Source organism: Haliotis cracherodii, unplaced genomic scaffold, assembly GCF_022045235.1.
Source record: "Haliotis cracherodii isolate W230 unplaced genomic scaffold, xgHalCrac1.p SCAF_7, whole genome shotgun sequence".
In the NCBI taxonomy this organism is placed as follows: domain Eukaryota; kingdom Metazoa; phylum Mollusca; class Gastropoda; order Lepetellida; family Haliotidae; genus Haliotis; species Haliotis cracherodii.
Window position 1 is genome coordinate 51,617,938 of NW_027266330.1, and position 277,368 is coordinate 51,895,305.

The 277,368-nt window shown below is 40.8% G+C and overlaps 14 protein-coding genes and 3 pseudogenes across 14 annotated transcripts; 10 read left to right on the top strand and 7 right to left on the bottom strand.

Moving 5' to 3' along the window:
- Positions 1 to 20,740: 20,740 nt before the first annotated feature.
- LOC139448167 (F-box only protein 36-like) lies at positions 20,741 to 35,555 on the bottom strand. The gene is made up of 5 exons (XM_071229686.1): positions 35,429 to 35,555; positions 33,936 to 34,050; positions 27,741 to 27,913; positions 26,467 to 26,601; positions 20,741 to 21,670 (listed from the first exon to the last, which is right to left on the bottom strand). The coding sequence occupies exons 1-5, from the start codon at positions 35,540 to 35,542 to the stop codon at positions 21,599 to 21,601; spliced, it is 609 nt and encodes a 202-aa protein (XP_071085787.1). The 5' UTR covers positions 35,543 to 35,555; the 3' UTR covers positions 20,741 to 21,598.
- A 1,156-nt stretch (positions 35,556 to 36,711) lies between these two features.
- LOC139447958 (uncharacterized) lies at positions 36,712 to 47,655 on the top strand. The gene is made up of 5 exons (XM_071229461.1): positions 36,712 to 36,769; positions 43,177 to 43,307; positions 45,750 to 45,780; positions 46,292 to 46,405; positions 46,723 to 47,655. Exons 2-5 carry the CDS (start codon positions 43,185 to 43,187, stop codon positions 47,100 to 47,102), a joined length of 648 nt encoding a protein of 215 aa, XP_071085562.1. The 5' UTR covers positions 36,712 to 36,769; positions 43,177 to 43,184; the 3' UTR covers positions 47,103 to 47,655.
- A 5,408-nt stretch (positions 47,656 to 53,063) lies between these two features.
- Positions 53,064 to 58,052, top strand: LOC139447957 (tumor necrosis factor ligand superfamily member 6-like). The gene is made up of 3 exons (XM_071229460.1): positions 53,064 to 53,685; positions 55,571 to 55,688; positions 56,751 to 58,052. Exons 1-3 carry the CDS (start codon positions 53,242 to 53,244, stop codon positions 57,146 to 57,148), a joined length of 960 nt encoding a protein of 319 aa, XP_071085561.1. The 5' UTR covers positions 53,064 to 53,241; the 3' UTR covers positions 57,149 to 58,052.
- Positions 58,053 to 64,420: 6,368 nt separating this feature from the next.
- LOC139447348 (uncharacterized) lies at positions 64,421 to 70,254 on the top strand. Its single transcript, XM_071228653.1, has 3 exons — positions 64,421 to 64,801; positions 68,913 to 69,024; positions 69,796 to 70,254. Exons 1-3 carry the CDS (start codon positions 64,421 to 64,423, stop codon positions 70,188 to 70,190), a joined length of 888 nt encoding a protein of 295 aa, XP_071084754.1. The 3' UTR covers positions 70,191 to 70,254.
- Positions 70,255 to 75,445: 5,191 nt separating this feature from the next.
- Positions 75,446 to 81,538, top strand: LOC139448497 (tumor necrosis factor ligand superfamily member 6-like). Its single transcript, XM_071230043.1, has 3 exons — positions 75,446 to 75,847; positions 76,408 to 76,501; positions 81,140 to 81,538. The coding sequence occupies exons 1-3, from the start codon at positions 75,491 to 75,493 to the stop codon at positions 81,535 to 81,537; spliced, it is 849 nt and encodes a 282-aa protein (XP_071086144.1). The 5' UTR covers positions 75,446 to 75,490; the 3' UTR covers position 81,538.
- Positions 81,539 to 85,298: 3,760 nt separating this feature from the next.
- On the top strand, positions 85,299 to 88,345 carry LOC139448978 (uncharacterized). Its single transcript, XM_071230476.1, has 4 exons — positions 85,299 to 85,375; positions 86,582 to 86,881; positions 87,599 to 87,769; positions 87,946 to 88,345. Exons 1-4 carry the CDS (start codon positions 85,299 to 85,301, stop codon positions 88,343 to 88,345), a joined length of 948 nt encoding a protein of 315 aa, XP_071086577.1.
- Positions 88,346 to 93,423: 5,078 nt separating this feature from the next.
- On the bottom strand, positions 93,424 to 100,000 carry LOC139448979 (uncharacterized; annotated as a pseudogene).
- Positions 100,001 to 116,241: 16,241 nt separating this feature from the next.
- Positions 116,242 to 131,357, top strand: LOC139448543 (uncharacterized). Its single transcript, XM_071230112.1, has 3 exons — positions 116,242 to 116,659; positions 129,392 to 129,523; positions 130,950 to 131,357. Exons 1-3 carry the CDS (start codon positions 116,341 to 116,343, stop codon positions 131,219 to 131,221), a joined length of 723 nt encoding a protein of 240 aa, XP_071086213.1. The 5' UTR covers positions 116,242 to 116,340; the 3' UTR covers positions 131,222 to 131,357.
- Positions 131,358 to 157,281: 25,924 nt separating this feature from the next.
- Positions 157,282 to 172,404, top strand: LOC139448198 (putative serine protease K12H4.7). Its single transcript, XM_071229719.1, has 10 exons — positions 157,282 to 157,550; positions 160,033 to 160,214; positions 160,831 to 160,967; positions 161,315 to 161,410; positions 163,500 to 163,632; positions 164,467 to 164,578; positions 166,725 to 166,932; positions 169,053 to 169,146; positions 169,938 to 170,146; positions 171,896 to 172,404. The coding sequence occupies exons 1-10, from the start codon at positions 157,338 to 157,340 to the stop codon at positions 172,024 to 172,026; spliced, it is 1,515 nt and encodes a 504-aa protein (XP_071085820.1). The 5' UTR covers positions 157,282 to 157,337; the 3' UTR covers positions 172,027 to 172,404.
- A 3,085-nt stretch (positions 172,405 to 175,489) lies between these two features.
- On the top strand, positions 175,490 to 182,562 carry LOC139448980 (uncharacterized). Its single transcript, XM_071230478.1, has 7 exons — positions 175,490 to 175,613; positions 177,383 to 177,502; positions 179,353 to 179,436; positions 180,649 to 180,762; positions 181,536 to 181,751; positions 182,183 to 182,410; positions 182,558 to 182,562. Exons 1-7 carry the CDS (start codon positions 175,490 to 175,492, stop codon positions 182,560 to 182,562), a joined length of 891 nt encoding a protein of 296 aa, XP_071086579.1.
- A 3,963-nt stretch (positions 182,563 to 186,525) lies between these two features.
- LOC139447572 (serpin B8-like) lies at positions 186,526 to 190,669 on the bottom strand. Its single transcript, XM_071228978.1, has 3 exons — positions 190,396 to 190,669; positions 188,280 to 189,629; positions 186,526 to 187,591 (listed from the first exon to the last, which is right to left on the bottom strand). The coding sequence occupies exons 1-3, from the start codon at positions 190,445 to 190,447 to the stop codon at positions 187,467 to 187,469; spliced, it is 1,527 nt and encodes a 508-aa protein (XP_071085079.1). The 5' UTR covers positions 190,448 to 190,669; the 3' UTR covers positions 186,526 to 187,466.
- Positions 190,670 to 192,960: 2,291 nt separating this feature from the next.
- Positions 192,961 to 198,741, bottom strand: LOC139447852 (uncharacterized). Its single transcript, XM_071229330.1, has 3 exons — positions 198,229 to 198,741; positions 196,705 to 196,816; positions 192,961 to 196,078 (listed from the first exon to the last, which is right to left on the bottom strand). The coding sequence occupies exons 1-3, from the start codon at positions 198,688 to 198,690 to the stop codon at positions 195,681 to 195,683; spliced, it is 972 nt and encodes a 323-aa protein (XP_071085431.1). The 5' UTR covers positions 198,691 to 198,741; the 3' UTR covers positions 192,961 to 195,680.
- A 7,757-nt stretch (positions 198,742 to 206,498) lies between these two features.
- LOC139448366 (uncharacterized) lies at positions 206,499 to 215,987 on the bottom strand (annotated as a pseudogene).
- Positions 215,988 to 220,266: 4,279 nt separating this feature from the next.
- On the bottom strand, positions 220,267 to 225,117 carry LOC139447118 (uncharacterized). Its single transcript, XM_071228288.1, has 4 exons — positions 224,752 to 225,117; positions 223,749 to 223,782; positions 222,632 to 222,730; positions 220,267 to 220,652 (listed from the first exon to the last, which is right to left on the bottom strand). The coding sequence occupies exons 1-4, from the start codon at positions 225,115 to 225,117 to the stop codon at positions 220,267 to 220,269; spliced, it is 885 nt and encodes a 294-aa protein (XP_071084389.1).
- A 1,745-nt stretch (positions 225,118 to 226,862) lies between these two features.
- LOC139448588 (uncharacterized) lies at positions 226,863 to 229,232 on the top strand. Its single transcript, XM_071230156.1, has 3 exons — positions 226,863 to 226,999; positions 228,117 to 228,205; positions 228,888 to 229,232. Exons 2-3 carry the CDS (start codon positions 228,122 to 228,124, stop codon positions 229,230 to 229,232), a joined length of 429 nt encoding a protein of 142 aa, XP_071086257.1. The 5' UTR covers positions 226,863 to 226,999; positions 228,117 to 228,121.
- Positions 229,233 to 244,659: 15,427 nt separating this feature from the next.
- LOC139448444 (putative ankyrin repeat protein RF_0381) lies at positions 244,660 to 256,462 on the top strand. Its single transcript, XM_071229993.1, has 6 exons — positions 244,660 to 244,701; positions 248,695 to 248,973; positions 252,624 to 252,729; positions 253,735 to 253,770; positions 254,231 to 254,241; positions 255,456 to 256,462. The coding sequence occupies exons 2-6, from the start codon at positions 248,697 to 248,699 to the stop codon at positions 256,460 to 256,462; spliced, it is 1,437 nt and encodes a 478-aa protein (XP_071086094.1). The 5' UTR covers positions 244,660 to 244,701; positions 248,695 to 248,696.
- Positions 256,463 to 267,199: 10,737 nt separating this feature from the next.
- LOC139448981 (uncharacterized) lies at positions 267,200 to 275,030 on the bottom strand (annotated as a pseudogene).
- Between the last annotated feature and the right edge of the window lie 2,338 nt (positions 275,031 to 277,368).

The window sequence follows — 277,368 nt, forward strand, 5'->3', positions numbered from 1 at the left end:
CAGCTCTAGACATCACCTGACACACAGGTGTAAATATCACCTGACACACAGCTCTAGACATCACCTGACACACAGCTCTAGACATCACCTGACATACAGCTCTAGGCACCACCTGACACACAGCTGTAGACATCACCTGACATACAGATCTAGACATCACCTGACACAGCTGTAGACATCAACCGACATACAGCTCAAGACATCACCTAACATACAGCTCTAAACATCACCTGACACACAGCTGTAGACATCACCTGACATACAGCTCTAGGCACCACCTGACACACAGCTGTAGACATCACCTGACATACAGATCTAGACATCACCTGACACAGCTGTAGACATCAACCGACATACAGCTCAAGACATCACCTAACATACAGCTCTAAACATCACCTGACACACAGCTGTAGACATCACCTGACACACAGCTCTAGACATCACCTGTCACACAGCTCTAGACACCACCTGACACACAGCTGTAGACATCACACGACACACAGCTGTAGACATCACACGACACACAGCTGTAGACATCACCTGACACACAGCTGTAGACATCACACGACACATAGCTGTAGACATCACACGACACGGCGTACACGTTATGTTTACATAAACGCAGGACCTGACATCAAACAGATGCAGTTTACTCTAACCTAGAGCTGTTGTCCACAAGACGAAACGCGCAACACAGACACAATTCATTTACCCCTGCAGCCGTATTCACAAAACATCTTTCCTGTCGACACACAACTGACTTAACAGAACATTGTTTTTGTAACCAAGCAGATTAAATATATAGAACTTGTCTCCTTGTTATTCTTATTTATTTATATATTCCGACCTTCAAAGAAATATAGCCTTTGACTGCCATAACTGAACAAATAACACGTTAGCCTGAGGATCCACATCACAGAATATGTCGATCGTTTGATTAATAAAATTAGACAATCGTGCCTTAGATGTTTCGACTTGAGGCATAAACAAAACTGATAAATATCAACGGATTTCTTGTTCTACTAGAAACCAGAATATATTAAGTGATAATGTCTCAATTAACTAAATATGTTCATTATCTGCGCACGAACGTCATATTACTAAAGTCAGCCATGTAGAATCATCATGTCACGAAGTTTTAAAGAATAATATTATGTATTTATATATTTTAGAGAGCACTCACAAGAAAAAAGGAAAACCTCGAAATCTCCATGCATCCATAATGATTATGCAACTTTACAAAAGAAAATGTTCACCGATGCCCTGAAAAGAGTCGAACGTTCACGAAGAAACATTACATGCGTTTTTCAATTCATTATGGAAACATCTGTATAACTTCACTTTACTCATAGATGACTATTGACTATAAGCTGTGTTATAATACGCCTTTTCTTAACCGCCTTTTTCTAAACACTTTCGTTCTATACATGGCATCTCTCCTTTGTCTGTTTGGCAAGGTGGTAATACATTTTGCTTTACGTGGAACCATTAACAAGTTGCCAAACCCCTTTTGGTACGCCGGATGCCGATCCTTGTTCAGTTGTAGTACGGATGTTGCAGTCCACAACGCTGGAAGTCATGAAGTGTTTGTCTGGTAACTAATGTTGAACATTATTTGTCATCTTGTTTTTTCTTGCCAAGAATGATAAATCAATGACATATTTAGCCTTATTACAGCTCATGTATTCTATGTGAAAATCCCAGTCTAGTTATATGGAACACTGTAAGGGACATTCTCGTGATCTCGCATTCTGGCGATCTCGTCCATTTGAAACGAGCTAAATATGCCCCAAACACGAGAATAGAAGATCGCGATCGATCGCGAGAATGCGACATTTGGACATGATGACAAATCTCGCAATCTCGCAATCTCGACTTGTCAAATTAGGCCACAAAAACATGAAATCACGAGAACACGAGAATGCGACATTTCATTTTCTCGCGATCTCGCGTTTTAGACGCTGTCCGTGCGCATGCGTAATATCATAAGGTCAAGGCGCATGCGCACGTGAGTAGTCCTTTGGTCATGCTTCTTTCATGTTCTTCATTCTCCGAGTAGAATTTAGCAAAATTATGACTTGAGCTTGAAAATGCTATGTAATTTAGATACACAAAGTCCTATGTAGAGTAGAGTCCTCTCCCGTTGTTACAATTTACTTTGTACTTTATATTAAAACACTCAACATGCTCAATATAATTTAACAAAAGAAATTGTGTACATGAATGTCCAATGATAGTGAAAACATGAATGTGTCCGAAAGGTGGAAACAAAATATCACCGTCAGTGAGTGAGTGAGTAATATTGCTTGAAACCGCATCAGCAGCATTGCAGCTATTCGTGGCTACAACGTCAGTCAGAAATATACAAAGGCCAGTGGTTTTCTCCACGAAGCAATATTACACACGGCTAGCATATTGATTAAAGCAAAATTTTCACAGACAAATTTGAAATACAAAATTAATTAATCATATTTTCATCCGCTCAAACCTGTCTACAAAACATCCCGCCTTACATTATTTAAAATTTTATAGCTAAAATGGATAGAATTATCATTAAACCGCCCGCATGTTATCATAAATGAGCGGGCCACTGTTTAAGAAATAAACGACGAGTTGGAGTTGTTTATCGTACAATATAACACTGCAGGGAGAATAAACCATGAGGGCGAGTGTTTTATTGTACAATAAACAACAACCAAGAGTCGTTTAATGCTTATATGAGATATTAACATTATGTACAGCCGCTTTAGGGATGCTGATAAAATGTACAAGGTTTAAAAATATTTACCCCTATTTAAGGTGGGTATTTCCTGCATATTCTCACACAATCCTCAGGTCGTTTACCTGTACCTTTTCTCCCAATACCGATTGTCATATTGTAACCGGGATTTATGATGGCAAATACAAATTCAAACACAGGTTACAGGTGTGGGTCTTTATTGCAAGAGTAGATAATGACACCCTGTAAAGTACAAAACAATAACACTATAAAAACAATAGTACACAGGCTTAATACACATACATATTCATACAATACAAAGCGATCATTCATTTCCTATAAAAATACGTCTATATTCTGAACATGAACATGAACTTAATAATCAGTGATATACAAAATCATTTTCTTAACCCTAAAATAAACAAACAATTCATCAAGGGTGATAACTCGATCCCGACATCACTTGTAAGATACAATAAAAACATGGTTAATGTTGTAAAATACACTTAACATTACAAATACAATAACCACTTTCTTGAAACTACTGTATTAATTCAGTAATTCACCATACATTTGGTACGATACACTATTTACAATACAATTTTTCATGTTCGTAGATAAATCTCAATCATTTCTTGAAGTTCTTAAATTCGCGGGAGTTCGTCGAATCGGCAGGAAAGTTTTGTTTGTCAAAAACTTTTGTGGAAGGGTCCCCGAATTGCAATTTCGTGGCTGTATCGTAATCCGTTCGTAATTAATTCTTATGTTCAGCTTCGTAATCGATTCTCTTGCATTCTTGGCTATTTTTAGCGATTCGTGGCTCCCAAAATTTCTTGTCCTCAACCCGAAAACATCCCGAAACAGCCACGATTGTCCCGAGTCAACTACAAATCAAGTAAGAACAACACGATTACCCAAGGACCAGGACCAGAGCAACACGTGTTCTCTGTTTAACCTCCATGGTGGAAATGATGGGATGGGCAGCCTTTCGGGACCCAAGAACATGCCGAAGTGTCAGGAAAAGTACCGATTTTCGCAAACTATTCGTCAATATGTCAATATATCGTCATCATTTTTATTTCCAATACATATAGGCCACAGGCCTTTGTGTACAAAAGGTGAGGACAGATAGGTTTTAAGCTTTCAGTTTCGCATTTCTTACTTCCTTTGCATAATATAGATATTTTGCTAGATTTGTAATAATATATGTATCTGGTGATGACAGAAGCATATTAAATTTATGAATGTTAGGATGACAATAGAAATTTGCTTTGTGATATAGTTGCCGTAACTTGACATACGATGGACAAATAAGCAGGATGTGGTACTCGGTTTCAACACAGTCTAATTTACAAAGTTTGCATTTTCTTAAATTTCTTGGAATTTTATAATGACGTCCATTCTCAATTTCCAAAGCATGACAACTCATTCTGAATCTCGTGAGGGTTGTTCACATATTTTGCGGATTTTAAGAATGACAAATAACGTTCACATTTAACATACGTTTTAAAACAAGCATAAAATGACATTTTTGAACTTGCAAGAAGTTCGCTATGCCAGATCTGCTGAAAATTGTCTTTCAAAAGTTGTTTAAACATATTAAGAAACACCTTTTGGTTTCCATACATTTGGAACCTCCATACATCTCCGAACCCAAGTTTACAAAGACAATTCCTTAATTTAGTTACCCAATTGACACGACCATGTTCATGATACAGGTACAACATATTGTAGCACTTTCTTTGTAAACGGAAGTCTGGCATCTTTAGTATGTTCAGCCAATATTTCAGACATCTGGTCAAAGCATATACTCGCCCAATACAGCGTTGTTTGATGCGGATAATTTTAAACCCAAAAAGCGTTTACAAGCATACAACTGCACAGTTTCCAATTTTTCAACATTTTCAAACCCCCAGACCTCGGCACCATACAGTTGCACTGGCATGATCTTCGCATCGAACATTTGGAAGTAGAAATTTGGTGAAAAAGGTTGTAGCGAATGTATGCCTCTGAGGATAGTTATCCATACCCTTTTCGCCTGCAGGGCAATCTTATCAAGAGCTTTAGACCAGTTAAGCCTGTTATTAAAATACAAACCTAAGTAAGTATAACCGCAAGCAACTTCAACCCTTTTCCCCTTTGTAAAATCACTTTTCGAAACGTGACAAACCACCACCATTTTTAAATACCACAACTTTGGTCTTGGACACATTAACTGACATTTTCCGAGTGTTACAAAAGTTCTCAAGGACGCCTAGTTTATTCTAAAGGTTAGAAACACTATCACCATCGAGTATCAAATCATCTGCAAATAGAAGTAACAGGATGTGGATAATGTCTGGATGGAGCTGTACACCAAACGGACACTCCTCTTCCATCTCAAGAACTATTTCATTTATAAAAAACTGGAACAAGAACGGGCTAAGTACACAGCCTTGCCTGACACCCAAAGGGCAATCGAATGCCTCAGACATACGACTGTTAGACCTTACACTTGCCTTAATGTCCTTGTAGATTGACTGCAACATTCTACCCATTTTTGTACTTAATCCCCCGTAAAGCAAACTCCAAAGAAGGTTACGGTGTATGGAATCGAACGCCTTAGAGAAATCAATAAAAGCGCCGTTAAACTTACCCCCTTTACGTGAAAGGAATCGTTGTACAAGAGCATTAAGGACAAGACAGTTATCTTCAGTGGAATACCCCTTCCGAAAGCCTGACTGGCATTCAGAAATAACACAAAGCGTGTCTGTCCAGAAAACTAATCTCTTGCATAGAATTGAAGTGAATACTTTGCTAAGGACACTCAGAAGGCTTATAGCTCGATAGTTATCTGGAACTGTTGTGTCATCTTTCTTATGTAATGGAATGATAATTCCTAATGACCAATTTTCAGGAAAAACACCACTTTCATACATACTATTGAATATAATCTCCAAGTAAGGAGAAATAACATCTGTTGAGTGTTTAAGGTATTCGCTTATGATATGGTCAACTCCAGCTGATTTATTGTTCTTTAAGGCACGAATACTGTCTGTGATTTCTGATCTTGTTATAGGGCAGTCAATAATGTCTTCTGTCATTTCATGAGATTCACATACGTACGGACTTTTATCGTCACTGTCAAGAGGATCAGTATTTGTGTATAATGTTGAGAAATATTCGGCCCACTCTCCCGCGGAGATAGGATTGTGATGATGTTGACGCCCGGACACACGTTTGACAATGTCCCAAAAACGTTTGGAGTCACCAGTTGAGTTTATCAGTTCTACTCTATTACGCTGTCGATACTGGTCCCCCTTTGTCCTACACAAGGCCCTGTACTCATTGCGTACCTTGTTGTACTTGGCTAGATGTTCAGTGCTTTGAGTAACCCGAAAAGTGTTCAGTGCATGACAGCGTTCGTGTTTTTTAGTAAGACATTCGTTGTCATACCATGGGGAGTCACTATGCCTTTTACATCTATTCTCCTTTTTGAACACACAAGCGGCAGACAGGATAGCATCTGTCAGTAGAGTCGCTGCAGTAGATGCATCTGAGAGAGAAAATAAGCTTAAGGCTGCACGTTCTAGCATATCAGTCATACATGGCGATGATATATTTATCATGAATGTCTCACGAAGTTTATCAGTCCATATATACTTATAATGTAACTGACTATTCTCAGGTTCGAACGCATCTCCCTTATGATGAATGCTCACACGGATTGGTAAATGATCACTTTCTGAGCGGGACATTATGTCAAAGTCTGCAATAAGTTGAAATATATCTGTTGATGCTAACGCATAGTCTATGACGCTGGATCCCAGATGTCCTATGAAAGTGAAGTCGCCGGAGTTTGCCCCAACCCAACCCATAATATGGATGTCCAGGAGTGAGCACATTTCCAGGAAAGATCTACCGAACGTATTCACCTTCTGGTCGCTAGATATTCGTGGCATATCGAACTTGGTGAACAGGTTGGTATAATGTTCATCCCCCTCCACATAGTGAATGATATCATCTCCGATGTAGTCTTGTTCTGTGCCTGTTCTGCTGTTTAAATCCCGAACAGTAAAATAGAAACATCTGGATACTTTCCCAACACACTAAGTAATAAGTTCAAAAGTATGTCTACACCATTGCGACTATCTTTGTCATCATACCATGACGAGCCTTCTGGCTGAATATAACTAAAAACACATAAGACATTTAAGTCACAACTTATATGTCCTTGTCAAACAACACGGTTACTGCATTATCCCCAACATTAATATCAAGAATGTACTTCGCTAATTGAGCTTTAACTAACACTATTATTCCCCCAGAATATCGACCATACTGAGATAACTTATTTGCTGGTACAGAAATGATCTTATAGTCGGGAAAATGAGTGCTAATGAAGCCGATTTCTGACGTCCATGTTTCATATATCGAGATGACCTCATGGTTGTATATGAAAAGACAAAAGTCACTATCCTTAAGTTTACTTAGTAACCCTCCAATATTCCAGGAGAGAAATCTACAGGTGTTGGGTAAAGCATCACGGTCACAGCCTTGGCCACACCCCTATCTCTTTAACCCATGAGCTGTGTTGGACTTGGGTCTAAGGCGTAGTACACGGTCTTGGTATATATCGTATGATGTCATGTGATTGTGACGTCATGGTAACCAATGACATCACTATGGTCTGCAACGCATTGTGATGCAATTTCATCGCAGCGACATCTGCAGTGTAGATATCGGTTGATCTCACCCAAGCGATATCTCATGTGGGAACCAGTTTTGGATGATAAAACTTGATAATGCCCTCATATTGCTTGACGATGGGCGAATACCACGCCCAATGTGAGTTGACGTCATATGACGTTCAATAGTGACGTCATCTGGTTTGTTCTATGACGTTTCCATATTTGTAAATGTGGGTCAGTGACATTCATTTTTTGTCAATTGCAGTAAATGTTTCAAAACCAATATTGTTGTTGATTTTAGTTGATAATGCTATAACGGTAACGCTATTTTTCAGGGCATAATCATTTGCAAAAGGCCTCGGTCTTTTCAACTGCTCTCCTTCGTCGAGCAGTTAATGGAAGGACTCGAGATTCTGCAAATGATAATGCCCAGAAACATAGTGTTACCCGTATACTATTGCCTCAGAGTTCCTGGTTATATATATAGATATACATATCGCTAATATGTATGTGCCTGCTTTCTTTACTTGATGAAATACTCCAAACACGTAGCCCTACTGAACACGCATAATGCATGTGAATCGCACCCTTCGACAGTAATTGTTCCCATATGCCTTAAAAAGTTCGATAAGAAAAAAAATTTGTGAAAAATATAATGCCTCCCGTCCACCATGTTTTTAAAAAATCAACCAAACTCGAACTACTAATTTATTGCGGCCTTAGCATCTACAAGCTAGGCAATGTACCCAAATATACAGCCTGAGGGACCGGCATGGCTCTGAATAAGTGAGTGATTTTGGCATCTGGACACAAAAGCACGAGAACGCGAGATCGCGGCATTGGTCAAGTCTCGCTATCTCGCGTTCTCGAGTTCTTGCGTTCTCGTGTTTTTGGAAATAGTTGCATATAAATATATAGGCAATTGGCAAAAAACGCGAGATAGAGACACTTGACCAATGTCGCGATCTCGCGTTCTCGTGCTTTTTAGTGCTAATTGCCTATTCAGTTATATGGAACTATTTTCAAAAACGCGAGAACGCGAGATCGCGACACTTGGCTCATGTCGCGATATCGCGTTTTTCTGCCAATTACCCATACAGTCATCTTGTGGCTTAGTCGTCTGAGGGGTCGCAATTCGCGTCCCTTGTTGCCAGAAACATATGATGGTGGGTTTCGTCCCATTTTAAAGCAATTCCCAGAAACTGGTTGTTGCCTTTGTTATTGTTTTTTCCCCCGTGAGTACCCGGATGATATAGCAAAAATCTAGACTAGGTCGCACCTGTGCTGCGCCATTCGTAAGCGCATTTATCGCTTTCATTGTTGTATTTTATTGTGGGTATATTTTTTAGTCACAATGTGTAAAATTTCACTTAGGCAATTTATTACACGTCTAAATATTCAGCTATTTTACAAATTGACTGAAAAATCGGTCCATTAATGTTATTATAACGAATTCCAAACATTTTTATATTTTGATTTAATCACCCAGTGACTGAAAATGATAGGATTAAAAGAAAACGAAATTCAAAGTACACTTGTATAGTTTTGGCTTTTAATACCAGCATAAATAGTCTATTGTGATGTGTTAAGGTGTCAAGTGTCATTGGTCAGCTAAGAGAGCACGTGTGACAATTATGTTCATGATGTCCATGGTGCTTTAAAATATCCATGGAGTTAGAAAGCAATGAACAATCATTCAACGTATTATCGGCTTATCCTTTGAACCAAGTATGTTGTTTTTACATCGGCACTTCACTCCCTGATATGAGTGTATTCCGTCTGCTTTAGTAAACCTACACATGTAAACACTTACTTTTGACAAATCCACTGTGCAAGAAAACGGTGATTAATCAATGAACGAATATTCTGTTGATCTTTTGATGGCGAGGAATGATCACTCATTTTGCTGGGCTGCCACGTGTATATTACCTAATATACATTTCACCTCACTTCAAACCTGGATTAAGATGAAATAATTACCCCAGACTCAAGACATGCCAAATGGGAACCTTTGTCGGGTAATCTGAGTGGTGCTACCACTTATTATACCTGTAATAGGTTCATTAACTGAGCTTCAAGCGACTGACAACAAAGACACAGGTGTAGGGTTATACCATCAAACATGGAGGACAACGCGAGATAGCAATCGTATTATCCGCGCAAACCAAAGTCCGAAAATGCTTTCACTGCTGGGATACTATTTTTTAATTATTAAACTATAACCTTCAGGGGTATTTCCAAATAACGACATCAGATGAGCTTCCATCGTTCGTTTTGTCCGTTTGTTTATGCTAAAGCAATTAATTAACATGCACCCTTTGTCTGAGATTCATAGATCACAGGTAACCAATCAGTGTTCTTGAAGACGGTAGCCTAGTCTCTCTACATCAGTTGCGCCAGCGTGCAAATCGACTCACGGCAGATAGTGAGCCCAAGCTGGCAGTGTTAGACAGCCGAGAAGAAGATTAGTGCCCCTTTAAACCGACAAGCCGGGATATAACCGAAATATAAATACTGTTCAAAACGGTGTTAAGCCAAATTCACTCACTTATTCAGAGCCATGCCGGTCCCTCAGGCTGGATATTAGGGGTGCTTTTCCAGTATAAGCATGCTGGAAACAAAATATCACTATCAGTGAGTCAGTGGTAAGCCTAATGGTTAAAGCGTTCGCTCGTCACGCCGAAGACCCGGGTTCGATTCCCGACGTGGGTACAATGTGTGAAGCCAATTTCTGGTGTCCCCCGCCGTGATATTGCTGGAATATTGCAAAAAAGCGGCGTAAAACCATACTCACTCACTCACTTGTGATAATCGAGCCAAATCTACTTTTAAGATCCAAAGCAGATTTTCCCAAGCTACTGAACGCAATGTTCTCTCAGTACAAAAAATATTTTTTTCAGAAGAAGGCAATGATTTGTTTTAAATGAAAATAGACACTTTTTATAGTATGCTCTTCTTAGTCTGTTGTCCATCCATTCATTTATTATACATGCTATTTTAAAAGACGTATTATAAATGCTTCAGAAGTGGCAATTCCAAGTTTCTAAATCCTAAATAAACATTTAAGTTCACGTTACTGTCAAACTAAATGTTTTACAATGAGACACTTGCATATACCGTATTCGACGTAATAAGCGCCCCGCTCTAACACGCACCCACGGCGATATGTTGTCTTGTGAACTATCCCAATTAGCACCCTTCCTATTGATCAATGTACACAATACTTATTTATTCGTGTATAATACGCACACGTGTGTTATATGCACCCTTGATTATGGGCAATTAAATTCTGGAAAAATATATCTGTCGTATATAAACATTTCAGGCTGTCAGCATAAACCACGAAATTTACGATCTTTCACCAAAATAATATTCTAATAAGAGCCCCCAATTTCTAATTTTGAGAGCGCCCTGGGCGCTTATTACGTCGAATACGGTAATGCGAGATAAAATACAACAAATATCTCTGATGTTGTAGTATTGTTAACATTATAAAACAGGGGTCTATGTTTGATCAGGTCGTGACCCAGAGATTATGGGTTATGTGTAGTATATATATAAGCCTATATAGCCGAAAGACAAGGTAGTTTAAGTCTGATCCACATTCATATGATCACATCTAATAACTTTCAAACTGATTTGTACACTGTTAAATAATGTATATTCCCAACCGTACCATTGTCATACCTTGCCCTTGTTCACTCAATGTTCATACAGTATCCAGGGGGGCACGGGTGGCCCAGTCGTCTAAGGCGCCGCGATTCGCTGTGCAGAGTTACGTCCCTTGGACACGCCAGAAACCTATGATTGTGGGTTCGAATCCCGGTTCAACCCGATTATGTTTCTAGGTTTGTCAGCACCATACCCGTGCTCGTGGGTTTCACCGAAGTGGTAAACGTCTAAGACCTGCATCACTTCGGCCTTTCCTCCCACATTAAGCTGACACGCCGTGATATAACTGGAATAATGCTAAAAGTGGCGTTAATCCCAACTCACTCACTCACTCATACAGTATCCAATAGTATTATATAATAGTCAACGTTTTTATGGGAATGTTCTCTGACTACCCGGACATACGAATTATATTCAATGTTGCCAAGTAAATGAAGCATTTTCGTACTTCTTTTCAAGTTTATAAAACATAAGTACACAATTCAATAACAGGCCATATTTTCTCAAAGTCATAAAATTAATATTGAGAAAATTGTATAAATGTATATTATGTTGTACCTTGTTATTTTTCACAGAATATTATGTGAGACAAATTTGTTATGTGCATATGGATAGATCAGAGTTCAGATATAAGCCATTAAGTACTTTGCAGCACGGATGTGGATGTATCAACTGTACACCCAACATCTGCAAGCAATCAGCCCGTCGGACAGGCTGTGAGTGAAGAGTGAGTTCCACCATGGCGTGGTCGTATATTCCATACGTCAAATCAACTGCTAAGTACTTGTAAAAGTCTGCAAGTTGTGGTAGTCCTACGCGTGGATTCCTGGGAAGAATAGACCCAAACAACCATACGAATGTTCTTGAGAATTGACAAAGCTGGAGAATAAATCATTTACATATTCTTGAGTGCGGATATGAACAACAAACGAACAAACAAAGACCGCGCCGATATAGTTGTAGCAACGCTGACTGGGCGTTAAAAAGGCTCATTGAATGTTTCTGATCTCACAATGATTTGATGTTAAAAAGGTTGACAGTGATAGAGTGAATCCTTTATTTTTAATTATTTTGTCACAGTCTGTGAAGCCTGTTTCGGTCCAACAGTCAACACATCTTTGATTATATGAGGAATTGGGGAAACAATTACAAACTATGGCGGACTTGATAGAAAGGTTACCTACATCATCCACACCCAAGGGTCCTTTGATCCGTGGACCAAGTATGGATTTACGAGGACCCCGGACATGAATGCCCTTGCAATATTCATCAAAGGTAAGTTTCAACCGTCAGCCGAGGTTAATAGAGCGAGTGAGTGAGTGGGTGAGTGAGTTGGGTTTAACGCCGCTTTTAACAATATTCCAGTTATATCACGGCGTGTCAGCTTAATGTGGGAGGAAAGCCCGAAGTGATGCAGGTCTCAGACGTTTACCACTTTGGTGAAACCCACGAGCACGGGTATGGCGCTGACAAACCTAGAAACATAATCGGAACATCTCATCACATCACATCTCCACACACAACATCAGAAACCTAGCGAGAGAAGGAGGGGGGGGGGGGGGGGGAGGGGGAGAGAGATGAAGTCATGCTTAACTTGTTTCTAACTGAATAGAATATCTCTTCCGAGGAGTGACTTTATGGTAACTTTGAGTCATAAAAGCAGTCTTAGTGATTGGCAGGTTGTGCTAATTTTGTGCTGACACCTGGTGTCATAACTGATTGTCAGCGGTCCATTCACATACGGTTGCCCACTAGTTTGCCTTTTACCCCCATCAAGACTGATTATTATCTCGAGCTGATGTTTTATATCATATTTGAAAATTGATGTAAAAAAAACCTTTCTATAACCATTCTCTTTCGGTTGACTGAATTAACGAGTACAATAGAACAACGACTAAACACTGATTCACAACTTTTTACCCGCCGCCATATAGCTGGAATATTGCTGAGTGCGGCGTTAAAAAACAAACAAACAAAACATGTAACTTTTTAAAGGCAAAAAAAAGTTAAATTTTCTTTCAAAAAGTTTAACAATCCTTGAGAAGTTCATTTCTCAAATGCAGAACGTCTACAATTACAAATAATTTAAAAAGAAATACATTTTGAACTATACGTGTAACTGTTAAAGGAAAGATTGGAAACTTTTTTTTTAAGGTATTACAACACGAATTGTATTTCTTTTTCAATTATTTTTTTCATTACAACAGGCATATAAATTTTATTAATTTAACTTCCGTTCAGATTGAAACATGTAATGAAATGTAATATCAAATGACAAATGTTTTCTTCATATTCCCGAGGATCGAACTCGCAACCTTCACATCTGTAGCCCAGTGAGTGTACAACGAGGCTTCAGAGATGTTGATAAGCTTCAATGGTTATTAGAATGTCCTTTTCAAGATCCGTACGCCAGCAACAGATATTTTACGCGCGTTTCCTAAGGTTCATGGAAAGTATGTTCGAAACATAAAAATGTTGATAAATGTTGTTTTAAGTTTCTTTTTTTCGGTTTATAAGCATGGAAAAAACACTTTCCCTCGGTTTTGGTAGACAGAGCATGCCCTGGGGGTCGGAAAAACCGCGTTCGCCCCCTTGGTTTTTCCCTCTCCCCAGGGCATGCTCTGTCTACCAAAACCTCGTGAGCGTGTTTTCTCCAATACATATCACACAGTGTATATCGCTCCTGAAAACAAGTACCGAATGATAAAATGTCATCTTGAACTAAACTGAAAAGAATATCATTCATTGGACCTTATACTGTGAAGAATCCTGGATAAATCTTGGAAGACTCTTTGATAGTTACAACAAGGTGAGGTGAGGTGATATGGGGTTTTACGTTGCGTCCAAGATTAGAACACTTATATAGCGACGTGCATGCATGTGTGTGTGTTTGGCTGCTTGTACTAGTCCGGACTGATGTCGATTTATAGTGCTAGCCCACTGAGATACCATGCCGCAGTTTAACAGGAATACCCCACTCAGACACAGTATACTGACGCTGAGCCGACCAGTCCTTGTTTTAGCCCCATAACAGGGTAACAACAAGTACTACCTTTTAACGTCTTTTGGTATGAGGAGGCCAGGGATCGAACCCTGGACCTTCCACTCTCCGGGCGGACGCTCTACTACTAGACCACAGAGGTGGTCCATTGTGCATATAAAATTTTCTGGTTTGTGATAGAATGTCTTCAGCGCCCCATGTTCCCACTAACATGGACCCAGATATATCATGTTAACATATCCATGTAAGAAATAATTGATTACTGGGAATACAGTGGACAATTCCTTCTATCTGAGGCTCAGGACTCATCAATCAACCCTAGAATGACACGAGAGAACAAGCACAACTTCATCGACAGCTGATGACATGAGTGAGTGAGTGAGTGAGTGAGTGAGTTGGGATTAACGCCACTTTTAACAGTATTCCAGTTATATCGCGGCGTGTCAGCTTAATGTGGGAGGAAAGCCCGAAGTGATGCAGGTCTCAGACGTTTACCACTTCGGTGAAACCAACGAGCACGGGTATGGTGCTGGCAAACCTAGAAACATAATCGGGGCGAACCGGGATTCGAACCCAAAATCATAGGTTTCTGGCATGCCCAAGGGACGCAACTCTGCAAAGCGAATCGCGGCGCCTTAGATGACTGGGCCACCCGTGCTCCCACTGATGACATGAATCAACGCAGGCTCATGTGGTCCTTAGGGCCACACAAGATGAACACACAAAGTTGTTATAGTAATATTTCTTTATTAACCAAACTGAGACAAACACACTGACACAGGGCTGGCATTGACAAAGAACCAACTGGATTATCATAGCTCATGATAGATAGAAATTCTGAAAATTAAGGACTCATACAAAGATGCCTAGAATTAAATCAAAACTCATCTTCCGGAGGCAAGAGAGTTAACTGACTTTAAAAGTCCAGTTTCAACCCTTGCCGAACTAGGATGGAATTCCGGGGCTCGATCGTAGCGCCACCAGTGGCTATTACGAGTAATGTCCTTTCTATGCCTCTCCTATTGACCAATCAGATTAAACATCTCGTATCACTTGCATTTGCTTCAAACAAAACGGTGGCGCCCAGTCAAGAACAATCTGATCGATAATCAAGATCTATATTGTGATCAAACGAATCTTACATCGCGAAGTGCATCAAATCACGTGAGCACCTTGATTAAAAAAATGAAAAAAATTGAAAATATCTGTTGACAACGAGTTAGCGGTGCACATGCTTTGCAAATCCTGCCGTCGACCGAAATCTGCATGACACTTACGAACCGGATTTCAATTTCAGTGCGCGATTTTGATTGGACTATGCATAGACTTGTTTGTCCAGCCAAAATGTAACTCCATAATACCAGCCTAGTTCGGCAAGGGTGGAAACTGGACTTTTATAGTCAGTTAACTCACTTGCCTCGGGAAGATGATCAAATTAAATAGATGGAATGCAATGTTAGAGGGAAACTATCTGATGGGTGGTATCTTTACCGTTGTAAACATTTTCTGTTAGTGAGTATGAGTCCAATCTAGCGTGTTCATTTTGATAACAAACCTATTGAAAAGTTTTCAAGGAGAAGACGATGGAATGTGAAACTGCTGTTAGCAGTTGAAGTATCACAAATGCTTTCTGTTAAAATAAAACCATCACTGCATCGCAGACTATGTACACTGTCTCTTTGGCTCAATCAGGCACACAAAAATGACATTATTTTGTTCAAGGCAACTCTTTAAAAGCAAACCGTTTAAGCAACAACGTAACTATGCAAACAATGACTATATTCACAACCAGTCAAGCTTAAAATGACAAAGCCATTAATGATATTACACTACTGGTAGTATGCATATTATACTGGCCTAGTATGTCAAAACTTAAACACACAATCAACTTCAACTCGAATTCAGAACAGATGTGTTCTTGTGCTCAAGTCCATCTCCAAGCACATCGCATGAGATTCACTTTAGTGAAACCTACGAGCACGGGTATGGTGTTGACAAACCTAGAAACATAATCGGGGCGAACCAGGATTGGAACCCACAATCATAGGTTTCTGGTGTGTCCAAGGGACACAACTCTGCACAGCTGCAAAAAGATGAGTTATTATGAATATTCTTGGGATATTTTTGTGTTAAATTGTGTGATCAGTCTTCACAACAAAAAAATAGCCCCAAAATATTCATGATCCTTTTTTTGTTCAGTGTATGAGTCAGATGGTACAATTCAACAATATCTGGTGTTATACTTTGGCATGGCTGAACCTGATACGATTCGTTTTCAAAGGCACTGACATTTAAAGTCTGCAATCATATTTCCAAGTGGCAAAGTTTTCAATCTTTGGATAAAAACCAAAAGGATAATTCCAACATGATTAGGCTTTTTTTTCTTATTTCTGACCAAAATACCAACAATAATAACACGAATAACAAAAATAACATAATAGCCATGTTTCATATAATTGTTAAGAATTCATAACCTTGTCAAATAAACAAACTGCTGTATTCGACGTAATAAGCGCCCCGCTCTAATAAGAGCCCAAGGCGATATTTGCTAATATATTGGCTAGTGAACAATCCCAATTAGCACCCCTTCTGATTGATCAATGTACACAAGACTTAATCATTCGCGTATGATACACACTCGTGTGTTATATGCACCCTTAATTACGGGCAATTAAATTTTGGAAAAATGTATCTGTCATATATAAACATTTCAGGCTGTCAGCATAAACCACAAAATTTATCTTACAACTCTGTTTTTTCACCAAAATAATATTCTTATAAGAGCCCACTACTTCTAATTTGAGAGCGCCCTGGGCACTTATTACGTCTAATACGGTAATTCAAAACAGTAATATGCTTATGAGAAGTATAAGTAATAACAATCATAATACATCATATTCAGCTATGATTATCACAATATTAGCACAGAAGGCACACTGTTAAAGCAGAAACAAGGATCTACCTACATAAACAGGACTTATTTAAAAATACACAGCAAAAAAGCATGGACGGATTCATTTTCAAGCAGATTCATACAAAAATAATGTTTGGGTCAGTAAAGTACTGCAAAAAAGCCGATGGGATTCATTCTCAATCAGACTCATACAAAAATAATGGATTGGGTCAGTAAAATACTGTAAAAACGCCGATGGGATTCATTCTCAATCAGACTCATATGAAAATAATGGATTGGGTTTGTAAATCAGCTCAGTCAATTGTTATAATGACGATAGATAGAGGCTGATTGGTGTAATCCTTTTCTACTTACTGATGACCTTGTTGACCCTTCAGCGATAACAAGCCAAGGGAGATAACTCTGCGTGAAGCAACAATGCCCCCATGGCATCATTGACGAACTGGCAGCAACTGTGGATGCGGGGACTACTGGCCAATGAATGAACACAGTCCTTCTTGTAGTGCAAAAACGTAACGAGGGACACATAAAAAACACTTGTACCCTGAATGATACTGCTATAACAATTTTTTCTTACTGAAATGTTTGAATCTGACATTGTAAAATAGTAAACAAGCTGTGTAAAATAAACATGACTTGTAAATAAGGTGTGTCTTTTTGCTTCGTTGTGGGCAGTAAAGTATTTAATATCCTGCACAGAAGTCTACTTTCTACATGGCGGGGTATAAGAGACTTATTCTCCGCTCAGAAATGTATCTCCCTCCAAGGCGCAAGGCCGTAGTTAACTTTTTTTGACAGGGGGGCAAATACTTGTACAAGTATCACTTGTCCCCAACTTGATTTAAATAAAACGGTTTTCTATAAAAAGAAATCCAGGGCAGGGGGGGGAGGGGGGCACTGAGGCGGGACACATAGTATTTTATCAAGATTTCCTGAGCCAATCAGATCTCATCATTCTGACATGGAGGTATAACAATGTAGGTTAAATGCTCACAGCAGTAAATGTAGAGTTGTACCCTGTATGTAATCACTGTCCTGAAAATACTCCGGAAACACTGAAACATTTTTAGTTGAATGCCTGGGCCACAATCACATCAGACTAAATTTAAGAAGTGCAGTACTTGAGAAAGACAGCACATTTCCTCAAAATACACTTTTGGGGCAACCTATTTAATGTTTGAATTTGTTGGGCTATATTTGACTTTGTGTCTGAATTGTGAAAATATGATATTATACAGATGACAAATAGGTTCATACATTGACTTTATGTCAATTAATGATTTTGGTTGTTTTGTCTGACCTGCTTGTTTTTATGAAATTAGTACCTATTAATCAGGAATGACCATGTTACATTCTTGTGGTTTTACATAATAAATTAGATATTGAAGCAGACTGGTTAAGGATCACAATTTCATTATTCACTATGCTCTTGTTAAAAGCCATTTGATGTTTTGGGAACAAACTGACCTTTAAAGATCCAGGTCGCCCTTAAACTCTAATCCTAGCAAGAATGCCAAGATGGTTGCAGTTACTACCTGTGGACAACCTCATTAAAATCTGATCTTAGTTCTCGCTACCGCTAAACAAAGATCTGAAGACATCCCATCAGGGGTCACGTCAGAACGACCTTTCATCCGACCAATCAGAGCGTGGCTTACCAGATCATGAAAGTGACAGTCGGAATGTGATTTCTAATCATGCAGCCTCGAAAATGTTAAAACGGGGTATTCCGAACGATAGTTACGGGCTTAACGACTGAATCTATGCAATCTAGACCATATATTACCCATTCTAGAACTTTCTTTTGTTCAGGTTTCAAATTTTTAAGCAAGAATTTGTCTAAATATGTTTCGAAGCGTAGTTGCCAATTTGAATTTAGTGCTGTAAAGAACAAGAAAGCTGCCTTCTGATTGGCTAATGTCGACTTCTTGTCAGTAATTCCATTGGTCGCTCAGAGTTTGCGAAAGGTCGGTCTGACGTGACCCGTAATGGGATGTCCTCAGATCTTTGTTTAGCGGCAGCGAGAACTAAGATCTGATTTTAATGAGACTGTACCTGTGTACTATGTTGGTCAATTCCAAATCAAATGCCCACTGACTTAGCGTTTAGAAAGAACCAACATTGCCATGAAACTAAACAGTCACTAAAATAATCAAGTGCACATTTGTTCTAAATGACTGATAACAGTTTTGCATGTTGCCGCATCTGAAGACAAATCCTCTTTGAACACATATTCTGGTAGTGATCCATGTGATGCTGTCTTGGACAGAACTATTCAGAACTGAGCAAAACTGTACAGAGCTGTACAGAATGGTACGGAACTGTACAGAACAAAACAGAACTGCACAGAACAATACAGAACTGTACGGAACTACACAGAACTGAGCTGACCTGTACAGACCTGAACAGAAATGTACGGAACTGCACAGAACTATAGAGAACTGCACAGAACAATACAGAAATGTACGGAACTATACAGAACTAAACAGAACTAAACAGAACAATACCGAAATGTAGTGTTTCGTTTCAAATTAGTACGGTAGAGGAGAGGTCAGATGAGGGCCCTTTCTGTTCATACATTCAAGCATATCAAAACAGAGCATATCCAAATATGTTCATTCATCAAAATTCAACAAGGTATTTCAACCATTCAACCAAACACCACCAGGCACTGGCTTGGAACACTTTCGTAACATTCAGCCCAAAGCATCCCTGGATATTATATGACAATGCTGCCGATTATGTGGATTACATGAGATCTAAGCAGAAGCATAATTTGAAAAATATGTTCATCATCGTATATCTAGCTGCTGGACCCAGACATGTGATGCAGGGGTGTGTATCCTCTGCCTCTAGACAGTTCCTAACACTATTCTTATAATGAGTGAAGTCATAAATCTCCAAATAATATTCCAGAACACTCTGTATTAACAGAACAAAATGCCCAGGTGTGCCCTATGGAATTTAAGAGTGCCAACAAGAATACTGATGAGATTATTTAAAACACAGGAATCCTCGTATTTGCCGTATTAAGCACCCCATTACATTAAGTGCCCCCTGACCAGGTACTAGACCAAAATGAAAATCTACGAAAGCCCGAAAATTTATGTGACAGTGAAAAGTATCTTTTGCAGATGTTTTATAGAAAAAGCAGCAGTGTAGAAGGTATAATTGCCAAGAATTTATTATTGAAAACATCTTTTTAGACTGTTCTCAAATACATTCTTTTATAAGCACACTTTGTCAATTGTCTAACGATCCAGGGTGCTTAGTACTGCAAATACGGTCGACACGAATTTCAAACATTGGGTGAAAACAGCCTACTTTACCCTGGCTGATGAGCAGTATCAGATTAATCTGAATGAATCATTTGATTGTTTGACCTTAAAACCATTCATGGCCATACATACATCACGCTTTCCAAAGCTGGTACCATATCGTCAAATTATCCAAATCTTAAATTTACTCATCAAGGCGTAACCTACTATCAGTGAGTGAGTGAGTTGGGTTTAACGCCGCTTTTAACAGTATTCCAGTCATATCACGGCGTGTCAGCTTAATGTGGGAGGAAAGCCCGAGGTGATGCAGGTCTCAGATGTTTACCACTTCGGTGAAACCCACGAGCACGGGTATGGTGCTGACAAACCTAGAAACATAATCATGGCGAACCGGGATTCGAACCCACAATCATAGGTTTCTGGTGCAAGGGACACAACTCTGCACAGTGAATCGCGGCGCCTTAGACGACTGGGCTACCCGTGCCCCCAAACCTACTATCAATGTGTACTAGGCTGTATTAATGTACTCGGGGGAAATGCCAGAAAGCTTAGTGGAACAGTGTTTATCCTCATGTAGGAAAACTACAGACATTGTCAGTCAGCATCTCAGAGCTCTCTCCTTGTAAGAGTCATGTTCCTCAGTTTCTACATCTCTTGTAACAGAAAACAAATTAATATTCTTCTCTTTTATGAAGGTTAGTGTTATTTTGTTGAAGATTTTAAAGCTAAAAATAATAATAGTCTTGGTTCTCAGGCAAGGCCGCATCATCAGAAAGTCTGCCGTTTCGTTTTTATTTCCATTTTACAAAAATCCTAAAACTTGAAAACAATGTGATCCAAAATAGCACGCAGTTACTTCCCTTTACATGTACAGTGCTGTACTCTGCATATTGTGTTATGGTCCCAGGGACAATAGGAGATTGTATTCTTGTTTATGTGGGGAGGCCCTGTCTCAGGTTGATGGTACACAACTGTTTATTTGGTCATATGCTAATTTGAACAATCAAAAAAAATAAATAAACACCGCCCGCCTGCACTATATTTTCAAAAGTCATTGCCTGAGAACCAGTTCTTTTATTTCTTTAGGTCTAATGTTCACAATTATGAAACAGTCAAAAATTCAAATTTATCCAGTCAACTTAACTCATTCTGTACTCAAGGACAATCACGTACTTCCACACTGTAGCGTGGGATTTTTAGTCTGGCTCTATCAGGGAAATACCATCAGCTCAAGATATGGTCATGTGGTGCAAGGGCTGGACTGTGATTGGCTGGAGGTAGACAGACAAGATGGACGGATGTGGTTGATTGATGACGCAACCTCAGCTGTTGTGAGCAGTGTCTCTATTCCATAGGCTGTGTCATGAAGGCCTTGGAACTAGGAGAATGCTTTTCCGCCTGGCGTCTTAAATGTTTCTGTGAAGAGAAAAACAACATTTTTAGCCCTTTACCAATAGGTCTTGTTTATTTCGTTTGTTGTTTAACGCCGCACTCAGTATTATTGCAGCTATATGATGGCGGTCTGTAAATAATTGAGTATAGACCAGGCAATCCAGTGATTGACATCATGAACATCGATCCACGCAATTGGGATCGATGACATGCAGCAACCAAGTCAGCGAACCTACCCAAACCCGTTAGTCGCCTCTTACGACAAGCGTAGTCGTCTTTTACGGCATCATGGGTTACTGAAGAGCTATTCTACCCCGATTCTTCACGGATCTCATACGTCTAGTGAGTACTGTGTAGTGGCACGCGTGTGTTGTATGTGTGTGTGTGTGTGTGTGTGTGTGTATTTGTGTGTGTGTATTTCTGTGTGTGCGTTAGTACTAGTCTGGACTGATGCCGATTTATAGTGCTATCCCTGAGATACCATGCCACAGTTTAAACATGAATACCACACTCAGACACAGTATACTGACTCCGAGCCAACCAGTCCTTGTTTTAGTCCCTTAATGCCGAGTGCTAGACAGGGTAACAACAAGTACCATTTTTTAACGTCATTTGGTATGACGCGGCCAGGGATTGAACCCAGGACCTTCCGCTCCCCGGGCAGATGCTCTACCACCAGACCACGGAGGCAGTCCAGTGAGTGGACAGTATGTCAGTCATATCAGAGGGTGTCAACTAAATGTTTTAGGAAAGTTCGAAGCGTTGAAGGTTTTAGACTTTTACCACTTTGGAGAAATGTATTGGTATGGTGCTGACAAACCTGGAAACAATCAGTGCGATTCTAGGATTCAAACCCATGATCACAGGATCCTGGTACCCATAAGTGATGCAATTCTGCACAGCAAATTGTGCCAATTTAGACAACTGTGCCTTTCATCATATTTAAGAGAAACTAGTCAATGTTTGTTTGTTGTTTATCACTCTATTCCAGCTTAATGATGGAGGCCTGTGAATAGACATGTTAAGTCCAGTTTAGAAATTTTAAACGATGTCAGATTGTGGGGAGTGTCTGCAAAATATGCTCAAATTATCCCATGAAACTACACTTTTCCGAGACTTGGGACTTTAAAAGTCAAGTTTCCACCATGCCGAACTAGGCCGAAATTTCTGTGCTCGATTGTTGCACTACCGGTGGCTATTACGAGTTATGTCCCTTCTATGCCCCTCCTACTGACCAATCAGATTCCATCTCTTCCACTTGCTTCAAACAAAAAGGCAGCTCCAAGTCAAGACAATTTCATCAATAATATAGATCTTTTGTGAGTGAGTGAGTGGGTGGGTGAGTGGGTGGGTGGGTGAGTGTTTGAGTGGTTGAGTGGTTGAGTGAGTGAGTGAGTGAGTGAGTGAGTGAGTGAGTGAGTGAGTGAGTGAGTGAGTGAGTGAGTGAGAGAGAGTGAGTGAGAGTGAGTGAGTGAGGTGAAATGGGGTTTAACATCGCGTCAAAGATTATTGCACTTATATAGCATCGTGCATGTACGTATATGTGTTTGTGTGGCTGCTTGTACTAGTCCGGACTGATACTGATTTATAGTGCTAGCTCACTGAGATACCATGTCGCAGTTAAACATAAATACCCCACTCAGACACAGTATAGTGACTCCGAGTCGACCAGTCCTTGTTTTAGCCCCTTAATGCCGAGCGCCAGACAGGTTAACAACAAGTACCATCTTTTAACATCTTTTGGTATGACACGGCTGGGGATGGAACCCCGGACCTTCCGCTCTCTGCGCAGATGCTCTGCCTCCAGACCACGGAGGTGGTCGAGTGAGTGAGTGAGTGAGTGAGTGAGTGAGTGAGTGTGTGAGTGAGTGAGGTTTTACACCGCTTTTAGCATTATTCCAGCAATATCACAGTGGGGGACACAAGAAATGGGCTTCACACATTGTACCCATGTTGGGAATCGAACCACAGATGTTTGCACTATGGAATGGGGTTTAACATCGCGTTCAAGATTGTTGCACTAATAGAGCGACATACATGCACATGTGTGTGTGTGTCTGTGCATCTTCCCGAGGCAAAGGAGTTAACTGACTATAAAAGTCCAGTTTCCACCCTTGCCGAACTAGGCTGGTATTATAGAGTTACGTTTTGTCTGGGCTAACGAGTCTGTGCATAGTCCAATCAAAATCGCGCACCGAAATCGAAATCCGGTTCGTAAACTGTCGATCGATTGCAGGATTTGCAAAGCATGTGCATCGCCAATTCATTGTCAGCAGATATTTTCCAAATCCGTTCATGTTTTTAATCAAGGTGCTCACGTGCTTTGATGCATTTCGCGATGAAAGACCTGTTTTATCACAATATAGATCTTGATTATCGATCAGATCGTCCTGACTGGGCGCCACCTTTTTGTGTGAAGCAAACGCAAGTGATACGAGAGGTGGAATCTGATTGGTCCATAGGAGAGGCTTAGAAGGGACATAACTGGTAATAGACACTGGTGGCGCAACGGTCGAGCCCAGTAATTCCAGCCTAGTTCGGCAAGGGTGGAAACTGGACTTTCAAAGTAAGTTAACTCTCTTGCCTCGGGAAGATGGTGTGTTTGTGGCTGCTTGTACTTGTCCTGACTGATGCCCATTATATAGTGCTAGCCCACTGAGGTTTAACGTGAATACCCCACTCAAACACAATATATACTGACTTCGAGCCGACCAGTCCTTGTTTTGGCCTCACAGGGTAAAGCGCCGAAGTTTAACATGAATACCCCACTCAAACACAATATCCTGACTCTGAGCCGACCAGTCCTTGTTTTAGCCTCTTAGTGTCAATCACCAGGCAGGGTAACAACAAGTACCATCTTTTAGCATGACACAGCGGGGATTGCACTGTGTGACCTGGCTGACCTGATTATACACAGACCAATGGTATCCGGGATCTCCGAATGTTGATGTCAATAGTGTTTTAATATCAACTTTGTATTGATACAAATTAATTATTGATACTAAATTGATAATTCACTGCATACCAGAATGGTGAAAAAAGGACCAAAAATAGAAACAATCGAGGGAAAATAGTTACATATTTAATGTGGCTCTGGTATCAAAGGAGCAAGTACTCGTGTAAATAGTTATTTAGAAGATCAAAACCCACTACAGAGTCATCATTTTCACGCATAACATACAATATCCACCAAGCAACATCATTTTTTTTTTAAAATCTGTAGGTCTCCACGTAAAATATTGAATATTTGCATGCCCAAAGAAAGCTAGGGGTGTCAATCCTGATACCTGAAAAGGGAGATAACTCATCTAGATATAATCAATCCCATATTATGCTTGTCATTGAGTATTGTTTAGATATAACATAATAGGCAGATTTGATGTTCTACAATGATCTGTTTATCCAATAATGGCAATTAATTAATCATAAATGGCTATGCTTCTCTTACCAAAAACAGAAAGAAAGAATATTTTAGAAATTGAGGGAGGAGAAGCAAATGTACAAGGTAATAAAATAATAAGTAGGAACTCTACACACTTTTTTACCCACTGAATCTGAAAATTCAGGGATGCATTGGAACAGTTATTTTTGTATTACTTATCGGCTCATGTTTTGGAAAGATAGCAAAGGTACATGTTGCAGGTTTCCACAGTCATAAGCGGACATGCCGTTGCTTACCACCAATTACCATTCGATGTTTTCCAGCACCAGAACTGTCATGGATTCATTCTTTAGCAGATTATGAAAATTTCGCAGAGGATTGACAAATCAATTTGTACTTGCAAAAACATGTCATTTTATTGTTTGAACTAATCACCTTTTCGTTGCAAAAAGAAATACATTTTAGCATTCAAATATCAGTGAGTGACTGAAAATGGTTACCGGTAATTTTTGGCATAAAAAGCAATTTTTATCAGTTCACAAATAGAATAATTAGTTAGATTATTTTTTGTTTTGTTTGTTGTTTAATGCCACACTAGAAATATGACGGTGGTCTGTCAATAATTGAGTCTGGAGCCTGGACAAGACAATCCAGTGATTGACATCATGAGCATCGATCTACACAATTGAAATACAATGACATGCATCAACCAAGCCTGACCACCCGATCCCGTTAGTCACCTCTGACAACAACCATGGGTTGCTGAAGATCAAGTCTGGCCCAGATCGACATGGGAAACCCAATTTGGTAAAATTAGTAAAATCCAAACATTTTTAACATTTGTATTCTTATCCTGCATTACTACATCTAAAGTGCATTATGGAATAATGCAGGATGATTTACAAAATTGAATAAAATCTAGATAATGTTTTACATTTGTATACTTATCCTGCATTACTACATCTAAAGTCCATTCAGGAATAATGCAGGATAAGTTACAAAATTGAATAAAATCTAAATATTTTTTACATTTGTATACTTATCCTGCATTACTACATCTAAAGTGCATTAAGGAATAATGCAGGATAATTTACAAAATTGAATAAAATCTAAATAATGTTTTACATTTGTATTCTTATCCTGCATTACTACATCTAAAGTGCATTAAGGAATAATACAGGATAAGTTACAAAATTGAATAAAATCTAAATATCTTTTTTACATTTGTATACTTATCCTGTATTACTATGTCTAAAATGCTTTAAAGAGCATTGCAGGATAAGTTAAAAAAATGAATAAAATCTAAATAATGTTTTACATTTGTATACTTATCCTGTATTACTATGTCTAAAAGGCTTTAAAGAGTAATGCAGGATAAGTTAAAAAAATGAAAAAAATCTAAATATGTTTTACATTTCTTAAAAAATAGGAAGTATACCTGCAACTGAAGCTTGTTGGTGAAGAACAGATCCTTCCAGCCATGTTCCTTGGCCAGGCTCTGCAACTCCTCGGTGATGGGAGTCTCACTGTTCTGTCGGTAGATCTTCTCCCACAGTTCATCGCTGTTACACAACTACAACACACAACATTGTTACACAACACAACACCACACACAACATTGCTACACAACACAATGAATGTTGTCACAAAGTCCATATTTAGATGTTTGTCTGTTGTTTAACACCACACAGTATTGTTACAAGTTAAAAGCCCCAAGGCAGCATCTCGAGAAATGACAAGGTCTTTTGTTGGTTTGTTGTTTAATGCCGCACTCAGCAATATTCCAGCTATATGACGGCGGTCTGATAATAATCGAGTCTGGACCAATCAATGACTGACATCATGAGCATCAATCCACCCAATTGATAGGAGGCAGGATAAATCCCTTATACCCTGCTTTGAAGCAAAGCTCAGCTCTGTCGAACAGCTGTTTTCTATCAATTTTGAATTTGTTTTAATTATTTTACAATAGCAGATTAAAATATCTCAGTACGGCTTGTGGTTAAAAAACTCACATGGCACACATAAAACCCCATGTACCCTGAGTGATCCAAATACAACTTATAGTTTAGTACTCACCAGGGATTTATCTAGGATTCAAAACTAATTGCCCTGGGAGACAAATTGGGAATATATTGTTTCCCGTAAAGTGGGAAATTTGAGCTAGTCTAGATAAACCCTGCTATTTGTTTCTTTGTTTGTTTAACGCCACAGGCAGCAATAATCCAGCTATATGACGGCCTTCTGTAAATAATCAAGTCTGGACCAGACAATCCAGTGATTGACATCATGAGCATCGATCCACACAATTGGGATACGATGACATGCATCAACCAAATCAGTGAGTCTGACCACCCGATCCCGTTAGTCGCCTCTTACGACAAGCATAGTCACCTTTTACGGCAAGTATGGGTTGCTGAAGACCTATTCTACCCCGGATCTTCACGGGTCAATTTGTTTTATCGAGAGGGATTTGTTCAAGTATATATGCCAAAAGGAAGGAGCTATAATTCTAAATGTACTTTTAGTATTGTTGTTATCTACTGCCTTTTTACTGCCCATACCCATGATGTATATAATAAATCATGTATGTTTTAGGGGGGATCCGGGATCTTGTACAACCTACACCACGCCCATTGAAATAACTCCCTTATGACCCAACAAGTACTCCCTTATCATTGAGACGACTATGAGCCCCGCTGCAACACTTACATCTTTGAAGAAATGTGACACTAGACTGAGAGCCTTGATGTCCTCCAGGTCTAGCATCATGATGAGCTTGATGAGGACGTTGCGGGGAAGACGTGGGAGGAAGTCGAGGTGGCCGTTGGCGACGTTCAGCAAGTAGTCCAGGGTCTTGTTGCCACCGACTCTCTGGAGCTCACCTGTATATAAAAGAACAGTGCTGTAGTCAGTGTTCGAAATAAGCACTTGCCTGTAGGCCTGTGACATGTAGATTTTGTGTTGGGCCGGTGGTTTCAAATTTGTTGAGTCCTTGTGGCCTACAGTAAATTTGTCTCAATCTATTTGTCACCATAAGCTGCATTTTTTTTTAAATGAGTGTCTGAAGAGTTTAGTCAGGGTCTGCAGCTTCTTAAGTCTGTGGGTCCTGATGGCACTGGTTAAACCGTATTCGACGTAATAAGCGCCTCTAATAAGCGCCCACGGTGATATTTGCTGAGATATTGGCTAGTGAACAAGCCCAATTTGCATCCCTTCCGACTGATCAATGTACTTATTGATTGACTGACTTATTTTTTCGGTATAATACGCACATGTGTGTTATATGCACCCTTATTTATGGGCAATTTAATTCTGGAAAAATATATCTGTCGTATATAAACATTTCGGGCAGTCAGCATAAACAAGGAAATATATTTTTCAACTATTTTTTTTTCACCAATATAATATTCAAATAAGAGTCCCCTATTTCTAATTTTGAGAGCAGCCCGGGCGCTTATTACGTCGAATACAGTATATACTCACTGCCAAAGGAAACGCGTACCATAGAAACATATAGAGAACTATTTACATTAAGAAGAAGATGTTTCCAATGTGTCCCACTAAATGACAAAACTAACAATCTGTCAAGCGTTACCACAGAGTGTCTTTATTCAATCAGGATGTGCTGCACGTGATTTCCAAACTTTACATGCTTATCCTGCAGGGGACAAAATGGAGCATCTCTAGTCATGGATCTATGACGTCACATGTGATGCGTTCATGTGTGTCCGTTTGAGCAGTATGTTCGTTTGTACATTGAACCAATCTAATATCTCTTGAGTATGTATAATTCTTAATATTAATAATATTAATCAACATGTATGGTATTCGTGTTTCTTTTGTCGGTGAGTATATAGAGCCAAGGTGAGGTGAGGTGAAATTGGGTTTAACATCGCGTCCAAAATTATTGCACTTATATAGCGATGTGCATAGCGGGCGTGCATGCACGTGTGTGTGTGTGGCTGCTTGTACTAGTCCGGACTGATGCCGATTTATAGTGCTAGCCCACTAAGATACCATGCCGCAGTTTAACATGAATACCCCACACAGACACAGTATACTGACTCTGAGCCGACCAGTTTTAGCCCCTCAATGCCGAGCGCCAGACAGGGTAACAACAATTACCATCCTTTAACGTCTTTTGGTATGACGCAGCCGGGGATCGAACCCAGGACCTTCCACTCTCCGGGCGGACGATCTACCACTAGACCACAGAGGCGGTCTGTATACATAGTCAAACAGTGAAGAACAGTGTTGTGGTCATACACAGATTAAAAAGCATTATAGAAACACACACCATACTATCATCTGTAAATAACCAAATCTGAACCAAAGGTAAGGAGTGAGGTGAGGTGAAATTGGGTTTAACGTCGCGTCCAAGATTATTGCACTTATATAGCGACGTGCATGTACGTGTGTGTGTTTGTGTGGTTGCTTGTACTAGTCCGGACTGATGCCGATTTATAGTGCTAGCCCACTGAGATACCATGCTGCAGTTTAACATGAATACCCCACTCAGACACAGTATACTGACTCCGAGCCGACCAGTCCTTGTTTTAGCCCCTTAATGCCGAGCGCCAGACAGGGTAACAACAAGTACCATCCTTTTACGTCTTTTGGTATGACGCGGCCGGGGATTGAACCCCGAACCTTCCGCTCTCCGGGCGGACGCTCTACCACTTGACCACGGAGGCGGTCCCAAAGGTAAGGAAGCAAAGTGACATTGCGAGCAATGATACCATTCGTGACCAACTCAGGTTATTCCGGGACAAGCCGAATAGCGACTCGTGACTCTCTCATGGCCATTTTTGTGACCGGGTTCCATATTCACGCAAACGGGCATACCTAAAACAATTGTCGAAAAGGGTGGAAACTGGACTTTTACAGTCAGTTAACTCTGTTGCCTTGGGTAGGCATGGCCTAATAAAAGTTTAAGTTATGGAAACAAATGCAACAAAAAATTGCTTCATCAGCCAATCAAATGCCAAGGAAAAACTTGCACAGCATTTATCATGTTTATCATGTTTATTGTTAATTGAGCTGTGATCACTCACCTGAGCATTGTTTAACGAGACAAGAAATAGTCCCTGGCTGCGGATATCATTTCCACACACAAACTGTCATTGTCTGATTCTCATGAAACACCCGTTTATTGCAGCAAGCTTTTGTACAAACCAGTCAGTCACATGTCTTTGGTGTAACCTGATTGCAGTGAGCTGAATTTAAGCAGGGATTACACTGAGATTGCAATGTGCCCTTGGACATGTTGAAGGGTAATTGGGAATTTTGTTTGAGATTTTGTTCAGAACTGGGTTCTTATTTCCTCAACTTCAGAGGTATTTTAACATTGTATTTTAACAATACAGCCAATTAGTGAGTGAGTGAGCGAGTTGGGTTAAGCGCCCCTTTTAACAGTATTCCAGTTATATCACGGCGTGTCAGCTTAATGTAGGAGGAAAGTGATGCAGGTCTCAGACGTTTACCACTTCGGTGAAACCCACGAGCACAGGTATGGTCCTTAAAAACCTAGAAAAATAATTAGGGGCGGTCGGGTAGCCTAGTGGTTAAAGCGTTGGCTCGTCACGCCGAAGACCCGGGTTCGATTCCCAACATGTGTACAATGTGTGAAGCCCATTTCTGGTGTCCCCCGCCGTGATATTGCTGGAATATTGCAAAAAGCAGCGTAAAACCATACTTACTCACTAGAAACATAATTCGAACCCACAATCACAGGTTTCTGGCGTGCCCAAGGGAAGCAACTCTGTACAGCAAATCGCAGCCCCTTAGACGACTGGGCCACCCGCGCCCCCTACAGCCAATTAAATTATGCAAAACTTAGTACTGAAGCGTCTGGTACTGTTATACAGTCATCCCTAGAAGAGCCTTGGCAGCCTGTGACTTAAGCCACAAGTCTGAAGCCCAAGTCTTTTAAAATTCACTTCCGTCAAGTAAGCTTAGCTAATAATAGTCTTAACAGTAACAGACCCGTGAAGAAGGGTAGAAAAGGTCTTCAGCAACCCATGCTTGCTGTAAAAGGTGACTATGCTTGTCGTATGAGATGACCAACAGATCGGGTGGTCAGACTCGCTGACTTGGTTGATACATGTCATCGTATCCCAATTGCGTGGATCGATGCTCATAATGTCAATCACTGGATTGTCAGGTCCAGACTGGATTATTTACAGGCCGCCCTCATACAGCTGGAATATTGCTTAGTGCAGGGTTAAATGTCAAACTTAAAAGTAACACTAAATTCAACTTAAAATAAGGCTCAGAACCAATTTCCGGAAAGAGTGAGTGAGTCAGTATGGTTTTACGCCGCTTTTAGCAATATTCCAGCAATATCACGGCGGGGGACACCAGAAATGGGCTTCATACATTGCACCCATTTCGGGAATCGAACCCGGGTCTTTGGCGTGAGGAGCGAATGCTTTAACCATTAGGCTACTCGACCGCCCCATTTTCCGGGAAGAAGACTCAAATGTTTTCTGCACACACTGACATAGCATTAGTTACTTTTATATGCCATCATAACATAACATTTTTGTATTTCTGATTTTGGGATTTTTATTGACATTTCCTTCAGACATGGAGCTGAATATGGACCTCTGAATATGTCGAGATAAATCAAATGAATTGTTATGTTACAGATATTTGCTGCAGACAATGGTTGAATGTCAGCCTCCAGGCAGGTCTGGATAAAATCCCTGTAATGATACACTGACACACAGTGACTTCACAGTGGTAGAAACTAACAGTTTTCGTCCACTAGTCCTTATAATGATAACACATAGCAAACTAGGGCTGGGACAAGTCCAAATTTACTACCCGGGTACCCACCACCCTATTACCCGACACTACCAAGGTACCCACTGTAGGTCTCAGGAGATGTCTCAAAATGTCCGATTGGGAACATTTTCAGCATAGCCCTGGCAAAACGTATTTAGATACATGCATTTAACAATTTGGTCATTCATACACTGAAGTTGAATTAAGTTATATCTTTATTCAACCATATGAAAAATCAGAAGGAATGGGTGCATAGTCAGAAAGAAATGCGAACATTAGTGACTTCAGTGTAACCATAGAGTTCTAGATAATTTTTGTCATTAATGATTAAACAATATACCAGGTGACTAACCACAGGTCCTGTGGGTACCCGGGTAGTACTCAGTACCCACCCGACCCGGGTACCCGGGTTATCTGTCCCAGCCCAATAGCAAACCCCTTAAAAATGGCACATTTCTACTGGGCCTTATGATACCTTAACTATTGGGCAGTTTGACAAGGGCTACAGGACTAGTGCCAATTTCTAACGCTGCTTGAATTGCCAAACTGTCAGCTGTACTGGGTGATACAATCTGACTTGTGACACTTTACCTAAGACAGGGATAGTAACATAGGACTCACAAATATGTTCAAGAATGCCCCTTGAATTTTTATTTTAACTATGCCAACATGAACAAGACATCCGTCCTCATACAAACCCAGGGAATGTAATTTCAAACTTGAGCTTGTGAATGAGGGGTTGCAATCTAGAGAGTCTGCCCCTCACTTGAGACTGACATTGATAAAACCCTATTCAATTTCTGAATCCTCAGTTATTTAAAGAATCATACTGTGCATGTAATACTTTGCTGGTTGGTTGCTTTGTTGTTTTACGCCACACTCAGCAATATTCCAGCTATATGATGGCCGTCTGTAAATAATTGAGTCTGGACCAGACAATCCAGTGATTAATATCATGAGTATCGATCCACACAATTGGGATCGATGACATGCATCAACCAAGTCAGTGAGCCTGACCACCCGATCCCGTTAGTTGCATCTTACGACAAGCAGAGTCACCTTTTCGGCAAGCATGGGTTGCTGAAGACCTATTCCACCCGGAATCTTCACGGGTCGCATGTAATAAGTAATAAAAAGAGATTGCTCAGATTACATTTGCCGGAGAACATGTATCACTGGTTCTTTTAACAAACATGGTATTAAAAAAGATATAAAATAAATGACTAAGAGTATCCTTCAGCTGTCAAGAACTAATTTTAACCATGCCATTGTCACTGTAACTAGTACAAGTAAAGGATTTTGAACCAGGAAGGTCATGCATGCCAATCAGCACAAGTCAGTGCCCATTTAGATTAAACCATCTGTCACACTCCGGGTACCTTGTATATATATGAAAGAGCTGCTTATCTTAATCATGACTAATCCCATCTAATCCAGTGTTAGCTGGGATAAACAATATGCTGATAATCTCTGGGTAATGACCTGATCCGACACAGACCTCTATTTCATAATGTTGACATTACTACAAGACAGAGATATATGTTGCATTTTATCTGGTATTACCATATTCGACGTCATAATTAGAAATAGGGGGCTCTTATTAGAATATAATTTCAGTGAGAAAAAAATAGAATTGAAAGATTGTAAATTTTGTGGTTTATGCTGACAGCCCGAAATCATACAAAAGAAAAGTATGTGCGTATTAGACACTACAGATATATTTTCCAAAATTTAATTGCCCATAATTAAGGGTGCATATATCACACGAGTGCGTATTGTACGCGAATAAATAAGTCTTGTGAACATTGATCAATCGGAAGGGGTGCTAATTGGGATTGTTCACCAGCCAATATATTAGCAAATATCGCCGTGGGCGCTTATTAGAGCGGGGCGCTTATTATGTTGGATACGTTAATTATAAGTTTAAATATACAGTGTTTGGAACTTTGTATTCGTTTTTAGAAACGCAAAAATGAAACCAAGAGACATAATTCAAGCTTGGCATTTGTGAATGAGTGAGTTGGGTTTAATGCTGCTTTTAACAGTATTCCAGTTATATCGTGGCGCATTTGTGAATGCTGATAGTATAATTGTGTTGAGAATGTGTTTACTCACTGTGTAGTCTGTCATCAAGGACGAAGTCCTCCCATGAATTCCTCACTTCCGATGGTGGGTTGTTCTGGTAGTCGGATCGGGTTGGGGGAACAATCTTCCACAGCCGGTAGATGAACTGTTAAAACAATCGACATGTCACATTACACAGTCTAACAAGGTGTCTTTTCTTTTTACAATTACATCATACACAGATCCAGAGTGCTACCCCCTGCCCCTATATTCCTCAAACACAGACACCTTTTGAAGCATACTTCACACACACACACACACATATATATATATATATATATACGGTATTCGACGTAATAAGCGCCCCGCTCTGATAATGGCCCCCAGCGAGATTTGCTGATATATTGGCTAGTGAACAATCCCAATTAGCACCAATTCCGTCCTCTATTAGCATATAATACACACCGCTTCATTTCCCTATTCGCGTATATATATTTTTCCAGAATTTAATTGCCTATAATTAAGGGTGCATATAACACATGAGTGCGTATTATACGCGAATAAATAAGTCTTGTGTACATTGATCAATCGGAAGGGGTGCTAATTGGGATTGTTCACTAGTCAATATATCAGCAAATATCGCCGTGGGCGCTTATTAGAGCAGGGCGCTTATTACGTCGAATACGGTAGTGCCAATTTCTAACGCTGCGTAAACACTGACAGACTACTTCAACATTCTTGGGGAAAACCCTGGGAATTCCCTATCACGAATAAATGCAGAGGCGTTGTTTCTGATCATTTTGACCCTTTAGTCTTGAACATAAGGAAAAGTGTGAGTTTAGCTGCATACCCGAAATGAGTATTGATTTAGGGTCTGACTGAAATACCAAAAGTGAAAACGGACCTATAGTCCCTCGCAGAAATGGACCCATATAATAAACATAATTCAAGCTATGTAACGAAGTGCTACTGTTTCAAACTGTCTTGAGTGTATGGCACATATACCCAAGTATTCATTGATAGTGACTATAAAGCATGTGTTGAAACCTTTTTAAGAACCCTTTCAATAAAACAGATAGGCCTATAGTTAAACTGTGTCCGTTAAGATATTTTGACATGGGAGGTTTGATATTTAAATATATTCCTGCAATCAATAAAAAGTTAACAAAAATATATATTATTTTCTCTGTCATGAATACAAGATAATTCAAGTTAGTGACCAATGTTTAGTGGCTCGGTAAGGTGCGTGAGCGTAAATATATTATTATCATGATTATGATTTGATATGATCACCGAATCAGAGTTACTGTGTACACTGTGCGATCAATCACTTCATAAGCAACGGGAATGTAAATAATGCACTTAAACATTGCCCTAATCTGCTATGCCGATCCATTATTGATTCTATGACGAGTGAATATAACTTGCAAGGGTGTGAACTGTTAAGTGTTGCTGTCGACGAGCTGTTGACTGACTCGTCAAAACAAGGAAGTGGAATCTCGACAAAGAATGTGCTTTACCCTATACTCAAGCTACAAACCTACCTCGTCTGGTGAAACGAATATATGGAAGAAATCCTTCGATGGAGACGGAGCTTGTTGACCATAATCAACAAGAGCATCATGCTCGTTCAACCACTGTGTCCACTTCGTCGCCATTTTGACGCTATCACCATCCCAACCGACGGCTGCCTTAAATAGCTGCTCGGATAACGACACGGAACGAAACGAGCACCTGTCGGGTTTATACAAAAGTAGGATTTGTCACGAACACCAAATACTGGACTGGTTCGCAGGGTCAAATTGAAGCTAATCGCGGGATCACAATGGACGCATGACTATGTAACGTTCAATGTTAGTGAGCACCAATACTCAATAAATCAACCAAGCTACAAATGAATGCAGACATAAAGACGACGGTAATAACTTTTTTACACACACAATTAAGAATGTGTGAGTGCGTGTGAGCGTGTTTGTGTGTGTGTGTGTTTGTGTGTTTGTGTGTTTTATTAATAGCCAGTGAGGTTTATATACGTTTGGTCAGTGTGATTTATATTATTTAAAAGTAAAAAACAACAACGAAATCGTTACGACACGTTCCTAAAATAACAGTTTGGGAGTTGTGAAGCATTTTTGTGAGTGAGTATGGTTTTGCGCCGCTTCTAGCAATATTCCAGCAATATCACGGCGCGGGACACCACAAAATGGTTTTCATACATTGTACCCATGTGCGGAATCGAACCCAGATCTTCGGCTTAACGAGCGAACCCTTTAACCCCTAGGCTATCCCACCGCCCCCAAAGTTATCAAGAGACTCGATACTACAGTCCTGCTGCTAAAGGGGGCACGGGTGGCCCAGTCGTCTAAGGCGCCGCGATTCGCTGTGCAGAGTTGCGTCCCTTGGGCATGCCAGAAACCGATGATTGTGGGTTCCAATCCTGGTTCGCCCCGATTATGTTTCTAGGTTTGTCAGCGCCATACCCGTGCTCCTGGGTTTCACCGAAGTGGTAAACGTCTGAGACCTGCATCACTTCGGGCTTTCCTCCCACATTAAGCTGACACGCTGCGAGATAACTGGAATACCGTTAAAAGCGGCGTTAAACCCAACTCACTCACTCACCCTGCTGCTAAAGAACAATAGTCTCCACTTGTATTAGTCTCGTGTGATGACGTCATAATTATAGTCAGATTGATGAAGGCTGAAATTTGCATTGACCCCACAGACAATAAACAAGCATTGATGCCATTTGTTGCCGCTGTGATTCTATTTATAGGGGGGAAAACCCGCCCATCCATAATTAGACCTGACGCATGCACAGGCCATGCGCCGAAAACATATGAAATAGGGGCGAATTAGATGATGTGGTGAATGAGCTCTCTTTATTGGTATGTATGATTTAATTTTAAGTGAATATGATTCATGTGCATATATGACACGTGCTTCCACATTATTTGATTAACTGACGTAGTTGACAAATTTCGTTCGTGGTTGTGGAGGGCGTCACATGAAGTTTTTGACTCAGGTAAACATATTTAACTGATCCGTTTTTACCATCCCTCATCTACTGGTCTAATACACAGCCACGATTTACTCACTCCTTTCTGAGAAAGTCGGGGCGGTGGGGTAGCCTTATGGGTAAAGCGTTCGCTCGTCACGCCGAAATACCGGTTCAATTCCCATAACGAGTACAATATTCCCATAACGAGTACGCCGTGATATTTCTGGAATATTGCTATAACCACATCTCTCACTCTAACTCTAATGCTGATTCTGCATCGGCCTTTACAGGCTCCGCGAGAGTGGGCATTTAAGACCTCGACCACTGCCATTATTGAAACAAAGCGGCTGAGTGAGGTGAACTCGACCCCTTCGTGTTTTTTAATAACCTTCAGTTGAGGAGCGGTCGGGTAGCCTAGTGGTTAAAGCGTTCGCTCGTCACGCCGAAGACCCGGGTTCGAAGACATGGGTACAATGTGTAAAGCCCATTTCTGGTGTCCCCTGCCGTGATATTGCTGGAATATTGCTAAAAGCGGCGTAAAACCACCCCCTCCACCCTCCACATACACACACGCACATAAACTACTTTTCGCGAAGTCAGTTACGGTGTGCTCTATTAATAGTCGGGGAAAACCTAATTTTCTATATTTAGACCTGACGTCCGTCTACAGCTTTGTATATTAGAGTTAGGTGATAGGGTGCCTCATAACTACTGTAATAGTAAGTATTGTTAATAATCATAATTTGATTATTTATGATGTGCATATAAATATTGACAAGATCTTCCGCAATAATTAATCGCATGAACAGTCTCATTAAAATCATATCTTAGTAGTCTAGTAGCTAAAAGCAATTTTCAATGCTAACCTTGCATTTGAGGTCCCACAGTGTTTTATTGCTGATTTTATAAGTTAAAGATATGTAGATCAAGAAACAACTGGATGCCAACTTGGCACCCTTGAGGATTTTAATTAAAATGTGTTTTAAAATATACCCTTGGAATCTCAAGCGCCAGCAGAGGACCGTATGGAGGCAAAATAAGTTGTTCGGTAAGTAGCACAAAATGGAGTACTTCCTGTACAGACTGTTTACATTAGTTATTCATTTTCTACCTCATTTTCACAAATAATATGGCACAATGGTAAGTTATTTTTGTTGTCCAACTGATTTATGACATAGACATTGCAGTTATGCAGAGTAAATGAATGAGAGATAAGTGGGAAAAATAATTCAGATCAAAATGCAAACTAGTGAAGTGTCGTCTGCTAGGCTATGCATACCAATGCTATCAAAAGCTGCATTAAACTTTATTTGTTGTTGAAATATATAACAACTATTTATATATGCATCAATATATTCATGTTTGCAAACTGTATGCAAAATATCTCATGGAAATAATGTCTCCATTCACTTGAATTGATAGTTTGATGAAAACTGTATATACTACTTTCCAAACCACTTATCATACTGCCATAGGGTCTCTATTGACTATGCAAGTAAGGAAGAGATTTTATTTTATATTTGTCTCTAAATTGATTACTAAAATAAATTGAAAGGGTTTGATTTGTAGATACTATTTTCCTGAGAACTATTATGTTTGATATCAACCTACAAAGGAAAAAAAAGACATATTTGGCAATATGAGCCCTAAATGATTCAAATGAAATGTTACATAATTTTCATCAAATGCAATATTGATTATTGGTACAGGTGCACTGGAAATATGTTAAATAATTGATGTATGTCTGTCAGTGGCTACAATTTCATAAATCAATTTCATATTTATTTGAATTTTAAACTTTTTGAAACATTATAGTTAATATTTTGCTATTCAACTACCTTTCAATATATCATTAATATTTTTTTTATATTTTAAGAGAAATAATGAATCCTTTCTTTCTTCAATTTCAGTCGGGGGTTGAATGTTTATTCCAGCTGATTGGCTGTTGTAATAACCCAAATCAGAAGCTGACAGCTAATTCAACTAGTCAACGTATCATATCTATCATTGATGCTAGCAAGACCAGACAGGATGGCCTACATTTACTAATTGAAAAAAATAAATCTTCTTCTGATGTTAATGAATTATTTTACCACAAAAACTGTGTTTCTACTTACACATCAAAGACCCACCTTAAAAGACTTTCAAAATCTTGTTCAGATAAATGCCTGCCAGAACCATCCAAAAAGAGAAGGCGTCGTTCAGTTTCAAGCACTGACTTTAACTTTCTAAAACATTGCTTATTCTGTGGGAACCCATGTGAAATTGAAAAAGACTCTAGAAATCCTGGACGATGGAAGAGATCTCTTCTTTGCAGAACTGCAGATGATGGCCAAAGATCATTCAAGAATATAATGACGGTGAGATCAAAAACAACATCAGTTTACATGCCTTTGATAGACATGAAACCGGCTGACCCTGACACCATTTTAACTGCTATGAAGGAAGCTGACAGATTAACTAAACAAGTTGGACAAGATATTGTTGTTTTCACATGTGACCAACAACTGTACAGGGTGGCAGTTCACATTTCATGGGCATACCCAGAAAGATTTCATAATTTCTTTCTGCGTCTTGGTGGAATGCATTTCCTTATGAACTTTATTGGATGTGTTGGCACACTGATGGCTGGAAGTAGATTGTCAGACATTCTTGAGAGCTCTTTCGGAAGTGTAGCAAACATGATGTCAGGAAAAAGATACCTTCAAAACTTACGAGCGTTAAGAATTCTTGTTGAAGAACTGTTAAGGAATGTGATAACAGAAGTATCCAAGACAGAAGACTTATTGAACATCTTGGAAGGCAGAGCAAGACATGCCAGAACAACGCGATTGTGGTTGGATATGCTAATCAAACCAGTTTTGCTGATGCTACAGTTTGTCCGAGCTGAAAAAGAGGCTGATTGGCCACTCCATTTGCTTGCAGCGAAACTGATGATGCCATATTTCTTTGCTGTTGGACATCAGAACTATGCTCGTTATGGCCTCTATTATCTTAGAACAGCAGAAGATCTAAATCCAGGACTACTTGAGAAGTTTCTCAAAGGGGAACACGTCACATGTCATACACCTGGTACTTGGAATGGAATATGGACAGACATGATGATTGAAACTACTTTCATGAAATATGGAAAGGTCCAGATGGCATCATTGGCATCACCTTAAAGCCAAACACTCTGAAGACATGGGCCTTGAGTCTTCATATTTGCAGTGTTTTGTCAAATGATATCTATGACATGACAAACCAGGACAAATCAACAAATCAAGTTCATAAAGAAGAAATGAAAGGCCGAATTGCAGCAGATGCAAAAGATCGGGAAAACATTCGACAGAAGCTGCAAGAGTCAAGTGATCCACTAGACGTGTCTCAACTCCCTACTGATAAACTTTGGCAGGTTGTGAGTGGCAGATTTGCAGACAGTACTGTGAATGTTCATAAGGCATTGGCAGGGGTCAGAAAGAAATGGAGAAATTTGAAAGGTCATGGCCAGATGGATTTCATAGGCCCTTGTCAAAGAAGATAAAGACTGTGGCTGTCTTGAAGAATCAATGTTCAGATTGGATCTGCCACGTTATATGACACACATCTGATCTACTCCAGAATCATTGGACTTCAGGCCTCAGGAAGAGACATCAACATTTCTGAGGTCTTAAAGTTTGAGTTGGCACCAGTGCCTACTTCTATGTTTACAGATGCAGGTGTCATGAGAACAGCCACAAACAAAGCTACTTTGAGGAATCAATTGCAGGTTGAATTGTCAGAAAGCCTCCCAAAAAGCGGACCAAAAAAGCATTATCATTGATGGTTCTGCAATGCTATGGGTGGTTCACTGGCCGAAAGATGGAAAAGTAAAAGATTTCATTGACAATGTTGCTTCATATGTAATGAGGAAACTGAAAGACGCTGATGTGTACCTTGTATTTGACAGGTACTTTGGATACAGCATCAAAGGTGTCACAAGATCATCACGGGACAAAGAAGCCAACCGACAACACAAGATTTCTCTGTCCATGCCCCTCCCACCACAGAAGATTCTACTCACAGTTACTTCAAACAAAGTTCAACTGATAGATCTAGTAGTAGATTATCTGCAAGAGATGAGAGAATCGTTGAAAGTCTGCTCACACAAGCTAGTATTAACTGGAAGTTCCTCAGTACCTGTGGAGGTCAACAATGGTTTACTGATTCATCGACAAGATCTCAAGACAACCCATGAAGAGGCTGATGTTATTATCATTCAGCAGGTGATATCTGTTGCAGAGTCAGTTGCCAATGCATCTATCACAGTGGTGTGTGACAACACTGATGTGTTTGTGCTGCTACTGCATTTCTACCTATACCAACAATTAACGTGTCAGCTATGCATGGAGTCAACATCATCTGTCAACAAGAAGTGCATTGACATCAAAGCCACAGTGTGAATGCATAAAGCAGTGTGAATGCATATTCGTTGCCCAATTAAAACGATCATTAAATAACACAACTTCATCATCCGTATATTATGTCAAATTTGATATGCAGGAAACATGTGATATATGTTCACTGACAGTCATTTATCCATGCATTGCTTTGTATAACAGTTAATTTAACTTCGTTTCTACAGCCTAAAGTTTCGTTATACCCATAAATGACATCATAACAAGGCGATTTCCCAAAGTGTCGGGACAGCGACAGTAAACATCGCATTTAACGATAAATAAATCACTGCTGTCGCTGCGTTGCGTTAATTAAGGTTGATTATTTTAAAACAACTAGATTGTTTGCTGTCTACGCGCAGCGCTGCGCTGCACACGCGCTGGTATAGTGTGGGAGGTGAGGTGAGGTGAAATGGGGTTGAACGTCGCGTCCAAGATTATTGCACTTATATAGCGACGTGCATCTACGTGTGTGTGTTTGTGTGGCTGTTTGTACTAGTCCGGACTTATGCCGATTTATAAGGCTAGCTCACTGAGATACCATGTCGCAGTTTAGCATGGATACCCCACTCAGACACAGTATACTGACTCCGAGCTGACCAGTCCTTGTTTTAGCCCCTTAATGTCGAGCGCCAGACAGGGTAACAACAAGTACCATCTTTTAACGTCTTTTGGTATGACGCGGTCGGGGATCGAGCCCCGGACCTTCCGCTCTCCGGGCGGACGCTCTACCACTAGACCACGGAGGCGGTCGTATAATGTAGGAAGAGTCACCTTCTTCAGTACAAATACATCAGATCTAGAGCTTCAAGTGTTTACCCAACACATCCCGAGTGAGTGGGTGAATATTTATAGTCACCTCGGCAATATTTCAGCCATATCGTGACTAAATCAAGTTAGACAGTAATAATACATACAATGTTATTATAAAACCTGTCGTCAAAGGACAGTCAAATAATTAGATTATCTCAGATGTATATTTTAAAACTAGTATTGAACCATAAACAAAATTTCACCATAAATAACAATACAGTATAAAAACGGGGCTAGGGATCGCCAGCAATTTAAGGTAGGCCACCATACTAGGAACCTGGGGACTTACAATACTTCAGCTACCTGCACAGTTCCCAAGCAGGATCAACACGTCTGGAACTGTACGCGCATCCTACTGTTTCATTTTGACACATAACTAGTTGGTTGTTGGCTCGTCGACAACGTTCAATTATTTATTGGCAAAGTGACTGAGTGAATTAATATTTTATGTCGCACCATCATTTTTTTCAGCCATGTAGCTACATATGCCAAAGAAAGACCTCAAAAGCACATGAATTCGTGGAAATTATACACTCGGGCGTTCCGCGCCCTCGTGTCTTCCTTTTTCACGATTTCTTTCTACATGATGGAAAGGGCTTTGTTTTTTATCCACGATCGCATTTCGCCAGCTGACTAAGCATAGACACACGGCACCACTCACGATCCGGGTAGAGTATAGGTTTCCAGCACCCCATGCTTGTCGGACAGAGGCGACAAACGGGATCGGGTGGTCAGGCTCGCTGACTTGGTTAAGACATGTCATTGTATCCTAACTGCGTAGCTCGATGCTTATGATCTCAATCACTGTATTTTCTGGTCCAGATTCGATTATGAATTTTTACAGAACGCCGTCATATAGCTGAGTATTGCTGAGTGCGGCGTTAAACAACAAACAAACAATTTATCCACAGGTGATGGACATTCACTTGTACTCTCGTGTCTTGAAACCATCAGCGATATTTAAGTAGCAGTTGTTTGACGCTTTCACAAACAGTTATTTAGCCTCGACATGTTTAAACTACCAAAGGTAAGTCTATTAAAGAATGTGATGTCGTTGACATTGCAGGCCTTGAAATGAACTGGGTCCGTCTTTCCGTTTATGCTGCGATCTTGGTGAACTTTGGGCTGTTTTTGACTTTTGTGACACTAACAGCATGGGAAGTGCAGCCCGACCAGGCACCCAGGATGACCCAAGAGGTTAGTAAAACCATGCACATTCAAGGATATGTCGACACAATGCTTCACACAGCCAAGGCCAACTTGTATCCGCAACATCTCTTTACCTTCTAGTCTCGGTCTTGGACCCGTGAAGATCCGGGGTAGAAAAGGTCTTCAGCAACCCATGCTTGCCGTAAATGGCGACTATGCTTGTCTTAAAAGGCGACTAACGGATCGGATGATCAGGCTCGCTGACTTGGTTGATGGATGTCATCATATCCCAGTTGTGTGGATCGATGCTCGTGATGTCAATCAATCGATTGTCTGGTCCAGACTCGATTATTGCCGAGTGCGGCGTTAAACAATAAGCAAATAAAACAAACAAAAAGTTTTGCCCTTGATACATACATAAACACACACCGTGACAGATAATAGATATATCTTTTCTTTATTTTGTGAAATACCATATATATCGCATTTGGTCTGAAATTTGTTTTGTGACTAGTGAGCTAATGTTTTTTCATCCTCTGCTTTCATTACTGATCGTTATTATCCAAAATCCACTGTGATATTGACGGAAAGTATATCAGTCATGGTGAAATTATATTTATTGCATCCCCTCGCAAATACTTCTGTTCTTTTTGTGTGTTATGTATTTGTCTGAAATGTCAGAATATATAAATTTCAATGCACATACCATATATATCGCATTTGGTCTGAAATTTGTTTTGTGACTAGTGAGCTAATGTTTTTTCATCCTCTGCTTTCATTACTGATCGTTATTATCCAAAATCCACTGTGATATTGACGGAAAGTATATCAGATAAAACATGATTTTTAACCACAGTGAAAAGTCCAGTTAGTGTTTTCGGATAAATATAGTAGTTTAACTCCATGTATGCATACTGATACTGATGCGACGTTAAATTTTAACACACTCGCTCACTCATATCATACCCCATATCAACTCGAGACCCCAATATTGTCCAGAAAGCTTGAGGGTTGATGTGGGGGTCGAGGGTTGATATGAGGTAGCAATGCTCATGGCAAGGAGGTAACTCTTCCTGGACTTATTCTCAAAGCTAGTTTACCACACCTCGGAGGGTCGGTTCAAAATCCCATCTCCAAACTTAAAGCAGAAAGCGGGAAAATCAGCGTACATCACAAACTAGGGTAAAGGTTGCGTGCGTATTTCATAAGCTGCTATTTTTAGAATTTTCTTCGAAATTGAGTTTCAATGAAGTCAACAGTTATTCTTAAAACTATCAATACAGCCGAATACGCGGTTGTAAATAGGTTTATTCTCTTCTGCAATCAGTTGTTATAATTTCCAGTGTGTTTTAGATTTAATTTATAAGGGACAATATCTAAAAAAATAATTAAATCCGACCCCACCTTAATTCTATTAGCGGTATGCAGTTTTTACATAACAACGCAGTTACTTCCCTTCGGACATGCTTCGCCAAGCTCCTTCCCAGCGCGTGACACCTTCGTTACACTCTCAGTAACATAGTATAGAGAGCTCCGGGAACGGGCTATCGCTGTGAGGAGCTTGAAACTTCGCAAACACGATTGAAATTACCACAGGCTCAGATTATGAGGTATGATATGATAATAACCTTTTCATCATATACCATAACATCAAAGCTGTACTGGACCCCATCTCCTCCTCCCCCACCCCCGACCCCTAGGCTTTAGATTCCAATCTTAAAACATCTCTAAATTCCGAAAGAACACGTTCACTTTGTTTGGAAGATAATGTCAGCGGAAAAGTATCCGAGCAGACGACGCAATATCGATCGCCTATTCAAAATGCATTAGCAAGCCACATCAGCCCGGCCGGGGGTGTAATACGGGTCTGGGTTTTACACCCCATGTGATATTACCGTCTCCATGTTGGCTCTATCGCACATGCAAAATACCTCATATTATTGATGGGTTGAAGCCCAGCTTCATGTCTATACATAGACAGGCAAATCTACGGAAGATCCTTTCTGCCATGAACCGCCTCCGTGGTCTAGTGGTAGATCGTCCGCCCGGAGAGCGGAAGGTCCGGGGTTCGATCCCAGGCCGCGTCATACCAAAAGACGTTAAAAGATGGTACTTGTTGTTACCCTGTCTGGCGCTCGGCATTGAGGGGCTAAAACAAGGACTGGTCGGCTCGGAGTCAGTACACTGTGTCTGAGTGGGGTATTCATGTTAAACTGCGGCATGGTATCTCAGTGAGCTAGCACTATAAATCGGCATAAGTCCGGACTAGTACAAACAGCCACACAAACACACACACGTACATGCACGTCACTATATAAGTGCAATAATCTTGGACGCGACGTTAAACCCCATTTCACCTCACCTCACCTTTCTGCCATGGTGAAATTATATTTATTGCATCCCCTCGCAAATTCTTCTGTTCTTTTTGTGTGTTATGTATTTGTCTGAAATGTCAGAATATATAAATTTCAATGCACATCTCACTTACAGGAGACGGTGTTCGAAACGCTGAGGCAGCAAGGTAAAATAATGTTCCATTCAAATACAATAGTTAATGCAAATACCTCACTTAACCGTGGTTTTCATATGTACATGTATTGACCCCCAGTTCATTTCATTTGTTATGGATCGCCTCCGTGGTCTAGTGGAAGAGCGTCCGCCCGGAGAGCGGAAGTTTTGGGGTTCCCACCCTGGCCGCGTCATACCAAAAGACGTTGTTACCCTGTCTGACGTTGTTACGCTGTCTTGCGCTCGGCATTAAGGCTAAAACAAGGACTTAAATTGTCGGCGCGGAGTCAGTATACTGATTTACCTTCATATGCCCACTCGTCTGAAGCGCCGCAATTCACTGTGCAGAGTTGCCTCCCTTGGGCATGCCAAAAACCTGCATCGTGGCTTCGAGTCCAGTTTCGCCCCGATAATGTTTCTAGTTTGTCAGTACCATGCTCGTGCTCGACACACCGTGATATAACCGGAACAATGTTGAAAGCTTTGTTAAACCTGTCTCACTCACTCATGTGGTATATTTACAGTTGATCAGTCCAGATCTGAGGACACAAGTGTTTCATACCAGAGAGATGTTGACAAGTGCAATGCTAGTCGACCAGCCTTACATCAAGCCTTCACAATACAGGACACGTCTCAAGGTAGGTTGCACGTGTTCAATTCAATTAAACATTTTATATCTGTAAGTGTAGTAGTTGTTTGTTTGTTTGTTGTTTAACTCCGCACTCGATGACATGGATCGATGACATGCACCAACCGAGTCTGACCACCCGCTCCTGTTAGTCGCCTCTTCCGACAAGCAGAGTCGCCTTTTACGGCAAGCATGGGTTGCTGAAGACCTATTCTATCCCGGATCTCCACGGGCCTGTAAGTGTGGTAGCAAAGATCACACAACATTAAGACAATAATAACAGGAAATATTTCTGTACACTGTATTTGTTTTTGTTTTTTTCTTAAGGCAGCAGCATTGTCAAGTTGGACGTCGGTGCTGCCACAGAAGAGATGACTGCTGCCTTGCTCCAAGGTTTCCAATTAGATGATGGCTCCATCAATGTGCTTGTATCCGGCTACTACGTCATCCTCATGGACGTGACCTACTTCTTCCGTGGCCACATCGATGGGTCACAAGTCAAGGTGTACGTGAGATGCGTCCAGTCCGACCCTGCGAAAGATCTTGTACGGATCTCACAATTATGCAGGATAGGGAGATATTGTTCCCTTACATTTCAGAGCATTTCGTATTTGTCTCTGACTGCAAAACTCCACTGTGAAGCCAACCATGCCAGTGATATAGTCACCGCCATTGCGAATACTCACATCAGCCTTGCATTCTTTTGAACAGGCGATGTCCTTTTTTGGCATTTCCTACCACATGTATTTGTCCATATTTACCTGGGCCAGTTTAGATCACAATTGCATGACTAATACATTCAGGTTAAACGTTTACATTGGTTTAAATTGGTACTCAAGGTTGTTTTTTTTTAAATACAAAAAGATAAATACCTACAATATTGGATTTAGAAAAGATCAATCGCGAATCTACTTTTAGTCATTGACATATAGTTCCAGCTTTCAAAGGGGCGGTCGGGTAGCCTAGTGGTTAAAGCGTTCGCTCGTCACGCCGAAGACTCGGGTTCGATTCCCGACATGGGTACATTGTGTGAAGCCCATTGCTGGTGTCCCCGCCGTGACATTGCTCGAATGTTGCTAAAAGCGGCGTAAAACCATAGTTACTCGCTCCAGCTTTCAAAGCCTTTATGCACATGTGTTCTGAGCTTATAAAAATATATATTATTGAAAACAAACATGCAACTTTTGGTTTAATAATTTCATAGGAACGTTAAGTATACATTTTCCTTCCATTGAGTATCATACCTGATTGTGTGGTACGTGTACATACGTGAATGTCCAGCTTTAAACCATATTGTATTTTTACTGTTTGTATCGTTCGTTTCTTATTTGATCATACATGGAATATCGCCTTGGAGCACACGCAACTCAATGGACTGGACCGGTCAGTTTTAACGTTGTCATGACAGCATCAGTCGACTTGCGGGGAAGGTTCCAAGCCATGATCTCGAGCGTTTGGGCGATCTTTTCACCAAAAGTAGATAGAAACATGTTTTGGACCTTTTGGAATCTCGTAGTTGTGACAAACCACAGTTGAAACTGTTAACTATTTTGTACCATTTCCGTTTCAAAACGAATAATTTTAAAACTAATTTTTAAAGTCATAAGTCATAAAGTTAAGGCTGCTTAAACTACCGTACCCGCATCCACGAGGGTTTTTCTTATGATGAGGATTCGGATAAAGGATGATGTTTCGGAAGCAAAAATGTCGCCGTTCAAAGCCCCGTTACAAAACAGGTCATCTGCCTGACCAAACGGAAGTGTGACTTGTTCACGGGGTTTCTGCCACACTTGAGATATTGAAATTCGGTGATGGATATGGAGGTTATAGCTCTTATACCATTGTCAGTAAACTCGCCGTTCTGGGTTAACACAGAAGGAATTACGACCGTACAAAGTCCCGTTGTGGATATTCATACGGGCTCATTCCCACGACGACGCCCTCTATAATCCTTCTATTGTGACGAGACTACTTGTACAAACTGACCGCCTCCGTGGTCTAGTGGTAGAGCGTCTGCCCGGGGAGCGGAAGGTCCGGGGTTCCATCCCCGCCCGCGTCATACCAAAAGACGTTAAAAGATGGTACTTGTTGTTACCCTGTCTGGCGCTCGGCATAAGGGGTTAAAGCAAGGACTGGTCGGCTCGGGAGTCAGTATGCTGTGTCTGAGTGGGGCATTCACGCTAAACTGCGGCCTGGTATCTCAGTGGGCTAGCACTATAAATCGGCATCAGTCCGGACTAGTACAAGCAGCCACACACACGTGCATGCACGTCGCTATATAAGTGCAATAATCTTGGACGCGACGTTAAACCCCATTTCACCTCACCTCACCTCACCTGCGCAAACTCACAAGGAGGCTTGGTGACAGGGGGCATATCACACTTTTAGCTATTTTCAAACATTGTACAATAGGTCGTCGATGATATTTATTTTGTTTGTTGTTTAACGCCGCACTCAGCAATATTCCAGCTTTTTTACAGAGGTATCTTAATAATCGGGACTGGACCAGATAATCCAGTGATTGGTTGCTGCATATCTCGACTCTTCCCGGATCGTCACTGGTCTTGTAGTAGCATCAGTAGTTGTAATAGAAGTAGTATTAACAGTAAGTAGTATTAGTACTAATATGAGTAGGAGTAGTAGTAGTAGTACAAGTAGTAGTACTGGATGTAGGTGGTGATCAAGCTCGCTGACTTGGTTGATGCATGGCGTTGTTTGCCTGGATCGATGCTCATGATATCAATCACTGGATTGTCTGGTCCTGACTCGATTATGTTGGTTGGTTTGTTGTTTAACGCCGCACTCAGCAATATTCCAGCTATATGACGGCGATCTGTAAATAATCGAGTCTGGACCAGACAATCCAGTGATTAATATCATGAACATCAATCCACGCAATTGGGATCGATGACATGCATCAACCAAGTCGGCCAGCCTGACCACCCGATCCCGTTAGTCGCCTTTTACGACAAGCATAGTCACCTTTTACGGCAAGCATGGGTTGCTGAAGACCTATTCTCCCCCGGAATCTTCACGGGCACAAACCGCCGTCATACGCATGTAGCTGGAGTAGTGCGGCGTTAACAAACAAACAAACAAACTAGTGGTGGTAAGGGAAGTAATAATAATAGTAGTAGTAGTAGTAGTCGCGGTGGTGGTAGGGGCGGTCGAAGAAGTGGTTGTATTTGTAGAAGTAGTGGTGGTGGCAGCAGTAGTGGAAGTTGTTTTTGTAGTAGTAGTGGTAGTTGAAGTAGTAGTGGTAGTAGATGTAGTAGTAGTAGTAGTAGTAGTAGTCGTAGAGGAAGCAGGAGTGGTGATAGTAGAGGAATTAGTTGTGGTGGTAGTAGTAGAAGTAGTGATGCTTGTTTTTTTACTACAATAAACCCAATGTATCTTCACTTATACAGCATTCAGTACAGCTATAACCTAGTTTCAAACAACGGTGTTGTAATACTGTTATCCATGTGACATGGTTTGTAAACATATGTCGGCCTAGAGTCATATACATTCACTGCTGAGGTGAACCGCCTGCACACCATACAAATAAACAGATGTGTCAAGGCCAGGTTCGTAGATCATCAGGGCATTAAATTTCAAATTTAAAGTGTGTTTCCGGTCCTTCATGTCAATAACGTTAGCTGACATTATACATTAGAGCTGTAACTGGAGGTCAGACATAGTATTACTGTTAACGTCAAGCAGGTTCTTATCTCATTCACACTGTGTTCTGCCTGGCAACAGTGTCAACTCTCTTGTCTAGACTATCACTCAGGCCATGCATGGCCATGTGTTCTCATCCGATTTTTTGTTTTGTTTGTTGTTTAACCGACATCTCCGCAACATTCGAACTATATATTGGTCTGTAAATAAATGAGTCTGGACCTGACACTCCAGTGGTTGATATCATGAGCATCGTTTCACGCAATTTGGATATGATGATATGCATCAACCAAGTCAGCAAGCCTGACCACCCGATCCCTTCTTACTTCAAACAGGTTTTTTTTTTAACCGGTTTGTTGCAGTACAGTCCCGTTTCGAGGTGAAATGGGGTTTACCGTCGCGTCCAAGATTATTGCACTTATATAGCGACGTGCATGTACGTGTGTGTGTGTGTGTGTGTGTGTGGCTGCTTGTACTAGTCCGGACTGATGCCGATTTATAGTGCTAGCTCACTGAGATACCATGCCGCAGTTTAACATGAATACCCCACTCAGACACAGTATACTGACTCCGAGCCGACCAGTCCTTGTTTTAGCCCCTTAATGTCGAGCGCCTGACAGGGTAACAAGAAGTACCATATTTAAACGTCTTTTGGTATGACGCGGCCGGTGATCGAACCCCGGACCTTCCGCTCTCCGGGTGGACGCTCTACCACTAGACCACGAAGGCGGTCGTTTCGATATGGAGGGGTGATGTTCCACATCTGAACAAGGAGAGAGCTCACCTGTGGCTCCTTGGTATGCCACATGTCAGGAAACGAATTTCTATTCCAGTAAGTAGGTATATACAGAGCTCCAGATAAGCTTTTGGTGTTATGGGTATTTTACCCATGCATTTTAAAATCATTGGGTATCAGTAATTGTGTATTTAAGTTAAATATTTAAAAACACTATTCATCTTGTCCCTGCAAACTGGTGTCGTGGGGGTTCGAGAGCTTTATAGGACTAAAAAATACCACGATACTTGCACAAGAAATTGTGATGACAAATGATCATGATGTAACTGTCATCGTGCAGTTTGGCAAGGTTGACGGAATGCCCGTTTATAATTTCAAAATAAGTTGCTGATTTGCTAATCGAATACGCAGGGTTACTTCACAATATTTTGATGATACGGACAAGTTTTATTTTTGAAGCGTATCTAATGTTTGTTGCGTATTTGATACGCTTGGATTTTATTTTACTGCATATTTCTGCATTTCTGATGCGTATTTTACGCAGATACGCAGCTTATCTGGAGCTCTGAATATATATATATTTTGCCTGATTGTGATGTCTTGATCACGAACGGAGGACATTTCTCCACTCGGACAATTCACCAAACTGACATTTCAAGAAATGGGCTTTTCCCAACGCTGAATAATAAAAAAAACTATATAAAACAACTGGCATGTGATTTTCCATATAGTTTTATTTACAAGTTGCTCACCTGCATCTTAATAGGGATGGCACTGGAGATTGAAACAAAATCGGTTTTTTTAAATATTTAATCAAACATGCTGGAGCATGGAATTGATCATGTGCATGTCGAACAAGCACTGGAACTCGAATTCCGTTTGGAATTGGAAGGATTAAGAGATGTTATTACAATTTGCCGCAGTTTGTTACAATTGACAGAAATTGATACAACTGAGGTTGGAATTGATCATGTTCAGGTCGAACAAACACTGTACCTCGAATTTTGTTTTGAGTAAATACAAATACTAAGAATTTAATGCATAATGGTCTTGATGAATTCAGTCGTTTCAAAGTCCCGATTTTGATTTCCTAACAGCTAATTAGTTGCACATTTAACACTTCATGCATGTGTCTCTGTATATTTGCAAATGAATCATATTTTATTACAATTTACCGCAGTGGTTATTACAATTTGCCGCAGTTTTATTACAATTTACCGCAGTGAAGGTATTACAGTTTAACGCAGTATGTATTACAATTTATCATATAATGGGTAGGTTTCTCGGCAGGATAAAGCCAACGGATGAAAACGGATATTCACTGTTTATAAACAAACATGGCGTCGCCCTCGTCATTCGGCGATCGAGTCAGAATTAACCATCGGGAATCTGGATAAAGTACAGGTATAATTGCTATCAAAAGAACAGTCTAATCTTCTGAAAATCAGCGTCTAACTGTGACGTAGCTAAGGCATTTTATAAGTTTTGGCAACTTTGGAGATATAAATTTCGAAACAATTTTGAGAGGGCACGAGGCCTAGCCAAACGGGATCAGTAGCCATATCCGTGCTTGTAGACCTCTGCGGCTTGAAACCTTCTCCACAAATTAAAATAGTTGGATTTGGCCGAAATATGTTTGAATTGTTACCTTGTTTCGTTTTGTCGCTGTGTGTACATCTGACTACACTTCTTAACGTTATGACAGGACAGACCGACTGTCAACAATGTCTGGCCGTGACGTCTCATAGACTAGGGTTAGAGTAGCTGTCCTTTGACAAAGGGCAGTTACTCCAGCGGACAGACCGATGGAATGCCGCGCAAGACAATTAAAAACAGTTGTTGTTTTGCGTATATGTTGCTTCGCCACTGTACAAAAAACAGATTTCAGTTGGAACTATATTGGCTACTGTCACTGTCCGACTGACACATCACTTACCCTGTGACGTAATAAATATTAATGCGCGCATTTCAGGAAAACTTGCAATGTCTCGGTAATGTTTGTGAACAAAGGCTCGCTAAATAAAATGTTTATTCCTAATGCAGGATATTTACCATCCCCAAACACACTCGCGTGATAACCTCTATTTACCGCAGTATTCCTTTTTACCGCAGTGTTATTATATCTTACCGCAGTTTATTAACAACGCTACGCTAAACCCATTTCTCCACACCTCATTTCACTTTTCCGAATAATACTGATTCCCCAGGAATCTATCGACTGGCTTCATAAATAGATCCACCGCGTTGTCTGTGTTTGTAAACAACAATCCGATTGCCAAGCACTCAGTCTAGACTTTGGAGTGCTTGGCAATCGGTTTGTACAATGTGCGAGTGCGCCTGTCGCCTTTTTACACGCCTTCATGTCGGCTCAATCAGGAAGCTTGGTCGACCTTTCACCTACATTTCCACGAAAACGTCGCTTACCAGGAAGATAGCGTCCCACGATTAAAATGGCGGTCCTGACCGTGCACACTGAACCTCGCAAGGCAAAATACAAGCTGTGTGATGATGCATCTGGTATGTTGGAAAGCAGTAAAGTGGAACACCGCCCACATCAAAGGGACGCTACTGCAGGACGCTGCGACGGAGACTCACGCAGGGCGAAGCTGTACTTCGGTGTAGCTGTACTCTTAGTGTCACTGGGGGTCAATATCATAGGCGCAGTGTACCTCTGGAGAGCTGTTGGACGCGAAAGGAATGACGGTCCGCGAGCTGAGGCTCTTGTGTCGGTGTTGCACGATGAGGGCACGGTTTGCACGGACTGCGGGTCACTTGGTGTTCAGCCGGGCACTTACAAGTCTGACTTGCACGGGCTTTACGTGCGTCACGTGACGGGATCATCCTATTTGTGTTGTTTACAAAATGCTGAAGGATTATGGAGACTCGCCTCGATAGTGAGTAATTACACCCAAACATAACACACAAAAATATATTGAAATATGACATTGAGACTCTATGATTTACACTTCATATATTAAATCCCCGTGATGATCCGGGCTAGAATAAGTCTTCAGCAAACCATGCTGGCCGTAAAAGGCGACTATGCTTGTCGTAAGAGGCGAGTAACGGGATCGGGTGGTCAGGCTCGCTGACTTGGTTGATATATGTCATCGATGATGTCAATCACTGGATTGTCTGATCCAGACTCCATTATTTACAGACCACCGTCATATAGCTGGAATATTGCTGAGTGCTCACTAGTTTACCCAACTAGATTATCCTACCGATAGCATAATCCAGTGTGAATAGGTTATCACGATCTGATAAATTCACAATTGCGGTACCCAAGCGAAGTCAGGAACTACTTTCGATAAGCACCATGCCCCGAAGCAGTGTCAACTCGCTCATCAGAATACTGCGCAATAAGTTTATACAGATGTTTCTCGATGTCCATCTTCCCGAGGCAAGTGACTTAACTGACTATAAAAAGTCAAGTGTCCACCCTTGCCGAACTAGGCTGGTATTATGGAGTTACGTTTTGGCTGGACTAACTAGTCTATGCATAGGCCAATCACAATCGCGCAACGAAAGCGAAATTCAGTTCGTAAACTGTCATGCAGATTTCGGGCGATAGCAGGATTTGAAAACCATTCGTTGTCAACAGATATTTTGCAATTTTGTTCATGCTTTTAATCAATGCGCTCACGTGATTTGATGCACTTCGCGATGTAAGACCCGTTTTATCACAATATAGATCTTGATTATCGATCAGAGCGTCTTGACTGGGCGCCGCCATTTTTTTGAAGCAAAAGCAAGTGATACGAGAGAGGGAATCTGATTGGTCCATAGGAGAGGCATAGAAGGGACATAACTCGTAATAGCCACTGGTGGCGCTACGATCGAGTCCAGGAATTCCATCCTAGTTCGGCAAGGGTGGAAACTGGACTTTTGAAGTCAGTTAACTCTCTTGCCTCGGGAAGATGCTCGATGTCTAGTTGGCCCTATAAACGCGGCTTCTAATGATTTGGTACAATAACATAAATTGCGCAGTTTCTTCATATGTGATTTCAATAGTTACATCTGCCAGTGAAATTACCTCTAAGTGCATGATACAGCTAGAATTACCCTCGTGCTCTCCATACATAGGCTCGCACAATACAATAGTTCTTCTCTATAATTGATATCTATCATACAGAAACACATTCGGCTTATAAGGTTTCTATCTGTTAGTCTGGATTGACATTTGGTAATGGAGCTCAAATTTCCGCTTGTAAAACAGATAAACGTCTTCTTGAGTCGTATAACGGTACGCATGTAAACGAGTGAGTGAGTGAGTTGGGTTTATAACGCCGCTTTTAACAGTATTCCAGTTATATCACGGCGTGTCAGCTTAATGTGGGAGGAAAGCCCGAAGTGATGCAGGTCTCAGACGTTTACCACTTCGGTGAAACCCACGAGCACGGGTATGGTGCTGAGAAACCTAGAAACATAATCGGGGCGAACCGGTATTCGAACCCACAATCATAGGTTTCTGGCATGCCCAAGGGACGCAACTCTGCACAGCGAATCGCGGCGCCTTAGACGACTGGGCAACCCGTGCCCCCACATGTAAACGAAGATAGATACCTGATAACTGTTATTTTTAACAATCACGATAACAACTAGGGGTATCTTGATGTCATACATTTTTTAATAAGGTTAAGATAATGTACTTGTAGTTAAACTAGATTAAACAAGCACGGAAACACAGAATGTATTTCCAGAATCACAAATCCGTGATCAATGTTACTACTTTGATTCCACAAATTGCAACCATATACAGAATTTGTATCTGTTTAGTTCACGAACAGGTTCTACAAACACACACAGTCAGGCACAATCCCAAGCGAAGCACCAGGAACTGACGAAGGCACTGGAGCTCACCTCTACGTAGACAGCGATGCCCTGAAGTCGGATTGTACGTACGGTTGACATTATGTAGAAATGGATGTGAATTAGGACAGAAACTACTGCTCAATTGTGAGTGAGTACGTATGGTTATACGTTGCTTCTAGCAATTAACCAACATATCGGGGGACCAAATTGGGCTTCACACACTGTACTCATGTGGGAAATTAAACCCCGGTCTTCGCCGTGAGGAGCGAAGGCTTTAACCACCAGACCACCTCACCGTCACTGTTCAATTTCGAAATTTTGAACGTAGGCTGTTGCCCGTAAATTTGATTCCTTACTAAAACGGAGTTTGGAACGCCCACGGAACAGATTTGAGATATAAATCTTTTGAAATACATCTTTTCCTTCGAAGTAACGAGTAATAAACTGAATAAAATTCCAATTTAGATTAGATATTGCTGGCGGACCAATCAGAATGCTGGATTATTAAATGTTATGGCAGAATTCAGATTTCCTTTCATAAGGGCTAGGGCGGTCGGGTAGCCTATTGGTTAAAGCGTTCGCTCGTCACGCTGAAGACCCGGGTTCGATTCCCGACATGGGTACAATGTGTGAAGCCCATTTCTGGTGTCCCCCGCCGTGATATTGCTGGAATATTGCTAAAAACGGCGTAAAACCATACTCACTCACTCATTCATAAGGGCTAAATAACAGGGACCATATGAAAGTTCCCAAAACGTAAATCGCAGACGAGGTATATATGAATTTAGTAGAACAGGGTATCAATTCTTCAGATTGAATACGGGGGCACGGGTGGCCCAGTCGTCTAAGGAGCCGCGATTCGCTGTGCAGTGTTGCGTCCCTTGGGCACGCCAGAAACCTATGATTGTGGGTTCGAATCCCGGTTCGCCCCGATTATGTTTCTAGGTTTGTCAGCACCATACTACCCGTGCTCGTGGGTTTCACCGAAGTGGTAAACGTCTGGGACCTGCATCACTTCGGGCTTTCCTCCCACATTAAGCTGACACGCCGTGATATAACTGGAATACTGTTAAAAGTGGCGTTAAACCCAACTCACACACACACTAATATTATATTCCATTTCCGTCACCCATTTCATTCGCAGCGCCGTCCTTACAATGGAATCAGGACTACGGCTACGGCTCAGCTTACAAAGGGATCGACATCAAAAGTGATGGAGAGAATCTTCACATAACAAAACCTGGCCTATATCACGTCTACTCCTTCTTCACGTTCAAAACTCACCAACCACGTCAACATCCTGACAACGTCTTACATACCATCAGAAGAAGCAACGCCCATCTGCCGAATTTGGGGCGCACTGTTCTTCTCATGGCCAAGAAGACCTTACCGGAAGCCAGCGAGAGATTCGTCACGAGTTATCTGTCCGCTACAGTCAGACTGAGGCAGGATGATCACGTGTCTGTCACTGTCAGCAACATGTCACATGTCTACCGATATCCGCCATCAAATTTCTTTGGCTTGTACTACGTAGGGGAGTGAACTGCCAGCGGGTATTTGCAGTGTTTTTAAGAATTAGGTTGATCTGGTGTGAAACAATCTATATGCATTTTGGAAAAGGAATCATCTAGACAGGACTCGTGAACTAAATTACAGTACATTGACACAAAAGAAGTAAAGAATAATGCGTGAGAGAGTTGAGTTTACCGCGGTCTTGGTATTATGAGGTGACTTGTACATGCAAGCATGTTTGGTCTACATCCATTCCAGCATGGCGGCTCCCAGTTTCCTGTTCCCTGTGCTAATGAGGTTCGGGAGGTTACAATGACTGATCAGGCACATGGCCCGACCAGACATTATATTTGATACAGCTGGAAAATACCACTCATTCATTCGTTTCAACAAAGGTCTTCTCTTTCACCATCCTTGGTCAATCAGGATATTATATCTCCATTCTATCATATGTACCCTGGACCATACGCCACCATTACAGGACATGTCATTCATGAGTGAAGTGTGATTGGACGACTATTTTAAGCGTCGTGTTATTTGAATCGGGCTCCCAACGAAGTTCGTTTCAACAAAGCTCTTCTCTTTCACCACCCTCGGTTAATCAGGATATCATATCTCCATTCTATCATATGTACCCTGGACCTTACGCCGCCATTACGCCAAGTGTCACTGATATATGTGATTGGACGGCTATTTCAAGCATCGTGTTATTTGAATCGGGCTCCCAACGAAGTCATGGTGGCGAGTGGGTTTATGGTTTGTATCGTAATAGAATGGCGATATGTTACACTGAATAATTGAGGTTGCTGTGATGCAAGTCATCTATTATTCGTCAAAGCAAAATACATACATGGGCGGATGCATGCTTATTACAGAATGTATATGTACATGTATGCTAAAGACACAAATGGAATGGGGACAAACAAGAAATACTGTATAAAACTTATAACTAGTAAACCATGATGTAAGGATTATTAGGAAAACGGTGCTTAAATATATATGTGTAAATTTCATTTTAGTCTTCGCACCAAAATTTGGACATGTTTGTATAATGTCAAATATGAGATCATTGATAAACGAGTCTGGCTTTTACAACTGGAAATTGAATTGTGACAGTTTCTTCACAGCTTCAAAACAAATAATTTATGCGGAGTTTGTGAGAGATGGTGAAAGATAAATTAAATAAACTGAAAATATAATTTTCAATTCATTAGCAGTGTTCCAATTAACACGTAAAGCAGAGCTCAGCCCGGGCCGCATTTCAATCATTTTCCCTCACAAAGTCAAGGGATCTGCATGTTGAATGCCTTGTATAACGGATGTCATGTAGATTGCTATTCACGTTGATTCTTGCAGTGCAGTGGGTTTCACCAAAACTAGCAAACGTCTTAGGGCATGTCGTCATATATTTTCGCTAGCTCCGATCGCTCGCTCACTCCTTCGTTGAATGTCATGATTAGACTAGGTCTTCAGCAACCATGCTTGCCGTAAAAGGCGACTGACGGTATCGGTTGGTCAGGCTCGCTGACTTGGTTGATGCATGACTTCGTATCCGAAGATCGATCCTCCTGATGTCAGTCTTTGGATTGTCTGGTCCAGACCCGAATATTTACCGACCGCCGTCATATAGCTGGAATGTTGCTGAGTGCGGCGTTAAACAAGAAACACTCCTTCACTCATTGTTTCAATTCCAATCAGCCTAACCCTTCTCTTTCAAATAATGCCAAGTTACATTAATACACTGTTATGAAATTCTTGTTAGGCAACACAGTTATTTGTATATATGTAAAGTGATAATTATTTGCATATTGACTGAGTGAGTGAGTGTGATTTTTCGCCGCTTTTAGCAATATTCCAGCAATATCACGGCGGGGGACACCAGAAAATGGGCTTCACACATTGTACTCATGTCGGGAATCGAACCCGGGTCTTCGTCGTGACGAGCGAACACTTTAACCACAAGGCTACCTGACCGCCCCTGCATATAAAGAGCCACACATGACTCATTCGGGAAATCCTTGTAACGTGATGCGTGTGCATGACTTCACGTTTAGATTATTTCCTGGTGTTGATACATGCATGTATTTGGAACGTCATGTCGTGTGAAATATTCTATTGATAAACAAATGTGAAACCGGCATTATTTTGTGCATTCATTTATTTCTGTGTTCATTTCAAACATGACGATCGGTTTGTCGATGATGGTTGCCTCGATGAGTATTAACCGTTACAATGAGCGGTGGTTTACATCTGCGTGGTAAGAAAAGGTCTTCAGCAGCCCATGCTTGTCGTAAAAGGCGACTAAAGTGATCGGGTGGTCAGGCTCGCTGCCTTTGTTGATGCTCATGATATCAATCACTGGATTTTCTGGTCCAGACTCGATTATTTACAGATCGCCGTCATATAGCAGGAATATTGTTGGGTGCGGCCTTAAACCAAAAAAACAAAAAACAGACTAACTGTTCCAATGAAAATGTAAATAGTTCTTTTCGTTTCGATTCAGACTTTATGGGCATTGTCTCTTTGTAAATTATGGCAACTTCTATTTCAAGTGTGCCCATATTCCATAGTTTGCTAGCTTTCTGTTGGTTTTCTTTGGTAGGCCTGATGTTGCGTAACGCAGCAGTCACCTGCTGCGTAACGCAGCAGTCACCTGGAGTAACAAGCTGTGCATAGTTCATATATGGACCTGTCAACGCATGCTTGCCGTAAAAGGCGACTATGCTTGTCGTAAGACGCGACTAACGGGATCGGGCGGTCAGGCTCTCTGGTTGATAGCATGTCATCGGTGTACGGTGAAACACAATCAGACAGGTGACACATCTGAGCATCCCAATCCCTCACGACAAGCATTAAATACAATATTAAATGTCTGCATAATCCCCTTAGCTACCGTGTAGTCACCTTTAACCGATATTAGTTGAAGTCATAAATGAGGTTGGGTTTGTTGGCATCAACTCAATAGCAATGTGTTCAAAGTCCAAATCAAGAAAATGAACGTGCTAAAGTCCACTGGTTATAAAACGACACCTATTTAGTTTGGATAGGTGATTTACAAAAAGCATCAATGACCCAGAACTGCCCGTCTCTCAACACTGTCTCAATTATTCGTCACGCCGTCACTCGTCACTCGCCGTCGCCGTCACTCGTCACTCGTCACGCCGAAGACCCGGGTTCGATTCCTGACATGGGTACAAAGTGTGAAGCCCATTTCTGGTGTCCCCCGCCGTTATATTGCTGGAATATTGCTAAAAGCGGCGTAAAACCTCACTCATTCACTCACTAATTATTCCTCATAACTACTTAGAACCCGAGAAAGTACACATTGAATGATGAACTTAGAATATGCAATGAAATACCCTTCATTGTTACATAAGGTTTCACTAGGGTGGGGAAGATTTTCCGACTAGGCCAAATAACAAAACAACCATTGATTTCTCATCAGTTTTCTTAATTTTCTTTGAAAACCCTCCTTTTTATTTTGATTTTCAAATCACTCTTACCAGCATTCACACTTACCCTAAACGAAAACAATCATATCAGCAAGACAAAGGTAGGCTTATGTGACTATTGTTCAAGGTGTGGTTACGGTCCACAAGAACAATTTCTGACCGGAAACCATTCTAAAAAGGTGGACGAATGAGGTGAGGTGAGGTGAAATGGGGTTTAACGTCGCGCTCAAGATTATTGCACTTATATAGCGATGTGCATGCACGCGCGCGCGCGCGTGTGTGTGTGTGTGTGTGTGTGTGTGTGTGTGTGTGTGTGTGTGTGTATGTGTATGTGTGACTGCTTGTACTTGTCCGGACTGATGCCGATTTATAGTGCTAGCTCACTGAGATGCCATGCCGCAATTTAACATGAATACCCCACTCAGACAAAGTATGCTGACTCCGAGCCGACCAGTCCTCGTTTTAGCCTCTTAATGCCGAGCGCCAGACAGGGTAACAACAAGTGCCATCTTTTAACGTCTTTTGGTATGACGCGGTCGGGGATCGAACCCCGGGCATTCATCTCTCTGGGCGGACACTCTACTACTAGACCACGGAGGCGGTCCATGGTAGAATGGAGATAAACACACTGCGGATTCGGCTTTAACTCCGTTTAGCGCTATCAGATATACAAGTAAGCAACTTTTTCATTGAAAACACAGTATTTTTTATCTCCTAATCATCAAAACAATTTTATCGTTTTTCAAGCTACATGTATAATTAGTGATATTTTAAGCGTCATACAATGACTCATTCCGGAAATTCGTATACCATGAGTTAAGCGATGATCTTTATGTGTGCACGGCTTCAAGTTAAGATCATTTCCTGGTTATGTAAATACACAGATGGATCTAGAGTTTCGACGCCGTGTGAAATATCATTTTAATAGACAAATGTGAAACCGGCATGAGTTTGTGCCCCAGAATAGAAAAACAGTAAACTACGGTTACAACGAGCTCAAAGGGACCACTAATTTTAGTTCGTTTGTTGTTCGTTTGTTTGTTGTTTAACGCCGCACTCAGCAATAGTCCAGCTATTTGACGGCGGTCTGTAAAAAATCAAGTCTGGACCAGACAATCCAGTAATTAATATCATGAGCATCGATCCACGCAATTGGGATACGATGACATGCATCAACCAAATCAGCGAGTCTGACCACCCGATCCCGTTAGTAGCCTCTGACGAGCACAGTCGCCTATTACAGCAAGCATGGGTTGCTGAAGACCTATCCTTCCCCGGATCTTCACGGGTATTTTAGTTCGGAATAATCGTAGTTCGTAATAAGCAAACATACAGCATATATACAACAAATAGCCGGGACTAAACGCAAGTTCGTTGTATTGGTCAGATCGTTATAACCGTGTTCGTTATAAACGTAGGTTACTGTAAATACATAATGTGTTTATTTCACACATAATACAACCGCTATGTCGATGTTGTCCGATACTAGGAGTAACAGCCATTGTAATGAGAGGAGTGAGTGAGTGAGTGAGTTGGGTTTAACGCCGCTTTTAACAGTATTCCAGTTATATCAGCGTAATGTGGGAGGAAAGCCCGAAGTGATGTAGGTCTCAGAACGTTCACCACTTCGGTGAAACCCAGGAGCACGGGTATGGTGCTGACAAACCTAGAAACATAATCGGGGCGAACCGGAATTCGAACCCACAATCACAGGTTTCTGGCGTGCCCAAGGGCCGCAACTCTGCACAGCGAATTAGACGACTGGGCCACCCGTGTCCCCTGTAATGAGAGGAGATTTAACTTATACAGTAACCGTTATTAAGGACCATTTGATATTCTCACTGTTGAAAAAGAAATTGTCTGCCACAAAAAATATATTGTCCCAAGGCGTTTTCCTTTAAAAGAACCCCATTCAGATAGTTTAAATCTAAACAAAATGAATTTAAAAATATCGAATCTCAAAAGTATGTTTAAATAATTATATGTACAATTATAGGTCACAAAATGCAAAGTTGCGGTTAGTGCAATAGTCAACGGACGTTTGGTAATACATTTTGTGCTGAGATTGTAGTTCGAGTATTGGGAATACCAGAGAGCTTGCAATGTGGCACCCCAGGACACCGACCACTTGATATTCGGTGGAGAAGGGGGTACTGGGATTCTATCGAAACAAATAGATTGTCTTATGAAATTCATGAAAAAGAAATATGCCTCAGATTGTTGTAAAAAAATGAGATTGTCGGCCACAAAAAATAAATTGTTCCAAGGTGTTTTTCTAAAAAAAACATTCAGGCTCATAGATTTAATTACATGAAAATATCTAATCTCCAAACAAAAATTCTGCCCCCCTTCCGTGGACCTGCGTTTGTTTGTGCATCAAGCGCAAAATACATATTCAGTTATAGAAGCCTGAAAGTGGCTAAGTTACACCAGAAGGAATAAGTTAGGCGATGGGCAGCAGAAGTGGACTGCACACATTTAAGTAATATCTGAAATGCTGTTATCCACCAATGATTGGTGAGGTGAGGTGAAATGCACGTAAATAGCGACGAAAGGTGGACGAATGAGGTGAGCTGAGGTGAAATGGGGTTTAACGTCGCGCCAAAGATTATTGCACTTATATAGCGACGTGCATGCACGTGTGTGTGTGTGTGTGTGTGTGGCTGCTTGTACTTGTCCGGACTGATGCCGATTTATAGTGCTAGCTCACTGAGATACCATATGTCGCAGTTTAACATGGATACCCCAGTCAGACACAGTATACTGACTCCGAGCCGACCCGTCCTCGTTTTAGCCCCTTAATGCCGAGCGCCAGACAGGGTAACAACAAGTACCATTTTTTAACGTCTTTTGGTATGACGCGGCCGGGGATTGAACCCCGGAGGCGGTTCCACCATTGATTGTATGTAATAAGTATAGTTCGCCATTGTCAATCAATTATGTTCTCTGTTAACCTCAATGTGCTATGTTGTGTTGCCTTCATAAATTCAGCTCATTTTAGTTCACGCAAGGGATTCACATTATCAAAGCGCAAATCAGAAATATCTCTTTTCCCGTGTAAGCGGGCATGTTATCATCAGCTATTTAAAAGCAATTGGTCTGTGAATATAAATTTTAAATATGTATGTGAATAATAAAATGCTTATTTTTAAATTTGGTGTGATGCTATTATCTACTGACTTTATTGAAGGCTCTGTCCAGGGGGTTAAAGTATCGTAAAAGTATTGTCTCCCTGTGTGACACGTAATCCTACATCATCGATGTAACTATCATCAACGGGTGTTTTTAAGCCAACTCATTGCTGAGTATTTTTTTAATATTGGCGAGTATTGTTCACAACCACCAGTAGCTAAAGTGATGACGTAAATCCTGCTGGGGTATCATGCAGGAAGCAGAGGTATTGTAAGTCCCCATGATCCCCAGCGAGGTGGCCTAGCTTTGGTTACTGGTGGCCTATAGCCCGTGTTTTAAAACTGTATATATAACATTGTTATGCTCAAATATGTTTCATAAATTGTTTCGAAATATATTATTTTCAAATAAAAAATAAAAACTTGCATTAATAACTAAATCGTATATATCTTAATCTTAACTTGGTCTCGTCGCTATATGGCTGAAATAATGCCGATGCGACGTTAAATTTTAACTCACTGACATGTCAGTTCAGGGAATCAAACCCGGGCCTTCAGCGTGATGAGCGAACGTTTTAACCACTATACTACCCCTACTGTACGTCAATGATTATCTGTAAACGTCCCCGGGTTGACGGGAGAACAATATGGGTGCACCTTCCCTGTTGGGTCAAGTAGCAGGAAATACAAACAGCAATTGGCCCGCGAATTGAACAACAATGGCCGACACGCCAGAGGACAGTTATCTGAGAGTGGAACATTTCCAATCACAGACAGAAACACAACCAATTCCAAGGAGATCCTGCACGACTAAACGCTGCATCGTTACGGCTGCTCTTGTTCTGTCGTTGTCTGTTAATGCAGTGGGTGTGTTCTATTGGTACTATCACCACTCCCAGCACGCCGTCAACGACGGTCAGTCAGCAGAAGTGTCTGAAGTTCTTACCAACACGTTATGCACGGGCTGCGCGGACATAGGCGTACATCCGGGCACAAGCAACATTTCCGATCTGGAGGATCTTTTTGTGCTTGAAATGCCTGGCTCGTCCTGTTTGTGCTGTCTGCAGAATATCGGGGGTCTACAGATGCTGTTGACGCTCGTAAGTTTTTAAAGCCCTCATTCATGACTGTCTTCAGAGAAATATTTGTATTTGTATTATATATTTTAGATAAAGGGATGATAATTCATCAAAAAATAATTTTGGAATATGCACGACGCCTGATAAGTGTTTTCACCAAAGTGACACCCATAAGATCATGGTTTTATCACTGAACCTGGATCATGGTGTCTCCGTCGCGATATGGCTCGAATGTTTTGTTTGTTTGTTTGTTTGTTTGCTGTTTAACGCCGCACTCAGCAATATTCCAGTTATATGACGGCTGTCTGTAAAATAAGCGAGTCTTGACCAGACAATCCAGTGATTGACATCATGAGCAACGATCCACGCAATTTAGATCGATGACATGCATCAACCAAGTCAGCGAGCCTGACCACCCGGCTCGAATGTTACTCAAACGGCGTGTAACATACTGATTCAATGTCTTAGCCAGAAAAGGCTTGGTTTGTTGTTTTACGCCGCACTCAGCAATATTCCAGCTATACGACGGCAGTCTGTAAATAATCGAGTCTGGACAAGACAATCCAGTGATTGATATCATGAGCATCGATGACATGTTTCAACCAAGTTAGTCGCCTCTTACGACAAGCATAATCGCCTTTTATTGCAAGAAGGGGTTGTTGAAGACCTATTCTACCCTAGGTAGCCTAGTGGTTAAAGCGTTTGCTCGTCACGCCAAAGACCCGGGTTCGATTCCCGACGTGGGTACAATGTGTGAAGCCCATTTCTGGTGTCTCCAGCCGTGATATTGCTGGAATATTGCTAAAAGCGGCGTAAAACCATACTCACTCACTCAGTCACTATTGATTCACAAACCTTGTGTAAAAACAGGAATGAGTTTAAAAGATCTTTAAACAGTATTTCGGGATGCCAGATAAATTAGGGAAGACAGCTGAAAGTACACTGGTCGTAGAAGCCTGCCACTTTGATACGTGAAACCCACGAGCATTAGTCAAACAAAAGATAACCTTGCCAATGTCATGAGATTCGGAACCATGGATCCTTCCTCTGAGGGACGGGGGCACGGGAGACCCAGTCGTCTACGGCAGAAACGTATGATCGTGGGTTCGAATCCCGGTTCGGCCCGATTATGTTTCTAGGTTTGTCAGCACTATACCCGTGCTCGTGGGTTTCACCGAAGTGGTAAACGTCTGAGACCTGCATCACTTCGGGCATTCCTCCCAGATTAAGCTGATACGCCGCGATATAACTGGAATACTGTTAAAAGCGGCGTTAAACCCAACTCACTTACTCAATCACTCCTCTGAGGGACACATATACTCTTCAAAAAAAGAAACTTGACAGATGTTCAACCACTTTTTGCCAAATATCTAAAATAATGACATTAAATGAGAACCAAATAAGTCAAACAGAAAGATGATGTGTCTATAATTCGCGAAAACACATGCAAAGCACATAAACGTAGCGTTTGGGGATCAATTTTACAGCTTCATCCAAACGCAACCGCCTGTAAAAAAACGTGCAGCACAGGAGCCTGCATTTAAGCATGCAGGCCCCCCTGCTGAATGGGTATAAAAATCCACATCAACGGCTGATCATACAGTCCTTATAACGGCAGTAGAGGCGGTGACAGAATGCCAAGACTGAATGCAGCTCAACGGAACATCGCCATTGGGAGATTACAAGCTGGAGCAACTCAGCAAGAAGTGGCCAGGCACTCTGGCGTATCCAGACAGACAATCTCTGCACTGTGGACCCGATACAACAACACCAACAGAATTGACGACAGACCAAGGTCAGGAAGACCAAGGGTTACAACCCAAGCACAAGATCGATACATCTGGCTGCGATACCTCCGAGACCGCACTGCCACAGCCACGTCTACAACCACACAGGGTACGCAGAATATCAGATCAAACGGTACGCAACAGACTGAGGGAGGCTGGACTTTTTGCACGAAGACCTGGTCGACGTCATGTATTGACCCCACGTCATCTGGCGGACCGTCTGCTTTGGTGCCAACAGAGGGTTAGATGGGCACGTGCAAGGTGGACAAAATGTACTGTTTACTGACGAGTCCCGGTTCCTACTCACACGTGCTGTTGGGCGCGCACGTGTCTACAGACATCGGGGTGAACGTTACGCCCCCAACTGTGTGCAGCAGGTTGTCCCATTTGGCGGCGGGAGTGTCATGGTATGGGCCGGAATTCATCACGGTGGTAGAACGCCTCTCGTGCATGTGACAGGTGCATTGACAGGTGTGCGTTACAGAGACTTAATCCTGCAGCCTTACGTTCTTCCTCGCGTCAACGTTCATGGCGGACAGTTCCAGCAGGACAACGCTCGACCGCATATTGCACATGTTTGTCAGGGCTTCTTACGGCACAACAACATCCAGACATTAGCTTTGGCCAGCCCGGTCACCAGATTTGTCCCCGATTGAGCATCTGTGGGACGAGTTGGATCGACGCGTTCGCAGAAGGAATCCACCGCCCCAAACACCCCCCGGCGCTTCTTGATGCACTTCAGCATGAATGGCAGCACATCCAACAGCGTGTTATTGACAACTTGATTGCATCTATGGGTCGTCGGTGTCAAGCGGTGATTGATGCACGTGGTGGGCACAACCGATACTGACATTTTCTGTACCCCTGTGACATTAACTGTATCGTGTACGTGTGTCTGTCTAGGTGACACGATTAATGTTTTGAACATTGTATACATTGATCTTCAAACAGTGTTTCATTTATGGTTTCTGTGTCCTATTTTGAAACAATCGCATTATATTACATTTTGAAAGTCGGTGTCAAGTTTCTTTTTTTGAAGAGTACATATTCGCGGGGCCTTTGAACAGTGTAAACCGAAACCAAGTACTCCATTTACACAACTCGTGCTTAGATTTCAGTACTCTGATGAAATCATGGTGTAGTTTTAGTGTTTCAGCTTAATACAGGAAATTAGCTCAGCTTATAACAATGTAATGTAATGACACATGTAAGGCTTATAACAGCTATGAGTAACTTTTTATTTATAGACCCGTTAAGATCTGGAGTAGAATAACCCATGCTTGCCGTAAAGGGCGACTATGTTTGTCGTAAGAGGCGGCTAGCGGGATCGGGTGGTCAGGCTCGCTGACTTGATTGATGCATGTCATCGTATCCCAGTTGCGAAGATCGATGCTCATGATGTCAATTACTGGATTGTCAGGTCCAGACACGATTATTTACAGATCACCGGCATATAGCAGGAATATTGCTGAGTGCGGCGTTAAACAAACGACAAACAAACAAAGTCATGTTGCATAAACGTTTGTGCTTGATAAGTAGAATAGCAGACAGTGTGGTTGCAAACGCGTTACTGACGAAGACGTCACTACTCAAATGAGTCAGTAAGAGACAGTTAACCCCGACACATCAGTGACATCGTTCTGCATAAGAAATGCAACCCAGCCCTCGCGTCGTACCAAAAGACGTTAAAAGATGGTACTTGTTGTTACCCTGTCTGGCGCTCGGCATTAAGGGGCTAAAACAAGGACTGGTGGGCTCGGAGTCAGTATGTGTCTGAGTGGGATATTCATGTTAAACTGCGGCATGGTATCTCAGTGAGCTAGCACTATAAATCGGCATTAGTCCGGACTAGTACAAGCCCCCCCCCCCCCCCCAACACACACACACACACACACACAAACACACACACGTACATGCACGTCGCTATATAAGTGCAATAATCTTGGACGCGACGTTAAACACCATCTCACCTCACCTCACCTAAGGCGCCGCGATTCGCTGTGCAGAGTTGCGTCCCTTGGGCACGCCAGAAACCTATGATTGGGTTCCAATCCCGGTTCGTCCCGATTATGTTTCTAGGTTTGTCAGCACCATACCCGTGCTCGTAAACGTCTGAGACCTGCATCACTTCGGACTTTCCTCCCACATTTAGCTGACACGCCGTGATATAACTGGAATACTGTTAAAAGCGGCGTTAAACCCAACTCACTCACTCACTCACTCCTCTCACACTATTTCATTGTGGACTGATGACAAGTGGGTTGCCAGACACCTATGAGATTATGTGCATGCCATTTCCCAATATTTCATCAGTCAGTGTTGTATCAGATTGCCTTTCTATTCAGTTCACTGCTCAATCCAACACCTCGTCCAGAGCTCAACAAACGGATGCCGATTATGTCTTCAGTCGAAAGACCGGAGCCCATCTGTATCTTAACCGCGATGCATCGAAACGAAGTAAGTAGACATTTCAATAAAACAATTGGCTAATAAAACACTCACATACACTGTCTTTTCAAGTAAACGTGACGGCACGTTTAGGATCCCAGGATAGAGTAAGTAACCTATGCACCATGATTGTCGTACGCGCCGACAGGCAGTCACATTGTTACCGCCTCTGTGTCTTGCCGTAAAAGGTGACTATGCTTGTCGTAAAAGGCGGCTATGCTTGTCGTAAAAGGCGGCTATGCTTGTCGTAAAAGGCGACTATGCTTGCCGTTAAAGGCGGCTATGCTTGTCGTAAAAGGCGGCTATGCTTGTCGTAAAAGGCGGCTATGCTTGTCGTAAAAGGCGGCTATGCTTGTCGTAAAAGGCGGCTATGCTTGCCGTAAAAGGCGACTATGCTTGTCGTAAAAGGCGACGAACAGGATCGGGTGTTCAGGCTCGCTGACTTGGTTGATGCGTGTTATCGTATCCCAATTGCGTGGATCGATGCTCATAACGTCAATCACTGGACTGTCTGGTCCAGATTCGATTATTTTCAGACCGCCGTCATATAGCTTGAATATTGCTGAGTGCGGCGTTAAACAACAAACAAACAAACAAACAAACAAACAACCGTTTCTGTGGTCAAGTGGATAGAGCGTCTGCCCGTAGAAGGCACCTGTTGTTACCCTGCCTGGTGCTTGGATCTATACACACACTTGGTTTGTATGTTTACACAATAAGACACATATGTATCAGTTAATTACACGCGGTATGTTTTAAAATTGTGAACATTCTTTTCAGGTGGATCGCTAGAATGGACTGATGAATCCAACGATTCCGCCTACGTAAGTAAAAGCGTCATCTGCGACAACAAGACCCTCCAAATCAAACGGCGCGGCCTCTATCACATCTACTCCTGCCTCACACTCAAAACCCACGACTGGCACCGTTACCCTGACAAAACCGTTCATATTATGACGAGGAGCAACGCAAACCTGCCCACACTCGGCAAGACTACCATTATCATGGCCAAGAAGACCTTACCGGAAGCCAGCGAGAGGTTCGGCACGAGTTATCTGTCCGCTACAGTCAGACTGAGGCAGGGCGATCACGTGTCTGTAGCTATCAGCAACATGTCATATGTCTATCAACATCCGCCTTCTAATTTCTTTGGCTTGTACTACGTAGGGGACTGATCGCAAACAGTAACATAGTGGTGTACAATTTTGTAGTGTGCTGGTTATTTACACAGAAGAAACTTTCCCGACGGTTTGTTTGTTTTAACGCCGCACTCAGCAATGTTCCAGCTGTTAGACGGCGGTCTGTAAATAATTAAGTCTGGACCAGACAATCCAGTGATTGACATCACGAGCATCGAGCTACGCAATTGAGATACATCGACATGCATCATCCAGGTCAGGGAACCTAACCAGCCGATCCGGTAATCGCCTTTGGCGATGTGCATGAGTTGATGTAGCTCAATTCTAACCCGGATCTTGACAGGGTCTTGCCATACGGTAATTTCAGAGTTTGCACAAAGATGTAACAATGGGTGACACATATATTGTAGCAGCACAAGATGAATGAAGTGTCAGATTGCCATTATTGAAACATACACCCTAGATCCGTTACACATTGCAACTAGTGTGTTTCTTTTGTGTTTTGTTCAACGCCATAGAAATATTCCCGCTATATATTCAAGTCTCGCCATTGAAATCAAGTGTATTGATTTACGCCATTGGGATCGATGACACACAATCAACCAAGTCATAGAGCCTGACCACCCGATCAATGTTTGATTGTTTGTTGTTCAACGCCGCACTAAGTAATATGTCAGCTATATGACGGCGGTCTGTAAATAATTGGACCAACCAGTGATTCATATCATGAGCATCGATCCACGCAATCGATGACATGCATCAACCAAGTCGGGTGGTCAGACTCGCTGAGTTGGTTGATGCATGTAATTGTATCCCAATTGCGTGGATCGATGCTCATGATGTCAGTCACTGGATTGTCTGGTCATTTGTGGACACAAATACATTGGAGAGTCTTCACGCCCCACAGACACTAGAATAAAAGCACACAAGACCTCTGTGGAAAAAAATCTGACATGAAGATCCTGACAACCATATTCTCCATCCAAGCATCAGTCATTAGAAAGAGAGGGAAGTTCCAGAAAGCATCGAAAGCCAAAGAAAGAAGCCAGGCATTAACAGAGACCAAAGTATCTACCAACCCAGTGTGTACTCCACTGTGCTATAATCACATCATCAACCACTATGGATATCTCGGTTGCCTTATTGCTTGTGTCACAACAGCCAACAACTTGTCATATCTACACTTCCAGCGTACCTACATGGATCCTCTCCTGTTGAATCCATTGGCTTTGTCATTATATTGTTATTTTTGTACATAAATCCTATCTATCTCAATGGCTTCGTCATAATATTGCTATCTTTGTACATAAATCCTATCTATCTAAATGGCTTCGTCATTATATTAACTTTGTACATAAATTCCATCTCATTGGCTTTGTCATTATATTGTTATTTTTGTACATAAATCCTATCTATCTCAATGGCTTCGTCATAATATTGCTATCTTTGTACATAAATCCTATCTATCTAAATGACTTCGTCATTATATTAACTTTGTACATAAATCCAATCTCATTGGCTTTGTCATTATATTGTTATTTTTGTACATAAATCCTATCTATCTCAATGGCTTCGTCATAATATTGCTATCTTTGTACATAAATCCTATCTATCTAAATGGCTTCGTCATTATATTAACTTTGTACATAAATTCCATCTCATTGACTCTGTCATTATATTGTTATTTTGTACATAAATCCTATCTATCTCAATGGCTTCGTCATAATATTGCTATCTTTGTACATAAATCCTATCTATCTAAATGGCTTCGTCATTATATTAACTTTGTACATAAATTCCATCTCATTGGCTTTGTCATTATATTGTTATTTTTGTACATAAATCCTATCTATCTCAATGGCTTCGTCATAATATTGCTATCTTTGTACATAAATCCTGTCTATCTAAATGACTTCGTCATTATATTAACTTTGTACATAAATCCAATCTCATTGGCTTTGTCATTATATTGTTATTTTTGTACATAAATCCTATCTATCTCAATGGCTTCGTCATAATATTGCTATCTTTGTACATAAATCCTATCTATCTAAATGGCTTCGTCATTATATTAACTTTGTACATAAATTCAATCTCAATGGCTTTGTCATTATATTGTTATTTTTGTACATAAATCCTATCTATCTCAATGGCTTCGTCATTATATTAACTTTGTACATAAATCCTATCTCATTGGCTTTGTCATTATATTGTTATTTTTGTACATTAATCCCACCTAGTGTTGTGTAAACATGATATAATTTATTTACACTATGCGCTTACTCAACATTCACCCGATCATGGTTTTGATTTGGTTTGTTGTTTAACGCCGCACTCAGCAATATTCCAGCTATGACGGCGGTCTGTAAATAATCGAGTCTGGACAATCCAGTGATTGATATGATGAGCATCGGTCCACGTAATTGGGATACGATGACATGCTTCAACCAGGTCAGCGAGCCTGACCACCTGATCCCGTTAGTCGCCTCTCACGACAAGCATAGTCGCCTTTTACGGCAAGCATGGGTTGCTGAAGACCTATTCTACCCCGGATCTTCACGGGTACACCCGATGATGGAGCAAGAGGTAGCCATGTAACGTCGTGACAAGGAATAAAAGAAGTTGCTATACATTTGTAGTGTCATGTACTAGTATTTATATTCATTAGGCTATGGCTGTTGGGGTATCTTAGTGGTTCAGTCGTTCGCTTGTCACGACTAAACTCCGGTTCAATTCCCCCCCAGGGTACCATGCTTAAAGCCCATTTCATCTGTCCGCCGTCGTGATATTGCTGTAGAATTGCTGCTTAAAACTACTCACTCCTCACATTAGAATGTGAACAATATTGTAGTCGAGGTGAAAAGGTCCCGTTCAAGATCATTGGACGTAGATAGGGTTGTGTGCGTTCGTGCGTGCGTGCGTGCATGTATGTGTGTGGTGAGTGATTGCGTGGGTGAGTTCGTGCGTGTGTCTGGGTTCGTGTGAGCGAGTTTGTGTGTGCGCGTGTGAGTGAGTGAGTGGGTGTGTGCGCGTGAGTGAGTGAGAGGGTGCGTGTTTGTCTGTGTGTCTCTCTGTGTGAGCGAGAGATGCGAGCGAGTCGGTGTGGGACCGTGTGTTAGTGCGTGGGTTCGTGTTTGTGTGTGTGTGAGAGAGAGAGGGTGAGAGATTGCGTGGGTGAGTTCGTGCGTATGTCTGGGTTCGTATGAGAGAGTTGTGTGTGCGTGAGTGAGTGAGTGCATGGGTGCGTGTTTGTGTGTGTGTGCGGGGTTGCATGCGTGTTTATGTGTGAGTGAGTACGTGCGTGAGTGCGTGCGTGCGTGCGTGCGTGTTTGAAATAGTTCTGACTCATGCCGTTTCTGTAGTGCTAGCCCACTGAGATGCAATGGTTTAACATGGATATCAGACACAGTATACTGATTCCGAGCCGGCCAGTCCTTGTTTTAGCCCTTTAATCTTAAGCGCCAGGCAGGGCAACAACAAGTACCATCTTTTAAAGTCTTTTGCTATGACGCGGCCGGGGATCGAAGCCCGCTTCCGCTCTCCGGGCGGACGCTCTACCACCAGACCACGGAGGCGGTCACTATCCACCAAAGTGAACAATTTTGGCTCGCTGTAGACATTCACTCTTAGAACTTGCAATTTGTTCGCTAGTGCGTGATGTGTGTGAGGACAGCGTCAGTGCTGTTGATAGAGACTTGTCCTCCCAGATCCTGCTCATATATGAATTGAAAAGTAATGTCTTTGAACAATTCTATGTTAATGTTTTTCTTACATTTGTGGCGACTAACGGGATCGGGTGGTCTGGCTCGCTGACTTAGTTGATGCATGTCATCGATCCGAATTGCGTGGATCGATGCTCATGATGTCAATCACTGGATTGTCTGGCCCAGACTCGCTAATTTACAGACCGCCGTCATATAGCTGGAATATTGCTGAATGCGGCGTTAAACAACAAACCAACCAAATCTTACAATTGCCCCGTCCACCAAGTTTTCACTGTTCACCTTTCACTGTTGGATTAAATGTATGCTGTAGATGTGCTGTGTGAAGCCCATTTGTGGTGTCACCCGCTATTGCTGGAATATTGCTGAAAGTGGCGTAAAACATACTCACTCGCTCATTCACTCTGATTCCTGCCTCTCGACATTGGATCTGACTGCACACATATGCCGACAACGACTATTTCCATCGTAGCTTGTGTAAAGACAGTACAACACTCGATTTCCCAAGCTGCGATACAAACAATCCTATATTTAGATAACAGCACTCAGTTTCAAAGTCGCGCTGACTTTCTAATTTGCTATGGATTTACGCCCCACACACAGAATACAAGGTTACCTAATGTTTGGACGCCCAGTCGTCTTAGGTGCCGCGGTTGGCTGTGCAGAGTTGCACGCCAAATACCTATGATTGTGGGTTCGAATCCCGTTCCGCCCCGATTATGTTTCTAGGTTTGTCAGCACCATACCCGTGCTCGTGGGTTTCGCCGAAGTGGTAAACGTCTGAGACCTGCATCACTTCGGGCTTTCCTCCCACATCAATCTGACACGCCGTGATATAACTAGAATACTGCTAAAAGCGGCGTTAAACCCAACTCACTCACTCAGAAGGAAAGTGTGATAGTACAATTACCCATTACTGGTGTGCAACATCACTACCCCCCCACCCCCCCACCCCCCGCCCCGCCGCTGTCAGCGTGAAACTATTTTCACTCAATACTTTTTCAACTCACTCACTAATGTTGGGAGGAAATGATTCTTTTCAACACGTGGTAAAATCGTATTCAGTGCTACAAACTGTACAGAGTTGGCGATAGAACGACACCTTTATTGTGTTGTGCACTCTTTGTAACACCCACACTGAGCAAATATGTGAATTCGCATTTTACATGAACTGCAAACTCAGTGAACAAAGCACACATTCTGTGTTCATGCTTTATGTGTCAACGGAAATACACATAATATGGTGAGGGTTGTAACATCGAAAACGAAACTAGACAAAATACTGCTACTTTTCGACGTTATATAATGAGAGCTTTGTCGATATTAGGTATTTCGGCTTTTCAAGCCGCAAAAGCCTATATTAGGCTTTTCAAGTCTTCAGTAGAGAGATGTTTTTGTCAGAACTGACGATCGTTATACTTCAATCCTTAAGCGTATTGTATAAATCGATCATGACGCTAGAACGAAAAAAGAATACTCGGTTTTTCCACTGAATTCTCGAGGAATTCAACTCGAGACGAAAGGCTAGTTGTGTTGCACACTTCGCATTCCTTAAAGCTAGGGATTGGTAGATTTTAAAACTGGCAAGAAATCAGATTCAATAGATCAGTCACAATGTCTGCAGCATACAGCATCATAGACGAAGAAGACGGCGTCGTTAAAGAGAAGCACCGTTTGCCATGTGAACAGACAACTGCCTGTCTCATAGTGACTCTTTCAATTTTTGTGAATCTGACATTAGGAGTCACTATATTTTTTAGCATTAATCTGGGATATGGTACAGAATTAGCATCCAGGACATCCCCATCTCGACATATGACTGACAGGTACTCCGTATGCACAGAGTGTCATTACTTTGGACACGCAGAGAAACATCCACGACACGGGAGACTTGTCCAGAGAGTGGAGACTAACGATGGACAGATTTGCTGCCTTCACCAAGCTGAGAGCCTATGGAGGCTTCTGAACCTGGTAGGTGCCTTTGGTATAAATATAATATGTGACATATCAGTAAAGGCGCTGTCGTGTCACTGCAATGAAGCATTTTTGTTTTTGGTTTGCTGTTTCATGCTGCACTCCAACAATATTCTAGCTATATGACGATGGTCTGTAAATAATCAAGTCTGGACCAGACAATCCAGTGATTGACATCATGAACATCGATCCACGCAATGGGTTGGTTTGTTGTTTAACGACGCACTCAGCAGTATTCCAGCTATTTGACGGCGGTCTGTAAATAATCGAGTCTGGACCACCCAATCCAGTGATTGACATCAGGAGCATTGATCCACACAATTGGGATCGATGACATGCATCAACCAAGTCAGCGAGCCTGACCACCCGATCCCGTTAGTCGCCTCTTACGACAAGCATAGTCGCCTTTTACAGCAAGCATGGGTTGCAATTAGGATACGATGACACGCATATACCAAGTCTGACCACCAAGTGTGATAAATATTAATCACGCGTATGGAATATGTATGTATCAATATTCAATAAAACAAGACCAACTTCTGAAACGATATTTCCAGATACATATGAAGTCCTTGATGCAGCAACCGACGTCCCCCGGGCAAGTGTCGTTCCCGCCGCCGTCGGCGCACCTGTATCTTGACACACTACAAGGTAATGCATGAATAGCTTCAGTCCGAACAAGCCACATTCAGCTATTTGTAATATGCAATACATTGGGGGCGTGGGTTAACCCTGCGTTCAATTAAGAAATGAGTTTCATATGAATTTTCATACTGGAGTATGAACTCTTTAACCGTGCAAGTTAAAGTCATGTCCATTCCGGAGCTTGCCAACCAACACCATATAAAATTAATTTCTTAAACAAATTCGTACTTTGAAGTTAAAGCGATGCACATTTTACGGTGACGCTCATTTTGGGCGATTTACGTTACCGGATACATTAGAATGCAGCTACCCTATTACGGGAATATTCGCCACACTTTCGCAAGACAAAGTAGTTCCAATTCCATAAATAAAAAAGACACATTATTGTTAATAGACGAGAGTTACTTTTAGTAATTTTACATCAGAAATAACTTCCTTTTTTCACCCGAGCTTCACCTCAATGAAATTACCAAAAATGTTGACGTTGATCTCACAACCGGGGATCGACTTTTTTGCGGGTTTTTTCGAAGGGACATTCGCTGATTCAGGGATCGTACATACATACATGTGACATGTAAGTAATCAGAAACATTTTGATAATCTACGTATTGTTATTTGTTTTTATGGTTTTCATTGTAACGAAGGGCAATAGTCAGAAATGCCGATAAATACCGTTGTCGTTTTGCGTGATATTGCGTGATATTGCGTCAGTCATGGGATCACGAAGGACAGAAACTTTGACAATTTCTGTAGAGTTTACCAAATCATTGTTATGAATCTATTCGTAATTTCCTAATTTTTATTGCGATACTCTTCCGATGCATATTCTATAAAATATTGAGCCTTTGTATGCAACGACTAGAAGAATATATCTCTCAAATCAGGGACTCGTGAAGATTCCGGGGTAGAATAGGTCTTCAGCAACCCATTCTTGCCGTAAAAGGTGACTATGCTTGTCGTAAAAAGGCGACTAACGGGATCGGGTGGTCAGGCTCGCTGACTTGGTTGATACATGTCATCGATCCGAATTGCGTGGGTCGATGCTCATGCTGTCAATCACTGGATTATCTGGTCCAGATTCGATTATTTACAGACCGCCGTCATATGGCTGGAATATTGCTGAGTGCGGCGTTAAACAACAAACAAACAAACAAACAAACAGGTGAAAGTGATACACAGTGTAAAATCTGAATTTTACTTTCTTTACTTTTCAAACAAGTGCAGTTTTTCGAGCACAGCGTTCGTTTTCACGCCTAAGTTATTTCGCTTATGTTCATATAGACAGTTTATAGACCTATTCGTGACTAAGACCACATATCATTTGACCCTGAGTAAATATCCTATATTTTGATTGAGTTTCAAAATATACACTAAATAACGCCGTAATGGTGATTTAGTAAAGTGTCAAAAATGGCGAGATTTCGAAATTCCAAATTTCAGAGGTCATTTTCAGTAATATTGCTTTGCCGGAAATGACAGTGGATGATATCACGGAACAGGGAACTTTTCACGGAATTGGAAACTGCAGTGTGTTTGTCTGCGTGATGTAATATATATACTCAACAACAAAAGTTCCTGTGACACCAATGTTTTAGTGTATTTTTCAAACAAGTAAAGTTTTCAATATTGTATTACATGTATGGAATCAAGTCACAAAAACGCAACTGCTACAGAAAAGCATGCATTCCATGCAAAAGTTGCCTTTTATGCAAGCCCCATGCATTTCACTACCCAAGAATGGGTATATAAACTTGTTCATTAACGGGATTCCATATGCATTGTTTAGCATCGTGCTGACAACAACCACTCAGAAGAACAACAAAATTACGAAATTATTCAACATTACGAAATGCCACGCCTGTCCCCAAATGGGCGTCTGCGAGCCATTGGTATGCTTGAAGCAGGATCGAGTAACCGTGATGTTGCAAGACAATTAAAGTATAAAGAAACACCATTTGGTGTTTATGGCAACATTGGCAACAGACGAATGCAGTCAGAGACCATCCTCGGAGTGGCAGGCCATGCGTAACCAATAATCGACAAGACAAATGGATTCGAACAACACACCTACGAAATCGATTCCAGCCAGCAACAGTGACTGCAAGAAGCATCCCTGGCCTTCGACGAATATCTTCACAAACCGTACGTCGTCGCCTCAGATGTGCAGGGACTGTCGCCAGAAGACCCGCCAGACGTCCCATTTTGACAGGAAACCACCGTCAGTGGTACAGACAGCGTCTACGCTGGACGGCCATGCAGTGGGGACAAGTTCTATTCACTGACCAGTCTCGTTTTCACCTCAGCCACGGCGATGGACGGATTGGAGTGTACCGACGTCGAGGTGAACGTTACGTCAATCAGTGTGTCATGGAAGAAGATCGGTTCGTGAGCGGCAGCGTTATGGTATGGGGTAGGATAACAGCAAGACAGAGGACCCGTTTAATAGTGGTAGAGGGAAATTTCAATGGACAGCGCTACCGCGACGAGATCATCGGCCCTGTTGTTCTACCGTTTTTGCGCCGTCATGACCCAGGCATTACCTTTTAACATGACAACGCCCGGCCTTATATTGCTCGACTTGTTCAGGATTCTCTTTAACAAAACAACGTGAATGTAATCCCCTGGCCGGCTCGCTCCCCTGATCTCTCACCAATCGAGCACATGTGGGATGAGATGGATCGGCGTCTTCGACGTCAACCACGTGTTCAGCAGACAATCCAGGAACATCGAAACATGCTCCAGCAGATATAGACAGATATCCCACAGGACTTTGTGCGAAGCCTGGTCCATTCCAAGAGACGATGATGTGTTGCTTGCATCGCAACCAGAGGTGGACACACACGCTATTGATTTGTAAATGGACATTTTGGCATGTTCATGTTTTTGTATGAAATCACGCATTTTCTGAAGTCAGTATGGCAAAGTAAACCATTTGAACACTTACAGGAGTCGTTTATCTGTTGGAAACCGAAAATGTTTCAGATTTGGTAAAAAATATAACTTAGCATTAAATCTTATTCAATGTCACAGGAACTTTTGTTGTTCATTATATATAAATTATAAACGGGCCATGTGTCCAGCAAATAAACTTATCACATCACCTTAAACTTCAAATACGCTTTGGGCTTTGTTTCAATGTTCAAATACCTCGATTGACTGTGACAGTGTAAAGAGAAAGGCCGTATGTGGACAAACCATAGGTTTTGTAGTAGTTTCGCTTCACATTGAAGTGTTTTTCAGTTGTATCACGACTTGACGGCTTGAAGTGGGAGTGAAGCCCGACTTATTGCACGTCCTGCCGGTTTACACTTAGGCGAAACCCACGAACACGGGTATGGTCCTGACATAGTGAATTTTGGAACTCAAACCTTCGAGCAAAGATCCTTAGGGACGCTACTGTCCACAGCGAAATTACATCGTTCTTTGACGACAGCTGATCTTTGGACTTTTGTGTTTTATCTATCTATCTATCTATCTATCTATCTATCTATCTATCTATCTATCTATCTATCTATCTAACTATCTATCTATTTGACGACAGCTCATCTTTGGACTTTTGTATTTGATCTATCTATCTATCTATCTATCTATCTATCTATCTATCTATCTATCTATCTATCTATCTATCTATCTATCTATCTATATCTGTATCTTTGACGACAGCTCATCTTTGGACTTTTGTATTCTATCTATCTATCTATCTATCTATCTATCTATCTATCTATCTATCTATCTATCTATCTATCTGTTTGACGACAGCTCATCTTTGGACTTTTGTATTTTATCTATCTCCCTGTCTGTCTGTCTGTCTGTCTGTCTGTCTGTTTGACGACAGTTCATCTATGGACTTTTGTATTCTATCTATCTGTCTGTCTGTCTCTTTGTATGTTTGACTACAGTTCATCATGGACTTTTGTATTTTGTCTGTCTGTCTGTCTGTCTGTCTGTCTGTCTGTCTGTCTGTCTAACTATCTATCTATTTGACGACAGCTCATCTTTGGACTTTTGTATTTGATCTATCTATCTATCTATCTATCTATCTATCTATTTGACGACAGCTCATCTTTGGACTTTTGTATTTGATCTATCTATCTATCTATCTATCTATCTATATCTGTATCTTTGACGACAGCTCATCTTTGGACTTTTGTATTCTATCTATCTATCTATCTATCTATCTATCTATCTATCTATCTATCTATCTATCTATCTATCTATCTATCTGTTTGACGACAGCTCATCTTTGGACTTTTGTATTTTATCTATCTCCCTGTCTGTCTGTCTGTTTGACGACAGTTCATCTTTGGACTTTTGTATTCTATCTATCTATCTATCTATCTATCTATCTATCTATCTATCTGTTTGACGACAGCTCATCTTTGGACTTTTGTATTTTATCTATCTCCCTGTCTGTCTGTCTGTCTGTTTGACGACAGTTCATCTTTGGACTTTTGTATTCTATCTATCTGTCTGTCTGTCTGTTTGTATGTTTGACGACAGGTCATCATGGACTTTTGTATTTTATCTATCTGTCTGTCTGTCTGTCTGTCTGTCTGTCTGTCTGTCTGTGTAAATATAAACAGCAAAGCCCTTTAACTTATTAGGAAGATAACGGATCATAATCAGAAGCCTCTACCCTTTCAGAATCTGACTACAAATGGAGCGATGAGTTCGGGTATGGGGCTGCCCACGTGACAGGGGGAATCAAGATGGCGTCGGGAAGATTACAAATATCACATCCTGGCTACTATAACATCTACTCCTTCATCACGCTGAAGACGAGATCGGAACTAACCAGCAACCTGAGAGTGAAACATTCAATAAGAAGAATCAGCAAGCATCCAGAACCACATACTGATATTGTGTTACAAAGAAGTGCTTCCATGTCCAGAATTAGTGAAACATTCATCAACAGTTATCTAGATGGTGTGATTAAACTCGATGCAAAAGACGAAATATATGTTGACGTTTCAAATGTAAGTTCTATTTATAAGTATGCACCTTCCAATGTATTTGGTTTACATCTTGTAAGATATATATGATATAGGCATAGGGATTAGTTTCATATATATATCCCAATCTCTATATACGAGCTTTATAAGTATGCACCTTCCAATGTATTTGGTTTACATCTTGTAAGATATATATGATATCGGCATAGGGATTAGTTTCATATATATATCCAAATCTCTATATGCGAGCTTTAATTTCACAACATGGTTGAAATCTTGATCACCAAAATGTAACTGTAAATCAATGCATGCCGTTTGTCAAATTCGCTGTGTGTGCCATACCATATGTTACAATGTCCTGCCACGCCCACCCACTCCCGAATTTCGGTAATTACACGTCCCTGCGTATTGTGTAGGCAGTAATTACGTTTCAAGGTTTGACACTTGTAATGAAATGATATAATTTTCAGGGGACAGCTACAGCTATACAAAAAGTATATAATAAAAAGATATTCCATGTGTCGAGTGAAATATCATATTTCTCTCATCGACTGCCGAGGGAGATCATTACTTTTATTACAGGGGGCACAGGTGGCCCAGTCGTCTAAGGCGCCGCCATTCGCTGTGCAGAGTTGCGTCCCCTGGACACGCCAGAAACCTATGGTTGTGGGTTCGAATCCTGGTTCACCCCGATTATGTTTCTAGGTTTGTCAGCACCATACCCGTGCTCGTGGGTTTCACCGAAGTGGTAAACGTCTTAGACCTGCATCAATTGGGGCTTTCCTCCCACATTAAGCTGACACGCCGTTTTATAACTGGAATAATGTTAAAAGCGGCGTTAAACCCAACTCACTACTTTTATTACATAAATATGGTAGGTTGTAATTATGATATTTGCATTTTGTTTTCCTTCATTTGCTGTAGCATTGGACAGATTCATTCCTGTTCCTCTACGTCTTGGTTTGGAAATTCTTCGATGCGCGATAGACGTTTTCACAAGTCTTTTCCTTTGTAAGCGTGTATATATTACAGTCAATTTGTAAACTGTGATTCTCTCAGGCAATTTATAAAATGTGTAAATATTTCAGTCATTATGACTGAAAAATCTGTCCATTTCTTTAACAGATTGACTCAAATTGATTAAGACGAGCAAAGGGGCCTAAAAACATCAAAATAGATTATCATGTATGATTAGAAGCCAAACAATGTAAAAATGTACAGTCTCTTGGTGATGATATTAAACATATAAATGTTTGAAATTCGTTATCATAATAATACAGATGGACATATTTTTCAGTGAATTTGTAAAATAACTGAATATTCAGGCGTTTAATGAATTTCCTAATTGAACAGTTTGCACACTTTGACTGTAGAAATATAAACACGATAAATAAAGCAATGTTCAGGAGAAATATTTACTTTGTGTCAAAATAGTGTAAAAGAAAATCGCACAATTACTAAGCAAGTGACTTATCAAAACTTCGTCACCATTACCGATGCTACCTACAAAGATACCTACATTTCCTTATTATTTCCAAAATTGTATTTCATTATGTTGATCAATGTGACCATACGCTCTTATACTATCAATAAAAGTGACAAATGCGCTTACGAATTGCGCAGCACAGGTTGCGAACTAGTCTAGTTAACTGCTATATCATCCGGGTACTCACGGGAAAAACAATAACAAAGGCAACAACCAGTCCCGGGGAATTGCTTTAGATCAGTGCCCCTTCAGACCCACTTTCACCTCACCCCAAGCACTCTTTCATGAACCATATGAAACGGACGTAAAATATACCTTGCTGGCATACAATGTATAGAAAAAGAGATTTTTAAAAACATTGTGGTTTATCAGCGCCTGTGTGGGTTATGTATTCGAGAAGACACGCTTATGAGGTTTTGGTAGACAGAGCATGCCCTGGGGAGCCCTAAAAACCAAGGGGGCAAGGCCCCCGCAGTTTTTCCCGACCCCCAGGGCATGCTCTGTCTACCAAAACCGAGGGAAAGTGTTTTTCCATACTTATAAACCGTCTAAATTGATTAAATGTTATAACGAGCATCTATGAATGAGGCGCTTCATTATAGCGCTTCCTTGAAGACGTGATATCATAACTTGCACGTGAAATTCGCTGACTTGCCAGGCGTTCAAGAGCACTTGCATGTGTCAACAACAAAACACAACTAAAATACTTACTTTTAAATGAAAGTGAAATCTTCGGTTTCTAAGTGTTTGTGTTGCAATATTCCACTTCTTTAAAACTTTACAAAACTAAAATTCGCAAATCTTTTGAAGGTGTTTTTTGCTTTACAAGATTTTCGATTTTAAACAATCCAACTGTTACATAGCGGTAGTTGTGACGTAACGGCTAGCAGTTACTGCACGTGCAAATTGTGCTGCATTGATTAGCTTTTGTTTAAAAGCAAGTGTTTTGAAACCTCGCTGTCCTTTCACCAGAGACTCTGAAGTGATGCCGCTTTTAAATGTCCACTCGGAACTGTACACATGACATTCAATTTTAATTGAATTAAAATTTTGAATTTCTACTTGTTCTCATTTTTTCAGGTACTTGGTTAAACCTGGGATTTGAGGTTTTACATTCAAAGTGAAACCTCCCGAACGAAAACAAAACCTCATAATAGGTTTTACTTTGAAAGTAAAACCTCACAATAGGTTTTAATGCCTATAGAAAGAACTCTCTTAATTAATAGAGTCAGAGATCCCAATGAATAGGTTTATAAAAAGGCTCCAAGGTGTATCCTGGGGTGGACCATGCTTTTCCCGATTCCTATGGCAGTGAGTGAGTTGGGTTTTAACGCCGCTTTGAACAGTATTCCAGTTATATCACGGCACGGGTTTGCTGCAGAGGACACCTCAGTAAGTCATTCACGTAGCAGCACGTCGAGATACCTTAACGTGAAGTACGGCACGTCAAAATGAGCGAAACGATAAAAGTAACGGGAGGGATTTCCGAACATGTTCGTGAACCTGTGGCGATAACAAATGTCATCATGAATTAACTGGTTGATAATTGAAAGGTGATGATACAGATAAAATAGATTCTGAGGTAAATTTATAGATTGCTCTGGACTTGTCAGTCTTGACACGGATCGAGTCCACAGTTTGGATGTGCATTTCTTCGTTTTGTTCACTAGGATGGGTCGTAGCAAGGAAATTCTTGAACGGGGTTTCAGACAAACTCTCTGACTTATCCCGGTGTATACAGACACGCTGAGTTCAATATTAAAGGGTCCAAATGATCAGAAACAACGTATATGCCTCTGTTTTTATTCGGTTTTCCCCAGGAATGTGGACGCAGTCCGTCAGTGTCACATTTCAAGAACATGGCCTCGTGACAAAATGTGTCGTTTATACACTCATGAACGTCAGTTTCGCGGACATGTGACCGACCGACCTCTCGTTCAATGGAAAAGCAATATATTGTGTAAATTTCACATTAAAAATTATTTTATGCTGTCCACAATGTGCAAACGCAGCATCACAAAAGGAAAACTGATTTATCAAAACTGGGCCAAACGTGTGATAACAGCTAAGCGACAGTTCTCAACTCAAATGTAAGAGTTTGCGATCTAAAGGATACAGCTTGTCCATGATATTGTTCTACGTACCCTTTGACAACCTTTGTATAAGATGTTGCAAGTTCAGAATCGATCGGACTGCATGAACCGTATACAAAGATGGATTCCAAGCTGTATAGAATTGGGTGGATGCGAGTTTATGACATTTTTCACAGACTTGTCCAGGTGTGTCTAATATACACTAATGACAAAGATAAGTGGACTGATGAAATGACAGTGCAGGTGTGGTGTGAATATCTGGCGTGTCCATCATGTTGGGGATCCTGCCATTCCGCCTGAAGAGCCACCTCAAGCGCTGGGCCAAGTTGGACAGTGCTTGGTCTCTGGCGTACACACAACGCCCGCTAACATCCCAGTCAGGGGACTTACCGAGCCAGTTCAATATCCGTATGCCTTGTCTTCGGTGCTGATCAGTGGCGACATGGGAGAATTGGATGGGGAAGAGAAGAATCGGAAGGGGAAGGAGGGCAGGCAGTTGGCAGTAAACTTACGACCCTTAAGGACCCGTGAAGATTCCGGGATGGAATAGTCTTCAGCAACCCATACTTGCCGTAAAAGGTGACTATGCTTGTCGTAAAAGGCGACTAACGGGATCGGGTGGTCAGGCTCGCTGACTTGATTTATGCATGTCATCGATCCCAATTGCGTGGATCGATGCTCATGATATTAATCACTGGATTGTCTGGTCAATTGAACATGTTATTGACGTAGGATACGAACATATGTAGGTATAAAGCTTAATGTTTACACCGTTGTCATTGAAGAATGAAAAATCGGACACGTTTCTACAAATACATAACAGATGAGAATGTTAACAGTATTTGGCAAAAGACATGTTCATCGCTATTTTAAAAATTGTTGCACATACTAATTATTCTTTTTGATTAACATTACGCCAAATGGAATCGGCGGATAATCCAGACTAGTTATTCTCTAGCATTGACATTTTATATTTTATACCCTACTGAGCTCTTCCAAAATAAAAGGTTGTTCTGCATGTTTCTGATACATAAGAAGATAAGGATAATCTCATCTTTCTTTCAGTGTGAAATATATCAACACGAGTCAATAAAAGCGTGTAATCTATTGGTGTTGACAAGAAACGTGTGTGAGATTATTTGTATCTTCCGAAAATAATTGTTCAACGTTTTCATTTTGTAAACAAGGGGTACGTTTTCGCGACTTGTCCAAAGGCGGCAGGTCATAAACTCCGGTCTCGGGACCGAGAGTTGGTCGCTTCGACCTTGACCGTGGCGCGAAAACGACTTTCACCTTGACCGCAGCGCGAAATTCAAAACAACATGGCGGATGGAGGAATCTGCAGTACTGGGTTGGCTGCGTTGACAGACGCTATCGATGAGCCAAACCAGTTTTTGTTTGATTATTTATTAAGGCCACAATATCGAAGAAGATCGTCTTTATTATCAAGTGCCTGTCTTCTTGAAATGCAGCCAGACGACCATCCTCATCATGAGGAGTATGCTGAAGTGATTGTCCCCCGATACTCAACTGATGATTTCCAATCTCACTTCAGGTTGCACAAGACAAGCTTCGAACAGCTGTGTCAGGTATTACACCAAACAGATCCGAGTATTGTCACTACCTTCTCTGGAGGTAATACGCCTGTGTCCCTGGAAAAGTCGACTATGATCACGCTTTGGTACCTTGCAAATCAAGATTCCATGAGGACCATCAGCGTTAAATTTGGAGTAGCCAAGAGCAGTGTCCACTCGGTCGTACACACGGTGAATACAGTGATTGAAAAGATTGCAAAGAAATACATAAACTGGCCTGATGCACAGTTGCATCAATTGCATCAGAATTTCAAGACCGTGTAGGATTTCCAGGTAAGTAGACAAGTGGATATCCGGATAATTTTCATAGATAATTGTATTCATTTGTATGATTATTTATATTGCTAAACTATCATCTATTGATCATGTTGAAACATGTCACGTATATTTTTGTCGGGTCTTAGACCAGTTCATAATATATAATTGTATAAGTTGTAACAATATACATGATGAATATACTCTGAATTTGTGTCCTTATATATAGGCCTACTTGAAAACCTTTATGTCCCCTTTGACTTTTAGTCCCCCTCCGCTGCATGCTAACCTGCACTGTAACATAGCAGTGTGGCGAATAGCATCTGTACAAGTCCATATAAGTCATTAGCCAGGCAACAGGAGGACCTGGGGGGTCAGGTTAGAAGGAAGTGAGGCAAAGTAGTCTGTTGTAGCCTATAAGTGCACAGACCCGTGCAGATTCCGGGGTAGTATAGGTCTTCAGCAACCCATGCTTGCCGTAAAAGGTGACTATGCTTGTCCTAAAAGGCGACTAACGGGATCGGGTGGTCAGGCTGCTGACTTGGTTGATGCATGTCATCGATCCCAATTGCGTGGATCGATGCTCGTGATATCAGTCACTGGATTGTCTGGTCCAGATTCGGTTATTTACAGACCGCCGTCATATAGCTGGAATATTGCTGAGTGCGGCGTTTAACAACAACCTAACCAACCAACCAACCAACTATAAGTGTACATTGTAGAGCAGACATATTTTTTATGCTATCAGGAGTCATTGGAGCCATCGATGGTTGCCACATTCCCATTAAAGCTTCATCAAGTCACCAGGAGGAATACAACAACAGGAAAATGACCCATACAGTCATCTTACAGGCAGTCTGTGACAGCTATCTATCTATCTATCTATCTCCAAAGTAATGTCTTAGAAATATAGACAAACAAACTGTTTTGTATTCAATCACAATTGTATTTCAATATATTTCAACCTAATTTACAATGAACAAATAACAAAATTATGTTAACAATCTATGACCATGTGTCTGTTTGTTTCAGGAGTACCTGGATCAGCCCATGATGCACGTGTTTTCAGCCATTCAAACCTGTCTCAGTCTATTCAAAGTAATATGGCTCAGCACTTTCCTGATGGAAAGTATCATTTGGTAGGGGATTCTGCATATGCCCTAAAGAAATGGCTGATGGTTCCATACAAGGACCATGGTAATTTGAAGATGGCTCATTTGAAACAGTCTCAAATAAGAATTGTACTTGAAATTGCTTTTGGGCATTTGAAAAACAGGTTTCGTAGGTTAAAGTATATTGATTCCAAAATTCCATGTCTCCTACACAACTTCTGCAAGTACCATGATGATGATGTTCCAGACAGTGTAGAGTCTGATGACAGCTACGGTGTAGCTACTCCTCAACCCACTGGCAATACCAGCAGTACTGCTGGCTCACAGAAGCATGATGCAATTGCCAATTCCTTATAAATCATAACCTCACATCAGGTGTAACGGTCAACAAAGTGGTTAATTGACATTCCATCCGCCATTTCAGCTGTAGTCCATATCAGAATACAGATATGTGATTACTAACACATACATGGCTTAAAACAGCCTGTTACAAATGGGAGTCATGATGACTCACCACATATTTTTTTAATTTTTTTTTTTTTTGGGGGGGGGGGGGGCATTTTCTAAACTCGGGAGTATATTTCAAAACAATTACTCTCAACAGTGAATAACTTCCAAACTTTATGAAACCTAAGACACATTACTGATAACCATTGACATAACAATTTAAACATACATGTAGTCTGTTCTTATATTATATTCAAACTATAGTGTATGATACAAAAGTATCATACAGAGCATGACAGAGCATGCTAAATTGACTGGTTGAGTACAGCATGACACAGCATGCTAAATTGACAGGTTGAGTACAGCATGACACAGCATGCCAAATTGACAGGTTGAGTACAGCATGACATAGCATGCTAAATTGACAGGTTGAGTACAGCATGACACAGCATGCCAAATTGACAGGTCGAGTACAGCATGACACAGCATGCTAAATTGGCAGGTTGAGTACAGCATGACACAGCATGCTAAATTGACAGGTTGAGTACAGCATGACACAGCATGCCAAATTGACAGGTTGAGTACAGCATGACACAGCATGCTAAATTGACAGGTTGGATACAGCATGACACAGCATGCTAAATTGACAGGTTGAGTACAGCATGACACAGCATGCTAAATTGAGAACAGCCTTACATTAAACTGCATGTAGAGATTGCTGCAGAGCATCAAACCGACAAACAAACCGACCCAAACATAGCTAAAACTACCACACTAGCATACATACACGAAAATTGGCCAAATTGGTGTCACATTTACACGGACGGATCCTCAGATCCGACCTCCAAACACACAGGTTTCGAAGTCCACACCACACAACCAACTAAAACCACACGATCCTTCCGACTCCCAAACAACCAATCAATATTCACGGCAGAACTAATGGGCATTGCCTCAGCCCTCCATAATCAAGAATCCAAAAACCACACAAAAAATCCTAAAATTTACCGACTCCCTAAGTGGACTGCAAGCCCTCTAAAACAAAAATACCAAAAACCGACCTAAATTAATAAATCAAATACTTAAAAGCTCCAACGACCTAACTAAGGCAGGCAAACAAATAACCTTCTTGTGGATACCCGCCCACGTAGGAATATACGGTAATGAAAACGCCGATAAAGCACCTAAACTATCCCTCAAAATCCTAGAAATAAGCTCATAATCAGAAATTAAAAGCGTAAACAAGCAAAAACTCACAAAACAATGGCATAACCTATATCTAAACTCAAATAGCCAAATCAAAAAAGTGCTCAGCAAACCACTAACCAAACCAAAAATACTCCGTCCATAAAAAAAAATCGACAGAGTAATCACTAAACTCCAAACAGGACACACCAACCTAATTAACCACCTAAGAAAAATAAAAGAAACACACTACAGGTGACTGCCCACACTGCAAACAACCAGAAACCCCAGAACACGCACTCATCCACTGCACACACTACCTAACACATCGAACCGCATTACAAACGACCCTCAATCTAAACAAGGCTCTCACTCTAGAAGCAATACTAAACCCACAAAATAAACTAGAAAACTTCAAGGCCTTAGGAATATTCTTGATAAAAACGGAACTAATAAAACGCATATAAAAACACAATAACCTACCAAATCAAAATCACATAAACGAACAAACATCCACCATACCCAGCTCCCTTAGTTCTCCTCCCCAACCCCATCGGCATCTATTCCAAATCTCAAAATTCCCAAATTCTATATCAGCAACCCCTAAACCCCCCTCTTGGGTTGCACAGATCATTTTCGCCCCTTTTGCGGAAACACATTAAATGGTCTGGCCAGGCCCGTGTGCGAAATACGCATCAGTTGGAAAGCGCACGTTAAATCTCCAAAGTAAGTAAGTAAGTAAGTAAGCATCAATAGCTCCCCGCCATATAATGTTATGTGCAGAGGAAGGAAGTGTAAGCTATGGGAGGAGAGAATTTGTGTTAAGTACAAATTGGTTGTTGTTAATGTACTTATCTTTGGAAAGCACAATAAAAGAAACAGTGTCTTTAATTGGTCAGCACAAAGAAAACCCAGGCAAGACAACTGGGCCTGTCAGGCAAAACTTGATATATACCCAAATTAGTACCTATAAAAAAAATCCTATATAGATAATACAACAAATGTCACTCTAAAGCATGCTTTTGCAGCAAATATCAATATTTCTGGTCAAAATGTTGGTTGGTTTAAATAAAGCAAACTTTTGAAATAGTAAACACAAAAAATGTAATGAATCCACTCTAAATATACTTCATTTCAAATGTAAAATTTCACGAAATCATTCATGGATTCCCATTTATCTAGCAGCAAGTTAGGAACATACAGTTTGGTCACGTTATCTATAAATATTGAGAATTATCTTACATATTGTAAAAACAACGGCCATAGGTCACTTTTCTCAAAAACTTCTTTTAAGTAATCACAAACTAAAAATTGAAAAAATTGTAGATATACAAAAAACCCAACCCCATTTGAACAACGTCTCTGTGAAACATGTGATGTCTCAGAAGATGAACAACATTACGCACTGTTTTACATAATACAACCAAGAAAGAGAATCACAAATAATCCCCAATCATGATAAAGAATTTGGTACAATGTGTTAAAAGGAGCAGATTCTTAATAAGTTTACCAACAGTTATCCAGAAACAACTTCCAAGATCTGTTAACATATCAACAATTACAAACAAATTCCTTGTACATGTATGTACAACATTACCATAGTTTTGCTCAATTGTCATATTGCTTCCATATCATTATAATACACTTGTTTTAGAAATTAAATTGTACCTCTTTTGAATGTTGAATGTTCCTGTGTTTTTTAATTGTCGTTTATTGTGCATGTATTTTGTATTTTGTGATTGTGTAATATTGCCACTGTTTCTTCATGGAATGTTCCGCAATACATACATGTATCTCATCTAAAACATCTTTGTTGTATAATAGTTTCTTACAGTTATTTTACGGGGGCATGGTTGGCCCAGTCGCCGAAGGCGCTGCAATTCGCTATGCAGAGTTGAGTCCCTTGGGCACGCCAGAAACCTATGACAGTGTGTTTGAATCTCGGTTCGCCCCGATTTTGTTGTCAGCACAAAACCCTTGCTCGTTGGTTTCACCAAAGTTGTGAACGTCTAAGACCTGCATCACTTCAGACTTTCCTCCCACTTCAAGCTGACACGGAATACTATTCAAGACGGCGTTAAACCCAACTACCTCACTCACTCTTGTGTATGGTTCCGTTTGGTTAACTGGGTTTGTGTTGCGATTGCTTCCGGCTTAGATTGGAAATTTGTTACTATGTTCAACCCCAACATCGTGAAGATATCATGGAACCGCATTATCTTTATGGAAAATAATTGCAAACTACAGACCAACCTGTTGATTTCCTATGTATCCAGAAGCAAAGAACATATACGGGTGCATGATCTCTGCTGGAAGTTATTTTTTTTTTTGTCAAAGCAGTAAACCATGCAGAAACGTAAACCGCCGCATGAAACGGTATGTACCATACATTACATACAGTGAAGTATTTAAAACAATGCTGTGCTCAACTATGCACAGCAAGCGCCATACATGTGATTATGAAGACAACTAATAAACAAAATTTCATATCAAACCCGTTGTTTTACATGTGTTGTTTATTGAACAAAGTCATACTTTATAGAAGCCTGTTATTTAATCGTGTTGAACAATTATGCGTGAATTAATCACTTCTATACTACGCCTATAGCTAAAGGAGATAATCGCTGAATGCGCAATAGTTTATCTTACAAAATATAGACCGGTTAACTTTAGCGAAATGGGATCATTTTTAGCTCTTTTAAAAACAAAATGAACAAATTTCATGGGTTATCAGCATTACGAAAAGAATAGCAAGACGATTTTGAAGTATCTCTTATTGCTGGAAAAGATAAACATCAACATTTCACCCACATTTCACATAATTTGTATGTTTCGTTTCGGTAACTGTGTGGCTTGAAATTTCAAAGAAACCAACATGTCGACTTACATGCTCTAAAATTAACCTCTCCCGTATACTTCCCGTCAGAATAAACTGACCAGTTGATTACCATAATTACATGCACAATGTAAACCATGTTCATTAAAGACCAAAAATTATATGACTGGCATTTTGAATATGTTTGTATCGGATATCCCTATCGAAATATTGGGTTCATTGGTTAAGGTTACAATCAAAACATTTCTGAAAGATAATGAACAGGCATATTATTAGCAGCAAAATGTCTGACATATTTAATGCCAGCCTTACATGTCATTCACAACAGTCACGAATAGTTCAGCTACATGTATGTAAAAAGTGAAAGCATTGTGAACAAAGTGTTCTGTTAAATTTTTAAAACTTTCCATGTTTTCTGTAATAAACATGTGAATATTTTCTTTGTTGTTATAAGTAATTCACATATTGGGGTATCCTGAAGAAAACGACATGTGATGCAATCAGGATGATCAGGTAACCATGGTAACTAACATCCAGGTTATTTAGCAGTGCAAATAATTGGAGGATGAGAGCACATTTTACATCCAAGAATGTTAACGTATCATGTTTTATTTTTTATTTTTCAAGGCATCAATAAGTGCATACATGGCTTTCATGCGATCCTGATGCTGACCTTCCAAAAGTGTTTTCAGCTCATCAAATTGAACCTGTTCTTTCTGTTCCCTTTCCATTTCTAGTTGGAGATCCTCCTTTCTATACTGATGAAGCAGTTCGGTAACAACTGTCAGCTTCCTCTTCTTTGCTTTAGCTTTTCCTGTTGATGGTGCTTCTTTGCAGTCAGCATCCTTGACCTGATTATCATTTGTGACAGCTTTTCTCAAAGGTGATTAGCTGTTTGATGTGATGTCAAAGTTCATCTCTTCAGATGCGTCACCAGGTACAGATGTGTCACTAAGTGCCACAGGACTTACAGCGTGTTTCTGTCCAATGATAGAATACAATTCATCGAAACAATCTGGCTTCTTCTTCTTTCCTGCTCCTGTCTTATTTTGATGGAAAATATAGTCTTTAAACGATCTCTCCAAGTTTCTCCATTTTTGGGCACATCGTTCTCAAGCCTTTTCAGCCCTCGGTTGCAATTGTGCTTCACCCGCTTGATAATCTGTAACATAAAAGATAATAATTAGTAAACAAACCAACGCAATATATCTTCAAGGCCAAAGCTACTATAAATTATACTGAAATTAGATGGTTTAAAACGCTATGGTACATATGGCTTTATCGATTAAACAATCTTCTTACTATGCACACAGATTTATGTTGACTTCCTGCTGTTCTAAAAGGAGACACTAAACACCTTGTCCAATAAATTAGTTCTTGACATTCTAATTTTCTATAGAAGGGACTTAACTTATTATTGGGGAAGTGGGACCGTTCAAATTGGTCAAAGACTCTCATATTTTACCCCTAATAAATGAGCAGCCCCTAAATAATGTAGAAATTAAAATTTAAAAAAAAAAGAACAGTCATTTTCTTATTCCCCCACTCCCTCATTGTTGTGATAAATTCTGGCAATCTCCCCTGTTTCAATGTCATTTTTTCATGAACCTGCCCCTGAATCTCAATTTTATAATGTACAGGTATTTGTTTATTTTACCTGTGGGGGTTGTCTGTTTGTTGACAGCATCTAAGCAGCTTTGTGTCCGAGCTGGAATAATTGAACTCAATTTAGCACTAACTGAATAAAATTTATGAAATTAGTATTAAACTTGATATATTCAAGCAAAATACATCACATGGCATATACAAGTGTGTGAGTATGAAAAGACACCAGGCATTGCAAATGCTGATGAGTGAAAACTGCAAATATGAGAGTGTGAGTGTGTGCCTGCCTAAGTTTCCTTTTGCTAGAACATATGCATGCTGTTGTGTTTTTTCAAGGTAGTCTTCGTTCTCTCATTGATAACAATATTAAAAGAACAAGTATTATAAAATATAATACCGGAATATATTACACACGTTCTTTACGCATCCTGTTGCTCATAATACAATGCTAGTAAACAATATTTTTGTTCCAGGGAGTGAATACCAATTAGACCAAGCCAGCTCAACATCTCATTCACTTATAAAAGACAACTTCATCATAAACATAGTCATCATCGGAGTATTAACAGTTTTTATGTGTGACGCCACATTCTCCGTTATAGTGCAAGTATCCATGGTAGAAAACGTATATGTCTGGAAACGTAAGATCCGACGACTGTGTTATGAATAATAATAAAGGCATGTTTGATGCTGAACGCTCTGAACGAAAACAGGACAATCCGCCATTGTAGTCCGGCAACACAATATTTTCGTAGTATTTTTAAAAAATAATCTTTGATAATATATTTGTAGATTATTCCGCGTTTCCGCCGAGATTTCACATTATAACAATGTATATCTACAATGAAACCGACAGCTCAGAACAAACCAAATTCAACACTTTTAAGTAGTGATAAAATAGTTTTCATCCTCTGTGCAATCCACTCTGTTGGCATATGTGCTCGAGAGCATGTTACAAAACACATCGCGGCCTCCCCGTAAAACGAATCCAAGCTCAAACACTTTCAATACAGAAGTTACCGCCAATGCAATCGCCCCCGACAGCTAATCCTCTCTGTGCATTTGACCACAAAGTCTACTCACATACCAAGCACCGCGCCAGGAAAAGTACCAGACGCTTCAACCGCCCACCCGTCAATATCATTGCAAGGACAGTATGTACTCCCGCTAACAGTGTGGAGTACTAATTAAACATTCCAGTAATGTTACCCGCCACTATATCAGTTTTTTGTAACTTGCTAATATTATTTTGCACATACAAAACAATTATAGAGCAATACATAGCAATTATCCTCCTTTACCAACATATACAAAGAAACACAGTGCTCAACTTAAAACACTTCAATTTGCACATATATAATAATTATACACAAATACATAATAATTATCTCCCTTTACCAATATATACAAAGAAAAAAAATTTGGATACACCATATATACAAACTTGTATATTTTTGTATATATCATCATTCCAATCTTGTATATCCTTTGGAAATATCATCTTTCCAAATGATATACAAGCTTGTATATATGGATTTTTTTTGCAGTGATGTTTTTAGACCACAATGACACACGATCTGACAAGTCAGTGAGTCAGATCTCAACTGTAGTCAGTTCTCATGACAAATATGAGCCACTGGAGACGTATTCTGACCTTGAAACCCCGAACCGTCAAAGGTATCAAATAGTGAAAATATTCAATTTATTTTACAGCAGAATTGTTGAAGCATGGAAAGTAAATTTCTCAGGATTCTAATTTTAAGAGAATGCAATACCAAAAGTTTTTAAAATAAATACACTGTGTAGGTAGTGAGGCCACTGCCAGCTCCATGAACCGAACCTTTTCTTGGGTACACAGATGTTATGGGGCAGCAGAAGCGAGGGAAGTGAGATCGGCCTCAGGAATATCTCTGCTGTACGCGCTCTGTGGCACAGAATCAAATTCTGCCCATGGACCGAGTGCAACGCCTTGATTTCTTGCCAGGTCACCGAATACTGAGATCATGTTCATGTCAGTCATGAGTTGCAGAGATTATGTCACATCTGTAATCAGACAAAAGAGTCAAAGAATGAATTATTATATATTTCACATTTTGAATATTCTTTGTTATGATGTTTCAGATATTTTGTCAGAGTCGATGTACTGATAATTTTCCGTATCATTATGATTTGGTTTTAAATATGTTTCATTTTTTCAATGTTACTCAAAATCAAATCGCAGCCCTGTTAGTGAAACTGGTTGTACGAACTCTACTGAAATTCTTTGCTCACTCTTCACTATAAAAATTAATCCTAACATTCTTTGTTCAGTAGATATACGGAGAGATCGCTTGGCATGCCGTTTATAGTACATTCATTGCTGCCCGAGAGTAAGAGCAAAAGGCGAGTATACACGAATATAAGGGATTTGTTAACTTCTGTGTTAGAGTTGATTCGTCCAGGTGAAATGAATTGGGGCACAGGGAAGTTTGAAGCTTTTATTCCCGCCTCAAACCCAGAAGCCACAGAAATGGCCCCAAGAATAAAAATACAGATCATTATTGCCTAAACACTTCCGAAGTATGAAGTCAGATCAAGCGTTACCTCAAACTATATACGTGAAATATCACTCGTAATCTGAGTGTTGTACACAATTTCAGTGTACAAAGCTACGAAAGACCATTATTGGTATTTTGTATTTTTTTTCTCTCTCATAATTACGACTTTATTCTCGTAATAACAACTTTTAAAAGCGAAAAAACAAAATACCAATATGGTCACAAAGCTTTCGTGCACCGGAAGGCAATGTTTTGCCTTTCTCTCGTGGGAAGCTTCAAGCATGTGTGCTTGGCATACTGAACACAATGAAAGGAAACACGTTGCTGTTGTAGGGTGCACATAAAAGAGAAAAAAGTCTGATATTTTTCAGATTTAACTCATTTTTAGTTGAGCTAATTCACAGCTTGCATGTCCGTCCCTTTCGTCTGTTAAAATCTTCCGACTCCGTCATTTAATACATAATTATACATTATCGTAATTGACATTACAAATGCGTATGAACAAAATACAGCATACTGCTAACCTCTCGGCAAAATCCTGCACCAAGTGATTGCATTACATAATGATTAAATCTTGTAACGCAAAATATAGCAGGTAGAAGATATATGGTCACACCCAGTGTCAGTATACTATACGAAAAGAAAGGTTGTAACGAGGTCAACTCACCGAGTTCGTTCGAGGCCGAATTCAACAATGCCCACTGTAAATACCCCTAAGAAAAAATACACTCCTTTCGATTCAATACATTTAGCTACTCAATGAGACATAGATGAAGACAATCGAAGCCGTACTAGTGTTATACGGCATTTCCTTTATATGGTGGACTGTTATACAGTGGACAACAGTGGAGAAACAAAAAGAAAATGTTTTTCATCTTCCACAACGGAGATATCTGCTGTAGGATGACATATTGACTCAGAAACTACTGGACCAATAGAGGGCACGGGTGGCCCAGTCGTCTAAGGCGCCGCGATTCGCTGTGCAGAGTTGCGTCCCTTGGGCACGCCAGAAACCTATGATTGTGGGTTCGAATCCCGGTTCGCCCCGATTATGTTTCTAGGTTTGTCAGCACCATACCCGTGCTCGTGGGTTTCACCGAAGTGGTAAACGTCTGAGACCTGCATCACTTCGGGCTTTCCTCCCACATTAAGCAGACACGCCGTCATATAACTGGAATACTGTTAAAAGCGGCGTTAAACCCAACCCACTCACTCACTCACTGGACCAATAAGGCTGAAGTTAGTTGAACATATAAGCAAGAAGGCTGAAGTCAAGAACATTCTGGTGATATCATGCATTCCAGAATTCTGATCCCTTGTTTGATCCAAAACAGTCAACTATTAAAAAATAGCTATGAAGTGAAAGCTTTGACCTTAAAGAGGTTGCATACAAAAAACAAACGAAATCAAGAAATGTGTATATTTGGTATCATTTTGTAGCAAAATAAGTCCTGAATCAAATTACGCAATAAAAAAAAACAAGTCACCCCGGCATTTTTTGAATAAGTGGCGCCATCTAGAGGCACCGGATGATATTATCATATTGCCATAAAATGGTCATTTTGATTATTAAATTAGTGTTTTGAAATAGACATATTACAGTATTGATATGACACAAAACAGGAAAATGAAAATTCAATTCAAAACATTTTTTATTTCACACATCATTTGACTTTAAAAAAGCACATTTTCCGAAAAAATTGATTCATCAGTCAAAACTGCATTTTACAAAATCAAGATATTTTTCTTATTCATTTTAAAATAAGATTATAAAAAAAAACATAATGTTACCAGAGGATATTCAAATTATTTTCAATCAACACAGCATGCCCCTAAAATAATGAATCAGGGGAGGTAACTCTTGCCCAAATTTACATTTCTATGAGTTCTTATGCAATTAGCCGCGAGTCAAAGGGACGTAACCGCATTACAAATACTCGCCGTTACAAGCGCGTTCGGTATGCGCATGAACAGTGGTATCCAACGTCTATAATTGGAACTAAGATAAAAATGTATTGGGTAAGACAAAGGAAAAGTCAGCGGACTTTAGAAATCTAGCTACTGATGGTTGTGTACACATAGATGCATGTAGTGCTAGGTGGCTTAAGTCCTGGTCATCTTTTGTCGTATTTGGACGATGTATTAGTCACTGGCCCTAAAGCTGATGAACATTTGAATAATCTGAGACAGATATTTGACAAATTTGCATCCACCGGTGTAAGATGCCAGACCAACGTTTCTTCTTCATGGAAAGTGTCCAACATCTAGGTTATGAGATTTCTGCTTCAGGTTTTAGTCCAGGTAAGAAAGGTTTAGAAACAAACATGCAGTTTCCGGTTCCGAAGTTCGTTCGTAGGTAGGTCTTGTAAAGGAATTTCAGAGGTTTATTCCAAATTTTTCAGAGATTATAATGCCTCTCAGCCATATTGTTGAACAGCAGGTCTACTGTTGGCAGTCGCCACATCATGAACCAGTTGATTGGCTCAAGCTGATCTTGGCGTCTAACTCTATTTTGAAACATCCTGATTTCAGTGCAGAGGCGTCGTAATTCGTACTAAAAACTGATGCCAGTGAGACAGGCTTGGCAGGAGAGCTTTTGTATGATTGCAATCCCATCAGTTATGCTTCAAAGAAACTTTCCAGAACTGAACGCAATTATTCCACTATCCACCGAGAAGCACTGGCGATAATTTTGGATGTTAGAAAATTTCGACCCTTTGTGTTCGGGAAGAGTTTTCGTTTGAGAACTGATCATAAACCAATAACATACATTTTGACATAAAAGTCTGAGAAATTCGTTAGATGGAGTTTAGAACTTTCTGAATACTTCTTTGATATTGATCATATCCCAGGGAATCAGTCGTATGCCTGTTGATAACGCCAGTGAAATGCCTGTATTTGCTGTGACTATAGGTCAAGATAAACGACGTGATATTATTCTGAAAGCTTGTGAACTTGGTCACCTTGGTATAAAAAGAACATGGCAATTAGCACAGAAAGTTGATTCTTCAATTACCCAACGTGAGGTAGCTGAAATAGTGGAGAAATGTACTGTGTGTATAGAGGGTCCACATGCTATACCTACATCTCCTTCAGGTGTTACTATTCCGGGGTAGAATAGGTCTTCAGCAACCCATGCTTGCCGTAAAAAGGTGGCTATGCTTGTCGTAAAAAGCGACTAACGGGATCGGGTGGTCTGGCTCGCTGACTTGGTTCATGCATGTCATCGATCCCAATTGAGTGGCTCGATGCTCATGATATCAACAACTGGATTGTCTGGTCTAGACTCGATTATTTACAGACCGCTGTCATATACCTGGAATATTGCTGAGTGCGGTGTTAACCATCAAACCAAACAACCAATCAGGTGTTACCGTTTCGCGTCCTTGGGAGGTCCTTCATTGCGATTTTGCTGGCCCACTTCTACGTTCGTCTTGTGGCTATGTGTATGTCTTTACGCGTACAAATGACCTTAGTAGGATGTTTTTCGCTTTTCCAGTTCGTACGGCGACGTCATCTAGTGCTGAACAGAACTGGATCGTTTGTTTTCCGCCTAGCTTTTTACATTTGGATAGTGGTACTGCCTTCACACTAAAAACATGTTGAGTATGTTTACTTCCAAATTGAGGAATTAGATGCAGTTATGCGCTAGACGCTAGACCGCAAGTTAATCCAGTCGAAAGAGCTCACAAAACATTTAAAACTTCTTGAGGGAAAACAGAGTGTGAGAAATCGTGTGACAGGTTTGAAATATGTATTGTCACATAACTCGTTGTTAAATTGCACCACAACTTTCGCTCCGTATTTCGGTATGTTTGGTCGTAACAGTTTGATTCATAAGTTTGTGTCAGACAATGTTTCCTTTGTTGGGGAGGAGATGGATGGTTGTGTACAGTTATGGGATAAGTGTGTCGAATGTCATACATCAGTTAAATTTCATCGTCAAGAGCAGACATCTTAATGAGTTTTATTTTTGTGATCGTGTTGGTGTGAAAATATTAGGAGGTTCAAGTTAAGAAAACAATATATCAAGTCTGGATTTGTAGTATCCCAGTGTTATGGTGAGTTCCAAGTGAAGAGATCAGGTCGTTCATCGAGAATAACAGTCGTGCCAGACCGTTCTTGAGGGGGAGCTCGAGGTATGTGAGGTTGTTCCCGGTATATGACAGCATCGCTCAAACGGAACTGTCTCCAACAGTAGTGTGTGCCTACACTTGGAGTCATAGACAATGACGCGTGATCTGATTGCCATTGTAACCAGGATGGTTGTTGTTTTTGTCAACAAGTCAACGTCTTTGTATTCGTACACCTGTGTTGCATTTTATGTGGGCCTGAAGACATTAAATTACGCACAGAAGAACACAGAAGGTTAAAAGGCGACTATGCTTGTCGTAAGAGGCGACTAACGGGATCGGGTGGTCAGGCTCGCTGGCTTGGTTGATGCATGTCATCGAGCCCAGTTGCATAGATCGATGCTAATGATGTCAAGCACTGGATGTTTTGGTCCAGACTCGATTATTTACAAACCGCCTTCATATAGCTGGAATATTGCCGAGTGCGGCGTTAAATAACAAACAAACAAACAGAAGGTTCAATCCAATTATAGCTCATATCATTGGTTAGGTATTGTAGACACACAATTATGTAGCCTGATTTATTTAACGCTGATTGGGCTATTCAAACTACCTGCCCTTTTTGCCAATTCAAATATACACTGCATTCACCTTTTGTACCAGCAAGACTGTTTCGAGTGTCGAAGCCATCAACGATTGTGATACATTACCCTATTGTAGATACGCTAGACGTGTCTTGCTTGACAGCACTTATTGCGTCTGTTCGCTAGTGCCACACACAGGGTGTGTTAAACCACTTGCGAAATAAACGTTCTTTCCTTGTATGCAGTGAACTGGAATCATTGTCTTTAATTTAAATCCACAAGAGGGTTTCTACCATCTGAAATGTATGCATCCTCTGGGTTAATCTCCATCTCCATTTGAAAAGAATAGTCAAACACTCGAGTGAACTGTTTACTTTTTCCTTTGTAATTTCTGGAACACATGCCCATGGGATCCACATCTTAAGACTTGTTGGTTGCTTGTTTTACGTCACTCTTAGCAATATTCCAGCTAAATAAAGGTGATCTGTAAATAACTAACTCAGGATAAGACAACCCAATAAAAACATTATGAGAATCGATCAGAGCAATACGATCCCTTGTCATCAACCGTCAGCCTTAGCCATCAGATCCATTTTGGTGAGAATAGATGTTTGGGCACCGACATGCATAGACGTACAGACTTTCCTGGAATCCCTACGGGTTACTGTGGAAAGAAGTCGATGAGTGTGCTTTTAATGTGCTGTACAAAACAAACTCAGACACAAATATATCATGAGTGAGAAAGTTAAAAGTCATCCACACTATCCCAGGTAAACGTCTCAACGAAGACTACAACAGTTGTGAAACTGGTTATTGATTATATGCATTGTGATACAGATTTAAACATGTTTTTCTTCATAAATATCACATGATGCTTTAATTGGTGGTAGATCAAGATGGCATTGTGCTGTCTGGAGACCTCACATTTTGTCCCTTTATCAACCTACCCGTGAAGATTCCAGGGTAGAATAGGTCTTCAGCAACCCATGCTTGCCGTAAAAGGTGACTATGCTTGTCGTAAAAGGCGACAAACGGGATCGGGTGGTCAGGCTCGCTGACTTGGTTGATGCATGCCATCGATCCCAATGCGTGGATCGACGGTCATGAAGTTAATCTCTGGATTATCTGGTCCAGACTCGATTATTTACAGACCGTCGTCATATAGCTGGAATATTGCTGAGTGCGGCGTTAAACAACAAACCAACAAACCAACCTTTCTCAACCGTTTCTTTCAAAATACAACAAGAAAACTTTTGTTACATTGTATGAAGGCGACAAACACTTTGTTCTTCAGATTAAATATCAATTAAATAATTTCCGTAAACACATGATGAACAATATTGTTTCCTGCTTTACATCTTAAACCATGTTTTTGACTACTATGCGATTACCCTTATACATTCCGAATTCGATAAACAATGTTTTTTTCCCAAAAGAAATGAGCACAGTAGTAAATTCAGGCCAAAACTAAGTTGAGCCGTATTCCTGTAGTTTGTTTGTTTGTTTGTTTGTTGTTTAACGCCGCACTCAGCAATATTCCAGCTATATGACGGGTATCTGTAAATAATTGAGTCTGGACTAGACAATCCAGTGATTGACGTCATGAGGATCGATCCACGCAATTGGGATACGATGACATGCATCAACCATTGTAGGTTCCCCTACACAACTGGACCAATGAAGCTTAAACCTCACTTATTTGATTCCATCAATTATGACATCTGTATTTCTCCATGAGGCTCGAATCTGATTCAAAATTGAATGCTTATTGTTGTGTAGTTGGAGTCAACAGCTATTTTCCGGTTTTATTTATTACTAAATTTTACCTTGTTTTTAACAATGCTTTTAGATGCTCTCACAATTCATGTTTCTTCCGATCTGACATTTCCAGACAGACATCCTTCTCACGATGATATTTTATTTTAAGGAAGAGAATGTATAGATGTCAACTTCTTTATCATGAGGAACACCACGTTTGATATCTTCACCTGATAAAGGAGTAAGCATATACTCCGAAACGTTGTGTTCCTCATAATAAAGAAGTTGACATCCATATATTCTCTTCCTTATGTTAATCACTTCTAAATGCCTTTCAAAGACCTGATTGGTTATTGTTAATGTTCATCGTGACCTCAGTCCTGATTTATTTTACAAGCACACATGGACTTGAAAGACATTTACTTAGATTGATAAAAACACCCGTTCTAATTACTTTTTACATGCAATTGACACGGTGACGCATTCCACCCAATACCTTGTGAGATGTTATCAGACACTTTCCCATTGTTAAGAATGCAATACTTTGACATAACCTCAATCGTGATTTAGTGTACATGCACATGAAGAAAGGAAAGACCCGTTCTGATTACTTTTCCACATGGAATTGATAGTGTGATGTATTTTATCAAAAGTCCATGTGAGATGTTATCTAACAATATTCAATTATAAAGAAGCCTTTGAAATCACCAATATAACAAACTTTGGTACTCGGCATGCAAAACAAATTAATGATGCATTCAAGAAGTTGTAAACTGAATAAAAATACAACTTTATGAATAATAACTTCTGGTTTATTGTAATTAGCATTTTTATGTAGTTTTTTACACCGTATCAAGCTTGGGTGAAAATACAACATTTTAAGCCCAATTTTGGGTTTTCCTCCGTGATATTGCTAAATGCAGCGTCAAGTGTAATCGCTAACCAACTTCATTTCATTCCCATTCCGGAACACTTCTTGGTGTTGTTGTGTAGAGGACAGTGATATCTGCAGACATCTATTTATAGACCGCCTCCGTGGTCTAGTGGTAGAGCGTCCGCCCGGAGAGCGGAAGGTCCGGGGTTCCATCCCCGGCCGCGTCATACAAAAAGACGTTAAAAGATGGTACTTGTTGTTACCCTGTCTGGCGCTCGGCATTAAGGGTCTAAAACAAGGACTGGTCGGCTCGGAGTCAGTGTCTGAGTGGGGTATTAATGTTAAACTGCAGCATGGTATCTCAGTGAGCTAGCACTATAAATCGGCATCAATCCGGACTAGTACAAGCAGCCACACAAACACACACACATACATGCACGTCGCTATATAAGTGCAATGATCTTGGACGCGACGTTAAACCCCATTTCACCTCACCTCCACACATTTATGTATTTATAAGCGCCTCCACGGTGTAGTTTTCCATGGACAGGACGGTCGGTGGTTCGATGCCCGTGTCGTGTTGTACCACAAGCCCTTAACAGATGGTGACCCGTGAAGATCCGGGGGAGAATAGGTCTTCAGCAACCCATGCTTACCGTAAAAGGCGACTGTGCTTGTCGTAAGAGGCGACTAACGGGATCGGGTGGTCAGGCTCGCTGACTCGGTTGATGCATGTCATCGGCCCCAATTTCGTTGACCGATGCTCATGATGTCAATCACTGTATTGTCTGGTCCAGACTCGATTATTTACAGACCGCCGTCTTAGAGCTGGAATATTGCTGAGTGCGGCGTAAAACAACAAACCAACCAACCAACCAACCTTAACAGATGGTACGCGTCACCCAGCCTGTCGCTCGACGAAAGGATATAAAACAAGAACCGGTCAGCTATATATATGAGTGGGATATCCATGTGAAAATGTGGCTTGGTATCTCACGAGGACAGCACTTTGAAACGAGTTTTATTCAGGTGAATGAGTGAGTGAGTATGTTTTTTCCCACTTTTAGCAATATCCCAGCTATATCGGGGCGAGGGACACCAGACAGTGAGATTGACTACGCACGTATCCATGGTACTACTTGGCGCGGACCACCCGCTACCTCTTTCTTCACAACGGTACGCACCAGTGGACGGAACCCATACATAGTCGTACCGGGTTAATTGTCAGATCACAACTCACAACTTATCCTGGCTTACCAGTTGATACGAGTTTCTCAGACGTAACGAGGAAAGAAAAGAATCGCGTCAAGAAATGAATACTAACTTTCTTCCAGTCTTCCAGAAAAAAATACACGGAGTGGATACATGCTTTACTGTGGTATTCGTAACAATTCGAGACCGCTTCCGTGGTCTAGTGGTAGAGCGTCCGCCGGAGAACGGTAGGTTCGTGGTTCGATTCCCGGCCGCGTCATACCAAAAGACGTTAACAGATGGTACTTGTTGTTAACCTTTCTGGCGCTCGGCAAGAAGGGGCTAAAACAAGGACTGGTCAGCTCGGAGTCAGTATACTTTGTCTGAGTGGGGTATTCATGTTAAACTGCGGCATGGTATCTCAGTGAGCTAGCACTATAAACCGCCATCAGTCCGGACTAGTACACACAGACACACACAGACACACACACACACACACACACTCATTGACGCCGCTATATAAGTGTAATAATCTTGGACTCGACGTTCAACCCCATTTCACCTCACCTCACCTTAACGATTCGGACCAAATCCTCCTGGGATTAGACAAACCTGTATTATAATTAGGTGTTTGTGGTACCATGGGTTCGTTGTCCACCGGTGCCTCGGATGACATGAGGTTCATGTGGCGTCTGTATGCTACTGTATGTTTCCCACGGTCACGGGCAACAGAAACTAACATCACAAATAACTTTCATTACAAATTTAACAAAGAGTGGTCCCTAGTGACGTTGACTGCAGGTATCGTTGTCTCTGTAAAGATGACTACAACGAAACGAGATAAGCTTGACTGGCTCTACGTTGTGTGTCGTAGTTGCCAGTGTCTGCCTTCAAGGTTGATGGGACAATGAACAATAAAAATCACTGTCCGACACAGACCATCTCGTTCGAACTGTCCCTGGAGAGTGATAATCTGTGGTCGTTTTCCTGGTATTCGTACTGATTCGAACCAAAGCATGTTCGCATTAGACATAACGGCAATACAATGAGGTGTGAGGCACATTAAATTCATTGTCCTCCGGTCCCTCGAGTGACATGGCTTCATGTACCATCTTTATGCTAGTTTATGTTTGACTCGGCTCGGGTAACATAAACTAACATCACATATTACCGTCAACGTTGATCGCCGGTGACGATGGCTGTAGGATCTTTGTCTGAGCAAAGATGGCTACGCCGTAACGAGATCGGCTTGGCTGACTCTTCGTCGGGTATTGTAGTTGCCGGTATTCTGCATTAAGTGTCCATGGGACTATGAACAATAGAAATCACTGTCCCAAACAGACCATCTCGTTCGAACTGTCACTTGAGAGTGATAATCTGTGGTCGTTTGTCCACGGACATTAATTATTGAGAAACCAATGTTCGAGGTTCGACTTCAATGTCCTATTCACGCCAATCTTTCACTCCATGTCCTACATTCTAGATCTCAAATCCGTTTCCAAAGATCTGATTATAATATGCTTTACAGAGTTACTAATAGATGTCTCTACCGTATTGATGACAGTACGTATGTGCGCATGCGTAATAGTAAAGGCAATTTATTTATGTAACGGCAAAACAATAGCAGACGTGGGGTAATTTTTTACATTCCCCCAAAAGAAGAGAAATAATGTCCTTATCTTTAGAGCAATAGCTACACACATCGGTGTCCACGTATGGCATTTAATAAAGAAGCGATTTTCTACACCGAGGTAGCATGTGATGTCATACTGTATTTGATATTGGAACCATTGATCTGTACAAGAGCCTGTACACATGAACGGTATAAGATTTATTTTTTTGCAGAATTTGCATCTTGAGATTCCCATTTTTGAAAGTGTTGATTATTGGTAATTTGTTTATCCGGTCCATAAACGCTTTATAGAAATATTGAAAAGCGTTCCTGTTTTTTTAAACAAATGGAAACATAAATTGTAAATTGGGTAACATTATTATTATTATTATTATTATTATTATTATTATTATTATTATATTTTGCCACCACTTTTTTAAAAAAATTGATACTGACCACTGTCATTCTATTGCCATTGAATATTGTACTACCACTCCACTGTGTACTTCCATTGTAATTGCTTTGTAGTAATTTGTATTGATTTGTAAACCTTGTGAATTTTGTAATACATTTGTGGGTTGTAAACCATTTGTTGTTTCTCTGTTGGTTTTCACACTGAATTCTTTTACATACAGATTTCTGGGTTTACATATTGTTTCGATTTGGGATTCGACGCGTATCAAATCACAATAATAATCTCCTAATTCAGTTCATTAACGAATGAACACTGCACACACATGTAAAACATGGATGTACACAAAATATTATTGTTATTATATTATGCATTTACTACTAGATAGACACAATTTTACGGATAACAACTTCTTTAATACTTTGAAAAGCGACGTTTCGGTATAGATCCTTATACCGTTGTCAAGCAAGACTGAATGAGGGACTGACTGATGTAGAAGATTTAACGTGCGCTTTCCGACTACAGCGTATTTCGCACACGGGGGACGAGGGTACTTACTTACTTACTTACTTTGGAGATTTAACGTGCGCTTTCCGACTGACGCGTATTTCGCACACGGGCCCGGCCAGGCCATTTAATGTGTTTCCGAAAGGGTCGAGGGTGGTCTGTGCAACCCAAGAGGGGGCTTTAGGGGTTGCTTATATAGAATTTGGGAATTTTGAGATTTGGAATAGATGCCGATGGGGTTGGGGAGGAGAACTAAGGGAGCTGGGTATGGTGGATGATTGTTTGTTTTTGTGATTTTGATTTGGTAGGTTATTATGGTTTTAGATGCGTTTTATTAGTTCCGTTTTTATTAAGAATACGCCTAAGGCCTTGAAGTTTTCTAGTTTATTTTGTGGGTTTAGTATTGCTTCTAGAGTGAGAGCCTTGTTTATATTGAGGGTGGTTTGTAATGCGGTTCGATGTGTTAGGTAGTGTGTGCAGTGGATGAGTGCGTGTTCTGGGGTTTCTGGTTGTTTGCAGTGTGGGCAGTTACCTGTAGTGTGTTTTTTAAATTTTTTTAGGTGGTTATTTAGGTTGGTGTGTCCTGTTTGGAGTTTAGTGATTACTCTGTCGATTTTTTTGGATGGATGGAGAATTTTTGGTTTGGTTAGTGGTTTGCTGAGCACTCTTTTGATTTGGCTATTTGAGTTTAGATATAGGTTATAGATATATGCCATTTTTTTGTGATTTTTTGTTTGTTTACACTTTTAATTTCTGATTTTGAGCTGGGTAAGTTTAAGCTTATTTCTGGGATTTTGAGGGATAGTTTAGCTGCTTTATCGGCGTTTTCATTACCGTATATTCCTACGTGGGCGGGTATCCACAAGAAGGTTATTTGTTTGCCTGCTTTTGTTAGGTCGTTGGAGCTTTTAAGTATTTGATTTATTAATTTAGGTCGGTTTTTGGTATTTTTGTTTTGGAGGGCTTGTAGTCCACTTAGGGAGTCAGTAAGTATTAGGATTTTTTGGTTGTTTTTGGATTCTTGATTGTGGAGGGCTGAGGCCATGCCCATTAGTTCGGCCGTGAATATTGATTGGTTATTTGGGAGTCGGAAGGATTGTGTGGTTTTAGTTGGTTGTGTGGTATGGACTCCGAAACCCGTGTGTTTGGAGGTCGGATCTGAGGATCCGTCCGTGTAAATGTGACACCAATTTGGCCAATTTTTGTGTATGTATGCTAGTGTGGTAGTTTTAGCTATGTTTGGGTCGGTTTGTTTATTTATTTGGCTAGCTAGTGTTGTGTCTATTTTGGGTATTTTAAGTTTAGGGGTGAAGATATTTGATTGTTTGCAGTTTTGTTTAAGATTTTTAATTTGGTGTTCATTTAGGTAGTTTGTTATTCTTTGGGATATTGGGGTAAGTAAGGGGTGTTTACGAGCTAGAGCTTGGTTTTTAGGGCTGATGTTTTGGTTTATTAAGTTTTGGATGAGAGGGTTTGATTGGGACGCGGCCCAGAAATTTAAGCTTAGCTGTTCCCTGCGTAGACTTAGTGGCATTTCTCCTGTTAAGGCCTGAAGTGAGGTGTAGGAGGTGCCATGTTGGGTGCGTGTAATGAGTTTGAGAGCCTGATATTGTATTGAGTCAAGTTTTTTAGATAGAGAGTTGTTTAGGGTGTTGTATATGGCGCAGCCGTAGTCTAGTTTTGATCTAATTAGGGATATGTAGAGAGAGAGGAGAGTATCTTTGGAGGCTCCCCAGTTAGAGCCAGTTAGGCATCTTAGGGTGTTTAGGTCTTTACTGCATTTAGTTGTTAGGTTTTGGATGTGAGCATCCCAGGTGAGATGTTCATCGAAAATAAGTCCTAAGAATTTGGTTTGTTTTTGAAATTTGATTGTTTGATTGTTTAGCTGGAGGATTGGGGAGGCGGGTTTCATGTTTTTATGTTTGAATACTATTCCTGTTGTTTTTTCTGAGTTAAGGGAGAAGCCCCATTTGTCAGCCCATTGTTGTATTTTATTAAGAGATTTTTGGAGTAGATTTTTGGCCATTTTCATGCTTTTAGTGCGGATCCAGATGGCTCCATCATCCGCGAATTTTGATGTGTTTACTTTAGGGGATAGACCCTCGAATAGATCGTTTATCATTATATTGAAGAGGGTGGGGCTGAGGATACTGCCCTGTGGAGTGCCATTTTCTAGGGGACATTGGTCCGATAGAGTTTGGTCTATACACACGGTTATTTTACGATTGTTTAGGAAGTCCTGGATGTAGTTTATTATCTGACCTTTGAGTCCTATTTTTTTAAGTTTTTGTATTAGCCCATCGTGCCATACCATGTCGAAAGCTTTAGAGAAGTCTAAGAAGATGCCTGTGGTATATTGTTTATTTAGTTGTCCTGTCTTAATATCTTGTTCTAGTCGGGCGAGGTTATCTAGGGTTGAGCGGCCAGGAGTGAAACCGCTTTGATCTGGGTTTATGGTGTTATTTTGGGTTAAGTAATGTTGTAATCTATTTTTAGCCATTGATTCCATTACTTTACATAAGTTTGAAGTTAGGGATATTGGTCTATATGAGTTAGCTTGATTAGCTGGTTTATTAGGTTTAGGGATTGGTATGACTAGGGCCTGTTTCCAGGGAGTAGGAACCTGTCCGTTTAGGTAGATGAGATTGTATAGTTTGAGTAGTGCCTGGAGCAGTTTTAGGGGGAGTTTTTTAATTATTTGGTAAGAGGTTAGGTCTAATCCTGGGGCTGTGCCCTTTTTCCTGTTTGGATTACGTAGAGGAGCTCCTCCATTGTGTAGGGTTGATTTATTTCTAGATTGTTATTGTTTGGTTCTTTTGTGGGTTTGTTTTCTGTTTTAAGTTTATCTTGGAATTTTTGGCTGAAGTTGCTGTTACTGCTAACGGCCGAAAAGTGGTTGGCGAGATTATTTGCTTTTTGGGCGGGGTTGGTTGAGTTGTTAATGTTAGGGTTTTTTTTATGTCGTTTTAAGCCTCTAATGGCGTGGATTTTGCGCCAGACCGTTATGGCATCTGTACGGTTATTTATACCTTCGCAGAATTTTTTCCAGTCTCTACTTTTGGCTATTTGGACTAGTTTTTGAACCTGGTGGTTTAGTTCGTGGGCTATGTTTAAATATTTGTAGTCGCGTTTTGCTTTATTGAAGGCTGATTTACGTTTTCGTCTAGTCTGTTCTATTTCCTCATTCCACCATGGTACCGTCGGTTTGCCTGTCTTAGATGTTTTGAAGGGGATGGAGGTTTTGGCTGCGTTTATTATATAGTCTGTTAGGTTTTTACAATAGGTTTCTGGATCATTATTTTCTATTTCGTTTAAGTTAGCTTCGTTGCAGATATCTTGGAATTGGTCCCAGTTAGCTTTGTTGTAATGGAATTTTGGTTCTTGGTTTTCTGTTTGGATTGGTACGTTTGTATTTCCTATGGTTATGTTTATGGGGAAGTGGTCGCTACCTAGCGGGACGTCGTGTACTTCCCATTGAGTGCTTTGGGCTAGATCTGCGGTGCATATGGTTAGGTCGATAGCCGACATTTTTTTGTTTATCTTATCGTACCTCGTGGGTTGGTTGCTATTAAGGAGTACTAGGTCGTTTGTTTCTATCCATTCGGAGATTAATTTGCCATGATTATCTATTTTATCATCTATGCTCCATGTAGGATGGTGAGCGTTAAAGTCTCCTAGGAATATAGTAGATTTATCGCTTATTTTGAGTAGTTTGTTTAGATCCTCAGGTTGGACTTTTTGTTCCGCCCAGTGGTAAATATTTATGATGTTTATGTTTCGGTTATTTAATGTGATTTTAATGCCGTTGGCTTCTAGGTTTGGCGTGTCTATTTTTATTTCTTCGTAATTTATATCTTCCCTGATAAATATGATTAGTCCTCCTGCGGCTCTTCTTGTTTTCGGTTTAGCTCTGTCAGTTCTAACTGAGTTGTAGTTAGGTAGTGTGAATTTCGATTTTTTTGAGAATTTGGTTTCCTGTATACAAGCAATGTGAGGGCCTTTATTTAGTTTAAATTTAGTTTTTAGTTCATGGCCGTGGGAGGTGAGTCCGTTGGCGTTCCACTGAAAAATATTTAGTCCTTCCATTATTGGTTTCGGGTGATTGGTGATTTAGTTTTTAGTTTTTATTTTATTCGGTGAGTTCTTTTAGATGGAGGTTAAAGAGGAAGAAGGGAAGATCGGTTAATTTTAGATTGAAAGCTACTTTGTGGAAGGATTCCATACTAGCTTTTGGTGAGTTTTGACTATGCATATATGCTAGGAGTAAGGTGAGGTTATTTAGGTTTGGGGTGTTGGCTGGTTGGGAAGTTTGGTTTGTTTTAGTTGGAGTAGAGTCTATTGTTTCCTCAGTAGTGGAGAAATCTTCGTCATGGGTTGGATTAGGTTTAGCTGGTTGAGTTTCCATGGGGGAGGCATGTGATGTGGAGGGTTGTGAAGGTGTTGGCGGGATGGGTGTAGCTGATGTTTTCTTAGTGTTTGTGTTTTGTTGTTGTGCTTGCTTGTGGGAGAGCGTTGTTGCCATATGGGCTGTAGGGTGCTTGGATGAGGGTCGTGTTGTGGTGGTCATTTTGAGGTTTGTTTTGCATGCGGGGGTTGATGTTTTGGGAGGGTTCGTGGTTGGTTGAGTGGCTGCTTGTGTGTGTGAGGTGGGTGCGGTTTCTCGGTAGGGGTCCCAGACAGAGCTGTCGGTTATGGGTGTGGTGTTTGTTTGTGGGATGGTGTTTGGGTGTGGTGTAGGGAGGAGTGGTTTAGATGCAGGTGTAGCAAATTTTCGTGTTTGGATTTTAGCCGTTTCTATGTTTATGTGTTTGTTGGCCTGCTGGGTGAGTGTGTGTCTGTGTGGGCATTGGTTTGAAAGTGAGGTGTGTTGGGTGGATTTGCAGTGGATGCACCAGGGTGTGCATGTGACTGGGCAGTCTGTTTGTGTGCATTTTTTACATTTAGTTTTAGGGTAGGTGCATTGGGAAGCAGTGTGGTTGTATTTGAGGCACTTTGAACATTGCTTAACCTGCTTTATATAGGGTTTGACTTCTAAGTTGGTGTGGGCTCCGAAGGATATGTGTTTGGGGGCTTCAGGGAATTTAGCGGTTTTTTTAAAGTTGATTATGACAATGGAGGTTGGGACCGTTTTTCCGTTTCTAGTTGAGGTTATTCTGCGCGTGCTGGTGATTAGGGGTTGAGGGTTTTGGTCTTGGTTGATGTTAGCTTCTAGAGAGTATAATTGTAAGTCCTCAGTTGTTTCCCTGGGGTTAACCCTAATTACGCCTCGTGTATATTGTTGCCAATTAGGTGTTTGTTTGATTACCGTGACGTGGAATATTTGAGTTATTTTATTTGCTGCGTTGTAAGATTCTCGGTTAGGAAAGATTATCTGGTATCCTTTGTTGGCTTTTTTAATATTGTTGTAATTTATTTTTTGTCTTTTGAACCAAAGTCCTATTTTGTCTGCCGAAAGTTCTAGTGAGAGAGTGGTGCCTGAGCCTGCTGAGAAGAAGTAGAGGGCGAAGGTGGTGAGGAAGGCGGCCGGGGAGGGTGTTGGCGATGGAGGTGGAGTGGATGTGTCGAGTTTGCGTTTTTTGGTGTTTTGTGGTGGCGAGTTAGCTGGTTTGGTTGGGGTGGTGTATGTCGTGTTTTCGCCATACTCGGTCGGGACGATGTTTTCGAGTGGGGACGAGGGACTGACTGATATTGAAGATTTAACGTGCGCTTTCCGACTACAGCGTATTTCGCACACGGGCCCGGCCGGACCATTTAGTGTATTCCGAGAAGGGTGAAAGTGGTGTGTGCAACCCAAGGGGGGGCTTTTAGGGGTTGCTTATATTGATTTTTTGAAATTTTTAAATTTGGAATAAATGCCGAGGTGGGTGGAGGAGGGAACTAAGGGAGCCGGGTGAGGTGGGTGTTTGTATGTTTATTGGATTTTGGATTGGTAGATTAATTAATTTTTAGATGCGCTTAATTAGATCTGTTTTGATTAGGAATACGCCTAGGGCCTTGAAGTTTTCTAGTTTATTTTGAGGGTTTAGTATTTCATCTAGAGTAGGAACCTTATTTAGATTGAGGGTGGTTTGTAGTGTGGTTCTGTGTGTTTGATAGTGGGTGCAGTGAATGAGTGCGTGTTCTGTGGTTTCGGGTTGTTTGCAGTGGGGGCAGTTGCCTGTGGTGTGGCTTTTAAGTTGTTTTAGGTGGTTATTTAGGTTAGTGTGTCCTGTTTGGAGTTTTGTAATTAATCTGTCGATTTTTTTAGAGGGGTGTAGGATTTTAGGTTTGGCTAGTGGTTTTTTGAGCACTTTTTTGATTTGGCTATTTGAGTTTTGATATTGATTATGCCATTTTTTGGTTATTTTTTGTTTGTTTACACTTTTAATTTCTGATTTTGAGATGGGTAGGTTTAGGCTTATTTCTGGTATTTTGAGAGATAATTTAGCTGCTTTATCGGCGCTTTCGTTGCCGTAAATTCCTACGTGGGCGGGTATCCACAAGAAGGTTATTTGTTTGCCTGCTTTTGTTAGGTCGTTGGAGCTTTTAAGTATTTGATTTATTAATTTAGGTCGTTTTTTGGTATTTTTGTTTTGGAGGGCTTGTAGTCCATTAAGGGAGTCAGTGAGAATTAGGATTTTTTTTTTGTTTTTAGATTGTTGGTTATGCAGGGCTGAGGCCATGCCCATAAGTTCGGCCGTGAATATAGATTGGTTGTTAGGGAGTCGGTAAAATTGTGTGGATATAACTGGTTGTGTGGTATGGACTCCGAAGCCTGTGTGGTTGGAGATCGGGTCTGAAGATCCGTCAGTGTATATGTGACACCAATTTGGCCAATTTTCGTGTATGTATGCAAGTGTGGTGGTTTTAGCTATGTTTGGGTCGGTTTGTTTATTTATTTGGTTAGCTAGCGTTGTGTCTATTTGGGGTATTTTGAGTTTAGGGGTGAAGATATTTGATTTTTTGCAGTTTTGTTTAAGATTTTGAGTTTGGTGTTCATTGAGGTAGTTAGTTATTCTTTGGGATATTGGGGTGAGTAAGGGGTGTTTGCGAGCTAGAGCTTGGTTTCTTGGGCTAATGTTTTGGTTAATTAGGTTTTGGATGAGAGGGTTTGTTTGGGACGCGGCCCAGAAATTAAGGCTTAGATGTTCCCTGCGTAGATTTAGTGGCATTTCTCCTGTAAGGGCCTGAAGTGAGGTGTAGGAGGTGCCATGTTGGGTGCGTGTAATTAGTTTGAGAGCCTGATATTGTATTGAGTCAAGTTTTTTAGAAAGAGAGTTGTTTAGGGTATTGTATATGGCACAGCCGTAGTCTAGTTTTGATCTAATTAGTGTTGTATATAGTGAGAGGAGGGTATCTTTGGAGGCTCCCCAGTTAGAGCCGGTGAGACATCTTAATGTGTTAAGGTCTTTGCTGCATCTGGTTTTTAGGTTTTGGACGTGAGCCTCCCAGGTGAGGTGTTGATCGAAAATAAGTCCTAAGAATTTTGTTTGTTTTTGGAATTTGATTGTTTGGTTGGGGGACGAGGGACATAGTACAGAATGTATATAGTAGGTGGAGGATTAACAGTAGAGGATTAACAGTAACAACAATTGCATACATGAGTGGGATAACATTGGTAGGTGTTGACAACAAAGGGATGATGCTGTCACAACAAGATGGACAGAAAACACACAGGTGGAAGCCAATAGGGACATGAAGCCAATAAACAGGATAAGTGATTATTGTTTGATGAGGTCATAGTATGCGGATGAGATGAAATAGCCTTGATCTCTGTTGATTGATGGCTTGTGGCGGTGAATGTGGACTGCTTCTGTTAGGTTTCTTTTAGTGAAATCATGGAGGTTGTTGACGAGGATTAGGACGTTGTCCCATTTACTGCTAGTATACTAGACGTATCCAGTATATGTCTGACCAGTGGATCCGTATGCTTTCCAGCTTTCATTCTCCGCCTACGGGCGCAAGAGGGTTTTAACATCCACCTCACATGTCGATGACCTATTCCCTGCTTAGTGAGTGAGTTGGGTCTTACGCCGCTTTTAACAAACCTAGAAACATAATCGGGGCGAACCGGGATTCGAACCCAGTCGTCTAAGGCGCCGCGATTCGCTGTCCAGAGTTGCGTCCCTTGGGCACGCCAGAAACCTATGATTGTGGGTTCGAATCCCGATTATGTTTCTAAGTTTGTCAGCACCATACCCGTGCTCGTGGGTTTCACCGAAGTGGTAAACGTCTGAGACCTGCATCACTTCGGGCTTTCCTCCCACATTAAGCTGACACGCCGTGATATAACTGGAATACTGTTAAAAGCGGCGTTAAACCCAACTCACTCACTCACTCACTCTCTGAAAACCTTGACAAGGGGAATCAACGTCACAAGTCGTATGTTGAAAGGACATATTATTTATAAACGCCGAGTGAAAAATCACAATGTCGATTGATTCCTGTTTGAAAGCTCTATTAGCCGACTCAGTGATAAACAACAGGATATGCTTGATGGGGTACATTTTATGCTATGTGGTGAGGTGATGAATTATATATACAAACCAACGAAGCCAAACACACCATGTCTGTAGGGGATACGTTTGGTCGTATCCGTATCAGCTTTGTAAAGTCAGTTCTGAACATACAGCGTGATTCATAGTCTGCGGTGTGACTGATACTTACACGCGGATTGATCATTGTTCTACTTGTCCTGGGCGTGAACGCGCGTAAGATTTATGTCACTAAATATATTTGATACATATGAAGGATGAAAAAAACAGGCTTTTATATTCTGATTCTATTTTTGCGTTTTTCGAAAGATATAATTCAGGCCATTCCAGACTGTGGGAACACCAAACACACTCATGCCATGACGCTTGACAACCGGCTGTTTTCAAGATGGTTGTTGTGGACAAAACCATCAACGAAAAGAATTGAATGTGCCAACATCTGTTTCCGAGAGAAAACATGTGTTAGTTTTCAAATGAACACAGGAGAATCTGTCTGTCGGGGGTACGCCGTCACCTTCAACGGAAACTCCGCAAGCGATCCAGCACCGGGGTATATGCTGTACGAAACGGAGAAAGGTAATTTATTTTATCAAGAAAGTAGTTTGGTTTAGAATGGTTTACCCATACAAAGACACTATGCTACATACTTGCATGTTAGTTGGTTGGTTGGCTGGTTGGTTTGTAGTTTAACCCCGCACTCAGCAATATTCCAGCTTTATGTCGGCGGTCTGTCAATGATCGTGTCTGGACCAGACAATCCAGTGATTAATATCATGAGCATCGATCCACGGAGTTGGGATCGATGACATGCATCAACCAAGTCAGCGAGCCTGACCACCCGATCCCGTTTGCCGCCTCTTATGACAAGCAAAGTCGCCTTTTACGGCAAGCATGGGTTGCTGAAGACCTATTCTATCCCGGATCTTCAATACGTGCTTGTAATTAATCTTTATGGATAACGTTGACTCAAATAACACGTTAATGTTTAAATCATGGTTTACACAATGTATTATTCTGCAGCCAATCTGCAATACCACTTCTCATCCCATACAGGGGGGCACGGATGGCCCAGTCGTCTAAGGCACCGCGATTCGCTGTCCAGTTGCTTTCCTTGGGTACGCCAGAATCCTGTGTTTGTGGGTTCCACACTCTGTAAATCACTTGCTTGATAACGGTGTTAGAACCTACACCGAAACGTCGCTCTTAATTGTAATAAAGAAGTTGTTCATCCATAAATTCTTATCCTTACTTAGTACTCCAACTTCTAAATGCCTATCAAAGAAGTCTGTCTAATGTTGTCAACAATCGCCAGCGAATAAAGGGATGGTGTAAATTCCACCGGAGAACCATGGTGTACTGGAAATACCAATTGTTCCTTGGATGGGGGCCTAACTCTGATTGTTGCTGATCCATAGCCAGTTGCTTTTATTGCGTGGTCTGACTTTGCAATCGCAAGCGATTCACATCATCAAAGCGTAAATCTGAAAGATCTCTTGTCCCATGTCAGCGGGCATCTTATCATTAGCTACTTGAAGAAATTGGTCTCTATAATAAATTTTAAATATGAATGTGAATAATTAAATGTTTGTTTTTAAATTTGTCGTGATGCTATTATCAAATGACTTTATTGATGCCTCTGTCCAGGAGGTTAACGTAGCGTAAAAATAGTGTCCATCTGTGTGACACGTAATCCTATCATAATCGATGTTACTATTATCAACCAGTGTTCTTAAGCCAACTCATTGCTCAGTATGTTTTATTATTGGCTAGCATTGTTCGCAACCACCAGTGCTAAAGTGATGACGTAAATCCTGCTGGGGTATCATGCAGGAAGCAGAGGTACTGTAAGTCCCCATGATCCCCAGCGAGGTGGCCTAGCTTTGGTTACTGGTGGCCTGTAGCCCTTGTTTTAATTGATAAGACTTAAGCTATGTATAGCTATATGGTTTTTAAAAAATATGATCTGGTTTGTTTTATTAAAAACTGTGATAAACCTATTTTACTGTCCTTTGTCGACAGATATTTTAAATCTAATACCTTGTTCCCATCGCTATATGGCTGAAATATTGCCGATGCGATGTAAAATTTAACTCACTCACTCACTCCCTGGGATATGATCAATGTCAAATAAGTATTCAGAAAGTTCGAAACTCCATCTGGCGAATTTCTCGGATTTTTGTGTCAAAATGTATGTTATTGGTTTATGATCAGTTCTCAAACGAAAACTCTTCCCGAACACAAAGGGTCGAACTTTTCTAACGGCCAAAATAATCGCCAGTGCTTCTGGGTGGATAATGGAATAATTGCGTTCAGTTTCGGATAGTTTCTTTGAAGCATAACTGATTGGATTGCAATCTTGCAAAAGCTCTCCTGCTCAGCCTGTCTCACCGGCATCGTTTTTAAAACTGTATACAATATATAGTTATGCTCAAATATGTTTTATGAATTGATTTTAAATATAGTATGCTCAAATGTGTTTCATAAATTGTTTTTAAATATAAGTTGGCATAAAACTAAATTGTAAATATATTAACTTGGTCTCGTCGCTATATAGCTGGAATAATGCCGATGCGACGTTAAATTTTAACTCACTCACTCACTTATTGTGTCGTCTATCATAGTATGATCTTAATAATGGTACTAATTTTTACAATGTCCATTGACGACAGTTTTTATATAATATAAAAGCATAGCTTGTTCAAGCCGATGTGACTTTAAAAGGAGATTTACAGTGAACTATAAATATGGAATTAAATCATTTACAAAACAAATTAAAATAAGTGTCAAGGAAAAGGCATATATAAAGGCAAAATGTGTATGTCAACAAACGGTCAAACTTACTCGTATCCCGGAAACTACCGAGAGTTAGTGAGCAGAGTTGGCTTTCAGACGATCACTGTTTCTGTATAGTGTTTAAAAGATTACTTGCGTTCGCCATGGCATCACCTGACAATGCCATCGATGAAAACGTTGAATTTCAGCTTAATCATAATAACCTTACACCTATTCGTTCATATCAGTAGGAGCCAGTGGCTTGTCAAAATTGTCTTGACAGCAGCGTAAGCGAGGAAGATCTACCGAGTAGAGACGACCAGTCTGATGTCAACACGGAAAGACGGGGGAACATAATCTGGTGTTGAACGCTAACCTGGTATTTCTAAATGAAATGGATGTTTATCAATAAAACATAATTCGCGAGACATTTTTTTTTTGTGACCAATGTGCCAGGTGTAGATTGACGGTAAGCATTGTCAACATTTTATTAATTGTGTTGTCTTCATGGAAATCAATTTGCATAGGGTTATTTAAGCTAAATTTGTTTTTTTTTAAATAAATGAATTTTATGTGTTAAAATTGTATTGTCCAGGAATGGTTGGTTCAGTTAATACAGTTAAACAGTTTTATTAATATGTACTTTATTGATCAATGGAGGGATGTTAGTGGCAGACATTTAGCTGTGCACATGCACAGTGACTCTAATCGTCTTGTCATTATAACATAATATTATAACAAGCACTACCATTCATGAGAGATAGAGACACAAACGAAGAATGAAATACATTTATTTAACAACCAATAAATGACCTAATTATAAAACTGACAATATCACACTAAAAATACCTGTTACGTTATAATTTCTATCTCAATATGTACACCAAATTAACACTTATCTAACCAAAACACTTTTTCGCGGTTGACTTATTTGGATCAGTTCAGGAACACAGCTAATAAACTGTTCAATTTCTTTGTGAACCTTTGTACACACATCAAACAAGTACGGGCCTGGTACAGGGTGCTCTTTTGGAATGTTATTTTTTTACATGTATATTTTAAATGTCAAAGACTTGCTTTAGCTTGGGTTTAACGTCGCGTCCAAGATTATTGCACTTATATAGCGACGTGCATGTACGTGTATGTGTTTGTGTGGCTGTTTGTATTAGTCCGGACTGATGCTTGTTTATAGTGCTAGCTCACTGAGATACCATGCCGCAGTTTTACATGGATACCCCACTCAGATACAGTATACTGACTCAGAGCCGACCAGTCCTTGTTTTAGCCCCTTAATGCCGAGCACCAGACAGGGTAGCAACAGATACCATCTTTTAACGTCTTTTGGTATGACGCGGCCGGGGATGGAACCCCGGACCTTCCACTCTCCGGGCGGACGCTCTATCACTAGACCACGGAGGCGGTCTCAATGAATAATACGACCCTACTGTAATTACCCTAAACGAACGATGACGCAACTCTGCACAGCGAATCGCGGCGCCTTAGACGACTGGGCCACTCGTGCCCCTGATGACTATTGTAAGTTAATTATATTTATTTATGGGTATGACATTGTACCCTGACAGCGTGTGTGCGCATAATACCAGATTTCATTTACATAACTGGAATAATGCATAGTTTAGTGTCAATTAACAAACATGCTGTGCTGTGTGCTGTGTACAGGGAATATCCCATGTTAATACAATGAAAGGAAGACATGTAGAACACTCAACTGCATCCTATTGTGCATAGTGTTGTGTAAGACATGCTCCAGTTAGCAGAAAATACGTTCATTGAGAAGATATGCCATATCCCTTGGTGGAGTGAGTTGGGTTTAAAGCCGCTTTTAACAGTATTCCAGTTATATCACGGCGTGTCAGCTTATTGTGGGAGGAAAGCCCGAAGTGATGCAGGTCTCAGACGTTTATCACTTCGGTGAAACCAACGAGCACGGGTATGGTGCTGACAAACCTAGAAACATAATTGGGGCGAACCGGGATTCGAACCCACAATCATAGATTTCTGGCGTGCCCAAGTGACACAAATCTGCACAGCGAATCGCGGCGCCTTAGACGACTGAGCCACCCGTGAGTCAGTACATGCCTTTCATTTGATAAGAAAGTTTCGCCGCTCAAGGGGCTCTGCAAATGCCAACTTGGGAACGATCTCATATGGGATCAGTGGCGAGAACCTTGGGGCAATGTGTATTTTAATAAGTCTAGGTAGCTGGGGGCAATGTGTATTGATGAGTTACGAGTATCCCTTGGCTATGTGTTTATGGCTTAGGGTTGGTCCAGCGGCTTGCTCGAGAGGATGCTCCGATGGCTTGTCGTGGCTTTGCTTGATTTACAATGTCGAGTTGTTGACACGGGCAGGGCGGGGAGGGGAGGGGAGGGGAGGGGAGGGGAGGGGAGTTCCTCACCAATGGTAACCCCAGTGGGTTATCTCCCCTGGGTTGTGACCTGCTCAAGTGTTTCATAATGGCAATTGGATATTACTTTGGACAGGTAGCTGCCCCCAGTGAGTGAGTGAGTAATTTTTGCTTAACGCCGCATCAGAAAATCTTGCAGCTATTCGCGGCGAGAAAATATCTAATCTGACCATATGGAATCAAACATAATAAGAGTGATGCTGAAAATCACTAAAACCTCAGTCAATATCACAGTCAAGAGTAAAAACTGATTGTTCAGATAAGAAGCTATATTTTATCATACATTTTGATTTCTTTTAAATATGCTAAAATCAAGTGATTAGAGACTGAGTTAAAAAGTTCAGATAGGGTATGAACATTATCATAAAAGTGTTGTCTGACGAGTGCAAAACCTACACTATCAAGCAAAATGTGCTTGATAGTATTTGGACTATTGCAGGGGATACGAAAAGGTGGATCTTCACCCTTCAATAAAAACGAATGTTTATAATAACTATGGCCAATGCGGCACCGCTGTAAAACAACTTCATCATGACGATATAAACCAGAATGTGCGTGACCTCCAATCAGTGGTTTGAAGCTGCCCCCCGGGTACCACCTCCAATACTGAGTAAACTGCGCCAATGCACAAGTGTTTTGTTTTGTTTTCGTGTTTAAAGTCTTAGTTAAAAAAGATGTAGATGGAAAAATTGTCTAGTCTCAAAAGCAAACCCAGCCCGCCCCCCATAGTCGCCTTCATGAGTTAATGAGTTAGCGAGTGAGTTGGCGTTAACGCCGCTTTAACAGTATTCCAGTGATATCACTGCGTGTCAGCTTAATGTGAGAGGAAAACCCGAAGTGATGCAGGTGTCAGAAGTTTATCACTTCAAATGAAACCAACGAGCACGAGCAACGAGCACGGGATTTGGGCCCATAATCACAGGTTTCCGGCGTGCTCAAGGCACGCACAGCGAATCGCGGCGCCTTAGACGACTGGGCCACCCGTGCCCCCCACTGACACAAGAGAACGACATTATTTGCATAAATTTGAAGACAAGCAAATACATGGCGTCGCGAAGTGAAGGATTCTTTCATAAATAATTTGAGAACAACATCAGGCGTGAAACAATACATCAAGAGTGTGAGGAGATCAGTTAATATTCCTTTAGAAGTCTTGCTAATGCGAAAATAAATAAAACAATAAAACGTGAACAAATGGAAACTCCAAACATGAAACAACTGATGCATAATTCACACACATCTGTCATCACAACAGATTAAAGATACGTGAGTCTGTTGACGAAATGGAAGTGTTCAGTTGGGATTTCGAGAAGTGGTCCCCACTAAGTGATGCTAGTTTCGGATGGTCAGGCTCACTGACTTGGGTCAGGTGGGTCTTCAGGTTCATCTTGGGTCGATATGGGGTCGTGGGAAAGAAATTTAACGCTTGTTACTCGGTCATTCCAGCTAATTCCAAGGATGCACATCAGGGTGCTCATGTGGAAGAAACGTTGAGTCTGTTTTCTGCCTTAACTGCAGGGGCAGTGGTGATGGGTGAAATGGGGTTTAACATCGTGTCCAAGATTATTGCACTTATACAGCGACGCGCATGCACGTGTGTGTGTGTGTGTGTGTGTGTGTGTGTGTGTGTGCTTGTACTAGTCCGAACTGATGTCGTTTTTATAGTGCAAGCCCACTGAGATACCATGCCGCAGTTCAACATGAATACCCAACTCAGACACAGTATACTGACTCCGAGCCGACCAGTCCTTGTTTTAGCCCCTTAATGACGAGCACCTGTCATGAGGAAAGTTAATAGTAAGATAAACTGATACGTTGTAAATTCCTAAAAAATACAGTTAATGGGTCCCAAATATTAATCCTCAAAGACCAGAGATGTAAGGACAAATAATTGAAACTGGAGGAGCAGCCACAACGTCCTCTTGAGTATGATCTCTGCTGTAGGTCATATTCGGAATGTTAACCGACAAGCTAACTGATCAAAGCTGCATATAAAAAAAAAAGTTTCTCAGGCACATTGTTCTCAAATGTAAAAGAGAGGTAGAATTCATCTTCATTTGTTTATTAGGAAAAGTATGGAACACTGTAAGGGACATTCTCGCAATCTCGGTATCTCGACCTTTGGAAACGAGCTAAATATGCCCAAAACACAAGAATATGTGATCGCGAGAATGCGACATTTAATTTTCTCGCGTTTATCGCGTTTGAGACGCTGTCCGTGCGCATGCGTAGTATCATAAGGTCAAGGCTCATGCGCACGTTAGTAATCCCTTGGTCATGCTTCTTACATGTCCTATGTGTAGTAGACTGGAGTCCTTCCCCGTTGTAACAGTTTCCTATGGACTTTACATAAAAAACAAAACAAAACATGTTCAAAGAAATTAAACAAAAGAAATTGTGAGCATGTCCAATGGTAGGGAAAACATTAATGTATCCGAAAGCTGGAAACAAAACTATCACCGTCAGTGAGTGAGTAATATTGCTTGAAGCCGCATCAGCAGTAATGCAGCTATTCGCGGCTACACCGTCAGTTGTAGAAATAATCAAAGGCGGGTGATTTTCTCCATGAGGCAATATTACACACGGCTAGCATATTCATTAATGCAAAATTCGCACAGAACAATTTGAAATTCAAAATTATTTAATAGATTTTCATCCGCTCCAAAACATCCCACATTACATTATTGTATAGCTAAAATGGATAGAATCATCATTAAACCGCCCGCATGTTATCACAAATGAGCGGGCCACTGATTAAAAAATAAACGACGAGTGGGATTTATTTTCGTACAATATAAAACTGCAGGGAGAATAAACCCTTTATTGTACGATAAACAACGACCACGAGTCGTTTAATGCTTATATGAGATATCAACATTATGTACAGCCTCTTTAAGGATGTTGATAAAATGTACATTATCGTACGATCGAGTCTGCGATTGTTCGGCCATCGCGTTTATCTGCGTTGGCCTACAACATCAATGGGGAACAACTCACTAGACACTCCGCTATCACAAATAACGTCGTCAAACATACGACGTCATCAAGTTGCGAGCGCATGTTCGAATCCCCGGAAATGACGTCAAGATAGAACAATGTTTTATCGCGAAATAAACGTTCAAAAGTGACGTTATCTTGTTTGTTCTATGACGTTTCCATATTTATAAGCATTGGTCAGTGACATTCGTTGTGTGTTGATTGCAGTAAAATTAATGTTTCAAAACCGATATTGTTGTTAAGTTTATTTGATAACAAATTCTATCCATTTTAGCTATTATCACGGTAACGCTGTTTTTTTAAGGCATTATCATTAGCAGAAGCCCTCGGTCTTTCCAACTACCCTCCTTGGTCACGCAGTTAATGGAATACATCGGGATTCTCGCGAATGGTAATGGCTTGCAAAATAGCGTAACCCTTTTACCACTGCCTCCAAGTTCCTTAAAATATATATATAGATATTCATATCATTAATATGTGTGTTCCTACTTTCTTTACTGGATAACATACTCCACACACTTAGCCCTATGCATGTTAATCGCTTCGTAATTGTACACATATGTCGTAAAAAGTTCGATAAGAAAAAAAAATGTTAAAAAAGGCCTCCCGCATACCCAATCTCATTAAAATGAGATCTTTGTTGATAGATCTTAGATCATGAAAGCAACAGTTGGAATGTGTTTTCTAATCATGCAACCTCGAAAACGTTAACACGGGGTATTCCGAACGACAGTTACGGCCCGTACGACTGACTCCGCCAAATTATCGCCTATATCTTGCTTCCGTGGGACAAACATTTGAATGGAGGAGGGAAGCACTGCCATACAATCTCAACCATATATTAGACATTACGGAATGTTCGTTTGTTCAGTTTTCAAAAATTAATCTAGAACTGTGTCAACATATTTTTCACGCGTAGTCTGAAATGGAAGTCGCCAGGTTGAGACGAGTGCTGTAAAGCTCGAGAAAGCTGCTTTCTAATTGGCTGATGTCGACTCCTTGTAAGTCATTTCAGTGGTCGGTCAAAGTTCCCGAAAGGTCGTTCTGACGTGACCAGTAATATGATGTCCTCAGATCTTTGTTTAACGGCAGCGAGAACTTCGGTCTGATTTTAATGAGATTGCCCGTCTACCATGGTTTTAAAAAAATCAATCATACTCTAAACCAATATAACCTGAAAGGCACTGAGTTAGTGGGTCTTTTTATTAAATAAACTAAAAAAATGTAGTTTATAAAATCAAAGTAGAATATAATTTCCTCTCACTGTTACATTGGTTTTATTATATAATGTATGAATCGTGACATATATTTTATTTGGGCATCTGGAACATGGGGTTGGACATGTCACCAGGTATAAATCTGGACCTGCTCAGAGGCTGATATTCGGCCCCAAATCTGTAGCAGATGTCAGTAAACTGCCCCTCTTCAAAGGTTTTGACATATCTATGCCATCCTAAAATAATGCAGAATGTAAGGAAATTATTTTATTATTTTTTTCCCGAATCTGTTTGCCAAGGGCACTTAGTTTGGAATTCTAAATTTAGATAAAAATCCCTTGTCACATTTCCAGAATATTGGACTTAATAAACTGCCAGTATTTAGGTACTGGGATGTGAGAACAGTTGAAAACATTGAGAGGATCCAAGATAAAATGAGCACCTGTAACTGCCATGGTTATATCAAATCAATCAGATCCACGTTCCAGAAAAGGGAAACCTGCGATGGTAAAAGTATCTGAAGACAGGGTCTGCAGTCTTTCCCATCAATTAACTTGCATTGATAAGATGTACAACACAAATTATAATTCATATATGATCTTGTTCAAAAGACTTGTCATGAATCCAAGAATTATTACTGTTAACAACTAAACATGTAAATTAAGAACAACAAATATCTTATAAGGAAGAGAATTTATGGATGTCAACTTCTTAATTATGACGAACACCACCTTCCTTAAATTCTCTTCCTTGTGTGTATCACTTCTAAGTTCAAAGTTTTAATCAACACAATTACCTGTTGACATCATGACTGTTACTTAGTACGAAAAAATAATTCTTTTATTGCCCCAGAAACCACATGCCCATTGGACATAACACTAAACAATAAATATTTCATTTTACAAATCACATGTGAAGTGACAAGTATTACTTATGCATGAAACAACATACATTTATATGCAAATAACAGGTAGCTGGACACCTGGAGTTCATTAGATATTTGAACATACATCCCAAGTATGCTTCACAAATACTGGTGTGAACATGACATTAAAAAATATAAATACTCACTAACAGGGATTCAGACCAGTTCCTTTTTCCAGGATACTGACTGTCATCTATAATGTCCTAAAGTTGTTCTAAAATTGGGTAAAGTTATAGCAAAAGACAAAAAAAACACTTGAAATTGTCCTGAAGACAGCAAAATCACTGTGAAGTAAATATGAAGCTCATTCTCAACATAATCATAACCAAAACGTGAACAATATGTAAATAACCAACATCCTTAATAAACACTAGCTCTTGCTCAATTGTTAAATATTGGCAATATCCTCAAATCAAGGTAAAGAATTACATTTTGGGTTAAATACATTTCAATATTCACAACTATATATGAAATTATTAAGAATTATATAATTTATTCTGTATCAGAATTGATCAGGCACTCAGGATAATGCCTGATCAGGGTTTGAGAAAGGATCAGTGTGTGACAAAGAGATACTGCCTTTTTTTTACAAATTCTTTGTATCTTGAAATAATTATAAGTATTATGCGTTATGATACTGGTAATCACTTTCACCACTGTCATTTTTTAAAAACATATTTTTTTTAAATATATCACTTAAATGTTATTTAGTATAAAAAACACGAGAATGCGAGATCGCGAAAACTTTTGGTCAAATCTCGCGTTCTCGTATTTTGGGCATATTTAGCTTGTTTACGAAGGTCGAGATCGCGAGAATGGGAGATTGCGAGAATGTCACTCACAGTATTCCATAGAAAAGAGTGATGAGGGAGGAACATGTTGTTTTTCAATCCATCAATACAAACAAACACAATTGGGCCCACAATGAACCCAGCTCTTTGAATACAAAGTCAGTTGTCAAGCATGTAATATTATGGATAACAGAATATGTTCATAGGACGTGAGTTCACGAGTATCAATGACGCTATTTAAGTCATTGGATGTTTTTGAAACAGAAGAGTAACTATGGGAGGGAACACTGTAAATATAACGTTGGTCATAGTATAGAATAAGGAAGCAGGGGGAATTGCTGCAGACGCGAAATCGTGAGTGGAAATCGCTTTGGGTTGTTCTACTACAGCTTCTCCTGGCCAATATATTTGACAACAAACCACCTCATCCTGCTCTCTCTACGTTTTAGAAACGCTGTACTACGTTTATTAACTTAATACGGCAATTCTAATACAGCAGTTCAGAAAGTATTGTCAGTTCTGGTATGGACACTTCATATTTGTAACACCACCTAAGTGACTGGATGACATTGAACGTCGTCGAGGCATAGGACTTGCTTTTCCAACTTGTACTGCACTGGGTCTGTGTTTGCCAACTGCAGAACGAGTGGCCATTTAAGCGGAAGTGCCTAGAGGCAGAGTACAATTTTTACTGCATTTGACATGTGTTTTCCTATTTGTGGAAGCGATGTCATTTAACAAGAAGTGCTGATGTCTTGTGAGGATAACTACTAGCAAAGAACCAAACTGACAATATTTGAGATCACAGAATATAGATAGATATTTGTGAGACCAGCAGCTATCTGATTTAGTAAGGTCAAAATAGTTCATGATTCATGTTCCTGATGGGAATCTTTTAGGACATTCGTGAAAAGGTGGGGAGTTTGTAAAGCAAACATCCTCCTTGTTCTGTATCAGTGACTATGTGCACCAGGTAATGTGTGGTACTGCCTGGTACTGCCGAGTGTGTCATTGGTAACACCTTTCTTCCAATCCAGTGCAGTCAATGAAATGTCGCCCTTTCATTTTTGAAGTGACACACACACACACACACACACACACACACACACACACACACACACATATATATATATATATATTTAAATTTTCGTTATACAGGTACGCGGATTCATACAGTTTGCACATCGGTTTTTCGAGTCATACCTCAATGAACCGAAAAAAATACACAGTCAATCCTTAAATATATATATATATATATATATATATATATATATATATATATATATATATATATATATACCCTATTCAAGGCTGCAGTAAAATTCATATCGAGACTCCATGTGTATAACACTTTTCACTTCTAGCCAAAATGATAAAACTGGATGAGCTTGGTGATAATCAGTATTTGGCAGGAAGCAATGTAAACACAGACAGCAGTCTGTCCAGCCGCTAATTATTACAGCATGCGGGGGCACGGGTGGCCCAGTCGTCTTAGGCGCCGCGATTCGCTGTGCAGAGTTGCGTCCCTTGGGCACGCCAAAAACCTATGATTGTGGGTTCGAATCACGGTTCGCCCCGATTATGTTTCTAGGTTTGCCAGCAACATACCCGTGCTCGTGGGTTTCACCGAAGTGGTAAACGTCTGAGGCCTGCATCACTTCGGGCTTTCCTCCCACATTAAGCTGACTCGCCGCGATATAACTGTGTTACTGTTAAAAGTGGCGTTAAACCCAACTCACTCACTATTACAGCATGGGTTCAAGATGCCAGTGTGTGAAGAAATAAAACCTCTATCAATTAATTATCAATTAATCTTTGGTTTTATTAAGCCTTCTGGAACTTAATGATTATGGTTCGAATCCCGGTTCGCCCTGATTATGTTTCTAGGTTTGTCAGCACCATACCCGTGCTCGTGGGTTTCACCGAAGTGGTAAACGTCTGAGACCTGCATCACTTCAGGCTTTCCTCCCACATTGAGCTGACACGCCGTGATATAACTGGAATACTGTTAAAAGCGGCGTTAAACCTAACTCACTCACTCACTCACTAATGATCATGGATTTTAACACTTTATTAAATCTTACAAGCATATTGCCTCAGATATTGATGCTCATTTTGAAATGCATTTGATGATCAGCTACTTAAATGGGATGGGTTTTTTGGCTGTTGTTTTTGCAGCTACAGGATTTATTGGATCTACATGTCAGCAAAATACAGACTGTTCCGTGACAAGGTCTGTCTGTGTCAACTCCGAGTGCATGTGTGATCCAGGGCTATCCTTCTCACCACAACACAAATCTTGTGTTTCAAGTATGCATACGTTTTTCTCTTTTCTTTTTTTACTCAGACCCTTGAAAAGGAGGCTGCTTTATTTTTTTTGCCGCATTGTTGTTTCAAAAAGGAATTTTAGTTCACAACGACCGATCAAAGTGAGATTTAGAAAAGACATTTTTTTTCTAAACTTAAGACATGATCAAAGAATTTTTTAGATCAATAGTGTGTTTTCTGAATGCCCATAAGACATACACTTTCTTTCTGTTTGAGGCATTATTCATTTCCAGACAGCTCTTTTTATGAAAAAAATATATGTTTGTTTGTTTCCTTGGCAATAAACTAGACTTAGACTCAAATACGTGTAGCTTTCGTATCCGGAGCATATCTCGAAAATTGCCTTCTATTATATTATGAACCTTTGCAGACGTTTAGTAGAAATCCTGAACTGGTGCATTTTGATGTTTTTGTATTCCTGATAAAAATAAAGTTTGTTTGTTTCTTAAATAATCTAGATTTAGCCTCACATGCGTGTGGCGTTCCTTTCCGGAGCATAACACGGAAACCTTTGAAAACATTGTTAAAAAACATTACCCTCCCTTTCTCATATATAGTCACTACTCTATGAACAAACAGAATTCTAAGGTGCCTTACGGTGGGGTGTTGTGATAACGCTGTTTTCTTTTTAGTTTTAAATCTTTACTTATTATCCTGGATACTGGGGAACAAATGATGTCAATACTAGTGGCTCACCAAACGTTTCTGCAATTTTATGTCAGATAAGAACAGACATTATCCACTAAACAGACAACTGCAAGTCAACTTTATTCAACTATACCTTAACTACATATTTTGTACATATCATTCGTAGGGTAGTGGAAATAGAAGTGGAAATGGTCATGTGTAAGGTAGATGTGCTTCTTTGTGTACTGAACCAATTCCTTGTGTTGGCCTGATAATTCTGTAAGAGCTGATACCCATGTTTCTGTAAGGTGTCTAAGATTGAAGTGCCAACTTGATTATTAAGTAACTTAAAGCATCGGGCTTTCTCTTTGAAAGATGTTGTGCATTTGGCAACTGTTTTCGCACACAGTAAGGGATGTCAGTAAACAGGAAGTATGTATATACTAGTATATGTAATACCCTAAAGACGTTTTTTTAATGTCTTGTATTAGACATGTGTTTTCACAAAAAAGAAATGATATATTTAGACTGGATGGCATTGAGTGGAATTGCATTTTGTTTCCATATTTATGTAGCGGAATAAAGCAACTCTGGAAAGTTATTTTTGCTGGGGCATTCTGGAAACGACAGTGAAGGGGCAACCTCTATTTCTGAAAGTGCTTGTATACGCTCCTCAGTCAAAAGTCGTTTTGAATCTAATTCAAACCCAAAGAAGTAGTTTTCAACTCCGTATATGCAATATGCGACTGGAATATACAATTCAACTCTGATTTGTTTGCAGCTTGCACGACGTACGGTCCCCATTTCACTACAATCCGTGGCTACTATATAGGCGGGAACAACATGGCTACCTACATAGGTGTGACAGAACAACAGTGCATGGACCGGTGTACAGACAGAACTAACTTTGTCTGCCGTTCTGCAGATCTTCGAACCTCTGACGGGAGGTGTGACCTGACCTCCAAAACTCTTCTGACTGTTGCCTCATCGGACTACAGAATAGAGTCGGATCCTACAATTATGACCCATTTTTCCAGAGATTGCGAAGCCTGATCTGACCACCTCAAATGCATGTTTCTCTATGATTCGAAGTCAGCTAATCAACAGCGAGGAAATGTATATATTTGCCTAGCAGTACGAATTATTTGATCATTCTGTCAGTGGTTCACACTTTGTAATGGAGGATTTGTCTTACACTGTGTCTTGTGGTTTGGTTTGGTTTGGTTTGGTTTGTTTGTTGTTTAACGCCGCGCTCAGCAATATTCCCGATCTCGTTTGTCACCTCTTACGACAAGCATATACTGTTTTTTAATGTGTTCATGTTAGACGTGCACAATGCCTGATCTAAATCAGTCCTGAGTACTGTTCTTGCCGTTGTAGTCGATGTTGCTGATGATGTGAATTAACATTCGTTGATGGCAGAGCTTATGCCTGTCTATAAATCCACAAGCATTTATGTGGGACATTGTCAATGCTGTTTTCTCTGAATAAACGTTCCTTCTAAGGAATATAAATACAGTACTTATGAATTCAATTGCAATGAATTAAGACTGTGTTACCAATGTCAAAGTATTCATCAACACGTCTTATTTTTATGTGGACATTACCACTACGATATTTATATATTTATATACACACACACATACACTTGCACTTTTCTACGCATAATACGCATATATATATATATTTATACTTTGAATGTGCATGCAGGCAGATATCACTATAACTACACTTTGTCTCCAACGGATGTTGTTATGTTTTCTTTACGAATACAATTTCGATGCGTTAATATTAGATATTGTCAATACCGTAGTGTTCTGTGGATACACCTGTATTTGAAATAAATATTCATTACTATTGCTGTGTCGTGGGAATTAACGTTTGTATGTCTTCACTGTGAATATACTTGGCTATTTAGAATATGTTACAACCAACACTTTCTTCCATGTATTAAAACCTTTGTTTTAAAGAGACATTAGCACTGTTAAATGCATACACTTGCCCCTGTACTGTATACTCACTAATACTGTTTATGTGAGTGTACATTATTTTGCTGGTTAATAGTAATAAGAATAGACAATGTATTATAGACATGGCCAACAACTCATATATAAGTTTAAATCGGCCATTCGTCTGTTTCTTGGAATTAACTTGCCATTGTGATAAATGGTGTTCTGGTATTCTGTCCTGTGAATAAATATGTCCTAATCAGACTAGAATACTGTTTGCTATGTATAAACTTGATATAAATTTATATCAGACGTTGTTGACTGTAATTTGTTCTCTATTTGAACCTTTAATGCAGACAAACATATTCTACTCAATAAGCAAAAATGATTTTGCTAGAGATAAGTGGCAAAAATAGGGCACTTTAACACTTTCATGATATGTATTTACTACCAATGGAAACGTGAATAACATCCATGTTGGTTAATATATGAAGAATCACTCATATTCAAGATAGAATAAATTGGTTCGATTCACAGAGGAACAAGCTGGTATGTTGTGCGAGCCGTGAGTGTGTGAGTTAAAATTTTACATCGCATCGGCAATATTGCAGCCATACAGCGATGAGAACAAGATTATATTTTCTAAATGCCTGTCAACAAGGTAAGGTAAATATCACAAATAAACAATAAAACAAACAGATCAAATATAAAACACAATAAAGCACTTAGAATAATAATTAGAAATAGGCTATAAACCACCATCAACCAAAGTTAGACTACCTCACTGGGGATCATGGGGACGTACATTACTTTTGCTTCCTGCAGGAATCCCCAGCAGGATTTCTGCCATCACTTTGGACACCGGTGGCTGTACGATATGCTAGCCAATATTAAAAAGACACAACATGATTTCTAAAATACTAGTCAATATTATGCTTTGATTGATAATGGATTTATGTGTCACTGGCAGGAGGACAATACATTTACATTACTTTAACAACCATCTATAATCTCAATTGATAGTAATATTACACTAATTTTAAAACACATAGCAATTGTTCAAAATGTATCCATTAGTTCTATTTCTTTAAATGGAGCATTTACATTATTTAAAAGATCCTTGAAAGAAGATGAATGATATCCCTCTGAGAGAAAAATCTACACAGTCAAGCAAAACATGCTTGACTGTGATTCTCTCATCACAAGGGACACAAAATGGAGGATCCTCGCCTTTTAATACGTATGCATGAGTAAAACGGATACGGCCAATTCGACATCGTCGTAGTACAACTTCACCACGTTTTGATTGACATCCCAAGTAGGTATAACCTAAAGTTTGATTAATTTCATGGAATTTGTTTGTACCTACTTCGGTGTTCCACTTTGTTCGCCTCAACTGTATTATATGCACTTTGATTGATGGTTAAAAATCAGAATGAGGTATCAGAAGTGGAGAGATCGGCTTCTCAAGAGCTGCTTTAGCAGCAGCATCAACCCTGCCTTACCCACAGTGCCGACATGACTCGCTAACCAACAAAAGACAATGTCGAACTGGCCAGTAGACAGATCATTGTATAATTCTAAAAGAGCAAGTATCACTGGATGATTTGAGGATAGATTTTTAAGTATTTGAAGACAGGAAAGAGAATCAGAGAAGATAATGAATTGTTTATATTTAGGCTGGCGCTGAATGTATTCCAAGGCAATGTGGATAGCATTGGCTTCGGCGGTGAAAATAGAACTATTACCAGGTATCCTGGAAGATAGGTATTTTAGATCCAACGTCAGTGGCACATGAAACATTAACACCATCCTTGGATCCATATGTAAAGATTGAACGATGACTTTCATATTTCGTTCGTAATTGTACATATTCCTGTTGACATATTATTTGCTTTGTGTCAGATGTTTTAAACTTAGTGAGAGAAACGTCTACTCCAGGCCTGACAAATTGACAAGATGAAGTAGACAGAAGCTCTTTTGGAGATATGGTGTCTAAATCAATGTTAGCAGCTGTTAAATGAGGTTTGATCCTAATCCCAAGTGGAGGGAAAAGCTTGGACTTGTTTTGAAACAGTTCCTCATCAAGTGGAGTAAAGACGCAATTATAACCTGGATTTGAACGTACGGGTTTAGTTAGATATTTAAGAGATAATTTCAGGCGATGTTGTGGAAGCGAAGGTTCATCCGCACATACAGACTATCTACAGGAGAAGTTCTAAATGCTCCAATGCAGAGCCTCAGTACTTAATGGTGTATACTATATAATTTCACTGAAATTAGTTTTAGCAGCTCCGCCATATACAATTGGACCATAAACTATTTTAGATCGAATAAGGAATCGATACAGGTAGAGAAGGTTTTGTGATCCCCACCCCACTTAGTATTTGCATTCACTTTCAGTAGGTCCAGAGCCTTCAAGCACTTAGTTTTAAAATATTTTATATGAGGTAAAGACGTCACGTGGCGGTCAAAAATAAGACCCAAGAACTTGGTCTCCTCTACAACCTTGATGGGAATACAGTTTAATAATAGTTCTGGGTCTTTATGCGGTCTACAATTTCTACAAAAATGTGTACAATTTGTTTTTACTTTTGAAAATTTAAAACCATTTCTCAAGCGACAATTTTTGAATTTTATTGAGGCAAAGATGTAGTTGCCTTTCTATATGTATCGTTTTCATATTTTTGCCATGTCAAGATATATTAAAGTCATCTACGAATAGTGACCCATTAATTGAGTCATTCAATACCATGGGCAGACTGTTAATTTTGATGCTGAATAATGTGACAGACAAAATACTTCCTTGTGGGACACCCTGATCCTGATTATAATGATCAGACAGGGTTGAACCCATGCGGACTTGAAATTGTCTGTCGGTTAAAACGTGGGATATTAACTGGGGCAAACGGCCTCTCTGTCCGAAATCATGAATATCTCATAAAATGCCATGCTTCCAAGTTGTATCATAAGCTTTTTCTAAATCGAAAAAGATGGATACAGCATTTTGTTTATGTATATTAGATTTTTTTAAGAACGATTGTAAACGCACACGATGATCAATGGTACTTCTATTTATATGGAAACCACACTGGATATCTGTAATGAGATGATTGGTTTCCAAATACCAAACTAAGCGATTATTCACCATACGTTTCATAGTTTGCAAATGCAGCTAGTTAGTGATATAGGACGGTTATTTGTTGGATCTGTATGATCCCAGCCAGGTTTTGGTATGGGGATTATAACTGCATTTTGCTACGAATGAGGAAAAGTACCTGATGTCCAATATCAAATATAGTTGCAGCTATATGACGGCGGTCTGTAAATAATCGAGTCTAGACCAGACAATCCAGTGATTAATATCACGAGAATCGATCCACGCAATAGGCATCGATGGCATGCATCAACCAAGTCAGCGAGCCTGACCCCCCGATCCCGTCAGTCGCCTTTTACGACAAGCATAGTCACCTTTTACGGCAAGCATGGGTTGCTAAAGACCTATTCTACCCCGGAATCTTCACGGGTGCAAGATGGAGCAATAGATGTGTTAAATGGAATTCAAGACATAAAACCTCAAAAATGTAGTTTGGGTATGCAGAATTATTGTTTTAATGAGGCAGTTACAAAATAATTTTCATTAGAATTTAAAAATATATCTATTATCAAAATAAGTTTGGTACCATCACTGACAAATATAGTAAATTCACTGACATAATAGGCATATAATTAAATTACAGCCATCTTTAAAAACCTTAAGGAGAAAATGCTTTCCTTATCTAGTTATTTGTTGTATAATTCATGACATGCCTTGCTTGTGGACATTCAATCAGTGGTATTTTGGATAGAAGATAACATTTTAAAAAGGTAACATCACCGACTTGAAAAGTAACATCACTGACACAGATGAGCAATTAATGTAATTCAAACAATCAGTTTGAACCTAAGAGAAGTCTTTCTTTCATTATCTGTTCAAGTGTTGCAAAATGCAGTGCATATGCCTTATTTATGGTCACTAAAAAGATAACTTAACATATATGTTTGAAAAAGTAACATCACTGACATAATTGAGAGAGTGAGTTAGAATTTAACGTCCCAAAGGCATTATTTCAGCCATATAGAAATGAGACCAAGTTTAATATGTTAACAATTGAGGCATTTATTCAAAGTAGTATACAAACTCAATTCATGAAACATACTTGAGCATGCATACTATATTTAAAAACAATTTATGAAACATATTTGAGCATAACAATATAATACAGTTTTAAAACACGGGCTATAGGCCACCAGTAACCAAAGCTAGGCCACCTCGCTGGGGATCATGGGGACTTACAGTACCTCTGCTTCCTGCGTGATACCCCAGCAGGATTTACGTCATCACTTTAGCCACTGGTGGTTGTGAACAATGCTAGCTAACATTAAAAATTGTCAGCAATTAGTTGGCATAAAAACACTGGTTGATGATAGTAACATCGATTATGATAGGATTCACACAGGGAGACAACATGAGGCTTTGAATGCATTTAAACAATATTTATAAACCTTGGGAGAATAATTTTTCCTTGTAAACATCGTTTGTTTTAAAATACGTTATATGACTCATTTATAGTCAGTCATTCAATTGTACTTTGAAAAGGGAAGTTAAAATCTTTCAAAAAGTAACATAACTGACATAAAATTACATCATATCCTACAAACCTGTCAGTGATGTTACCAAGTGCATCTATGACAAATATGATTGTAAGCTTTGAAACTTTGTCACATTCACATGTAAGATATGTTTAGAAGGTAGATAGCAACAAATTGAGAAATAAACTTCTAGATATATAGCGTTTAGGAGTTTTAAGCATGTTCTGTCAGTAATGTTACCTTTTGTGTCAGTGCTGTTACTTTTTTAATGGTAACATCACTGACAAATTCTGCAAAAATGGCTAAAAGTGTTATCATGAATCCTCCCTGGATTGAAAAGGAAGTGTCATCTGGTGTATGATTTAAGTTTATAAAGCCCTCTATTTGGGAAAATGTTAAACTGCTAATCGGTTATTGCGTAGTAGACTGAATATAGACTAAACTTTCATCTTTAGTTGAATCAACTTCTTTCTGTTGTCTTCGAAGGGATTTGGCAAATTCGGAGAAACTATTGTATGGGCTTTTCCAAGGAAAATAACTCATACAGCTATGAGAATTAAGATTGGTAACATCACTGACAAAAGTTTGGTTTGTTGTTTAACGCCGTACTCAGCAATATTCCAGCTTTATGACGGCTGTGTTACCAAGGAAAACTGTAATTTAAAAAATAAACGGAATAAGATATGATTATGAAATGGACTTGACAGAAAGATTAAATTGATATCATCACAATAAATGCCAGAAAGTAGGTTTAGCAGATAGTATATAGATATTCACTGACCTCAAAATGAAACTTTTACCAGTGTTGGCAGATCAAAAGGGTCAATTCAACATTTAAAAGGGTTTTATGAAATTATGTTTGCAAATTTAATAAATTTAGCTTGTAAAAGGATAAAACCACCAGCATTGCATTATTTAAGAAATTTAGTATATTTCCTGAAAAAAGTACCTGTTAGCAGAATAATTCCATTTTTTAATAATAACATTTTTAATGCAGGATTTTGTCGCCAAAAAAACAAATAACCAAATACCAAATTCCAGCTCAATAGCTACAAAACTAGCTGAAAAAAAACAGTTCGTTTTCTTCATCGAGAGTCAAAACCTGGCGCATGAATTTCTTCTTCTTGATGGGTGGCACCTCTGCATCTACAAAAAGTGAAATAATAAATAATACTTTTTAAGGACACCCGATGATGTTTTACCATATTAATGAAGTGAACAATCATCTTTTGTTGACAGACTGCCAAAACAGAGTGGTAACTTTGTCATTATTAACCAATCACTACTTCATCATGAACACAGTTCTGGTCTGGTACAGCCACATCCACTGGATCAGGGTCTTTATCCACTTCCTTGAGGATATCTGAAACAGATAATACCATTATCATCTGATGACCTTCCCATTTTCATAAACTTGTGTTTGATAATCCCCAGATGAGATATATTTACTACAGTTGGTTGGTTTGTTGTTTAACGCCGCACTCAGCAATATTCATGCTATATGACGGCAGCCTGTAAATCATCCAGTCTGGCCCAGACAATCCAGCGATTAATATCATGAACATTAATCCATGCAATTGGGATTGATGACGTGCATCAACCAAGTCAGTGAACCTGACCACCCGATCCCGTTAGTCACCTTTTACGACAAGCATAGTCGCCTTTAGGGCAAGCATGGGTTGCTGAAGACCCATTCTACCCCGGAATCTTCATGGTTCTATTTACAACAAATAATATGATTTACAACAGATAATATGACTGTGTGCCTTTGAAAAGTATCAGCAATTCTAAAGTGATATACATGATAGTGTATTTTTTAAAACTTGAAAAATTCGATAAATATTTAGATTTTTTTTTCTTAAAGCCACCATCGGTCAAACATGTATCGAGTGTATTAAGACGATGACAAAGTCTTTGGAGTTTTTTTTACAACAAATAATCAGTTAAACTAAGTTAACGCTTAAGACAATAATATGTTGTGATTTTGGAACCTAAATGTACAGTTTGTATGTTATTTATGCAATAGATTGCGTAAAATTTAGAGCGAAAATCGTTCGCTGTTCATCGGCTCGAGAACAAGATACGATGTCAATTGTCCCGATGTTCATTAGCAAACAACAAATAGTTCTCTTTTCTAAATCATTCTTGACTGACTTGAACGAATGTACAAATTAATAATTGTTAGAAATGCTTCGAATGAATGACATAAATCATGTAAAGAAATGGACTCGGGTTAAGAAAACATGTTATTACTGCACGTGAATAGGCTCGTCTCGGCTTTGATTGACACCTGTCACATCCGTATCAATCGGGACACCTGCGTGACCTAATTTTGACTCTCAGACATCGTAATGTTGAACTGGTGCCTGTTGCATAGCAATTTAAAAAACAAATACGCGATAAATACAGATTTTCAAAAATATTTCTACCGTGGAAAGATCTATTTGATTCGATCGTTTTAGATCCGTGGCTTAGAAAGATAAAATACTGCGCCAGCAAATGAATAGATCGCTAACTTGTGTTTTCAAAATATTTAATTATTGTCCGTGACTGAATGAATTTTGTAAATATGCCTTCCAATTATATAACTCGATTTAAGTAGCTATATTATAATACTGTCATTACTTGCGATCATGCAACTTGGTCAACACATCGAGCAAGTGTTGTACCGGGAATGGCTTACATCGCCGATGACTGAGGGGTTTTCTAATACGTTTTGTAGAGTAAAATTATTTTTTACCACTGACAGTGTTTGCACATTATCATACGTAAATCATTTTAACGTCGAAATTTTCAACGGGGAAATTTTTAGTTTGCCGTGAAATTAAACAAGAGTTTGCCACTAACGTGGCTATATCCCCCGCCCCTGTTGCAGAATTTATGACATAATTAAATCTAAACAAACCCTAACCTTTTTTAACCGAGGTGGAACTTGTCATGGAAAATGTATAAAAAAGAAGAGTTTGGAACCTAAGTCAGGTGGAGGCAATTAGGGCGGTAAATTCTGGCATGAGTTACCTCCCTTACCGAGACCGTAACACGATGTCTTCGTCCCCTTCCAGTATTCTCGACCTTCGCCTCACTGTATTTTTAGCATACAGAGCGAGCCGAATACTGTGACAACCTCATTCGTAACCACTCGTATCAATCCGTTCAGACGCGGACAGGGGCGAGTAGTAACGAATGACATGGTCCTTTGTAGTTTCAACCAATCAGAAAGCTTACCTAACTTTTAAGAGTATTTCCGAATACTGATAATGCAAAAACGAAATTGGATTTGGGCCGGATACAAAAATAGAATAGAAATGGTCAAACCAGTTTTGATAAAAATACATGGAAGTAACTGTGCAGGGGGTTTCTTTCTGGACCCACTAACTCATATCTGCGTTTTAATTTAGATTTCAGCGCCAAACGCAAAAGCACGCCCCAGAGCAAACGGAACATAATACACGACTTTAATATACAGTGCTGTTGGCTAATTCTGCGCACCTAAGCCCAGTAGAATTGATTTGCGTCGCCATTGTTTGACAACATTAAAATCATTTCTTATAAAATACCTAAATAGCATATGGCTTACGACACAGTTACAATTTACAATGCATGATGTGTGTAGAATTCGCAAAATCTCCTCTTCCCTCCCTCATAGGGGCACGGGTGGCCCAGTCGTCTAAGGCGCCGCGATTCGCTGTGCAAAGTTGCGTCCCTTGGGCACGCCAGAAACCTACGATTGTGGGTTTGAATCCCGGTTCGCCCCGATTATGTTTCTAGGTTTGTCAGCACCATACCCGTGCTCTTGGGTGTCACCCAAGTGATAAACGTCTGGGACCTGCATCACTCCGGGCTTTCCTCCCACATTAAGCTGACACGCAGTGATGTAACTGGAATACTGTTAAAAGCGGCGTTAAACCCAACTCACTCTCACTTACTTATATACTGTTTGAAAAGTACAGCTAATTATTTTCAATAAATGCAATTTATTTTAACCGATTTTGAAAAAATAAAATAAAATATATTAATATGAGTGTACTTGCCAGTGCACTTCAAAATATCATACCTTTACGAACGAATCTTAAATAACCGCGAGAAAAGTTGTCAACAACGTAATTTTTCTTCAACAATTACCTTTTTTCTTGTTTCTCTTCAAAGTCCAAATATTCATATTATTACGATAAATGACATATAAGTACATCTAACATCTATTGTCCTTCGAATAATGCCGGCAATCAACTCGATCTGTATGATAATCCACCATTTTAAAGGCTTCGTTCGTTTTCAATGCAGCGAAAATGTGTGTCATGTTGGGTATCAATGGCAAGCCTAACTTGAGGAGAATCTATATGAAATTGCCTCCCTTTAGCATTTCTTTTTGTTACACGTGATTTCATTGGATTAGATTAGAGAATCTCATCCGAGTGTCTTTTGATATCAAATGACGTCAAGTTTCGATATCGCGAAGTCGGTTTTATCGATCGGATTTTGATGAACTTTTGATTCAAAAGCCTCATTTCTAACAAAGTCGTATCGGAAATTATAACACAAATTATAGCACTTTATTAATATGTCGATCGCAGTTATGAACTATGGCAACGCGAAATCGTTCATATTTTTACCTCGGAACTTGGTGTCCTTGCGAGAAATTTCAAGCGAGCACGCCTCGCTAGCGAGTTGTGCGGAAATTATTAACAGATGAAATTTAGTCAGGTTTGATAATTTTATGAATTTGAATTTGTCATTAGTTATTTTATTATGCTTTTGAAACTGATTTTAACTATAATTTTGGGTAATAAGTTTCACAGATTTCAATTGATCCAGTTAAAATCATTCGCGTTTCGGACCGTGATTTTAGCTGATGATTTTAGAAATTTGAAGTGAAGCCGGTTTTCCGTCCTGCCGGGTTGTGAGACTTAATAGGCCTACTCCTGGGCCGGATTTCATCACGAAAGAGTTAATTTCAACCCGTATCAGTTTATTCCGGATATAAGAGTGGACAACAACTCTTATGACTAATCATATATATGTTGTCGTATATTATACAACCTTTGAAGACGAAAAATAAACATGCAAAAGGGTATTTTGAGAGGCTATGGCAGGCTAATATTCTTCCCGCGGATGTTCAAAATTTGTGAAGCAAAGGTAGATCTACCGATAATGAATGCATCCATATCTAGTGATAAACAAATGTCATTAAAAGACTATATTGTGTAAAATTATTCAAATAAACTTTAATAATGCCACTTAGCCCTTTCAAATCGGGTACGGCTTGTGTGACCTAGTTTACTAATGAAGTTTAGGTTGTCTTGGCTATCTGCTTCTTGAAGGACAGCATATGCCTGTGGTTGATCACTGGCGAGATACACATTTACACTACAGGCAGTACAAGCAGAACATAAAACACATGTAGATAACTACAACTTTAGCAAAGGCTACTTTACTGCCATTAGTATGACTACAGTGACATTCTTACATGTATCAGCTTTCTGCCCAAAGATGGTTCTGCATCCTTACAGAATGGAGTCATTTGGACTGCAAATGTAGCCAATGCAATTGCGCGAAATCGTTACATGACCGACACAATGAAAAGGAATGCATTTTGAGAATTTAGGAGAATGAACTACAGTGAAAAAGGTTAAACAAATCCAAAAATTATATCGCGAACATGCAATGTATATGCTGAGCCCCACCACAAACTCCTCAACCTTTAATTTGTTATTGATCCCAACTATATGCTGAGTGTGATTGATTGCTGGATCAATAGGATTTAAAAAAATTGTTACTCATTTTTATCAAGATTTTAAGAGAACACCTGAGGGAAATTTTGTTGTTCTGTACTACATAATGTTTAATTTGTACGGTTGATAAGTGGCATATGCTATGAGTCCTTGTTACGGAAATGTATCGCAAAGTAAACAAGTACAAACATAAGTCTCGAAACAGCTGAGGAAATAAATAAATTATTTCCACTTCAGGATTGTTAACATTTCCCTCCAATTGTGATAGGATCTTTGAAGGAGTCCATTAAATATAGCATGATAATTAATTTTCTTTTTGATAAAAGAACCGAAGCTCCACATTATCTTAGGTATATGATCAGGAAATGGGGGACCCTCAGGGTAGTATTTTATCAGTGACACCTTTTAGCATAAAAATAGATAGCCTTGCAGAAGTCTTAAATGATAATGTTGACGGTTCGTTATTTGTTGATGATTTCAATGTATCTTGCCATGGTAGAAATATGACCACCATTGAAACACAATTACAACTTTATCTCAATAAAATACATAAATGGTCTCTAGAAAATGGTTTAAAGTTTTCTGAAACTAAAACCTGCTGTATTCATTTTTGCAATAAACGGAAATTACATAAAGATCGAGAATTGACTCTGAATAAAACTCCAATAAAAGTGGTCAAAGAAACCATGTTTTAGGGTATAAACTTTGATCATTAGTTATCTTTTATACCCCCTATAAAAGATCTGAAAGCTAGATGTCTGAATGTACTTGATATCCTTAAGGTGGTATCAAATGCTAAATGGGGTGGAGTCAAACAAACTCTGCTACATCTCTATAAAAAATTGATTCGGTCTAAACTTGATTACAGCTGTTTCATATATGGTTCAGCCCGTAAATCAGACATTAAAGAGCTTAACACCATTCACCATCAAGGTCTAAGATTGTGTCTGGGGGCATTTAGAACTTCCCCTGTTGAAAGTTTATATGTTGAAGCTAATGAACCTTGTCTTGATGTCAGAAGGATAAAACTGGAACTGCAATACGTAACAAAACTTCATTCCAGTCAATCCAATCCGACATTTAACATTGTTTTTAATCCCCCTTATCAGACTTTGTATGACAAGAAACCTAATTCAATTCCTCAACTCGGTATCCGTATTCAACAACACATTACAGATGCGGATCTAAATATTTCTTCCATTGCAACATATCAACTACCTGAAGTGCAACCATGGCAGTCAATAAAGCCTAATGCCAATTTGGAGTTAACAAACTTGAAAAAGGCAGATACGAACTCTTTATCATATTAACAAACATTCTTTGAACATAAACATCAATATAATGGATATACAAGTATATACACTGATGGATCCCAAAATGATGAGAAGGCGACAGCTGCAGCTGTCACGCATGATGGTATTCTAGCAGTACGATTAACTGATGGAAGTTATTTTTTTACAGCAGAGGCTAAGTGTATGCTACTAGCCTAGCAACTTATTGAATGTTCGAAAGAGACCAGTTTTATCATATTAACCACGTGAGTGAGCCTGGGCACCCGATCCCGTCAGTCGCCTCTTATGACAAGCATATTCACCTTTTACGGCAAGCATGGGTTGCTGAAGACCTATTCCACTCTGTATCTTCATGGGTCATTTAACCAAAAAAGGTTCTTTGAAATTATATCACATTTCAAAGATATCATTAAATGTAGATATGTTCATCAAACCATTGAAAATATATACCTGTGAACATGCTGATTGTTCTAAAAATTACGATGAAATAAAATATTTGTTCAAAACATATCTTTTTATCATATTATATCTTCATGCTAATCAATCTTAGATATGCCTTGGCAAATTTTGTTCATGGCAGATGGTCACCTCATAGACACACTGCATTGAACTTTACTGTCAGCCCACCTGAACGACCTACGAAGCTATGTCACTTCTAATTAATTAGTGTTGTTTATTTCTATGACAGCGCTAGGAGACCCATATTCTTTTTCAGAATACCCATGGTGCCTTTGGTATTGAGGTGACCCCAGTGAGAACACCTGTAAAAGTTACAATGGGCATAATGCTAAGTGTGTTGTATCATCAGCCCCGTGAGTATTTTAACAGTGGATAGACATAAGATGTCATGTAAAAGAATGAAGTTGAATGAATGTAAAATGTAAAAGAGGGCTGGGTTCCATGTAATGACTTCTTGCAAGTAAAAGGATGTTTCAATCATGAGATTGCTATGTAGCGTAGGTGTTTTTGTAACGTAGGTTTAGAATGAGTGAGTATGGTTTTACGCCCCTTTTAGCAATATTCCAGCAATATCACGGCCGGGGACACCAGAAATGGGCTTCACACATTGTACCCATGTCGGGAATCGAACCCGGGTCTTCGGCGTGACGACTGAATGCTTTAACCAGTAGGCTACCCGACCGCCCCCGTAGGTTTAGAAGAAATGTCTGTTACTCTTAGTAATATGATGTGAACAGGATACTGGACAACTAATGAAAAATAAAGTAGATGATTGCAATAAAACCTGGGGAATGACGTTCTGCTCTATGGCAGCCATGGATATATATGTATATATATATATATATAGATATACGCTGCAAAACAAGTAGAGGATTTTCGGAAATTGCAGATGATAACAGCAATACAAAGTGGTATGCAGTGGTGCAAATCGACTCATTTCGTGAGTACCAAGGATAAGCAATATTCTATCAGATCAAGAATTCTGTTTATGATGGAAAAACTATTTTTTTAAGTGAGTAAACTTTTAAACTATGGTCAGAAATACCATGAAAAAAGCATTTACGTCAAAACAACTGACATCACTGACTGAGAGATTGCCACAAGGAAACATATCTTACATTGTGACATAGATTTTATACTTGTTCACATTCAGGGAAAATGGTACAATAACCCACTGGCGTGTGTGAAAACTCGAGGCGTCACTCACTATATACAAAACCGATTTTACATTACAGATTCAGACAAGACCAAACGTTTCCGACTACGTACATGGCTTGCTTTGTTGCGTAGGTGTTCATGCATTATGAATTGGTTATTACACCATGTAGACGAATATTACCTATTGCGTACCACATGGAATGGGTATATGCAACATGAAGTAAAATATTGTGTTTCAGTATATGTGTGTCAGCGGCCCGTGACCGAATGCAGATTGAAACCTAACATAATTATCTCTATGGTTAACTGCGGTGACCTGATCCTTCCTTCCATTCATCATTTCATAGGGGGCACAGGTGGCCCAGTCGTCTAAGGCGCCGCGATTCGCTGTGCAGAGTTGTGTCCCTTGGGTACGCCAGAAACCTATGATTAGGGTTTCGAATCCTGGTTCGCCCCGATTATGTTTCTAGGTTTGTCAGCACCATACCCGTGCTCGTGGGTTTAACCAAAGTGGTAAACGTCTGAGACCTGCATCACTTCGGGCTTCCCTCCGACATTAATCTGACACGCCTTGATATAACTGCAATACTGTTAAAAGCGGCGTTAAACCCAACTCACTCACTCACTCATCATTTCATTTCAGTAGTTTTGCCACCACTTGGGGCTACGGATGGACCCCTACAAAGGTTGGGTGTGTGCCCCGCGTCGACAATTACATGATAGTTTGTTTAGTATTGGTCTCATTGTCGAGACAACACAATTATGTGCAGTTATTTAAAAACGTGTTTTCTGTCTCATAAGCATTTCTTTCATTTCAAGGAAACAGAAACGTACCCACGGCGTATCGGCATACAAACTGTGAACTTAAATCTAGTTATATGAATAAAACAGAAAACTGGAAACCGATCCCAAATTACCACATTTTATTACATGTTGAAAAAGAATATCCTGAGTAACGGTCATACATTGTTTTTTTTCAAAATGGCTGACAAGGCAACCATATTGAAATGTCTGATGCAAAACTCTTGAACAAATTTGAAACCTTCTTGAAGGAGTAATGTCAGTAAGAAGGTTCATCTTGGAGTATGGTCGAAGGTCAAAATCATGGGAAAATAGTGAAAAGGTTTTCTCATGTAAAGCTCCATAAACTGCATTTTGACATTTTGTTTGGCAAAGCGATTGAGTGTATTGACTGTTGCAGTAACGTAGTGTATATGTTACATCCAATCTGTACAACTGCCCATCAGGTGCATTTGGCGGGCCGTTTGTCCAATGCGTATAATGGGCAATACAGCTTGCCCAATTCCTGTAAATGAAAATTAATTCTCCAAATATTTCATAATGTGGGCAACCTGCTTGCTCATATCATGCAATGGGCAGGTAATTGTTCTGTCCAAGGCACGCAATTGGTATTATTGTACATGTTTTTTTGTTCATAAAGTAAACTCTGTTATTCAGTGAATAAACTGTAATAAATAACAACCAAACAAGTATGTGATCTTAAGAAACTATATTTTCTAAATAAAAACATATCAAGCATTGAATCACATCACCGCTCAGTTCAGTCACAGTTTGCACCTGATTTATGGCTGTGGCATGCACTATTGCACCACCATGGAGAGTGTCTGTGTGTGCGTGTCTGATTCACTCTATCACTGTTTACCTACTGACCATGTATTTGCCGTCCTTCTTCGTCAAGTCCATCCATGGAAACAAAGGAATAGTTAGTCAATAAGTGTTATTCCTCCCTTCGCATGGAGTGTCGAGTCTTCCCTCGCTTGAGGACGTCAATCACTTTCCGTTAATATTCAGGACCAAGGGGTAGAACAACCAGATACTTTTTTCTTGGCCAGAACATATTCTTATACTTAACTTATAATAGTAGTTTTATCAAGCATTATCATATATTTTAACAAACTCTCTCAGTTTGAGTAGAGAAGTACTGACGATAGACTCTGAAGTTTGTATATACATCATCAATATACAAGTGCTGCACTGGTGTCTTCTGTATAACTTCTCGTGGCTCAGAGCATTAACTCACTCACTCACTCACTCACTCACTCACTCACATGTATGAATGAGAGTGTTTACAGAACATATTGGCAATGTCTAATATGAATGCATCAAATTGTTCTTATGGAATAGGACAACGTCCATTAGAAACGAAGAGTTATAATGGTATAGTGATATCTGCATACAAATGAAACGTATTGACAACAATATGTATATTGTGTATAGATATGTACAAGTATATTTATATGACATCGGTAATGTCCGCGTTAGACAACGAGTATTTCTGGATCATGACATAAGCAACACTTACATAACTCAATGTAAGTGAATTCAAAAGAACCGTATTTACGTTTGCTAAAAAGCAAAGTTTAATCATCACTAAAAAAAGCATTGACAATATCTGACATCAGTGCAAGTTTTGTTTGTTTGTTTGTTTGTTGTTTAACGCTGCACTCAGCAATATTCCAGCCATATGACGGCGATCTGTAAAATAATCGGGTCTGGACCAGACAATCCAGTGATTAACATCATGAGCATCGATCCACGCAATTGGGATCGATGATATGTATCAACCAAGTCAGCGAGCCTGACCACCCGATCCCGTCAGTCGCCTTTACGACAAGCATAGTCACCTTTTACGGCAAGAATGGGTTGCTGAAGACCTATTCTACCCCGGATCTTCACGGGTACTGAGTAAGTGGAGATCATAAGCGAATGTTAATTCACAAAACACAGCATCAGCAACATCAACTGGAAAGACAAATCGTCCATAGAATAGTACTAATGACCGCTTTAAACGTTCACAGTTGCAGATGAAATACCATTCAAGTGCATTTGTAAAACTCGAGTGTATTCACGGGAAACAGTATAAGCTATAACGTTTGGTATGACGTGTCCACTACAGCCAGAATGATCAAATACCTGCAAAAGATCGTACTGTTGATCAGGTAAATGCACACATGTCCTTACTATCGATTAATTACTTTGATTAAACAATGCATTTCGGGGAGTTACCTAGTCAGATCAGGCTTTGCAATCTCTGGAAAAGTGAATTCTAATTTTGTAGTCCGATGAGGCAACAGCAGTCATGATAGTTTAGGAGGTCACGTCACACCTCCCGTCATTGGTTCGCAGGTCAGCAGTCCGGCACACAAAGGTGGTTTCGGTGGAGCAGTGGTCCATGCTCTGATTGTTCTGTCACGCCGATGTAGGTAGCCATGTCGTTGTCTTGTATATAGTAGCCATGCATTTTAGTGTAATGGGAACCGTACGTCGTGCCAGCTGCAAACAAATCAGAGTTAAATTGTATGTTTCTTTAACTTAAAACTTCTTCTGTTTGGATTTCTCTATATTTCTAACGAGTTAGAACTAGAAGGGTGTTTGCAAGTCTAGCAGAAAACCTAAAGGTTCAAGTTATGTAGTACACAAGTTAAGGCACCTCCGATTTACTTACTTTGACGTTCAGTTTTAGGCAATAAAATTCTTGCTCATTTCTGTAAGTTCTTACAGAAGTATCAGCCATCCACAATGCATTAGTTCAGTACGCAATGAAATTACCATTCCCACCGTACAAAAATGTTTAGTCAAGGAGTAGTCAGATAAACGTCCTTGAATGAGGTATGGTAAGTGGAAACTGGCTTTTCTGACAAAACGTATAAAATGTGTTGCTGGTAAAATATTGATACGTTACGTGCTCGATTGGTGAGAGATCAGGGGAGCAAGCCGGCCAGGGGATGACATTCACGTTGTTTTGTTGAAGAGAATACTGAACAGGTCGAGCACTATGAGGCCGGGCGTTGTCATGTTGAAAGGTAATGCCTGGGCCATGACGACGCAAAATCGGTAAAAAAAAAGAGGGCCGATGATCTCGTCGCGGTAGCGCTGATCATTGAGATTTCCCTCAACCACTATCAAACGGGTCCTCTGTCTTGCTGTAATCCCACCCCATACCATAACGCTGCCGCCCCGGAACCGGAACAGTAGACGCTGTCTGCACCACCGTAGACGTGCTTGACGGTGGTTTCCTGTCAAAATGGGACGTCTGGCGGGTCTTCTGGCGACAATCCCTACACATATGAGGCGACGACGTACAGTTTGTGAAGATATTCGTCGAAGGCCTGGGATGCTTCTTGTAGTCACTGTTGCTGGCTGGAATCGATTTCGTAGGTGTGTTGTTCGAATCCAGTTGTCTTGTCGATTTTGGGTTACGCGTGGCCTGCCACTCCGAGGATGGTCTCTGACTGCATTCGTCTGTGGCCAACGTTGCCATAAACAACAAATGGTGTTTCTGTGGATGTTAAATTGTCTTGCAACATCACGTTGACTCGATCCTGCTTCAAGCATACCTATGGCTCGCAGACGCTCCTTTGTGGACAGGCGTGGCATTTCGTAATGTTGTATAATTGCGTAATGTTGTTGTTTTTCTGAGTGGTTGTTGTCAGCACGATGCCAAACAATGCATATGGAATCCCGTTAACGCACATGTTTTTTTATACCCATTCTTGGGTAGTGAAATGCATGGGGCTCGCATAAAAGTCAACTTTTGCATGGAATGCATGCTTTTCCGTAGCAGTTGCGTTTTTGTGACTTGATTCCATACATGTACTACAATATTGAAAACCAAACTTTACTTGTTTGAAAAATGCACTAAAATATTGGTGTCACAGGAACTGTTGTTGTTGAATAAAATTACACTGCTGTTGTGCCTTTTACGCTCAATGGAATCTGTTTCGGCGGAGAATCGAGACTGGTTATTTTCTGGCGTTCGTTTCCGAAGCAGAACTCCTAAACCGTTGAATAGTTTTTGTTGAAACTTGCTTTATGCACCAGACAAGTGGTGAACTAGTTCCTTTTGATGATTTGTCTTTATCTTTGATTATACTTTTTTCATGAAGACAAGGTGGACTTATACAGTGCTCGTTATTGGAGCAGAACTCCAAAACCGTTGAATATTTCTATATGGAAATTGCTGAACAGATCAGTCTAGTGGTGAGCTAGTGCTTTGTGATAATTTGGGATGTTGAAAGATTACAAACAGCATCATTCATGTCTTCACAGAAGTGAACGTGTCCAATGGCAAAAAAACAAAAGTGGACAATTTCAATTTTTGAGATCCACCAGAACATGTCATCATTGATTGCACTTTACTTACCTCCAATGCTTACGTCTAAACTCTCCAACCATAAAGAGTGCAACCGGTCTACACTTCATTGATTTGCTGCTATGTCAAACTGAAATATCCCGCACGCATACATGACTTTCAACCAATGATTGTAAGAGAAGCTCCAGAGTACTCTATTGACTTAAGAGCATCGAGTGAACTCAATATCCGAGTTTATCTGTCTCCACTATCTTTCACTGCTTCCCTGTGGGGTTGAGGGAAGAATGAGCCCTTTAATCTTTTTAGTTGTTTGGTCTATGTCGTCACCATAAGACGAAAACACCTAGTTGAATGTATTGTATTGCTTCCTTCTTCAATAGTGAGTGCGTTAATAATTAAAGACACATCGGCAATACTTCAGGCTTGAACAAGCTATGCTTTATTATTGTGTAAAAAAACTGTCGTTGAATGACAGCACAACAACAAGCAATATTTAAGAGTATTTACATTTAAAACTAGATTTGAATCTTTAAAACGATCATACTATGACAGACCACTCAATATCAAAAGGCTATGGATAACCAACAACCAGACTTAGGCCCCAATCCCAGAGACAATGGGGACTTACAGCATTTGGGTGACTCTGCTTGTCGTAAAAGGCGACTAACGGGATCAGGTGGTCAGGCTCGCTGACTTGGTTGATGCATGTCATCGATACCAATTGCGTGGATCGATGCTCATGATATTAATCACTGGATTGTCTGGTTCAGACTCGATTATTTACAGACCGCCGTCATATAGCTGGAATATTGCTGAGTGCAGCGTTAAACAACAAACAAACAAACAAAACAGCGCTTGGGCTAGCTGCATGGTTCTCCAGTTGAATTTACACCACTCCTTTAGTCGCTTGCGACTGTTGACAAGATTAGACAATGGTAGAGATCAAAATACTTTGAATGACGTAGTCTCACATTCCCCCTCAGGGGACAATGAATTTATGCTACTCGCTTCGACGGTACAGCCACAAACAATCCTCACGTTTCAATAGATATTCATGCGTATATTTGATGTGGCCTATACAACATCGTATAATGAGCTCTTCAATATTTGACTGACAAAGTAGGAGGTATAATAAGACAGTTTGTTTAATGTCATGCAGTTTGTTAATTTCTACTGCAGTGTCCCCTTTTTTTATTTGATCTCTTCACTATGACTGTATGGGATCAAAACTGGTGTTACAGATTTGCTGCAGCATCAGCCATTTTGTAACCAATGATTCCGACCCGTGAAGATCCGGGGTAGAATAGGTCTTCAGCAACCCATACGTGCCGTAAAAGGCGACTATGCTTGTCGTAAAAGGCGCCTAACGGGATCGGATGGTCAGGCTCGCTGACTTGGGTGATGCATGTCATCGATCCCAATTACGTGGATCGATGCTCATGATGTCAATCACTGGATTATCTGGTCCAGATTCTATTATTTCACAGACCGCCGTCATATAGAATATCGCTGAGTGCGGCGTTAAACAACAAACAAACAAACCAATTATTCCAACATAAACATGTTATTTGAGTCCATGTTACCCAAAAAGATTAATTAAAGGTTATTTTCTTGACAACACAAAACACTATGCTTCGTTTCATACAACATATATCCCCGCGCTGGCTCAATTTCGGAGTTTCTGTTGAACCTCTACGGACTGATTCTCATGTGTTTTACTTGTAAACTAAAACAGGTTTTCTCTCGAAAACAGATGTTTGCGTATTCACTTCTCTTCGTTGATGGTTTTGTCCACAACAACCATCTTGAAAACAGCCGGTTGTCAAACGTCATGGCATGACTGTGTTTGATGTTCCAAAAGTCTGGAATGGCCTGAGCTATATCTTTAGAAAATCGTGACAATAGAATCAGAATATAAAAGCCAGTTTTCTCCATGCTTCATATACATCAGATATATCTTGTGACATAAATCAGGACAAATAGAACAATGATCCATTCGCGTGGTAACTACCTGTGAAACTGGAGACTCAAGGAATTACTTGTACGTTCGAAATTGATAGTACAATACAAATACGGACAAGATCAAACGTAATTATAAACCCCCACATACATGGTTTAATTGGCTTCGTTGGTTAGTATACATAAAAAATCCGTTCAGTGAACAAGGAAATAATTATCCATACACATCAGGGGGCACGGGTGGCCCAGTCGTCTAAGGCGCAGGGATTCGCTGTGCAGAGTTGTGTCCCTTGGGCACGCCAGAAACCTATGATTGTGGGTTCGAATCCTGGTTCGCCCCGATTATGTTTCTAGGTTTGTCAGCATCACACCCGTGCTCGTGGGTTTAACCAAAGTGGTAAACGTCCGAGACCTGCATCACTTCGGGCTTTCCTCCCACATTAAGCTGACACGCCGCGATATAACTGGAATACTGTTAAAAGCGGCGTTAAACCCAACTCACTCACTCACCCATACACATCATGGCATCGTAGCTCAACATATCTTGTTGTCGAATAATGGAGCTTTCCAACTGAGAGTGAATTGGAATTGTGATTCAGCTACTGTATCATCGTTGGCCCACCGCAAACGCAGTTTGAAATCAAAATTAAGCATGTCTTATCCAAAAATGTTACTCTGTGAACGTTATCTCTCCATCCATTCATTATTTAATATCACTTGTTTTGGATCAACCCCAAAAATGACCGTGGGGCGTGCCCCACCTCCAAAATGACATGTTGGCTTGTTCATTGTTCTTGTTGTCTTCGAGGGCATATATTTCCTTCTTTCATAGCAAAGAAGTGTAAATGTACACATCGGGTAGGCAGGTCAAAATCACAAGTGGTGTATTGTCAAATAGGACCTTCTCTGGCTCTCAAACATGCATTACATTAACGTCACACTCTCTGTATAAATTCTCTGATCATAAACTGAGGGATCGCTGCCATTCATTTTGTAGAGCCACTCCCAGTTGCTAAAATGTCTCTGTGCGGTTGTAATCTTTGTACACCCCATACACATGAAGGGGGAGGGGCGAGGGGGGGGGGGGGGGGGGGGGGGGGGGCATAGCTGGCCACTGTGTATGTGTGGCCCCTGCATGTAGCCCAGGTCGACAGAACACAATGGCATTTCCATGGCACTGCAAAAAGGTATACGACTGTGGAAATGTTCTCCGGACCTGTGAAGATCCTGGTTAGAATAGGTCTTCAGCAACCCATACGTGCCGTAAAAGGCGACTATGCTTGTCGTAAAAGGCGCCTAACGGGATCGGGTGGTCAGGCTCGCTGACTTGGTTGATACATGTCATCGATCCCAATTGCGTGGATCGATGCTCATGATGTCAATCACTGGATTGTCTGGTCAAGACTCTATTATTTACAGACCATATAGCTTGAACATTGCTGAGTGCGGCGTAAAACAACAAATCAACCAACCAACCAACCAGAACAAGAAAGGTGTTTGCAATAGATGTTGACAACAGGTCCAAAAGGTAAGTCCCTGCTTCTCTTTATTTTCAAAGGTGGTTAGCAGAGAGGGACGCCAAAAGAGTATGGGTAGACCAGCAGCACATAACTAGAGGGCTACGCGTGAGAGCCAGAAGCACTCTGTACATGGTTATCCTTTTTGATGTATATAACCCTGTACTGTGATGTCTTACTTCACTCGTACTTGTCAACGGTATAAGGATCTATATGCAGACGTCGCATCATAATAGAATTTAGAAATAATGGTTACTTACCAACTTCTAAAATTACAGTTTTCTTTGTACTTGTCATTCATAAACCTTCTACCTTACTACTAAACTAGCTTCAAGACATACACGGGGCGGTCGGGCAGCCTAGTGGTTAAAGCTTCGCTCGTCACGCCGAAGACCCGGATTCGAATCATAACATGGGTACAATGTGTGAAGCCCATTTCTGGTGTCCCCCGCCGTGGCATTGCTGGAATATTGCTAAAAGCGGCGTAAAACCAAACTCACTCACTCAAGACATACACTCTCTTAAAAGACGAACAATGCATTTTTCCTAGAAAATATTTTTTACGACTACTGGCATGTCAAGCGACCAATTTGTTTTTAATTATTTAATGGTCTTTTATAAACAAATCCGAACCCCCTCCTTAGAATATCAAATGATGAAATGATCATCACACAATAGCCTCGTGTTCGTCACAGAGTTTTTGCAGGGCTCGGTATGACAAGCGAACATTTTAACAAATATTTATTTTCTTTACAATTTATCATCAGTAATAAATATCCTCTCAAGAACATCAAATTAGGTTGACTCGATATCAGTTCCTTCAGTCCAGTAGTGTAGTTAATCAGGGGATAAGACTTGTGTCAGTCGGACTGGTCTGATGGAAACAAAATCGTACCTCAAACCTGTTGGGTAGATATATCAAGCCAAGTTATAGTTTCGTGTATTTGATAACTCCGTCTCCTTGAAAAACTTTTGTTATAGTTCGGGTATTCTTGGTTCAATATATGGAAAACGATTTTAATTGACTGGTAAATAAATTCTTCAAAGGAGTGTACCATTAGTTAACCAGGGACGTATGGATCATTTTACTCTGTTAGGTCATGTGACATCAACAGCTGCTAATATGCAATGTGAGCAATCACATTATCAAGTCTTTGATTCAGTGCAGCGTTCAACAAATGTTTTATAAAACTCCAGAGAACAACCAATATCGATCATCCACCAGACAGATTCCCCCGGGCGCAAAAGGCAAAACAGCAGTGAAAAAAATATGAATAGATAACTGAAAATCAGATCCCCGTGAAAAGGATGGGCTGACGTACGGTAAGCACCTGATAGCATACCCCAAAATAATGTAGAAACTGTTACGGAAAGTGTTAAGAGCGTGGTGTTATTGTTTCGACAGTACTTGAGTTTAGTCAGTACACGCAGCTTAGCAGTACTCAACCGTTGGTGACATCTGCACCATGGTACTCGTTATTGATATATTATTACCTGGCACATTAATTTCCTACAAAGGAAAGTGGTATAATTACTTAGAGAGGAGAGCATTGGTAATATTTAATGACTAAGCACCGAAGAAATTTATTTAACTCAGTAACTCGATTAAAAGAGTTGCAATATCAAAAGGTTTAGACCGCTCTGATTTGATGGAGTAAGCCACAACCTTTTGAAATCGGTGACCGTTACAATAGTTACCACTAACACCAGATAAATAGACCGTGTTAGTTGAGTGTCCTGCTTTCTCAAAGGTGTGGGAAGGCGCTCGTTATACAACTGGTCCGTTTTGTGAAGCACCCTCACATAACTAGAATATCCCTGACTAAATAGACCGTGTTAGTTGAGTGTCCTGCTTTCTCAAAGGTGTGGGAAGGTGCTCGTTATACCACTGGTCCGTTTTGTGCAGCACCCTCACATAGCTAGAATATTCCTGACTAAATAGATCGAGTTAGTTCAGAGTCATCCTACCTCAAAGCTGCAGGAAGGCGCTCGTTATACCACTGGTCCGTTTTTGTGCAGCACCCTCACATAGCTAGAATATTCCTGACTAAATAGTTCGTGTTATGTCGGATACGTCCGATTTGTTTCCTTGTTCCGTTTTGTGGGTGGGTGTACATCTGACCGCACATCGTAACCTTATAACAGGACAGGACGACTATAAACAAAAGTGACGTCTCATAGACTAATGTTAGAGTATGCAATGGACCACCAACTGTCAAGAAAGCAGCCCAAAGACGCCTGCGTACTCGATGCGTCCCGATCACTAACAAGAACTTCTGAAACCTCAAGTAAGGGTTGGAAACCAGAACCCATCCAGCCCTCATCAATGAAGTTTGTCATGGTCCCTACCTCTTAATGCAAATTATGAATTAGCTTAATTTGTGTGTGCTTTATAGTTCTTAGCAAATGCTTTCGTTTTGCCAGTCAGTACGACACAATAGTAACAGTATTACATTACTACCCAAAAATCTCAAGACACGTTTTTGTATGCACTGCACAGTTTCCTGCCGACGGTTATGATCAATTTATCTGGTTTTCTGTGCAACATTGACGGTGTAACTATTTCACCCTAACAATTGACAATAGCGAAAAATAATTTGGGCATATATCCCTCATGTACAGTACATTCACCCTTAGCATTTTACTCATTTGGTAGATAACCAGATGATGGACACATGAATGCCTACATACACCGGCAAAACAACACTAGTGTCAAACCCTGGGCAAGTGACATAGTTTAAATGTGCCTTTGTTAACCTACCAGGGAATGGATACCCGATATGTGAGGTGGATGTTAAATCCTCTAGCACCCGGAGGCAGCTTGGCTTGTTAAATCCCCAGGGAGTTGAGAATGATAGTGAGTGAGTGATTTGGGTTTAACACCGCTTTTAACAGTATTCCAGATGCGAACTTCCTTATTATGAGGAACACAACGTTTCAGAGTATATTTGTACTCATCGTATCCAAGCTTATGTCGCGACAAACCTTTAAATGGCATTCAGAAGTGATAAGCATAGTAAGCATATACTCCTTGGCCGAAACATTTATGTTCCTCATTATAAAGACTTTGGCTCGTATGTTGAGAGACGACTCCCCCACTGCTGCCGGTGGTGTTATAAAGGTATATGGGCCCGGTGTTATAGATAGTGTGTCAGTTGGTATTGCAACATTTTGCATCAATCCTCTGTTGCCGTGATATACACTTAGTCATTGACACAATCTTGACTCAGTAACTATGTGAAGGTGACCGCCTTATCTAAATCAAACAAAGACCACGACAACGTCAAAAAGTATAACGTTTGAGAAAGACCTGTACTGAACACGCCAGTCGATGTAAAGACACATTTTGGAGCTTAGAATAATGAACGGACACAATATCATCACACACGTCGTGATCGTGAGTTGTGTGGTTGTATGCGTTCAGGGCAGCATTGATCTCCTCCCTCGGCGAGTTGATGATGTCCACAAGTCTGCAGAAGATGCGCCGTCGCCAACCTTGTCAAGGGTAACTGAACGCTGGTTTCAACAGAAGCTTGACCACTTCAGTGTGACGGATGATCGCCAATGGAAACAGGTGAGGTGATTGGTGTGGAATAATTATGTGTGATCATCTAAGCAAAAAGCAACTTTGGAGGTGAAGTACACGGCTGACGTGTTGTAATCGACAAAAGGTTTCTTTGGAGATGACAGTATCTTATAATTTGAAGTCGCGTGATTGAGTGAATATTAAAATCGGCAACAGCTCCGATAATACCGGCTTCGCTTATTTGGAACAGGGGGAGATGAAACAAACAAAGAACAATGCAAAAAAAGGAAAACATGTATACGTCGATTCGTCTCTAAGCCAGAATTTCTTTTTGTCAACGGGTTTCGGCACGTGGTTCGTTCCCCGCTTGTTTTTTAAGTTATCTCACACATATAGGGCATATTGTGCAAGTTATAAAGGAAAAGACATCCAAAACGTTGCTCGAAACGACGGCTAACTTTTGGACTAGCCCAATTCTGTTTCTATCGCTATATCCATTATCCACTTCTTAACACTGACTGTGCCCCAGTGTCCATTTAGGCTATCTTTCCACTGCCACGAGCACATAGAACAGGGTGATGTCCGTCCGTCACCTTTTGTTTCCCGAGCAGGGTTGAATTAGTTTTGTTTTACGCGGCCTTCAACGAAAATCTTATACCCTAATCACGGGCGGTATCATTACTTTTCACGTCGGGGGTACACCACAAATAGCTTTACATTATCAATTAGTGTCATTGACGATTAATAATAAGTCCCACCCTGCATTACGGGCTTATGCTTAAAAGATCATATCAATCGGTACGTGGTTTGTGAGTGGGTTTGTGTGTGTGTGTGTGTGCGCGCGGGTGTGTGTTGTGTGGGGTAATGGGGGATGCGTGTATTGATGTTCATGATGTCAATCACTGGATTGTCTGGTCCAGACTCGATTATTTACAGACCGCCGTCATATAGCTAGAATATTGCTGAGTGCAAATTGAACACCAAACAAACAAACAAACAAACTTATGTGAGCAGTGGTGTTGATAGTTAGATCCTTGTGAAGTCAAGTGTATTCTTGTATCTTCTAGAACAGCTAGACTAACCCAACACTGAATAGAACCTTCTGGAATGTATTTAGACCATGTAAAGAAGCAAGTGCATGTTTCTATCTTCTCACATTACATCAAGACCAGCGGTTGTGTGAAGATAATTGTTTTCGCCCTGGATATCCAGCATTGACCTATTTTGGAGGCTTTGACCTTTCTTGCTGGAAGGTGAATATCAGTGACATTTTTGCTGTGGCCATCCATATCATATTTAATACTGACATTGTAATTGTACTGCCTTTAAATCCACTCTATTGTGTACTGTCATTGTAAGTACTTTGCAGTCATTTGTATTTACATGTATTTGTAAACCTTGCTCATTTTACAATACAATTGTTAATTTTATACCATTTCCTTTTTGATAGTTGATTTCATAAGATTTTATGTTGGTATAGAATTCTGGGTTTATATTTTATTTCAATTTGGAAGTCGTTCATTTCTTAGTGTAGACATGTGATACCTCCCAACCATACTCGTATTTAGCGAATGTAGCGAAATTCAATGCTTAGGCTCTGTGACCTTGATTATGTGATGGTAATCAGACTCAAAACACCCCTGAAGATTCGGGTTAGAATTGGTCTTCAGCAACCCATACTTTTTGTAATAAAATAAACCACTAACGGGATCTGGTGGTCAGGCTTGCTGTCTTCGTTGATGTATGTAATCGTATCCCAATTAGGGGCGGTCGGGTAGCCTAGTGGCTAAAGAGTTAGCTCGTCACGCAAAAGACCCGGGTTCGATTCCCGACATGGATACAATGTGTGAAGCCCATTTCTGGTGTCCCCGCCGTGATATTGCTGGAATATAGCTAAAAACGGCGTATATATAAAACCAAACTGACTCAGTCACGTATCCCAATGATGTCAATCACTGGATTGTTCCCATCACATTTTATATCGTTAGGACCACAAGGATGGATCAAGTGATTAATATTATTTTGCGAAATGCCAGCCTTGGAGATATAGTGGATGATTCGTCACCACTCGGACCTTTCCGTAACCTGCAAGAACACTCGTCCCCCTATCGATGAATGTTATGTGCTAAAATACGACAAACCAATCAGATTGCGCGTATGATTTCAAGGTCTTCATCAAAGAATCCCTCAGAAATATTTTTTGGATTTTACATATGTCCTGCATCTAAAAATATACCCAAAACACAGTTAAGTGTGTTCAATCATACTGTATAATTCCACACGTCCCGATGCATCTGAAATATACATAATATATGATGAAATATATCTGAACCATTACGCAACGAGTTGACAATTGTTTTAGGTATGCCCGTTTGCGCTAAGACGGAACCCGGTCGCAAAAAATGGCCACAAGAGGGGCAAGAGTCGCTATTCGTCTTGTCCCGGAATAACTCAAATTGGTCACAAATGATGGTGGATGGCACGGTTGTGGAACGTTAAGAATACACGCCTGTGGTTTCTGTCATTTCAGAGATATTACATCAATGACAAGTTCTACAAGCCCGGGGGGCCTGCGTTCCTGTACATAGGTCCTGAGTTGGCCCTGTCTTCTATATACGCTGAGGAAGGCGCCTGGCTGGAGTATGCCAAGACCTATCACGCCATCGGTTTTTCATTGGAGCATCGGTACTATGGACAAAGTCGACCTACAGCGTTCGTAATATTTTTTTTCAGTCCAAAATTGACACCTCCCTAATGTTAACTATTTAAATTGCAACAATTTGTCTGTGAAATATTCGCTTGCGTCTTATTCGGGGGCACGGGTGGCCCAGTCGTCAAAGGCGCCGCGATTCGCTGTGCAGAGTTGCGTCCCTTGTGAACGCCAGAAAACCTATGATTGTGGGTTCGAATCCCGGTTCACCCCGATTATGTTTCTAGGTTTGTCAGCACCATACCCGTGCTCCTGGGTTTCATCGAAGTGGTAAAGGTCTGAGACCTGCATCACCTCGGACTTTTTTCTCCCACATTGAGCTGTCACGCCATGATATAACTGGAATACTGAAAGCGGCGAGGGAAGAACGGGACAGGTAGTGGGTGGGGTGTTGCCTTTGTTTCATCATTGCGCTGTGCGGTATCTCCGGTTTCGTTTTGTTGTCTAGAGTTCATTTTCAAACGTGTCTACTATTAATATTAAATATGAATATTATTAATGCTATCAATGTTGATGTACATATGGATTCGTTTCAATTGTTTTTTGTTGGGCGATAATTGCTATTTTACCACGCACAAAAGGCATATAGAAGTAATTTTGTCAATGTTTCAATATCAGGGACTTGAGCACCGCCAATCTACGCTACTTGAGCATCGATCAAGTTTTAGAGGATCTTGCCAGCTTCATCGTTGCAACGAACAAGGAACATAATTTCAAGGACATAAAGTGGATCACATTTGGGGCGTCGTATGGAGGTATTGTTGAATTATTACCGTGAAAGTCGTCTTCAGCAACCCATGCTTGTCGTAAGCGGCGACTAATGGGATCAGATGATCTGGCTCCCTGACTTAGTTGATGCATGTCATCGTACCCCAATTTCGTTGATCGATGTGCATGATGTCAATCACTGGATTGTCTGGTCCAGACTCGATTATTTACAGACCGCCGTCATATAGCTGGAATATTGCTGAGTGCGGCGTTAAACAACAAACCAACCAACCAACCAAGTTCTTGTCACGACATGTCTGAAATAAGGCCGATGCGACGTTAAATTTTAACCCACTCACTCACTCTAAAGATCCAATTCCTCATTGTGTTGAAGGTCTGGTGTCTACGTGGATGAGACTGAAGTTTCCCCACCTGGTGACGGGCGCGGTTGCACACAGTGCACCTCTTGCTATGCCGACGTTCTCTCCTGGTGAGTAAATCCAGATTTATCATAATTAATATCCTCACGGGTACTCGTGTTACAAGAGGACACAAGCATTCTCAGTCCCAGTCTTATTTATAGATTAGTGAGTGGTCAGGCCCTGTGACAAGACTGATATCATGTCATCAAGAAACATCGTAGCACAGCTATTTACAAACAGGATTTGTATCTTTGAGATCTAGACTGAAACTGTCCTTACAGAAAACAATAACTGTGCTTCATATACAGATCAATAAAAATAAATTTATTCCGAAATTATTTAATGTTTATTTTAAAACATATTCACGACCGACTCTGCTTGTCGTAAGAAGAGACTAACGGGATCGGATGGTCAGGCTCGCTGACTTGGTTGATGCATGACATCGATCTCATTTGCGTGGATCGATGTTCATGATATAAATCATTGGCCTGCCTGGTCGAGACTCGATTATTTACAGACCGCTGGCATATAGCTGGATAATTGGTGAGTGCGGCGTAAAACTACAAACCAACCAACCAACCAACCAACCAACTTATTCACGAAGACATTTCCTCAATGTTTAAGGTCGTTATTCCTAATTTGTCCATTGCACAAGTTGGATATTTGTTGATTCAGCCCATACGACAAGCTATACGTTCAATTGTGCTTCCACGCTTCTGTTCGTCGCGCCAAGCTTGGTGTAGACAGATTTGGACAGTCCAGGTATCATCTGGAGAGCTCTATTGATCATGCGGGGCACGGGTGGCCCGGTCGTCTAAGGCGCAGCGATTCGCTGTGCAGAGTTGCGTCCTATGATAGTTGGTTCGAATCCTGGTTCGCCCCAATTAGGTCTTTAGGTTTTTCAGCACAATACCCGTGTTCGTGGTTTCACCGAAGTGGTAAACGTCTGAGACCTGCATCACTTCGGACTTTTCTCATTAAGCTGACACGCCGCGATATAACTGGAAATACTGTTAAAAGCGGCGTTAAACCCAACTCACTATTGATCATACAAGGGTCTACATATGTCCAGTATGACGTTTCAGTGACGCTTGCGTTATTCAAAGTCGTCAGTTTTTGGTGGAAGCGTTATGGTATGGGGTGGCATCAAAACTCACAGGAAAACTCATAATTACTACTGGCAATTTGAATGACGCATGCTACTGGGAAGACGTCCTTCAAGATCTTTTTCTGCCCTTTGTGCAAATGCTGTGACGTCACGTCACAATGCAGCAGGGTAATAATACCCGACCACATATTTTACCTGCTGTACCAGATTTGAAGCATAACGTTGCAGTACTGCCGTGGCCGCCTGTTTCTCTAGATCTCTCACATCTGAGATGAGATGGAAGGACGTCTACGACAGGACCCGAACCAGCCGGTAAAGCTAGTTCAGTTGAGCGAATCTTTGGCTGACGTTTGGAATAACATCCCCATGTTGTTTTCAATATTCTGCTTAACTCAATGCGCCGTCGTTGCCCTGCCCTAACCAATGCAAAGGGTGGTTACATCCGATATTGGAATTGTTAATTGATTTGTTACCAGGTACGCTATCCATTTTACCAGGCATGGGCGTTTTCAATGTATTTGTTATGATAAAGCATTCGTTATACGAAATATGAAATATGATATTGTTATTTTCAACAACATAACATTTACAGAACTTTTTTTATGAATCACAGTTGGTTTCTTAATCTGTTGCTTCCTCACTATGTAATGATATATCCAAACGATACGCACGACACATTCAGTCACTTACCTTTGTGTGTGTTGCGGGTGCTGCCAGTGGGGCGGGACGTGCGCCGGGTGTCGTCGCTGATTTGCAATGGCCCTTTCGTGTGTTTTTTCACAACAGTTTTCCTGTAACAAGACTTGTCACCCAGTCACGAACAACATACAGAACTGTTAACCAGAACTGTGACTCATTAAGCCCTCATTAACACATGTGGAGGAAATCCCACATTTACATGTACACTAATGTCCAATCTTAAACGATATCAGGTATCCCGTATATATAATTAACAAATCTGTTCAGGTGGAACTTGGATTTTGATAAATAAAACAACATAAACATCATAGTTTTTTTACATTTATTTGGTTTTCTTTAATTCATTCCAGATTATTTGGTGAGAGCTGGCGAAATCCTTCGCAAGGTGCCTGGGTGTTACGAGACTGTGTCTGCTGCTTATGATGAAGTTAGGGAAAATCTCAAAACTGATACTGGTATGAAGAATCTGCAGTCTCTATTTAGGTGAGGATAAATCGTGCGATTCATTTTGCTGCGCTGATTTTCAATTTTAGAGACGTTGTTCGTAAGTTATCTATCTACTAGTATTTGTCCTGTACACTTCTGCGTCCCCTGTCAAGTTAAGTCATATGTACATTAAAGGATGAAGTAAGACATTTTATTATTAACACCTTTATCAAGCAAGTGATGAGACGTGCTTGATAAAGGTGATAGGATCTACACCGAAACGTCGCACAAATTGTAATAAAGAAGTTGTTCACCCACAGAACTTGTCTTACTTCATCGCACCAACTTCTAAATGCCACTTAAAGAAGTTATACATTGAAGATGCCTGGACATCAAAATAACGAATATTAAGCAGCCAATTATGTCCTTTACTTACCCATTTTATTGAATTTGTGATGAGCTGGTGAACAAATGTTATGTATTGTGGCGAAAATAACTGTACCAGGCTATGTCCTTTTATCTTCATATTCCATGTGATATTTAAACTTCTTCATTTCTTTGAACCAGTGTTGTGTTTGTGACTCTAGTAATGCATGGACAGTTCTGATAGCTATTTAAAGATGGCATTACGTGCAGTCATAATACGAAATGTCGTTTAGGCTAAAAATTTAGCCATTTCTTCATTGATGATTGTGTAATGTTACAAAAGGAAGTTTTCCACGTCAAAGACATGCGTTTTAAGGATGAAAATTGAGATCAATGTACATGGGAACCTGGAATTACCTTGACTTAAAGAAGAATCCCTGTGATATTAGCATGAATATATGGTAGTAGTTAGTACGTAATGTACTCAAATTGATGAACTGACGTTTTTGTTCTTTGTTGGTTTAGGGTTTGTGATTTTGATCCAACGAACAGGCTGGATGTTGAAAATCTGATGATGGATCTGGTGGCGCCTTTCGTATCTACAATACAGTTTAATAATGTCCATACGGGGTCACTGGTAGGTTTGTGAAACTTTCCAACCAACAGAAATAAGGACACTTATGACATGATAGTGAAGGCTTAATGACGATGAATGTCTGTACATATAATTTCGGGCATGTAGATCGATAATCTGGTGTCCTACTTGTTGATTGATACCCCTTGGTATTGTCCACCATTTCGCCTGGAGAGCTACCCAAACCTGTAGATCGATAATCTGGTGTCCTTCTTGTTGATTGATACCCCTTGGTATTGCCCAACATTCCGCCTGGAGAGCTACCCAAACCTGTAGATCGATAATCTGGTGTCCTACTTGTTGATTGATACCCCTTGGTATTGTCCACCATTTCGCCTGGAGAGCTACCCAAACCTGTAGATCGATAATCTGGTGTCCTTCTTGTTGATTGATACCCCTTGGTATTGCCCAACATTCCGCCTGGAGAGCTACCCAAACCTGTAGATCGATAATCTGGTGTCCTACTTGTTGATTGATACCCCTTGGTATTGCCCACCATTCCGCCTGGAGAGCTACCCAAACCTGTAGATCGATAATCTGGTGTCCTACTTGTTGATTGATACCCCTTGGTATTGTCCACCATTCCGCCTGGAGAGCTACCCAAACCTGTAGATCGATAATCTGGTGTCCTACTTGTTGATTGATACCCCTTGGTATTGCCCACCATTCCGCCTGGAGAGCTACCCAAACCTGTAGATCGATAATCTGGTGTCCTACTTGTTGATTGATACCCCTTGGTATTGTCCACCATTCCGCCTGGAGAGCTACCCGAAACTGGGTCATGTTGGGGGTAGTTGGGTCTGTGGCGTACTCTCTCCACCCTAGAACATCCCACAGATGTTATTTTGGACATGTCAGGGGATGTAACGGTCCAGTCCAATGTTCATATGCCTTCTCTTCGGATATAATCAGTGGTGGAATGGGCACGATTGGGTCTGGCATTGTCATCTTGCAGATTAATTCAATATGCCGATAATTCTAGCGAATGAAACAACGACGGGACTAAAATGTCAACATGTCGCTGATCAGTCAAATGTCAACTCACATTTAACAAATCAGCTCGTCTGTTATGTGTGATATCGCCCCATACCATGCCCAATACCGATCACGGTCAAGAATTGTTTCTCTGGCATACAAAACGCCGCTACGTCACCAACAACTTTTTCTGCCATCTGTGAATCGGAGTCAAAACCTTGATGCGTCTGTGTACATGGTCTTGCCTAGCCAACTTCTAGCAATACTGCCTATTGTAAGCAGTAAGAGTCACAATCTTAAGGCGGGCTGCATAGAGTCAGTTTTTCGTTTGGATTCTATAATATCATGTACTTAACAACTAAAAGGATTATGTGTGTGTGTGTGTGTGCTGTGTGTGTGTGTGTGGGGGGGGGGGGGGGGGGGGGGGGGGGGCTGCTTTTCCCAGAATAATCACCATGGTCAGTATAACTTAAACACATGGTCATGGTCGCAAATATAGCTGGATGTGTCGAGTGAGTTGAGATGATATGGGTAAAAGTCGCGTTCAATATTATCATTACACTTGCATAGTGACGTGCATGTTCGCGCGTGTGTTTACGTGTATGTGTGTTGACCGCCTCCGTGGTCTAGTGGTAGAGCGAAAGCTCCAGGGTTCGATCCCCGACCGCGTCATACCAAAAGATGTTAAAAGATGGTACTTATTGTTAGCCTGTCTGGCGTTCGGCATTAAGGGACTAAAACAAGGACTGGTCGGCTCGGAGTCAGTATACTGTGTCTAAGTGGGGTATTCATGTTAAACTGCGGCATGGTATCTCAGTGGGCTAGCACTATAATCGACATCAGTCCGGACTAGTACAAGCAGCCACACACACACACATACGTACATGCACGTCGCTCTATTAGTGCAATAATCTTGGACGCGACGTTTAACCCCATTTCACCTCACCTCACCTGCTTGTACTACTTCGGACTAATGCCGGTTATATAGCGTTACCATGTCGTGTGTAGCTGCTTGTACTACACTGGACTAATGCCAGTTTTATAGTGAGATACCATGCTGTGTGTGCGTGTGCGAGAGCGTGGGCATGTGGGTGTGCATGTTGTGATGGTGATGAGGCGCATGCGCTTATGTGTCACACACCATTCTAAATGTGAACATGTATATATGCTGCAGATGACTATCCCAGATCACTCGATATCCTCAATGTGCAAGGTCCTGACTGACTCGAAGACGGGACCCCCTCTACTTCGGTTTGCCGACTTCGCTCGCATCTACTACCAGAACTACACAGCCCAGAAAGATCAGTGTCGTAATACCACATTTGCATCGCTTGTCAACACAGGCAGTTACATCAACTACACCAATGATAATGCATTACCAGGTACAGTAACCTTTGTCTGAAGTCTAAATGTTTCAGTTTCTCTCTAACCACTAGGTTCCAGTGAGTGAGTGAGTATGGTTTTATGCCGCTTTTAGCAATATTCCAGCAATATCACGGCAGGTGACACAAGAAATGGGCTTCACACATTTTACCCATGTCGGGAATCGAACCCGGGTATTCGGCGTGACGAGCGAACGCTTTAACCACTAGGCTACCCGACCGCCCCCCATTATGTTCCAAAGAGTGAGTGATTTTTGTTTTACGTCGCTTTTAGCAATATTCGATCAATATCAGGGTTGGGAACACTAGAAACGACGAGCGGACGGTTTAGCCACAACGCTGCTCAACAGCACCAGGTTCCAAAGAACAATGATTACAGAAACTACTGCAAACAGTATTTGCCTGTTGTGGGTTTAACAATAAGGCAGAGAAAATATTGGTATGTATATGTTTGTGTCCGTATCTCCAATCACACATCTCGAATCTGAATTGTTGGTTCCTCAAGGCACGAGATAGAGACGTCCACTGTATTTAGCTCCTGTTCTTTCACAAATACCCAAGTCATCAGCTTGGCTATGATTGTGTCTGCAATTTAAGTACCAGTAGTGTGTGAGTGAGTATGGTTTTACGCCGCTTTTAGCAACATTCCAGCAATATCACGGCGGGGGACACCAGAAATGGGGTTTCGTGACGAGCGAATACTTTACCCACTAGTCTACCAGACCGGAAGTACCTGTACGGAAAGTATCAGCTATGCCGTTAAGGGCCAAGAGCCAATGTGGAGCGAGGTTTTGGAAACCAATAACCAAGTGTGACGTCCATTGGTTTCTTTGCCAAATGTCGCCCGTTGGCTAAGAACTATTTGCACATGGAGATTTTAGAACCAATTATTTTGTAACGTAAAATATTAACTATACTAAGTTCCAAAAGAAACGCACATCTCATGTTGCACTTTCCGATCTCAACAAAATCCATTTAGTTATCTATTTGCATAACAAAAGACATTGATGGAATAATATGTCTAGAAACCTTCCACACAACGTTTTGGGATTCAAACACTGAACATGAACATATAGACTCTTCACATCCATGAGATAGACGAGCCAGAACAACTTGCACGTTTTTTTTCACGTGCAGCATGGACTGATATGTGTTGAAGGCACCAATGAAATCAGAACGTGACAACAAACGCCCTTCAGTTCTTTGACTGGCACGGAATGCACCATGTCCAGATTAAGCATAAATAATCCTCATCGTGTATTGGGCATGACTAAATAAGATATGACGGCAACACGAGTAGCGATACATCTACAGGTTCACCTGGCTAAGATCTAACGTCTTATTGCACAAAGCGTGTGCAGGATTGCAAAGGAGCGGACGCACGCGTATCACGTCGTTTCATGAAGATAGGTTTATCGTCCGTGCTCACTTGCCAACGCCACCAACGTGGGTTAACTACTGCCAGACAGACAGCTGGAACCTGCACAGACCTACCGTCTTAGTGCACAAAGCGTGTGTAGGTTTGCAAAAGGGGCGGACGCACACGGGTCATGTCGTATCATGAAGATGAGTTTATCGTCCGTGCTCACTTGCCAACGCCACCTACGTGGGTTAACTACTGCCAGACAACTAATCAACAGCACATCTCGGGTGCCAACGTCATTATTGTGTTGTGCGGTTCTTTTGGAATTTAGTATTTTATGATTCAAAACTAAGCATAAAGCTTAAAGCTTAATTTGTCCCACAGTGAGTGAGTGCGTTGAGTGGTTTAACGCGGCTTTTAACAGTATTCCAGTTATATCACGGCGTCAGCTTAATGTAGGAGGAAAGCCCGAAGTGATGCAGGTCTCAGACGTTTACCACTTTGGTGAAACCCACGAGTACGGGTATGGTGCTGACAAACCTAGAAACATAATCGGGGCAAATCGGGATTCGAACCCACAATCATAGGTTTCTGGCGTGCCCAAGGAATCCAACTCTAGAACCTAGAAACATATTCGGGGCGTGCCCCACAGTATTACACACGTGACTGAAAACGTCATAAGTTTGGTGAAACAAATGAACACCTATACTCTCAGTGGAATAGATTGTATTTATATATTTTGTACATGAAATTCCAGTTCGCCAGTGGAGATATCAGGAATGCACCCAAATGGGGCTGTTTGTGACGACAACTTCTGACAGGCAACCATTAGGAAACGCAGTAGGCGAAGAGTAAGTTATCACAGCTATTCGATAGATTTCATTAACTGTTATCTTTCTTCAAATGTATTCGCCAATCACTAATTATGTCTCGTCACGATATTGCTGAAATATTGCCGATGTGACGTAAAGCATAAACTCCCTCACTCACTCACTCTATTTATGTCAAAAACTGCAAAGTACAGAGTGTACGCCATTAATTTGTGTTGCCCTGGGGAGATCATGAAATACTACATAATTCAATGACTTTTATATGACATGCCTCCGAATAATATTTCACACGTATCACGATTTGCCAGCTTATTTGTGGGAAAAAACTTGAATAGGCTCAAGAGGAACCCCTTGGTGAAAGCCCTGGCAACGTTCCGCTAAGCGAACTTAGCGCCAAGATGGTCATAACGCCAATACTTTAACAAAGGCTTACGATAGTCGCTGAGATTGCTGAGATTGCTGGGTGGAACAGAACCTATGAGTTTAATGTTGTAAACTAAGGATCGTTATCATGACAAGACTGGCAGATATTACCCGCTATCGACAGTACGTAGGTACAGGGAACTGCGCAGCTTGAGTGGGTATGGTATCACGCCACGTTGAAACAAAAATAAGCTTCACATATTCTACCCATGTGGGCAATTGAACCTTGGCCTGGTCTTCGGGGTGACGGGCGAACGCTTTAACCAACAGGCTAGGTCATCTCCCGCAGTGCCACCACCGCTCGGCCATCAGTGTTATCTTCGAACAGGAGGAATGGGGTATCGATATCAACAAATATAATGTGTAATTCTTCATTTCATTTCTTACAGTTACTATTACAAATTATGTGAAGGTTTGTTTGGTCCGGCGTTTAATGAATCCTTGGTGAAAAGAGGACATGACTATGTACTGATGAACTACGGTGGATTTGGCATCCGGGTAACTAACATCATCTACACCCAAGGCATGGATGATCCATGGACCACGTATGGGTTTACGAAGAATCCGAACCCAAGGGCTTATGCAGTGGTAATTAAAGGTATGTTGATGACACTAATATGTACCTTCATCACCGTGTTTTGGTCATCATGGACCGCCTCCGTGGTGTCGTGGATAGAGCCTAGATTGCGAAAGGTCGGTATTTCGATCCCCGGTCGTGTCATACCAAAATACGTTAACAATGGTACTTGTTGTTTCCCTGCCTGTGCTCGGCATTAAGTGGATCAAACAAGAAATGGTCGGCTTGTTTTCAGTATGCTGTGTATTGAGAGGAATAACGACATGATATCTCCTTATGCTGGTACTATAAAACCATCATTAGCACGCGCACGCGCACGCGCGCGCGCGCACGCGCACACACACACAGACGGCACTATATAATCTCCAGCGCGATGTTTAACCCCATGACACATCACAACCTTTTGTCAGTGTTATACATGACCTAGACGATCGTAACTTAAACATAGACATACCACGATCACAATGATCACTTTGTTTAAGGAGACCCTCCCGTGTGTGACACCAGACGTCATAAGTGCTGCCAGACATATCAAGCGTATCTAAAATCTGTAGAGTATTATAATCGCTGATGGCTTCGTCATTAAAAAAGAATCTTGCAATCGTGGATGTGAAGGGGCACGTTGATTGATTTGGTTTGGTTTGTTCTAGCAATATTCTAGCTATATGACGGCGGTCTGTACATAATCGAGTCTGGACCATCCAGTTCTTGATATCATGAGCATCGATCCACGCAATTGGGATACGATTACTTGTATCAACCAAGTCAGCGAGCATTACCATCCGATCCCCTTAGTCGGCTCTTACGACAAACATAGTCGCCTTTTATGGCAAGCATGCAATTGGCATTTATGTTTCATTCTCTGTCCATGCTAACATTTTTTAACATCGTGACATATATAACCATAAAATAAATACGAAACATGCGAGTGACGCTTGCTCAGATTAATGAAGTGAAGCATTTCTACAACATGTGTTCCAGATACTATCATCACGCCAGGTTGATTGCACATACTGGCAACTCTGCCAATAAACACTGTACTTGAATGCTGACATTAGGGTTTCTCTCTGTTACGGTTAAAAGTGGTTGCAGGTTGATCGAACAGTTTTTCCTGGCTCCCTTGTCAAATCACCTTAAAAGCCACGTTGTGGTAACACCTGGTACAATAAACACAAAAAATTGTTCTGTTTAAAGAATAGTCAAATTACGTTCAAACGATCACACCTGCTCTTCTCACATTTATTGGAAGCTTTATTATCTTCGTCGATTTACCTGACAATTCCAAGTGATTGTCTTATTTGCATTTCCCGCAAGTGAATGCATGGCAATTAAAATTGCTAACGCCAGAGAATAAACAGGCTCCATTATCTGTCGCACCTGCAAAAGGAATAATAATGATAAACCTTTTACGGATGGTAACATGTGAAGGTGCTTGGAGACATATTTACATGATCTTTAATTTTCAAAGGTAGGGCTGTTCTTTTCGCTTTTTAGACTAGGGTTCGGCATTAACGTAAAGTTAATATCTTACAGAATGCGATGTAAACAATCGGGATTTCGTTTTTAGGAATGAGTATTCACCATACTATAATGGATTTTTTTTATGAAACAGATATTTCTTTTCCCCGGAACAGGAGGTAGGAAATAGTTGGTCCCTTAGAACTTGTTCCAAAAGGTCGAGGGCAACAGACGTATTGGATATTGCATAGCGTTCCTGTTTCTTTTATTGTCGAGAATATTGAAATATATTTTTCACTTACTATTTTGCAGGTGTTGGCCACGTAGCAGCTATGTTCCCCTCTTCCTCTTCAGACAGTGCTGATTTGAAAAATGGTCGGCTCGAAATCCAGCGCCGTCTTGGACAGTTGTTATCATCAAGAGACGTGGCAATTGTTGGATGAACTTCTTCTCACAGTTACACGAGAAGACATCAAGTTTCAAGTCAATACGTTATTGAACAAAGGCAACAGACCAATTTACATTGTAATTATACAATCAAGAGCGTTTCATGTCCATTTTCTCATAGATACGTGTAAGGTTAAGAACAAAACTTGTTTCGCAATGCCAGTTCATGGTTGAATGCTGAGCACCATGACAGGATAACCGGGATGCAACTTACTCAGGACATGTATGTGATAAATTGTGGTAGATACATAGCTTGAATGAGGTAATACAAATGGCATCCCCAAAAATACTGGACAAGATGTTTGTTAATTCTGATCAACCAGTTCTATGTGGAGAAACATTCCCATGTTGGAGGTCACTGTAACAATAACACATACATAAGATAAAATTCTGCACCCTTGAACATGTTTCATGTTTCATATTATTATTATTATTATTATAATTATTATTATTGTTGTAATTGTTATTGTTATTGTTGTTGTTATTATTTTATTATTATTATTATTATTATTATTATTATTATTATTATTATACATGTATATACCGCAGGTATCCAGGTATTATCTGCTCATATTTTTATTGATACCCCGACCAGTGGAACTGATTACCATTCTCAACTCCTTGGAGACTGTATACAATCAAAGCTGCCTACGGTCGCTAAAGGGATTTTACATCCACCTCACATACCGGGTACCCATTCGCTGGATGACACTTGTGTTTCTGGGTGTATGTACGTATTCATGCACGTGCATGAGTGTGCATCTGCCTGATTGTACAATTCCGGAAGTATGCCCCCTTTATAGTGCATTGCTACTGAGATACCATGCCGCAGTTTAGCATAGGTTTCCGACTCAGATATATTATTGGGACTTAGAGCCGACCGTACCATTGGTTAACATATGTTTGCACGGCACGGCCAGGGGATCGAACCACCAGTCTTCTGCTCTCCGGGAAGGCGTTCTCTCCACTACACCACGGAGGCGTTTATTATTGAACAGATGTCCAATGGTGGTATGCATACTTCGTCTATTGGCACAGGTGGCCCAGTCGTCTAAGGCGCCGCGATTCGCTGTGCAGAGTTGCGTCCCTTGGGCACGCCAGAAACCTATGATTGTGGGTTCGAATCCCGGTTCGCCCCGAGTATGTTTCTAGGTTTGTCAGCACCATACCCGACCTTGTGGGTTTCACTGAAGTGGTAAACGTCTGAGACATGCATCATTTCGGTCTTTCCTCCCACATTAAGCTGACACGCCGTGATACAACTGGAATACCGTTAAAAGAGGCGTTAAACCCAACTCACTCACTCACTCACTCGTTGACCTAAACTGATGGGCAAATGAAAGTATAGCGATATTGTATGTTTATATAATTGAAAATTGAAAGAACTGTTGTTAAATTTCATGATATCTATTTAACCATCACTCGTTCCTCCAACAGTTTGTCGTTTATTATTTGTGGCTTTGTAACTGTTGGTTGGTTGGTTTGTTGTTTAACGCCGCACTCAGCAATATTCCAGCTATATGACGGCGGTCTGTAAATAATCGAGTATGGACCAGACAATCCAGTGATTAATGTCATGAGCATCGATCCACGCAACTGGGATCGATGACATGCATCAACCAAGTCAGCGAGCCTGACCACCCGATCCCGTTAGTCGCCTTTTACGACAAGCATAGTCGCCTTTACGGCAAGCCTGGGTTGCTGATGACATATTCCGGAATCATCACGGGTCGGCTTGAAAACACATATTGAGATACGATGTATAGGATGTCAGTAGTTATGCGAATTATCTTTGGGCTTTGACGTAAAGAATTTTCTCTGAATGAAGGCTTCGTAACTCTAGTGAACAATTATCTTTTTAGTATTCTTTTCAAATATTCCAGACTTGGATATGTACAGATCACCGAGAAATAGTTGCAATACTCCTGTAACTTTGAAACTCGTTCTACAATAGTTCGTATTTGAATGGCGGCCATCTGGTGATTTGAATAGAAATGAAAACATACAAACATTTTCGATAGTTTCTCACCAACAACTAGAATGCCAATCAAACACCTAGAATAGAAGCTGTCGTTGATTTGTTTTGCATGCTGATTTCAAAAGATTTTATTAACAATGGGAAAGTGTCTGATAGCATCTCACATGGTATTTGATGGAATACATCACAGTGTCAATTGCATGTAAATATTAATCAGAACGGGTATTTTAATAATAAAAGAAAGAGATTCTTTGAAGTCAGTGAGTGACTGACGTCACGATTAACATAATCCAAGACAAATAGTGCTATAACACTGTTGCCCACCTGGATGAAGTGTCAATAATTATATAAAATGTCAAAACAAATATTTAACAAAATAGGTGTTAGCGTTAATATTCAAATATTGTTTGCATAAATACTGAACCAAAAACAATAAAACACTATAAAATATAATGACTTGAACAAAATATGTCATCATGAGGAAGAATAAGGGTGGTCAGGCTCGCTGACTTGGTTGATGCATGTCATCGTATCCCAATTGCGTGGATCGATGCTCATAATGTCAATCACTGGACTGTCTGGCCCACACTCGATTAGTTACAGACCGCCGTCATATAGCTGGAATATAGCTGAGTGCGGCGTCAGACAACAGACAAAACTAATGGGTAGATGACATAGGTTATTGCTCATAACTTCAGTCACTGTTGGTCTGTTTACAGGCTGCTATCTGTAGCATCTCAACATGGGTGCCCTACCTCATTGCATGGCATCCTGAAAGTGATGTTTAATTAAGGTTTAAATATCACTGTAAAGTATGAACATGTGGACATGTCGATGAGTCAAGTGCAGTTTAGCTGCACCATCAGCCACTGCAACGAACAAACGACGATACCCTATTGGTCAGCTATACATTTAAATTTCCTTCATACCAAAAATGTATGGATGATCAGTTGAGACATATCATCTGGAAGCACGAAACGTTTTGACATATGTCAAGAACGTTGGGCTGAATACATATGTTCCGTTTTTAAACTTTCTCATTTTGACAATTCTCTAAAATATTCTCCAGATGTTGTTTGATTTAAAGATATCCTATGAAACTGTCCATCTGAGGACGCTGCACTTTAATGTCAGTCTTATTTGTCCAGTCGTTTTTGGGTCGAAAGATGTCTACAGACGAAAAAGACGGACATGAGTAAGGTGAGCTAAATATGAAAAACAACGGTATGTGTTGTTTTGGTTCAACCCTTCAACAACAATGTGTTTCGTTTGTGTTGCTTTTGATTGTGTCCAGAATTAAGCACACATTCTTAAGTGAAACTTCTCACGAGAGAAAAGGATAACATTGTCTTTCAGTGCATTAATTCTTTGTACACTGACGTTGTTGTGTGGAAAAATATTCAGATTACGATCGGTATTTCACGTATATAGTTTGAGATAACGCATGACCTGACTTCATACCTCGGAAGTATTTGGCAATAATGATCAGTATTTTTATTCTTGGGGCCATTTCTGTGGCTTCTGGGTTTGAAATAGGAAAACCAGCTTCAAACTTCATTATGCCTTCATTCAGTTCACCTGGAGGAATCAACTCTAACAAAGAAGGTAACAAATCCCTTACATTCGTGTATACTCGCCTTTTCCCGTTACTCTTGGACAGCAATGATTGTACTATTAACCGCATTCCGAAGAATCCCTCCGTATATATACAGAACAAACAAAAAATGAATACGTGGTATATAGTCAATAATATTTGGCATTATTGTGAACTTTGCAGATGCAAATGGAATGTTATTATGATGAAGCAACTCCGTAGGATCTTTTATCAAAGGTTGCGGGCACATACATTTACAATACCGTGAAGTAATTGTATACATATATATATATGTAGACACCCTGAGCACAGCCCAAATTTCATCTCAAAACAAATTAACATATTTCTTTAAATATATTTGTCTTGGACCTTTATGGGAAAGATTTTGCTGAAGTGGTAAGACAAGTGTTCCGAATATCGAAAAGTTGTGCTGTGTTGTGTTATGTGTAAGTCACGTGAACCTGTGAAGATAGTGGATGCATTTCGGAACCATCCCATTGACCGAGAATGCTTATTGAAACACTGTTTCAGAATTATAAGGCAATGACACTAAACATTGTTACTCGTATATACATGTATGATTTGAGTAATCTGTAATTTTAAATATATTACCTAATTTAAGCTTTTTTGTGACACAACACCTGTAGAGCAATAAATGTGAAACTTATTCCTCTGTGGGAGTTTAGTTTAAGAATTAGTTGTCGTTTAAGAATTAGTTCATTAAAGACGAGCTCCACTTTAACCTGTGTGTCCCGTCGCATCACGTAAATCCAAAAATTGCCTGCACACAAAGTCAGCGATCTAACCCACTCAGCCACTAAGGCAACTGATAGTTCAGATCACGTACTTTATGTGCCCCTTTATGTGCTGGCACAGGTGCCTTATCCTGGCAGTGTGGGTTCGAATCCCGGACAGGACACAATCTTAAAGAAGTACGAGAATCTGTACTTTACTCAGAAAGTGTCGTCCCAAATATAACATGTGTTTCATTTGACCACTTTCTAAATGGCATTGGGTATACCCTACTTTGAGAGAAATCTATGAATAATCTTTAAACTAATCGTGGCAAATGAGGCCATTCCTGCTCACACGATTGTGGCCATCATCTGGATGCCAAGGCAATACTTCAATATTTTATAGTGAAATACTACTTTCATATATTAACCATTATAAGTCCATTTGTCTGTACCTTTTCTAAGGTATCTGCCATATTTGAAAACAATGCATAACCTCTTTAGGTATCCAACATATTTGAAAACAATGCATAACCTCTCTAGGTATCCAACATACTTGAAAACAATGCATGACGCATCTAGCTATCCACCATATTTGAAAACAATGCATAACCTCTCTAGGTATCCAACATATTTGAAAACAATGCATAACCTCTCTAGGTATCCAACATATTTGAAAACCATGCATGACGCATCTAGCTACCCACCATATTTGAAAACAATGCATAACCTCTCTAGGTATCCAACATATTTGAAAACAATGCATGACGCATCCAGCTACCCACCATATTTGAAAACAATGCATGACTTCTCTAGGCTAACGTCTGAGCCCCATTTGTTGCAATAACACCTTACCATATTAAGTGTCCTTAGTAGGCAGACTATGCTTGTCTAAGAGGCGACAAACTGGATCGGGCAGTCAGGCTCGCTGGCTTGGTTGCCGACATTTCAACTATCGGGTAACACATCTGTTCAATATAGCATTGAATAATATTTGTTTCCCGTTATGGATAATATGATAAGCTGCATGGAATCTGTGTTTCCAGTTTCCGAGGTCAAGTCAGACCTTGCTTCTGTGAAATCCCGACAAAAAGAAACCGATGAGAAGTTTGACAAGCTCCTGGAGCAGATGCAAAGTATTAAATCCGGTACCAAGGGAGAGGAAGGTACACACGTAATCAGCGTCGAGGCTTCCAAATTCTCGCAACGAAGACCAGAACAGAATATTATGTTTCTCAAACACGAAGTTAAAGAGCGCACCATTATGTTGATGTGGTCATATTGTACACTTCTGTGAGCTTAATGAAATAGTACCATGATCGAAGGAATAATTGTGTTCAGTGTGAACCTTATCTCTTTAACGACATTTCCGAATCGCGGTGGTAAGGAATTGGAGCTAAATCGTTTCATAAACCTGGCATCCTATTGGCTCCTGAACCCACACACCATTCACTTAGATGCGGCGGTTGAGGTTCGCTGAGGGTTCACCTGAAGTTTCTTAGGTGTCAAATCTTTCACTGGACCAAATAAGTGTCCAAAATATATATTCGATTTGTTTTCAATACACGTAAATAAAGTTGGAGCCTGTTTACATCGACATAGAAAATCGTGATAACGAACATACAGAAAAAATCTGATTGCGATTCAGTGATTAAGACACGCTGGCTCATTTGTCATACCGACAGTGATTGGTAGTGTGGCATCAGTTCATTTTAATATTTATAGTAGGCGGAATGTTCGATTTCAGTGACCAATGTCAACTATCAAGGTTTAGATTATTAATTTAGAATGCAATACCAGCCATTCAAGACGTTGATATATATATTCACATCACATTGCGTTTTTGTCTGTATGCATAACGTGGCCGAGCCTCGTGTATTCGAATTCGAAGCCGGAGCAGAGGAATTACTTGTGGTTGACGACACTTTGCACAGTAAAATATTTCAGCAAAATGAAAGCATTACCATTATTATACTAGGAATGCTTAAGTATTTGGTTTTTGTAAAATCCACGAGCAATGGTATTGTACTGGCAATCAAACGATGATGATCAGGTCAAGTCCTTGAATTTATGACAATAGGTTCCTTAAATGCCATATCTCTTCATAAGTAAATCGACCCGTGAAGATCCGGGACAGAAAAGGCCATTAGCAACCCCTGCTTGCCATAAAAGGCGACTATGCTTGTCGTAAGAGGCGACTAAGGGGATCGGGTGGTCAGGCTCGCTGACTTGGTTGATACATGTCATCGTATCCCGATTAAGTGGATCAATGCTCATGATATCAACCACATGACTGTCTGATTATTTCCTTGATTATTTACAGACCGGCGTCATTGAGCTGTAATATTGCTGAGTGCGGCGTTAAACAAAAAACAAACAAACAAATCAAGATAATCCGGCATCTTAGACGAATTAGCCACCTGTCTCCTATTGTGGTTTTTACATTTTGTTTGCTTTTACAGGAATCATTTCTCAGAACTTAATGCGTCCTTGTCATTTACAATTCTCTGGTAGCATTGACGATTTGAAAATATTTCTCAACGGTCTTTGCAAGTAAAGCTGATTCTCTAATTTTAAATTTTGAAGTATGCGTGGGGTTCGTTTTGGGAATTGCGATCTAAAGAAGAGCAAACCCCAACAAAACAAACCTAGTGTATAACATTTTTGTTGCAGAGAAACGCTCGGGTGTTATTCCGTTGTAATATATTCTCCACGCTGATGTACCATTGGCGTTCATACGGCATAATCTGTTTTGCTCGTTCGTATTTGAGAATTTAGAAGCCGCCACTCTGATTTGCGAATCAAGGTTCACAAGCCGCGACTCCCTACGGAGTCCCCTTCTGTATCATTCATTGAGATACACAGAAAATGGATACATGTTTATCCTGAATTTGTTTAATGTTTTGAACCATAAAGATTAAATTAACGTCGATTCAGTGTTTGTGTCACTTTTACACTTTTTGGCCGTTCAGTGCAGATCATATTAACAGTTGTATTTATATCATTGCTATGTGAGGTAAAGTGGAGGCGGTACAAAAAACAGTCGACAAGCTCATGGAGAAAATACATCACATGGAAGGAAATAGTGGAGGAAAAGCAGGTACGGATGTTGATCATGCAATCTTATAACTGAACTACACATCACAAAATACCTATTCAGTCGTCCTTTTTTTGTCGACCATATTATGCCAATGTTTCTTACTTCGCCTATTTTGGTAACTGTGAAATGTGTTTAGGAGTGTAATCCGTCCACTTTTGAACTCGACCCGTGAAGATCCGGGGTAGAATATGTCTTCAGCAACCTATGCTTGCCGTAAAAGGCGACTGTGCTTGCCGTAAAAGGCGACTATGGGGATCGGATGGTCAGGCTCGCTGACTTTGTTGATGCCTGTCATCGATCCCAATTGCGTGGATCGATGCTCATGATATCAATCACTGGATTGTCTTGTCCAGACTCGATTATTTACAGACCGCCGTCATATAGCTGGAATATTGCTGAGTGCGGCGTTAAACAACAACCCAACAACCAACAACTTTCGAACTCAATGTCCCCAAAACGTTGATATTGCTACAATGAAATTGCATCACACTGTTTTGAGACTATTGTGACCTAAGCTTGTCACAATTAAATGACATCACTGATCTCTCTGTCCCTGAAGTTGTTTAGCTGCAAACTGGTTGTTTTAGTTTACAAATTAAAAAGTTTGAAGAAAGATTTTTGGATGATCTGACATGTTTCTTTTGATATGAAATTTATCAAGACCAATCCATTACAATTCTTTTATTGACTCGTGTTGATATATTTCATGTCGAAAGAAAGATGAGATTTTCCATATCTTCTCATGTATCGTAGTTGATAAGAACAACCTTCTATTTTGGAAGAATTTTTTAGGGTATACAGAATAAAATGTCAATGCAAGAGAATACAAGTCTTGATTATCCGTCAATTCTATTTGGCTTAAAGTTCTGCAAAAAGAATACATGACATTTATTTTAAAAATAACAATATGCGTGTTGTTTTTTTTCTAAATGCTGTTAACATTCTTCTCTGTTCTTTATGTGTAGAAACATGTGACATTTTTCATTCTGGAATATGTCAACGGTATATGCATTAAAGTTTATATCTACAAATGTGTGTGCCCTATGTCAATAACATGTTCAGTTGTCCACGACTCAATGCTATGACGTATTGTTTTGAAAGGCTAAATTGTAAGATATGTACTAACTTCAGTGAACACAGCAGGACAGAATCAACATTATGTTTCACATAAGAACGTGGTGCACAAAACTCATAACATATACTCCCCTTCAGTCTCAGAGATGAAGTCAGAGCTGACGTCCTTTGGGTTGCGACAAAAAGAAACAGAGACAAAACTTCAAGACATCTCCTCTAAGGTTGACAGAGCCATGAAGGCTCTGAAAATAGGTAAAATTCGTTTGCTGAAACAGATTGTTCTGAAAGAAAACATTTCTTGTATCTTTGAGTGTATGTTTGGGGTTGTGTGTAAGTGCGGGGGGGGTGAGGGGGGGGGGGGGGGGGTGTTGTAGATATCAGGGGAGGCAGTTACCTTGTGATTTTAGGTTGGTTGGTTGGTTTGTTGTTTTACGCCGGACTCTGACGCCGAGTCTGAACCAGACAGTCCAGTGATTAATATCATGAGCACGATCCACGCAATTGGGATCGATGACATGCATCAACAAAGTCAGCGAGCCTGACCATCCGATCCCCATAGTCGCCTTTTACGACAAGCAAAGTCGCCTTTTACGGCAAGCATTGGTTGCTGAAGACATATTCTACCCCGGATCTTCACGGGTCTGCGATTATAGGCGCACCGCAGATCATTAGGTAGGATTCCATACTTGGCCTGATTGTGTTCCCGGTTCATCGGCAACGCATGGCTGCTCATGGGTTTCACCACTGAGGGAATTGTCTCAGACATACACCATGCATCACGTACAACCCAAGTCAAACTGATACCCAATGTAACACTGTAATAATGTCGACAGCAGCGTGAAGCAAAACCCACTCGTTCAAACTAAAACAACTTGCATGTTAGCTTTGTTTTTGAAGCAAAACCCACTCGTTCAAACTAAAACAACTTGCATGTTAGCTTTGTTTTTGTAAGATGTCATGCCTCAGGATTGGCATTTTCGAAAACTCCATACTAATTATTATTTCATAATTATTTTGTCACCAAGACGTTAGCAATCTGGCCTTGAGGAAACCAACATACGGAAGCAGAGACTTTGACCAGTATTCCAATCCTAGCCATGTGGTTGATGGTGACAAGCGCGGCATACGCTTAGGAGGTCAATGTTTTACCTCCGCTGAATCGAGACCTTGGTGGATGGTTGACTTGCAGGATATCTATGATATCTATAACGTCACCCTTTACAGACGGACGGACGGTTACGGTATGTGCTTGAAATAAACATCTATTTATCAACGTTACATGCAGAATAAATCAAGTGGTTTAAATCTGATTTTCAATATTTCCACAAGAACTGCTATTATTCGAAAGCCTATTAATTATCAATTAGTAGTCGCATGCAACACACGTTTTGTTTCTTTTCGTGCAATAGTCAACTTTGATCTTGTTTTGAGTGTGTGAGTGAGTATGGTTTTACGCCGCCTTTAGCAATATTCAAGCAATATCACGGCGGGGGACACCAGAAATGGGCTTCACACATTCTACCCATGTCGGGAATCGAACCCGGGTCTTCGGCGTGACGCGCGAACGCGTTAACCACAAGGGTACCCGACCGCCCCTGATCTTGTTTTGACCTTTATGTATAAGTTCCTGATATTGATAATGATATAATATTGTATTGTGTTTTTATATCAGCTTCCAGATTCCGTGACCTGGAAATCCTAGTTCTTAAAGAAAACCCCATGGAGAACAAAAGTGCTCAGCCGATGACATGTGCACAAAAGAAAGGACAGTTATCAAGACCTGATGTTCTGACCTGCAAACCTTCAACAACGGGTCGATTTGTGTTGTTGCATTACATACCACCAAACAAAGAAATTCTCACAGTCTGCGAAGTTGAGGTCCGTGGAAAACTCTCCAAAGGTAGGAATTGCAAACAACCCGTCACTAATATTGTTCTTTGTACAAACTTTGTGAATCATGGAAATGAGGCCACACACAAAGCTGTCCTGTAAATGTATATTGATGTGATATCAGAAATACATATCATTCAAACTTGTTTCTTTTCAGGTTAACTCCATAGCTGTGGCGACATTCAAGAAAGTGTCACATAATCTGATGTAATAAATTAAAAAGTCTATTGAGGTCCTGTTTCCTGTTATTTCATTATTCAAGGAAACGAATGATTAGGTTGTGTGACCAGTGGATGTTATTGCTTCATCACCCGTACCAAGTAAGAAATTAGCAAGAACTGTTAATAGTCAACATATTTTATTTTCAATTTCTCTGAACGCAGTTCTTGGTGACCTGACTGAAAGTGCCTTTGTCTCGTTTTCCGTCGTTCATCGTCCTCAAACATTTTCAACTCAAACTTTACCTTGTAATTGAAACTAAAATTTATCATCTTGTTCCCACATGAATGTCCATGTGCCTCGCAACATTCATGTTCAGTTCTTTGGTGATATTTAGAATAGTGACATTTGATATTGTGACCATGCCCTTATAATTACATTCGCCAATCTTGGCCTCTAGGAACATGTCATCTCCAACTCAGAGTCAGAGTCACGTCATCCGATCAGGTTTGCGCTCATCGCCTAAACATCATAATCTGGGTCACGTGGGTATATATTCTATTTAGTTTGTATTGTGATCACATTTTTAAGAAACATATTTAATCAACCGCAATGAGGTGAGGTGAGGTGAAATGGGGTTTAACGTCGCGTCCAAGATTATTGCACTTATATAGCGACGTGGATGTACTTGTGTGTGTGTGTGTGTGTGTGTGGCTGCTTGTACTAGTCCGGACTGATGCCGATTTATAGTGCTAGCTCACTGAGATACCATGCCGCAGTTTAACATGAGTACCCCACTCAGACACAGTATACTGACTCCACCAGTCCTTGTTTTAGACCCTTAATGCCGAGCGCCAGACAGGGTAACAACAAGTACCATCTTTTAACGTCTTTTGGTATGACCCGGTCGGGGATCGAACCCCGGACCTGCCGCTCTCCGGGCGGACGCTCTACCACTAGACCACGGAGGCGGTCTCAACCGCAGTGAAATGGCATGTGATACGTAATAGGAAATGGCACATTTTCTTTTCTTCTAGGCATCACGATGGCGCATACAACTTCCCTGCCGTGGACAATAACTAAGGACATATGTAATTAAGGACATATGTAACTAAGGACATATGTAACTAAGGACATGTGACTGAGGACATAGAAGTTTTAGTTTTAGAAAAGCACCTAACTATGGAAGGTCAACAGAGTAGTAAGGCGTATGAGGCTCATATATAGTTGAAACCTTGTGTGAATTGAGCAGTGTGTTTGATTGTTTTACAATATGACATATTACATTAATTTAATACATTACTGCATTTGGTTGAAATGGTATTGCTTGTTCCATAACAGGTTATTTTTTCTCCGTATGTATGCAGCCAATACTAAGGCATTCTATCTGACCAAAAACTATTGTTCAAGAAAATGCTTGTAAAAAAACATTTATGCTTCAGACTGCTGAAATTTAAAGAACTTGTCTGTAAAAATGATGACATTGCTGCCAGGTGTTCTTAAAACTATTTATATTTAAACTCCAAGTTTTGATTACAAAATCTCAGGCCGTTTCCATTGCTCAATATCAAATTGTCAGCCCCTGAGGAAAAGTGGATGTTTTTGTAGACATTTGTAACTGCTGATTTCATTACAGTGACGTAACGAATTCTTCATCTGTATATCTTGAGATATTTAAAATATCAATGAAATGGGGTACAAAGGAAGACAAATCTAATGTTTAAACGTATTGTTTCTGTTACTTGTTTCTTAACTGTAAGTTTGGTATCAAATTGGTTAAAGAATTCGCTCCTCCCGCCGAAGGCCCGAGCGACACTGTCGTGATATTGATGGAATATTGCAAATGGAGGTGTAAAACCATACTTACTCACACACTCACTCGTAACACTTATCTTGTGTTGGTGGACACCAAATTGCTCACTCGCTCAAAAACACAGGTTTTTAATGCAGTAGGCATGGGCTTAACAGATAAATTTACATGAGCAAGCATCAGTTTAAACATATTCATGATTCCTTTTCACTCTTTCGTTTGATGGTAGTTTTAGATTGTAACGTTTAATGGTTGTCAAGGAGTGAGTGAGTGAGTGAGTATAGTTTTACGCCGCTTTTAGCAATATTCCAGCAATATCACGGCCCGGGACACCAGAAATGGGCTTCACACGTTTTAGTTTGTAACATTTAATGGTTGTCAAAGAATGTCTGGAAGTAGCTGCGTACTTAGATTTCTTCTTCTTCTTCTTCTTCTTCTTCTTCTTTATCTTCCTCTCTCATTCTCTCCATTCTTATCCAATGTTCTTAATTCACTCAATCCAATATTCCCACTGTTATGGTAAACTGCAATTATTTGTATATATGTACACATTACTTAGAATAGATTTTATCTCTTAAAACACGCAACTGACCAAATAACCGAGCATGTTGTCACATCCCAAAACTACAGCCCGACACACCTCATACACCAAAGCCGTGATACGGTGAAGTGACACTAGTAGTAAATTAAACCAAAACGGCATCCCCCCAAAATCGGTGATTGAAATTGGGTTTAACCTTGCCTTCAAGGTTATTGCCCATTTACACAGTATACTGACCAGACCTTGTTATAGCCCAGTAATTCCGAGCGCCTGGCGAGTAAGAACAAGTAGCATCTTTCAACGTCAATTGGTATGACGCGGCTGGGTATCGAACCCCCGACGTTCGGCACTCTGGGCGGACGCTCTACCTCTAGACCGCGGAGGCAGTCACAACAGGAAGTGAGTTGGTTAAATTTTAACGTCACATTGGTCTTATTTCAGCCATAAAGAGACGGCGAGACCAAGTTGATGCATACACAGTTCGTTCATGAATACAACGCTATATTTAACAACAACAAAGTAGGCATAGACAGTACAACATTTGAGATCGTGTTTTCGGTATATGACGTCCTTTCGTGTTGCTGTTTAATAGAGATGTCCCAAAATGTCTCCTCGAGACAATGCAGTATGGGACTACATCGCATGTTACCCGTAGGTTTAAGATACATGTTTGGAAATTGATTGTTTGGTGTTTAACGCCGCACTCAGCAATATTCCAGCAAAATGACGGCGGTCTGTATATAGTCGTGTCTCGACCAGACAATCCAGTAACTGACATCATGAGCATCGATCCACTCATTTGGGATACGATGACATGCATCAACCAAGTCAGCGAGCCTGACCACCCGATCCGTAAGTCGCCCTTTACGACAAGCATAGTCGCCTTTTACGGCAAGCATGGGTTGCTGAAGACCTATTCTATCCCGGATCTTCAGGGCACCCACGTGCGCAATTGGGATACAATGACATGCATCAACCAATTGAGCAAGCCTGACCACCCGATCCTTTAGTCGCCTTTTACGACAAGCATAGTTGCCTTTTACGGCAAGCATGGGTTTCGGAAGACCGATTTACTCCGGAACTTCACGGGTCTTTAAGACGCATGTAGTCTACGTTTGCATTTAGGTCCCCTTTCTGTCTAGGAAACGATATGGACGAAATGAATTGATACCAGTCATATCATGTATAATTATTTTATTGTTCAGTTAGGCGTGGTTCAACATTCACAGAGGTATGAAATTATCTATTCCAGAAATTTGTTATACATACTTTCTTTTCCTCTATCTGACAGGACCGCCTCCGTGGTCCAGAAGTAGAGCGTCCGCTCGGTTAAATTGCGGCATGGTATCTCAGTTGGCTAGCACTATAAATCGGCATCAGTCCGGACTAGTACAAGCAGCCACACCCACAATTTTGAGGTGGGCGTGTAATATTTGTTTGTTTTGTTTGTTTGTTGTTTGACGCCACACTTAGCAATAATCCAACTATAAATAATCGAGTCCCAGTGTTTGAGAACGTGGCCATCGATATACTAAATTGGGATACATACATATAAGGCACAACTTCAAGAACATATATACTCTTAAAAAGAGAAACGCAATACGGATATTGTTGGCCATATAAGCCAAATTAGATGACCAAGAGGTGCGAAATGAAGTGGTTTAATGTGTTATAGTATCAGTGACAAATTTCCCGGATCAAAATGATTACAAGGACATTCAAACCATTAGTCGGGAAACGCGTACGATTCAGAAAAACGCACCCAGTGCATCAACAAAAGGGTCATGGAGCTGCACGCACTGCACGTGCATCGGCGTTATGAAAGGGTCTAAAGTGCAGGGTTTGTGATTGCCTGGCTTCTGCGTCAATCGAACAGTGGCGGTACAAACAACATCCCGAGATTAACAGAAGTGCAAAGAAACAACATCATAGGCTGCTTGCAGGCAGGGAAATTACGAGTTATTGATGGTAGCTGGCCTTCAACTGGGACTTTTCCTATGCACCGATAACAGATATGACTACAGTCACCAAGTGTTCCCTCCACAACGTTTTGGCTCAATACCTTGTACGGTTCCTCGTATAAATGTGTTGTCCTACCTCACACACATCTGGCTTTGCGTTTCTTTTTATGAAGAGTATATATTCAGATATTTTTAATTTGTAACTTCAAGAGTTCAAGTAACTTTTAATAGGTAGTCTGATGTACGACACATCTTCGAATTGGACTCTCTGTACTTCCCCAGTTGAAGTGTGATTCGAAGAGGTCTGCCAAAGAACAGCAGAGAGAAACCAAATTGTGGAATATGTACACCCATCAAATAGAATTGTCTACTTAAATTACACACAAGACACAATCTCAATAAAATACACATGATCATGATTAAAACCCGGTACCTTTTTAATGGAATTATTTACTGCTTTGGTACCGTTGAAAATGTATATGTTTTCATGTGTGTGTACACATTCCAGAGTTTGATAACTCTCTGCGGGTTTCTTTGATAGGCCAGTCTAATGAGTCGTTCAACATCAGTTCAGGAGACATTGAATATTGCACACCTAAGTTCCACCGGAGAACTTGCCGATGAAGAGGTTGGCTTTGGAGACGTTGTCTCTGATGATGAATAGGAACGGATGATCACAGCGAATTTCAGGTGGTGGGTGGAGACTGGCGGATTCGATATCTAGAGTAAATAATAAAAAAATGGTAGACTTTCTAACTGATGCTTTCGGCACGACAAGTAACTGAAATGAAAAGCATGTCTTAAGACAGTTCATGAAATATATTCTGTTTCGAACAAAATCCATACACCATACACTGAACATTTGAGCAAAAGAAAGTATTTACCCATTATTTTTCGATTGTTCTAGATACGGGTATCATAGTTGTGTTTAGTGCCATTTGTGACGCCTTCACCAATTGAGTAGTGAACATACATATAGTTTCGAGCCGAACGTCCAAAAATGATGGTGTGGGAATATAGTTAAACCTGGACAAGAGTTAAATTGTGAATATTGCATTACAACAATGCCTCGTAAAGCCCTGCCGTGCTGGGGCGGTGAAATCTGAATGAGGTGGAAACAGGGTAAAGCTATGTTGAAGCCTATTATACAGTTCACGAGATTAAGAAACATCAGGATAAGCTGGGATGATTTTCACCGAATTAAGGTCATTTTGAAACACTCTTCAACAGTAATGATGCCAAGAGTTCGTTCAACCGATGGTATCATCATAAACAAATGCAAACGCAACTAAATTATATTATCAGCACATACTTATATTTTAAACTGAGTCGTAAAATGGACTCTGCTTTTAAATTTGTGTGACCATTTACACGTGGGTTTGTAGCTCTTATTTCATTAAATACTTACTAATAATAACTGCCGTGGCCCCTGCCGCCTCGCTGCCTATTTCGTTGACATCAACGACAGCTTTGTGAATGACATCAGAGATGTAAAGTTGGCCAGTGCTGACGATGCCGGTGAAGTCTGCTGTCCCTTCCATGAATGGCTTGGTCATCCCCATGTTTTGTAAAGATTCTTTTACCGACACTGATGTTTCCAGTTTGAATCTGGGAAGAAATACCTTTATGGTTGAGGCTACGACTGTGTCAAGACTGCTGGTGAGAATATCTGCCGACAGACTGTTCTCCAATGTGGGTAGATTGTCGACGTCATCAGGAAGCAACACGAGCATACTGAAGCGGTCACCTTCGTATGGTAACTCTAATATTCTCGCAGCCTGACCAGGGACAGTACCTACCTTGAACATCCCTTCTACTTGCATCATCTGAACGGGTACCTGCTCAGTACGTGACTTTCTGAACATCTGCTGAGTTGTGAGGTGTAGTGGAAATGGTGTCTTCCACGTTGCCTTGAAGTAGATTGCGTTGACTAGAATCAGAGCTGTCATATCTGTGATGGTGTTAGGGACCAGTAGGTCTGGAATGAGATTGTTCGTCTCTGCAGAGACCCATTCATTAATGGGACCTTCTGGGCCATCTGGGTGTTCCCAGTCAAACAAGGAGATATTAGCTTGGTAGAATACCTCCAGGCTATTTGAGAAATCATCCACAATGTTCAATCCTGCTTTCACATAGATACCATTCGCCGTCTTTAGCGTAGCATTGCCAGAGTGTCTGATGACTTTGTTCAGTTTCTTCGCTGCCCGGGCTGTACGTCGTCCTAGTCCCTGTAAAGCGAGTGTTCTCTTCATTTCATATGCAGTATCACCATTAGCGCCCATGTAGGTCATGGTCAACGCTTGATGGATGCTGAACGGAGAGTACACAACGTCTGTAACAGGCTGGCCTACTTCCCTGTGGAGGTTGACTGTGAAACTGTTCTGCGCACCAACCAACGCTGTGATGAATCGCTGTGCTCTTTGGGGCATGTCGGATAAATCTGTAGCACTTCCTACCCTATGACGTTGACCTCTCCTTCCGGGCCTCCCACCAGGTCTCCCATCAGGTCTCCCACCAGGTCGACCACCAGGTCTCCCACCAGGTCGACGACCTCGTCCAGGCCTGCCCCTGCGCCCGGGACGTCTTCCCCTACCATTCTGAACGTTGTCATCTCCATCCCCGCCTTCTTCTTCCTCACCTCCTCTGTGTCCCCTGTGGCGATGGTGACGGCTCCCTCTTAGCCCTCGTTTCTCTCTAATCATATCATTAGCCGCCTCGTTGTCGGGGTTGCCATTGGCCTCAAGTGCAGCATACACCACTGTAATATATTTGGTAAAATATTTCAGTCAAGTGAACAAACATTATCCCGACAATATCTACATTATATATTAATAGTGTACAAAAAGTCGAATTAATTAATGTCTAATGAATACTTATCTACGACAATGTACACCGTTGTATCTTTCGCCTGAGGTAGGGGCGGTCGGGTAGCCTGGTGGTTAAAACGTCCGCTCGTCACGCCGGAGACCCTGGTTCGATTCCCGACATGGGTACAATGTGTAAAGCTCATATCTGGTGTCCCCCACCGTGATATTGCTGGAATATTGCTAAAAGCGGCGTAAAACCATACTCACTCACACACTCGCCTGAGAGAATATTGCTTGTTTTCAAGATACATAATCCCTCATGCATGTTGTGCACAGTTTTCATGGCTCCCATATCCCGATAAACCACAATATTTATGAAGAATCTCGTTTTCAAGTACACATTTGCCAGCAAGAGATATTTTACGTCCGTGTCCTAAGAATCATGGAAAGAGTATTTGAAAGATGCAATTGTTGCTTAAGATTTTATTTCAGTTTATAAGTAAAACAAAACACTTCCTCTCGAGGTTGCATGAGATTAAAAACCCGATCCTCGGGATATACGTCGGGGCTAACGCCCCTCGGGTGATGGTTCGAACTCTCATCAATAGTACTTGGAAAAGTTTCATCCTACACATATAACAACTCATCAATAGTACTCTGAAATGTTTCATCCTACACATATAACATAGTATACGCTTTCAATAAAGGGTATCTTACCAGCTATCAGCAGAGCACAGGCGCATATGGTGAACATGGAACCAGACGCCATTCTGTCGTGTATGTTTCTCTTGCACGGATGAGTGGCACTGTCGCTTGAAGGGATGCTCCTATGTTCCCCTGCTCCACTGCAGTGTTTGGGCGAATGTAACTGGTACAATGAGTTCGTCACTAGCAGACTTGCTTGTTTCGAACGTGGTTTGGTTTTTGCTTGTTGTTTGAGGCACACACAGCTATATTCGGATCACAGTATGCCAAATATATGACAGCTGCCTGTAAGTACATAAAGCCCTTTTAGACCAGAGATTGATATTGTTGTCAATGATGCTGATTCAAAAACCAATGCTAATGAGTGAGTGAGTAAAGGTTTACGCCGCTTTTAGCAATATTCCAGCAATATCACGGCGGGGGACGCCAGAAATGGGCTTCACACATTCTACCCATGTCGGGATTCGAACCTGGGTCTTCGGCGTGACGAGCGAACGCTTTAACCACTAGGCTACCCGACCGCCCACCAATGCTAGTGATATAGTCGGATTCGTCCAAAGGACTCTGCTTTCGAGCAGATTCGTATGATTCAGAAAAGGGAGATTGTCGCATTTATTTTGACTGCTGTAATGAATCAGGGACTGACATTTTAACCGACTTTAAACATCACAACGGTTACGACGCAGGAAATGTGCCTTGTCCGGGATGCTGAAGAAATGAGGCCTTGTTCGTTATCTAACAAAAAGTATTTTGTCATATGTGTATTTTTTTCTAATTTAAACAAAGTCCACCATCTCCAGTGAATTATATTTGAAAAAAGGCCCAATGTCGAATGGTCGTTCCCTCAGAACAATAGAAATATCGAGTGCTCCAACAATGTCCTGGTCGTTATGTATTTGGCGCAATAGTGCTAAAAATAATCATCTGTAATGTATCATTCATTGGTGCATATTTTACATTGCAATTAGAAACATGTAACAACTAATGTTATAAACTGTTCTACTGAACCAGGGATTGTCTATTTAACCATCTGCTGGTAAATAATACGGTTATATTGATCCTGAAAAGAAACCCAACTGATGCGGTAATATATCATGCCCAGTGATGATCAATAAAAGGACGAGGACGTGGACGAGGACACGTCGTAAATATTAAGGACAAGAGGAACGCACAACAGGTCGGGGAACCTTAAACATGGCTCGCGAAAACACACCACTTTGTTCAGCATCACGAGATACGTTCCAAGATGTCAGCCAGGGAGTAAGAGAGGGTCATATGTCTTGTGATAGTTCTCGTGTGTAGAGGGAGATCGAATGTCATGTCTCACGAGGGCAGTCTTGTCACTTGGACCATTCTCGTGATGTCATTTGATACATGTTACGATATGATCACAAACAGAGTGCTTAAAGAGAACATCTATGTGTGTGTTCAATATCGCTCTTATGTGCCATCTCAGTAGTACGTTTAGTATGTATTATAACGATGTACTAGTGGAATATTACTGAGTGCAGCGTTAAAGAACAAACTCAAATCAACGAATGTATAACAGTGTCATGTTCACCTGACCCAGATAGCCTCCTTCATTCACGAAGAATGAAACAGTTGATACAATCTCACTAGCACCTGGTGCACGCCGACACAATAAATCAAGCATTCATTCCTCGAAAATACTGGCGAGTTTTGGAAAATAGCAATGACATCATTACGTTTGATATTTCCTATTAGATACAATGTGCGAAGCCCATTTCCGGGCATCCCCTGCGGTGATATTGCTAGAATATTGCTGAAATTGCTGAATTTTCACATATTGAACCCATGTGGGGAATCGAACCTGGGTTCTCGGCGTGACGAGAGAATGCGTTAACCACTAGACTACCCAACCGCCCCTGATGGCGTTTGTGTCAAGAGGGATAATACCCTCGGTAACCGAGGACGTTGAAAGAAAAGATCATACTGGAAACGAATGAATGTTATTTTAAGGCTATATCTCTGATAACAGATATAATCTCTCTGGGTCAGCATGTTGTCTAATCAGTCACTACCACCTGATCCTCATAAGCACAGAGAGCAGGGGGCCCACAATGAAATGAGTGAGTGAGGGAGTATGGTTTTACGCCGCTTTTAGCAATATTCCAGCAATATCACGGCAGGGGACACCAGAAATGGGCTTCACACATTATACCCATGTCGGGAATCGAACCCGGGTCTTCGGCGTGACGAGTGAACGCTTTAACCACTAGGCTACCCGACCACCCCATGATGAAATGAATGTAGGACATCAAACAGTCGTTCCACAGCGTTGTTTGATAGGCAGTACTTAGAAGTTGGCAGATGAAAAAGTAGACACAATATATGGATAACAACTTCTTTATTTAAGGTAAAGGCGACGTTTCGGTGAGGATCATAATACCATTATCTCCCCTGTACGGTAAACAAAGAAGTTGTCATCCATCAATTGTGTCTATTTTGTGATGTACCATAGAGGTGACCTTATAAGACCAATATTACTTCAGTGACTGTTGTTTGGAATATAACAGGGAAAAAAGTTTCAAATGATATCTTTATTGATATCACAGTGCCAACATAAATCACAACTGCAACGGCAAAACACTACCACCTGTATACTTTCTGCACAGTATAGACAACTGCTGTCACATAAGACGAACGATACTTTTGCCACATACACAAGGCTATTTTAACCGCTATAATGTTAGGTTATAAAATATGTTTGCTGTTAAATATGAACTTTTACTTCAAGAACAATTATTGGCATTATACTCATGTATAAATCGGTCAAATATTAGTTGTCACACGCATAACTCCAGGTATAAGTGGCCAAGATGACACAGATGGTATTCTTGGTGTAAAGAGTCCCAAAACCGTGCAGTGTTAGTGTAAAACAAAAGTTATAGTCCATGTGAGCGTAATTTTCTTGTATGTGAGTATGAGTTTTTAATTTTGTGTTCCTGGCCCATTCAGAACTGTCTTGTAAACAGTCCTCTTACTGCAACTCCTTAAACTACTACTACTGATAATATGTCCATTTATAATGTGGTCGATTTCATTCCCCACGTGAATGCTCCAGGTGCTATTGATTATTATGGTCAATCAATGGGCGCTCGATTGTCATTCTCGGCTCCATGAGTGAAACCAACCCATGTTGCCTGTGAGTCCCTGGACGTTTATCAGTGACATTACCATCTTATTCCACGGACATTCACGTGCAGCCACATGATCACCTGCAGCTGAATGGCATCAACAGGCAAAATCATAGTTCTAGCATTTAAACTTCCCCGACCGCGTCATACCAAAAGACGTTAAAAGATGGTACTTGCTGTTACCATGTCTGGTGCTTGGCATCAAGGGGCTAAAACAAGGACTGGTCGGCTCGGAGTCAGTATGTGTCTGAGTGGGGTATTTATGTTAAACTGCGGCATGGTATCTCAGTGAGCTAGCACTATAAATCGGCATCAGTCCGGACTAGTACAAGCAGCCACACACACACACACACATACACGTGTACGCACGTCGCTATATAAGTGCAATAATCTTGGACGCGACGTTATACCCCATTTCGTCTCACCTCACTCTAAAACTAGACCACCTTAAACAAGTAAGCTGCAATCCTTTAGGTATTTATGGCAATGTTGCGTTGTCACCTGCTTTTGAAAAAAGTGTCAGTACAAAAAAACATCCTTTATAAGCAAGGCTCTTCATATGGTCGTGACCTACTGCACACATCACATCACTACCTACACTGGAGGCTGTACCCTTGGTAAACGTGAACACTTGATTAAATGTCCTGCACAAGCAGTTGTAGATATAGTGACATGACTATTTCAATTAGACAATTCAGATATTTTCCAGAATATATAATCTCCGATCAATAGCTTTAAGCTGTTTCACTGACATGCAGTTGTAAGAACCTCAATTATATATTGGACACAGCGTGCTCAGTGATCTAAAAAGCGTGTATTCCCCCATGAACTTGGAAATTTCTCGACTCTGATTGGTCACTCAGAGGCTATTAAATCACAATAAACCTCCTCTGATTGAAACAACTGGATTGACGGCCGCATCACCGCGGAAGCTAATATTCATAAAATAGTACTTTTTTCAGTCATTGTCGGTAGATATATATTATATTTACAATTACAGGTTAGAAAATGCACAGTTGCGGTTACTCCAATATCCAAAGGATGTGTGGCAAGACATTCAGACGATAGAAATCTACAAAGAGAATGTGGGGGAACGGGTGGCCCAGTCGTCTAAGGCGCCGCAATTCGCTGTGCAGAGTTGCGTCCCTTCGGTACGCCAGAAACCTAGGATTGTGGGTTTGAATCCCGGTTCGCCCCGATTATGTTTCTAGGTTTGTCAGCACCATACCCGTACTCGTGGGTTTCACCGGAGTGGTAAACGTCTAAGACCTGCATCTCTTGGGGCTTTCCTCCCCCATTAAGCTGACACGCCATGATCTGACTCGAATACTCTTTAAAGCGGCGTTAAACACAACTCACTCACTCACTACAAAGAGAATGTATTTACGTTTTGGAGGCAACAGAGGGCTTGGAATTTGGCGCCTTTCTACATACGACTGTGACGTCATTTCTTTTGCGTCTTAATGATCGTCATGACGTCATAATGGTGACGTGCGGTGTAGAACAAAAGTCTTGGAAAGCTGGCTTAGTTTTCTTTGGGGATGCTACCGCTAAACAAAGATCTGAGGACATCCCAACAGGGGTCACGTCAGAACGACCTTTCATCCGACCAATCAGAGCGGTGCTTACCAGATCATGAAAGTGACAGTCGGAATGTGATTTCTAATCATGCAGCCTCGAAAACGTTAAAACGGGGTATTCCGAACGATAGTTACGGGCTTAACGACAGAATCTATACAATCTAGACCATATATTAGCCATTCTAGAACTTTCTTTTGTTCAGGTTTCAAATTTGTAAGCGAGAATTTGTCAAAATATGTTTCGAAGCGTAGTCGCCAATTTGAAATTAGTGCCGTAAAGCAAGAGAAAGCTGCCTTCTAGTTGGCTAATGTTGACTTCTTGTCAGTAATTCCATTGGTCGGTCAGAGTTTGCGAAAGGTCGGTCTGACGTGAAGCGTAATTGGATGTCCTCAGATCTTTGTTTAGCGGCAGCGAGAACTAAGATCTGATCTTAATTAGATTGAATTTAGCGCGGTTAAATTGCGGGTAACCAAGCTCTACATTTGAAAACACAGTATGTTTATCTCCTAATTAGCTGCGCTGAGATGCGGCACCCTAATCTAAAGTGCCGCTGATGGTTCACTCCCCAACGTAGTACAAGCCAAAGAAATTTGATGGCGGATATCGGTAGACATATGACATGTTGCTGACAGTGACAGACATGTGATCATCCTGCCTCAGTCTGACTGTAGCGGACAGATAACTCGTGACGAACCTCTCGCTGACTTCCGGTAAGGTCTTCTTGGCCATGAGAAGAACAGTGCGCCCCAAATTCGGCAGATGGGCGTTGTCTCTTCTGATTGTATGTAAGACGTTGTCAGGATGTTGACGTGGTTCGTGAGTTTTGAACGTGAAGAAGGAGTAGACGTGATATAGGCCAGGTTTTGTAATGTGAAGTTTCTGTCCATCACTTTTGATGTCGATACCTTTGTAAGCTGAGCCATATCCGTAGTCCTGATTCCATTGTAAGGACGGCGCTGCAAATGAAATGGGTGACGGAAATTGAATATAATATGTGCTACTTATAAACATGACATGTGAAATTTGGATTGTACTCGATCCGAAGAATTAAAACGTTATGCTAAATTACTGTTGAACTCTTTCGAAATTTACTTGTGGTGAATACCTGTGAAGATACGGGTAACTGACGGGACTTGTACTAAGTCTAAATTGAACGTTATTTTACACTCCCGATAGGTGGGGAATTTCAAGCCAACTATCAGTTTTGCATCTAATTAACAGATAACGAGTATAATCTGAACTGCTTGGTTGGTTGGTTGGTTGTTTAACGCCGCACTCAGCAATATTGCAGCTATATGACGGCGGTCTGTAAATAATGAAATCTGGACCAGACAATCCAGTGATTGACATCATGAACATCGATCCACTCAATCGGGATACGATGACATGTATCAACCAAGTCAGCAAGCCTCACCGCCCGATCCCGTTAGTCGCCTCTTACGACAATCATAGTCGCCTTTTATGGCAAGCGTGGGTTGCTGAAGACCTATTCAACCCCGGATCTTCACGGGCCTATTCTGAACTGAACACAGGGTAGTTTATCATCTAATTCACGGATATTCAGACATGTTAACGCACGTACAATCCGACTTCAGGGCATCGCTGTCCAGGTAGAGGTGAGCTCCAGTGCCTTCGTCAGTTCCTGGTGCTTCGCTTGTGCCTGGTTGTGTGTGGTTGTACAGCCTGTTCGTGAACTAAACAGATAAAGATTCTCAATATTTGGTTGCAGTTGCCGATCACGGAAAAGTGTTCCGTGTTTCTGCACACGTTTAAAATCTAGTTCAAGTCCACGTTTATTATTTTAAACCTATTTACATATGTATATCAAGACACACTCATTGTTTTTTACATGCATATTAAAAATAAAAGTCATAAGTGACGTCTCTGTGTTTATACGTGTAACTATGACGCAAGAAGACGTTTACCTGTTTTACAAACACAAGGGGCGGTGGGGTAGGCTAGTGGCTAGCGTTCGCTCGTCACGCCGAAGACCCGTGTTCGATTCCTGACATGGGTACAATGTAGGAAGCACACTTCTGGTGTCCCCCGCTTGATATTGCTGGAATAATGCTAAAAGCAGGGTAAAACCATATTCACTGACTCACTACAAACGCAAATTTGTATCATAGTTTCTGAATCATAAATATCAATTATGAGGAACAAAAATTGTATTTTGCCAGTTTATAAAGAGGACGATGGCAATAACAGCTTTATTATATAATTATACGTAATTTCACTGACAAATAAACTATTGCTTTCACCACATGTGCATATTGCTCAGATCTTAGAAACCCATTATCACTGGATTGTGATATCGATGTGATAGCTGAATACGTAAGCTTGTCATCACGAAATAATCTTCTCTTAGTGTTGGTAATTAATTGCACTGAAAAGATACCAACTCCCAAAGATACAAAAAATTATCGCCATACTAAATTTCTGTATTTATTTATTTATGACACCCTTACCAATACATCAATATGATACAACTGTGAATGGTTTACAAAATAAACCCAAATGTATCTATATTGAAAACAGAGTAGTTAATATAGATAGTTATTGATTCTTACGACTAAAATATATTTTTCATAAATGTGATATTTTATTAGTATTCCAGTTTCATCACGGCGTGTAAGCTTAATGTGGGAGGAAAGCCCGAGGTTTTAGACATTTACCACTTTTGTGAAACTCACGAGCACGGGTATGGTGCTGACAAACCTAGAAACATATTCAGGGAGAAGCGGGATTCGAAACCACAACCATAGGTTTCTGGCGTGGCCAAGGGACACAACTCTGCACAGCGAAATGCGGCGCGTCAGACGACAAGGCCACCCGTGCCCCCTTTTATGAAACTTTAGACTACTTTACAATATTGAAACAATGTCAGACTTCAACATATCTTCAAACTTTGACAGGCCAGTGTAGCAACATCCGGTAAACAAAACGTGATTGCTGGTCTAATTACAAATTCCTGTGGGTTTTCATTTTGCAAAAACAAATAAATATAAATAAAAATATATATAACTATACCAATTACATTCTTGCAATATGTCCATTTCAAATACAAACGAATCGTTCACAGTCTTTCTTGATTGTGTTTACTCACCACTGACGCGAGTCTCCATAATCCTTCAGCATTTTGTAAACAACACAAATAGGATGATCCCGTCACGTGACGCACGTAAAACCCGTGCAAGTCAGACTTGTAAGTGCCCGGCTGAACACCAAGTGACCCGCAGTCCGTGCAAACCGTGCCCTCATCGTGCAACACCGACACAAGAGCCTCAGCTCGCGGATGGTCATCCGTGTCGCGCCGAACAGCTCTGCAGAAGTACACTACTACGCCAATGATATTAATCGCCAGAGACACAAAGAGCACAGCTACACCGAAGTACAGCTTTAGACTGCGTGAGTCTCCGTCGCAGCGTCCTGCAGTAGCGCCCCTTTGGTGTGGACGGTGTTCCGGAACACAGTAACTGGTTCCCGAGTTTTCCGACATACCAGATGCATCATCACACAGCTTGTATTTTGCCTTGCGAGGTTCAGTATGCGCGGTAAGGACCGCCATTTTAATCGTGCGACGCTATCTTCTTCCTGGAATACGACGCTTTCGTGGAAATGTAGGTTGTGCTCTGATTGTTGTAAACAAAGATGACGCAGTGGATCTATTTATATACCGGGGGTTTTCCAGTCGAGTATTCCTGGGGAATGAGCATTACTTGGAAATGTGTGCTCCACAAACGGCGACATACAATTGATTGTACTTAAAGGGGCACTGATCTAACGCAATTCCCCGGACTGGTTGTTGCCTTTGTTATTGTTTTTTTCCCCGTGAGTACCCGGATGGTACGCAACGCAACTGAGCGTGACCAGAGACTGGGCTACCGTCTGCAAGGACAGCTAAATAAACTTGGAGGCAATATATAAATTTTGTTTTACGCATTTTTGAACACTGATTGGTTAACTGGGATCTATAAAGATTTCGACAAAGGGCGCATGTTAATAAATTTCTTCAGCCTGAGCAAACAGACAAAAAGAACGGCGGAGCCGATCGGATGTCGTCATTTGAAAATACCCCAGATGGTTATAGTTTAATCATAATAAAAAAGTATCCATGCAGTGAAAACATTTTCGGATTTCGGATTGCGTCAATACGATTACTACTCCCTTGTTGTCATCCACGTTTTCTAGTATAACCCTATACTTGTGTATTTGTCGTCATTCACTTGATGCTCAGTTAATGAATGTATTACAGGTACAATTAGTGGTAGCACCACTTAGATTACCTGACAAAGGTTCCCATTTGGCATTTATTGTGTCTGGGGTAATTATTCAATCTAAATTCAGGTTTGAAGTGAGGTGAAATGTGTGTTATGTAATATGAACGTGGCAGCCCAGCAAGAGGTGAATGATCAGTTGATTTACTTTTTTTTGTAAATCAACGGATCGTTCCTAGTCATCAAAGGATTAACAGAAAATACGTTGATTGATTAATCACTGCTATCTTGCACAGTGGATATGTCAAAAGTGAGTGTTTACATGTCTAGATTTACTAAAACAAAGGGAATACACTCATATCATGGCGTGAAGTGCCAATGTAAAAACAACATACTTTGTTCAAAGGGTTAACTGATAATACGTTGATTAATTGCTCATTGTTATCTCTCAATGGATTTTTTAGGAACCGTGGACGTTATGAAAATAGTTGTCACGTGGGCTTTCTCAGCCGACCCTTGAGACTTGACACCTATGTGAAACACCTGAAACAATCTAAGTGATCAGTTGAGAAACGAACACGGGTTATAATATCCCGAAATGATCATATATATCTTTTAAAATATTTGATTGTTACAGCGACATGTGACATCGAATAAGTTTCTTTGTACAGCTGCAGACGAGTGGGATATTGTTCCTTTGTGTGGATATTCACGGATACATTCCTCGAACAAGGAAGCTGCCTAAAATTATACACATAAATATGGTAGGTTGTAATTATGGTATTTGCATTTTGTTTTCCTTCATTTGCTGTAGCATTGAACCTTTCTAGTTCCTCTCTTCAATGGGCGATAGACGATGTTTTCACAAGTCTTTTCCTTTGTAATCGTGTATATATTACCGTCAATTTGTAAAATGTGATTCGCTCAGGCAAATTATAAAATGTGTAAATATTTCAGCCATTTTGAATGAAAAATCTGTCCAGATTGACTAAAATTAATTAAGACGGTCAAAAGGGCCTAAACACCACAACAGATCATTAGGTAGGATTAGAAGCAAAACAACATAGAAATGTACTTTTCAACGTAATATTTTCAGTCTCTTGGTGATGACATTACACATCAAAATGTTTGGAATTCGTTATCATAATAATACAGATGGAAATGTTTTTCAGACACTTTGTAAAATAACTGAATATTTAGGCGTTTAATAAATTTGAAAATGTTACAATTTTTGACAGTAAAAAAATATACACACTATAAAAAAGCAATTCTCAGGTGAAATATTTACTTTGTGTTGCAAGTCAAAATAGTGTAAACGAAAATCGCGAAATTACCAAGCAAATGGAAGTGACTTATCAAAACTTCGTCCCCATTACCGATGCTACCCACAAAGATGACACGATCCCCGTATTGGTTCATTGTTGGTACAAGGGCGATCACGGAGACAGGCAATTGTTTTTACAAGGTTCACAACTGAACATGTTTTCACCGTAAAGTGATGGATACACAATACACATTTTATTGTCAGTATTAATATGAAATATGATCAAAGGAAAGAAAGCATACACTGCACCCTGGAACTATGGAGACACATTTGATAACACGTGATTATTTTTCTTTTATTGACCTGTCACGTAATAAATATTGACACGATGGCGTCTGGTCGTAACGTTTCACGGTTCGCCGGTTACTATAATGAAATTAGGGCAGTTAAAACTCTCCATAATGTCCGTTCGGCCACCTCATGGGTCGGGGCCTCGGTTTTTCTTTTCGCATATTGGCCTCGTTAAGAGTAATATATTTATTCGAATCATATATACACGGAGCCCTCCTTGTCTAGTGGACGGAGCATCTACCCAGAGAACACTCAAACACAAACACTCTCTCACACGCACACCCGTACATACACACACACACGTGCATGTTTCACACATTGTACCTACAAAGGGAATCGAACTCGGCTTTGTGCGTTTAACAACAAGGCTCCCCATCGGCCTGATAGATGACAGAGAAGAATAGGGAGTTGGAAAAACTTTCCAGCTATCTATTGCATGGCCTAAGAGGATACGCAATTGGACCTTGTGGTCAGGTTCGGTGATTTGACTGCGTGTGTTTTATACCGATGTTGTGAGACTTTGCTCATGATCTGAACCACTTGTTTCCCTTCATAAGATTCATGTATGTACAGGAAACTCTAACATATTCATGACTGCGGCGTAAAAGAACAAACAATCAAAAGCAAACGTACCGGGGGCACGACTTCTGCTATGTTATACTGTTCACTGAAACTCTGGAGGGGCACGGATGGCCCAGTCGTCTAAGGCGCCGCGATTCGCTGTGCAGAGTTGCGTCCCTTGGGCACGTCAGAAACCTATGATTGTGGTTTCGAATCCCGGTTCGCCCCGATTATGTTTCTAGGTTTGTCAGCACCATACCCGTGCTCGTTGGTTTCACCGAAGTGGTAAACGTCTGTCACCTGCATCACTCCTGGCTTTCCTCCCACATTAAGTTGACATATGTAACTAGAATACTGTTAAAAGCGGCGTTAAACCCAACTCACTCACTCACTCACTCACTGTAACTAAGTACAGTGGTGACGTCACCAGACTGAAATGTCCACAATATGATTACAATACATTGTGCCACAACATTGCCTCATAATATAATATGTCTTCGCAATGTCTTTTCTGATCTTAGCAGGGTTTTATTCCGTAGTATAGATGACTCTTTTTAAAGCGTAGATTATCATGAAGCAACCAGATGGTAAATGTCTAAGACCTGCTTGTCCCAAGACTATCCTGCCATAATCGATGTACAGTCGTGCCTCGTTTATACGGACACTTGCGTCATTTCACAATTCGTCCGTATAAACGAATTTCCGTATAACTGAAACCAGCTTCTTACTGGAAGAGTTACTTCCCTTCAATTATGCAACTCATGACAGATGACAGAACAAACAGATACATCCATTCAATCTTTATTCATACACGTTTCAAAAAGTCTGTCATGGAAGTTTGAACTTTACCACATTTTGAGGTTTGAATTTTAAACAATAATGTGTCACTTGGTTAATTGACTTCTCACGAATCAAAGGATTAACACCAGCGGAAGGATTACCACCCTCGGAAGTGTATTGTCCGGATAAGTGAGACAATTTTGTGTGCATTTCAGTGTTTTGTGTATGAAAATGACCGTCCGGTTCCGGAAACTGAATTTCCGTATATACGGGTAAATTTATATAGTAATTATTTCGTTTTGAATGAAAATCGTCCGGGAACCGAGGTTTCCGGATATCTGAAGTCCGTATAAGCGGGGCACGACTGTACCCTGTAATACACTCTTCAAAAAAAGAAACGCACAGGTAGTATGTTGTTGAACTTGACTACAAAAGAAAATCCGCTATATAAATTGGATATATGTCATTGGAAATTGTTGGTGGCCTGATATTCGACAACCGGTGGGTCAGAACGCAGCCATTCTCGATTTGCAATGTCTTAAACTGCATTGATTTTACACTTGTAAAAAATTGGCATGGAGGAAAACAGTAAAGCAAAACGTGCAAGTTATGGCATTCGTAACTCGTGGTAGTTGCAAGCATTAGCCAAAAAATTGTCATTCAATTGTCAACGTCCACCACAGCACCATTTGCCGCCTTTGCGACCGATACACACAGTTCAATTCCACTGCAGACCGTCCGAGAACCGTCCGACAAAGAGTTACCACCCCTGCACAGGATCGTTACATTCGACTGTTCCACCTTCGTCATCGCAATGCCACAGCTACGGAGACTACAGGACGCATCCTTGGTTTGGGGAGTATATGGGACCAGACTGTCGGGAACCTTTTTCGCGAGGCTGGAATCCGACCCAGAAAACCAGGGTGTGAGTGAGTATGATTTTATACCACACTATTATCAATACTCCAGCAATACACTGCGGGGGACAGAAATGGACTTCTCATTGTACTCATTCGGAGAATCGAACCCGGACATTCTTCGAACAGTATTTCAGTGGAAGGAAAGCCGGACATGACGCGGATATATGAGGGTCGTGTCGTTACAATGTTCGGCCAATCAAGCCCCAACGACTGCTCTACCCGCCTCAGACCGCCTCCGTGGTCTAGTGGTAGAGCGTCCGCCCGGAGAGCGGAAGGTCCAGGGTTCGATCCCCGGCCGCGTCATACCAAAAGACGTTAAAGATGGTACTTGTTGTTACCCTGTCTGGCGCTCGGCATTAAAGGGCTAAAACAAGGACTGGTCGGCTCGGAGTTAGTATACTGTGTATGAGTGGGGTATTCATGTTAAACTGCGGCATGGTATCTCAGTGAGCTAGCACTATAAATCGGCATCAGTTCGGACTAGTACAAGCAGCCACACACACACACACACACACGTGCATGCACGTCGCTATATAAGTGCAATAATCTTGGACGCGACGTTAAACCCAATTTCACCTCACCTCTACCCGCCTCAATTACTGCCCGATATAACGGCACATGTTGCCTCACCACAGATGTATTTGACCCCCACAAAGGAGGAACACCACGGCTGTTCCTGGGGAATCGTGACTATATTGACTTCGCCCCACAGTGTACTGTGTACATTTGGCTTCTCACCTTGTTATAGTCCAATTCCTCGGGAATGAATATTACCTGGGTACAAAGTAATTTCCCGTTTGTCTCGGGTTACTAAATTGTATATAAACATCCGGTGATATCACAGGGTCATATTTAGAACAAGATCACTGGAGAATTAATTGAATATTTCATTTGACCCGTGAAGATCCGGGCTAGAATAGGTCTTCAGCAACCCATGCTCGCCGCAAAAGGCGACTATGCTCGTCGTAAGGGGCGACTGACGGGATCGGGTGCTCAGGTTCGCTGACTTTGTTGATGATGCATGTCATCGTATCGCAATTGTTTGGTCCAGGCTCGATTATTTACAAACCCCGTAATATAGCTGGAATACGGCGTTAAACAACAAACAAACAAACAAACAGCATACTTCATCTACAACGTAAGCCAAATCTTTGCATCCATTTTCGTGCATATACTGACTTGATCATGGGAATGGCACTAATGTAAATCTAAAGTTGAAGTTAGCAAGTAAAGGTCATTGAGTTCTACCTCCGAGTGACTATGATTTCAGCTTTCTTCATTCCTTTGTTAATTTGTATCTTAATTGTTCTCATCGCTATATATAGTTGCTGACGTGACTTAATGTTATAAGTCTGTCCTTTTCCTTGTTATTTCTGTCATCAATCTCAACCTCAATATAATTTCATTTGTGTACAATAAACCCTCGGTAAAAGGGACAAATAGAGTATCGGATTATGATTTTATTTCCAGAATGTATAAAAATATATCCAGTAACCTTCCATGCATTTACATATCTTAACTTACGAATTGAGCTGTTGTAGTTTCAGTAGAGGAAAGTAAATGTGTTGAAACAAATTCACAGCTGCTTGTTATTCAATCACTATTTACACCTCGGTTAGTTTTAGAAATGATTCCTACATACTCACCTACAAAAGAAACGCGAATATCATTATGATGCATGCTGGTTAATTTTTGAAGATTTTCTCATGTTCAAGGGATATTAGATTAGTTCGATGCAGGAACGAACATACTGGTATGTTGTGTGAACCGACGCTCATGAACGCATCACATGTGACGTCATAAATTCAGGACACCATTTGTCTCGTGCAGGATGAGCGTGTAAAGTTTGGAAATCACGTGCGGCAGATCATGAAAAGAATAAAGACACTTCGTGGTAACACTTGACTGATTGTTAGTTTTGTCATTAAGTTGTACGCATATGAAACATCTCTTCTTAACCTACATTCTTCTCTATATGTTTCTATGGTTCGCGTTTCTTTTGGCAGTGAGTATATATAATATATATACTGATATATATAATGATTACGATTTTGTTGCGAATACCAATTTTCCTAGATACATGTAGTCAAATTTTCATTCAACACAAGGAAAGGGCCACAGATGACGTGTGTGTCGGACCAGTCAACACAGATACACGACCACAGCTGACGTGTCAGTCTGACCCGTCAACACAGATACACGACCACAGCTGACGTGTCAGTCAGACCAGTCAACACAGATACACGACCACAGCTGACGTGTGTGTCAGACCCGTTAACACAGATACACGACCACAGCTGACGTGTCAGTCTGACCCGTCAACACAGATACACGACCACAGCTGACGTGTCAGTCTGACCCGTCAACACAGATACACGACCACAGCTGACGTGTCAGTCAGACCAGTCAACACAGATACACGACCACAGCTGACGTGTCAGTCTGACCCGTCAACAAGGATACACGACCACAGCTGACGTGTCAGTCAGACCAGTCAACACAGATACACGACCACAGCTGACGTGTCAGTCAGACCAGTCAACACAGATACACGACCACAGCTGACGTGTGTGTCAGACCAGTCAACACAGATACACGACCCCAGCTGACGTGTCAGTCAGACCAGTCAACACAGATACACGACCACAGCTGACGTGTGTGTCAGACCGGTCATCCAAGGAAGGTCTAATGTTATATTAATCTATGAACATTTATAACAGAAAAACTAATCTTAACACCAGTGAATAATATATAATGTGAAGTGTTCACACCAAATAATTATGCAATTAGAGTGGTCCTACATAGCCGGATAAATACAGTTTACATTCGTGCACACCCGTGCAGATGCGGGGTAGAATAGGTCTTCAGCAACCCATGCTTGCCGTGAAGGGCGGCTATGCTTGAGCCGACTTGCGGGATCGAGTGGTCAGGCTCGCTGACTTGGTTGAAGCATATCATGCTCATGATATTAATCACTGGATTGTCTGGGCCAGACACGATTATTTAGAGACCGTCGTTATACAGCTGGAATATTGCTGAGTGCGGCGCAAAACAACAAGCAAACAAACAAACAGCATATCTCATCCACAACGTAAGCCAAATCTGTGCATCCATTTGAATGCGGCGTAAAACAACCAACCAACCAACATTCGTGCATCCCTTATGTTATGGGTATGAACCGGTGGAGTCTTGGTCCCACATCAGTAGTCAAAGTCTGGCATCTTTCTGAGAGGGACACGCACACACAAAACATCCCCCACGTCCCGTGACCCCAACCCCCACAACGATATTGGATCATAATTTACATTTTGATCACACCAAAATAATTTGAAAGCTTCCTCATCTCAACCAGATCATTATAGTTTTCAGACATGGTAACCCGGATAATGTCTTCTCTGCGTAGTTTCACAACGGCGGACAGAAAAGACGTTTGCTGCGCAGGTGCAGTCCATGTCAACGAGGTTTTACTGAACAGGACTGGTTTCTCGCCCAGACCAGGCAAGTTCCGGTTCCGTCGTTGTATGACGTGTATGAATGTGTCTTCAGAGGCTGGCTGTGTTGTGAACGTGAGATGAGAGTACACCAGGTAAATGCCGGCCGCTGGGACGACAATACCACCATCACCACACACCACGTTGAAGTCTGCTTCAAGTCGCTTGATGTCCATGATGGCGGCGAATCTGCAAAGAGAAGTCTCTGTTTGCAAGTTTCGTTACAAATCAAACCGAAAAACTGCATCTGAAGATAATACTTTCTGATATAGAATAGACCCGTGAAGATCCGGGGTAGAATAGATCTTTAGCAACTCATGTTTGTTGTAAAAGGCGACTAACGGGATTGGGTGGTCAGGCTCGCTGACTTGGTTGATGCATGTCATCGTATCCCACTTGCGTGGATCGATGCTCATGATGTCAATCACTGGAGCGTCTGGTCCAGACTCGATTATTTACAGACCGCCGCCATATAGCTTTATACTCCTCTACCCGAGTGGGAACGTCGATCTCACACACACAGGGACACTCCCCTACCCCAGCGGGAACGTCAATCTCACACACACAGGGACACTCCTCTACCCAAGCGGGAATGTTGGTCTCACACACACAGAGACACGCCTCTACCCGAGTGGGAACGTCAATCACACACACAGGGACACTCCTCTACCCGAGCGGGAATGTTGGTCTCACACACACAGAGACACGCCTCTACCCGAGTGGGAACGTCAATCACACACACAGGGACGCTCTTCTACCCATATGGGAACATCGATCTCACACATTCGGGAACACCGCTTTACCCCTTTGGACACCCCTTTATCATACATTTTGTTCGTCAGTATATTTTCAAAAGCGTCTTTCTACGTTCACGTTATACGTTAATCTGTAATGAAATTTCCGTCGACTTCACTGGGAAGGATCCACCGTTCTTCAGCCATACGTTACCTCCTTGAGGGACCATATAAAGATGAGCTCCTGTTGACCCTTTGATGATATTCAGCCCATGACTCCGTCTTCCCCTATCTGACATGGGTGGTTCGCGTCCTGAAATAGACCAAGTGGTATAACCGCTTTCAAGATATACTAAACATACCTGTTTCAAATAATACAGGTAAAATGTTCATCTATGATATTTGAGCATCTGCTGACAACCAAAAGGATTCTTTGAGTGAGTGAGGCATGTCCGTGTCTTTGCTATATTGAGTGAGTGAGGGGGTTTGATTTCGCATGGAATTGTATTTCAGTTATATATATACGTTGGCTGAATGTGGGGGGAAAGCCCGAAGTGATGCAGGTCTCAGATATTTACCACCTTGTTAAAACCCAAGAGGAAGACAAGGGTGCTGACAAACCTAGAAACATAATCAGGGTAAATATGGGGTTCGAACCCACGATCACTGGTTTCCGACACGCCTAAGGGCTATATTATAATGATAAATTTTAAACTTCTGAACCATTTGAGTTTCAATTTTAATGATATATTTGATATGACAACATGAACAAAATTTCAGGTGCGCAAATTAAAACACCAGATAGCATCACATCACATATTTCAGTTTAACATTTGTATGTAGGATACTGTTTCCTACAACTTACCTGTCAATCGTCTCAGATATTCGTCCGATACGATCTGAAAATAAGATAATTTAGAGCTTGTGAAACATATCATGAAGTCTCATTTCGTATGGGATCAATGCTGCCTAGATAACCTTCTTGAGAGACGATTGTGACTCTGACGCAAGTAAATCAACACTAATGGTCGACAGCATGAGCAGTAATCCACGCTGTCGAAATATGATGACGCATTTTACAGAGTCAACGCTGCAGAAACCAATGATAAAAACTGAAACGAAACGTTGACTCCACCAAGCGTCCGGTTTCAGCAATATCATGGCGGGGACCACAAGAATAGGGCTTCACACATTGTACCCAAGTCAGGAATCGAACCCGGGCCTTCCTCGTAACGAGCGAACGCTTGACTATTAGGCTACCCATGAATTCTTGTTTATGTACTCTGTATCACGTTGATGGTATGAAAAGGTGAATTACCCTAACGTTAAGAGAACATTCATGTTTCCAAAGCTATTATCCTTCAGTGACTGTTCCATCTGAAATGCGCACAGTGTGCATTGATACCCGTGAAGACCTGGGTCTTCAGAATTGGTCTTCAGCAACCCGTGCTTGTCGTGAAAGGGGACCAACAAGATCAGGTTCAGTGACTTGGTTGATACATGTCATCCTATCACGATGTAGTAGATCGATGCTCATGATGTCATTCACTGGATTGTCTGCTCCAAACTCCATTATTTACATACCACCGTCGTTTAGCTGGAATATTGGTGAGAACGGCGTTAAACAACAAACATACAGTGTGTATTGAACAAATCACTGAATCCTATATACATTTGTACATGTTACAAGAGCCTCTATTGGTCTTAACCAGCAAAAGCGCTCATTGCAGAACACGCACGATACTTGCTTAACAAATTGTCATATGTTATATCTTTCGGATCTTTACCAACTCAAGCAATCAGCCTAAAGCAGCAGGTGTAAACAGCGTCCGGAACACGATATCTAGGTCGCAGCTGCCTCAACTCCAAATTTGACGCTTCACTGACCAACATGATATATGATGCAATTCCCTATTTGGATTTGTGCTATTTGTTACGATGTAAGTCTCGTATACTCTTCTTTGAGTAGAGATGTCTTATGATTATTGATTGTTTTGTCACTGCCAGCTACACAGTGTGCTGTGTTTACATAAATACATTGAAAACAAAACATTAACCCTTTCCCTGTTAGTCATTTGATGCAAACACATGGTCATGGTCTGTGTGATTGAAAAGCCAGGAGTGTCAACAGAATGAGTTAATAACACGGGTTCTTGTAACGAAACGAGAGTATGTGCTTGTCATATATCCCGAACAGTAAACAATCACCCTGTTTCGACTGTCAGTGCTATTACTGCAACTACTATCACTACTACAGCCACTACTACTACGACTACTTAAATAACTACTACTTCGACACCTACTACGACTACTGGTATAGTGCTGCAACTACTATTACTACTACTGACACTACTATTACTGTTGCTTGTATAACAGCAGCAACAACAACAACTACTTCTACTCCTGCGAATTCTACTACGACTACAAATATTACTACTGCTACAACTACTACTACAACTGATTGTAGGTAGCCTGGTCGTTTTACCATTCTCTCCTCACGTCAAGACACGGGTCCGCTTCCTCATATTTGTCGATTGTGTGAAGGACATTTCTACCGACCCTCTTAAATGGCTGCGTACTGATACAATGTTGGTAGGACTCGCATGTCATATAGAGGACGTACCTAGCTGGAGGGTCCATTGTGAAGGGGAATATGTAACATTAATCAGCGTCCCCAGCATTAGCTCTAGCCTGCTGTGACATGGATGTATACACTGTCTGACGTGTCGACCTATACTTTATGTCACGATAAGGGGGAACGCGAACATTGAATCTAAGATAGTAGTGTCAGTCAACGCAGCGTGACCTGAATACGATATCAAGATAAAACTACCTGCTTACATCACAACTGAGTCATGGCGCATGTTACTCAATAATCAATAACACCTTGTTCGCACTACAGTGTCTGTGCACATGTATCATGCTCTGACGCGTAGTGTTGGCAGTAGTTTGATACCTGGACGTGGAAGTAGCGTGTGTATATTTGAAGCTGACGGACGACCAGGTCACCTGGCCTTGACACAGATGTTTAGGTAGAGTATAAACACAGCCTTGCTTTATTTAGGCTCCATGTGATACGCGGCTGATATTTCTGAATGCGAGTCAAAGTGTGTCACTGTGTGTGTTTACAAACATCACGTGAAAGAAAATAAAACCGGGTCACAGTTAGATTTGAAATTGTTATACAATTGACTTTACTCGATGTTTTACTCCTATCACTACTACAATTACTACTACTACTACCACTACTACTATTGTTACTACTGTAACTACTGCTACTACAGCTACTACTACTACAACAACTACTATTACTACTACTACATGTACGATTACTACTACTACTACTACTACTACTACTATTACTACTGTAACTGCTGCTACGAAAAGTAATACTACATCAGCAACTACTACTACTTCAACTACTGTTACCACTGTGACTACTGCTATTACAGCTACTACTACTAATAACAATAATACTTCAACTACTACTACTGCTGCTACTACTACAACTGTAACTGCTGCTACTACAAGTAATACTTCTTCGTCAACTACAACTTCAACTACCACTACTTCCACTTCTGTTACCACTGTAACTACTGCTATTACAGCTACTACTACTACTACTACTTCTAATTCAACTGCTGCTACTACTACAACAACTAGTACTACTACTATTATTATTATTATCATTATTACTACTACTACTACTACTACTACTCTAACTACTACTTTTACTACTTCTACTCCTGCTTTATCTACTGCTATACAACTACTACTACTACTACCTATACTACTACTACATTAGTTAATGCTTTACTACTACAACTACTACTACTTCTACAACTACCACTACTACTACTGCTTTATCTACTGCTATGCTACTACTACAACAATAACTACTACTATTAATAACTACTACAACTACTTCTACAACTGCTTTAGCTACAGCTATACTACTACTACTACGACTACCACAGTACTACCGCTGTTCGTGGGTGATAGGCAGTTTCGCGGTTTCGTTGTTCGCCGAAAACATGGGTTCCATGACAACAATGCCCCACCCATACCCCTCCATTAATTGCATGGCATTGTTCAAGAAACAGACAAAAACACCCATTTTCCAAAATGATATAAATGTGTTCACACAGACACACGTGAATCCAGGCACACGCTTGTGTGTCTCGCGTTGTTCAATAACATTGATCCATCCAAACTGTGCAATCGCGTGATGTAAAATCATGGCTGTGTTCCGGGAACAGACATGAATAGGTTTTCCCGGAATCCAAATCCGTTGTTGGTAGTAGTCGCACATGAATATGATTGAGTGAGTGAGTGAGTATGGTTTTACGCCGCTTTTAGCAATATCACGACGGGGGACACCAGAAATGGGCTTCACACATTGTACTCATGTCGGGAATCGAACCCGGGTCTTCGGCGTGACGAGCGAACGCTTTAACCACTAGGCTACCCGACCGCCCCACTTGAATATGAAGACATACGACAGCGTTGCTTATTGTGCTCTACACACCGTGTATACATTGTCAACATGTGACAGATTTAAACAAAGCATTATTCTCATCACCACAACAATTAAGCAGGCAGAACATTAAAGTACATTTTGTTCAGATAAAATAACATGTTGCTACCGGTGGAGTAGGACACCCTCATCTTTTCGCGAACACATGGTACCATCACTGTGCAGTAGTGATTCCTAAACCTATGGTCATTGTATAGTCGGAATCGTACAATGAACTCGCTTTGTCGCCTTTCTTATAACATTAAATGGATCCGAGAAGATCCGGGGTGGCTTGAGTCTTCAGCAACCCATGCTTGCCGTAAAAGGCGACTATGCTTGTCGAAAGAGGCGACTAACGGGATCGGGTGGACAGGCTCGCTGACTTGGTTCATGCACTAGATTGTCTGTTCCAGACTCGATTATTTACAGACCGCCGTCATATAGCTGGAACATTGATGAGTGTGGCGTTAAACAACAAACAAACAGACAAACAACTATACCATATATGTTAACCTGCAGTCATTGCATCACATAATTATTCAAATTCGGGAGTCAATGAGTTCTACACACATGGCATGCTTTATGCAGTTGTTCTTAATATTTTAACGCAATGCTATTTAACATTTTATACAGATTACTAGTTAAAGATAATTACCTTTCTGAAAAGCTTGGTGACGTCATTATTCTGTCTCTGACAACAAAACGTGTGGCCAGAAGAGAGTCGTATGACGTCATAGAGAGTGTCCTTGGATTCGATCAGCGGACCCAGGTGGTCACAGGTGAAACAGACTTGAGCGGCGTTGTCCACGTGGCTAAGCGAATTTGAGAATCCCACTACACTCGTCTTGTGCGAGTCACGTGACGCCATCATTGTTTGGACGGTGACCGAGACAACAAGAAGAACGTTTGCAGTAAGGGACACAGTGATGATAGTATAGAATAAAACTCCCGGGCGGCGTCGTTGACGTGACGGGGATGACGGTGACGTTGTGTCCAAAGGCAGCAACGTTGATTCTGGTTCACTCATTGTCTGGGGATTATAGGTGTCAATTTTGAGCATATTTTTAATCTACATCTGCATTTAAGCTTATATTGATGATTACATTGTATCCCAAGGTGTCGTATATTCTCATACACAGGGACGTTACGTACGTCGAGATATCTCACTGACTGGCTCCCATGATCAATGATTCGAACACAGCTGCAGTGTTGACGTTACCCACACTGCAGACTAACAGCTCGCACGAACAAGTAGTGTGTTTAGCTAATGGCGCCACCCTATTTCCAAGAAGCGACGAGGTTTATCTCACCGACCTACTTTCTCTTTCTTTACACGACTGCAGAAAAGGAAACTAGGGATTATACGTCTCCCCTCTGGCCATCTTGTCGATTCAAGTTTTTAAATAACCCGATTTCACTACTCATGACAGCGGTTTTCACTACTCTGGTGTGCTGGCTGAAATTCCTTCTTCACCTGTCCCTTGGCTATCTTTAATTGGGAGTAGTCTCTTGTGTCATTGTCCTAATGCATACACATTCAGATATGCAACAACCTGCACGGCGACCACCTCGATGCCGCAATTTCGGTCATTAATATAAGTACAGTAAACTACGTTTATAACGAACACACTTATTTTATGTCCCGACCATTTATTGTATATATGCTGTATGTATGCCTATAACGAACTACGGTTATTACGAACCAAAATTGGAGTCCACTCGAGTTAGCTATAACCGTAGTCTACTGTATTTATTGAATGGCACTCTTCTTCTTCATTTTCGTGTCTTAATCACATATCTCTGAAACAAACTTATATTTATTCCTTACGTATTTCTCAATACCTGTGTTAGCACTACCGTCTCGCATGGTCTGTGAAAACACTTACCCTGGGCCATGTAACCCTTATTCACATTACATCTTACAATTCGCTCGGTGAACGAGTTCAGTGAGTCATCAGAATATACATGATACATCACTGCGATTTTACTGTAATAAATATATCAGTGTATTGAGAGACTTGTAAGTCAAGCTAATGTCATGCCTGGCTGACCAGAGATGCATGTCTTTAATAAGTCAGATGCATTCATGTGAAGTTGAATCTCCAACACTGTTGGTTTTGAATATTATGCAGGCATGTGTGACACGCACTGATTTGCACGGTTCAGTCTTACTCTTACATCTCATATACGATGTTTCACATGTAGTGAGTGAGTGAGTGAGTTTGATTGTAAGCCACTTTTTGCAATATTCCAGCAATTTCACGGCAGGGGACACCGGAAATGGGCGACACATTGTACCCAATCGAACCCGAGTCTTCGGCGTGACGGGCGAACGCTTAAACCACCAGGCTACCCGACCACCCCTTTCACATTGGATGGTTGTGCAACGTTCAGACAAATATGTCTGTGTGATGTCTGGGGCGGTTGTGTAGCCTAGTGATTAAAGCGCTCGCTTGTCACGCCGAAGACCCGGGTTCGATTGGGTACAATGTGTCGCCCATTTCTGGTGTCCCCTGCCGTGATATTGCTGGAATATTGCTAAAAGTGGCTTCAAATCAAACTCACTCACTCACTCACTCACTCACTATGTGAGGTCTAACGTTTGCACCGTTAATGTTTTTGTCTTTCTCCTGATGTGTCTGAAGTTGGCTCCGTTCAGGTCCATTTTACTTTAAAATTGACAATGAACCTTTTTCGGTTCATTGAGGTAGGAATCGATACAACGATGTGCAAATTGTGTGAATCCGCGTATGAGCTGCAAATCAGGCCAAGGGGCGAAGGGAACTGCAACAGTCAGTCTGTTACGAACCAGAAAAAAAATATCCGGGAGAAGCTGGGCGGCTGTTTTAAATGACATGGTCAGTTCCCGCCAGATTCAAACACTAGTACTCTGAGGACGGGAAGACACATGTGGAGAAATGCGGGTTGGAAAGGAAACCCGAAGACATGACATTTGTGGAACCGAGGTGAGCGGACAAAAAAACAGGCGAGCGAGCTTGCCCGTTTGCTGTTTCATATTTTCTTGGCTTTCGGGCTCAAAGTGTAGTTTGGACAGTGAATCTGCATGAATTATGCAAAATGTCCTGTGCACAATGATACAGGTAAACAGAAAGGGAATTTTTGCAACTCTAATCTTGGGATTCCTCCACATTTCCTAGTGGTAAATGTAGTCCACTTCGGTGGGCGTAGCTTAATCTTTTTATATTCATTGGAAAATGAATGCAATAATAGGTGACCAATTCAGCCAAACAGAATGCAGGAATTAAAATCAACACAACAAAAATATGATTTTAACCTCATGAGTCTAACAAATCTTTGCACATGTCAGGACCTTTTTGCTGCTCGACGCATGTAATGTTTGGTTCATTTTACTACCTGATGTGTCTTAATTTGCACAGTCCAGTTCCATGTTATTACCTTATGTGTCTCATATTTGCACAGATCAGTTCCATGTTACTGTCTCATATTTGCACAGTTCAGTTCCATAGTGGTAGAGTATCCGCCCGGAGAGCGGAAGGTCCGGGGTTCGATCCGCGGCCGCGTCATACCAAAACACGTTAAAAGATGGTACTTGTTTCTGGCGCTCGGCATTAAGGGGATAAAACAAGGACTGGTCAGCTCGGAGTCAGTATACTGTGTCTCAGTGGGGTATTCATGTTAAACTGTTGCATGGTATCTCAGTGGGCTAGCACTATGAATCAGCATCAGTCCGCACTCGTACAAGCAGTCACACAAACACACACACACACGCTATATAAATACAATAATCTTGGACGCGACATTAAACCCCATTTCAACTTACCTTACCTGTTCATGTTATATACTGTGCCTTTCAGCATAAATATTGGATTTCAAAATCCTTAATACATTTTGTCAATCTGTTATTCAACCATGTGTGAGACCACAGTAATAGTATCCTTTTATCCTACACATATTATGCCTGTTACACCGTATCATGGTACTCACCACAGCTGATTTTCTAACCTTGACAGATATGCTAGCAGTGTTGCAAGAAATGTAAGAAAATAGAAATTCTCTGTACCCGTCTGTGTCACAGTGCTTTCTGGCATATGTTTCGTTTGCATTTCTTAGAATTTGAGGCAAACAGAAAGTACATGAAGATGGCGTGTTTCGTTACCACAGGCTTTGCAAATACACATAGATCAATAACGGGGATTAAGCGCCGTGAACACGAGACATTAATTTGAAAATACACTGCATATCATATGACCATATTTAAATGGCATGTGTATTGTGTCGCATTCACACTAGCTGAAATAATTATTCGACGTCATCTCTTCATTCGTTGGTAAGAGTTGATACTGTGAGGAGATATACCGACATATAGAATACAGAATTGGCTTTGTTCCAACATGGATGAGAGACAGGCTGTTACATATGTACTTTGGTACTAACATGACTGAGACATTGTGTTTTGGACACGTCAAAATCATGAATGACAGTGATCTGGGTTAGGTGTGGTGAATTTGGGTTTTACGTCGCATTGCACGTATATAGCGACATGCATGCACGTGTGTGAGTTTGTGTGGTTGCTTGTACTATTCCGGACTGATGCCGATTTATAGTGCTAGCTGTAGCTTTAGCTTTAGCTACAGTGCAGTTTTAACATGAGTACCCCACTCAGACACAGTATACTGACTCCGAGCCAACCAGTCCTTGTTTTAGCCCCTTAATGCCGAGCGCATAAGAACAAGTACCATCTTTAGTTTATTAATAGGTACACGCTGGCTAAACTGACATTTCTATTTATGAGCTTAGCAGTTCGAAGAATTGCCCTAAACGAATGCTCAATATAAGGAATAGCCACATGTGATGACCGAATGCTGTGGCTATAGTGAGTGAGTATGGTTTACACCAATTTTAGCAATATGCCAGCAATATCACGTCGGGGAACACCAGAAATGGGGTTCACACGTTGTGACGTTATTCGGGGAACTGTATCGGTATTGCTGTAATACTATGCTGATATTATGTACATGTGTCAGTTACGTTAGTCTATAAATCTAAATATACATTCGCGTTCCATTGTCCTGGTCAAACATAAAACAAACGCTCCGAATATCTGGTTACAGGAAACATGATTGCCTGAAATCCGTGAAGATCCGGGGTAGAATAGGTCTTCAGCTACCCATGCTTGCCGTAAAATGCGACTATGCTTGACGTTAGAGGCGACTAACAGGATCGGGTGGTCAGGCTCGCTGACTTGGTTGATGCATGTCATCGTATCCCAATTGCTTTGATCGATGCTCATGACATCAATCACTGGATTGTCTGTTCCAGACTCGATTATTTACAGGTCGCCGCCATATTTCTGGAGTGCGGCGCTAAACAACAAACAATAAACAACAAACAAACATTGTGAAATTGTATGACTGACTGTCCGTGGGAAAACACTGTATGGTGGTGTCACTGGTCAGTGGTATGTGTCTGGGGGCTTGTATGGCCATATGTTGGGGCAATGTGCATGGGGATGGTATTATTGCTACCTGTCCGTATGACATACCTGTTGGACGGTAGTTTGTGCTACATGTTGTTGGACCCGTGAAGATTCCGGGGAAGAATAGGTCTTCAGCAACCCATGCTTGCCGTAAAAGGTGACTATGCTTGTCGTAAAATGCGACTAACGGGATCGGGTGGTCAGGCTCGCTGACTTGGGTGATACATGTCATTGATCCCAATTGCGTGGATTGATGCTCATGATATCAATCACTGGATTGTCTAGCCCAGACTCGATTACTTACAGACCGCTGTCATATAGCTGGAATATTGCTGAGTGCGGCGTTAAACAACAAACATACAAACATACAAACATACAAACAAACATGTCATAGCACCACAGTTTGGTACTCTTCCTGAGAGTGTGGCTTTCCACAATGTTGATATTAGCTACTCCTGTTGTTATGACTAATCTGTTTTCTACCGCTGCAGCCATTTTCGAGCTGCCTATCACAGCGTTCTGTAAAAGAACGAATCTAGACCAGACGAACCTGTGATTGAAATTATTTGAAGCCTCAACCAAGTTGCCAAGCCACAACTCGATCCAATTGGATCTATTCTATTCTTGGACCTGTTCCATTCTTGGGCCTGTTCTTTTCTTGGACCTGTTCTATTCTTGGACCTGTTCCATTCTTGGACCTGTTCTATTCTTGGACCTGTTCCATTCTTGGACCTATTCTATTCTTGGACCTGTTCTATTCTTGGACCTGTTCTACTCTTGGACCTATTCTAATTTAGGGGTCTGTGTGGGAAACCTCTAGACATTTTACCCTATGTGAACGGATTCAGAAAGCAAACCATCAGTTAAAATTACATTTTATTGACATTTTGTTAAATGACACACATACAACATATGGGAGTAATAGTCGCTGGTTGTTAACAATGTGGATATTCAAATTTTCATGATCACTCAAAACATATAGTGGATAAAGAATATCAATAATAACTTAGCTGTGCAAAACCACGATTTCCCGTCAGACTGTGATTGAAACATTTGTCGGTACTACAGTAGTAATATATAGTTATCTATGTATCCATCAGAAGCAATATATACATAATAACTGCCTTCAATGGCATGCCTATTCATCACATTCACAGTCCGAAGGGGGCAGTCGGGTAGCCTAGTGGTTAAAGCGTTCGCTCGTCACGCCAAAGACCCGGATTCGATTCGATTCGAAGCCATGTACAATGTGGTGTCCCCCGCCGTGATATTGCTGGAATATTGCTAAAAGCAGCGTAAAACCACTCACTCACTCACTCACTCACTCACTCACTCACTCACTCACTCACTCACTCACTCACTCACTCACTCACTTTCTCACTCACTCACTCACTCACTCACTCACTCACTCACTCACTCACTCACAGTCCGTGGTATAGTGTCTGCCCAGAAAGCGGTCGGTTTTGAGATCAGCATATTATCCCTAAGCAGAGATGTCAAACTGCGGAACGATATCTCCATGGTGTAGCACTATAAAACAGGCATACATCCGGACAAGAAGGCACACACATACCACACACACAGACACATATATACGTACATGTCCACATGTAAGTATATATGTTACAGGGAATACGTCTAATCAGGGAATATGTATAATCCCTGAAATTTTCAGGGAATATATTTAATGTCAGATTCACTCAGGGTATATACATAATCCCTAAAATGTTCAGGTATTACACATATTCCCTGATTTAACATGAAAGTTTTTTAGACATATTCCCTGAAATTACTTTTGAGGTTCTTACATAGTCAAATTTGATATAAAAAAAAGCCAAATTATTTATAAGGAGACAAATTTATTTGACATGATAACAAATACCTTTCACTTAACTTAACAATTAGTCTTCACTGTAATCAAAACAATGCTACATCAAACATAGGATAGACCTAACAAACAATAGCTCTTGTGCAGTTTTTTTCGGAAATTCTCCTCCAACTCTATCATGAAAATGTGAGGTAATCCTGTATTGTACTGTTTTGGGGGTTAACGACCGCAGGCAATTTCGCAGTCGGGGTAGGTGGGGAAAATAAAAAATAAATAATATTTTAATATAGTAAGCACCATACCTCAAAAACTGTAAGTGAGACGGGAATAAACCTAATCCTACGGCTATAATCTACAACAAGTGTATTAAAATATGAAACGAAAAGATAAGTTAAATGGTAATATATTAAGTGAGGTGAATATTGAAGGAATGATTTAAGGCCTGAAAAGAGTAGAAAGTGCTATATAATCTATCTTAGTAACTGTAGGCTATACTTGAAGAAAAGGTAAATCATAGTGTGTGTGTGTGGGGTGGGGTGTGGGGGTGGGGTGTGGGGGTGGGGGTTGGGGGGTTGGGTGTGTGTGTGTGTGTAATACTTAATGTCAGCAGTTTTAAACCTTGATTTTCATATATTGTTGCAGCTGCAAACATGTTTGTTTTTCAAACTGTTTTTGTACTTCATATGCTAACATTGATTCTTTGATGGCAATGAATATATGCATGTGAGAAAAGAAATGCGAACCAATTGTAGAAACATATAGAGAAGTATGTACGTTAAGAAAAGATGTGTCCAATGTGTACCACTTAATGTTTTTTTGTTATGTTATTTCTTTTTGGAGAACTCAATCAATACGTTCACAGAATATAGTTCACATGCAATCTTAAATACATACAAAGTATATCTATTGAATATAACAAACAAAGCTATACCAGTGTCAGGATGGGAAGACATCCATGTTGAACATACTCCCGTTGCTACAAAAGTGCAATAATAGTCTTTATTCCTCATTTCACCACCTCACCTCACAATTTGAAAATACCCATGTAGTTTGAAAACCTACCCTTTTCGACCAGATCAGCGTTTTGATCAGGTATATACACGCCGATGGCATCGCGTTCTTCGAGTTTCAAAACGGCGTAGAGAAAAGAGTTACGCTGTGGAGATGCTGTTCGTGAGAATGAGGTTTTACTCATCAGAAGAAGCTGTTTCGGGGGCATGTTCCGTCTGGTAAGGTGCATTGTGTGTGTGAAGATGGTGTATGTGGAGCCACGTGTCACGTTAAATGTGATGTGCGAGTACACGAGGTAGGCCCCAGCGTCTCGTACCCTGATCGTTCCGTTATCGCATGCGACATTGGCACAGAAGGACATGTGGTAGTCATCATGGGCTGTCCATGCTGGCGGCGACCCTGGGAAAGGACAAATACGTTAGAATAGTCTTTGACAAAGTTGTTAGATTTGTCTTTGTTACATGCGTTAAATGAATGCTCATGGTGATAGCATTAAAGTGAGTCGGCAGGATTTTAAGTTGTATTACCGATGTCAAACATAACAGATACACATAGATCTCCTTACGTTATTCAGTCACTATCACCATTGAATACATGTCCTGAAATATATATTAAAAAATTCTTACTTGAATGATGGCTACTCCTCTAAGGGTTTATCACGCGACAAGTGAATAAAACTACAAATAGACACGACTGGTTGAGAAGTTGGGTTTAATGCTGCTATGAACAGATTTCCAGTTTTATGACGACGTGTCAGCTGAACGTGGAAGGAAAGCAGGTGAGGCAGGTGATGCAGGTCCTAGACGTTTACCATTTTGGTGAAACCAGCGAGCACGGGTATGGCGCAGACAACCCTAGAAATCTATTATCTGGACGAACCGGGATTCGAACCCACGATCAGAAATGCTTGGCATGTCTAAGGGACGCACTTCTACGTAGTGAATTGTGGCACCTCAGATGAGCGTGTAACACGTGCCCCTCTAGACAAGCGGTATCACTGTACCTAGGATGAGCGGGCAACACGTGACCCTCTAGACAAGCGGTATGACTGTACCTAGTCTGAGCGGGCAACACGTGCCCCTCTAGACAAGCGGTATGACTGTACCTAGGACGAGCGGGCAACACGTGACCCTCTAGACAAGCGGTATGACTGTGCCTAGGACGAGCGGGCAACATGTGCCCCTCTAGACAAGCGGTATGACTGTACCTAGGATGGGCGGGCAACACGTGCCCCTCAAGACAAGCGGTATGACTGTACCTAGGATTAGCGGGCAACACGTGCCCCTCTAGACGAGTGGTATGACTGTACCTCGGATGAGCGGCAACACGTGCCCCTCTAGAAAATCGGTATGACTGTACCTAGGGTGGGCGGGCAACACGTGCCCCTCTAGACAAGCCGTATGACTGTACCTAGGATGAGCGGGCAACACGTGCCCCTCTAGACAAGCGGTATGACTGTACCTAAGATGAGCGGGCAACACGTGCCCCTCTAGACAAGTGGTATGACTGTACTTAGGAGGAGCGGGCAACACGTCTCCCTCTAGACAAACGGTATGACTGTACCTAGGATGATTGGGCAACACGTGCCCTTCTAGACAAACGGTATGACTGTACCTAGGATGGGCGGGAAACACGTGCCCCTCTAGACAAACGGTATGACTGTACCTAGGATGGGCGGGCAACACGTGCCCCTCTAGACAAGTGGTACGACTGTACCTAGGATGAGCGTGTAACACGTGACAACCTAGACAAACGGTATGACTGTACCTAGGATGAGCGGGCAACACGTCTCCCTCTAGACAAACGGTATGACTGTACCTAGGATGAGCGGGCAACACGTGCCCCTCTAGACAAGCGATATGACTGTACCTAGGATGGGCGGGCAACACGTACCCCTCTAGACAAGCGGTATGATTGTACCTAGGATGAGGGGGCAACACGTGCCCCTCTAGACAGGCGGTATGACTGTACCTCGGATGAGCGGCAACACGTGCCCCTCTAGAAAAGCGGTATGACTGTACCTAGGATGAGCGGGCAACACGTGCCCCTCTAGACAAGCGGTATGATTGTACCTAGGATGGACGGGCAACACGTGCCCCTCTAGACAAGCGGTATGACTGTACCTAGGATGAGCGGGCAACACGTGCCCCTCTAGACAAGCGGTATGACTGTACCTAGGATGAGCAGGCAACACGTGCCCCTCTAGACAAGCGGTATGACTGTACCTAGGATGGGCGTGCAACACGTGCCCCTCTAGACAAGCGGTATGACTGTACCTAGGATGGGCGGGCAACACGTGCCCCTCTAGACAAGCGGTATGACTGTACCTTGGATAGGCGTGCAACACGTGTCCCTCTAGACAAACGGTATGACTGTACCTTTGATAGGAACCATGACCAGATGTGCCCCTGTGGATCCTGAGTGAGTGTTGTCGCGGTTGCCCTTCACTACGGAATCAGAATCCAATTGATCCGACCCTGACAACAGAACCCCACAAAACATACAACAGTTTCCGAGTTGATTACGCAAAACATAATATTTATGGCTAATATACTACTCAAAATAAGTTAAAGAATACCAACAACCCACCAGCCATGACAAACTGACTACATATATGATACGTAATTTATTTTAAGTAGACTTTATACTTTCTCTATAATTTTTCATAAATGGCCTGTTGGGTCAGTTAAACAATGACCGATCATAATGTTAGTGAACTGCTGCCTCAGAATCAACTGCCACAACAATTTGTTTGCTGTTTAATGCCACACTCAGCAATATTCCGACTATATGACGGCGGTCTGTAAATAATCGAGTCTGGACCAGACAATCCACTGATTGACATCATGAGCAGCGATCCCCGTGATTGGGATATGATGACATGCATCAACCACGTTAGCGAGCCTGACCACCCGATACCGTTAGTCGCCTCTCACGACAAGTATAGTCGCCTTTTGCAGCAAGCATGGGTTGCTGAAGACCTATTCTACCCCGGATCTTCACGGGGTCGGCAGGAACAAAATCGTGACGCCATCATACTGATGTAATCACGGCACAGGCACATGCTACTTATCATGGGTATTGGGGCGGAGGGTAGCCCAGTAGTTAAAGCGTTCGACATCACGGGCTCGATTCCCGACATGGGTACAATGTGTGAAGCCCATTTCTGGTGTCCCCCGCCGTCATATTGCTGAAGTATTGCTACAAGCGGCGGTAAAACCATACACACTCACTCACTCATTTTTCATGGTTATTTTATTGTTTATTCTAATTATCACGAATTGATGTAAAAGATTGAATTCAGCAGAAATAACAAGAGACGGGGAATGGATTATCACACTCTCATTAGAATGTACTGCGGAAGGAATATATAAATGTATGGGTTACTAAAAGGTCGCTCATTTCTTTGAAAACCTACACAAAGACACATTGGAATTTGACATAACGACTTGACATAGCTACAATTAACAGGGTTGATGTATTAGTTTTACAAACCTGAAGTTCGCCCGGAGAACTCGTCTACGATCATCTGAAATATAGTGTACTGCAATTCACTATTTAATATAAAACCTCAAAGCCAGACAATCACCATGCTGTATCGTCTGACAAAACAGATTCCATTGTCAGATACCATGAGAGAGTGAGAGAGAGGGGGGGAGAGACAGAGAGTAAGGTATAGAGAGAGAGTGAGAAGGATAGAGAGTGAGAGAGAAAGGAGAGAGAGAGAGAGACAGAGAGTGACAGAGAGAGTGAGAGAGAAAGAGAGAGAGAGACAGAGAGTGACAGAGAGAGTGAGAGAGAAAGAGAGAGAGACAGAGAGAGTGAGAGAGAGGGGGAGAGAGGAAGAGTGAGAGAGGGATAGAGAGAGCGATGGAGGAGAGAGGAGAGAGAGAGAGAGAGAGAGAGAGAGAGAGAGAGAGAGAGAGAGAGAGAGAGATTTCAGCAAATCCATGATTAACGTAACAGGCGACTGACGGAAATGGGGTGGTAAGACTAGCTGACTCGGTTGGTGCATGTCATCCTATCCCAATGGTATAGATCGATGCTCTTGATGTCAGTCACTGGGTTATCTAGTATAGACTCGATTATTTACAGACCGGGATACTCGTATTGTTGAGTGCGGCGTTAAAAAACAAACCAACAACCACAGAAGTGGGACAAGGTTAGTGATTTCCTCAGTTACGCTTCCTTGAAATTCTCAATTGAAACACGGAAGAAAGTATGGTTGTTAAAAATAGCACACTTCGCTGATAAATAGAACCAGTTATATCAGACACCGACGGACTGATTAGTCGATAAATGTACTGTGAATGGAAAATTGGAAAACAAGTTTTTTTCACAAATTAAACAAGATCATGCTGATGACCACCCGCCTTCCCTCAAAGGGGAACATTGTGTATAACAACTCAACTTTTCTCCGCTAACTAATATTATCAATAAAAATAGAACCAGCAACAAGTGTGATAAGGCGGTATAAATTGTGTATTTATAGAATTACCTTCTTGAACATTTCTGTGACGTCAACATTCTTTCTTTGACAGCATAAATGATGCGCGGAGGTTCGAATGACGTCATAGAGAGTGTCTTGAGCTTCGACCAGTGGACCCAGCTGACCACAAGTAAAACACACATCAGCATTTGACCGCACATGGTCAAGCTGAACAGAAGATGCGTCCGTGTTCTTTTGATGAAACAATCTTGGCTTCAGCGTTTGGATGCCGAAGATGACAGCTAAAACAACATTGAAGATCAGTGAGACGGCAACGAGGATATAGAGCAACGCTCTTGAACGATGTCGTCGTGAAGGTGGCGGCTCCGACGTTGTTGTGGTGTTGCGGATTAAGCTAGATTCAGACCCTGACATTCTTGTATGATATGTACGTTTATAGGTTTGAAATAAAAAAAAATGGTTTTTTTTTTATATTTACAAATGTCCAGTTGAGACAGTTGTTAACTTTAACCACAATCTCCTCGGGCGAGCCTGCTAGTGTCTGATGTCGTCGCTTATGGTGAAGCTACAGTGACTGAAACATTTGCTGACAAGTGATTGTTGGAATCTCCCAGATGATCTCACCACCCGGGTTTTCCTTGACTGCTCTGTACTACACCGTGGTGGGAATCCCTCAGGGTTATTTTCTGTTTTCTTGTCATGGGATTAATATAGACCGGTGTAGTGTCATCTTCTGCTTCCCTCTGTGTCGGGCGGTCGGGTAGCCTAGTGGTTAAAGCGTTCGCTCGTCACGCCGAAGACCCGGGTTCGATTCCCGACATGGGTACAATGTGTGAAGCCCATTTCTGGTGTCCCCCGCCGCGATATTGCTGGAATATTGCTAAAAGCGGCGTAAAACCATACTCACTCATTCCTTCTGGCGCTGTCATTCTCTGAATGTCTCCATGAGTAGTCCGGGTTAATATTCGTCGCCAGTAACCTTTGCTGGCCGTAGGAGGTGACCAGGCTCGAGTCGTAATGCCTGGTGACCTGGGTGACTTGTGTGTCATCGTACCCGACGCACTATCAATCACCGGATTGTCTAGTCCAAGATATTTACAGGCCGCCTGTCACATAACCGGAATATTGCTGATTGCAGTGTTAAACAACAAGCAAAACGTTCTCTGAATGTGTCCCTATTTAATGACACGTGTTCGAGCCAATATTTTACCATATTTGATAACAGGAAGGCTACTTTTAGACGGCAGGTCAAGTTCGATAAGCAGTAGTTCCCCGCTATCTCGCTCTTTGTGACGTAGCAAATGGGACAACGCCCAAACCAGTCAAAACGCCCAAAGACCAAATTATATCAATGACAAGGTCAAGGTCCATATGCGGAAGAAAACGTCTTGTTACTGAATCACACTTTCAGTCGAAACTGAGGCGGCTAGAGAGAGAGAGAGAGAGAGAGAGAGAGAGAGAGAGAGAGAGAGAGAGAGAGAGAGAGAGAGAGAGAGAGAGAGAGAGAGAGAGAGAGAGAGAGAGAGACTGTGCTTGTACTAGTCAGGATTACTTCCGGGTTCATAGTGACAGTCCACGGAGATACCATGCCGCATGTATTTACATCTCACATCTGTACGTTAACATTGACATGTGGCTAGTATATATGTTATAAATCTAAAAAAAACATTCACTTTATGAATTGTGTAAGACAAAAATAATTAAACCAGATTAAGATGCTACAGATGTTCTATGCGTATAAAATTGCCTTCATTCGGCAAAGATAAAAATAGCACTTACATCAGTAAAAATAAAGCTAGTCTGAGATGGCGACTAACTTGTAGGCTTAAATGTGTCATCAAACAGTGACACGTGTTTATTCATATCCTCGTCATCTGACCTAATGTGTATTATTGTTCATAGTGTAGTTCGAATAGTATAGGATTTCCTTGTTTCTGTATATTAACTAACTGTTTTAACTGTTTTTAGCAAAGCGATTGGTTGTAAAGGTGGACCGTTCTGCACCAACACATTAGGACTACTATCTAGATGCTATCGCATGACGGACAATATAGGATATACAGTGAGGAAATTGGATACGTATCGGGTCATGTCAGGTTTTGCTTATCATTGCGGATGTAATATATAGCTTGAAATAAATTAAACGCTGAACTGTGACATGTCAGAAGGCAGGCCCGTAGCTTAAAATCAATGTCTTCTCTGTGCGTGAAATCCATCTGTGAAGACATTGAACATAACTATCTCTAAGCATCAACCAGGTTCCACGGTGGATCCAAAAGACACAGACACTCAAAAAGTAAGTACCATTTGACAGGCATACCTTATGAAATTTAGTTAAAGTGGATGATTCCTGGAACGGGTAGTGGCAATGTTGTTCTACGTACAATTCACTTCACAAGTAACTGGGGTCTCGGGGAGCCTTGTCTTTTAAAGCGCAGAATTCGTCGTGTAGAGCTACGTCCCTTGGGCGTGCCAGTAACCTAGTCCTGGTGCGTATTGATTGCTAGGTTTGTTGTCATCATACGCGTGCTTGTGGCTTTAACTGAAGTAAGTCTTAGACCTGTATCACTTTGGGCTTCACATTGAGCCAGCGTGCTGTGATATAGCAGAACTAATGTTCAGAGCGAGTGTGTGTGCGTGCGTGCGTGTGTGTGTGCGTGTGTGTGTGTCCGTGTGTGTGTGCGTGTGCGTGCGTGTGTGTGTGTGTGTGCCATGCTGTAGTTAAACATGAATGCCCCATTCAGTATACTGTTTCAGTGTACCAACTTTAAACAACTTTACGAGGACAGGCGCTCCATCCGCTAGATCATGTAGGCGGTAAATAACGATTAGTTTTTATATAAATGTAACTTGCAATATGAGGCAAAGTTTACTCTAAACCTAAAGCATCAACACCTTGATGAGTATCCACGAACCAGTAAATGCAGTCAGCTATTAGGTAACATAAGGAAAACAAGGAAATCCTATACTATTCGATACACATTAGGTCAAGTGACGAGGATATGAATAAACACGTGTCACTGTTTGATGACACATTTAAGCCTAAGTGTGTGTATGTATGTATGTATGTATGTATGTATGTATGCGTGCGTGCGTGCGTGCGTGCGTGCGTGCGTGCGTGTATGTATGCATGCATGTATGTATGTACATACGTATGCATGTATGTATGTTTGAATGTTTGCTACTACCACCAAGATCTGCACATCCTATACAGACTAAAATGTATTTATCAAAAGAAATATATTGATAGATAGTATTGTATATTTAAACAGAATTGATTCATCCATGCACCCATTGATCAAACATTTCCATTTTATATCTTGCACAACACTTCTGTTCAGCGTTTGTTTCTTCAGACTTATAAAAGGCAGTAAAGGCTTAATCTAATTCTCCTTTATTTCATATTTTTGTAGCTAACATGGATGTGTGGACCGTCATCTTTGGAATAGTTGTGCTGCTCCCTGCCACCTTCTCTGTAGATGGACTGGGCGCAACGTACACGGTCAGCATCTCGACCAATATTTCATATCCATATACATGATGCGAAGTGTGAATGTAAATAATATACCTCATTTGTACTTCGAACAAATCAAAAGCAACAGTTGTCTTTTCTTTAGTCCAAAAACACTTGCAGCCTACATGTAATTGGGAATCTGTGTGATATAAAACGTCAGTTTCGATTATCTGCCGAATCAGATTCCACTGGGCGTGAAAGGCAAAATAGTGGTTTGAAATATATGAATGGATCACTGAAAATCAATGATGACATCAGGTGTTCGAGAAAAGTGTAAGCATGTCCTGCCCTATCGGTAGCACTCATCAATCACGAAATGTTCATAAAAAGTAAGTTTTTATTTATTTCCCATCGCCGAATAGATGGAAAACTCTCGATTCCTCGCTGCCACCGTCTGTCGTTAAAATCTAGCCACGACAGAATTCGACAATTTACTAGCCCTCCAATCAATTGTTGCCACTGACAAGTACCACAAATAATTTTACAACAGCGTCTTCTACCACATAACAACTATTTGGTCGTGATTCATAAACAAACGCTGATGTTATTGTCGGAATGGTACAATGGACTCAGCTTTTAGCAGGCAATTCTTTTGTTTATGGAAAGTGTTTCGTCGTTTTGTTTGATATACTGTGCTTTATTTATATTCAGTTTATTTCTGTGCTTTAAGGGTACAAAAACAGTGAAATCGGGGACATGCAGGTTTGCCGAATATAAAGAAAACCACGGCAATGGACCTCGAGGACTACGTCTCTTTTCATGCAAGAATAATAGCAAAAACATGAACCTCGACTGCACTTACTACGGAAAGAATTCCCACAATTGTGAGCAATATAAACCAAATCAGCAGAAGAGGATCAAGAAGTACTACACAGCACTGGCAGAAAGTGCCATGAACAATGGCGAACCGTGCACACTGAGCTTCATCACTGAAAACATCTGCGGTCTAAGCTACCCTTGTTATGACGGGAGCTGTGAAGAGAATCAGACATTGCATCCCAAAGAGGAGTTATAGAATCTAATACAAGCAGAGCTTTTATCTTGTAATTCTGTGTATTAAAGTTATATAAAGGAAATCAGGAGTTGATGTCTCTGCAAACCACACTGAGTGAGTGAATATGGTATAGCCACACTTTACAGTATTCCAAAAGTATCAAGGCGTTTGGTGTTGGAGACGCAAGTAGTGAATAGGTCAGAACTGAATCAAAGTGTTTTATGTTGTGACAGCTTCACTGTGTGAATAGGTCAGCACTGAATCAGATTGTTTAATGTTGCAACAACTTCAGTGGGTTTAGTGGGTTAGCACTAAATCAAAATGTTTAATGTTGCAAAATCTTCACTCGGCGAAAAGGTCAGCACTGAATTATACTGGTGTATGTTGCAACAGCTTCAATAGGTCAGCACTGAATCATACCGGTGTATGTTGCAACAGCCTCAAAGGGTGAATGGGTAAGCACTGTTTCATACCGGTGTATGTTGCAACAGTTTCACTGGGTTAATGGTTCAGCACTAAATCACACTGGTGTATGTTGCAACAGTTTCACTGGGTAAATGAGTCAGCACTGAATCATACTAATGTATGTTGCAACAACTTCAATGGGTGAATGGGTCAGCACTGAATCATACTGGTGTATGTTGCAACATCTTCACTGGGTGAATGGTTCAGCGCTGAATCATACTGATGTATTTTGCAACAGTTTCAATGGGTTAACGCTGAATCATACCGGTATATGCTCCAACAGCTTCATTGGGTGAATGGGTCAGCACTGAATCATACTGGCGTATGTTGCAGTAGATTTACTGGGTGAATGGGTCAGCACTGAATCATACTGATGTATTTTTCAACAGATTCACTGTGTGAATCGGTCAGCAATGAATCACAGTGTTTTACGTTGCAACAACTTCACTGGGTGAAAGGGTCAGCAGTGAATCATACCGGTGTATGTTGTGACAGCTTCAATGGGTCAGCACTGAATCATACTGGTGTATGTTGTGACAGCTTCACTGGGTGAATGGGTCAGCACTGAATCATACTGGTGTATGTTGTGACAGCTTCACTGGGTGAATGGGTCAGCACTGAATCATACCGGTGTATGTTGCAACAGCTTCAATGGGTCAGCACTGAATCATACCCGTGTATGTTGGAAAAGCTTCAATGGGTGAATGGGGCAGCACTGAATCATACTGATGTATTTTGCAACATATTCACTGGGTGAATCGGTCAGCAATGAATCACACTGGCGTATGTTGCAACAGTATTATTGGGTGAATGGATCAGCACTGAATAATACTGCTTCACTGTGTGTTTGTATGTTTCACTGTGTTTGTGTCTGTGTTTGATTGTGTATATGACTATGCGGTTGTGTGTATCACACTGTGGTTGTCAGCATCGCCGTGTGGTTGTGTGTATCACTGTATGGTTGTGTGTATCCCTCTATGGTTGTGTGTATCACTGTATGGTTGTGTGTATCACTCTATGGTTGTCAGCATGAGAGTGTGGCTGTGTGTATCACTGTATGGTTGTCAGCATCAATGTGTTGCTGTGTGTATCACTGCATGGTTGTGTGTATCACTCTATGGTTGTCAGCATCAGAGTGTGGCTGTGTGTATCACTGTATGGTTGTGTGTATCACTCTATGGTTGTCAGCATCAGAGTGTGGCTGTGTGTATCACTGTATGGTTGTCAGCATCAATGTGTTGCTGTGTGTATCACTGTATGGCTGTGTGTATCGCTCTATGGTTGTCAGCATCACAGTTTGGCTGTGTGTATCACTGTATGGTTGTCAGCATCACTGTGTGGTTGTGTGTATCACTATGGTTGTCATCATCACTGTGTGGTTGTATGTATCACTCTATGGCTGTGTGTATCACTCTATGGTTGTCGCGTTCGCTCGTCACGCCGAAGACCCGTGTTCGATTCCCGACATGGGTACAATGTGTGAAGCCCATTTCTGGTGTCCCCCGCCGTGATATTGCTGGAATATTGCTAAAAGCGGCGTAAAGCCATACTCACTCACTCACTCACTCACTATGGTTGTCAGCATCACTGTGTGGTTGTGTGTATCACTGTATGGCTGTGTGTATCACTGCGTGGTTGTCATCATCACCGTGTGGTTGTGTGTATCAATGTGTGGTTGTGTGTATCACTGTGTGGTTGTGTGTATCACTGTATGGCTGTGTGTATCACTGCGTGGTTGTCATCATCACCGTGTGGTTGTGTGTATCACTGTGTGGTTGTGTGTATCACTCTATGGTTGTCATCATCACTGTGTTGTTGTGTGTATCACTGTATGGCTGTGTGTATCACTCTATGGTTGTCATCATCACCGTGTGGTTGTGTGTATCACTGTATGGTTGTCATCATCACTGTGGTTGTGTGTATCACTCTATGGTTGTGTGTATCAGTCTATGGTTGTCATCATCACCGTGTGGTTGTGTGTATCACTCTATGGCTGTGTGTATCACTCTATGGTTGTCATCATCACCGTGTGGTTGTGTGAATCACTGTATGGCTGTGTGTATCACTCTATGGTTGTCAGCATCACCGTGTGGTTGTGTGTATCACTCTATGGTTGTGTGTATCACTCTATTGTTGTCAGTCTCGACATTGTGAAAATCACCTCGGACGAACTTGCCATTGCAGTGTTAAACAACAAACAAAACATTTTCTGAATGTGTCTCTATTCAGTGACACGTGTTCGAGGCAATAGTTTACCATATTTGATAAAAAAGGAGACTCCTTATCGCATGGACAACCCCATCCTTTATACGATACAGTGTAAACTGTGGTGATGAGTGTATGTATTTTTTCTCCTCGTGTCCTTGCTTTGTGGTTTCCGTTCTTTCCTGGTTATTCTGACGTAGGAAGTGAGTGAATATTCCTTCATGCCGCATCCATAAACTCGTATTTTACTACATGTGCACAAATACAGCAATATTGATGTCGAAGCGATCTGAAATGTCAGTCAAATATCACATTTACATTATTAAAAAATATAAGAAAATGCATAATAACAGTTCAAAGTAAGGGATATATCGTTTACCTCAAAGATAAGCGCAATTATCTTGAAAGCGACGTTTTCAACTCGCCTACTACGATCATGTTACCCAGTAAAAAAGTTGCAACTTAGTCAGCTAGTGTATAAGAAACCCCTCCCAACCCGTAGTCGAGTCTGAGTTGACAACTTCCTTGTTGACTTGAATGTGTCATCAAGCATTCACACTTGTTTAGTCCTCTCTTGACCTAAGCTTTATTGTTCATTGTGTACTTCGAAATATTATAGGATTTTCTTCTTTTTGTTTTGGTTTGGCAGTCGATTGCATTTTCTGCTTCGTGGATGCATTACAAGGTGGTGACGCTATATATTTGGAGTGATCGTTGCTTCATGCTTAATTTAAGATTCACATTATAGCTAAAAGTTGTTTACCGTCTCTGTGGTGCAGTAGATAGAGCGTCTCCCCGGACAAATTCTTACGTTTTAATATATCAACAACTAAGTGAGTTAGTGTGAGTTAGTTAGATTGTACGCCGCTTTTAGCAATATTCCAGCAATATCACGGCGGGGGACGCCAGAAATGGGCTTCACACATTGTACTCATGTCGGGAATAGAACCAGGGTCTTCGGCGTGACGAGCGAACGCTTTAACCACCAATCTACCCGTCCGGCTCAAAAACTGAGAGAAGCCAGAAAACTGGAAATTAGATGGTAGGATTTACTCCATATCTTCAGCCGTTGCAGAGAAAGGATTATGTTCCTGCATGTATTGCCATTTAAAAAAAATTAGATGCATAGATTTTTTTTATAAAAACAACAACGTATTAATATCAATCCCTAGTAAGATGACAAAAGAGATGTGTTAGACTACACATATACGAAGGTTAGTATTTTACTTAGATTAGTCATACAATATCTAAATGATGAAACTTTCATACTGTCACATAATGTGCTTTTACAAATGCGTTGTATGAACCTGACACTAACAACAACAACAACAACAACAACAACAACAACAACAACACTAATAATGATATGTATACATAATGATAATGACCACTGCATCGTGTTTATGTGCAGTTTGTGAAACAGAAACTGCCCTGGACCAGTCACTTCCCACTCTAAACCGTCAATGTGCGATTTGCATCAAAATGTAAATAAGAAATGTACATTATGGAATCCGGAAACATTTTGATCGAGATAATTGACGGGAAGTAAGACATTTAAAATATATTAGTAACGCATTTACTAAAGTATTTCGTGACGTGTCGACTGTTTCAGTTGTCAAGAACCAAAATCATTAGGATGATAAAACCTGAAATGATGTAGATCCCAACTTCATTTGGCTGTTATATTGTCAAAGGATTTTTACACTGTTTGTATTACATTCCCCTTCCCATATGAGACGTTTCTTTCATTTGTGTAAGTTCGGTAATATCCAGTCGATTATATTTGGCCCTTCTAAAAGTAATAAAATAACTTTATATAATTATTCCATGGTCATTGTGACCTTGTAACTTTATCACTTACATTTCAAAGATTAAACTGCTTGTTAAAGGGAAATAAAAACACAACCTCCCATATGAATGCATGTGACAGGGAAGTTAGTGTCATTTGTAATACCATTGTACAACACAAACACTCGGGGTACCTGGGCCAGCTCTCGCACCATGATGACATGTATAATCTTCCTCAAACAAACGTAAGTTGTCTCTAAAAGTATTCTATACTCGATTCTGTACATTAAAGTGCGGACCATGTTGCATTTTAATTTGTGTTTTCTTTGTGTTTTCAGGCGAGAGATGACTGCTTGGGTAATAGTTCTGACTCTTGCATATTTGATATTTACAACACAAGGTACGTTGTTTTAGATATGTATTTATAAACATTCACTCATACGGAACCCTTTTGTCTAATCCGACCTAACAGGCAAACGAACATTTTATAACGTACGTTTTGCACTTCTGTGCACATTCTTCGTGTTGAAAACTTAATGAGCACTTTTTTTTTATTACCCAATAGTTTTTATTATTTACAAATTTTGCTCATCCCGATTGGCTAGTTTGTTCCAATCGTTCTATTAATTTCATTGTTTGCGAAGATGCCAACGGGATGCCATGTGAACACATTGTCTCAAATAAATGAAGATGACGTCATGCATGACGTCACTTACGATATATTTTATGACCTCGCTTCAACAATATAGTAATTGAGCTGATATCATGAGATAAGGACACCTACATTTTTCTTCAAACAATTAACTATGATCTGTCTCCTCTGAAAGAAAAGTTGAAAGTACCCAGCCAGTGCTCGGATGTAACACACGTATTTCATTCAGGTCATATAATCCGTAATTCCTTAATGTTTGACTGGGTATACTGACCATAGACTACCCTTTGGCTGCACCCCTTGCAGGGATAGGTCACGGTTAATATTTTCAGAGCATACTGTAACACATGGCATTTCTATATAATATATCTAAATGACTTAGTCTATCATGGATACGTACTCACGTACGGCCTTAAACATCCACGGATTAATAAATTTCTTTGGGTTAGGTTCAGTTAAGATTGCTTTGTTTTTTTCATCATGTCAACATTATTTTGAAGCCTCACACTGTGGAGATGGCCAACACTGTATGGATTGTGACATCACGACAGGGGAATGCCTCACGGCGTGTTCTAAAGGATATTTTGACAGGACCTGCAGTTCGAAATGCAGCAATGGTTGCAAAAATAATGCCTGTGTGTCTACGGGCGATGGCATTGAGAACTGCACTGAAGGGTGCGTGCAAGGTTTTCAAGGCACTAAATGCAAAACACAATGTTACAATCCTGGAGTAAATTGTACAAAATGTCAAAACGGATGTCTTGGAGAGTTTTGCCAAATTGGTTCATCCTGTGTATCCGGATGCGTTGACTCTTTCTTTGGCTCAGCCTGTAGGAATTGTTCCAGTAGATGCAAGACATGCAATAAGACAACAGGAGCCTGTGACGAGTGTCATCCACCGTATATTGGTTCACAGTGTGAGCGTTCGTGTGTTCACTGTTTGGGATCGTGTGGAGCTGGATGTGAACAAGAATGTAAACCTGGGTTTTATGGATATTGGTGTGATAAGATATGCAGCAGACATTGCAAACATGTCAATAATACATCAAAATATGACGAACGCGAATGTCACAAGAAGACTGGAGATTGCAGTCAAGGTTGTGATGATGGCTGGTATGGTACCAACTGTTCATCTGAGTGTAATTCTAACTGTATCAATATGTCATGCACATCATTCGGGGACTGTGTGCATGGATGTGTACCTGGTTATTTCGGGCGCGACTGCACATGCTCTGGTAACTGCTTCAATGGCAGTTGTTATGCAGAAAACGGGTCATGTGCACAAGGCTGTACGAATAATTTTTATGACTTATTTTGTAACGTGTCTTGTGATGCATGTCTTGGTGGTGTTTGTGATCAGAAGACTAGCACATGTATCAGAGGATGCAACATAACTGTCACAGGGTGTGATCCTCCATGTACACACGACTGTCCCATTGATCACTGCATGACAGAGAGGAACTGTCACACAGGTAAACTGCTCTCTTTGAACTCTTTTGTATTTAAATAAATAAAAGCGGCAAAACCAGTTCCATAATCATAAGAAAGATGTTACAGCTGCTGAAAGCAGAGACCATTGTACGGTGCTGACAGGTACGATGATACCAGGCGAAAAGCTGAGCATGTCCTGCCCCATTTGTGGCAACCTTCACGAAATAGCAATAGCTTATTTTGATTATGTGGTGATTTTCCATAAAATCAAACTGTAAAACACGTTTCACATGCTTGTCATGTTTACCACTACTGATCGTATTGTAACAACGAGTGAAAATAGGACAGTTTGTTGTCAAGGGAAGACATTAACCAACGCCGTAAGTCAAAGAGTCAATCTGTCTGTTTCTACTTTTCAGAAACGCCGACTGAGAAGAATAACCATCGTATCACAATAGGGATCGCAACAATGCTTTTGCTATGTGCAGTTGGCATTTCCATGACAAATGTGATCATCTGTTATCGCAAACGTTTGGCAAGGTGAGTACACCTATGTCTATATGACAATCGTAGTCTGGTATAATACCATGGTGTTTTAGAATATTCTTGTGTTATTGGTCAATCAGAGCTTTCCAAACAAAATACAATGACTCCCTTTTCCATCATAAACATGCAATATATATTAATAAGGACGTATTTCTCAATCCGGAAACATATTCAAAAATCCCGAATCCTGGGGATATATGTCATGAATGACTCAAACCCATCCATTGTGGTCAGGACCTGTTTGAGAGAGCTCATAATTTATTTTTTTTAACATGCGTTATTGTTTTGAGGGATATGATCGAAACCTGACCATTTATATGCACATGTGAAGTGAGGTGAAATTTGGTTTGACGTCGCGTCCAAGATTATTGCACTTATATAGCGATGTGCATGCACATCTGTGTGTGGCTGCTTGTACTAATCTGGACTAATGCCGATTTATAGTGCTAGCTCACATGCCGCAGTTAACCTCCACTCAGATACAGTACACTGACTCCAATCTGAACAGTCCTTTAGCTCCATTATGCCAAGCGTCAGACTGGGTAACAACAAATACCATCTTTGAACATCTTTTGGCTTGACGCGGCCGGGTATCGAACCCCGGAGCTTCCGCTCTCCGGGCGGACGCTCTACCACTAGACCACGGAGGCTGCCATATACACATGTAAATGTAGAGCTGATTTTGAAATGAATACGTTTACATGTATACGCATGGAGGATTGAAATGAAAGTTTGAGAGTATATACTTACACCTCACAGATTCTGAAAATAAAAGCGAGAAAAACATTTTCATAAAGGTAAGAAATCTCTGCTGAAACAGATTCCATCATACATCATACATCATAATAAACATCCATTATGAAGAATTCATATCATGTGTGTAGAATGTTAGACATTATAGATAGGTTCTGTTACTGTTGAACTGATTGTTTGACTCATGAATGTAGCATTACAGATAGTTTATGTTACTGTTGAACTGATTGTTTGACTGATGGATGTACCATTATACATAGTTTCTGTTACTGTCGAAATGATTGTTTGACTGATGAATGTAGCTTTATAAATAGTTTCTGTTACTGTCAACTTGATTATTTGACTGGTGAATGTCGCATTATAGATAGTTTCTGTTACTGTCGACTTGATTGTTTGACTGATGAATGTAGAATTACAGATAGCTTCTGTTACTGTCGACTTGATTGTTTGACTGATAAATATAGCATTATAGATCGTTTCTGTTACTGTCGAACTGATTGTTTGACTGATAAATGTAGCTAGTAGATATTTTCCGTTACTGTCGAATTGATTGTTTGACTGATAAATGTAGCATTATAGATAGTTTCTGTTATTGCAGGGAACATCAGGTGTTGCCATATAATTCGGATTACCAGTCACACACATATTGGGAAATACGAGATACTGACATGGCCACAGAGTGTCAGCCAAACCAGACAAACAGTCTTGAAGAGCAGGTTCCTAACATGCTGGTTTTGGCTGATCATTTTGATGATATGAATGATCGTGAAATCAGAAATGTGGCATCCATAGAAGAGTCATCTCTAGATTTGCAATCGTATTCACATTTAGAGCATGCAAATCAAATTTCGAACTGCCCTAATATGGATGATAGATACATATCTCCAGTTGTGGAATGTAGCCCAAGTACACAGACAGTCAATATCGGAATGTGATAACATCAATATTGGTCCTACTGATGAGTAATGTATCAGAGCAGGATGTCGTTATGTCATTACAACCTCTGACACAACAGAAGCTAACTTCTCCCAACAAGGAACGCAGTTTGAGGAAATATAATTTTGGTTTGTTGTTTTACGCCGCACTCAGCAATATTCCAGCTATATGACGGCAGTCTGTAAATAACCGAGTCTGGGCCAGACAATCCAAATATTGACATCATGAGCATCGATCCACGCAATTGGGATTGATGACATGCTTCAACCAAGTCAGCGAGCCTGACCAACCGATCCCGTTAGTCGCCTCTTTCGACCAGCATAGTCGCCTTTTACGGTAAGCAAGGGTTGTTGAAGACCTATTCTACCCTGGAGGAAACATAATTAGAGACTGACCAAAGAGCGCCGAGGAATTACGGAATATCTGTCCCGAGAGATGAATGGTGTTAATGCCAAACCTTTAGCGAAGGAGCATTTATTCACGTGGAACAGATAATCCAGCATTAAGAGTTACGAGCAAGTTGTTCGCTAGCTCGGAGGTTCACACAGTTTAACCAGCGCTTTTAAATCGTTCACGCTTCAATGAACCCATCCAAACTGATGTTCAATTCTTATAACTTCATTCTTTGTAGTTTACTGGTCTCGCCGAATAATATCGTAACAATGTTTGCTTAAATTTGAAATCCTCTGGTTCCGCCGAAGAACATTGCAACAATGTTATTTTGTCGGTATTTACCGGCTCTCGCTCACATACGTTTCCCCACTCATACTCAGTTAAGCAAGGAAAAATAGTTCTTTGAATATATACAACATAATCTAGAAATATGTCAACATAATTTCATTCTCTAATCAAATTTACAAACAATGTTTGGGATAAATTAAATCTTAAAAATAGGTTACAAGAAGGTGAACAAAAATATAAACATGATAAGCCTTATTTATGTGCCCCGTCACTCCTCCGTGCCGCCGCCTCTCGGCCTAGAATGCACGGAGAAGGTCGGCCAACTCAGAAACCGGTGTAGTAGATTTCTTATTTCGTCTACGGATATATTTTCTCGTCTCCGATGACCAATCGGTAAAACAGGTACGCACGTTTGTTTTTGTTTTTGTTTGTTGTTGTTTATTAACATTTATGTTTATGTTTTATGGTTTCTCAAAATCTTAGATTTTTTTTCCGATACGATACTGAATCGGGTTTTAGTTTGGTATTGATCAGGAGCAGTCGCGTTTGCTGTGTGTCAGAGGCCACATCTGAGCAGGGTACGATATTGTTTACATTGGTGCTAGATTCCTGTCATTTCCGAAAACAAGGCACCAAAGTCAATATCGCTCAATAAATCAATTTCGTTCACCTCAGTAATTTAACAGAATTAATTTTCTTTACTTGCGTTATTAGTATTGAAAGATAGCCATTCCATATCCAAATCACCGTAAGGACAATCCATTTTATTTCATGTAGCAGCTAGACGACATCAAACACCAGAACCAAATCATTTATTTATTTTTAAGTCAGATGAAATGTTACAAGACCAGGCAAAAATACTAAATTAATGATATTGCTGATAAATGCAGAAATTAAAAGAAAATAGAAAAACGAGTTGATCCTAAACACCGATCGAGAATTCGGGGAAAACCCGGAAAGTAGTTCACACGATCAATTTAACCAAAAAATTGTTCACATCGTGTGAACTTTTTTCGTCCGTTCACAGGTGTGTGAACTCCAGATATCAGATCACGTGACTACCCATTCAGCCAATCAGCATGAAAGAAACAGTGTAACCTTCAAAGTATGAAAAACATTACTTATTGTAATGATAAGAGTGAAAATGAAGAAAAGTCAAATGAAATGTAACCCCTACAGAGAAACGTCACTGAAGACTGACTATTGTTCAGATGACGGAATGTAATCAATGTATGACATCATGAATGACGTCATGACCAATCGGCTTCGATATGGTGGTGAGGTGAAATGGGGTTTAACGTCGCGTCCAAGATTATTGCACTTATATAGCGACGTGCATGTACGTGTGTGTGTGTGTATGTGGCTGCTTGTACTAGTCCGGACTGATGCTGATTTATAGTGCTAGCTCACTGAGATACCATGCCGCAGTTTAACATGAATACCCCACTCAGACACAGTATACTGACTCCGAGCCCACCAGTCCTTGTTTTAGCCCTTTAATGCCGAGCGCTAGACAGGGTAACAACAAGTACAATCTTTTAACGTCTTTTGGTATGACGCAGTCGGAGATCGAACCCCGGACCGTCCGATCTCCGGGCGGACTGTCTACCACTAGACCACGGTGGCGGTCCATTCGATAATTGCTCAAATACACTTGTGCAAATGTTGGAATGTTATTATACACGATCGTCCTACCCGTGTGGATGATATTGAAACTTTTGTCAGTTATGTGCTGAAAACTATTTTTTTTATAAAATGGGCAGGGTTATCGATGCGATAACTGATCCACTTGGTATCACGATCCGATAAATGTACAAATGAGGTCACTAAGCTTCATACAGTTTGACCAATAACTTATTGTCTGATGTTCAGTTATTCAGATAGAGGTTTCCTCTATGTGTGAATGTTTATGCAGACAAACATGGGGCGCGTCACTTTAACATTGTATACATACGCGAATTCTAAAGAAACCTCATTGGGTATAGGTATACCAAACACGAAATTCATTATCATACATTTTAAATTCCAAACATATGCTATTTGTGATACAGAAACACACACGGCCTTAATATCTGTATCAGGCACAGAACACATTAAATTAGAGGCATGGCATGCACTCTTTCATTAAACTGACGATATTTCTGTTTATTTCCATCTATATGCATATATGCATGTATATCGTTCATGTATAATGTACTATTACTCTACAGCTAGATGAGTATCATGTGTGGGGGAAATATTATATTTCTGATCAGATTATCCTTGGTATGCAAATCGTGGTACAGCTACATATTCATGTATGCCAATGTCAACATTAGGAATATTACATCTGTAAATACACGAAATTTGAAAACTGCTGTTCTTATTTGTTGTTCATTCGTCCTTTTCAAACTCAGGTCTGGTGTCTGGAAATCCAATTCACTGTTTACATATTGTGACAATAACAAATCGGTAATTTCAGTTGTTCTAATATGCCGTCTTTGGTCAAGAGAGTGGTTGTATTTGTGACGATATTTCTTTATGGTCACTCGCAGAAGGAAAACAGATAAATCCTCCCACAGTACACATTGTATTATTTTGGGAAAATACATCAATTCGTCACAATATCCTCATTTTGAGCCCGTTTCGTACGGCACAACGTAAACAAATATCCGTCCAATCGTAGAAATTGTGTGCTCAGGCGGTAGAAAACGAAACGAAGCTGTGGTTGAAAATGGGCCCTGGATATTTATCTTAATATAATACAAATAAAAATAACAATAATAATAATGATGATAATAATAATATTCACCTGAAACGTGGCAAGGTAGAAGAGGGAGGATCAGTTAGTTTACTTGGAGGAGGATTTGTTGACCATCTCGTGGAAGGTCAGGCCTATACGTATTGGGAATGCAGGCTAGGGACCAACTCCAGAATGCCCCTGTCAAGGAAAAACTTCGGGCAGAGTACAAATGTAGACTTTAAAAAATAAGGAGTTCAGAGCTGAACACTTGCAATAATGTCAAAGCCACAAGTTCTTATGCTGTACCCGTCCTTTTGCATTCATTAGGTGTTGCTGATTAGACGGAACAAAAAAAATCAGGGCCTTGACACCCTCACAAGAAGAATAATGTCAGACAATATATCCCACCACCCTCGCTCTTCCCTCAATCGCTTATATGTAACAATCATAATGGGAGGGCGTTTTTGATAAACATGGAGGCTCTTCATGATACAATTGTATTGTGCACATTTGCACAGATTTATGTGTCTGATGATCCTCTTGATAAGCATGTCAAGACTCATGATGAAACCAAGGCATTCCACAGTTTACTTGAACGAGTTGTCTTTAAGGATGTAAGACATAATCTCAATGTCAGTGTTGATTTTGTTGATGGTTCTCAACTGTACAGAAAAGACGCTACAGAAAAGAATGTGTCAGCCAAGCAAACTGCCATATCAAATCGGCCCAGACTTTTTCAAGGAGAGACTTTCTGAACGACCATTGCATCGAGTTCATGTGCAGTGTGTTGATCAGCAATCCTACAGAGTCCTTCGCTTGGATGAAGTCGTCTGGCATGAAAAGTGAAACAGAAGGCTTTCTGTTTCCTGCTCAGGACCAGTCACTTCCAACCCGAAACCGTCAATATGTGATTTTGCATCAAAATGTAAATATGAAATGTACATTATGTAATGAATTTAATGAGACTGTCCAACAGATTGTCAGTGGATGCCCAACTTTGGCACAAACACAGCATCTTAATCGACATGATGGTGTAGCTCGCTTATTACCGTCTTCGCCATGCTTGTGTTTTTGACACAGAGGTCTGTCCATGGTACGATCCTGAATATGTTGAGGGCGTCATGGAAAATGATCAATACAAAATCCTTTGGAATATGCTCGTATACAGCCTCAGACATATCCAAGCCAACAAACCTGATCTTGTCCTTTTTGATAAATCCAATGAAATCATTGAATTTTTACAGTAATGTGATTGACAAGATTCAGGAAAAACATAGAAAATGTCCGACACCCCATTGCTCTCTGTGCCTTAGGTTTGGTACCTTCCAATCTGTCGACTGACATTGGGAGAGTACCCGGTTTGGCTACCAGGAATACAGCCCTTCTGACAATCTGGGTAATGCAGAAGGCTGCAGTGTGGGGGAGTCTTCACATTCTCCGAAAAGGTCTAGGTGGGTTTGACTAGGCGGTGCTTCCTGGGAGAAGTCCCATTCGCTGTCTCGGCTGCGTGTAGAGGGGACAAGGGCCATGAACTGATGATGAGCCAAACCAGTCTGACTGTGCCATAATAATAATAATAATGTGACAATAATAATGTGATAATAATAATAATAATAATAATAATAATAATAATCATCATCATCATCATCATCATCATCATCATCATCATCATCAATTTTATATGGCGATTGCAGGGAGGAAGACATCTTTATGTGGCGAGGCAGTTTGTTCCACTCTACAGTTGCCTGATAGAAGAATTGACGCTCACCATATTTGACAGTGTTCGTTTTCGGTACAATCAAGATGTTTTTCCTTTGGCGATCTGAGTGTCGGATTGTAAGCACCGATCTTAGTTACTGTGGCGTACCGGCATTACACGTCAGGCAGAGGATGTTGAATCTGATTCTGAACTCCACAGGTAATCTGTGTAAGCTCTTGATGACTGGTGTAATATGTTCAATATTTTGGGATGAGAAACACAATAATGGCTGCTTTGACACTGGATAATTGACAATTCTGATAAATACGACTATCATACCTTAACCCTAAATGTCCTTTATTTAGTTGTACACGTGTTGAATACTATTGTCGTCCGAGGGGTACAGCTAGCAAAATCGCTACCAATTCGCTGTGCAGAGATGCGTTCTTGTGGCGTGCCCAAATAATAGGGTTCGGCGGTTCGAATCCCAGATTCAACCTGGTTAGGAATGTTGGTCCGTCAGCACCATATCCGACCTCGTGAGTTTCACCAAAGTGGTAGACGTCATTATAATTAATATATCCACATACGTGGTACACCCCAAAACTGAATCAGAGGAATGTTTCCTCTTCTGTCCCACTCTACATCCAACACTGATTTCATATTATATCTTGGGTTAGTAGCACTTTGTTATGTATGTATTGATAACCTGAACATAGTAATATTATGTTACATGTTTTATATAACAGGATTTAATAACGCGTCTCTCTTTATACCTTCATTCATCCATGAGGTATGCATTGATGATACATATTGCTGAGTGTAACGCTTGCTACGCACTCGTACAATTAACAATGACATTGAATACAAAAACATATTTCCGCTGGTATGACCTGTAGGATACTCGCAGTCGAAGCACCATACAACTTCGATGCCTCGTCGTAATCAAGGCATGCTCTCCCTCAACACTATCCTGGGTCTAACATCGTTGCCATGTAGCGACATGCCTACGATTGTATTTGTGCAAACACATGGAACGAAACTATTTATACCATGACCACGTCCAGACGAGCTAGAAAAGCGGGTTTACCTAACAAATCAATAACACCCGTTAAAGTCGCAGTTGGCTGCTTAACTGGAGCATTCACAGGCATATACAGTGTTGTGTACAATTGTAGCTGAAGAACGTGCCCTACTGTTCGTATAGGTTACGTTGACCTGATGTACTGTCGAAGATGGCCAACATATTCATCACCTAGGCGCAACACTGTTAACTGTGTACAGATATTCTCCGATCGTAACACTGGCTTGATACAGTCGGCATATCGACGGTAAGTACTGTTATCTCACACGTATGTATTCAATCAAGGACGATTGTCACTGTAAACAATGGAACACTGAAACGGATATGTAAGCTAATTCAGGCAGTTTCGCTTTTCAATAAACAATTGGTTTGTTGACGAGGAAAACGAAACAGAAAAGATACCCATGTTTCACTGTCCGTGTATCAACGACTGTTAAAACATGTGAGTATTCATTTCAACAGACATACACGTCGGATAACATTCCTCTGTCTGGCGTATATGCAGCGACATTTGGGTCAACCTATTCGGTAATTTTTTAAAGTGTATGGCGAGAGATTTATTCGACAAATATTATTATATTTATGTTTACTGAAGGGTCTCGGTTCATTACAGCAACAGTGTAGATAAAAACAAGGCTGTAAACACCATGATCATGATAAAAAAGATTCAAAATGGTAACAAGAATAGAAAATTATTCTTTGCGCGCTTATATTTATTGAACGAGTGACATCTGTTGTAGTTATTTCAACAGCTTTGCTGACTGTACCACGCTCGTATGGCGTGTCATTGTGTCAGATGTAATGTGTAATGTTTCCGCATCGGTATGAATTGTCATTTTATTCGTGGATTATTGTAATTGTCAGTATGGCCTGTTCCATTGTACATTGCAATTGAACGTGTAGTTAGTGTTTAGTTATATTTTTAAAACATACACATCACCTTCCTAATGTTCACTTCATTCTGAACATATATATAAACTAGTCCTCTTGTGTTGTGACCAGTAGTATGTTTAAGTTGTTACATGCAAAATCGAGAGAGAAAGGTCAGTCCTTTTATCAGAGAAACAATATAGGGATGTCTTATTCGTCCCCAACATTGTAAACTATTACGTGAACGAGGTAACCTGCCATCTTCACTTTACTATTGCATGAAGATATACTTGACGGCTATGGTAAAGAGCGTTAGGTTTGACAACAACCGGTGTCTATTTAAGAAATAAAATAGCTCCATGTATCATCTGTGGTTTATTGCCTATTTTTAACTATTAATGCCTGTATTGTCTCAGATACTTTCCTCATAAAGCAGAGATATTCGCCAATAACAGAGGATTGCAGAAATACAAAGTGTATCGAGTGATGAAAATGGATGTATAGGAAAAGGAAGGACTGCGTGTAACATGGCAATATACATGTAGGTGGTGTATTGTAAGGGCGCAAACTACTGTCATAAAGTGCTTATGCAGGTTGACATAACGAGATTGTAAGTTGTGCATTTCAGGTTGAATCGAATGTTCCACAGTAGCAATGCATATGTTTTGAGTCAGACATATTAAAGTGTCTTTGCTGGAGAACCGTCTTGGTCATTGTTGCCTTACAAAATGTGTCAGAAGAAAACCTGAAAAGGAAAACGTAGCCCTACTCCTGGATTGAGTTTGAAGGGCAATTTGGCAGAAATCTGGAGAAGATTTGAGCAGCTATTTAGGATTTGTTTTGTTAGCAAGCGATATTGTTCAGAAGGATGAAGGAGTGCAGCCAAATTCACGTGCTTGGAACTGCTTTAGAGATTTACAACACTTTCAGATGGACAGATGGTGATGGTGATGAATGAATCTATTGACAGTTACGTTGCTAATCTCAGAAATAAGGCAAAGCCTTGTGAATATAGCAATTTGAGTGACTCTTTGATTAAAGATCACATTGTTTGTGGAATCGTCAGTGATCAAGTTAAGTCAAGACTGTTGCGTTGATCAGATTTAACATTAGACAAGGCGATATATATATATGTAGCTCTGCAGAAACAAGTGTATCACAGCTAAAAGAGTTGGCAGGAGAAACAGAAAAAAGCAAATTTCTGGAATCCTGGAATCCTGATCAAAATGAACAAAGAAGAAATTAATTTGAAAGGAACGTCACAAATCACTTGGAGGAAGAATGCTCACCAGATCAAAGGCGGAGCTAATTTCATATTCTGGACACAAACTGGAACCGATAGGTAGGCCAATCTTGTCGATGAATACAAGAAGAAGAGGTTTCCTGCGGAGTGTGTAGAGAAACGTTTGAGATGACTTGATCAACAACGTGATCAAGCCATCGTGAATGATCACACAATGACAAATCAATCCTTCAATGAAAATGTGAGTGCGTCTTGCCCAGCGTGAAAACATACGAGATCGCGAGACCATCGGCGATTCACCTGGAGTCTAAGCTCAATACACCATTGGCGTCTGGCAAGTCCATTTGTCCACGTGTTCGCCGAGCATGCACATGATCATCTAATCATAACAAAACAATCTATTTTAACACTAAACGTAAATTATTGATTAACTTCATTTGGCCTTACGTCCCTGTGTTTAACATGGCGGTTGCTGCAATATCATTTACTTGAAATGGAAGTTGCACCCAGTGAAGTTGGAGTTGGAAAGGAATCCAAGGGCGGTTGATGCTGAACATGGAACAATGTGAACATTCCTGGAACGTTTGTGTATCATCCTTAGGTTAGATGAGCTGCTGAGGAGAATTACCATTTGAGCCGGAGCTGGATTTCCAGATGCAGTACACGACAGTGAAGAACTAAGTGATATCTTTTGATAAAATGAGCATTCGCTGTTATACTCCCGCATGGACATCATTTTGGTGACCCGACATATACATGATCTGTCTAGGTTCAAAACCTGCATTATTCAAAGCCTGAACCGATGTCACTCTCTTTGAACACTTTGAATATTGAGAAACGTCAGCCTTTGAAACTAGTCTTCCCTAACGATTTGCAAGTAAACCATATTGCTTGGTTCAACGGTTTTGAAATAGCCTTTGTAGCACCCTGGTTAATTGGAGAGGAAGATACGCGTGTGTGCGTGCGTGTGTGTGTGTGTGTGTGTGTGTGTGTGTGTGTGTGTGTGTGCGGCTGCTTGTACTAGTCTGGAATGATTCCGCGCTTTTATAGTGAGAGCCCACTGAGATACCATGCCGCAGTTTAACATGAATAATCCATTCAGATACAGTATCCTGACTCCAAGCCGGCTATTCCTTGTTTTAAAACCCCTTAATGCCAAGCGCCAGACAGGGTAACAACAAGTACCATCTTTTAACGTCTTTCGGTATGACGTGGCTGGGGACAGAATCAGCTCCAGACGGACGCTCTACCATCAGACCACAGAAGCGGTCTTCATGAGTAACCAAAGAGCCCTGTTCTGCAACAAAGCAACAATCTTGAACGAGCAGGACGGTCATGCGATTATTATTATTATTAGTAGTAGTAGTAGTAGTAGTAGTAGCAGTAGTATTTACAGATCAAAATAAAAAATGCAGCAAAGAGGGTTTGGGTGATCCTGGCATAGTCATACTGGTAAGGCTCATCATCAGTTCAGGGCCCTTTCCCCCTTCTACATGCAGCCAAGACAGCAAATGGGACTTCTCCCAGGAAGCACCGCCTTGTCAAACCCACCCAGAACTTTCCGGAGAATGTGAAGACTCCCCAACACTGCAGCCTTCTGCATTACCCAGATTGTCAGAAGGGCTGTATTCCTGGTAGCAAACCCGGGTACTCTCCCAATGTCAGCCAACAAATTGGGAGGTACCAAACCTAAGGCACTGAGAACAAGGGGGAGTCGGGCAACTTGGTACTTGGGATACAAGCGTGACATTTCGAAAGCGAGGTCCGCATATTTGCTATGTTTTCTTTCTCAATCTTGTCAATCACATTAGTGTCAAAAGGGACAGAAAATTCAATGGAATAAATGATTTCATTGGATTTATCGAAAAGGACAAGATCGGGTTTGTTGGCTTGGATATGTCTGAGACTGTAAATGGGCCTATTCCAAAGGATTTTGAATTGATCATTTTCCATGACGCCCTCTACATATTCAGGGTCGTACCATAGGTGGACCTCTGTGTCAAAACCACAAGCATGGCGAAGACGGTAATAAAATGATCGAGCTACACCATCATGTCGTTTAAGATACTGTGTTTGTGTCAAAGCTGGGCATCCACTGACAATGTGTTAGACAGTCTCATTAAATTCAGTATTATTATCATTATTATTACTATATACCGCAGGTATAGAGATACTAGTATCTGCTCAAATGCGGTTTTTATTTGTTGCCAGACCAGCGGATCAGTTTCAATTCCAGTTATATCATTCTCAACTCCCCGGGGAGTAGAGGACCCAAGCTGCAAGGTTTTTACATCCACTGTTATTACATAAAAAGTAGTTATTGAAATTGCAGACCAGATGCTATTTGTTCAAATTGAAAGCATCCTCGTTATTAATATAATCTGATAACTTTTCTTGCCATCTTACAGTGATGAGTGAACGTAGCAAATGCCAGCCAGGGATGTTCGGAAGACTGTGTGATCAACTATGCCCAAAGAAATGTGCCCGGAAGAAAGGAAGAAAGCTTGTAGACTGTGACAGGGACAGTGGGAGTTGTTCTGAAGGGTGCGTGGGAGGATGGTACGGCGACCAATGTGATCAAACTTGTAGCAAGAACTGTAAAGACAACATTTGCAACCAAGTGAATGGACAATGCACCCGAGGTTGTAAAGCGAAGTACAGAGGAAAGTTTTGTGAGAGTTTTGTTGGTAGGTATGGATATGGATATATTATTATTAGGGCTCCAAGCCGAAAGGCTGTAGAGCCCTATTGTAATCGTTCGATTTATTATTATTATTTATTATTATTATTATTATTTATTATTCCGCCGATTTTTGTACCCGCCCTAGCAAAATAACCACCAGCTCGATTTTGTTCAAATTTTGTGTGTGTTTGAAGACCGTTGGGTACTAGTGCCCGCCAAAAACCCAAGGCCGTAGGCCTAAAGGCCAAGGGCAGATAACTGAAAAACAAGAATTTTTTGAAGGTGTATTTTGCCCTATTGCTCTGCAACTGCTTGTCCGATTACTTTGAAACCTTGCATGTATCTGCTGCTTCAGTTCTTTGATATTTTTTGTTCTTTGACTTTGGTCATTGATCACGTGGTTTGGCAGCTATATTGGATTCAAGGTTTTCACAGGGTTTTTGGGGTACCTGTCTTCAAATACTATCTCCTCTGAATCCACTGCATGAAATGATTTCAAACTCTTTGAGAATTGTCTCCATACAGAACACAACAAATTAGCATAGCCGTTTTCCGATATCTTTTTTAGTTGCGGCAATATTGGATTTTGATTTTGATCATTTTTTTCACCGAAATTTTACTCTTAAGATCATAGCTTGTAAGGTTCTTAAAAGAAACTATTGAAAGTTTGCATGAAGCTTTGAGACTATATGTAGCTCATTTTGTCTTGGGTTCCATACTGAAAGCACCACTGCTTGGTGTGGTATTATTTGATTTAAGTTAAAAAATCAGACTTGAGTACAAATACTGAAGGAAGCGCCTCATAAATCTACTATAAACCCCCATTCACTGGCTTTGCAGATACCCTCGCGTTCTCCACAGCCTTGTTCAATATTATGTGTACTACCCTTGACGACCAGAGTTAGAATTGGCCTTTTTCAACCGATGCTTGTCTCAAGAGGCAACTATGCTTGTCACAGGAGGTGACTAATCGGATCGGGTGGTCAGACTCGCTTCAGACTTGATTCTTCATTTCTCAATTGCCAATTGCTACGGTACCTTATTTTTGACAGCGTTGTTTAAAGCAAACCATTTGCGGATTAGGATATGGTCGAGGTCGGAAATTGGTTAGTACACTCTTGGAAACTGTGGCACACGTAAATTTGGTAGCGGTAATGTCCTGAAAACCGTGACTATCTTTTGACGGAGTTGGTACAAGCAAACTATATGCGGATTCGAACATGGTCGAAGTCAAACATGGGTTAAGAACACACTGGGACACGTGTGGTGATGTCTCACAAGCGGTTTATTACATTTGATGGCGTTGGTACAACCAAACCATTTTGGGATTCGAACATGGTCGAAGTCAAACATGGGTTAAGAACACACTGGGACACATGGGGCGATGTCTTGCAAGGGTTCCTTACATTTGATGGCGTTGGTACAAACAAACCATTTGGGGATTCGAACATGGTCGATGTTGGAAATTGGTTAAAACATCCTGGGACACCCAGGTCAATTTAGTAGTGGTGATGTCTCACAAGAGGTTCTTTACATTTGATGGCGTTGGTACAAGCAAACCATTTGGGGATTCGAACATGGTCGAAGTCAAACATGGGTTGAGAACACACTGGGACACATGTGGCAATGTCTCACAAGCGGTTCATTACATTTGATGGCGTTGGTACAAACAAACCATTTGAGGATTCGAATATGGTCGAAGTTGGAAATTGGTTAAAACATCCTGGGACACCCAGGTCAATTTAGTAGTGGTGATGTCTCACAAGAGGTTCCTTACATTTGACGGCGTTGGTACAGGTAAACCCTTTGAGGATTCGAATATATGAACGAGGTGGGAAACAGATTTAGCACTTTATCTCAGCAATGCGACAGGAACCTGGGGCCCGGACGAACGCAGAACGCTAATCCGTTTGACTGGAGCCCAACTGACAAAGAAGTTACGGCCTGTTTTTTTTAAAGAGTCACCAAGCCGAAAGACTGAAGAGTCCCAGTGTTAGCGTTTGATTTAATATTATTATTATTCCGCTGATATTTGTACCAGAGCTAGAAAAATAACCACTTGCTCGATTTTGTTCACATTTTGTGTGTGTATGTGGACCTTTGGGTACTAGTGCCCGCCAAAAACCCAAGGCCGTAGGCCCAAAGGCCAAGGGCAGATAACTAAAAGAACAGAATATTTTGAAGATGTATTTCGCCCTATTGCTCAGCAACCGCTTATCCGATTACTTTGAAACCTTGCATGTATCTGCTGCTTGAGCTGCTTGACATTTTTTTGTTCTTTGACTTTGGTCATTGGTCACGTGGTTTGGCAGCCATTATGGATTCAAGATTTCCGCAGTGTTTATTGGGTACCTGTCTTTAAACGCAAAGAACTCCGAGTCCACTGCATGAAATGCTTTCAAACTTTTTGATAATTGTCTCCAAACATAACACAACAAATTAGAATAGCCGTTTTCCGATATCTTTTTTAGTTGCGGCAATATTGGATTTTGATTTTGATCATTTTTTTCACCGAAATTTTACTCTTAAGATCATAGCTTGTAAGGTTCTTAAAAGAAACTATTGAAAGTTTGCATGAAGCTTTGAGACTATATGTAGCTCATTTTGTCCTGGGTTGCATACTGAAAGCAAACTTTAATAGCCGATTTTGGAATTCCTTTTTAGTTACGGCCGTATTGAATTTTGATTTTGATCATTTTTTTCAACGAAATGTTGTAAGGTTCTCCACAGAAACTATTGCAAGTTTACATGAAGTTAGTGTGCAATATGCATCTCATTTATTGTTGTTGGTTGTATGCTAAAAGTAACACCGCTTGGTGGTAATATTTGATTTATATTTGGGACACCCCTGGAACACGCCAATTTCGTAGCGGCGATTTCCGGTGACTATCTTTTGACAGAGTTGGCACAAGCCAACCTTTTATGGATTCGAACATGTTCGAGGTCGGAAATGGTTTTAGAACAGACCTGGACACCCTGGCACACGCCATTTTCCTTGCGACGATACCCTGCAAGTGGTGCCTACATTTGACGGATTGGGTTCAAGGAAACCCTTTGAGGATTCGAACATGGACGTTTGGGCACAGTGTTACTTGGAGCCCGCCATTGCTGCTTGCAGCTTTAATTATTATTATTATTATTATTATTATTATTATCATCATTATTATTTACTTGACATGTAGCACAATGAGACATCCAGTATAAATGTCCACAATCCATGTTTCTGTGTTCTTGTTTATCCATGCATGTGAGTCTCAGGATAAGCAGGAATGTGCTTACCTAAGTAAACCTTGTGATTAATTAACTTCTTCTTCATGTTAAGGTATTTGCTGAATGATGTTTTTTTCTTTATTATCCACATCATATTGTTTGGATATGAAATGCTTTATTATGTCAGGGATATATGTTCGTCGTATGATGCCAAAAAGGTCTACATGTATATTACAATACCAAACGTATTTTTGTTCTATGTGGTCCAATGAGTAATGTTTCTGTCATGGTAGAATAGATACACATACTGTATCTAAAATGATGATTAAACCCAATTACAAAAGAATTGAAACCCTCACTCTGAAACTTCCAGAGCGAGATTTGTGACAACATACATCAAAATGCAAATAATGTATAAGAGAAAATATGTGTACTCTTTTACAGAAAATTGGACCAAACCTGATGGAGTGAAGACTGACTCTGAATCAAATGTTGCTCCTTCAATTGCTGCTGTGGTCATCATACTTTCGATCTGTATTGTCGCCATTGTGTAAGCTTGTGTATCATATCATGTATTCGAACATGTGTAAATGTTGAGCAAATCAAATTGTATGTAGATGTACATTAAAAAAGAAATTAATTTGAATTATCAAACTTGACCATAACCCAGGACAATCGAAATTGACACCATGGTGAGGAAATTGTTTGACTGATTTGCAAGAATAAATTCTTAGATTGTCATTTGACGAAACTGTTACCAATAATGGAAATTAAAGTCGCATGCAAGTATATGGTAATAGATTCGTCGTCGACATGACATCAGATACTGACCAAAGGTGTTTCAGGACATTGTGGGCAGAGAACAGTGTACTCCACTAACCGACACCGAGGATGCCTCTGGTATTCGAATGCCATGATTACAGGATTCTGACATGCCTAAGGGACGTAACGCCTTTGCTTTCTGGGCAATCCACGCCCCAATACGTGCATGAACTGCTTGTTAAGGGAAGGTCATGAGTGTTCGATTTTCTATAAAATCAATCAGTTGTAGAAGATAACATGTCACCTGTATGGTTTTACTGAGGACAGCCCTTTCAGAAGTAGGCAAAGCTCTGGAACTGATTCAACTTCAACTAATTGTCAAGTAAATAGATGACAATACACATGACGATGGCTTAAATTTGTCTGTTGTACTCAGTTTGACCTATTGACTTCTTGTCCAAAGATCTTCCCGAGGCAAGAGAGTTAACTGACTATAAAAGTCCAGTTTCCACCCTTGCCGGCTGGTATTATGGAGTTACATTTTGGCTGGACTAATGAGTCTATGCATAGTCCAATCATAATCGCACACCGAAATCGTAATCCGGTTCGTGAACTGTCCTGTAGATTTCAGGTCGATAGCAGGATTTGCAAAACATGTGCACCGCCAACTCGTTGTCAACAGATATTTTCCAAATCCAAATGAAAGATATTTGTGCTGGGTTGTAAATAGTATTGATATGTGTGTGTGTTGAAATTTCCCATCATCATTAATGTATTTCTATTTCCTTTACAGCATTTACATCAAAAAGCGAAATCGAAGAAGACAGAGGTAAAAAGATTAGTTATTTACATGATACGAGGCAATGAAAATGCAATTTTATTGCATTTGTTACTGACTGAAATAGAACCTCCCTAAAATGTCAGTTTTCTTACAACGCAACTCCATGTATTTTCTTCAGGGCAGTCGGGTAGCCTAGTGGTTAAAGCGTTCGCTCGTCACGCTGAAGACCCGGGTTCGATTCCCGACATGGGTACAATGTGTGAAGCCCATTTCTGGTGTCCCCCGCCGTGATATTGCTGGAATATTGCTAAAAGTGGCGTAAAATAAAAACTCACTCACTCACACTTGTATTTTCTTCGAATTTGCAATCCGCTTGTTGAAAGACAACGTGTGACTCAACCTACAATAAATGTTTATTGGTGACAGTAATTAACTGGTCAGTTGTTTTAATATACATTTTACTGAATGGATAACCATAGACTAAATATATGTTTCTTTTATTTTTCAGAGCAGGCAGTGGTTTGTATATTCATTGTTTATGAAACAAAAAAAACCCTCTAGAGCTGTTGCACCGGAACATATGACATCATTACAATGCTAGTTTATAGCTGTACTTTTATAATGTAATACATCGTGGTACTTTTGTGCCGATGATAGTTACAACGTTCAGGTTGCACTCTTTCGAAATATTCTTCAGATCGGATCTAGATCTTCATTTTGTTGCAATAAGAAGCAACTTCCTTTACATTCTTTAATCCACAAAGTAATCTACAAACAACTATGTCTTCATTAGTCATATGACAATAAAACGACACCATTCTGCTTCACAGGAGTGAGCGAAATGAAGGAATGCAAACATACAACGTTTTACTAAAGTATCCTTCAAGTTGTTGAATCACGCCCGCCCCGCCCTACACAGGTTTAGAAACAAAACTCCATATTCAAAGGTTTCTTGTGATTTAGGTCTTTGCAGGGCAAACAAATTGAAAAGAAATATTCATAGTCATGTCTCATTTTTCTTTAATGGCGGCATAGTGTGTCAATAGCTATTGGGTTATTCCGTTTTGTGTTTTATTACTCGCCCGTTGAGGATATCACTGGGTAATAACAATATGCTGATATTACACACTGTTTAATATCAAAGCACGTGCTTGTGTTCTGCTGGAACTAGTTTCGTCATATAACAGAATTATTCGATCCATAAACTTGGTATTACACGGGAGATCGTATATATATATATATATATATATATATATATATATATATATATATATATATATATATTGTAGCTTTGTCTCTATGATCCGATTAAGTATATAAGAATAAGAATCCTTGTCGACAAAGGATCCGTCCTATAATTCTGATTTGACTTTATCACCAGGTGAGCAACGTACTTAGAGTTTGATGGTCTTTTTGCTCAGTTCAATAACATAATTTTGTGGTCCTCAGAACATATGAGAAATATGTTGGTTCAACTATACTGGCCAAATACATTTTAAGAACTGCTTGCATAAGCTTTGCGTGCCAAAACTTCCTTTAAAAGCGCCCTTAAATATGGTCCATAATGAATAAAGGAATAAAGAAGGAAATATGAGGTGAGACACGGACTAGCGGGTAACAAGCCGGGCATGTGGAATTTGGGTAGTATGCTGGTATTTTTGTTTCCAGGTGTGGTATGGGTATTAGTTTAAACCATTTGAAATATCCGTATAAGAATGATTTCATATTTGCAGAAACATTGCAAAGAGATACCGAACTCCATGAGGCCTGTAGGACCGGAGACCTGCACACAGTGAAAGGTATCTTGTCTGACAGTCGGGTACCCATAAACAGCCGTGGAATTTTTGGGAGGACACCTATTATGGTTGCAAGCGAAAATGGACATAGTGAATTGGTGAATCTTCTTGTCGAACAAATAAGTTGTGATCTTTCATTGACAGACGACGATGGAGACAACATTCTTCATCGGGCTTGTTATGGTGGACATTTAGAAATAGTAGAGAAGGTCCTCTCAGAAAACTGCGTTGACATCAACAGTAGCGGCAGGCGTGGTAGGACACCGGTGATGATGGCCGCATGGGGAGGACAAATGAATACATTTTCATTGCTTGTGCATAAAGGAGCAAGTTTGGAATTACTTGATGAAGGCAGGGACAATATCCTTTATTGGGCATGCGCGGGAGGAAATTGGAAAATAGTTAGATATATCCTTTCCAAGGATATTATTAACATCAACTGTAGGGGCTGGTCTGGAATGACTCCATCGATGATGGCTGCATGGAAGGGACAAACAAATGTTCTAGAGTTTCTTGTAAACAGAGGATGCGATATGTTACAAAGAGATGATCATAACAAAAATCTGCTTCACTGGGTCTGCTACGGAGGACACTTAGACACAGACAACTATGTCCTCTCAAAAAACCTTGGGGACATCAACAGTGCAGGTCTACGTGGAATGACACCAGTAATGGTTGCAGCCCGTGAGGGACATATCAAAGTGCTTGACTTACTGTTGAAGAAAGGAAGTGATGTGTCGCAAAAGGATAGTGAGGGTAACACCATTCTTCACATGGCCTGTATTGGGGGACATGAAGATATGGTCAAACATATCTTTGCAAACAAGCTTGTTGACATCAACTTACAAAACAACATGGGTTCAACAGCAGCCATGATAGCAAGAACTGAAGGTCACAATGCACTCTATGATTTATTTGTGTCCAGGGGCTATAACTTGGAATAAATACAGACAATCAAAGTTGGTACATTATTTACAATGTCATAAATTTAAGAACATTTTCAGTTAGTGTCAACTGGTGTCTAGTGTAGGAAATGTCTCCAAATATTGACCAAACTATTGTTGGGAGGAATTCGTTAATATCTCTTTACCGGAAGAAAATACATGAAAATATGGTCATTCCTATCAGAAAGATTTGGAAACGATAATGTATGCATGAATATGTGGTCTCTAACCCATGATATCAAGATCAATCATCCATGAATGGCATGCACTGTCACCTTGAAGTTTGATAGCATAGTACGCATTAATAATTGCCGTTTACAAGTATGCCCGACATATATATCCACAAGATGAACATCTTGTGAATGAATGTTTGCTGTTGACGAAGTCGTGCAATGCTTTTTACAAAAATATGTTGGGAACATATCTAAACATGATATGATTTTCAGTTGCTTGGAGACGAACTCACACCCATATTATCTGAAGAGTACAAAGACAAATATGAAACCAAATGTCATTGTCAAGTGATTAATGATAAAGTACTTATCTTTGAATTTCACACAGATGTGTAATTTGCTTATGCCCATGTCACATGATTGAGGATATACCCTGTTTTGGGATTAGATCATATATATAACTTCCGATGACAAATACGTATATAAAATATATATACGTTTTGCACCACCATTGGGTTGGCTGTTGTAATTAGCTTTCTACTTTTATTTTGTTCTATAACCATAGGAATGCCTCTTTGGAAAACGTAATGTATTTACATTCTTTGCTTGTAAATGATATTGTAAATATGAAATATGTGTGGTGGCGCGTGGTCCTGTGCACAGCGCAAAGATCACAATCAGGTGAATTTAAGCAACGTCTGTCTCGGAGAGTAGTTGGATGGGTGACCACGTTCAGCAGCTTGACTCCTGAGAGTTTCTAGGGCTTCGGTCCTGCCCCTCACTGTAGGGGCACCACATGTGGTGCTTCCTCAGGCAGGTGACTTTGTTCGACATGTGCCTCTGTTCACCCAGCAGTGAGTGGGTACCCGGTATAATGAGTTGTATGTTAACCTTCTAGCGCCTTACAGGCAGCTTGGGTTGTATACTCCCCAGGGAGCTGAGAATGAAAATCGAGTGCTCACTGATCCATTGACTGGGGTAATACTATTGTAGCGCTATGAGCATCGACTTGGTGAATGGAATCTTGCGCATTATAAATGCACTTAATATTATTAATATTATTATTATGTATATTTGTACTTATTGTCATGTTAATCAAGACGTGGAAGTATCCTTACATCTGCCATCCTTTTATCCATCCACATTATGTAAAATATAGTTAATTAGTAGTTTGACTTAAATAGTGCTCATTTAATTAGAGTTGTATGGTTGTTGACTTGCACTCCGCCCATTTAGAAGTAAAAGCGACACAACTCCTTTCATAATAATAAGAAATACGATTCTGACATATGATTGAAGTGGTGGTAAAATGTTGAAAAATCTCGAGGTTGGGCAGTTTCTAGAAGGCTGGCTGACTGTAGGAGCGATCAGGGGGCGATGTGAGGTTTTCAGTTCAACCTGACTTCTGTCTCAGCTATAAGCCAAGTAACGATTGGATACCGAGTTGTAAACATAAACTCCTGCCAGCGTCAGACACCATTCTGGGATCAAGAACAAAGACATGCTATTTCAAAACCGTCGACAGTGACAACATTAGGGACAATCGTGAGAGCACCAGTGTAGGTAGGCTACTAACACGTATTTGCCAAATTGTATCGCCATTTCTGTCGTGAAATTAATATAATTATTGATTCGTCATTGACCTTGTATGATCAATTACTGCTTTCGCAATGTAGTTGTACGAAACGATTTCTGGGTTAAGCTTTGAATTTAAACTAGTTAGTTATAATACCAAGTCTTCGTGAAAAGATCAGTGTATCAACCACACGCATGTGCACATATGAGGCCATTTGACTTGAACCCAAATATGATACCTGAATAGTACTTTGATTCCTAAGTAGGCCGCCGTCTAATACATTACAATGGAGGATGTTTGTATTTCCTCACTAAATATAGCAACACCGATGTCAATGCAGTCAAATTAAAGACAGAATTGATAAATATTTAGTGTATGGCATGTCATCACATTAACGTTAATTTAGGTACGCGGATTGTGTGTTACTCTTATGCCGTAGGCACATCACAATCGGACGTGCCTGAGAATATACAGGTAGCAACTGTAAGTGCGCTGACTGATGTTGGTTGGATGGTTGGTTTGGTGTTTAACGCCGCACTCAGCAATATTCCAGCTATATGACGGGGGTCTGTAAATAATCGAGTCTGGACCAGACAATCCAGTGATTAATATCATAAGCATCGATCCACGCAATTGGGATCGATGACATGCATCAACCAAGTCAGCGAGCCTGACCACCCGATCCCGTTAGTCGCCTTTTACGACAAGCATGGTCACTTTTTACGGCAAGCATGGGTTGCTGAAGACCTATTCCTGTTCTACCCCGGAATCGCTGACTGATGTAAGGGGTGTAACTCTAACATTACAATTACAGGCTTATGGCTTTCATCAGAGGTTCCATATCAGATTGAAGGTCTTGTGTTAAGCTACAGTCTAAATATGAATAGCTATTTATGTTTATATCTGATATGTTACTGTGTATGCCAGTAATAGCATGTCAGTGGGAATTTTAAAATGAATATACCCTATTTTGACCATGGGTCATTAACACGTGTGTGCAAATCATAGTTGTTTTCAAATGCGTGTTTGTGTATGTCTTTTATGACGCTTTGTTAGCTGTGAGGTTTTCCTGCGACGGAATCATAATCCCTGCTTATGACCCAGATAGACAAACTACCCAGGCTAAATAATGTGCGTCTGACTGACCAACCGAATGACGAGTCAAGCTCCTCCGTTGTAATGGATAGAGGTATGTGTTTTACTCCAATTTTCTAAATAGGTGTTCTCACTCATTTCCCGACAAATGGAAATGTACTTGTGCAATGAGTTTAACATCTCTTGAACATTTTGTCAGTACTATCAAGGCATAGAGAGTTAGAACTTTCACGAAACTTATAAGTAAGTACACGATCATATTCCAGACGGTTCATGGAATGAATCCCACAACATTTTGGAACAGTCCAGCTTGAATATACAAGCGACAAAACCATTTCCATAACCATGAGAAATGTGTGCTTAAAGCAGAGTCCATTGTATGCTTCGAGAAATGGTGAGCGTATCCTGCCCCATCGGTGGAACCCGTCACAAACACATGCAAAGGCTAGTCAATCGACAAGTTAGTATCAAATCCAAACCAGTGGTTGATGCTATGAGCGACAATCCATCAAGTAGGGGTATGATGACCCACAAGTAAACATGTTACCAAGCCTGGCCACTTGATGCCTTTTAAGACAAGCACCGGTTGCTGGGGACCTATTTCCCCAGAAATCCTCACGGGGCAACACACCAGCGTATGCAGTACTGCACGTAGTGCTAGAGCATCGGCCATCAGAATCATCAGGTTATTCCTTCTCCTCTCTTGTTGCCTCCTGTAAAATCTTGAGTACATTTTGAGAAGCCATTTTCATATAAATTATTTCAAACTGAAACAGTACATGTTTTGTAAACGTAATGATTCTGTGTGATTCTGTTGACAATTTGACGTCTATCTTGAAAAAGGTGCATAATACAGAGACATTTTAAAGATATGACTGTACACTGAAGGTTAGATTAGGTTCGCTTTATAGTCTTCATGGCATAACTTCTAGTCTGTTTTACCGATGCAGTAAAATTTTAAAGTAAGTTTGATTCCTCTGGCTACATAGATAAGAAAGTTATATCATCTTCCAGTTGAATGATGTCATTTCCCACCTGGGGAAAATGAACTTCATATTTTGTGGGAAAACATGTGCCTGTCGAATTACAGCTTTAAAACATAAAGTCCAAAGCATTGAGCTATGTTATTAGGAAAGTTACATGAGCATTTAATGGCAAACAGACATGTCATATCAACCCATGGGCTTGGTTCATCAGTAAACAATGAAGCGGAACAATTTACCAATCCAGTGTCAATAAAGGTGAAACCACTTTAAGTGAATTTCACATTCAATATCAGCAAAGATACAAAGATATTTTGGAATGAATTTATCATTCAATATCAGTATGGATTACAACCATAATATAGCATATGCTACTCACTGAATGTAGGTCACATGTCACACATAATCATTGGAACTATATAACCACTAGATCCATGAAAATATGACAAGGCAACGTATATGTCACATTAGATAAATAAATAATACTACACGGACATTTACCAGCTTACCCTATATATTGAATATAACTATTACAGGTTATTTAGCCCACACCTTCAGAGACTTTTCAAATCGTGTCACGATTCGTCTGAATCCACTTGTTTCCTTCATTTCAGCATATATCTTAAACGCTGGATTCATTTGTTTTGCATCCTTTGTGACGTCAAGTTTAAGCTTGTCGTAAAAGGCGACTAACGGGATGGGGTGGTCAGGCTCGCTGACTTGGTTGATGGATGTCATCGGTCCCGATTGCGTGGATCGATTCTCATGATATTAATCACTGGATTGTCTGGTCCAGACTCGATTCTTTACAGACCGCCGTCATGCAGCTGCAAATTGCTGAGAGCGGCGTGAAACAACCAACCAACCGAAATAATTGTAATATGATGAATATTTGTATTTCATGTGACTGTCCTACCACATTGGAGGAGAGATGTTCTTCCATCCTCGTCTTGGCATCATTTAATATTGGTGACCTGCATATATTCTCCAGACATTAAACCGCTTTATGCCATCATCGGCGCATCAGTTCACAGTATTACATTGTTACAATTTTGTTATAATATCCTTAAGTCCTAATCTTGTGTGAAGCCCATTTCTGGTGTCCCCCGCCGCGATATTGCTGGAATATTGCTAAAAGCGGCGTAAAACCATACTCACTCACTCACTCACTTAAGTCCTAATCTGGTCATCAAGCATGTCACACGTTCGTGCATTTAGGACAGCGACTAACGGGATCGGGTGGTCAGGCTCGGCGACTTGGTTGATGCTTGGGACGCTGCACAAAATATTAATCACCAAAGTACAGTCGGAAATGCTAGAAAACTGCTTTTTGTCTGTTAAGAAAGGATATAATTTTCACAGACTGTTGTTATTGAAATATCGAGTAAATACCGATTGCCCTTCTTACGGTTTGAAGCATTTCAGTCACAAGAAGTCCTATCGACAAGTTTACAGGAGACAAATACGAACGGGAAGTTCACATATATTTTAAGTCCAATGATGACATACTGAAACGGACTATAGACATATGCGCACGTGACTCTATTATAATGATAATAACGTAGTTTTCATAAAACATCTATTCAAATCATTTTGAGAAAACGTTGTTTCACGCCGCACTCAGCAATATTCCAGCTATATGACGGCGGTCTGTAAATAATCGAATCTGGACCAGACAATCCAGTGATTAATATCATGAGCATCGATCCACGCAATTGGGATCGATGACATGCATCAACCAAGTCACCGAGCCTGACAACCCGATCCCGTTAGTTGCCTCTTAGAAACATAGTCGCCTTTCACGGCAAGCATGGGTTTTCTAAAATGACGCTTCGATATTTTTGTTAAAATTGCTAACATGATGCATGTTACATTACACTTGCTTTGACATAACCATGGTACGCGATTTGGAGTCTGTATTGGGAAATGTTTACAAGTTCTTTACACTTTAGAGTGAGTGAGTGAGTGTGAGTTAAAATTTAACGTCACATCGGCAATATTTCAGCCATATCGTGACGAGAGCATTAATAACATTTGAATTTAGATGAAAAAGAACCTGTTGTCAACGGACAGTATAATAACTAGACTATCACAGTTTAAAGTAAAACTAGTTGAGAAAAATTCAAAGATTAACCTACTATTCGATAATAATACACTTTAGAAAGATAGAGGAAAGCATTTATTATTTTAGGGCGAATTACCGGACTGCTTAAGCTATGGGGTGTTCAATTCGTACCTTCAAGTCTACGGTATGATAAGAAAACAAAACAGGTATTGGGGTGGTCTCTAAAACAAAACTTGGACGTAACAAGCGTATAGCAGACGAAGTCATCTATATCCACCGCCATTTTAACACGTTATGGTCGCAAACCAGGTAACTGACCCAACATTTCTCTGAAAATAGCTGCAATGGAAATTCTAAAATAAACATTTATAAAACTCCTTAATATCAAATAGCACCAGTTCAGTGTGTGCTTTATATATAGACATGCAATGTTTGACAAGGAAATATTTATCAGTTTATTTGTTATACTCCATAAGTGAACCCACTCTATATTAAAACTTAAATTCAACTTGTTGGCATGGAAACGTAAAAAATAAAATTTTATAAAATTCCCCAATAGCAAAAGGCACCAGTTCAGTATGTGCCTAGTAGACATGCAAAGTTTTGGAAGAAAGTATTTAATGTTTTTTAGTTACGCTCCGGAAACAAACAGCACCCTTATAGAACCTAAGTCCAATTTGTTGCCATGGAAACGTAAAAAATAAAATTTTATAAAATTCCAAAAATAGCAAAAGGCACCAGTTCAGCATGAGTCTGATAGACATGCAAAGTTTCGTAGAGAAATATTTAACGGTTTCTGAGTTATGCTCCGGAAACGATTTCGGGACGCACGCACGCACGCACACACACACACACACACACACGGACGGAACCCATTTCTATATCCCCCGCCAATAAAGTGGGGGATAAAAAAGGATCTTAGACAGCTTTGATACAGGGTGATTAGGCGTATAGTGGACAAGCTTTAAGAGCAGAAGGTAACCCTGACTTGTAGTAAAATTTGGGAGGAATTAAAGATACAATTAATGTTTCCCGGACTGCACTAAATATTGCTCTCCAAGAGATGGGATTTCGATACACTGCGCGTGGCGATGACCGAGCACTTTTCAGGGGAAACTATTCCATCCTGTCTATGAGGTCACATTATCTCCGCACCATTCATAACTATCACAGTCAGGGCGTCCACATAATTCACCTTGATGAATCATTCCACTGACTACATGTGACTATTGGCAGATGGACAAAAAGCCCCTATGGTACCATCAGGTAAAGGTTATCGTGTCATTGTTTTGTACGCTACAATCCATGATATGGGGCTTATTGGTGGATGTGTGCTAGTTTTCGAGGCGAAAAAGAAACTAGTGATTTTCATAAGGAAATTACAGGAGGAGATGTGTTCATAGACTGGTTGGAACATCAGCTATTGCCCATTTTAAACAATGTCAGTGTCATTGTCATGGATGACGCCAGTTAATACAACGTCCGGGAATCAGATACTGTCGCCCAATCCATGAGTTGGTTGGTTAGTTTGTTGTTTAACGCCGCAATCAGCAACATTCCAGCAATATGACGGCGGTCTGTAAATAATCGAGTCTGGACCAAGCCAAGAGTAGTCTGAAGGCGACCATACAGGAGTATATGACATTGTCGACTTCAGACCATTTCAAACAAAAATTCAAATCATGGAGAAAATTCGGCCGAATGAAATACCTGTAGAGTACAAGACATATGTACTGGCGGGACAATACGTTTACGTTGTCTTACGTAAGCCTGTCATACATTGTGAGCTCAACCCTGCTGTGCCCATCTTGGCTAAGTTAACGGGTTCGTAGCAAGACATAACGCAACATTCAAAAATGAGTGAGTGAGTTGGGTTAAACGCCGCTTTTAACAGTATTCCAGTTATATCGCGGCGTGTCAGCTTAATGTGGAAGGAAAGCCCGAAGTGATGCATGTCTCAGACGTTTACCACTTCGGTGAAACCCACGAGCACGGGTATGGTACTGGGGCGAACCGAGATTCGAACCACAATCATAGGTTTCTGGAGTTCCCAAGGGACGCAACTCTGCACAGCGAATCGCGGGGCCTTAGACGACTGGGCCACTCGTGCCCCCTACACTCAAAAGTATAGATTCATATACGTCATCAGCGTTGATAAATGCTACCTCAAGAAACCATCTATAGAACAACAAATACTTTTTGATTCCAAAACCGCAACCTTCCAATACTCATCCCGTTTCATAGCTCTTAACTAGTTCATCATGTTTCCAAGCAAATATGATGCATTACATATCATAAATTGCAAGACTTCATTCAATAAAAGCTATTAACTACGAGTCTAATTCTGGGCTGTAGGGTGGGTGATTTAACCGTACAGCCCAGACTTAGCCCACAGTGGCTGTTTCCTGTTCCGGCAAATGAAATCTGCCCAACGTGGAAGACGCTTCCAGGATGACGAGGACATAAAGGCTGCCACAGAGGCGTGGTTAGAGGGCCAATCTGCGGATTTCTATAAAAGTGGTATTAAAAGCATGAATTTGTTTGTTTGTTTACTGTTTAACGCCGCACTCAGCAATATTCCAGCTCTATGACGGCGGTCTGTAAATAAACGAATCTGGACCAGACAATCCAGTGATTGACATCATGAGCATCGATCCACGCAATTGGGATCGATGACATGCATTAACCAAGTCAGCGAGCCTGACCACCCGATCCCGTTAGTCGCCTTTTACGACAAGTATGGGTTGCTGAAGACCTATTCTACCCCGGAATCTTCTCGGGTTAAAAGCTTGAAGGACAAATGGAATAAGTGTATTGAGGTGAATGGAGATAATATTGAAAAATAAAAGTGCAAAAAATATTCTGCGACTTGGTCTAATATTGAAGTTGTAAAACTTTATTGAACGCCCCTCGTATTTGTTTTTTAGTTTCTTCTTGTTTAACATATATTTAATCAACCACTCCTTACTTTAAATTAAACAAAAGTTATTAAATCTATACATAACTTCGTCATGTGAAAACATTTTTAATTGCAAATAGAAATTATGGACGCATATCAATAACATAACATAACCTGTCAGAGTAAATATCTTTCTTTTTTCCATTTTACTGGCTGGTGGTTGTTTGTTGGTAAACGCCGCAATCATAGACATGACATATGGAGTACGTGAGTGAAAGTTGCGGTCTTGCTCCATCTCCCAGTGTGTCGCGTCAATTTTAAACCACGTGGAAGTCAAGCCGCACGTGCACTACAGTCCCTCCGACTCAAGGCGGACGAGAACCTATGAGGGAAGCGGCCTTAGCCGGGTTTTAAGACTTGGACAAACTGTAGACAGGTGCAGGTGTTGAGAGGATACCAATGTGGATTGGAATGTTTGACAAGCATTTTAAGAATTGCATTGCCAGGGGGATATAATATTCCTGCGAGATGCAATTTACTTCATTCTTGTTCATGAATGTAGAAATGATTTTTTTTTCAATTTCAACTACTTATTTTACTTAATACGAACGCCATTCACATCTTACCTTAAGAGGCGACAAACGGGTTCATTCGTCACCACTCGCCCCTCGATCCACGCAATTGGAATCGATAACATGTATCAGCGAGCCTGACCACCCGATCCCGTTAGTCGCCTTTCACGACAAGCATAGTCACCTTTTACGGCAAGCATGGGTTGCTGAAGACCAACTGCGTAGATCGATGCTCTTGATGTCAATCACTGGATTGTCTGGTCCAGATTCGATTATTTCCAGACCGCCACCAACAGTGCACTCAGTGCTACGTGAAGCCATAAACCCTTTCCCAAATACAGTACTGCAGCGGTAGAAACTAACTTAAATTAGGGTTAGTTACCAAGGGTTTAAAATCTGGCAAAGTGCATGTCATACAATACGTTGCATACAATACCAATCATGTTGCCACCCGAACCACCTGAAAGTGAGATATGGATTACAATGAATAATGACAGCTTATCTATCTTTAACAAATTCACTCTGAAACTTTGAAAGGATTAAGACAAGTTAGTTGTTTTTCTGTTTCAGCATGTTGAGGGTTTGTGGGGAGGTTCACAGACATCCTCAGGGAGGATACGGAGTATTGAGTGAGTATTTCTGTGTGTGATAATTACAAACTACATGTATTCATCATGGTATATTTCAATGCAATGTGAAACATCACACTCACAATATTCCAGCTCTGTGATGGCGGCCTGTAAATAATTGAACATGGACCAGGCAATCTAGTGATTGTTATAATCAGCAAAGATCCATGCCCTCAGAGTATGATGACAACCGAGTCTGACCACCCGATTCATTAGTTGATTAGTGTTTGGATGTTGTTTTGTCGTTGTGTGTGTGTGTGTGTGTGTGTGTGTGTGTGTGTGTGTGTGTATTTAACCGAACTTATGGGCATGGCCCCAGCCCTGCATAACCAGCAATCTAAAAACAACAATAAAATCCTAATTCTCACCGACTCCCTTAGTGGACTAAAAAATCCGCTTGCGAGCAGCACTCAATGGCCCCTGTCGATCTTCTTTGAAGGTGAAACTGGCAGCTGCTGAGGGTTGTTGAATGGTGTGCACAGATTCCTTGTATGTCGCAATATTGTGTTTAATTTAAGTGGTTGGCCAGTTCATTGTTGGTGAAGCTGCAGAATGACTGTTGGCTCTACTGATAGTACACTCTCCCAATGCCGGGTGGTTTCACAACCTGCTTGAAATAAGACAGATTTGTCTTCAAAGTCAGCTCTCGACTGCAGAGATAATTACTGTAATTTTGCCAAGAGGTCATCAACTGCTTCAGTGCTTGTGCAGTGTCCCCCTGCTGCAAGAACACACCAACTGCCTTTTACCTGGATATGGACTGCCTAACAGCCTTCTGCTCCTGTTTATGTTTCTTTGACGCCAGATGTTGGATACGCTCCTCCTTCAAGTGAAGTTGTCTTTCCTTGAAGAGCTTATGGAAGACAGCTGAATTGGTGCGGGCCACATCAAATGCATTCTTCTTCTCCTCCTCACTCAAAGAATCAAGCCACGAGATGGTTTTGTTGTAGGTCCACAGAATGGTGCCTTCCAGATGAAAAGTTGTTGCATTGGGTTTGAACTATCGAAGACGTTTTAATGTACCAAACATACTTTCAGAAATGCTGTTAGATTTGGGAACTGATCTTGAAGTATGACTTGGCAGAAGGGATTGCTGGCTGTTGAACTGACGAGAATATGTGACTAAAGTATGTGAAGATATGAGACCAAGAATCTCAAGCATTGACATCCATCTGGCTGTCGGAAGAAGGGAGAAAGAGATTTTTTCCAATACCTGTTCGACTTGGGAAGTCTGTCCACATCTGGAAATCTGGTGAAAGAACAATCACAGGGGACTTTGACATCACTTCGAGGGTCCTTTGCATTGTCTGTTAGTAGGGCAATACTTAAAAAAAATGAGCTGCATGAGATTCACTGAGAATGAGTCGGTGGAACGGTTCCGTTATGGTAACATAAAATAGCCCAGCAGCTTGGATCTCCGCAAACAGAAAGTCATCCTCGATGTTTCCAACAACAGACTGCACCAACTGATTGCTGCAAGGCGTTTTCTTCAGGAATTCTCGAACATCAGATCGATGATGGCAAGCTGCGGCAGCATTTTCAAAAATGACATTGAACCGATTGTGTTCAAATCTGGTGAACATACTGAACTTGTCCAAAAAAGACGCGAAAGTCCTCCGATAATTCCGCTGCTGCATGGCCCGTAGGTGTGAGAAGCTGGCAAAGTGAACGAGGGCATTCCATTGCCATGGATTTGTCGCCCTTAAACTTACGCCCAATTCCCGATTTTTCACGTCCTATTTTCACTCCATATTCAGTAATGAGTTCGCCACGTAGGTCTTCAAATTGTTCACAAAACTTCTTATTGGCGATATGTTGATCGCTCATTCGCTCATTAAATTCTTTATGGACATCATCAGGCGAGCAGGAAGAGACTTCTCATCCTCACAAGATGTGGCCAGGATCTCGGAGTAATCACTGCAGATATTTTTGAAAGTGTCCAATTGAGTGTTAGTATCTCCCCTTACAGAATCCGACATTGACATGACCATAGACTCCTTGTTCTGAATAGTGAGCTGAAATCCAAAGAAATGTCTTTGATGATCTGATGTTCCATCAAAGTGTAGGGTGATATTTTCTGTTGTCATCATGGCATTGGCAACTTGCAATCGGCCAAGAAGATTAGCTTCCAATAGGAATCCCTTGATGGTTGAGGACTGTGGAGGACACCAATATCCACATGTAGCAGTTTCCCACAGACAATCTTAATACAGTCAGCAATACTGTTGACACCCAAACCAAGAGAATGTAGTGACATCACTGTCTCCCTGACATCTTGTGTGTTAACACCGGAATTCATAGTTTCAGCTTCAAAGTGATCTTCCATCATTGCTGTAAGATCTTGAACCAAATCATTGATCTTGCGGTCTTTTTCTCGGGATTGTATTTGGAGTTGTGCAAAATCAAGCTGGGGCTTCCGAACTTCCCCAGAGAGATTATGTGATTTGCCTTTATAGTAATGAAGGGGTTTCTTCACTTCTCTATGGCTCTGTTGCATCTTCTGGACATGTCCTTTTCCCTTCCTAATTGTTCTGATGTTACTTCCTGTTTCAACGTAATGTTAGCAGCTGTTGCTGTCTTCAGATTGTCCTTCAGCTGATGAATAATTACTTCCTTTCGCTTTTCGCGTTTCCTGGCATTCCTTGGATTCCATCTGGAAAGCTGTGTCCTTGAATAGTGTAGTACGCAAATCATTACATTCCTGTGACACCTTGTCATACTTACATTTCAGATGTTGACTGTAGGCGACCTCTTGCGACATTTGTAACAGAAGACTGTCCATTTCTTTGGTGAGCACTTCGAGCGATGACAGTGTCTTTTCATTTCAACATCTGCAAGTGTCTGTGCTGAAGTCTGTTGAGGACGTGGACATGTCTCAGTAGGTGCATGATATTCATCAACGTTGTTGGCATCCTTTTGACCAGTCATCCTATTTGGAATTTTAAAGATTGTTCCTAAAAAAACATTTAAGCGGTTTTTTTCTGATTTCTTCTGGATAATTTTGTTCTTGTCTTGTTCTTGAAATGTGAAGCCCATTTCTGGTATCCCCCGCCGTGATATTGCTGGAATATTGCTAAAAGCGGCGTAAAACCATACTCACTCACTCACTCACTTACCAGTTTGACACTGTAATTGCACCAAAATCGGAACACCCAAGTTACAATTTCCACAGTAGCATAAAACAGATTATCAGCACAACTGCAATGATAGTAACACATACACGGTAACATTTATAGGCATGCACACTGATATTGAATGGAGTAAATATGATGAACTGACATTATGCTTACCGGTCTGACTGTGTAATTGCACCAAATTCGGAACACCCAAGCTCCTATTTCCAACTGCACTGAAAGTAGCACATACATGATGACAGAGTGACATTTAAATGCATGCACAAACAATGTCTGGACGGATAGACGCTATTTTTGGATTTGACTATTTTTCCTCCAGCTCTTCGGTCGCCGGTTTCATAATATTGCATGCTATAATAATTATAGCATTCAGTTATTCTTACCACTTTCAAAATGTATTTGCACTTAATTGGGAACAACCAAGCTCCTATTTCAAAACAAATTGGTATGACATGGCTCCTCAGCAGAAGTCAAATGACAGTGATAAACACATTGTCACATCATAAATGGTAATTGGCATGGTTTATGCATATGGCACCTGTCCTAATTTTGTGGGACATATTTCAATGTACACGATGATTTGCAAATCAGTATTCATCATTTAAAATTTCTTATAATACGACAGATATTGTACGATGGAACTTACCAGTTGAGACAGCAATGGTGAGTTTTCCTTAGTGGTCATACACAAGGACAACACCGTGGTTGATATTAGCTGTAAGGGATTATTTTAATGATTTGTTATACATGAGAGCCATACAAAGTATCTTCACGGAATGTTCATATTCAGAAATACTGTTTTGTATCCCTCATTGTTATCATTTCAACATACATTATTGGAAAATATATATGCAATGAAGTGCATATTTCCCAATTTATGGAGCATTACTCTTTTCTTTGTATAAGGAAAAATATATCATTTCATACATTGTCAGCCATCATGAAACTGCTACCCATTTCCCATTTGTATGATATATGATGACCTATTTTGTGTGTCAAGATCAGTACTTACGAATACATTTTATACACACACACACTGGCTTCCTGCACATGCTTCATATTCACATGACACCAAAAGACCCGTGAAGATTCCGGGGTCTTCAGCAACTCATGCTTACCGTAAAAGGCGACTAACGGGATCGGGTGGTCAGGCTCGCTAACTTGGTTGATGCATGTCATCGATCCCAATTGCGTGGATCGATGCTCATGATGTCAATCACTGGATTGTCTGGTCCAGATTCGTTTATTTACAGACCACCGTCATATAGCTGGGATATTGCTGCGTGCGGCGTTAAACAACAAACCAACCAATAATGTTCCACAAAATAGTACATATTGTACATTCACTACCTACCACTTCACACATCACGGCTCTGTATATTATTTCCACATTGTTAGATGCTGACATCACTTTCTTATGTGCACATCCAACCCTCATATGTACAGTGGGGTTCTCCCTTTCTCCTGTAAACATATAATGAAATCATTAAGTATGTTTTGATGTGCCAATGTGTATGAAACGTATAATGAGGATCATACCAAAATGTGGTCATATACATAATTGCATGATATGATCTTCATTCCTGCAATATTTTTAGCATGCAATGGGAATGTGGTAATGCTGATAGATGTTATGGACTTATGACATTATTAGATGTGAGAGTCAGGAGATGTGTTTGATAATACTGTCATTAAATTTGTTGGGGGCACCGGTGGCCTAGTCGTCTAAGTTGCGTCCCTTGGGCACGCCAGAAACCTGTGATTGTGGGTTCGAATCCCGGTTGGCCCCGATTATGTTTCTAGGTTTGTCAGCACCATACCCGTGCTCGTGGGTTTCACCGAAGTGGTAAACGTCTGAGACCTGCATCACTTCGGGCTTTCCTCCCACATTAAGCTGACACGACGTGATATATAACTGGAATACTGTTAAAAGCGGCGTAAAACCCAACTCACTCACTCACTCATTAAAGTTGTTTATACTTACAAACTGACAGGGAGCAACATGAGCAATCCTCCTCTCATATTTCCCTGTTAGTTTTCAAAACATAAATCATATCCCATCACCGAACGAAGGAAGAATGTAATTTGCCATGTTGACAATATAAGGAAAATACTGGCGCGGCACTGTAGCTCATCTACATTTCATCAATACACCTGGGCAAGGTCAGTGGTAAAAACATTTCTGCCAATGACAAATTTCAGCGGAGTAAATGTTGCTGCATGTGAAAAGACAGTCCACTAGTCACTAGTCCACAACTACTCCAGCCTGAACTCACCATGCCACTGCATGCTTTTCACCAACATCACTCAGTATCCCACCCCGCGCATAGGCAAATCTATTGTTCTCTGTGGTCACTCACAGCTGACCACGGGTAACCTTTGAACCTCTTTGTAATTTGGGGCAGTTGCCAGATTACACCAGAAGGTCACACATCAGTGTTGTATTTGTGTATATATTTTCATGGATCTTGTTGGATCGTATTCTTGGATATCATGGATTATTGTGTTTAATTTCATGGATTTGAAGGTTACTGTTAATATATTTCTTGTATGATATTTTGTATGTATTTCGTGTATTTATAATTCTTACAGTTAGAAATAAGCTGTACTAGGTTTATGCTAGCCAGGTTGTATATTGAAGTTGAACTCACAGTTTAGTGTGTTCTGGTCATTTCATATTATAAAGTATTATAAAGTAATTTCTTTATTTCATAAATAGTTAACTTTGCCTAGGTTCTTATCATCTTAATTTCAACATTTAAAACTAAATAAAACTCATAGTTATCTCATATCACATTAAATTAATTGTACCAATTGCATAGATGAATGTATGCATGTGTATGAAAGTGCATTATTTGAGTAATTTCGTAATCCCTGTTTTAAATATCTATTTTACTTATGTTTCGTGTACAGTAATATAGTGTACAGTCATGCCCCGCTTATACGGACTTCAGATATCCGGAAACCTCGGTTCCCGGACGATTTTCATTCAAAACGAAATAATTACTATATAAATTTACCCGTATATACGGAAATTCAGTTTCCGGAACCGGATGGTTAATTTTGTTGTGATAGGGAAAATGCGCTTACCTTGCAGCGTAAGCTTGATGAAGGGGAGATCGAGATCGTGTTAGCTTCGTAAGGTTTCGTCCGTTCGGTCGGCCGTCTTGTCTCAATCTGTCGATTGTCACATGTCGGCGGGTAAGTTAATCACGTGCCTCGATCACACCCGAAACATACGAGTAACATCGGGTGGCCAATCCGTGGTAACCCAATGTATGAGTGTGGAAGCATCAATCACTACATTCCTCCCTCTTTTCTGGACTTGTGGTATCAGGAGGACATGGAGGATCTAACAGGTGACCTCGCCAAAACATGAGAAAATCCCCGCAGGGTTGGGCAGCAGTTTTGTGCTATCAACCGAGACAGTTCGCGTAACTCATGGTTAAGATTAGTTATACGCCTTAAATAAGAAAATCCCCAACCAGATTGCCTTGTGTTGACATAAGCACGCTCCAGGATGTTGGCTGTGGAACTCTGTCGGGCAGCAGCCACCATAGCTGCAACTGCACCCAGTAGTCTTGGGCTGTTGACTCCTCGGCGACCTGGGCGAGTCCACAAATATGGGGCATCGGTCTCCAAAAGAAGTGCTTGGCATTAAGGAACCGCAACGCTGATAGTTGTTGGTCATCCTTGTGTATCCAAACCACGTCTCAGGGAAGTGCTTGGTCCACAGTGCCACTTCTTTAAATGACCCAGAGAAACAATGGAGATGGAATTTCTGGGTGGAGGGTACTCCAGCAGCCTTGGCAATTTGTAGGCATTCTTGTAGTGGAGCCTGTTGATAAGTGTCTGCGGTAGTACCCCTGAGGTGGAGGATGATTGGCTTGGTTGATGGTGCCAGCTTGAAGAGCTGCCCTAGGACTTGCCCTTGCTGTCCCAGTTTCCCACAGTAAAGTCCAGGCCAATTTCCCCGAAGGCGATTACATCCTGGGATGATAGCAGATGCCTTAACTTGTCGAGTTGGTCAGGGTCCATGGCCTGCACATTCTTTGGGTTGAAACCTACGGCTATCGTCCAACACTGATGGAAAGTTGGTTGGTGGATCGCAAAAGATCTGTAATGCCTTCTGAAGGTTGATGTTTACCTCTTTTGGCTGTCCGGCCTTGTCCAGGACCTCTTCAAGGGGTGTGGCAGCGTCCAGCTGGAGCCTGCTGCGCATCCTATCTGAGTGGAAATGGGTGTCAAAACCCCTGGGAAGTCTCTCTGGATTCGGCGGCGCTGAGGATGGAGTTGGTCGAGTGGACGTTCCGGGAAGCTCTGCTGTTGGCGATGGTCCTGGCAGTGGCAGAAGGTTCCCGAAGTTCCTGAAATGGTTTCGGACTCCATCCGAGGTGACGTCCAGGAGGGCTACCAAGATCCTCCAATGTATTAGACAGGCAGGGCTATCCAGCGACAGGTTGACAGAATCTAGTGGTAACGGCCATCCTTCGATGTTACACAGTTCTTTAATGTGCCCGAAGCAGCTTCCTCTTAGGGGTATGTCTTTGGGAACAAGGCTATTCCTTAGGACGAACTGATGTAATTCCGTCCAGGTAGCTCCTGCTCCCAAAATCTGCAAGGTCTTCTATGGCCGATATCATGTCAGCTGCCGTTTCTTGTGACGCTGATACGGAGTCACGGAAACATGGTGGAAGGTGAGCTCCTTAGGCATGATGGCGCAGCGTCCTGGTTCTTTTTCCGCACGTCCGTATTGGACAGCTCGATCCCATTCCATGTGGATGACTACTCTGGAACCGAGCTGCTATTTTCGGGGCGGCCTTGTTAATGCCTTGGCTCTGGGGCTTGCCTCCTTGACATAGGGCGTCGATCCCGTCTTGGGGAGACATGTCGCTCCTGCCTTGGAACTTCCCGTCTTGGGATAGGTCTATGGGGCGAAGGTCGTTTTTCCTGTCTTGGAGAGACATGTCGCCGGGGTGAAGAGCGCCGTTCCTTTCTGGGAGAGGCTCGTCTTACAGGGGAGGAGTGCTGCCTGTGTCTTGCAGTGTTGTAGTATACAGACACCTGACGCCGGGGTGATCCCCTGGGTGATTGCCGGCGTGATTGTCGATAAGACGGGCGTGGTTGGACTTTTCGCTCTCAGCTGGCAACAGGAAGATAGACGACAGAGGCCACCACCGGGCTCTGACAGGCTCGCTTCCTTGAAGGTTTGATGTGATCCTCAGGGCTTCTTTTCCTGGAGTTCGCGGCCCGGAGTTGGTTTCCACTATCCTTGGATGTCGGGGATAGGTCTGTGCGTAGTTCATCAGCAGTTGTAGGGACTGGGTGCACATTGTGCAGACGCCTTTGAACCTTATCCCACAAGTGTGCGATGGGGTTCAGATCAGGGCTGAGGGCTGGCCACGGTAGAGCACGGATGTTGTGTTGTTGCAGAAAGGCCATGGTAGATCTGGCAACAGGTGGACGAGCATTGTCCTGCTGGGAAATGTGTTGTTGATGTTGGAACAACGTGGGGTCTGATCACTTGATCGATATACCGCTGGGCAGCGACGCCGTGTCCCCGACCTTGACCAACATTCAGAAAGCACATGAGTCCAAGTCTCGCATTAAGTCCAATCCCTGCCCATATCATGACGCTGGGTCCACACCATGGATCCCTTTCCACAACGTTTCTGTCAGCAAAACGATCATATCGACGCTTCCAAATTCTGACTCTTTCGTTTGCATGGGAGACACAAAAGCGACTTTCATCAGAGAAGATGACACGCCTCCACTCACGATGACGCCAATTGCGATGACCCTGTGCCCACTGAAGTCGTGCTTGTCGATGCCGTGGTTGGAGAACAGGACGATGTGCTGGTCGGCGACATCTGAGGTTGGTGAAACAGAGACGTCGGATCACATTATCCCTGATAATGTGTCGATTATGTGTTCCAATGGTCTGTCGAGCACAGGTCACTTGCAGTTAAGAACGGATGTCGCTGGTGTTGACGGGTAATCTGCCGATCTTGTCAAGTTGTGGTGACCCTAAGACGACCGCTCCGAGGAAGGTCATCTGTGGTCTGTGTAGTATTGTATCGATGCAGGAGACGGTAAATTGTGGTTATGTTAACGTTAAAATGACGGGCAACATCTTGGACAGACTCTCCAGCTTCCAAGCATTCGATAGCCTGGTTTCTCTGAATTTGAGTTAGGCGTGGCATTGTTGACCAAGGAGTGGTAGGTCCAAGAATCGGCCACAGTTTTATACCCACTACAGTTCGTGCATTTTCGATATCACGAGAAATGGGTGTATGATACCCACATATTCATCGAAATGGTGCATTTTGGCGATTCGGTTTTTATGTTGCGTTTTACTCGGGGCTTCCAAAATGAAACAAAAAATATTGATAACACCATCAGGCTTCACTACATGCTAAAATACGTATCAATTTATGGTTCCGCGTTTGTTACCTATTTGCTTAAAACCACTTGCGTTTCTTAAAACCACTTGCGTGTGAGTATACTTTTGAACGCCCTATTGATACTACGCTCTTCCCACTGGCATTCCTTCTTGTTATTGAGCAATCTTGGTCATGTTGGCAACACAAGCACAAGAGCTTACACAGCAGCAAGATCAGTAGTTAATAAAACTGTGGCACTTTGGACGAATTTCAGTAACTTTTGATCAAACATGAAAATGAATTTGATAAACTGTATCAAAAGAATTCAGAACAACATTCTAAGTCGAGGCATGATAAGCATTTATTATGACGACGTTTACTCACGAATATTTGGCAAGTTCTAATTATGATTATTGCTATAGACCCAAGTCCGTTTTTTATATCTCCTTCATCTATGGTCATGGTGTATACCTTTTAATCGACACAATATTAAAAAAACAAGGTCATCTTCCACATACATCTTCACAGGCCACCGTACAATCTTGAAAAACTTAAGGTGCTCAACAGAATTTGTTCCGTTTCGACCAATTGGCCAATACGCTCCATTTGAACCAAATTCAATGATCATGCATCCAATTGGATAGTACCACCACCCGATGTTCTTCGAATTGGCACAGCCATTGACCAAAACGTTCCAAAACGAGCACCGTTCAAGTCTTTAGTCGCATCACCTGCATCCCCGAAACCATCTTGAAAAATGCTGCTGTTTCTGTTGGCACGCAAATCCCTTTCAAAGAAATCTCAGTGTATTGCATAACCGTCTGCAGCTGCCTCCGAGTCGACACGGATGTTTCTGTACCATAGCAAGGCCATCTCTGCGTCAGTGGCTACTGTCACAGACATGCTGTACACGCCCTGTTTTGTCAATTGATGAAGACTTTCAAGGCCTAGAAAGAAGAACGTTCCTGACCCAATAGAAATACCACTTCTTATATCCTGCCACTTCAGGGTATAATTGAAGGTAAGAGACTGCACGGTGAGTGTCACGCTATAGGCTTCTCTACACCTCCATTCGAAGATATAGTCCGACCCAAACGGTTGGATGTGGTACAACATACTCCCTCCTGGTGTCTCCTCACAATCTGGAATGTCATCATTAGTTAGTAATCTCTCATTAAATGGAAACAGCGAGTGCCCTCACTGGATTTTCTAGAAAGAATGTCATACAATGATCATGGTCTTCTGAAATGTTCGTTATTTAAATTTGTTTTTATTTGTTTAACGACGCACTCAGCAACATTCCAGTTTTGTGACGGCGGTCTCTAAATAATCGCGTCTGGCCCAAACAATCCACTGATTGACAGCATGAGCATCGCTAAACGCATTTGGGATAGATG

Excerpts from the sequence above, each read along its gene's own strand:
- LOC139448543 (XM_071230112.1), top strand. The coding sequence starts at position 116,341 with ATGAAAAAAACAGGCTTTTATATTCTGATTCTATTTTTGCGTTTTTCG. Across the intron at positions 116,660-129,391 it reads GCTGTACGAAACGGAGAAAG|CTACAGGATTTATTGGATCT; the intron begins GTAATTTATTTT and ends TTGTTTTTGCAG. Across the intron at positions 129,524-130,949 it reads ACACAAATCTTGTGTTTCAA|CTTGCACGACGTACGGTCCC; the intron begins GTATGCATACGT and ends ATTTGTTTGCAG.
- LOC139447852 (XM_071229330.1), bottom strand. The coding sequence starts at position 198,690 with ATGGCGGTCCTTACCGCGCATACTGAACCTCGCAAGGCAAAATACAAG. Across the intron at positions 196,817-198,228 it reads TATGGAGACTCGCGTCAGTG|TTCACGAACAGGCTGTACAA; the intron begins GTGAGTAAACAC and ends TTATCTGTTTAG. Across the intron at positions 196,079-196,704 it reads CGATGCCCTGAAGTCGGATT|CGCCGTCCTTACAATGGAAT; the intron begins GTACGTGCGTTA and ends TTTCATTTGCAG.
- LOC139448980 (XM_071230478.1), top strand. The coding sequence starts at position 175,490 with ATGATCAGTATTTTTATTCTTGGGGCCATTTCTGTGGCTTCTGGGTTT. Across the intron at positions 175,614-177,382 it reads AATCAACTCTAACAAAGAAG|TTTCCGAGGTCAAGTCAGAC; the intron begins GTAACAAATCCC and ends CTGTGTTTCCAG. Across the intron at positions 177,503-179,352 it reads CGGTACCAAGGGAGAGGAAG|GTAAAGTGGAGGCGGTACAA; the intron begins GTACACACGTAA and ends TTGCTATGTGAG.
- LOC139448198 (XM_071229719.1), top strand. The coding sequence starts at position 157,338 with ATGAACGGACACAATATCATCACACACGTCGTGATCGTGAGTTGTGTG. Across the intron at positions 160,968-161,314 it reads ATTTGGGGCGTCGTATGGAG|GTCTGGTGTCTACGTGGATG; the intron begins GTATTGTTGAAT and ends ATTGTGTTGAAG. Across the intron at positions 169,147-169,937 it reads GGAAACGCAGTAGGCGAAGA|TTACTATTACAAATTATGTG; the intron begins GTAAGTTATCAC and ends CATTTCTTACAG.
- LOC139448588 (XM_071230156.1), top strand. The coding sequence starts at position 228,122 with ATGGATGTGTGGACCGTCATCTTTGGAATAGTTGTGCTGCTCCCTGCC. Across the intron at positions 228,206-228,887 it reads GACTGGGCGCAACGTACACG|GGTACAAAAACAGTGAAATC; the intron begins GTCAGCATCTCG and ends CTGTGCTTTAAG.
- LOC139447118 (XM_071228288.1), bottom strand. The coding sequence starts at position 225,117 with ATGTCAGGGTCTGAATCTAGCTTAATCCGCAACACCACAACAACGTCG. Across the intron at positions 223,783-224,751 it reads TCACAGAAATGTTCAAGAAG|ATGATCGTAGACGAGTTCTC; the intron begins GTAATTCTATAA and ends ACTATATTTCAG. Across the intron at positions 220,653-222,631 it reads GGTCATGGTTCCTATCAAAG|GGTCGCCGCCAGCATGGACA; the intron begins GTACAGTCATAC and ends GTCCTTTCCCAG.
- LOC139448167 (XM_071229686.1), bottom strand. The coding sequence starts at position 35,542 with ATGGCGACGAAGTGGACACAGTGGTTGAACGAGCATGATGCTCTTGTT. Across the intron at positions 27,914-33,935 it reads CCTTGATGACAGACTACACA|GTGAGCTCCAGAGAGTCGGT; the intron begins GTGAGTAAACAC and ends TTTTATATACAG. Across the intron at positions 26,602-27,740 it reads TGTCACATTTCTTCAAAGAT|TTGTGTAACAGCGATGAACT; the intron begins GTAAGTGTTGCA and ends TGTGTGTTGTAG.
- LOC139448444 (XM_071229993.1), top strand. The coding sequence starts at position 248,697 with ATGAGTGAACGTAGCAAATGCCAGCCAGGGATGTTCGGAAGACTGTGT. Across the intron at positions 248,974-252,623 it reads GTTTTGTGAGAGTTTTGTTG|AAAATTGGACCAAACCTGAT; the intron begins GTAGGTATGGAT and ends ACTCTTTTACAG. Across the intron at positions 252,730-253,734 it reads ATCTGTATTGTCGCCATTGT|CATTTACATCAAAAAGCGAA; the intron begins GTAAGCTTGTGT and ends TTTCCTTTACAG.
- LOC139447957 (XM_071229460.1), top strand. The coding sequence starts at position 53,242 with ATGGCGGTCCTGACCGTGCACACTGAACCTCGCAAGGCAAAATACAAG. Across the intron at positions 53,686-55,570 it reads TATGGAGACTCGCCTCGATA|TTCACGAACAGGTTCTACAA; the intron begins GTGAGTAATTAC and ends GTATCTGTTTAG. Across the intron at positions 55,689-56,750 it reads CGATGCCCTGAAGTCGGATT|CGCCGTCCTTACAATGGAAT; the intron begins GTACGTACGGTT and ends TTTCATTCGCAG.
- LOC139447348 (XM_071228653.1), top strand. The coding sequence starts at position 64,421 with ATGGCCGACACGCCAGAGGACAGTTATCTGAGAGTGGAACATTTCCAA. Across the intron at positions 64,802-68,912 it reads TACAGATGCTGTTGACGCTC|TTCACTGCTCAATCCAACAC; the intron begins GTAAGTTTTTAA and ends CTTTCTATTCAG. Across the intron at positions 69,025-69,795 it reads CCGCGATGCATCGAAACGAA|GTGGATCGCTAGAATGGACT; the intron begins GTAAGTAGACAT and ends CATTCTTTTCAG.
- LOC139447958 (XM_071229461.1), top strand. The coding sequence starts at position 43,185 with ATGAACTGGGTCCGTCTTTCCGTTTATGCTGCGATCTTGGTGAACTTT. Across the intron at positions 45,781-46,291 it reads CGAAACGCTGAGGCAGCAAG|TTGATCAGTCCAGATCTGAG; the intron begins GTAAAATAATGT and ends GTATATTTACAG. Across the intron at positions 46,406-46,722 it reads AATACAGGACACGTCTCAAG|GCAGCAGCATTGTCAAGTTG; the intron begins GTAGGTTGCACG and ends TTTTTTCTTAAG.
- LOC139447572 (XM_071228978.1), bottom strand. The coding sequence starts at position 190,447 with ATGGCGTCTGGTTCCATGTTCACCATATGCGCCTGTGCTCTGCTGATA. Across the intron at positions 189,630-190,395 it reads CTGTGCTCTGCTGATAGCTG|TGGTGTATGCTGCACTTGAG; the intron begins GTAAGATACCCT and ends AATATATTACAG. Across the intron at positions 187,592-188,279 it reads GGCCACGGCAGTTATTATTA|ATATCGAATCCGCCAGTCTC; the intron begins GTAAGTATTTAA and ends TATTTACTCTAG.
- LOC139448497 (XM_071230043.1), top strand. The coding sequence starts at position 75,491 with ATGTCTGCAGCATACAGCATCATAGACGAAGAAGACGGCGTCGTTAAA. Across the intron at positions 75,848-76,407 it reads TATGGAGGCTTCTGAACCTG|ATACATATGAAGTCCTTGAT; the intron begins GTAGGTGCCTTT and ends CGATATTTCCAG. Across the intron at positions 76,502-81,139 it reads GTATCTTGACACACTACAAG|AATCTGACTACAAATGGAGC; the intron begins GTAATGCATGAA and ends CTACCCTTTCAG.
- LOC139448978 (XM_071230476.1), top strand. The coding sequence starts at position 85,299 with ATGTTGGGGATCCTGCCATTCCGCCTGAAGAGCCACCTCAAGCGCTGG. Across the intron at positions 85,376-86,581 it reads GACAGTGCTTGGTCTCTGGC|GTTGCACAAGACAAGCTTCG; the intron begins GTACACACAACG and ends ATCTCACTTCAG. Across the intron at positions 86,882-87,598 it reads CATCAGAATTTCAAGACCGT|AGCAGACATATTTTTTATGC; the intron begins GTAGGATTTCCA and ends TGTACATTGTAG.